The following is a 288358-nucleotide window of genomic DNA, read 5'->3' as shown; positions in this document are numbered from 1 at the left end:
CTTGTCCCCAAGCCCTGGCAGTTGACACTTCCTCCCAGAAGATTGAGTCTGGAGCACGGGCCTGTTTAAAATGTATTCTTTCGCCACCAGCAGGGGCGGCATCCAACATCTAGTTGTAAAGGCACCAGCGACGCCATCCAGCGTTTGCCAGAAGTCTGACCTTGGCCGTAGGTCCAGCCATTTGGTTTCACTTGGACGCTGCCTCTTTTCCCAACCTGATCCTGCAGTCTCTCCACTGATCCTGGGAGCCCCCGACAAACAGATCAGTGCAAATCAATGGAGAGCCAAGTGTGGTCACAACTCCTTGACTGACATTTCAGCCCCTGCCTGACCACTGCCCCCCAGACATCTTGCTGTCAGTGTGTTCAAAGGCAAAGGCTTTGCCTCTCTCGTCTCCTCTTTTCTCCACCAACTACTCCCTTGAGTGGCACCCCTGTGCTGCCTACTCCCGGCTGGGCCTCCGGGCCACCTCCGACTCCAACCTTGGCCGACAGCGAGTCACTCGACAGTCAGCATCCCACCTTTCCCGTCTCCTCAGACCCCCAGCTGCAGCCCTTGCTTTAGATCCTCCCTACTTCCCACCTGAAATACCGCCCCAGCTTCCCCACTAGTCAGCCCGGTTGTCTCCACTCTCTCTGCTGCCCTGCATGCTCTGTGCTTGTTCTGGGGTGGGCCGGGGAAGGCAGGAGAGGAAGCATAGATGGAAAAAGGCCTGATTCTGTCCCTACCTTTCCCACCTTCATGCTTTGCCCAGATGCAACACCTGCCCTCATTGCCCTCCGGGTCCTGCTCCCAGATGGAATCTATCCATCCTTCAAAGCCCATCCTTAATACTTGAAGACTTTTATGATTTTATCAGCCAGATGTTCTCCTTCCCTCCTTAGAATCCCTTTTATATTTGATTTGATTTGATTTTGATTTGTGTGTGTGTGCAACTCTCCGGTTATTCCACTCTGAGTCACAGTCATCTGTGCACCGTCCCATTTCTTGTATTCAACTACAACTCTTTATTCACTGGACTCATCTCTACCTCCACTGCCTCCACCATCATCTCCCACTGGATCATCACCATAGACTTCTAACTGGCCATTCAGTAGAAAAGCCCAAGTCAGATGACCCGATGTGGTCTGATGTCCACAACCTCTCTCCCCCGAGAGCCCCCTCCTGCGTCCTCCCTACTCCTTGATCCCCCCCTGCACACTCCTGCCTCAGGGCCTTTGCACATGTTGCTGTCTCTCTGCCAGGCTAATTCCTGAAACCTAAGTCTTTGCTCAAATGTTACCTCCTTAAGGAGGCCTACTCAGACCACCTTATTTCATATTGCAACCCACCCCACCTCCACCCAGCACTCTTAGTTCCCATACCTCTTTCTCTTCATATCATGGCTCACCTCCTAAAACACTCTACAACGTATGTATTTCTCACGCTTGTTGTTCATTGTCTGCCTCTCCACCCCTACTGCTACATTGTGAGCTCCTTAAGAACAGGGATCTCTGTTATGCTCACAGATATATCCCACGTGCCTGGTGTGTGGTAGATTCTGAATAAACATTTGTTTCATAATCGAATCTTTGTATTTTGCATACACAGAGCAATGACAGTCACTAGGTTCCCAAATCATGCTTTTTTTTTTTTTTTCCAAGCATAACTGCCTGGTTGCTTGGCTGCTCTCCCCTGTGCTGCCATGGAAACCAACAGCCCAGGGACAGGTTGCTTCTTGTCAAGCCAGGCAACGTGTATCACCCCCCACAGTACCCACAGATGTGGGCCCATGACCTCCACAACCTGGGGCGAGGATGCACTGGCCAGTCAGCTGGCAGTACCCAGGATGCCCATGGGACCAGCGCCCCTTCCAGCTCAGCAGACAGCCTCAGGATTTCCCTGGGAGCCCCATGCTGTGAGCAGTGGAGACCCACAGGAGGATTCAGCCCTGACTGCAGTGTGTCCATGCAGACCACAAATTCCAAATGTCTCCACGGCCTCGCCCAGGCATCGTTTTTCTCTATCCCCAATACTAGTAGGCATTTGTGGAGCAGCTACTATGGGAAGAGGCACTTTACATATATTAACTTCCAGCCTCACAGCATTGCAAAGTACCAGTTATTACGCCCCCTGTCACAGACGAGGGGACTGAGTCTCAGGGATTCTAATCAGCCTCGCCTCAGGTCACAGAGCAAGTCAATGGTAGGTGGTATTGAATCCAGGCACCGAAGCCTGCACCCTTTTCACACGCCCAGCTGTTCCCCCCCTTCTCTGTTCTCTGCTATCGGCTGCCGCCTTGTCTCAGACCCTGTGCCTGCAGAAGGGGGTGGAGGGCGAGTGGTGGGGACAGGCACGGTCGCAGAAACCCCGGAGTGTGCACATCGCTTGCACACTCAGCTCAGCGTGGCCCAGGGAACACTGTATCACCGGAGTGCTTTTCTGCGGGAGGCTGAGCTCTCTCTGGAAGTCTTTAAAAAATAACAAGTAAAAGATAATTCCTTCTCTCTGGAATGACGTAGGTGTGGTCACGCCTTTTAAAAGCAGAGATCAGTTGACGCCTAATCGTCCCGTTTAGCTTTATGACTATGATGAACCATTACTGGACAGGGGGACTCGCTGTTTTGAACATTACTAAATCTGTTTTTAATAATGTCGCCAACTCAAGACCAAACCCCGACACATCGCTGCAGTAAAGGTCCATCATCGCTGGAGAGAGAGCGCTGGGTCATGGAGGGCGGAGACGGGAGAGCTGGGACAGCCTGTTTGTTCTCAAGGATGGGACTTGGTGAGTCACAGACCAGCTCTGGGATGGGTGGAGGGCTTGAAGATTTATCTCAGATGAGATCTGAGGAATAAAGAAGAAAACAACAGCAAGGAGACCAGAGCCACAAGGATAACAGCCCAGCTTGGAAATCGCTTAGGAAAGGGACGCGGAGACCACGTTGTCATCGGCATCCACACGACATGTATAATGTGCAAACCACAAGCACACAAAGAGAACACCCAGTGTGTCGAAGATGATCCGACAAATTTGTCTCCGGCTATATCCAGAAGTGACCAAGCACCTATTACGTGACTCCAAGATTAAACATTAAATTGAAGGTCCGCCGGGGCCCAAAACACTGGTAGGCGCTGAAGAAACAAGAAGGACCTACAGAGGAGAACAGGATCCAGTAGCCACCTTCCAGGAGGTGCAAACCAGTCATGGGGACATGCAGTGTGACAAGAGGAAAGAGAATGGACAGGATCTCAGAGGGCAGTAACGCCAATGGCCAAGGGAGAGATCCCGGGGCATCTGGCCAGCTGGCCCTCGGACGCTGCGGGTGTTGACAGCACTCCATCACCTCCAACCCCACCAGAATCCAGGACTTTTTGTATTGAGAAGGAGGATGGAGTTCACATTGGGCAAAAGAAGGATAAGCGTGAGCGGGTCCTGGCTTCTGGCTATGATGCTCAGATAGGTGAGCACCAAGCCCCGGGGATGCTGCTGGGTCGGGAGACTAGGTTTCCCGGGTCCCACGGCAGCATGGCTTGTGCACAGAGTTGCCAAAGTTGTCACTGACAAAGGCAGGTGGCCTCTCTCCCTCGCCTGCATGGATCCTGTGTTGCTCCAGCTCCCAGGGTTACACGGACTCAGCGGCTGCTGCATAATGCTCCCTCGTGGGGCTGCAGCAACAGAGCGGTGGTGAGGCTCCTCCAAGCAGCCCTCAGGGAGTGCATGTCCGGGACAGGACCTGTGACCTGCGACCCTGGCTAAGGGCCTGGTGTATATATTCACCTGATGTCCCCTTGGGAGGGAGGAGTCGAAGGCCCTGCCCGAGTGGATGGGGACTGGAGCTTTAGAGCCACCAGGAACATGAGGGGAAGCAAACTCAGGCAGGGGGCCTCTGCAATAAAAAGCTCCGGTGCTCGAGACCCCAGCCCGCCCCCCTCCCCGGGCTGCTCAGGACCAGAAGTGTACACACCTATGACCAAGAGCTGCAGTGCGTGCCCTCCCCCTGCCCCCGTGGCCTGTCCCCACGACTCCCCTGCTTGTTCACGCTGCTCCAGCCATACAGGCCACTTGCTGTCTCTTGAAAAGTCCTGACACTTGCACCTCAGGGCCCCTGCACTGACTGCTCCTCTGCCTAGGACATTCCTCCCCTTGGAATCACCGGACTCAGCCCTCGCCTCCCACAGGCCTTTACCCGATGTCACCTGCTCAGTGACGCCTTCCTGGCTTGCCGGCTGAAACTGCAGCCACCTCCTGATTTGCTCTCCCCTTCTCTTCTTGCATTTCCCTCGAAGAACCTCTTGCTGGCAAATATTCAACAGAATCTATTTTACTTATTTGGGTAATTGTCCACTTCCCCAACCAGAATGTAAGCTCCCCCGAGGGCAGGGATTACTGTTTTGCTCCTGCCAGCTCACGAGTGCTTAGGACTTACAAGTCATTGTGGAAGGAATGAATGAACAGACGAACAAAAGAGAGAAAGGGAGAAATGTCACATGGTCCCTGCCCCAAGGCCCTGGCTGTCTGCTTGGGTAGGTTCTTTTGCTTAGGAGGAGCACAAACTCATTTCTCTTGTAAGATGTTTAAAAATGTGTCAACATTTGCAGCCCTGCCCTCCAGATTCCAGGCAGAAAATCCCGTTGATCTCAGTCCTTTATTCCAAAAGAGTCGTGGCCCATGATGGAGACTCTGAGGGACTCAGGAGGAAAGTCATCTGCTGCCTTGTGTTCCTCACCCAAACCAGCTGGCCTGGGGGCGGGGACAGAATGCTGACAGCAAGCAGAGCCGACTGTGCTAGCAGTGCTGAGCACTGGAGCAGCCACCAAGGAATGTTGGCAACACCCAGGCGTGGGGAGCACAGAGCAACACCGAGGCCATGAAGGGGAGGGCTAGCAGTGGGGCAACAATATGGAGCACATGTGGCAGCAAGGTGATTTTATTTTTTTATTTTTTATTTATTTATTATTATTTTTTTTGGTGGTACGCGGGCCACTCACTGTTGTGGCCTCTCCCGTTGCGGAGCACAGGCTCCGGACACGCAGGCTCAGCGGCCATGGCTCAGGGTCCCAGCCGCCCTGCGACATGTGGGATCTTCCCAGACCGGGGCACGAACCCGTGTCCCCTGCATCGGCAGGCGGACTCTCAACCACTGCGCCACCAGGGAAGCCCGCAAGGTGATTTTAAAATGCTCCCAGACCGCATGGCATCGGGCTTGCTCCAAGAGTGGGCAGCTCAGTTCTAGGAAGGGTCTTAATGTCTGAAATTCTACCCTTTGAGTCCTGTCTGTATTAGTTAGCTAATGTTGCATAACAAATCACTCTAAAACTTAGACACTTAAACACCAAGAGCCATCCATTCTCTCTCATCATTTCTGTGCGTAGGGAATTTAGGAGCCACTTGGCTGGACAATTCTGGCTCAGACTCTCTCATGAAGTTACAGTTGGGTTCCAGGCAAGGCTGCAACTATCTGAAGGCCTGGCTGGGATTGGAGGGTCCACTTCCAAAGTAGTTCACACACATGACTGGCAAATAGGTGCTGGGCTGTTGGCCTGGGGTCTCTGTTCCCGCCCATGTAGGCCTCTCCACAGGACTGCATGAGGCTCCTTCTGGCATGGAATCTGGCCTCCTCCAGAGCAGGTGATCCAAGGACCAAAGCAGAAGCTGCAATGCCTCTTTGACACAGCCTTGGAAGTCATCCATCGTCACTTCTACCATTGTCTATTCACCACACAGGCCAGCCCTGATTCAGTGTGGAGAGGGGCTACACAAGGTATGAATACCTGGGAATAAAGGTCACTGGAAGCTCTCTTGGAAGCCAATTAGCACATTACGTTTTGTGACATCAAGTCATCTCCCCGAGTTGGGGTACATGGGTCTCTGGTTCCAAGCCTGAGTTAGAATTGGAGCTTGTGTAGTTGTGTTGCCCAGATCTCATTACTTAAACTTCCTTTGCCTCTGTTTTTCATCTGGAATGTGGGTCTAATGATATTGACCTGGGGATTCAAGATTAAGTTAGGTAACTGTCTTTGTTGGCTTGGGCTGCCCTCACAAAATATCATTGACTGGGCTGCTTAAACAACAGATACTTATTTCTCATAGTTCTAGAGGCTCGGAAGTTCAAGATCAGGATGTCAGTGAGGTAGGTTTCATTCTGAGGCCTCTTCTCTTGGTGTGTAGGTGGCACCATCTTGCTGTGTGCTCCCATCTTTGTGTGAGCGTGGAGAGAGTGCCAGCAAGCACTCTGGTGTCTCTCCTTAGAAGGGCACTAATCCCATCATAAGGGCCCCACCCTCATGATCTCATCTAACCCTAATTAACTCCCAAAAGCCCCATCTTCAAATACCATCACATTGGGGGTTAGGGCTTCAACATACAAATGGGAGGGTGGCGGGCAGGGACAAAAACTTTCAGTCCATAACAGTAACATACACTGAGGAGTCTCTGTGTGCCAGGTACTAATTCCCTGGCCCTCGTGACCTCCTTCTACCCTCCTTACACCCCAGCAGGGTGGCATGAGGCAGGACAGCTTCATGGCTAACAGCCCAGCTCAGAAACTACCCGCCTGACATACAGAATGTGCCAACCAGTATTTGTCATTATTTGCTTTACTTTCTGGATAAGGAAACTGAGATGAAAGAAGACAAGAAACTTGCCAGAGGGGTGAGCTGGGCTGTCAGTCTGGGCTCCCCAACTCTAGGCTCCACATGGAAAGCACTTGGTGTGATTCCAGCACAAGGCAGAGAGATCTTGAACGGGAGAGCGAACAATAGTGCAGCCGTGGCTGACCACCGTGGTTTCCTTCTCCCTCAGGCAGCTGCCCGGCCACTGTTGCCTGGGTGCTGTGGGAGACCCCGCAGGGCCAAGCCCCCATCCCTGAGCCATGCCCACCACTGCAAACTGTTGTGTCGCCTTCCACCCTCTCCCACTCCCATCAGCCATGGCCCAACTGCAAGATGCAGCTTCCTCAGCTGGTGCTTACGCGGGGGCTTCTGGTGGCCAAGGGAAGTCAGGTGTTGCTGATGCAGGGTGGCCTTGGCCGTGGTTCCAGCCTCCTTCCCAACCTTTCTGTGCACTTCCCATCAGGGATCAGCTGCTCGGGCAATGCTGAGCGAGCTGCCGGGTGCCTTAGTCTGTGCTCCTCCCCGTCAGAGCTAAGTAGTACCACGTTCCAAGGGCTGGTGTGGAGACTCCCCACATCACTCCCCATGCACCCTCTACACACACGCACAGACACACACGCATACACCCTTCCACGGGGTCTCACCCCTCTTTGTCTTCCAGTTATTACAGCACATGCGTTCTCTCTCTCACCAAACTGCATGCTCCCTGCAGGCAGAAACCAAGAGAACATTGTGTTCTGAGTGTCCAGAGACGTGCCAGGCCCCCAGCACTCGCTCCAGGAATGTTTATCAAACTGGATTGAGTTGTTGGAGTGAAAACCAAAGCTCCCAGGGAATCTCATTATCGCCTGATCCGGGCCAGGAACGCCAGGGTGAAGGAATGTCTCTGTGTCCCAGACACTAATTTCAGGCCTCTCCTGAGAGAGGGAACAGGGGATCAATCAACACCGAGGGTTTAAAACCTTGGCTTTTCTTTTTTTTTTCCCTTTAAGGCAGGTTATTTTTATAATTGGCCCCAGTATCTTAATTCCCACAAAGATGCGTCACCTCCATTCTCTGTAACGTCAAAATGTAGTCAGGTAACCTCCCAGATGTCGCTTTTAACCTCTACGTCAGCCATCAACACCCACAAGGCGGGCGCAGCACAAAGCCGCGAGGAGGGGGAGGTATAGTCACCCCCTCTTCCTGCCTCTCCTGTTTCTATATATATGCAAAAGAATTATCAGAAATAAAACCTTTGTCTCTGGTGCTCAAGCTAAATCTTGCAGAGATGATGTTTTGCTGCTCCCTCTGTAAACCGCCCAGGAATGGCTTGTCTCCAGAACTCTGTTATCTTCAGAAACAGAGAGAACATCCTCATCTCTCTGTGTCATCCTTGCTTTCACCTGCTTGTCTGCTGCTCTGCAAATTTTCTCCCAAAACCTCATTTTTGTCTTCTGTCGTAAGCATAACACTTTGCTAAATAACAATGGGGAAAAATAGCTTCTTTAAGAAATGCAGCCCTTTTAATTTCCCAACATGCAGATTCTTTTACACAAGTCCTTTCTTTTGGGACACACAGTGTTCTGCAGACTCTCTGTGTCTATAGAGGTGGTTTCATATTTAGGACTTGTAACAGAGCACAGTTCATAGGTGGGTACACTTCTGGTCCAGGGCAGCCCCTGTGTCTGTGTAGTGGAAGCTGTTACTAAATGAATGTTTGTGTTCCCCCAAAATTCCTATGTTGAAGCCCAAACTCCCAGTGTGATGGTATTTGGTGGCGGGGCCTTTGGGAGGTGATTAGGCTTAGATGAGGTCATGAGAGTGGGGCCTGCATGATGGGTTAGTGTCCTTCTAAGAAGAGGAAGAGAGACCAGCACATCTCATTCTCTCCCTCTCTCTCTCTCTCTCTCTCCCTCTCCTATGTGAGGACACAAGCAAAAAGGTGGCCGTCTGCAAGTCAGGAAGAGAGTCCTCACCAGGAACCAAATCTCCTGGCACCTTGATCCTGGACTTCCATTCCTCCAGAACTGTGAGGAATAAATGTCTACGGTTAAAGCCACTCAGTCTGCGATGTTTTATTACAGCAGCCAGAGCAGCAGTCTTGGAAAGATGTATTCTAGATGAAATAGCTTTGAGGTAGAAGAAGGCCATGGCTGTGATGTGAAGTATAACTTCCGGCGTGTCACGCATTTAGATTTCAGGGTTGACCTGTTGCAGCAACTCGCATCACCTCACTTCTAAAATAACGCAGATAATACCAAGTGTACAGGGTGTTGTTAGGACTGAATTAGATAATCACTGTTAAAAGAAATCCTGTGTGTGGTCTCACTCAAGTAACTCAAATTCAACGAGTCCCTAAATAGCACATTCTACCTACCTGGAACTGTGCTGGATGCTAGAGATTCAAGCCCCAAAAGCCTGCCCTCAGGGACGTTTTAGTCTAGCAGGGCAGACCTGTAAACAGACAGATTACTATACGTGGCAAATGTCCAGTCATTGGAGGGTACACAATACACAGGAGGGAGTGGTTAATTCTGGAGGATTCAGGAAAAGTGACACCAAAAGGGTAGATGGGTAGCTATCTGAGGAAAAACTAGAGCTTGCCAGGTTAGAAGAGGCAGAGGCCTGCCCCAGGTGAGATGGGTTTGGTCATGAATGGTGGGATGTGCTTAGTAAGGAAGGCCCATTACTGGTCTTTAGAACATTCATCTAAGCCCTGGGATTCCCAGATTCCACTTCCTATGGGGATGGGTCACTCCCAGTGAGCAGGCAGGGCTGGCGGAGGTCTGGGAAAGCATGAAGTTCTCATTTGCTGGTGGTAAAGAAAATACAAGTTTTAATTTTTTTTTTAAGGCCATAAAAAACTGTCCTGTTTTTTTTTCTTTTGGTATTCACTTTGAAGGGACCAGCGGTATCCGTGTCTGCCTCCCCAGGTGGACTGTGAATTCCTAGGGGACAGGGACAGACCTGGTCATGTATGCCCCCGGGTTCCCAAAGCCCAGGTCCTAGTCTGTGGCCAGAGCTCCTCAAACCCTGTTGAATCCAAAGGAGCGCAAACCTCACCTGGTTCCCGGGCTGCAGAGCTGGACAACAAAGCTGAAGGCCCCTCCAGGGCCTGCTTTCCTGAATCTCCATCCGCGGACGTGTCAGAGGCTGAACTGAGGTTCCTCTCCCGGGGACCTGGGGGAGCGCCTGTGTCGGTCCACGGCGCCACCCCGCGGCCAGACCCGGGAACTTCATCGTCTCGGACTGTGGGACTCATTCCCACGGTTTTGAGGGAAACAGGAATCCTGAGCTGGTCAGCCTCAGCCCCACCTCCTTCCCCCTATGAAGTCTCTGAGAAAGGACAGGCAATGCTTTGACCTCCATTGTTTCGGTCCTTGATACCTTAAGCCCCTGTTTGCTAAGGGCCTATTAAAGGGAGGTCACTGCGACAACCCAGTTAAGGACTTGGACAGATGTGGGTTTGATCCTAATTAGCTGTGTGACCCTGGGCATTGCCTCACCTCACGGGGCCTCAGTTTGTCTCTCTATAGAATGCGGATCATATAACTCACAGAACTGCTGTGAGGATTACAGAACATAAGCCGTGTAAATGAAGCCAAGGATCTGTGAATGGCACGTGGCAAGTGCTCACAGATATAAACACAAGCATTTGTGCTTCTGTAACTCCACCTGAGTCTTGCTTCGAGACGGTGAGGTGGACGTTGATATTATTTCCATTTTAACGGAAATAAAATGGAAATGGTGGATCCAACTGCTTAAGGGACCTGCCCGGGGCCTTTCGGCAGAGGGAAGGCCAGGACTTGAACCCAAGTCTTGTTCTCGCCAGCTTTCCAGGCAGCTTCTGAAAGAAGAGATGCAGAGGGCAGAGCTGCCAAAGAAAAGTTGGGGGCAACACAGGAAAGGAAGAAAGAGTAGCTGCAGAACTTGAGTACAGCATAGACCTGCTCCACTCTCTTGTGGATGTTAGACTCTTTCCGGAAAAAGTTTTAGTTGAAGAGATGGTCCTGAGAAGCACCTGGCCCTGCAGAACACCTGGGCTCTGGTCCCAGCTGTGACTGGGTGAAAGTGCGACGTCCCCTCCTCGGCAAAATGAGCGAGGGGGTTGGCCGAGACGTCTCTCAGGGCCTTTCAGCTCCCAACCTGTCCCTGGACAGCCTGCCTTGCAGAGACCCTGTATGTGTCCAGGGTCGGGGGTCATCACCGTTGGCCCTCAGAGACCTCGGATGGAAGGAAAGGAGGACACAGAGCTCTGGCCTGGGGGGGTGACAGATGGAAAGAATAACTCAACTCACTCTCATGAACAGGAGGTTAACATTAATTCTCGTTGGGACTGCAGGGCTGGGCCCGAAGAGGCCCACACAAGCGGCCGGGGGAGGAGCAGGGCTCGGATGCAGGCGGGGGAGCCAGGCCCACTGACTGGGGGGCAAGATGAAAAGAATCAGAGGAGCTGAGGCTTCGAAGACCAGCACTGGGCAGAGCGGGAGGAGAGGCAAGTGCTGGGAGACCACCTCTCTGGGCTCAGAAAGACCATGCTGTGCTGTGTACCCAGTCCTCTCTGGGAGGAAGAGTGGCTGTTTTTTTTTTATTGCCTTGCTTTTTGGCTGATGTTTCAAACACGAGCAGGCCAACTGGGAGATGTAATCACGGGCCTTTCATACATGCCTATCAATGGCAAGATGAACGGTTTGGGTGGTGCTCGAATCATAAATAACAGCAGCATATCGGGGCAAAATGAAGAGAGAGAAAAGCGAGTGAAATAAATCTACTGGGACTCCAGGGCCATCTTTCCTGGGAAAACATCAGGATGGGAAAGGCTTGATTCCTATGCCAGACCGAGAGCCAGAATTCTGAACTCTCTTCACGTGGCACCGAAGGAGCAAGTTGTTGACCTTGAATGGCTCAGGACATGCCCACGTCTGATTCACGCTTGTGTCTGACCCTCCGGTGCCTGGCACAGAACACACTCTGATGGTCCAAATGGGTGAAGGACGGGGGGCAGCAAAGCCTGGCGACCAGACCCCAAATCTGTATCTTTCTAGCAGATCACTGAATTTCTCTAAACCTCAGTTTCCTCATCTGTAAAATGGAGACAGTAATGAGTGTGGTTGTAAATAGTAACTAGAATATCGCACACAAAGCCTAGTGTACACAGTGAGCACAGTGTCAGTGCCTCTTGGTTACTGCTAATGACTGAAGGAAGTAGCTGGAAACTGAAAATCCATCCCACATGCCACGCTGGTATAATTACGTTTTTTCGTACCACAGGGAGGTACAGGCTGAGGAAGCACTGGTGACGATGATGAGGGAGGCGTTATGCTGGGGTTTGGGGCTCCCTAGCCACCCCTGTTCCCCTCTTTCCTCTCTGCACTCCCCCTCAGACTCGGGGAGGTGTCCGCTGATTCAGGCTGCAAACGTGGCAGACACACAGCCCACGGCCCCCCTCAACTCTGGCCTCTGGGAGGGTGGGGCGGGCAGAGCTGTCTGTGATGATGCTGGCCCAGGAAAAACAAACCCCAGACCTCAAACCCGCATTGACCCCAGGCTGAAGGCCAGCTTCCCCTTGGCTACCACTTCCTTCCCCGTCCAGGGTACCCCATCCCCAGTGTGTTCAGCTAAACGAATGGCAAGCTCTGGGGGGAGCCAAGCTCTGCCCTTAGGAAAAAACAATTCCTACCTTCTCTCCTCTCTGTTCCAAAGGGATAGCTCTGCCTGCCGCAGAGAGGCAGAAAACCATAAATGACACATCAAGGAATTTAATGGGGTGAGATATTAGGCTTTGCACGAGAGCCCAAGTTCCAGGAGCACCTTCGAAGGAAACCTTTCTTTCGGTTTCGTGCCTCCTGCCACCCGGCTGGGGTGCACGGAGGTCTTCAGCCGCTTCAGTGCCCTGCGCTCCAGGGCCAGTTAGTGCCAAGCCAGCCAAGCTCCTCTCCACATGAGGTGCCACTACAGATGCCCCCGCCAAGGCGCCCATGGTGAAGGATTGTAGCTGCTTCTCAAAGGCTGCTCAGGCTTGCGTGGGCGTGAAGTCGGTGGACAGGACCAACTCGGGGCATCCGAGACGCCTGATGAGACCAAATGCAATCAGACACTCTGACCTCTCTCGGTAGACGCTTTGGGCTCCATCTCTCAATAGCATAACCAGGGAGTCCGGACCGGGCATCTCAGGCACGGCATCCAGCGCTTAACGCCTAAGGGGCTGAGGCAAAATGCCATCCCAGGCGCCACTGGAGGGTCTCCAGTGGGAGCTTGCAGGGCTTGGCAAAGTACCCATGAGTTACTTAAAGGGACATCAGGACACTGGGACTCCAGGGCCATTAGATCTTGGAAGAAAGACAAGTTCCTGACCAGAATATTCAGAAATTAGAAACCAGGCCTGTTTAAAACACACACACAAACACACATACACACAAAAACCTTAGGTCCTGCTAATTCATAACACCCAAAAAGAGCGACATTCAAATTTGTGAAAAGTCAGTGAGCGGCAAAAATGTCAGAATCTTAGAAGTGGAAAAAAACCAAAAGATGCCTGTTATGGTGATTCTCAGACATGATCCCACAAATGGCCTGTGCTGGAATCACAAAGGGAGCTTAATAAAAATTACAGATTTCAGGGCTTCCCTGGTGGCGCAGTGGTTGAGAGTCCGCCTGCCAATGCGGGGGACACGGGTTCGTGCCCCGGCCCGGGAGGATCCCACATGCTGTGGAGCGGCTGGGCCCGTGAGCCATGGACGCTGAGCCTGAGCGTCCGGAGCCTGTGCTCTGCAAGGGGTGAGGCCACAGCAGTGAGAGGCTCGCGTACCGCAAAAAAAAAAAAAAAAAAAATTACAGATTTCAGGGCCACCGATGCTCAGAAATCTGTGTTTTTATCAAACTCCCCAGGTGCTTCTGATGACAACCAGGTTTAGAAACCACTGAATCGATCTGCGGCCCCTGCAACCCTCCTGTGGACGTGAATCCCCTAGCGACTTTCTTCAAATGCAAACTCGCTTCAGGAGGTCTGGGGTACGGCCTGAGACCCTGCATTTCTCACGCTGATGCTGCTGGTCTCAGGACCACATCCTGAGTAGCAAGACTGGATAAAATGTGTGTATTTCTCAGACAGAAAAGACACGTCGAGGTAGAAATGTACCTTTCGACTATTCATGGGTAAGGAAAGAATTTATTAGTACAGGATGCCTGTGAGAGATACAAGCGGGCAGGCAAAGGAGTGGTGCCCTGAGAACTTAGTGGGCTACAGTTTTATAATCAAAGGAAAAGTTGGGGGGAGGGGAAGACCACCTTCTTCCTCATTCTTGAGTAGACGTCACCGTTTCATCATCGGTTCCTCCCGCATGTGTTTTCTTGGTCCCTACATGGTCAAGCTGGGACTGTCATGGCACAACGGAAATAAGCAAAAAGGCAAGTAACGTATACTAATATATGATAAACCACCTCAGGTTTCAGTCTAATTTCATCTTTTCCTTGTATTTTTGTTTTTAGTGTGCGTAGAAGAGCATGTCCTAGGATTCATTAACTTACTGACCTCACTGGGCAGGATGTGGGTCTCACGTTACCCTCGTGTTGTTGTTCGGGGGCGTGTCTCATGCTTCTGTTGCATGTTTTGTTGCTAAGCAAGCCTGCTTTCTGGAGTGATCATTCATTTACAGGGGACTCCCATACTTTTTTTGTCTACTCGCAATCCCCCAGTGGGATTAATTATTTAATCACCTACTTTGGCCCTTTTCTCTGTCCCTATCAATATTACCGAGGAAACGGATACACTGAGCTGCAGGCATGGGGGAGGCTGAGAGAGGAACCCCTGAGTTCGGAGGAAAACAATGAGGTGGGTGGGGACGAGCCAAAGGGAGCCGGAAGCTAGTTGGGCAAAAATGACGGGAGAGTCAGCCCTAGAGCCAGCAGGACATCTCCACTGGGGGATTTCCTTACCAGACAGGAGTCCTGGGACTTGTTTCCTAACGATGGCTGCAGGCGTACCATGGGGAATATTCAGAACCATGCCAGGAGGGGCTCACCGAAGGAGAAAGGCTGTCCACAGAGACACCCCACCCCCGGAAGGACAGGTGGCAGCGGCTGGATCATAGCTGTCCCCACTTTGGCAAGATCAGCTTCAGAGTCTACACGCCAACTGCTGGAACTTATTCCAGCAAACTCATCAAGCACCTCCCCATACAAGCGTGCACATGCGTGCGCGCACACACACACACACACACCCCCCTTGGCTTCTCAAAAGTGGCACCATGAGAGAGTCACCTATTCCGAGGGCTCTACCCCCGGGGCACAGCTTTTGTTCAGTGCTTGCCGCGGCCTTGCCTTAGCCGCACCTCTTCTGCCTCGGGGCTTTGCACAGGCCTCCCTGGGATGCCCACGAGCAGATTCTGCCCTTCTAGCCCCTGTGCAAACCTGGAGGTGCAAGGAAATGAAGACTCCCTGGGGTAGCCCTTGCCCAGGAGGAATGAGAGCTGATACAGAGATTCCCCTCTCCTGGGCCTCACGTGGACAGTGCGGGGTGCCCTTAACTGTCCAGCCGTAAGGGCATGTCTCCACGGGTGACCAGCTGAATAATGCACGCTTCATCGGCTCTCACTCCTTCTCCAGTTCCCTTTGCCCCGGCTCTGCATTCCCCTTCCCTTAGGTCACTTTCTAAAACAAACTACCTGCCCGTAAGCCATCCAGGCTCTGCTTTTGAGGAAAACCACGCTCACATACGCCTCAAGCAGTAGCGGCTAAATCCTGCAGGGCAAGGGAGGAGAAGGCTGGAGACTTCAGAGAGGACCCACAGTGAGCCAGAATGTTCGAGGTGCTCCCTAAAGCCAGCAGCCCCTGCCCGAGGCTCGTGCAGCAGTGCAGGGGTGTTCTGAGAACAAATTATGTCTTGTCCAAAAAATAATTTAAGGTCCCCTGTGAGATGCTGGAAACAAGAGAAGGGAAGCTAAAAGAAATGAGGCTTGTTTAGACTGGAGAAGAGAAAGCAAAAAGGTTAATAACTGACTTCCTAAAAGTAAACTGCTTGTTCTCAATGTTAGCCCACGGAAGCAGGGAGGAAGGGAGACAGGCTGAAGCTGGGGCTAAAGGGCTAGGTCGCCCATCAGCATGCTGCCAAGGGGGAGATGGCATCTTCAGGTGAAGTAATGAGCTCCCCGTCATGGGAGGCATCCAGCAAACTTATTGGGGATAATGTGTATGGGATTTATTTTTTAGATGAGAGCTTTTCAAGTTGTTTCTTCTCTAGGCCCCTCTTTAAAAATCACGGAGCCTTTTCAAAGTAGGATCTTGGGAGTAGGGGTCTGCCCCAGAAGAGAGAACATTGCTTGATCTGTAACCTCATAAACTCCCCCAGTCCAACACACACACACACACGCACACGCACACACACACACACACACACACACACACACGACTGAATTGTATTCCACTTCCGATGTTATTCCACAGCAGGTGGTTTTCTCATGAGGTCTTGGCACCACCTAGTGGCTCCTTAGTCCATTACAACATATACTGGGGATAGATGGTATTGTAGTTTGAACACAAACACCCTCTTTGATTAAAACATTGATTCAACAAAAATATATTAAATACAAGATATGGGTGAGGAATTCCCTGATGACGAAGTGGTTAAGAATCCGCCTGCCAATGCAGGGGACACAGGTTCGATCCCTGGTCCGGGAAGATCCCACGTGCCGTGGAGCAACTAAGCCCATGCGCCACAACTACTGAGCCTGCGCTCTAGAGCCCGCGAGCCACAACTACTGAGCCCGCGTGCTGAAGCCCACACACCTACAGCCCGTGCTCCACAACAAGAGAAGCCACAGCGCACCGCAACAATGACCCAACGCAGCCAAAAATAAATGAATGAATGAATTTTAAAAAAAAGATATGGGTGAGGGACTCTGCTAGAATCTGAGGTGCAAAGGTAACCAAAAAGACATGGTGTCCCCTTCATGAAGCTCACGGCCTAATGGAAAGACAACAAACAAGTAAACAACAAAATAATCATTACACATCGTGCTGTCATCAGGAAAGAAATCCATTGTGTGAAAGAAAATAACGTAGGCAGGAGAGGGTCTCCTTGAGAAACATTAGGCCAAGCTCAGCAGGATGGGATGAGAGGGACAGGGGTGCAGAAAGCATGGGGGAGGGGTGACAACATTCCATGAAGGCAAAGCACAGCACATGTCTGGTGGCATCAAGAGCCTGGCTGGTCAAGGAGCCTAAAGATCAGTGTGTTCAGTGCAAAGTGAAGAGGACGAAGCGGGGTGCAATGAGGCTGGGGCAAGGACCTAGGAGTGGTCCACGTTTGTAAACACTTCCTTAAGCGAAAGCACACGGGTGGTTAAGGTGGGTTCTTCCAGAACAGTACCTGGTTGAATTTTAATTTTAAAAAAAGAAGGAAAATGCCATTATGTGAACTTGGCCGTTTGCTCCAATGCAGCAGGACCCCATCCGGGGACGTCAGTGACAGCTGCACGCCCTGCTGAAGACAAGCCTACATCTATCTGCTCCTGCCCTGCATGATAAGCTGTTAAGTTTCTGTGTCCTTGGCTAATTGCATTGAACCTCATATTAAAGTCTAGACCACGGGTTCTCAATCCTGGCTGCAAGTCACCTGGAGCTCATAAGAATCCTAAAGTCAGGCCACACCCCTGACTCGTGAAGTCGGCATCCCTGGGGGTGGGCCTGAAGTAGGAGATAGGCCCCTGGACCAGACAGCTGGTGTTTGTCAAGTGGAGCAAAACTGAAGTTTTGTCCTCAGCCAGACGAGAATGACACCCGTTTCCCTTCTTTCATTGATATGGAGGGAATGAACTAGCAGTGGGGAATTTCTTGCAGCAGAAATAGAAATGAATTTTCCTTTTCCTAAGAGCAAGGGAAAAAAAGGGAACAGCGAACAGACCAGGGGAGAAACATAACCTGGCCTGAAAGAGTTAATCACTCCTAGTTTTGTTTTGTTTTGTTTTTTAATAAATTTATTTATTTGTGGCTGAGTTAGGTCTTTGTTGCTGTGCGCAGGCTTTCTCTAGTTGTGGCGAGCGGGGGCTACTCTTCGTTGCGGTGCGCGGGCTTCTCATCGCGGTGGCTTCTCTTGTTGCGGAGCACGTGCTCTAGAGCGCAGGCTCAGTAGTTGTGGTGCACAGGCTTAGTTGCTCCGCGGCATGTGGGATCTTCCCGGACCAGGGCTCGAACCTGTGTCCCCTGCATTGGCAGGCGGACTGTTACTAATCCGTCGTGTCTGTAACTAGATTTGTACTTCACAAAGCTAACCTCACTCCCTGACACTATGTAAATTACACTCTGCACCTATCACCCCTAACTCTGTGTGAGTTACACCCTGTGCCTATCACTCCCTAACCTTATTACACCCTGGTGCTTACATTCCCTATGCCCCCTTCTAATAAATGACCCCCTTCTAACAAATCACCCCCTGTAGGGTCACCACTTCAGAGAAAAGGTTGCCGGCTGATAAACCAGAGACAAACGGACCCAAGTACCAGAATACCAGACCCAAGTTACCGGGCTGCCTGATGCCAGCTATGACTGTTTTGAAATAATGCAAAGGAAAAAGAATACAAGACCTTCACTACTTTGATCCTTATCACATACCCCGGACTGCAAGCCCCGCGTATAAAATCTTCTCCGATTCCCCGAGGAGGGAGGCGCATTTCTTGAGGCTCTAGCCTGCTGTGTCTTCCCTTCTGCCTGGCAGAAAAATAAAGCCATCTCTCTCATCCTCCAAAACCTGTCTCCCTATTTCTGTTCGGCATCGGTGCACAGAGAAGCCGAGATTTCGGCAACATCACCTGCCACTGGCCGGGAAGAAAGAACTCACCCCGGGCAGGTGGCAGCCAAGACAGCAATGCAACATTGAGTACTAACTTCCGATAAAAGGAGAATGAACATCAGGGTCACGATAATCAAGCTCCATAAGGAACTGACAACATGCACTTAAGCGGCGCATGTCCTGCATGGGTTTTTGATACATTATATATTGCTGATGCTATTTTCCTTAAAAGAAAACTGCCGACATACATCTCAATGCCTAGAAGGATGTGCACCAGAAAGGTAACTGTGCCTACAACCTGGATGGTGAAAATCCAGGTGACTTAAGTTTTGTGATTGTGGCTGCTTATCTGCATTTTCTAGGTTTTTATGATGAATGTGGATCATTAACATAAAAACATTACTTATGTAATATTTTTAAAAAGCAGAGCATAATCACACAGACAGAATTCTGTTTCGTGCACAGTTCAGGCGTGTAGCTGGTCTCCAGGTGCTCACAACCTGGCTGCTCAGGACACTTCCTGACTGAATGAAGTCTCTACTGCTCAGCCGGAGGGCGGGAGCCACACTGTACTTATTCGGGTGCTCGGCAGACACCTAGTAGGGTCACCATAAACACGTCATTCATTTCATTGCTATAGAGAGTAAGACCATTCCTATCAGTCTTTTTCACAACAGAAATGGACACTTTCCTGTTTATCTATTTATGCAAATTCTGTCACACTGTTTTGCAAGGTATATTTCACGAAACTAGCGTTCTTCGGACAATAGTTATGCAAAAAAAAAAAAAAGTGGTGGTCTGTGAAGGACAGATTTCCTTCCTATCGGTATTTGCAGAGCCTCAACTATACAAATATTCATTGTGGATGTGCAATAGGAGGGTACAGTATATGGCCTTCCCCAAATTTATGTAGCCATGAAACAGTGCTCCCAGGAATGTATTTTCAGAAATGCTAGTCTATCCTCTTAGCACATAGTTCTTTGACCTGCCACCACAAAGCAGAGCAACTGTGCCCTGTCCCCCGTGATGAGGGCAGGGCAGCAGGGCCCACGCGGGGTGCTGTACGGAATGAGACAGTGACACAGCTCACTCAGACTTCTGTCATCAAGAGAGCTAAGCCACAGAAGTGGCTTAGAGCCTAGAAAACAAATGAGGAATAGCCCATCAAATATTAACAACCAAGCACCAGGTGACATTTTAATTTATTCTGCTTACAGAAACCAAAAAAAAATTATACTATTTTTTCAGTCTCATCTGCGTTGGACACAAATACTTTCAGAGGCAGAGTGAGAGGGAAAATGACTGACGTTTCACTGGCTACTGTAATACTGCTGTATCTCTCCCCAACCTGTCACTCCCAAAGACAGTCACTGCCAAACGCTACAGCAGAAACACAATGCATTTACGTCAACAACACCTAACTGTACATTTAAATAAAAAATTAATACTAATCCCACCTAAGCTCTGCTAGAAACGTACGGCAGAAAACGGAGTAAGAGTATGAGTGACATATATGAGTATGAGTGCACAGCCACTAAAAGCTGATGACCTAGCTTCCCTGCAAGTGAAAAAAAGCAGTGATGACGCCACTCTTCCATATGGGGCAGGAGGAGACCCCTCTTTTATACCCTGCTCAAAATGTCAGGTGGACAATGGGACTGCATGAACGTTTAAAAGCAGCTCGACATTTTAGCTGTCACCTTGCAGAGGTCATCGCTGCACTGCACGGCCGCACTTCCCAAAGTATGTCCCTAAGAACACTAGTCCTTGAAAAGAGAATTTGGGGCTCAAAAAGATTTATAAGATACTATAAAAAAAAAAGATACTATAGACTATTATCCACTTCTTGGAGAATCACAATGTACATTATCACATGGAAGGTTCTAGAAGTCCTTTAAAAAGAAGTGCTTAACTGTATTTATTTATTTATTTTTGGCTGCATTGTCAGCAGGGGCTACTCTTCATTGCGGTGCGCAGGCTTCTCATTACGGTGGCTTCTCTTGTTGCAGAGCACGGGCTCTAGGCACGCAGGCCTCAGCACTTGTGGCATGCGGGCTCAGTAGTTGCGGCTCGCAGGCTCTAGAGCGCAGGCTCAGTAGTTTGTGGCGCACAGACTTAGTTGTTCTGCGGCATGTGGGATCTTCCCGGACCAGGGCTCAAACCCATGTCCCCTGCATTGGCAGGTGGATTCTTAACCACTGTGCCACCAAGGAAGTCCTGCCTAACTGTATTTAACGCAGAATTTCCCACTCTGTCCTTGGACTCTTTTCCTTAGGTGACATACTTCATAGAACATATTTTGAGAAATGCTCCTCTATGGCTTTGAAAAATTCTTTGCAGAAACAAAGCACAGAAAAATTAAGTAACTCCTGGAATCATGCGCTGGTCAACAACACAGAGGACGAGTGGTCATAAAACCACAGACCACCACTCTAGTTCCATCTCAACACTTTTGCCATAAACTGAACCTGCCTGAAAAGAGGCAACAATACGTTTTCCATGATTTCCTTCTTTATGGTGTAAAGCGTTGGGCATGCTGATCACAGTACAGAATTTAACGTGGCCCACGGGGGCCCATACTTCATGCACAGAGACCAGATGTTTCTAGTCTTTCCCACTTCTGTAACAATCAAATCATTAAACAACCGTCGTCGCTTATCACATGACTACAAGATTTTTCAAATAGACTTGACAGCCCTTTGTTCTTGATAGGACACAAAAAAACAATAGGGCTTCTAATTATTTTCAGCAAGAATTACACAGACCAAGAAATCAAAATACAAAAGCTTTTGGCTATATATGCCAACAAATTTTAAAGTATTACAGCAAGGACAGGGAAAGATGGAAATCAAGGACATTACTGGAATGAGGTAAACATTTCATCCATTTGCATAAATACATAGTTTTTTAAATTCTTGTTTCCAAGGAATTTAACATGATATATTGAAACGGAAGACAGCAAAAACAACTCTCCAGTTGTGGGACTTGGCAAACACAGTTATTATCTGTGCCAGGATGTAAACCGACCTCACACCTCAATAACGATTCTCGCAAATCGATACTGCAGAGAGGCAGGCGGCCTCAGCAACACGAGACCCCTCTCCACTCCTGGCTGGCTGGACAGCGTATCCAGCAAGCCCGTCAAACTAACAAACCCCAGGGCTTCCCCACAGCCGACAGCCATGGAAAAATCTCCCTGTGTGACAAAGCCAAGGAGAACTCTGGAGCAGTGAGAAGTCACAACCGGGAGAGGGCCTGACCACAAGCCCAGGGTCGGAGGCTGCTGTCCAGCTGCAGGGTCCCCCTCTGCCAGGCCCTCAGATGCAGCACAGCCTCGCTTCTGCCTCTTCTCTAGTTTCTTCTTCTCCTTCTGTTTCCGGATCTGGCTCTTGAATGGGTCACTATGCTTGGGCTCCTGGGGCCCACGGTACAGCCGATCCTGGCTGAGCTGGAGGAGGTCCTCCTCAGCTGGAACACAGATCATGGTGTGCGGCTCGGGGCTGCCCTTCCTGAGCAGGGACAGCCTGACCCACACCAGGGCCTTGGGGAAGCGGTCCAGGATGGACAGGCAGGCCTCTCTGCTCAATTCTTGGTGCCCTGTGCCAGGAGCTCGTGGGGCTGCCCGACTGTTCCCAGAACTGGGTCCACACCAGGCTGACAGCTGCCTCAGTAATTTTCTACTCCTGCATGAAGTGGGAGACACACGTTTTGAGGATATTTTGTTCAAGGGGAAAATATGCAGTTACAAGACTGGACATTGCTGGAGTTCATTTGATTTTTTGATACTCTATGGGGGGAACGGATCAAAACTTCGATTTTTTAAAAATCAAAAATACACATTTGTGTAATGACACTTTTCTTTTTATGTGTCTACTACTCTGAGACTCAAGGATTAGATGTTTCAAGTTGAAGGCAGAGAAAAATAAGACAGTGGAGTAGAATCTATGGCTATAGATTCCAGTGAGAGGATTCGAGTAAAAAGGAACTGATGTTTTGATGAAAAAAGAACCTCTAAGGGACACTTATCTGAAAAGTAAGAAGGAAGGATATGAAATTACTGTACAGAAGAATAACTATAAAGCAAAGGGGTGGCACTCTTTTAAAATCAGAGCACAGAATAAAGGGCTAATGATAAGCAGAATCGGATAGCCTGCAGCAGCACTGAGAGAAGAACACATTTTACACAGTAACCTCTGTGATATGCCAATATCACAATGAATGGGGATCTAGTCGGCCACAAATGCAGGTCATTCAAAAGCAATGGGAAGAAATCTAATTCAACGATTTAAAGAACGCTTGCAGGGGTTCTTCATTACTTAAGATCACAATCGTGAGGGAACTGCTTTGTGAGCAAAGACTAAATAAAATAGGTCATAAACCGCCCTGGTTTAGGTCTATTGACGCGATATTTTAAATCATTTCGTCAGTTAGCATCATGCCCCAAAGCAAATGTATGTGATTTAGCCTTTTCCCTGGGCCCTCTAGGATTCACTGGCTTTCCCTTCCAGAAGGTCCATAAATTCACTTGGGCTTTGTGTAAAGGAGCAATGATAACTTTTACTTCCTGGTCAGTATCAAAAAAAACAGACAATCCAAAAACGTACCCGAAAGTCGTGTGCACTTACCTCAGAACACAGAGGAGACTGCCGGTGGCACCCTGGCCCACTACCCCCTCAGTCCCCGCCCGGGCTGGACCATCTGTGTCCATCACTCCCTTGGGCTCGCTGGAGTCATTTAGGGGTGTGCCCTCGTCATCAGACAGCTGACGAGTCCTTCCAGGCATGGGAGCACAAGGCACCACATCTCTCCTCAGGCTACTCTCCTCACCACCTGGAGACGAAGCTGCAGACGATTCGTCTTGGGCCTGGACTCTTGATTCCCAGTCTCGAGTTAACTGCTCCCAGGGACAGCAGAAAGGTGCCAGGGTGCCAAGCTTAACGTAGTTGGGCCGTTTTGCCGGAGGGCGTCTAATGGAAATCAAAGAGGAGAACCAATTTTGAACAATTTAGGATGGACAATCAAAATAACCATGGCCACCGTACTCCATCTCTATTTTAAAAACAAATGGACAGGGCTTGCCTGGTGGCGCAGTGGTTGAGAGTCCGCCTGCCGCTGCAGGGGACATGGGTTTGTGCTCTGGTCAGGGAGGATCCCGCATGCCGCGGAGTGGCTGGGCCCATGAGCCATGGCCGCTGAGCCTGCGCGTCCGGAGCCTGTGCTCCGCGACGGGAGAGGCCACAGCAGTGAGAGCCCGCGTCCCGCAAAAAAAAAAACAGAAGAAAACAAATGGACGATCAAAATAACCATGGCCACCGTACTCCATCTCTATTTTAAAAACAAACATACAAAAAAGTTTTCTAAGAAATACGATTTTAAAAAATAATAATAACCAACTCTAGTGGCTGAGCGTTTCTGTTTTCTTCGGTTTCTACTGTAATAGATAACGCACCCACAAAGTCACCCTACGTACATCACTCCGGGGAGTGCCACTCCTGAAGAACTGCAGGTAAAGGGTGCTCCTGGAGCTGTGCAGTGATGCCCCTGAAGCTGTGCAGTGATGCCCCTGAATACTCACAGGGGTTGAAGTTCAAAACGTGCAGAAGGGGGACTTCCCTGGTGGTCCAGTGGTTAAGAATCTGCCTTCCAATGCAGGGGACGCAGGTTCGATCCCTGGTCAGGAAACTAAGATCCCACATGCCATGGAGCAACTAAGCAACTCTGAGCCCACGCACTCCGGAGCCCTCGTGCCCCAACTAGAAAGCCTACACACCGCAACTAGAGAGCCTGCATGCCACAACTACTCAGCCTGTGCACCAAAACTAGAGAGAAGCCCACGCACTGCAACACAAGATCCCACGTGCTGCAACTAAGACCCGATGCAGCCAAAAATAAAAAAAAATTTTTTAAAACAAGGTACAAAAGGGGTGATGGTGAAGTTTCTCTCTCACCCTTGACTTCTAGTGACCCAGCTGTCCTCCACAGAGACAATATCATCATCTGTTTCTTATATATCCTTCTAGAGACATTTTATAAACTTACAAGCAGATATATACATATTTCTTTTTTTACCCATTTTACACAAATGGTGGCAAACCGACCCTGTACTCTTTTGCTTAACTTTATTCATTTAACAAAATATCTTGGAGGTCATTTTATATTAGCACATCAAGACATTCCTCACTCTTTAGCACAAGTCTTATCCCATTGGATGGTTTATACCTTAAGTTATTTAGACAGTCCTCTCCTCAAGGACATTTTGGTTATTTTCAAGCTTTTGCTTCTACAAACGATGCTGCCATGAATGACCTTGAACATGTTGTACAAGTACAAGTATATCCACAGGATAAAGTCCTGGGAGTGGAAGTGCTAAGGCAACGAGTATTATTAGCACTTGCAATTCTGACAGATATTTCCAAACTGCCCTTCACATGGGTGATACCAAATGACTTTTCAGCAACATGTGAGGGAGAACCTTCAAAACACCACTAACTAGTGGGAACCAGGGCCTGCTCTGGTATGTAATGACCCCAAGAGGTAAGGAGCAGCCTGGCCATGGGCGCTTCCGGGCTGGGGTACTCTGTGGGAGTCCCAGCCTGCACCCTCAGGCTGATGGTCTCCTCGGGGACAGGCCCAGACATTCCTTCCCCCCTCTGTTTCTTACTGTGTGCTATGCCCTAGGACCTCAAATGGAAATGAACCTATACGCTTAATCAGAGGTTCAGTTTGAGCCTATATTCTGGAGACTGAACCAAATGTGTTCTGGCCTCCTGAGAGGGACAGCCGGTGAAAAACCCTCTCAGGGTACTTGTCTCACCCAGAAACTTTTAAAAAGAGAGACGGGCAGTTTATAAAAAGAGAGACCAAAAATGGTGAAAACACTTAAGAGTACCCAACCTCACTTGTAAGCAAACAAACAAAAAATGAGAATGGTAAGATGCCATTTTTTCATCTATGTTTTGTCAGTATTAAGATTGGTAAGGACTTCCCCAGTGGCGCAGTGGTTAAGAATCCGCCTGCCAATGCAGGGGACACGGGTTTGAGCCCTGGTCCGGGAGGATCCCACATGCTGCGGAGCAACTAAGCCCGTGTGCCACAGCTACTGAGCCTGTGCGCCACAACTACTAAAGCCCGTGCGCCTAGAGCCTGTGCTCCACAACAAAGAGAAGCCACCACAACTAGAGAAAGCCCGCATGCAGCAACAAAGACCCATCGCAGCCAAAAATAAATAAATAAATAATTTTTTTAAATTAATTGAAAAAATAAAATAAAAGATTGGTAATAGCCCATGTTATCGAGACGTGAGGGAAAACAGGCACCCTCGGAACTAGAGGTAAAATTCTACACTAATACAAATAGCAATTTGCCAATGGTACGTCAAATCCTCAAAGCATGCAGCTTTTTTTTCTTTTTAACCAGAAATCTTATTTATGAGATTGAGCCTAAGGTCCTTCTTTGCCTTCTTTCCGCTACAGCTCCTCTCAAGTGATAGCTCTTTCTTTTTCACACCCCACAGGCCTAGGGGTGGCCACATTCCTCCTGATGCCCCCAGACCTCTTTTCTTCTCCTTCCCGCTCTCCTGAAGCACAAGCCATCAGATAAACCACTGGCTCTCCCTGCTCAGCCAGGGCCTCGGTCAACTCCCCAGGCACCCCATTCCCCGCCACTCTGCCTTCCCCTCCATCCCGACCCATTCTCAATGGCTTCAGCAGCTACATATATCATCCTTCTAGTACCCTGGCCCACCAGAAACTTCTCACACCTTTTACTTCCCCCCATCTCAACCACCCACTCTCCTGGTCACATCTTACCTTTTGGTCACTGCCAACACTTGCTCCACCTTAAAATCTCAATTTCAAGTATCCTTCACTCAGAATGACGCCTCCTATTTTGCCTGCCCATTTACCTCTCCACGGCAACAATTCCTCAACCACTGGAACTTACTACTGTAAGTCCCCTACGTACGAATGAGTACGAATTCCAAGAGCGAATTCATAAGTCCAATTTGTTCGTAAGTCCAACAAAGTTAGCCTAGGTACCCAACTAACACAATCGGCTATATAGTGCTATAATAGGTTTATAATATCAATACTTTTCACACAAATAATATATAGAAAACAAACACAAAAAATAAAGAGAACATTTTTAATCTTATAGTACAGTACCTTAAAAAGTCCAGTACAACAGCTGGCCTACGGGGCTGGCATCGAGTGAACAGGCAAGAAGAGTTACTGACTGGAGGAGGGAGAGGAGGTGGGAGATGGTAGAGCTGAAGGATCCTCAGCAATAGGACTCACGCCTGACGCTGATGGGACGCACGTTCACATCGTTGAAAGTTCGCAACTTGAAGGTTCGTATGTAGGAGACTTACTGTATTTGTTTACCACTTCATCACTGCTCACTACCGTCCTCACATCTCTCTCCTTGGAAGCCTAGATGCCACAGTTCCTAAGAGAGTCACTCCCTTTACACATACCCCCAAGTCCCTCCTCCGGCAAAGCCCCTGCTGGTTACGTTCAACCCTCCACTACCCCACGCCAGCACCTGATTGGCAGAACATGGCTGGGGAAGAACATGCAGTAGTCCCGAAGGGTCTCATTATCAACACAACTTAAGTGGACTCCTACATTTCTTACAAATCTGATACGTTTCTCCAGTCGATTCTATCTTCCACTCTCCCAGAACACTGTTTCTATCAATTCCTCTCTCCTCAAATCTCCAACAGCCTCTCTCCCCCTTATTCCTAGATGATAACCTTGCCTATTTTTCAGAGAAGACGGTCACAGACTACTACTACCCAACCTCTGCGCAGAGTCTAGCCTACCTAAATCTGTATTCACATTTTCAGAGTCAGCCTTCCAGCCTACTAAAAATAAGACAGCTAAGCCTGATCCTAAGGAATGCCACTCCTCCCCTTATGCCCTGGATGCTACCCCGTCTTCCTCACTCAAGGGCTTTGCTCTGGCCATTTTAGCCTCCCTCCCCTTGCCTGGATCCCTCCCACTAGTGTAGAAACACGTACTTCCATCAAGAATAAGCTCCACAAGGGCAGAGCAGACTTTGCCCGTCCTGTCCCCTGCTGCAGCCTCAGTGCCTAGAAAGGTTTTTGACACATGGCAAGTTCTAAGTAAACACGTGCTAAATGAATAGATCAGATACGTAGAGATACAAATGGAAAGCTGTTCACAGAAGCACTGAGCAAAAATTCAGACAGAACCTAAAGGGCCACTGATAAATCACAGAACAGCCATACTGCATTGGCAAACTACAACTCACTGGGCAAACCTGGCCCACTGCCTGTTTTTGTAGGACCCGCGAGCTAAGAATGGTTTTTACATTTTTCAATGGTTGAAAAAAACACAAGAGGGAATTCCCTGAAGGTCCAGTGGTTAGGACTCCGCGCTTCCACTGCAGGGGGCCCGGGTTTCATTCCTGGTTGGGGAACTAAGATCCCACAAGCCGCGTGGTACAGCCAAAAAAAAGAAAAAAGGAAAGAAAAAAACACAAGAGAATGATATCGTGTGGCACATGAAAACGCTATGAAATTCAAATAGGATTGTCCATAGCGTGAGCCTGGAACACAGCCGTGCTCACTCATTTATGCATCCTCTGAGGCTGCTTTCGTGCCACATGGCAGAGTTGAGCAGCTGCCATGGAGACCAAAGGGCCCACAAAGCCAGAAATAGTTATCATCTGGCCCTTGACAGAAAAAGTTTGCCAACTCTTGGTTTAGAGTCATATTTATTGATATGGGAAAACTTTCCATAATACACAGCTAAATGAAAAAAGCAGGTTTCAAAACAGTATATGGAATACAATGCCTTAAAAAAAATTTGTGTCTATGAAAAATTTACATACATAAAAAAATCGAAAGGGTGAGAAATAAGTATTACTGTCAATTATTATTTAACAAGCATGGAGAAGCCCCTGCACACTATGGGAGGCGTAGGATGTACAACACACAATGGCTGCCCTCAAAGGGCTTGTAAACCAGCAATCCAGGAACGTATCCCCGTTCACTCACTCACTCATTCATCCATCATTCAAACAATAGCTGGAAAGCCAAGCCAACTGTGGCCAAGCCTGTCTCTAGAGTTGCAGCAGTGCACAGGAGAGCACAACTGCGGAGCTCACAGTCAAGGAAATACAACATTCAATTAGTCACCCATTCATCAGTCAACAAAGAAACAGGTATTAAGGCCCACTGTGCACTAGGCACCGGCTAGATACTGCAGATGCCACAACAAACAAGAGAGTTTTTGTGCTTCCCGAAGTCTACAGTTCAGTAGGAAATACAGGTGCCCTATGTTTCCTTTCTAGAGTATAAAGGAAATAAAGCCCCTCACTGGCCACTCCTCCAATGGAAAAGAAAAAAGTCTAGATGGATAGATACCAAAATGTCAAAACAGTGCTATCTCTCTGGATAAAAGGAATACACCAGTTTATAAAGTATTTTTGTATGTTTCCATACTTTCATTAAAATTCATAAGTATGTACTCCATCTATAACCATTACGAAAGACACAATTTCCATTTTGAGGAGGCAGGGCTCAGTAGCGGGAATCAATTAACAAGCGCCCGGAACTCAGGTCCACAGCTTAGGTGTACACCATCATCAGTGAAGCAAATAACCAAGAGAAAGGTTTGTAACCTGCATGGGCTATAAAATCTAGATATAGGGCAATCTCCTGACCTAAGCAGCATCTTCTGAATTATGTCTTGGGAATGTTGACAAGTCTAAGAACTCCACATTATATAGTAAGAGTCCCTGAAGCCAGGACAAACATGATTGTTCAATGTGTCTTCCCCTTAAGACATCAAACTAGGGACTTCCCTGGTGATGCAGTGGTTAAGAACCCGCCTGCCGGGCTTCCCTGGTGGCACAGTGGTTAAGAATCTGCCTGCCAATGCAGGGGACACGGGTTCGAGCCGTGGTCCAGGAAGATCCCACATGCTGCGGAGCAACTAAGCCCGTGCGCCACAACTACTGAGCCTGCTCTCTAGAGCCCGTGAGCCACAACTACTGAAGCCTGCGTGCCTAGAGCCCACGCTCTGCAACAAGAGAAGCCACCACGATAAGAAGACCGCACACCTCAACGAAGAGTAGCCCCCGCTCGCCGCAACTAGACAAAGCCCACACTCAGCAATGAAGACCCTACGCAGCAAAAAATAAATAAATTTATTTTAAAAAAAAAAAAAGACATCAAACTAGAGAATCCAGCTTCTTACCTTTTGTACTTTTCAAGAAGATTCTTAGCTTGCTCTTCAGCAAAGAGAATCCCAGCAGGGCAGTCTGGGAAATCACCTGGGACATTAGGTGACCTTTTATACTGAGAATGCACTACAGTCTCTTTTAATCCTCCAACTCTTGCACCTCGATAGATCTAAAAGAAATGCCAGAAAGGTCCTGTCACTATATACCAACTTAAAGTGAAACTGCTAAATTCTTTGTATGGAGAAAAATGGGAAACCTAAATACCCATCAAAAATAGAATGGATAAATACACTGGGGAACTACCCCATGATGGGTTACCATACAATAGTAAAAATGAATGAAATAAAGCTTCACCAATCAACATGGAAAAATCTCAATGTTGAGTGAATATTCCAAGTTGCAAAAGCATTTATACAAGGAATAAAGTTTAAAAACATGTCAAATAGAGCTATTTTATTTTAGGATATACACACACACTTAATAAAGCTATAAAAACATGCATGATAGTGACAAACACCAAAAATAGGACTAGTGATTCCTTTAGAAGGAGAGAGGGAAATGGGATTGGAGAGGGATACACAGAGCGCTTCCAATGAACCTATAATGTCTTATTTCTTAAGCTGGATGGCGGGTGAAAGGTACACAGGTATACCTTCTGTATGCTTAAAACAGTTCATAATTTTAAAGTTAGATTTTAAAATATTCCCACTCCTAAATGATTAACTGAATGTCCTTTGCACTATGCATATTCACTAAAATTAATTATCTGCCTGAATCTAACGGTCTTACATGTCATGTCCTTTATGCTTTCTAGCTCAAAGTAATTATTTAACCAGGAAAAAAAAACACACACATTAGATTTTTAATAAAATTTTTAGCTGCAGTTAATAAAAGAGGAATAAATGGAACAGCACGTAAAAAAAAAAAAAACTGTATTCTATACATCTATAAAAACGAAGTCTTTTGGCTTTTAAACTGTAACAAATTTCAAGTAAAGAAACCTCAACATTTTGTTGCCACTATTATTCAAAAATCAGGCCACTTTTAAAACCTCAAAAATTCAAAAAATGTCAGCACAACTCTTAGTAATGAAAACCGGGCTCCAGGGACTCTATGAAGTATCTTATATCCAGGATTATAGCTCAAAGGGCAGAAAACTAGCACTCAATTTCTAGGTCGTGCGTAAAGTCAGGAACATTTTCAGTGCTTGGCATTCACTAGGAATGTATTTTAAATGTTGTAACTGTTGGTCAGAATCGAAGAGTAACTTACAAATGGAATCCAGAAAGCCATGCCCCAGCCCTTTGGAAGGAGGACATCCCAGCCACTTCCCCAGCCTCGCTGGTCATCACCAGTCACTTTTCCTGGCTGTTGAATCAAAAGTATAGGAACCTTGGATTCATGGGGACCTAAAAAAAGCTGTGACCCGGGCACCAGCAATTCACTCCTCTTCCGGTTTAAATCCTGAAGTGGAAGAAAATAATTCAAGACAAACAACCCTAGTCTTCCGGGAGATCCTACTGGGTCTCCCTATAAGCAGCTTTAGAAAGTTCAATGCTCTTTTAAAAAGCAAGAAAAAGGTGTTCTCAATAAATAAATGTGAGCCATTTTAAGTACAAGGTATTTCTCCCAGGATGATTTTCCTCTATACAAGTGCTTTGGTAGAAAATGCCAAATTGTCTTAAATTAGAATATACTAAGTGATTCAAAGTAATAAAATAATATACATTCATTCTGCTAATTCCTTATCTATCAGGATTAATCTTACATTGTGATACTCTGTCCCTACATTTATTTTGGTTAAGATTGGTGGTCATGAAGTAAAAGGGCTATAAACAAGAACTTCTCAAGGAGGGGCACGTGGGAAAATACTCCAGCTTTTAAGAAAATTTCTCAGCAGGTCTTAAAAGAGAAGATGCTATAAATGATCTATTAAGTGGACTGCAGGGAGTGGATAACATCCTTGCAGTCTTGCCAGGTGGAGACAGGCCTGACGCTCAATTGAGAAGACTACACAGGAGACTACCTCCATGCTACAAAGTCTAACTCATGAATGCCCTTCATGCATGACCAAGTCCCGAGTCTCCTTTTTTTACCTTTGGTCAAGTTTCCACTACCTTCTACATATTGGTAATTCCAAAATATCTATCTCTTTAGTCCCAACTTTTCCTCCTAGGATAGAAACCTGTCTCCTGGACATCTGCTCCTGGGACGTCCTGAGGCCCCTCAGTTTATCTGAGACTAAACTCATCTTCCCCGCTGCGTCACTCTCTTCCTGTGTGCCCCGGCTGGCTGGATGACATACAATTCTCACAGTTCATTAGCTCATTCATACATCCTTTCAAATGTTTAGTCTTCATTCATTTACTTGTTCATTCAAATATTTCCTAAGCACCTGTTATATGCCAGGTACTTAGCTAGAACTTGGGAAGACAGCAGTGACAAGTCAGACCTGGCTCTGCCTCTCTTTTAGCTGAGCTCCTAAAACCAAGCTAGACCATTAGGACCTAAACCACAGGCCTCCTCCTTTCTCACTTCCCATCTTCCAATCAACCACTGAGTCTAGGCAGTTTTACCTTCCAGGTATATGTATTAAACCCTAGCCCCTCCACTCCAGCCATACTGCCACACTTCAGGCCCCCATCATGCCATCTGGACTACTTCAAGGGTCTCTTCTAAGCCATCCAACCACAAGCCCTCTCTCCAGCTCTTCCGCCCCCTTATCCCCGTCCCTAGTCTCCATAGCACTGCCAGACTGAAATCTGATCATGTCACGGCCCAACTTAAAATCTTCAATGGCCCCTGCATCTTCAGTCCAAATCCAAAAATGCCTCAAGGTCTTTTATGCTATAGCCCCTTTTTATCTCTTCAGTTCCATCTCCTACCCTACCCTTAACTCCAAGATACTGATCTGCTTGGAGATTCCTGAACATGCCATCCTGTTTTTGGCCTGGGCCCTTGCCCTCGTTCTCAACTCCAACAATCCTTTCTCCACTGTAGCCTTGGCTCCTGGCCCCTGGCCACCAAGAAGCCTGGTTAATTCTCACCACACACCTAAGAGTTAGCTCAAATACCAGCTCCTCCACCCAGGAAGCTTTCCCCAGTTTCCCTAGTCCGGGCTCAGTACCCCTTCTTCGGGCTTCCTTTGTACTCTGTCCTTCTTCAACCTAATCCTAGTCATCTACCCCATTATCTAATACAATACCTGGTGTTGACAGGAGCTCAATCATTGTGAAATTAATGACAGAGAACATTTAAGGGGAAAAATAATATAAGAAAAAAAATTAAACCATAAGATTATCATTTCAAGAAAAAGTCTTTGTATTAACCTTTTCTAGAGGTTATTCTTCTCTGAGAATGGAAAATAGCATTGTATATATCATAAGGGATCCAAAAATTGAAAATAAAAGGAAGTCTATGGGATTCTATAAAATATGAAATAACGTTCATGGTCTCTAGAGTGATGTATTTCAGCCTGTTTTCACAACTTTACCATTAGTTACCTGATCCGAGATTTTATTCTCTGTGACACTCTTACAGATATCTTGGTTCCAAAGAAAGCTATGCGAACACTCCACAGGCACACCCTCCAGAAGCAGCTGTCTAACTTTCTCATTATCTAAGAGGGAAAAGAAATAGCCTTAAACCACATTCCTTAGATCAGTGAGGTCAAATTCTAAACAAAGCCAGGTGACCTTTTCTTACAAGAAACTATCCTATAGGCTCCTCTAGCAGCCTAACTTCTCTAGAGGAATTTATTTACTTGAGTAGAAACTGTTATTCTTACAGTTGGTTTCATAATCTGTGAAACAGCAAAGGCTCCTAAATTTATTTCTTTGACATTTATTTTTAGTCTGTAAGATGCAAACATTACATTAAATTGCCTCTAAATATCTGCCTGATTCCACATTTAAGATAATCACGTTTAGGCATCACTGCAGAGGCGAACCATTTCTTGCTCTTGACGGCACAAATCATGTTTTAACTATTGGCTTCAGCGCTCTTTATGTCATCCCTGACCCAATGGTCTTGAGCCAACAGATACCATCCTTTTCTTCTGTCCTATTACTTCAAGTCTCTGATAACCCTTTTTTATTGAATTGAATGTATTCCTTTCTGTAAAACGTATTTTTCTCAGTCCTTTAAAACGAATATATTTGTTGTGAAATATGTTGTTTCATCCCTTTAAACGAGCTACACCATGCCAAAAAGTACTCTAGTGGGAAAGGAGGAGGAATTTTTTCAGTTATAAACATATATATTGATAGAAGAGACTTCCTACATGCAATTTACTTAAACACTAGGGGAAAAAAAATCTTTCAAATCTTACTTTGTTGGACTGAAGAATTAAAAGTAAAAAGTCACACAATTCATGAGTTTCGGCTAAGGTCCTAAAATGCCAACATAGAAAGGTCACTCAACCTGCATGGGTCTGATGGCTGAAAAAAGTAAGCTGGAAGTGACTTGGCCATAATGTGACAGATATCAGGGATAAACAAGTTAGAAAAAACTAAACTGGTGAAAAGATCTGAGATGAAAGCAGCAACTGCTTCTAGTGCAGCTGGAGAGAATAACCAGCAGCATCTCAAGGGACAAGGTGTGTGCTGTAAAAATTCACACGGCCTGTCTAGGAGCAAAAAAGCCCCATCAAACAGCTGTCTGCCGAGAAGGCTTTCCTGTGGAGTGCTGCCATAGATCTGAGTGACAGAGCTGGGATTTTATTCAGATTTGGCTGCAGACAAAAGAGATGGCTAATACTTAGGGTGTAAAGGCATAGGAAAGCACAATTTCATCTTCAAATATTCTAAAAAATAATAAGTAAAAAGATGAAACAAAGTAGATGGTACATCCAGACAATGGAATATTATTCAGCACTAAAAAGAAATGAGCTATCAAACAACCTAATCCAAAAATGGGCAGAAGACCTAAACAGACATTTCTCCAAAGAAGATATACAGATTGCCAACAAACACATGAAAGAATGCTCAACATCATTAATCATTAGAGAAATACAAGTCAAAACTACAATGAGATATCATCTCACACCAGTCAGAATGGCCATCATCAAAAAATCGAGAAACAATAAATGCTGGAGAGGGTGTGGAGAAAACAGAACCTTCTTGCACTGTTGGTGGGAATGTGAATTGGTACAGCCACTATGGAGAACAGTATGGAGGTTCCTTAAAAAACTACAAATAGAACTAACATATGACCCAGCAATCCCACTACTGGGCATATACCCTGAGAAAACCATAATTCAAAAAGGGTCATGTACCAAAATGTTCATTGCAGCTCTATTTACAATAGCCAGGACATGGAAGCAACCTAAGTGTCCATCATCGGATGAATGGATAAAGAAGATGTGGCACATATATACAATGGAATATTACTCAGCCATAAAAAGAAACGAAATTGAGTTATTTGTAGTGAGGTGGATGGACCTAGAGTCTGTCATACAGAGTGAAGTAAGTCAGAAAGAGAAAGACAAATACCGTATACTAACACATATATAAGGAATCTAAGAAAAAAAAAAGTGTCATGAAGAACCTAGGGGTAAGACGGGAATAAAGACACAGACCTACTAGAGAATGGACTTGAGGATATGGGGAGGGGGAAGGGTAAGCTGGGACAAAGTGATAGAGTGGCATGGACATATATACACTACCAAACGCAAAATAGATAGCTAGTGGGAAGCAGCCGCATAGCACAGGAAGATCAGCTCGGTGCTTTGTGACCACCTAGAGGGGTGGGATAGGGAGGGTGGGAGGGAGACGCAAGAGGGAAGAGATATGGGAACATATGTATATGTATAACTGAGTCACTGTTATAAAGCAGAAACTAACACACCATTGTAAAGCAATTATACTCCAATAAAGATGTAAAAAAATAAATAAATAAAATGAGCTATCAAGCCATGAAAAGACAAGAAAGAACCTTAAAAGCATATTACTATGTGAAAGAAACCAATCTGAAAAGGCTACATACTGTATGATTCCAACTATGTGACATTCTGGAAAAGGCAAAACCAGAGAGACTGTTGAAGGATCAGGGGTTGGAAGCAGTGAGAAAGGGATGAAAAGAGAGAGCACAGCTGACTTAGGATAGTGAAACTATTATGTGTGATACTATAATGACAAAGCAGAGTATGTCTGAAGGCAAAGGAGGCCTTTTAAGTCAACAGTCTTCACTACTGAGAAAAAAATATTATCAGCTGAGTCAGCACGCCCCTCAGTGTGCCCAGAATGACTGTCAATTCCGTGCGTAATTCTAAGTCCTTCCCCCAAGACTCACATAAAGCACATTCTCTTTCATCTCAGACCAAAGCTAATTGACTACATAACTCCAGAATTGTGACTTAAAGGTTGAATAGCTTATCTTCTCCTTTCTTAAATGTATTTGAAGATTACCAGATTTTAAAATTTTCTTAAGTGTTTCTTAGAGAAGCAAGGGAAATGAATAAAAGGTTTAATCATTTGGGATTCAAATGAACCAAAGTTACAGCATTCAAATTCACTCTATTTTAAATTAAATTTGCAGAACAGTTAAAAAGGCCCAGCTTAAGCTATCAGATATTTTTTCTCCCAAGAGCAGAAACTGAGAAGTCATGGCAATAATGACCAATAACTGGGAACTTGAGAAAGTCAACTGTTTGGGGTACACGGTAATAGAGAGGGTATAAAGAGAAAGACTAAAAGGAGCCTATGAGCACAATGTAAGGTCAGTATTTTCTAAAGCAAATTCATCTCTGGAAGACAAAGACTAGTTAAAATAATCTAACAAAGCAAACCAGATGTTAAGGAGAGCAAATACTAAAAGTACAGATAGTAGAACAGAACTTGTATTTTTAAATTTCACCCAGAAAGCCAGTTCTTTACACAGTGAAATGCTGTGTTAATGAAGTTGAAAAGATTCGCAAAAACATATTGTTAATATTTATCAAACTCAAGAAATGAATGATAGGACTTCCCTGGTGGCGCAGTGGTTAAGAATCCACCTGCCAATGCAGGGGCCACGGGTTTGATACCTGGTCCAGAAGATCCCACATGCCGCGGAGCAACTAAGCCTGTGCGCCACAACTACAGAGCCTGTGCTCTAGAGCCCACGAGCCACAACTACTGAGCCCACATGCCACAACTACTGAAGCCCAGGCACCTAGAGCCCGTACTCGAGAAGCCACTGCAATGAGAAGCCCGTACACCGCAACAAAGAGTAGCCCCCCGCTCACCACAACTAGAGAAAGCCCGCGTGTAGCAACAAAGACCCAACGCAGCCATAAATAAATAAATAAATAAATGAAAATAAATTTATTTAAAAAAGAAAAAGAAAGAAATGATCAGGTAAACTTTTTCAAAGCACCTGAGGATACGCATCATCACCTCAGGGTCTTCACTGAAAGAGAAAACCATTTCCATCTCTGTACTCTATTCTACTCTCAATATTTCTGATGCTCAAGTGTGTGGGTGTTTTTCCCACAGCAAACAATTCTCTGACACCAGCTGAGTGTCCTACAATTTAACTCAATCCTGACGCTACCTACCTAGAGATAGCATCAGATCCCACAGGTTAAGGGCTCAGTCCCACAGACGGCTCCCACTTCAGACGCCAATTTTAAGTCCTGACCAACTGGCTATAAATTGGCCAAGTCCAATAGTTTGCTAGAATGGCTCCCAGAACTCAGGAAAACAGTTTACTTAATACATTACTGGGTGATTTTTTTAATAAAAGGATACAGCTCTGAAACAGCCAGACGTAAGAGATGCACAGGGCAAGGTAAAGGGGAAGGGGTGTGGAGCTTCCATGCCCTCTCTGGGTACCCCACCACCCAGCACCTCCAAGGGTTCAGCAAACAGGGAGCTCTCCAAACTCCACTCTAGGATTTTTATGGAGGTTTCATCAGGTAGGTATGATTGATTGGCCATTAGCAATTAAGCTTAATCTCCAGCCCCTCTCCCTTCTCAGGGAGAGAAGGAGTGGCGCCTGAAAGTTCCAACATTTTGGTTGGTTCCCCTGGCAGCCAGCCCCCAACCTTAGGGGCTTTACCAAAAGACACCTCATTAACATAAACTCAGGTGTGGTTGAAAGGGGCTTGTTAGGAATAAGAAAAGGCTCTCCTTTTAGCCGTTAAGGCTCTTGTCACTCAGGAAATTACAAGAGTTTTAGAAGCAAGGGGCCAGGAACCATGGACAAACACCAAAACATGTATTTCTTATTACTTCACAGTATCACATTGCTGTATCTCCTCTTTTCCAAGCCCTCTATAATTCCCAGCACACATAAGAAGATAAATTGTTTATGTTATGCAAGTCAGGCAAACCCTTCCTATGGTTTAAGTAGCACCAGAATTGATCTGTTTTGTCCAAGTCAAAACAAAGAATGACTTCAGATATGGAAAGACAGACTGGAAGTTATGTCAGAGAATTAAGACCATCGTGACCTTAAGATTCTTCTAAGGATTCACCTTTTATTAATTGATCCAGCTCATCAAGGTATATTTCTAAAATTAGTTTTGAATTGTCATCCCAGAGGTATGTTACATTTGTTAATAGTATTTGTGTAATACTAACTCCTTAAAAAGTTTACTTTTTTATATAGCTCACATGCCGATACTTCTTCAAAGAAATTACTTAAAATAGGTTTTAAAAAAATACAACAATAAGATTGGTGGCCACGGTGGTGAAGTAAGACCCTGAACACACCTCCTCACGTGGGCACACCAAAATTACAACTGTTTACAGAGCAACTATCTATGAGAACGTCTTGAAGACTAGCAGAACAGGCTCTCCACGACTAAAGATAATAAAGAAGGAACCAGATAGGAGAGGTGGAGACATGGTAGAGTCAAGATACACACCCCTGGGTAGGCGACCCACAAACAGGAGGAGAATCATAATTGCAGAGTCTCCCCGAGGGAGCAGGGGGACCAAGCTCCTCATCAGGTACCCCAGCCTGGGGGTGCTGCATAGAGAGGATGAGCCTGTAGAACGTCTGGCTTTGAAGGCCAGCTGGGCTTGAGAACAGGAGAGCTGGAGGGCTACAGGAAACACAGACTCCACTCTTAAAGGGTACACGTAAAATCTACATGTTCCAAGTCCCAGCACAGAGGCAGTAATTTGAAAAAAGCCACTTGCTGGTCTTCGAGAGTTTCCCAGAGAGGCAGAAGGCAATTGGGAGTCCTCCTGGGGACATAGATCTGGCGACGATGTGGAGAAAAAGGAACCCTCACACACTGCTGGTGGGAATGTAAATTGGTACAGCCACTATGGAAAACAGAATAGAGGTTCCTCAAAAAACTAAAAATAGAACTACCATACAATCCAGCAATTCCATTTCTGGGTATATTTCCAAAGAAAATGAAAACACTAATTCGAAAAGATACATGCACCCCTATGTTCACTGCAACATTATTTATAACAGCCGAGGTATGAAAGTGTCCATCAACAGATGAATGGATAAAGAATATGTGGTATATATACAATGGAATACTACATTAAAAGAATGACACTTTGTCATTTCCAACAACATGGATGGATTTGGAGGATATTACACTAAGTGAAATAACTCAGAGAAAGACAAATAGCACATGATATCACTAATATGAGGAATCTAATGAACAAACATAACAAAACAGAAACTGAGTCCTAGATACAGAGAACAAACTGGAGGTTGTAAGAGGGGAGACGTGTGCGGGGGGATGGGTGAAATAGATGAGGGAGATTAAGAGATACAAACTTCCAGTTATAAAATAAGTAAGTCATGGGGATGTAATATACAGCATGGGGAATATGGTCAGTGATATTGAAATAACTTTGTATGATGACAGATGGTAGCTAGACTTATCTTGGTGATCATTTGGTAATGTATAAAAATATTGAACCACTATGTTATACACTTGAAACTAATGCAATATTGTAAATCAATTATACTTTGATTATTAAAAAACACAATGGCATAAGATGGTAAGCTTTAATAGTAGAAATTAAATCATGTTTTTCAAGATAGACTTTAATTTTCCTTGAACTGATTTATATTAAGACAAAAGCCTTAGGAAGAATTTAATACTGCCTTATTCCAGAAAAGCGTTTGAGGCAGCAAGAGAAACTAAGTAGAGTTTAACTACAGTTTTGAGATGATTACAACAGTAAACATTTATTGGTGTAGTGGACGCTGTTAACTTTTATGGTTGTTCCAGACCATATTGCTATTAAAAAAGAAAGAGGCAACAATGAATTGATTAAAGTGTTAGGCTCCGTAATTCACTAACTTACCTATATATCTTAAACTCCTCCCTCATCCAATCCACCTTTCATGTAAAGTTCTGGCAGAGTACTTTATTGCCCCCTTAATAAGCTATCTAACTACATGTGAAGGTAAAAAAAAAAAATTCTGAAGTTGTTTCTACACACACCTGTATCCTTTCTCCAAAAATTCATAAGCTGATTTTAATTATTCTTCCAATTAACCGTGTTTAAATGACAGTAAATACGAGACATGATCACAATTGCTGCAAATCGCAATTTTAGACTAAAATTTTAGCCAGCCCCTACCCATCCCCCACCGTGTCACCCCAAAGAACTCCTGCAGGCCACTCTACTGAGTCTAAACCAAGACATCTTACCCTTCAGCACCTGGGATGGCCTTGCCAGGATTCGAACCTGGATCATCTGTATGGTCAGACAGAGGCTTCCAAAGAGCACAAGACCAGCTGCCGGTGCAGATCCCTTCCTCACAATTAAAATTCTGAAAAGCCAGGCATTTTCAGAGAACCAAGTTTGCAGAGACAGGTTTTACTTAGATACTAAAAATAGAGAACTCAGGGGAAAAAATGAACATAATGATCAGGCTACATGTTTACAGCTAAAAGATACTTCCTCATACACATCTCCTTTGATCATAATCACCTTGAAAGGTAGGCAGGTAAAGACTGCCCTAATTCTTCTACAGATAAAGTTACTGCAGAAGTGTCACAGACAGAACTCTTCTAATGGGACTGACTGCTCTAAATAGTAAGGAAAACCAGGTTGTCTCAAGAACTTTACCTTGGCATTTTTCTGGATTGGGCAAAACTTTGGACCTCTTTTGAGGCAAATTTATTCGTGGATCACCAACTGTCAGTCCCAGAATAGTACCTGCTGGAATTTCTGCTGGTGACGTTATTCCTTTAGCAAAAAACAAAACAAAACCAAAAGCAAACAGAAAGTTATTCACAAATACATATATATTTGCTTTTATTTTCAAATTTTTCTAATGAAACTTTCACCTTGGGCTAATTACATAAAGACACGTATTCCCCTTTTTTCCCCCAAAGATACTTTCAGAGAATAAATTAACGTTCATAACGAGTGAAGTTTCTTACAAAAAGCATTAAATTAACATAACAGGTTATTGTACGACATGAGCATGTATGTTCCTATCAATAACTACAGGAGCTTCACACACAAATGCAATCATGCGAAGGTAAGTAAGATTTTAGTTTAGTAGCTGGCACACGCATTTATCTATAGCAATGGAATGCCAATTATTTAGGATACTAACACCTCATTTGTGCTTTCTTGCTGTATTTTAACAAACAGTTACAAGTTAAAAAGCACACTACATTTAGGTAGCTCAACTGCAAGATGCTCTTTTAACCCATTTCCCACTCTTCCCTTCTTCCCCAGTACAACCCAGTATCCCCCGTTATACCTCCCAACAATTCAAAGATGGTTTCCTGTCTGTGATGAAGGGAAACGCTATCAGGATTCCTGCAGGCTTCAATCCACCAACAGTGAGGTGTCTTCTCTGTGTCCTCTCCCTCCTGGAAAACAACAACTCCTGTTCACCAGACAAATAATGGATCAGACTTAATAATTTTGGTTAAAATCATTGTGCTATTGGCCCCATCCTTTTTTCCCTGTTTGTGGGAATGAATCTTTTGTGAGGGGAACCAGGGAAACTGTCACATCAGACTAACGATTCTTCTAATTACAGACAAGGACACAGGACTATACTTCTCTCAAGATTTCACAAACTAAGAAAAACATTCCTGGTTTTCTGAGAGACTACCTACCTAACTGACTGCACACCTGTGGTCTCTGTAGCACAGTGCCAACAAGAGATGCCGTGTTCTTCTCCCACTCTACCAACTTCATCACCACAGAATGAAGCAATAAAATTTTCCTCACCAAAGAAAAACCAAACCAATACCTTTTGAAGAAATCTTCAGCAAAAGGATTTATTACTACTATAGTATTTCTAGAAATTTCAAGGAAGTTACACGAGTATTTTACTTGCCTTTTTTCTGAACAGAACTAGGAATTGGGAAAGGTTTCAAACAGCAGTTCAAGTACCATAAGCATGCCCAGGAAGAGAACCTATAGCCAGGATTCATACCAAAGTTCACTGAAGTAGGATGTGCCCCTACAGATTCTAACCTGTAATACATGCGCCCATTACCTCACACAAACTCAGGTGGCACAAACTAGTGGTTCAAAGTACAGGCCCTGGAACCAAACTTCCTAGGTTCAAATCCTCCCTCTGCAACTTATGAGCTAGCATGGAGTAACAACTCTGCACCAGGCACTGTGCTAAGCCCAGGGGACAGAGTAAAGAATGGGACTGCTCCGTCCTCGCCATCACGAAGCGCAGACTCTCATGAGACACGAACATCGAATATGCAAACAAATCTAGATGTAAATAGAGGAAATGTGCAAGATGGGATGAAAACAGCAGGAGGGATATAATTTAACTTAGGGGATCAGAAAAGGATTCTAGAGGAAAATGATATAGATGTTGAAACTTAAAGAATGAGGAAGGCTTAGCCAAGAAGAGCGATAGAGGTGGGACATTCAGACAGGCTCTAAGGGAGGTGAGATCTGACATATTCTAGAACTGGAAGAAGGCCAGGGTGGCTGAAGTGCCAAAGGCGAGGAGAGATGAGGCCAGACAGACATGAAGGTATAAGATTACCAGTCAAATTAAGGGCTTTGGAATTTATCTCAAATACAATGAGAAGCTATCCAAAAGCTTTTAATCAGGAAGTAGCACGATGTGAATAAATTGTCAAAATATCACTTTGCCTCCTGCGTGGAGAACAGAGTGAAAAGTGAGAGCAATGAAGGAAAGTTAAGAAGCTGCTTCAGGATCCAGGAAAGAGACAACAGTGGTTGAGACTACTGTGGAAACAGGGAAGAGGGAGAGAGAAGTCGTCTTTTTTTTTTTTTTAAGTATCTGTCTTCTAACAGCTCAAACTCTGTTCAGATCTATCACCATATTCAACGTGTCCAATCTGCAAGAGGCACAGGCACTGAGAGGTTAATTGCACAAATACAGAAAAACAAACCGAACCTGAACCCAAAGTGTCTGATTCCTAATCTAGTCTCCACTCTCCAGACCTGCAGTGTCAACATGGCAGCCACTAGCCACAGAGAACAGTTTGAATTTAACTGTTAGTTAATTAAAATTAAATAAAGGAACCAATTCACTTCCTCAGTCACGCTAGCAACTCGGTAGCTACATGTGGCTGGTGGCCCCGTAATGGACGGCACAAAGAAACATCACCCTCGCAGAACATTCTATTGGACAGAGTTGCACTCAACACACTGTTCTCAACCTGTTAGACATCACCCTTAAAACTAGCCCCAGAAAATATGCATCACACAAGTACAAACAAAAAAAACTAGCATATACTTTCCAGGATTTTAGGGGCTCCCTGTTAGCTGCCTATGGAGAAGTTAAGAACCTTCTACAAGACTCAGAAGCTCAGGAGCAGTCTGTATTTCAATAAGAACAAGTCAGTTTACTTATTACATTCACTTAGATTTGCTCTTCTAGGAAAAGTGAAAGATAAAAGTCTTTGATAATAAGCATAAGTAGGGAAACAAACATTTATAAGCCATGGCCCAAAATGTTACCAAATTATGTTAGATTTCACAAATTTGCTAAGAAGGAGGTGACCAGAATAAAACATTACAAGCACGTTTACTCTTACTGTGTGGACAGAAGCAGCTTTGAGTGCTTCAGTTAGGATGGAGTGGGAAAGTGGACCAATCAGCCGAAATCTGTTCATCTCCATCGTCAAATCACTGAAAGAAAGAAAAGGTCTTAAAATGGAAACTTCCATCGTATATGATGTCTGTTTCACCGGCAAAAACAGAGCACACCTTCACTGAAAACGGTCAGTAGGTTCAGAGCAAATTCAACCCATACCTGATTACAATGCCTGTGGTTGGAGAGATCCAAGAATACGGCTGAAGTGGATCTCTAGTTCCATCACCGATGACTTTTTTAATTGGTTTAGCATTTTCCTCATCATCTTTCCATTTTCTTTTCTTGCCAATTTTCTCTGTGGGCAGGTCAGTTCGGCTTTTTTCTTGGGATGGTGTCAGAAGGGGATCAGGGAGGCAGACCGTCGACTTGGTGGGTTCCATACACTGGCACACTGCTTTTATTTCCTCTAAGATATCCTAAGGATATGTTTAAACATTTTACTTTTAAACTCTGGAATTTAAATACGTTTCGAATTTAAGTTGGTTTAGTTTATGTTATTTTTTCTACCTTTAAAAATGTACATTTTTATTCTTCGCAAATTAAACTACATTTATCATCATCAAAAAGGTTTTTTGATTCCTCTGCACTTAGAACAAAAAAAGAACTCTGAAATGTCAAAGATTAATGAAAACAACATGAATACTCTGACCAGTTTTTTTAAAAACTAGTTTAAAGAGGAATTTGGAGAAAATTTACAGTCTACTGTATAAAAGCAGTGAGTATGATAAAAAAGGAAAGCTAAGCTAAATGCAGTATTAAAAACTCATCAGAATTACTCAAAACAGATTCTCATCATCAAACAGGCTCTCACAAGCACCTGAATATCAATGAACCAATTCAGGCTGATGGAAGCATTAGTCTCCGTGCACCATTTCAAGCCCTTTGCATAATAAGATTGGTTTTCATCTCTCCTTCTACTTAGGGCTTAGTAAAAGTCAGGTCAAGATTTGTTCCACTTAATATTCACATAACTATCCTCCCTATATTCAAATACCAAGCTATCAGTCAAACTTTTAGACTATTCAAATTTCTATAGCACTGATTTCCAACAGTCATCAAGAATACAGTGACAGAGTGATGAGGAAATACTGTCAAGGATTATACCTGTTTAAGACTTGGATGAAGCCAGATCCACAAGTGCCTGCTCTCAGAAGTGTCACCAGGGGTCCTCTCAGCCTTCCAGATAAATGTCACAGGACCCAGCATTTCTCTAGGATATTTATTTGCCCGGTAAAGCATGAGACTACCTTGGTGCTTTCCAGACAAACAGTGAACTGCTGCAAAAGTCAATCCTGACATAAACAGAAACAGAATTCTAAGATTTCAAGTGCTGAGACTGCATTATGAGTTCCTGATAACCACACTGTTATTTATTGTCTATCTCCATGATGGATGAGGTGTTGGTTTCGATCACTGCTTAGATCAAGAAGTGATCAAAACCACCCAAGAAGTTCTCAGTAAATATTTGAGTAAATGATTTAATGAGTTTTGAGTTTCCTCCTGCCTAAATTCACTCCACCAGAATAATGGTTCTCTCACTTTACACTCAACAATATTTGAAATGGCTTTAAAGCCACCCCAAGCTTTCCTTATATGAACATAGTCATTGGTAACATGAACTGTCTCAGTAAAGCGTGTTTAAATTCCAAAATGCTTACAGCAGACACTTGTTCATGAAATGAATACATATATAAAGACTAAAATAGGACTCTGGGCTTCCCTGGTGGCGCAGTGGTTAAGAATCCGCCTGCCAATGCAGGGGACACGGGTTCAAGCCCTGGTCCAGGAAGATCTCACATGCCACGGAGCAACTGAGCCCATACGCCACAACTACTGAGCCTGCGCTCTAGAGCCTGAGAGCCCCAACTAGTGAGCCCACGTGCCACAACTACTGAAGCCCGCGCACCTAGAGCCTGTGCTCCTCAACAAGAGAAGCCACCGCAATGGGAAGCCCGTGCACTGCAAGGCAGAGTAGCCCCCGCTAGCCGCCACTAGAGAAAGCCCGCACACAGTAACGAAGACCCAACGCAGCCAAAAATAAAATAAATAAAAATAAATAAATTTATAAAAAGTAGAATAAAATAAAATGGGACTCAGCTCTGAAACAAGTTTACCTGTGTCTATGCTACACATTGGAGAAAGTGCCTTCAGTATTTCTTCCTCTTTGCCCTTCAACTCCAAACAACAGTAGTAGGATAAATCCTGCAAAAAGAGGGAGATACAATCAAAAGCTTGAATTTCCATTGAAAGTGTAAGTGGCAGTGTCCTACTTCTTAGGAAGAAAATATGTGTTTTAGCCCATATTCACAGATAAGTTCGAAGTAGGGTGTAAAAACTATTGCCTCTAAGTAACGGATTATCCCTCTCCAAAACCTAACTAAAGTAAAAAAACTCAGAGTAGAATAAGCAAGACAGTAATAAATTCACCAATATTACGTTAAGGTTGCTCACTTTGGTTACCTAATTCAGGACCCCAGGATTACTAAACACTGAGCCTAAAGACACACGTGGCAGTTTATCCCACATTTCTCCACTGCTCAGTCTTGACCATGATATCCAAATTTGACTAAGCAATGGCACAAGGAAAACTGAGAGCAATCAGAGTAAGGCCATACCAACTTCAATAAGATGAAGAGAGCTCAGACTGAGCTAATAAAATCAATTACATTAAAGAACTATAATAACGGTTAATGGATACTGAAAGGTTGCTTAAGTGCTAGCAATGGGCTAACTCCTTATATGGGCTGCCATTTAATCTTCCCAAGACCCGATGAACCAGGTGCTATCGTAATCTTATATGACAGATGAGGACACTGAGACAGAGACTGTTACTTGAACAGAGCCATATCATCAGTAAGTGGAGAAGCTAGCGTTCAAGTCAGGCTCACTGACCCCCGAACCAACCCCTCCACCATGGCTCCTTTAAGCAATTTCAGTGCACGCAGCAACTGAAACTAAAGTCACAGGTAAGGCTCTGACAAACTCACATGAATCAGTGCTATCACGCACACACAGAAATCTTCCCAGCAACAGCGATCCACTCTCAGCTGTCAGTGGCAGAGGAACCCCACCAGAGTGTGTACAACTGAGTGACAGCAGAGAATAATGGTTAAGAGCGTGGAACTCTGGAACCAGACTACCTGGGCTCAAATCCCAACTTCACCACTCATTAGTTGTATGGCCGGGGATATGCCATACGTCTGCCCAACGTCTCAGTTTTCTCATTTGTAAAATGGAAATAATGGTAAAACCTACCCCATACTGTTGTTGTAAGGATTAAGTGAGTAAACACATGTAAAGTACTAAAACAGACATAAATTAAGTACTCAAAAATATTTGTTATTACTAGCTATTATTTTTATTACTTAGGACTAATCAAATGTAAAGAAAATACCTGATAACCTCAGCAAAAATTCTGTCCAAAATGAGAAGTAACTATATGTCTGCCTTAAAATTTGAGAGATGACAGAGTACAGCGGAAAAAGCAGAGGCCAGGGGAATCAGCTCCCAGCGTAGCACTGGGGAGGGCCTATCTTGCTACGTAGGCCACCAACAAGCTGTGCAGCCCGAGGCAAGTCACTTCACCTCTCTGGATCCCAGGCTCCTCAACAGTCAAAATGAAGAATTTGACTATAATCCATGATTTCTGCTGCTAGGTCTTCAAATCAAAGGCTCTTATAAGGTTCTTTACACCCATTAGGATGGCAATTATCAAAAAAACAGAAAACAACATGTGTTGGTAGGACATGGAGAAACTGAAGCCCTTGTGCACTGCTGATGGGAATGTAAAATAGTGTAGCCTTTATGGAAAAAAGTATGATGGTTCCTCAAAGAAATTAAACATAGATCTACCACATGATCCAGCAATTCCTCTCCTGGGTATATACCCAAAAGAACTGAAAGCAAGGAACTGAAGAGATATTTGTACACCCATGTTCATAGCAGCATTACTCACAATAGCCAAACGGTAAAAGCAGCTCAAGTGACCACTGACAGATGAATGAACAAACAAAATGTGGTATATACATACAATGAAATATTATTCAGCCTTAAAAATGAGGGAGGACTTCTCTGGTGGCGCACTGGTTAAGAATACAACTGCAGTGCAGGGGACACGGGTTTGAGCCCTGGTCCAGGAAGATTCTACATACTGCAGAGCAACTAAGCCCGTGTGCCACAACTACTGAGCCCGCGTGCCACAACTACTGAAGCCCAGGCGCCTAGAGCCCGTGCTCCACAACAAGAGAAGCCACCACAATGAGAAGCCTGCACACGGCAACAAAGAGTGGCCCCTGCTCACCGCAACTAGAGAAAGCCTGCGTGCAGCAATGAAGACCCAATGCAGCCATAAATAAATAAATAAATAAATATAATTAAAAAAAAAAAAAATGAGGGAAACTGACGAATGATACAACATGGATTAATCTTGAAGACATCAGGCTAAGTGAAATAAGCCAGTCTCAAAAGGAGCTGGCTTACTGTTATGAGTCCGCTTATACGAGGTACCTAGAGTAGTCAGATTCATAAAGATGAAAAGTAGAATGGTGGTTGGCAGAGACTGGTGGAGAGAAGAATGGGGAGTTAGTGTTTAATGGATGCAGGGCTTTGGTCTCAGAGATGAAAAAGCTCCAGAGATGGATGGTGATGAGTTACACAACAATGTGAACATACTTAATGCCTCAGAACTGTATACATAAAAATGGTTAAAATGACAAAGCTGTTGTTATGTCTAATTTACCACAATTTTTTTTAAGGTTCTTGTATTGCTTATTCTGCTACATTGCTCTCAAGAGGTAGCAGAGGATACTAATACTAATGGCTTTCAAAAGCTGGCCAAGGCCATCCTGCCATGGAAAGATAGGTCCTCTGCAAAGAACAAATTTCTAAACACGTACTGGAAGAGAGAGAAAGCTACTGAATTAGCAACTGACCGGGGGCGGGGTGGGGTCGGGGGAGGCACAGGAGAAGACAGGACAGCCAAATAAATACTATTATGTAGCTCTAAAACCAACTGTCCTCTTAAAGAGTTTGAAACAAACTTCCCAGCATAGATGGTTCTCAAATATCTGTGGTGGTGAATGACTGCTGAATGAATCCCGAGCATGACCGACAAGATCCTGCAGGATCTGGTTCCTACTTATTCTCCAGAACTAATCTCGCCCTATGTTAGCCCTGCTCTCACTCTCTTCATCTTTGTCACAATGAATTTATTTCAATCCTTCCTTCCTATCTGGCTGCCTCTGCCTTCACCCACTCTGCCATTTCCTTATCCCTTAGAGCTCCGCTCAAGCGAAGCACTCCTATTCCTGTTACAAATGGTCACGGTATTGTATAGTATTCCCTTACAACTGTATATTTGGCTAATTATTTGATTAATGTCAGTGTGCCCCAATAACTTTAGGCTCCTTCATCTCCAGCATCTGGCAAAATGCCTCTTGCCCAGTAATTACTTTTAAAATGAATAATCTTAGATAGGGCTTTGGCATACCATGAACTAGTCTAAAAGTCTAAATCAGAAAGGGTCTAAACGAAAATAAAGGGGAAAGCAATCGGAAAAGCATACCTGAAGGAGGCAGCGGCTCGTCATGGCTCGATAGCAGGCTCTGTGGCTCTTGACTGTCGGCCTCTCCCCCAGGCAGTAGCCCCATCTCTTGACCATGTGAAACCGCTTCGCGTGCCAGATGTGAGTTTCTAGCCATTTGTTCTTCTTTTGTCTCCGGTTAAATTCTAGCATCCGGTTTATGTGACATCGTCGAGCTTTATGGCACTTATTTTTTGAGTGTTCTTTTTTCTGATGAACTGCTTTCTCTGCCTAGAGTTTCAAGAAGACAGGCAGATCGTAGTTTGTAACCATCTCAAAACAAAGTTAAATGTTAGGAATTCAAACAGCTAATTTTAGGTGAAGTGGAGTACCTTACAGACTCCATTAGTTTGCTTAATTTTTTAACTTGGTGATTTCTCCAATGAAAGTAGAGGAGGCAACAGAAAGAGTGAAGATTTTAGAAAAAGGTAAACCTAGGAAGGAAACACAGTTCTATCACTTACTAACTGGGCAAGCTTCGGGGACTGGGAAGATTACAATATTTATAAAATGTTCAACACAGTAACTCAAACTTATTTGTGGCTATTAATATTAGAAAGCAAGAAAGAATAAATCAAATGCTAGCTTTGTGTTGATTTTTATTGTTTTTTAACATCTAAGAATATAACTAAACCCCAAACTTAGGACCAAAGATATAAAAGTGGGGAAAACCTGCACATTTCATATCACTTAGGTACTGACAGACAAATGCTAAATGCTATCACTAAGAAACGGACGTCACATTAAATCTAGAGAGAACAAAATTCCTGTTTAGTTTTCATTCTTCACTTCTTCCATAGCTAAGCTAAACTTTTGTGGGAAAAACTCTTTTCCATTAGTTTGTGGGCCCCTTAAGAATAAGGACTTTACCTTAATGGACCCTAACCTCACCACCAGCATAATACCAGTACACGGAAGGCACTTGATAAAGAAATTTTGGATCAATTAGTAAAGACATAGTGTGGTTAGACAATCATAGAATGTCCAAGCCAAGAATTTTGGTAAAGCCAAAAACAACTGGACTTGAACAAAAAATTAAATCCAAGTTCAAGTTTTCAACATTAAAAAAAGACAAAAGGCAAATACTAGGCATTGATGCTGCCTTTTTTAACCTTCCAACTCTCAACTGGTCACACCCCCAAAGTGCAGAGCTAAAATTACTTATCTGGTAAGAAGGTCAAATTTTCATTTTAAATCTGGCAGGGGAACATCAACTGTTTAACATCATAAAGAGAGAGAGTTTCCAAATGCTGTATTTAAAAGTAGCTGTAATATCCAACAGCCTGCTAATTTTGGAGGGGAGTGGAGGTGGAGGTGGGGAAGATAATGATTAAACCAAAAAATATGCAAAATGAGCATGTTGTTTTTTAGTCTTCATTTTAATAAATTCTGTTAGGTTAATACTTCTCAACTTCCTTTAAGAACCACTAACCTAAACATTTACATTAAGGGACACTTATACCTCTTTCTGGGCAATCTCCTGTAACCGTCGAGGAAGGCGTTTGACATTGTGACTCATGGCTCTTCGTCTCATGTGCCGTGGCAGCGTCTGGAAAACCAGTGAATTAGAAGATTTCTGGGCCACTGCTTTCAACATGGCACTGATTTCAGCAGCTCGAGCTTGAGCAAAAGTAGAAGCTGTCGAAGAGAACACCACCGCCATTAAAAACTCATCTTGAATTGACACTTTTCCTGGTAGGTTTCGAAGGAAAACAGATTTGAAGCACATGAGCTTACAATTCACCCACTACCCTAACTCCTAATAGATTAACACCAATAGTAGTTATTTCTGTTACATGACTGTGAAACTAAGGATTCGGTTTTACTTTTCTAATCAGAAAAAATTTAGTTAAAAAATAAGGTAAAGGGCTTCCCTGGTGGCGCAGTGGTTGGGAGTCTGCCTGCCAATGCGGGGGACGCAGGTTCGTGCCCTGGTCCGGGAGGATCCCACATGCCGCGGAGCCTGCACGTCTGGAGCCTGTGCTCCACGGCGGTGAGGGGCCCGCGTACCGCAAAAAAAAAAAAAAAGGTAAAAAAGAGTTTTTTTAAAAGAGAGAGCTGGGCTTCCCTGCTGGCACAGTGGTTAAGAATCCACCTGCCAATGCAGGGGACACAGGTTTGAGCCCTGGTCCAGGAAGATCCCACATGCTATGGAGCAACTAAGACCATGCACCACAACTACTGAGCCTGTGCGCCACAACTACTAAGCTCATGTGACACAACTACTGAAGCTCACATGCCTAGAGCCCGTGCTCCGCAACAAGAGAAGCCACCACAATGAGAAGCAACGAAGAGTAGCCCCCGCTCACTGCAACTACAGAAAGCCCGCGTGCAGCAACGAAGTCCCAATGCAGCCAAAAATAAATAAATAAAATAAATAAATTTATTTAAAAAATAAAAAAAACAGAAAGCTACATGCAATATAATCACAACCATTCTTTTCTTTTTCTTTTTCCTTTTTTTTTTTTTTTTTGCGGTATGCGGGCCTCTCACTGCTGTGGCCTCTCCCGTTGCGGAGCACAGGCTCCAGACGCGCAGGCCCAGCGGCCATGGCCCACGGGCCCAGCCACTCGGAGGCACCGGGACACGAACCCACGTCCCCTGCATCGGCAGGCGGACTCCCAACCACTGCACCACCAGGGAAGCCCACAACCATTCTTAAGTGTAATAATCCCACAAGAAAACAAAGAAAAAACAAAATTTTAAATGATTTTGACTCCAGGGGTTTTCTTCCTTAATATTTCCTGTATTTTTACAAATATGTGACCATAACTATTTTCAGTTTTCTTTATTGAAAAATAGACTATTTTTTCTGAATAATAAACAGAGCACTGGAGAAATTTAAGTGAACGCCTCCAGGAAGGCATAAAGAAACACCAGAAGGCACGCTTAAGGTGTGTACAAGGAATACAGGGTTACCAGGTAGTGAGGGGTGACGGTGAAGGGGGGTATCGGGAAATGAGACTGGACAGGGCCTGGAGATAGGTTGCTGTCAGAGTGCGTTAAATTGGGTTTTATCTTTGGAGATGCCATGCTGAGGAGTGTGGATGGCGTTTTATACTTTTTAGAAAGGGGGGAGGGGGTGACAAAGATGACTTTAAGACAAAAAGGAACAGTTCACAAATCAGAACCTCTAAGAAGACAGTAAGAGAGAGGAGGGAGCCCGAAGGAGGGAGAGCTAGCAGGCCCAGGGAAGCGCTGGTCTGAGTCCAGGCTGGAGGTGAGACACGCCCATGTGGACAGAAGGGAGGAGAGAGACGGGGAGGCAGGGCCAAGGCCCGGGGCGGAGAGAAGGCACTAGAAATCTGGCTGCAGGAGAAACAGAGAGCTCCCGGTACAATCAAACTTGGCTTCTGTACAAATACCTACCGGTTATATACTTGGGAATCTCCTGAGAAGTGCCCTCAGGACCTGCTTTCCATCCTCCCTTTTTTTTAAAGGTTACCCTGGAGGAAGACTGCTCCTTTGCATCAGACTCAGCCAGTGAATGGTGGCTCGTTTTGGTTTGCCGCTGTCGTGAAGTTCCAGAATGAGGCTCTAGTACATTTTCAAAAAAGAAAACAAAAAGAAAAAACGTCACTTTTATCAGAGATAAGGATTAGAGTGTTGGGTGAAAACTGATCAGGTTTTTAATCCTGCAACCACCCTGTAAGTGGCTATTACTGTCCTCCCCTTAAGGAGGAGGGATCTCAGGCAGGGAGGTGAGTTGACTTGCCCAAGGTCACATAGCTAGGAGGCAGCACACTAGCTAATCATGTCAGTGTGACACATGAAAGAACCTTGGGTATAACAGAGGGAACTGTTCTCCATATAAATAGTGCAATGTGGCTTTTACACCTAGGCTCCCTTAAATACTATAATCCACATGATTTTGCATATGCAGTCTTTCATCATAATTCTCTGGCACACTCAAGTTGAGAGCCACTATGCTAAGAAAGAAATAAAAGCAGTCTCTGTACAAATGTCTAGGCATTCAAACCATTCTGACATTAACACAATATCTCTATGAATACAGGGAAAGATCAGTAGAGAATTTTACAGCCTTCCTGTTTATTTCCACGGCAGTGATAATTAAGCCCCTATAATCATGAAACATGTTGCAAGGTCTGTCATTGTGAGGTTTAAATGAGATAATGTGTGCTATGGCTTCTCACTTGGCACAGTGGGCATGAATGTTGGATCTGAATCAATTTTCTGTTGCTGCCTGATGAACAGCTATCCCCTTCATATCACTTTACAAGGTTCTAAAATCAGCACACAAGTTAAACGCAGATATGATGAATGCACTGCATTTCTTTTAGGAAATATAGAAGTGTCATTTAATAATAACTGTTAAGGTACAGATTAAAAAATATATCAGCTGTAAAATACCTACAGCCAATTCTCATTATTCCCAGCAGTTATGTTCTAGAAAGTCACAGCCAACACTGAACTAGTGAACACTGAACCACTGCTCCTAGAGAAAACAAGCATGTATCTATGTATGTATGTATACATACATCTCACAGAGATTATGATCTTAAATCGTAAGAACAACTCATCCTAGTAGATTCTATTTCCTTTCTTTTACAAAGAGAAAATGAGGTTCAGAAGTGTTAAGTGACCTGCCTGAGGCTGCCCCACAATCGCAATTCAAACCCCGGTGAGAGCTGGAGCTTCTTGCACTACACTGCCCTGTCCCACCAGTCTCCTTCCTCTGGTCATCTCTGTATGAAGCTGAAGCAGGAAGGCACTGGGAACCTCCACTGGGAATACCCACATCAGGTGACTCAAAATTTTCCCCACTCTTTGCACATCCGTGAATGACCATCAAAGTGCCATGAGTATTAAGTTTGGGGTTACAAATTTAGCAACTAGGTGAATGTGCAAATACAAAACTTGCAAATAATGAGGGTCACCTGTATCTATTTTTAACTCAACTCTTTTACCATTTAGGAGCTGACAAAAGCAATCCAAATGGAAGTATGTGTAGAGAGCACCATGTTTATCTTACCTTTTTGAGACTGGAAAGGTTTTCTACCTCCATTATGGTACTTTACACCACTGTCAGCCACAAAGCCAGAGGATAAAGTCACATTGGTGGGCTGGTTTCTCATTTTCTTAGCATGTTTCCTTTCTTTTGCATTAGACATTTCTGGAAAGAAAGTAATAAATTTACTACAGGGAGAAGAAACTTCCTTTCAAAAATAAAAATAAATTTAATGGATAAATGTTCATGTGACTCAAAATTTGATTCTTCAATATAATAAATCTCCATTTATTATAGCTGGATTGATGATATCAAAACGTTATCATGATATTGATCTACAGCAAGGACCCAAAACCCGATTCAACAGAAAAAAATAATTTTGTTTTGCGCTGTCAAATAATTAAGTCACATACCAGTGTTGACACTGCATGAAGTCTACTGTAAGAATGAAAAACTAACTGTGAGATAAGATCCCTATGCCGCGGTAAAAAACTTAAATTAGCTAAACCAGTTTATCAAAATTCTTAGGTGAAACGAGTCACATGAATTAATGAAATATGGGACACACTATTCAGATACGGTAACTTCACCAAAAACTGAACATAAATTACTGATGTTTTCATTTCTACTGCTGAGATGAGGCCAGGTGTACCTTTAATTTAGAATAGCAAAATGATTTCAATTTGAAGTAAGAAGGACAAAGGACAAAAACCTAGAGGAGCCTGATTACACAGTAGTTCTCAACTCTCAGACTCAATGTCCCCTTTCTTTTACTGAATAGTTTGAACACCTGTTTTCTATTTTTAAATGAAATTCATTAATTACATAACCTACTAGACACATAACTTTTATCAAAACATGTCCTACAATACGTGTCCTCATTGTGATGCAGAGAACTAAAAGTAATTCTAATAAAATAATATCTATTTTCTGTATGTAAATATTTCACCATAACTAGATGGCATTATGAAATAGAGATATTTTTAACCCAGGGAGATAATCACTGACACAGGCACCAACACAGGCATGGGCACAATCTGTAGAGCTGGAGAAGGGTCCTGAAGCTCCCATGCAACAGTCATTAACTCTTTCCTTGCTGACTGTAGGGAGGTCGGACACAGGGAATGGTCCTGCAGGAAAAGGGGGACACCAGGAGGCTGGGAAGCTCAGAGTAGCAGAACTAAGCTATTCTCCAAGCATTTAAATGTTTTAATACTAGTCTTTACTCATACCTAAACGTAGAATTACGTGTCTGGGGCTTCCCTGGTGGCACAATGGTTAAGAATCCGCCTGCCAATGCAGGGGACACGGGTTCGAGCCCTGGTCTGAGAAGATGCCACATGCCGTGTAGCAACTAAGCCTGGGGGCCACAACTACTGAAGCCTGCACGCCTAGAGCCCGTGCTCTGCAACAAGAGAAGCCACCGCAATGAGAAGCCCGTGAGCAGCAATGAAGACCCAACGCAGCCAAAAATAAATTAATTAAAAAAAAAAAAAAGGATTACATGTCTGCAACAGCTACAAAGGCAAAGTAATACGGGTGTGTTGTAGTAGTACCTCTAAGAGAAGGTAGTAATACCACTGGCGACATAATTTCCCAAACTGGTAAACACTCTTTGATAAAGTACAAAATTTTTTTTAAAAAATACAATCTTGCCTCATTTATTGTATTCCTGGAAAATTCAGTGTATATTAAATCCATGAAGCCGATGCTTTTATGCAAAGCAGAGTCAGGTACTACACACTGCAGGATGGCTAACATCCCTGACCCCTGCCCAGTAAGTGGCAGCAGTGTTACCCCAATCATTATGCCGACCAAAACACCCGCACAGACTTTCAAATGCCACATCCGGATTTGCACCACGTCCAATAAGTAGCACTGAATTAACTACCTTCCATTCACTTACCACCCTTCCAATGCAAGACTTCATGCAAAATTAAGAGTAACCTATGTGGCATAGTGTTTAAGAGCCTTCACTATCTTCCTTAACACTTCTTAGTTGTATAATCTTAGGAAAGTTACTTTCCCTCTTTGAGCTTTGGTCTCTCCTTCTATAAATGGGAATAATCAGCAGGTTGCTATGAGTATTAAATAAGATAATGTATATAACACAAATCATGGGGCTTTGCATAAACTAAGGGCTCTGTTTATGGTAGCTCTTATTCTTAAATAATAAATGAAATAACAGAGACTTATGTCATTTCACTTTCCCATTCCATCCTGCTTTGACCTAAATGAAAGACAACCAGATCTACACCCCAAAACACTTTTCAAACTAAAAAATATGTAGGAGGTAAACTGAGTTCTACATAGCTTGTTGGCTAGTGAAGGACATGATTCAGATCAGTCTGTATTAAGAATCATTCCAAATTATCCTACAAAACAATTTATTCCACCTGCTTGCATCAGAACTTGCCCAGCAAAACAGAGCACTACCTGGGAACCCTGGGTGGGACACCAGGGTTAGGGTGACCTTCAGAAGTCACATCTCTGAGCTTAGGTTCCAGGGCAAAAAATTAGCATCCCATTGTATGTATATACCATACCTTGATTATCTACTTATCTATCAATGGATATGTGGGTTGCTTCCACCTCTTGACTATTGTGAATAGTGCTGCTATGAACATGAGTGTACAAATACCTCTTTGAGATCCCGCTTTCAATTCTTTTGAATATATATCTACACGTGGGATTTATGGATCATATGGTAGATCTGTTTTTAATTTTTTGAGGAATGGTGATATGTTTTCTATTTTGGTTGTGCCATTTTACAATCCCACTAACAGTGAATGGGTGCACGGCCTTACTTGCTCCACGGCATGTGGGATGTTCCCGGACAAAGGCTCGAACCCATGTCTCCTGCATTGGCAGGTGGATTCTTAACCCCTGTGCCACCAGGGAACAACGAGGATTTTCTTATATTCCGTTTCAGAAGCAGGACAGGGCAGGGATTTTGCCAGTCTTTTTCACTGCTGCATCTCCAAGACCTAGCCTTGCACAAAGCAGGGACTCAATATATATATTTGTTGAATGTACATGTGCACGCATAAATGGAGTGAAACGTGCCTATAATGCGTATATTAACAGTAAAAAATATTTAGCCAAGTGCCACCGCTTCTGATACAGCATGACCGAATATCTGCCAAGAGAACAGCTCTGGGGCCATCTGCTGGACCAAGACCTATAATCTACCTGAAATCAGATCCCAGTCACTAGGCTTCTGCTGAGATAGAAAGGGAATGCAGAGACACCTTGAAAATCTTGGGGAGCTCTCCCAGAGAAGGGAGCATGGAAGGGGGTAGGTGAACAATGCCCAGGTCTCAGCGTGGTCCCCTCAATGACCCATCTTATTCCTTCAGGATGTGCAAGCCAGCTCCCAGGACAGCCTCTGCCCGGAGGTGCAATGCAGAGAAATGACAGACACAGTGGGCTCGGTCACAGGGGCTGAAGTGTAAGTAGATGAAGTAGGGGGTCCCCGGAGAAAGAGAAGGAGGCATGAATTTCTTGACATAAAAGAAGCCATTTTTGGCCCAAGCCATTTTGTGATCTAAGCCTGGCTACAACGTTTGCCTTTAAACAGGTCTCAGTAATAGTGATCTTAAGGGAACTAAAGAACAAACGACAGTTATCAGGCAAGAGGAGTAACAACAGTAAAAATCAGTTGTAAACTCCCATTTCTATTTCCATGACAAGATTAGCCTGAAACACACTTTCTTGAGCTGTTTTGCAGAATCTGAACCCCCTCGAGCTCTCAATCACCAGATCAACAGAACCTAACCCACGATGATGCTGACCTTTCTTATGACCCTGGAGGTTTCAACTAAAGCTTGGACTCTGTTGACCTTTGCCACAATTCAATGCTGAATTCCCCTCTGCTGGAGCCCCTTCATGAATATGCATGCATCCTTAGCTTAAAACTTCCCCAATTTTTCTGTTGGGGAGATACTGCTTTGGGAAAGATCCCCGGTGCTCTGCTTACCTGCAGCAAGTAATAAATCCTTCCTTCTCCTGATCTTTGTCTTGGTTGGTTTTTTTGGTTTTGTTTAGTTTTGTTTGTCTTGACATCCACCAAGACGTGAACCCAGTTCTTGGGTAACAGAAAGAGGTGCCAGGCAGGAAGAGGGGCCCCTGCGCAGGGAGCAAGAGAAGAAGAGTAGGTCAGCTGCGTGTGAGGGAGAGAATCGGAGGGGCGCCCGGGGACCGCCACACACACTCCCCCATACTTGCGAACCCTGGCGGACGCCAGCCCCTCACGACCTACCTGCCAGACGCTCCGTGGTCCCAGGTCAGGATGACAATGTTCTACCACAGTCCCCGGCGCGACGTGCGCGGCGAGAGAGCTGGAGAGCGCATGCGCCACTGTGACTGCAGCCTCCACGTGGCCCGGAGTCGCACGGAAACTACAACTCCCAGAATGCCGAGCGAACCCCCCCCCCCCTCCCCGCCAACCAGCGACTCTTTAAAACAGGGATTCTAGCCTCAGCTGTTCAGACCCTTGAGACACGAGTAGAAGCAACCTACGTGGTAGTTGTCTCCGAGGGGCGGCGAGGAGAAAGGATTAGCCATGTCGGCTTTGATCAGAAAGGTGATCAGCACCGCGAAAGCCCCAGCGGCCATTGGTCCCTACAGGTACAGGAGGCCTGTGGGAGCTGAGAAGGACGCGGGGCCTGTGGGGTCGGAGGTTATGGGATCGGAATTTAGGGGCTTGGGCCAGTCCGGGTCCGAGCTGCGCCAGGCCTTCGGGGTTCACCGGGCAACCTCATGCAACATGCTGAACCCGGAAACGGAACCCGGGAAGGCGGGAAGCCCACCGAGAGACCCACTACGTGTTATAAAATTATCAATTTTGTATTTAAAATTATAAAGAAGAAAGATAACGGTCTGCAAATCAGGGGAAATGCCATGAAATGAAAGATAGGAAAGTTGGGAGCATGTTGGAAAACAAACTATAGGGAACTAGAAAATTAGAAATGAGAATATCTTGTTTTCTAAATAACCGTGAAATGGGGTAAAACAAATTTTACCTCTAAATTTAAATTGATATTGTTTTCTTTATCAAAAAAATTTTTTTAAACATTTAATGCCATTGAACTGTGTACCTTAAAACGGTTAAAACGGTAAAAAAATTTTTTTAATATAAATTTATTTATGGCTGTCTTGGGTCTTCGTTGCTGCGCGCGGGCTTTCTCTAGTTGTGGCGAGCAGGGGCTACTCTTCGTTGCGGTGCGCGGGCTTCTCATCGCGGTGGCTTCTCTTGTTGCGGAGCACGGGCTCACAGGCGCGCGGGCTTCACTCGTTGTGGCTCACGGGCTCTATAGCTCAGGCTCAGTAGTTGTGGTGCACGGGCTCAGTTGCTCCGCGGCATGTGGGATCTTCCTGGACCAGGGATCGAACCTGTGTCCCCTGCATTGGCAGGTGGATTCTTAACCACTGCGCCACCAGGGAAGTCCCAAAAATGGTAAATTTTATGTTTGATGTATATTTTTTTTATCACAGTTAAGAGAAACAATGGTGGGGCTTTCTTTATCCAAAAACAAATAAATTGCCTTTAAAGTTGATGTGTTTGGCTCTCTTTCAGGTCTCAGTGTAGCTTATGCTTTTTCTTGAGACCTTATCCTAATTCTGATATTTAGTATCCTCATTACAGAAATAATCAGTTCCGAAAATAAGCACTTTGCAGAAAAGTGTACCCTCACAGGTGGATCCTTAATTGACCCTTCAGCAGTGATCAACCTTGTCTAATTACTTATTTTCTTAAAAGTGCTCTTGGCATTGCTTTCTTTTGCTTGTTTTACAGCTTTATTGAGGTATAAGTTACATACAAAATTCACCATTTTTAAGTGCAGAGTTCCATGAGTTTGGGTAAATGTATCGAGTCATGCACCTACTGCCACAGTCAAGTTTTTGAACATTTACATCAACACCGCAAACCACCCCCCCTTGCAAAAACAATCCGTCATACCCGTTTGTGTTCAATTCCCACCCCTACCCCTGACCCCAGGCAGCCACTAATCTACTTTCTGCTGCTTTTTTTGTTTGTTTTTTCTAGAATTTTATATAAGTAGAATCAAATAATATGTAGTCTTTAGTTGGATCTATCCGTGGGTGTTTTTTATTTTTATTTTTTTCCTTTTTGCTATCATGAATAATGCTGTTCTGAATATCCATGTGAAGTTTTTGGACATATTTCTTTTGAGTAGTTGTCTAAGAAAGAAATCGCTGGGTTGTATGTTATGTGTATGTGGTTTTTTTTTTTTTTTTGGCCGCGCCTCGCACTTTACAGGATCTTAGTTCCCCCCCACCAGGGACTGAACCACGGCCCTCGGCAGTGAAAGCGCATCCTAACCAGTGGACCACCAGGGAATTCCCTGTTTACATTTTTAAGAAACTACCAAACTATTTTCCAGTGTGTACTATTTTGCATTTGCACCAATAAAGTATGAAGGTTCTAGTTTCTCCACATCCTCATCAATACTTGTTACTATCAGTGATGCTTTATTGTGTGTGATGGTATCATAAGTGTGCCTTTGGTTTGCATTACTCCTTCACTTTTTGTATGTCTTCTTTAGTGAAGTGTCTGTTCAGATCACTTGCCGATTTTTTACTGAGTTGTCTTTATATTACTGAGTTGTAAGAGTTCTTTATATATTCTGAATACAAGTCCTTTGTTAAATATGTGTTTTGCAGATATTTTCTCCCAATCCGTGAATTGGGCTTTCATTTTCTTAAAGATGTCTTTCAGTAAGCAAAAGGTTTTAATTTCAATGAAGTCCAATTATCAATTTTTTTATTTTACATTTTGTTCTTTTTGTGTCTTAGCAAAGAAATCTTTTAGCATTGAGTTTCACATTTTATGTTTATGTTTTACGTATATCCTGGATTTCTGTTCATTACAGTCAGGCCGTGTTAGTCGACAGGACCATTTACATTTCAGGACAGCTAGGCATGGATCCTGCAAGTGGACAGCTTGTGCCAGGAGGGGTGGCAGAAGAGGCTAAACAAGTGAGTCATTTTCCACATTTGAAGTTCCCTTCTCTACTCCTTTTTAATATTGAGGAGTATTAAGAATCCATTTGGCTGATTTGTTTATTATAGAGATAATCAGATAAGTACTTTTTAAGTTACTAGTTAACTAAAGACAGTTTTATGTCAGTAGAAAGTTGGAAATGTGATGACTCATTTAACAACCAAAAAAAAAAGATTTTACTTTCCAAGGTGACCTTGAACCTGAATTACTGGATATCAACTTATTGTGGTAATGATTTCACAGTATATACATGTATCAAATCATCATGTTATATACCTAAAACTAATAAATGTTATATGTCAATTATATTTCAGTAAAATGGGAGGGAAAAACCTTGAATTATTGAAAACATCTTGCCACTTCCACATGGGTTGGGAAATTGTTTTATCAGGGCCAATGACCTGCAAAAAAAAAAAAAATCCACCACCACAAAAGTAAAAGTCAACATTTTGTTAGAAAGAGAAATATCAAAGGTTACATGCAGTACGTTTTTTGAAATAAGAATGGGGGATATAATTCTAATCCAATAAATGGAATTAAATTATAATTTAATACATTCACTGAGTCATTTGTAATATCCAAAGATAGAAAACAATCTAAATGTCCATCCATGAGGAACTAGTTAAATAAATCATGCTACATCTGTACAACTAAATTCATATGGAAAGGTCTCCAAGATAAATTATTATATGATAAAATAAAACCAAGATGCAGAACAGCATGCACAATAAGCTACCCTCTGTGTGCGTGTCTAAGGATACATACATTTATGTTGGTACAAGCATTGACTGTCTCTGGAAGGATATACGAGAAACTAGAAACAGTGGTTACCTTTGATGAAGGAAACTGGGGAGGGGGAGTAAGGGTGGAAGACATCTTTTCACTGTATATGCTTTTTTATAGCTTTTGAATTTTTTGTCATATCTATGTATTACCTAATTAGAAGATTAATTTTTTTAAATCATCAACTATTATAATGTGACCAATCAAAGTGGAAGAATGAATTGAAAAATAATAAATTAAGGACAGGGTGAAAAACTAATGTTTTTCCAGAGCCCAGAATATCAAACATGTACACAATTTACTTTGAGAAAAAGGAAAAAAACCTTTTTAAAATCAAATATTGCTTTAAAGAAAACAGGTTTTAATGCTTACTAGCTCATACTTATCCTCAGAGTGATATGGAATTAGGAGCCCCAGTAATAATTTCTGTTTTAGCTTAGTGGACATGGGCTGAGAATTTCACCATTCTAGCACTGAGGAAGAGACTTCAGTCTTTTTCCTCACAAAAGGAAGCAACTTCTCATTGTATTTCAGAAAGATTCATTTCATTAAAGAAAGCCAAGAAGCAATTCACTTGTATAGAGGTGGCCTACAAAGAGTAGAATTTCCTAGAAAAGGGAGATTTTTCTGCAACATAGGCTATTTAAGGAGATATTAGTAAAGATGGTTAATTGAATTGAATTAAAGCTTCAGTGTAGCATCAGTGCCTTAGGCCTTTCTTACCTCGGTTCACAGGCTCTTACAAACATGGGTGAAATTCTGAAAGCAGCAGGCTGTGACTTCACAAATGGTAAGCAACTTGATATTATTTCACATTTCTGTTTGATATTTCTTTGGTCTTTTTGAAGAACACATGGCATCCAGTAATATATCATGCCATATCTTTGTTATTTGAAGTTGGTTTAATTTCAGTCCCATTTTAATCAAGACAGTCCAGAGCCATATACATAATATCAATGAAAAATTAATCATTAGTCAATCTAAGAAAAAAATGGAAAATTTTATTTGACCCAACCTGAGGATTATAACCTGGCAGACTTACAGAAAGATCAGAGGACTGTTCCAAAGACGTAAGGGGAAAGGCCAGAATATATATGATTTTGGCAAAGAGGTACATGCAATCAAAATGGCACACATCTTGGTAGAAGGTTACTGCTGTTCACGAGGAACAGATATCTTAGTTAATGGTTTTAGTGCTTCTCTTAGTATGGGAACATGTGAAAAACTAGGTGCATAAAATTTTCTCCCGAAAATATCTGAGGGCCGGTTCTGCCAGTTTTCCCAGAGCACAAAGTGCCTTATCCTGATCTCTTACCTGAATTCCTTTCTCAATATATTGTAGGTCAGCGACTGCAGTGGCTAATGACTTGATTCTTATAGAACTGGTTGGTGGGCAATGTTCTTACTTTACAATCCCCTCTCTTTCAATCTTAATTTCAGCCAAGGTTTGGGAGGCATTTCGTGACCAATTTGTCCCGCGGTGCTAGAAATGCTCGTTCCCAGGTCAGGCGGGGATTTCATTGCTATGCCACTCAATGTCCTATTAGTGGACTAAAGCTCTGTTAATAGTAGCCAAAAGCCAGGAAATGATTGTCTCTTGTTGCTTCTTCCCATATCGAGAGTTACACTATTATAATCATTGATCCTGTAGAACTATATTTTAGGTGAATAATTTCAAGTCATCTACTTATTATTTTTATTGGAGAACTATATTTTAGGTGAATAATTTCAAGTCATCTACTTATTATTTTTATTGGAGGCTCAGTCACATTTGATCATGCAAGAAACAAGAATCTTGTAAAATAGGCAGAACAGAAGTAATATAGCTAGTGCCATTAATAAGGTCATAAGTGAGAACTGTTATGTTCTAAGGGGTCGCATGGCTGGCACCAGCAGAAGAAGAACTGAACTTCATGGCTGGGCAGGTATTTCTGTTGTTGGAGGGGGTCCGGCTGATGCTCAGTGCAGATGTGCACTGCACACTAGAGGGGACAGAGGAGGACTAAATGGGCAGAGAAAACAAATTTTATGTTTAAATTTTTCTTGTCTTGCCTTAAAATATGAAATTTATTTCATCAGTACTGTTTTTCTAAGTAATGTTTTGGATCAGACCAAATAACTAAATAAACCTAATGACAATGTATATATCTCCTAGTGGTAAAAACAACGGTTTTGCTGGCTGACATAAACGACTTCAATACTGTCAATGACATCTACAAACAATGTAAGTAATTTGGCTTTATTACTATTTCCCATTTTAAAGAGAAATATATCTATTAACCTTATTTAGTAAGTGTCCATTATGAATTAGGAATGTTGGGAGATGCTAAAGAAATGGTCATACATCCTGTCCTAAAAGAATTAATAGCCTGATTAGAAACACACAGTGTCCCCCCCACGAAAACATCCAAGATATTTCTATTGCATTCCCTAGAATAACATACTACAACCGGACAAATCCATTTCCCTAAAGCTTCATTTTGTTATACCCTCCTCAGGCTTTCTAAGCCCTCCTAATCATTTTTCAACACATAGATTGTATTTATTATCGCTGTGATAAGGTCTAGCCACCACCTCTGTTCTACTCTCTCAGAATCATTAGCTGGTTAGTTAATATTTCTGTGCCTTGGTTTCCTCATATGCAAAATAGGGATAAAACCTTATAAGGTTGTTGGAATTTTAAATGAGTTAATACAACATGTAAACATGTTAGAACAGATGCTGGCACGTTGTAAGCACTCAGTACGTGTTATCTGTTATTACTAACATTGCTGTCCTAGTGGGGAAAATGAGTATCCCTACCACCTGGTGAGATAAGACAAAGGTATAACACGGAAAAGGCATCATTACTTATAATTATCACTTTAAAAACAACCTCCTTCATGTCAAACAAGATCAAAGTGTCAGAGTATATGAGTATTTTCATTTTTTTCCCCAGAAAACTAAGATATTGTTTTAAATATTAAACATCATGGCAAAATATTTTATCAAATATAAATATGAGCTTCTTTTTTTCCACGTTGCTTACATCTAAGAACTGACACATATCTGAAGCACTTACCAGATTCTTGATCCTGCAGTGTTGAGTTTCAGCATAGTATCTGAAAACTGAAATGAAATTCTTTTAAATTTAGATTTCCAGAGTAGTTTTCCTGCAAGAGCTGCCTACCAGGTTGCTGCTTTGCCCAAAGTGAGTACACATTTGTGTTAAAATTAAGAAAATTAAAAATCAAGGCCACACATGGACATGAACACAACAGAATCAGAGTACTAAAATTGTGAGAAAAAGTAAAATAGCGCTGTATTGTTTTACTGTTGCTTAGAGACTATAAACTGAGCCAGATCTGTGAGTTCTGCAGTAAAAATTTTACTTTTCTATCATATAATTAAAAATCTAGGGAATTCTCTAGCGGTCGGTCCAGGGGTTAGGACTCTGTGCTTTCACTGCCAAGGGCCCGGGTTTGATCCTTGGTCTGATCCTTGGTTGCAGAACTAAGCCCGCCAGCCACGCGGCGTGGCCAAAACAAAAACAAAAACAAAAAACAAAAAAACACTAGACCTTCTATTAGAAAAATTCATCTGAAAACCAGTGGCTCATAGATTTCTCACCATTCCTACTTTGGTATTCTAGTCGAACTAGAAGCTCTTCCTATGCCCCTTAGCAGCACAGTATTTCTACCTATAAAGAAGCAGCTCTCATGGACTTCTGGCAATTTTCCACTAAAGAAATTTATCTTCTATGAGTGGTATTTTTGTTGCTTTAATTTTTTGTTACTTGGATTGATCAGTATCTTCAAATTTATTAAGGTATAGAATGTGATGGAAGGAGCTCCGAACCTGGAGTTATAAGACATGGGTTTGAACCTCTGCTGTTTAGTTTGTTTTTTTTTTGTTGGGGGCGGGGGTGGAGTACGCGGGCCTCTCACTGTTGTGACCTCTCCCGTTGCGGAGCACAGGCTCCGGACGCGCAGGCTCAGCAGCCATGGCCCACGGGCCCAGCCGCTCCGCGGCATGTGGGATCTTCCCGGACCGGGGCACGAACCCGTGTCCCCTGCATTGGCAGGCAGACTCTCAACCACTGCGCCACCAGGGAAACCCTGCTGTTTGGTTTTGTGTCCTGGGATGGGTTAAACAACCTTTCTAAGCTACAGTGTATCAATCCTCTGCATTGAGAGAACCCCTGATAATAGAGCTGCTGTGGGAATCACATGAGCTAACATAGACGAACACATTGAGCATAATAACCTGGCCTGCTGTAGATTCTTGGTGCATGTGCCCCCTCCTTCTTTGATAAGTTTAATGTTAAAAATGCATATGTTAAAAATTGCATATGTTTTTAGTAGGTATTATGGCGCTCTCTTAATTTATTCATTATTTTCCTGACAGGGAGGCCGTGTTGAGATTGAAGCAGTAGCTGTCCAAGGACCTCTCATGACAGCATCGCTCTAAGTGGGCCCAGTGTTATTTAGTCTGGAATTTTAATAATGTTTTTAAATTAACATCTTAATTTTTACAGTATTTGTTGGAAAGTGTAAGGTTGACTGAAATATCTGAAGTTATGGAAATACCATATAATAAGGGGAATTGAACATGAGTTGAAGATTAATGATGAAATCTAGTTACTGATGTTATAAATTACACTTCTATAACACTCATTAGTGGATGTGGGAAAAGAGACACACATTACATAGTTACTCAGAAAAATAAAAGTAAAGGGAAATAGCATGTAGGAAAGATGAGTTACTATTCCTGAGAAATAATAAAGAGCACACCTAACTCAATTAAACTATTAATTTAATGGTGTGAACTATTTAGTTCTCATGTCAGATACATGATTCTGCTTTTACTTGAGTAAAATTAAAGCATTTAAATTTGAATGGTAGAGGTAAAGGAGAAGAAACTGGACCAAATTTTATATAGATAGTATTTTTCTAATGGAAATAAAATAGCATGCAGATTTTCCTTTGTGTGATTCTGTTCATTTATTTTTTTAAAGTTTAATATATACACTAAATCCTATTACCTAAATAAAGGTGGGGGAACTATGAAGTTTAAATTCCAACTTTTTTTCTCAAAGCTTACTTCTGGCTTTACATTTTTACACTGTGGTAATAAGGCACAAACCATTTTGTGTTTGTTCTTTGAAGTTTTTTAACATTTTTAGAAACTACTACATGAATACCTCCTTGTTGTAGAATAAATTCCAACACAGAATTATGTAGATTAAAAAGTAAAAGTCAAAAGAAAAAAAAAAGTAAAAGTCCCAGGACTTCCCTGGTGGCACAGTGGTTAAGGATCCACCTGCCAATGCAGGGGACACGGATTCAAGCCCTGGTCCGGGAAGATCCCACATGCAGCAGAGCAACTAAGCCCATGCGTCACAACTACTGAGCCTGCGCTCTAGAGCCCGAGCCAGAACTACTGAGCCCGCGAGCCACAACTACTGGAGCCCGTGCACCTAAAGCCCGCGCTCCACAGCAGGAGAAGCCACTGCAATAAGAAGCCCGCACACCGCAACAAAGAGCAGCCCCCGCTCGCAGCAACTAGAGAAAGCCTGCACACAGCAACGAAGACCCAACACAGCGAAAAATAAATATATAAATAAATTTAAAAAAAAAAAAGTAAAAGCCCCCTTCACTCACTGGCCATTCCACTTACCTCCCCAAAGATGACCACTGCTAAGAGTTTTGAATGTAACGAGCAGATAGTTTTCTATTCATTATATACTTAATCATCTCGTTTGGTTTTGGCTTGTTTACATAAATGGAGCTTTACTGTATATGTTATTCTACAGATTGCTATCTTCTTGTCTTGAAGGTCTTCCATGTAACTACATATTGATCTACCTCATTTTTAAAGCTGCTGTGGAGTCATCTTTTGTGTAAATATACCTTAGGTGATTTAACCATTGATCCAAACAATTCCATATTTGCAAAATTATCGTATCAATGCTGCTGTAACATTCTTACATACACACGTAACATTTTACATATACCTATTTGTTTGAGTTTAATTTAGAAATGTCATGCTAATTTGAAAAGTTTGGTAAACCAAAAGATAATATTAGAAGCACTTGGGAAGAGCAGTTACAACACATTGACTAGAGATGTATTAATGTCTTTTGTTACCCGAATGTTATTGACCAGAGAGACATATCAGTATCACTTAATAACAAATCACCGGCCATAGGAGTTAGTTTCTGCAAAACTCGCCCAGTCAATAACGAGTTTAAGAGCACAGACTTTGGAGTAATTCTAACAGGCTTCAAGGCCCAGATCTACCACTTATTAGCTGTATGATCTTGAGCTAGTTATTTAACCTCTTTAAGTCTCAGTCTCCTGAGAGATAATAATTGCACCTTCTCAAAGGGATGTTGTAAGGATTAAATAAGATAATGTATATGGAAAGTACTTAGCAGTGTCTAGCATACAGCAAAGGATCAAAAAAGCTGTCACTATTCATCAGTATTTAATAATTATCATATAGAATAATGTGCTAGATGGAAAAGTTTCTGCTATTTCCATACCTAAATTTATTGACATAAAAGATAAGAATGAGGATTCTTCAAGGAGGTAGAGTTGGGGAGTATAGCACTATGAGTTGATAAACAAGATTAGGCCCTGAAAATTATTTTAGACATTTTTACATGAAGCAGTACAGTACAGTAGTCAAGGGTGTAGGCTCTGGAGCCAAACTGCTTGATTTCAAATTCTATTCCACCACTTATTAGCTTTGTAGCTTTGGACTAGTTACTTAAGCTCTCTGTTCTGTTTCTTCTGTAAAATATCTCCTTTGTTTCATCTGTAAAATGGGGATATTACTAGTACCTACCTTATAATGTTGTAAGGTTTAAATAAGTTAATATGTATAGAGCACTTAGAATAATGCCTGGCACATAGCTATGATGATAATGATAGAAACCTTTCTGTTATTTGGCAATAAAAAGAAATGAGGGAATTCCCTGGTAGTCTAGTGGTTAGGATTTGGCACTTTAACTGCCATGGACTGGGTTCAGTCCCTGGTTGGGGAACTGAGATCCTATAAGCCGTGTGGCACAGCCAAAAAATAAAAATAAGCTATCAAGCCACAAAAAGACATGGGGAACCTTAGATGCACGTTACTAAATGAAAGAAGTCAATCTAAGAAGATTACATACTGTATGATTCCAACTATGTGACATTCTGGGAAAGGCAAAACTATGGAAACAGTAAAAAGATCAGTGGTTGCCAGGGTGGCAGAGGAAGTAGGGGAGGGATCAACAGGTGAAGCACAGGAGATGTTTAGGGCAGTGAAACTACTATGTATGATACTGTAATGGTAGATACATATCATGCATTTATCAACCATAGAATGTAAAACTCAAAGAGTGAACCCTCATGTAAACTAGGGGCTTTAGTTAATAATGTGTCGGTGTTCATCAATTGAAACAAAGGTACCACACTAATTAAAGACGTTAATAACTGGGGAAACTGTGCAGTGGGGAGGAGGAGTATTTGGGTACTCTTTGTACATACAAATGCCCTAGAAAATTTAAACCTTTTTTTTAAGGACTGTAGTAATGCAGTCTGTGGTAGACTGTTAAGTGAAAGGTCTTTTCCCTTTCAGTTAAAAAATGTTGCTCATAGTTAACTGGTATTGCCTAAAAATATAAAGACTTAGGAGAGGGCTTCCCTGGCGGCACAGTGGTTAAGAATCCGCCTGCCAATGCAGGGGACATGGGTTCGAGCCCTGGTCTGGGAAGATCCCACATGCCGCAGAGCAGCTAAGCCCATGCGCTACAACTGCTGAGCCTGCTCTCTAGAGCCCGCGAGCCACAACTACTGAGCCCGCGAGCCATAACTACTGAAGCCCACGTGCCACAACTGCTGAGGCCCGTGCACCTAGAGCCCATGCTCTGCAACAAGAGAAGCTACTGCAATGAGAAGTCCATGTACCGCAACGAAGAGCAGCCCCGGCTCACTGCAACTAGAAAAAGCCCGCGCGCAGCAACGAAGACCCAATGAAGCCAAAAATAAATAAATCATAAATAAATTATTTTTTAAAAAAAGACTTAGGAAAATCAGCAGGTGACAAACACCCCCCGCAAAGTGTGCTTGGAAAAATGTTGGCAGGTGATGAAATTTGTCTAGGACAATACCTGAGTTTATGTTACCCACCAAAACTGGTTTATTATCCACTACTTCACACTTATCAAAGAAGCTATGTAATTTATATGCATGGTTTAAACAATAGTAAAATGAACACCTATGTACCAAATCCAGCCCAAGAAAGGAACATCACCAATACTCTGGGAGCCCTGCATAAGCTATTACCCTCACTTCTGCCAAAGGTAACTACGGTCCTAAATTTTATATGAATTGTTCTTGTTTGTCTTTATAGTTTTGCCATTTAGAAGTTATGCATTCAAATAAGAAGTGAAGTTATGCATTCAAATAAGAAGTGAAGATCATTTAATTTTGCCTGATTTTAAATTTTATATTAACAAAATATAAATATTTTGTGAATATATTTGTCTGACTTGTTTTCACTCAATATTATGGTTTAAAAAAATTTTAAACATCTAATACCAAGCAGATACAAAAGAATGTTGACCACCCACATTCCTACCACACAGTTTGAGAAAAAGAACACTCTTACAGCTATATAAGACCAGATATGGTGCTCCAATCCAGATGTCCCCTTCCCTCCCATCTCAGAGGAAACCTGAATTTTGCATTTATCACTTCTTCTTTCTTCTGTTATCACATGTTTGAATCATTGAAATATTTTAAGTCTCTGAGCTGAAACAAAAATGAAATCATATTTACATTGTTATTTGTTTTTAAAGGAACGTCTTTGACATGTCACCATTGAGTTTGATGCTTCCTACTGGTTTTCTTTTAATAAATTTATTTATTTATTTTTGGCTGTGTTGGGTCTTCATTGCTGCGTGCGGCCTTTCTCTAGTTGCGGGGAGCGAGGCCTACTCTTCGTTGCGGTGCACAGGCTTCTCACTGCGGTGGCTTCTCTTGTTGCAGAGCACGGGCTCTAGGTGCACGGGCTTCAGTAGTTGTGGCTCGAGGGCTTAATTGCTCCTCAGCATGTGGGATCTTCCCAAACCAGGGCTCAAACCCGTGTTCCCTGCATTGGCAGGAGGATTCTTAACCACTGTGTCACCAGGGAAGTCCCACTATTGTTTTTTATATATCCCTTTTATTAGATCAAGAAAATTTCCTTCTAGACCTACTTTGCTAAAAGCCCTTCCTCCCTTCCTTCTTTCCTTCCTTCCTTCCTTCCACAAATACTTAATAAGCCAGATATTGTCATGAGTGCCGTGATTTCCGCAATAAACAGCCTAAAATCCTTGCCCTCAGGGAATTTACACAAACAAAGCAAGTAAATTATATACTAGGGAAATATATATCATAGGGACAGAAAATAGATTAGAGCTTACCAGGGGTTGGGAGTAGCAAGCTATGGGGAGCTATTGCTTAATGGGTTACGGTTTCTGTTGGAGGAGATGGAAGAGTTTTGGAAATAATTGGGATGGTTGGACAGCATTGTGAGTGTATTTAGTGCCACTGAATTGTACACTTAAAAACAGGTAAAATGGTAAATTTTGTTATCTATATTTTACCACAATTTTTTAAAGTAAGAAAGAAAAACCAGACACAAAAAATTATGTTAGATTGTTAAGAGCTATAGGGAAAAGCAAAGCAAGGGGATTTGGAGGGTATAGGGGAGTGCAGGTTTAACAGGGTCAGTGAGAAGGTGACATTGGAGTTTAAAATGGTTGCTGAAATTTGTTGAATTTTTCCTGTTTTCTATGAGGTCGTGATATGATTTTTTTCATTCAATTTGCTAATATGGTAAAACACAACTATAGTAATGAATTTTTTATAATGTAGAACCAACCTTTCATTCCTAGATAAGTTTAACTTGGTCAACATATATATTATAATGTATGTTTTATACACTCAAATTCAGAATGATGTATTTTTTTTTGTTTAAGATCTTTACATTTATGTTCAGCTGTGAGACTGGTTTTTTTCTTTTATAAAAGAGTTTATGGTTGTAAATATCTATCCTTGAATGTTTGATGGCGTTTACCTATAATACTGTTGGGGCTTGGTATTTTCTTTGGGAAAAAATTTTAAATTACTGATTCAGTTTGTTTCATGGTAACAGGAACATTCAGATTTTCTAGTCTTTCCTTCAGTTTGGGGTCATTTACATTGTCGTAGAATTTGCACACTTCATCTAAATTTCACCTTTTTAATCTCTTGTATCTGTATTCAAGTGCCTTCATTTCATCTAATATAGTTTATTTGTGCTTCTATTATTTTTTAGTCAGTCTTGCCCAGAAGTTTATCAATTTTATTAATCTATTTACGAACCATTTTTTGGCTCTTTTGATTCTTTCTATTACCTTTCTTTTCTTTAGCATTAATTTCTGCTCTTATATTTAATATTTTCTTCAGCTCATTTATGACACTTCTTTCTACTTTTAATATTAAGACTCTTATTTGGATGTGACAGAAACCCAACTCAACTAGTATAAGTGGAGAAAAAGAGGAGTTCATAGGCTCATGTAACAGAGAAATCCAGAGTACAGCTGGCTTTAAGCACGTGTGTTCCAGAAACCTCCCGGCTCCATCTGTCTCTTAGGGGAAGATGCTGCAGGGCCACCAAGGTAGAGAGAGACCACCAAGGTACTAACCCAAAAGAAAGACATCATTTCCTGATATCTCTGGCAGGAGAGTCTCAGAGAAGCCTCTGATTGGTCCAGCCCGGGATAGGGACGCATTCCTAAACCAGTCACTGTAGTCAGGAAATCAGATACTACTCTGGCCAGTCAGGGTCTAAGGGGCATAGTTACAGATAGGTCATGACTTCAAATTCTAACCCTACCATGAGAAAGCTGGAAATAAAGTGCTGATATCCAAGCTGGTTTGTTAGCGACTGGGTTGGGATTTTGAGTCTTCTTTCCACAAGGAGAATCATGATTTTGTTAAACGTGAAAAGTAACACATTGCACATTAACCTTTCAAACATAAAGAAATAACAATCTCTTTGAAGTGTGTTATCATTAAATAAGTGATCATAAAATGTCTAAAGAGTCACCCATATTTCCCTACTGTTGTCATACTCCTTACCTTTGAGGGAGTGGGTAATTTAAAAACTGCTTTTCTTTCTGAAGGACACAATGAGTCAAAAGTAATATGTTTCTATAACAAAATTCGCATACAGAGAAAAGCTTTCAAACACTTTATTTCTAATAACATGCAATCAAAATTATAAATATTGAGCCATCAGTACAAAATAATTTTATAAAAATTTTGGCCATATTTTCCCTATAGCCAATTATATTCAGTTCTGAGGAAATTATCATGATTATATAAGAATAAAGAGCATGTGTCATCAACAAGCATTTAGAGCGCAAAATTTGTACTAGGCCCTGTAAGGCACTTTTCCTGCTCTCTGAAGAGCTTACAATCTTTTCACTAACATTTGGTCAACAGTTAGAAAGCATTAACAATAACTTCAAATAAAATTTTTAGTTTCAGTGTTTTTTCCTAAGATATCAAAAAATTAGTTATCATAAATTGTGGTCAGCTAAATGCTAATATACTTGGGCATAGTTGCTCTCTCTGTAACACTAATCAATATTTACTAATATAGCAAGGATTATTGGAACATTCTCTGTAACCTGCTATCTCCAATAGATTCCAGTGAGGAAAATCCAGAAGTGCTATGCTCAGCGGTTCAACAGACATAAAGTTCTATTAATAGTTGTGCTTTGGCTAACTTGCTATTGCAACACTAAAAAAATAATAATCCCTCAGATGCATCAACATGATTTTTGACTGATTGTATTATGTGTAATGTTAGATTTCCTCTTTTTAAAGTTTATATTTTCTGAAGTTTCTACCATGAACATGTATTCATTTTTTACTAAGAAAAAATTATTTTAATAGTAAAGGAGTTCTTCCTTGCAATTATTACGTAAATAATCACTGTGTCATATACAAGTACTTAGAAGCAGTGTTTTTACCAAAACAACAACAACAACACTTTTTTTTTTTTGCAGTACGCGGGCCTCTCACTGTTGTGGCCTCTCCCGTTGCGGAGCACAGGCTCCAGACGCGCAGGCTCAGCGGCCATGGCTCACGGGCCCAGCCGCTCCGCGGCATGTGGGATCTTCCCGGACCGGGGCACGAACCCGTGTCCCCTGCATCGGCAGGCGGACTCTCAACCACTGCGCCACCAGGGAAGCCCACAACAACACTTTTTAACAGAGCTCTGATATCCAGAAAACTTGAAGCAAATCCATACTGATCCACTAAATAACCACTAGCTGAAATAAACTTTTCATTTGTTTTCACAGTGGAGTGCTATGAGTTCACCTTTGGGCCTTGTGTCTTCCTAGTGAGGTGCTGGGGCTGAAACTCCCTCCCAGCCCAAAGCCCCTCTACAACAGTACAGCTGCTGTGGAGAGCCTCTTCTCTTTATCACTGAATTTTTTTTTTTAAGTATTTGGAATCAGGGTCACATAAATTGATTCAGTATAATATGCATTAACTTTTTTCATAAATTTATATGATAACATGAATTACGTTTTGCTACAGTTACTTTTATTTTGTTAAGAAAAGTTTGAGAACTACCTATATTTTACAAGGAAAAAAAAAATGAGGCAGATTTCAAACCAAAATTATTGTCCCTAACTGGTTTCTCAGAACTCTTTTTCTGGAAACTGGTGAGGCTTGCAGATCTCTGTCCCAGTAGTGGATAGAGTTATATGTTTATTCATGTCAGTTGCACATTATTAAACAGAAAGGGTAATTTAGATTAACATAATACAGACTGGCCCCTCTTCGACCTTCAGAAGTTATTAAAGCCTGGCTGATGGCTGGAGACTTCTTTCATTAGGCTCAGACGTAATGATATGGTTGTTAGCTTGCCATATCTCAACTATTGCCCAACACATTTGCTGGGTGGTATTTCTGAAGTAAAGCTGAAGGTCTCCAGTTTGACTCCATATGGGTTAACACTGACACGGAATTCCTTAACTTTTGCTGAAAGTAACAAGAACTGAAAAGAGAAATTCCACACCTGTCAACAGTTCTCTGAGATTCTGCAATTAAAACCTTGAGATTACAACCAATCTCACTTGTTAACTTTATAAGCTCTGGGGACAAGAGGAGCTGACAAAGTTTTAGATTAAATGATACCTTGTGAACAAATGCTTTCAACTTTTTAGACACAGCCATGCCTTGCTATTAGAGGATCATTCTCCTTTCACCCAACAGACGCACTAGGCTACATGAATGGCTTTATGATGTTCACGTTGCTGACTTTTGTGAAACAATTCAGAATTGGGTCACCAGATTAGCTTTATAAAAATGAGATGCTTGTAATGTTCGATGCTATAAGAAGCTATTGTATTTACCAAAAGAGCACAGATTATTTGACTATGACCACCCAACACTCTTTGATTACTTCAATGTGGAAAAGAAAGATTTTCCTTTAAAAGCCATTTTTAACTCAAGGCCAAGTGTGGAATTAAAGCATTTGTTAAGAATGATGATGGGGAATTCTCTGGTGGTCCAGTGGTTAGGCCTCTGTGCTTTCACTGCTGAAGGCTGGGGTTCTATCCCTAGTCAGGGAACTGAGATCCCACAAGCCATGCCGCATGGCCAAAAAAAATTTTTTTTTAAATTATGACTTGGGTGTTTTGACTGCTTAAAGGCTATTAGCTATGCTAGGACTCTTACTGCAAAGTTGAAATGGAAAAAGCAATGAGGTCACATGTTGGCCACACACTCCTATCCTGTGGGTCCTCCAGGAGTGATGCAGAAAGCTCAGCTTCTCTGTACACCGGTGCCGAATCAAATCTTGGAGGCAGAGTTCTGGGTGAAGTAGAAAAGGATAGCTTTATTACTTTGCCAGGCAAAGGGGGATACAGCAGGCTCCTGCCTCAAAATACTGTGTGTCCTCACTTGGAGAAGATAGAAGTTTTATAGTAATTGTTCAAAGACGGTGTGATCAGCTCATGGACATTGTTCTGATGGGTTGGTGGTGAGGTAAGAGTCGGCATCATCAACCTTCAGGTCCAACTGGTCTGGGGTCTGCATGCTTGTGGGCAGCATACCGTCATTAATTGTTAACTTCTCCCACCTGGAGGGGGTTTCAGTATCTGCAAAATAGCTCAAAGATATTGTCGTGTGCATCTGTTGATAGGGAAACAGACCCTTGCCCCAAGGCTGCTCTTGACTGTTTCCCCCAGGTCTCGCATCCCCTTCCTTCCCTAATTAACAACTGCTTGAATCTGCCTATTGGAACTCAGGGAAGGTCATGGAGGCTGAATGAAGGCTGTTTCCTGTAATCAAAGAAATGGGGGACACAGAAAGGCTTTGTGCCCAGGAGCCCCACAGGGCCCTGCTTGGTATCAAGTGATGGTACAGAGCACATCTGGCCAAGAGTTTTAGAGTCTGGGTTGGGAATTTCCCAGATTTGCAACTGGCACCCTCTATCAGTAAACGCCAACGTTCACGCCCTAATGGGGATACCAGCTGGTGAATCGTTTGTTCACCATTTCCTTCCCAGCTAGATACAGAGAATTCTGCAATCATCTTAATAGATCACAAAACTGGGTTACAAAGTGGTTGTACGGCCACTGGAATTAGAAAATCCAGTGGAAAATCCAGCCCTGATGGTAGTTTTTTCTATTAATTCATTATAAATAGCTCAAGCCTTATCCAACTTGTGCATTTTGAATCTGGAAGCAAAATTGATAAACTCCTTTCAGAGTCTGGGGACTTAGAATGCACTTTGATATGCTAAGTCTATATACCAGTTTTAGACAAAAGAAAAAACTTCTAGCAGTGGAAAGGATGGATTCGTGGTTTTACATGCACTTTTTCACAATGTAAGGACAAAATAGTGATTCGTGGGTTTTTTTCTTAATTAATTAATTTATTTATGGCTACGTTGGGTCTTGTTGCTGAGTGGGAGTTTTCTCTAGTTGCGGCCAGCAGGGGTTACTCGTCGTTGCAGTGTGCAGGCTTCTCACTGTGGTGGCTTCTCTTGTTGTGGAGCATGGGCTCTAGGCGCGCAGGCTTCAGCAGTTGTGGCACGCGGGCTTCAGTAGTTGTGATGCATGGGCTTAGCTGCTCCGTGGCATGTGGGATCTTCCTAGACCAGGGCTCGAACCCGTGTCCCCTGCATGGGCAGGCAGATTCTTAACAACTATGCCACCAGGGAAGCCCATCATTTGTGTTTTAAAATGTGGATGTGTAAGCATACACTTCTGTTTTAGCATATCCACAAAGCCTGGCTTATACATCACCCTTTTAAAAAGTTTATTTATTTGGCTGTTCTGGGTCTTAGTTGCAGCACGCGGGCTCTTTTAGCTGAGGCATATGGGCTCTTAGTTGTGGCAGGCGGGCTCTTAGTTGCAGCATGCATGTGGGATGTACTTCCCTGACCAGGGATCGAACCCAGGCCCCCTGCATTGGGAGTGTGGAGTCTTAACCCCTGGACCACCAGGGAAGTCCCTACATTACCTTCTTATGAAAGTAAACACAAGAAGCTTTATCATCTTTTCATAGAGGGACAAAAGGATATGGGAGGAACAACTTTACTTCCCATTTTATACCTTTCTTTATTATTTGAGTTTTACTACAGTCACTTATTTAATTTTGTTTAAAAAAATAAATTAGCAGATTATTTAGATGAAACGTTTTAATTTTGGAATATTCAAATATTATGGAACATTTCAATTTTCTTTATAGGTTTTGAATTACAAAGTTATTAATATTATCTAAAAGAATAATTTCTAAAAATGTCTTAGTAACCACATTAAAGGCCAAAGACAGAAGTATAGAAAGTATCAGAAATGTATACAAATTTCCAAATTTTTCTGAGAATAAATGATTTTAGTTATTATGGAAAATAATGGTATTAATAAGTAATTTTAAAACTTTTACATTACAACTATATAATAATGCTTCTGAGAAGGACTTCTTTCAAGAATGAGCTCTGAATAGAGGTCTCTTTAACATATGTTAGAGATCTTTTTTTAAATCCACACAATGGAGAATGGACCTTTATGCCTGTTAAGTAAATGAATCCTACTATTTCAGTACTTGATACAAAGTACAATCACTTTTTAAGGTGATCATACTTTACACTAAGTTCTGACATTTTCTATTTACTAGATATCTATATAAAAATACCTGTGGGTCAGGAAAAACACCTTTGGATTACAAAATGTAGCTTGAAAGATGTTATAGCAGTTCTGAGTTATGTAACTTTCTGACCCCAAATTATTACTGTTTTTGGAACTACCCTAAATATATATAGTCTTACTAAGCTTGAGCAGCTTTGGAATGAAAACATTAGTGTCACACAAATTCATATTTCAAATTCAATATATAAAGAATTCTATATTGGTTTTTTTTTTTTTTTTTCTCGCAGTACGCGGGCCTCTCACTGCCGTGGCCTCCCCCGTTGCGGAGCACAGGCTCCGGACGCGCAGGCTCAGCGGCCATGGCTCATGGGCCCAGCCGCTTAGCGGCACGTGGGATCCTCCCGGACCAGGGCACGAACCCGTGTCCCCTGCATCGGCAGGCAGACTCTCAACCACTGCGCCACCAGGGAAGCCCTATATTCTTTGTTAATGAATTAAGTGTAAATGGGAACACTTGGTATTTATTATTCATTTATTGATTCGACAAATACTTATCAAGCACCTATCATGTCCCATTAAAAGAGCTAAATGCATGAATTCAAAGACACATAAAACAATCCTTGTTCTCAATAAAATCACAACCCAGCTTCTTTACTTTGCAGGAAGGATGAAGTCATCTACTCAAGTAACTCCTCTTGTTGGCTACCTCAACTCTTTAAAGTCAGAAACATAAACTAACATTAAAATCAGAGTAAGGATGATAATTCTTCCCTCTATCCTATATTCTTAAAATTAATTACATCATCTTAATAGTTTAATATAGAAGCTAAAGTAAAAATAGTCTAGTTAATTCATCTGAGCAGTTATCTTTAAACTATATATTTACAAATAAGATAAAGATATAAAATGTTTCCAGAATATAATTCTATCCTGATATTCATAAACACAAGGCACTCATTGGTGGGCAAGATTGCTATCATTATTATTATTCACATATCATCATTTACCAAAATCCCTTGGCAACTTTGGAGGAATACTTGAAAAGGGACTTTCTGTGGTGTATCATTTTAACACAAAGGAAATATTATAAATGGTTTTTAAATCCTGATTTTTCAGCTCTTTTCCACATCTAAAGCCTAATATTAAATCAGAGTAATCTTAAAAAAAAAAAAATAGGGCCCAAGGAATAGACTCCACATAGGCAACAAATCTAGGTTTTAATTCTTGCTGTTTGTTGCCTCTGAAATATATTTAAAAGTCAGTTAATTTAAAATACCTTTAATATCAGTCAAAAGGATAACACCAATTGAAACACCTCACATAAGTATAAAATCACTAGGCGATTCAAAATGGCACATAAAACATGTATAACCTTTCATTGTGAAAATGCCTAATCTTATAACAGCACCAGAGTCTGCATTCCTTTAAGAAGAATTCTGTTACCATGTTTAATACACCATGATCAATAAGGATGTATGGTAGTAGATAGACTTAAGGTGAGAAGATAATTAGATGACATACTTTCCCAGGTTCCCACCAGCTCTAAATTCTGTGATAGGAAAGAAATACTAGGTATAGTTTGCCCGGTTATTGTTGATCATTCTTACTCCATCCTAATTCCAACTGTATGACTTTATTATCATGAGCTCCCTAAAATCTGCTAACTCCTTTCTCCGGCCACCTATACTTAAAGGTTTATACTTCCTTTTAGGGTCTCACTTTCTACACTGAATGGACCCATTGCCACAGTGAAGAAAACACCCTCACACTCTTAAACGAACATATACCCTAGCTGGTATTGGCTCTAGCTATTGTAGTTTTCTTCTTTTTTTTTTTTGTAGTTTTGAATTGTAAGTAGCTAGAAAAACTGTTCACAGCTTAGCAGTTTTATGGAACAATGTAATCAAGAACATGATAACCACACTCCTTGTATAAAACATGTAGATGTTGAAAGATAAGATCTGTAACCACAAACTTCACTGCCGCTTTCTGTCTTCTCTGTTATAATACGTTGTGTCCATTCACCCGTCCATCACCATACCTATATACGGGGCTGCTGAAAGACCCACAGCTTCTCCTGTTTCTTCTTCTTTTGTTTCAGCCCCTTCACTTACTTTCTCATTCTCCACATCTGTTTCAACCTTTTCTCCTGTTTCACCTGGAAAAGTAACCAAAGGTGATATTAAGAGATACTTGTTTAGCATTAGTAACAAAGTGCCCCGCAGCTGGTTTCCAAGGGGGGCAGCCCTTGCTCTTTAGGTCTAGACAGTAAGTTTCTCTGGTGTTGTCAAGAAAGGCAATTGCCCTGGGTCTCTCAGATCCTCGGAGTGGCCCATGTCACTTACCATTTCCGAGTCTTCGCATTTTCTTATATAAAATCAGGATGCAGAATTACCCAAGAAAGACAGTAGAACGTATTACAAATAGAAAATTCCATTTATATTTAATTCAAAATGTGTTCTATGGGTGCCCAGAAAGCGTCTTGTTTGGTCATTCTGGTGTTTAAAGAAAACAATCGTTGAACTTTTAAAGAGTTTAGACATTTAAAAGCCTGGCCATTGCACATACAAATTTTTCCCTAAGAAGTCACTTTGGGCAACACTGGTCCCCGTGCTTTGAGTGGAGCCCAGAAGCAGCTGCCTCTTTTGATAGGATGGTGCTGCTGTTAACCAAGGTGCCCGGGGCTTCCCACAGCATTACATGTGCCCCTCACTTCACCCACTCATTATCCTAGGCCCTAAAGACTTGAGTTTGCCAACCCTGATCTAACAAATATATACCTTTACTTGCTTCTCCCTCGTTATTCCCAGAGCACTTTTATATACCTTCACTAAAGCACTTACCTCAGTAGACTGTAGTATTTTGTTTAAATTCTGCCTTCTCCCTGCTAGACTGTGAGCCCCTTGAGAACAGGGACTAACCCATTATTCCTGCAGCTAGCAGATGATTAGACACTCAAAAACTGCTGCATTAACTAATGAGAGAATTAAAAAACAGATGAATGTTTCACTTAATTATACTGTAGGGTGAAACCAAAATTTACTAAAATGTAAAACCTGCCCTAGAAGAATTTTTTTTATTATAACTCCAATAAAGAACAGTATAGATACCATTTGCTTTATACTGGTAAAGTACATTAAAAAAAAACACCATTTGCTAAGACGTAGTACATTTCTCTAGTCTTCTAATAAAGATAAAAAGACTATAGGAGGACAGGAGCAGGCTGACAGTAATTTTCTAAGGATAAGAGTGCAAAGATGAAAGTGACACTCTAAGAGGCATTATTTGTGTGTTCTTTCATTAAGAAGTCAGTTCCTCCACTGACCATCTTTAATTTGTATCCTCATGCCATACATACATGGGGCCTGATGAAGAGTGAACTCGGAAAAATTCAGAAATTTAACATTCCTTCAATATTCCATTTTATTCAACAATGAAGCTCTAGGTTACAAATCTGGACACAGACTATGCTTTAGAAAATTTGTGCCAGAAAGTCAAATGCCTGTTTTTCAAGCATGGAATCCTTTTTGGTTTGGGTCAAATGAACTTCAACCACTGAAACAGAGACTAGAGGCGCTGTGTCAGCCACCCCGGTCCCCCAGAGATGATCTTTTATGGAGCACACCTAAACAACCTGAATCTGTGACAGCTTGACTTTTACCTTCAACGTGTTGGTTCTCTTCGTTAGCATGAATATTCCTGACCGTTTCCACATTTGCCCCTGTCTCTAGAATTTCCGCTGGATGTTCCATGTTTCCAACTATTCTTTCAGGTTGGATCTGCTCCATGTTTCCTGGACCTTCAGGAGTTTTATGGAGCGAATCATCCTTGACAGCTGTTTCCATAAGCTGGCTTCTGTCTGATACTTCTGGTGTTCCATTCTCTCTGGGAATCATCTCTAGAAGTTGGGACTGGTCATCTTCTCCCAGTGTTTCTTGAAGTTGCTGCTTTTCAGCTGTTTCCACAAGCTGACTTCCTTCCAATATTTCTGGAGATTCCGTCTCCTTGGGAACTGTTTCTGGGAGTTGGGACTGTTCATCCGTCCCCATAGCTTCTTGAGATTGTAGCTCTCTAGCTGCTTCCAGAGGTGGAATTTTCTCAGCTGTTCCTAGGGGTGTCATCTCTCCGGCAGCTTGTGGATTCTCAGTACCTTCCACTGCTCCAGGAGAGTCCCTCTCTCCCGCTGTCCTCAAAGGTTGACTCTTGGCTTCTGCTCCTAAAGCTTCGGTCTCAGTGTTTCCTTTAAAAGGCTGAGCCTCTGTCATTGCTTCCACGTCCTTCTTCTTTTCTCCTGCTCCTGGAGTATCATCTTTGCCACCTGGCTGAGGTGACCCAGACTCCTTCAGTCCCTTAAGAGGCTGAATTTCCTCTGTGGATCCTGGTGGGTCTGCAGCGTCCTTTGCCAGGGGCTGTTCATGGAGGGATTTAACACCATTAGCTGTAGACACAGCTGAAATCTTGAGCTTTTCTAGTCGAGGAAGGCTTTCGTTTTGTACCTTGCCATATAAAGTAGATTCTCTTCCCAGTGTACGTGGTTTTGGTTGGACAGAGCAGGACTCACTTTCTTCTGTGGTTGAAAAATACATATTTGAAGTTACTTTTTATCATTCATTTGAAAAGAAAAAAATACAAATTATTGTTTAGTTTCTATCCTGAGAAAGTATATTGCTATCAAGAAGTAGATTTAACAGTTCAAGACAGTCCTGGGTACAGTACAGTTGAGTACAGAGAGGCCATACCATGACCCTAACATGCCCTAAGTCAAATCTCTTTAGTGTTTTCAGCTCAAATACCTAGTCTTTAGCGTGAAGATCCCCCCAAATCCCAGGGTTTTTTTTCCTGTTTGTTCCTTGTGCACCTTCTCATGACTCCAGTCCCATATTCTAATTTAGTACCCTTTGTTTCCTCATGCTGTTTCCTCTGCCCCACCCTTTCTCCTCCTTAGGCTTGGTAGAAGATTTTATAGCCCAAGAAGTGGTCCTTGGGCTGCTAGAGAGGTCTTACCTTCCCCCTAAAGCAGAATGGCCCTCAGTGAAAGGAAAGGGTCCCCTGACAGAGAAGCCCCACTAGGTCAAAACTAAGATGTCTGGGAGAGAAAGTGGCAGGCACAGTCCAGCCTGAGTTTCATTTCATTTGGGGGTCCTGGTTAAAAGAGAAATCAAGAGAGAGTTGGGAAACATGCATTTTAATTCTGTCTCTTCCCCCAACTGTGTGACCTTGGGAGCTTAGCTCCCAATAAGCATATCTATAAAATGGCAGTGAATCTGTCTCTCCTACCTACGTCAGAGTTGCAAGAGGCATCACATCACATTAAACAATGAATGCATAAGTGCCCTCTGGACAATTTAAGAAAGCAACGTGGCAACATGTTTATACTCTTTGACCCAGTGATCCTACTTCTGGAAATTTACCCTAAAAGCAGAAACTTCAGGGAAATGCTCTGGGGGAAAGTATATCATCCCAGTATTCTTTATAACAGCAAAATCTGGAAAACAACTTAAAAGTATAATAATTTGGGGGAAAGATCAATAATCCATTGGGTGGAATATTATTGTACCATGAAAAAGATGATTATGAAGACCATATGCTAAAATAATAAAATAATTATTATATAATAAGTTAAAAAATCAGCACTCCCAGTTGGGTTAATCAAATAAAATAATGGATATAAAGTGTATATTAGCACAAGGTCTGCTGTGCAACTATGTGCTCAATAAGTTAGCTATCAATTTTATATACAGTATGATTATAGCAATGTTGATCATTGGAAAGGAGAAAGACAGGAAAAGCAAACAGAGGGGGAGATACTGGAAGAAAATAAACCAGCATGTTAAAATGGGCCTCTAGATGATATATTTCCTCTTCTACCTTTTTTTCCCCAAAGATAATTTTTCATCTTTTCTTGTCCTTTTTTTCCCTAAGTTACCCCTGACCCCAGCTATATATGCATATCGTTTAAAGAGTTACCTGCTTATTTAATGTAAGTTAAGATATACAACTAAGATTCAGGTCTGCTCTCTCTTTTCCCCTTCTCTAGGGTCAAATTTAGCTGTCTGGGAGGGATACTTTTTTTTCCTGTATCTCTAAGTGAATTGCTACTTCATTATTTTTTAGTTTGGGCATTTCAACTAACTCCCACTATGGAAAATAAAGACTTAGCACTTTTTTTCTGCACCTCCATCATCCTTCACCCTCTCCCATTACACATTCACATTTCCTTTCAATTCAGTAATTGCATATTAGTAATGATTTAAGATAGTAATCATGAGACTTCCTAGGTGGTCCAGTGGTTAAAAATCCGCCTTCCAATGCAGGGGACGCGGGTTCCATCCCTGTTCGGGGGACTAAGATCCCACGTGCCATGGGGCAACTTAGCCTGTACACTCTGGAGCCTGCACACTGCAATGGAATATCCTGCATGCCGCAACAAAGATCCCACATGCCGCAACTAAGACCCGATGCAGCCAAATACATGAATAAATAAATATTTTTTAAAAAATAAAATACAATAGTAATCATGTTGTAATTTGGGTTATATCGATATTCAGTTATATGTACATGTAATGAATATGTCTGCTACGAAGAACTGAGCCATGTAGTAAACTATTACTTGTGTAAATAAGTTTTAGTTTGTTTTTCCCAAGTTAGTAACTGTCATGGATCTTCACGTCCTTAGTTTATGTATTCTCATTACTTCATTTCACTGCCAATTGTTTCTCTTTTTAATACATTTATTCACATCAAATAGTCTCCCACCCTACCTCTGCGACTGTATTTGAATCCCCCAGTGGAAAGGAATTAGAGCCTGAAGCTGAAGAAGCAGAGTTCAGAGAGGATTTTGTGAGACACAGGACACAGGCTGTGGGCCTGGGGTCCAGAGCTGGGAGGAGGGCTAGCCTTCGCCTCCCCCTCCAGCCTCGTTAGGCACGAAGCCTTCAAATTAATAGCACAAAAGGCAACTTAACAGAAGCAATTTCTCAGGTCTATAAAGAAATTCATTATGACAAGATAATTCATTTAGATACCACACAAAGGATGTTTAGGTGATGGCTGCGTTAGGGAATTGACAAGGAAATGTATTATTATGCTAATCACAGATGTCTGCCAAATTATATTTTCTGGTAAATAGTTATTGCAGTGATCAGTACTGTCAGTTAAATGAGACGAATGATTTTCATCCAGCTGTGCCAGCTGTGGGTGCATTCTATTGTCATTGTTCTTCTAGAGCAGAGAGCTGGAAGGAGAAAATGTGTTGACACACCCAAATCACAGCCACTCAATTTTATATTTTGAAAAATATATTATGCTATCAGGCTAAGCCAAGCTTTTTTCCCCTAAAACGAAAAGCTTTGTGAAAATTTATTTATACACAAATGGTGTCTTACGTTTCCAAAGGATCTACCAATTTTTGCCATAACTAGAACATTGATGCCCATGATCACAGTATCGATTTTCATTCTTATATACTTTTTCTAGTCTTACTGGCGTACGTGAAGTAGGGAAATGTCCTCAACATATAACATTCTTATACTGCAACCTGAGAATAGTCAACCAAGCTGGGAAATATTACAAAAGAAGTCACTGTCTCTAACATTTTTCTGAGGTAGCCCCAAAAGCTAAAACATCTTTAAAATGATCACCAAAAATTAGAGAAAATGCGAAAAGTGTAGTGACACACTCGTTTTGTAATTCATGTTGATTAACTGCACTCTGAATTTTGAAATAAATGTATTTTGGAGTTAATAACTCCTCGCTAATCGCTCAGTAGTTCTTTTTCCTATGTGATAGAAGAGAGTAATCTGCTCTAAAAGGGAGGACAGAGATCTTATGATCTTGAAAATGACACCTCCAATGTACTAGGTTGGAATCCTCATTCTTCCACTTACTAGCCTTGTTAAGCCTCTTTGTGCCTCAGTTTCATCACCTGTAGAGTGGGAAGAGGAGCGGTCGAGCTGTTGTGAGGATTACACGAGTTAATACCCGGAAAACACCAGCACAGCGACTGGCACCCCCTGAACGCCAAGCAAGCTAGCCATGGAAAGCGTTACACTTCACCTGCCAGCCCTAGCAAGGAAGAGACCATGGTGGACACACAGAAAGGGAAGGTAATTCCATTCATCCTAATACTGGTACCTTTCTCTGAGCCTATTCAGAAAAAAAGAAAGATCAGAGTCAATACATGAAAAGGGTTGGAAAACAAATGGTTGTTTCAAACCCTCTCTCAGAGGACACAATACTAAAGACTACAGTGACCACAAAACTTCCTTTCTTATGCTTCGGAATGTTTTTATCTCCAGCTGCTGAGGGAAGTACAGTTTGGGGATCCATCTGGGCTCCTTCCTCTTCAGCTGGAGCAGGGCATTCCAGACTGTTCTGATGTTCAGTGTGACCCCTCATCCCATCATTTACTTAACTGTGCAATCCAGACAAGTTACGAAACTCTCTGGACCTCTGTTTCCTTATCTATTAAATGAGGATATTATCTTGCCTTTCAGGCTTGTTAGGATCATTGATAATTCTGAGGTGATATGTGTGTGATTACTCAACATGGTATGTGACATGAGAAGGTACTAAGTAAACAGGGACGCAGCCAACGGCTCTGCAGGTTTCTCAATGCATGGGGTGTGTCCCGCTGAAGGCGCAAGGGAGAGATGAACTCCAGCCTGTGTGCACCAGCAAGGTTGCATGCATCAGGGGTGGGAAGGGCAGCTTTTTCTGATTTCATAAAGGTCCTCTGTGGGTTAGCAGTAGCCCAGTAGTAGTCAATAAATTATAGCTAATTTAGCAACAGAAAGAATGAACTGCAACATTAAAGAGCTTGGATAAACAGTCCCCTAAACACTGTAAAGTTGTCACTGTTGACCTATAAAATTCTGTTGTTACTAATGGTAAGTTTTAAATCATGACTGTTGATAGAGAGTGAAGTAGTATTCATGTCAGCCATGATTTGACCAGATTTGACTGGCATTAATAAAGGCCACTGTTAGCTTTTATATAAACAAATATGTTTCATTCTGTTTGTTGGCTTTAATTTCATTTATTCATGAAGTATTGATCAAGTGCCTACTATATGCCTGCTCTGAGCTAAACACAAGGGTTACAGCAGTTAACAAGGAAGATCTGGTCCTCGCCATCCTAGACTTTACTGTCTGCAAGGAAATTCAAATAATAGCTACTTCCCTTATTAAGCACAGCTTGGTACCTACACATGACCTCTTACCCAGGGGTCTCCACACTCTGTCCACCTGGTTTTGTGAATCCCCAGGATAACTCCTTGAGGTGGAAGAAGGTTCTACACCATTTCTTCTAGCACTCTAACTTGAAAAGCAGTGAGATCTTTTGTTCAAAAACAGGAGACATTTTATGCCTAATCTGTATTATTATGTAATAAATATTGTGGACAGATGCATTGTTTCCACACCCGAAGTTGTTTAAGGATGTGACTGTTTTCTGAACCCTACATTTTATCAAATCATACACTGCTCTGGGCCTAATCCTTCGGTGCTCATTATCTCTCTTGATTCTGTTGTAAATTGATCCCTGCACAAATTTGTTGTGACAGCTGAACTAACAGAACCCTTGTTGCAAGCACCATTGTGATAGGCACACAAAGAAATTAAATACTAGGCAACATTACAGAAGGGATTAGAACCAGAACTAACATACCTGAAATTCACATTATGGTTGAAGCTTTTCTACTCAGTTCATTACCCTAATCAAAAATGAAAAGTTTCTACCCAGCAAGGAGAAAAACTTGAGGTCAATATTTCCTAATCCATGGCTAGGGCATATCAGCCATCCCAAAGACCTCACTGGATTGTGTGCTGAGTTTTCTAGAGAATCAATGAGAAAGGGCATCCTGGTATTTTCCCTTGCTGCCACCATTTCTAGGTAATGGGTTACTCTTTGCTGCAGTGCACGGGCTTCTCATTGTGGTGGCTTCTCTTGTTGTGGAGCACGGGCTCTAGGCGCGCAGAGGATTCAGTAACTGTGGCACGCAAGCTCAGTAGTTGTGACTCGCAGGCTCTAGAGCTCAGGCTCAGTAGTTGTGCCACATGGGCTTAGCTGCTCTGCGGCATGTGGGTTCTTCCCGGACTAAGGATCGAACCCGTGTCCCCTGCATTGGCAGATGGATTCCCAACCGCTGCGCCACCAGGGAAGTCCCTAAAATTAGTTTTGATATCGCAAGGTAAATGCAATAAAGTTTGAAGGTAAATCTAATTTTGAAATTTAACTACAGAGTAACAAGAACATGTAGTTGGAAAGATACTTCTGGAATACTTGATAAGTACACATGGAGATGGGAGGCTTCTGCCTAGGGGAGAGGCTGACATTGAAGAGCTACAGAGCCAGTCATCAAACATAACAAATAGTCACCGCCTTCAGATATGATTTTCTAGTTTCATTTTCTTTGGTTTCTTCTAGACTCCCATAAGATAAACTCTTATTTCAAAAAAGGTATTTTACAGTGATTGCATAAAACATTTTAAAAAGTATCCACAGTATTTGTACTAAAAAAGGCAAGTTTCATTGATTGATGGTCATTATTGGCACATGGGAATCCAACATTTGAGCAGAAATCCAGTCTACAAAATCAAAGACTCGTCAGTGAACAAGGAAAAAGAGAGAGCAAGTGAAGATTATGTCTCTGATATGTATAAATTGTGACACTTCACCAACCTAAACAGGCCTCGCCCATGATGCTTCACTAGGAACAAGAGTGGCTAACATTTATTGAGGCACTGTGCCTAGAGCTTTACAGGGATTATCTCATTCAATCTTCCCAACAACTCCACAAGGTAAGTCCATTATTATCTCCTTTATATAGTTGAGGAAAGATTAAGAACATTTATCCGGGAAGGGTGCACAGTTCGGAGTAGCAGAGCTCAGATGTGAGCCAAAGGAAGTGTGATCCTACTTTGAAGATTTAGGTGCTTTAAAGCAAATTGTGGTTCCAGAACCTGCACCATCAGTGTTACCTGGGAGGTTTTTGGGTTTTGTTTTAGTGTTGACTCACAGGCCCAAGCCCAGATCCACTGAACCAAAATCAGTATTTTTAATAAGATCCCCAGATAGTTAGCTTATCTATGGCAGCACTCTGGGTTTATCAGGGAAAGGCATGATGGGATTAGTTAGGAGAGACTAAAGTGGATGACAAACACACAGAACTGATGGGTGTGGGTGTCCTGTGTTCTCCGCAGACAGTGCTGCCCATCTTTAAACATTGGGTATGGTCTCTGTCCTCATGCTAGCATGCCATGGCAGCACAAGAGATGAGGTGAGGATATTGCTGCAGCAATGAAGCAAGGGCCAGAGCTGATCTAAGTGAGCTCCATACCGGGGAGCAAGATTTTTCTCAAGCTTCCTCATGTCCCAGAACTGGCTGGGTTTGCTAAGCCTCCACCTTGGCTAAAAGACAAAGCGGTCTTCTAATTTCTCATCTGAAATGAAGGTTAATACTCGCTGCGCCTCGCTCTCTACGGGCTCTGAGCAAGCAGCTCCACCGATGCTCGTATTGGTGGCTGTTCTCCCGGCTCAGCCACTGTGTCTGTGCCTCGCTCCATCACGATGCAGAGTACAAAGGTGCCTGTGGCCAAGAGCAGGTGTCTGTGCTCAAGAAGGGAGTATTCCCATTAGCAGTTAGCAAGTCTGTGGCTGGGATGGGATACTTAAATTTTGCAACAGAGCAGTCAGAGTCACACCAGACATTTGGACCTCAAGTCTGGGTGGTTAGTGTACCCTGAGAGCCCCCCAGAAAAAGCAGCGGGCAGACCAAGTAGGATTGTGAGCCCAGGTCTTTCAGCTGACCGCTGCTACTTCTCTCTCAGGTTAGGGATCCACATGCAATTCAGATGAGTTTGCTGCCATGGTTAGTACAGATCACATTCAGGGAAGTGAGGGGGGACTTTCCTGGTGGCGCAGTGGTTAAGAATCCGCCTGCCAATGCAGGGACACGGGTTCGAGCCCTGGTCCGGGAAGATCCCACATGCTGCGGAGCAACTAAGCCCGTGCGCCACAACAAGAGAAGCCACTGCAATGAGAAGCCTGCTCACCGCAACTAGAGAAAGCCGACGCACAGCAAGGAAGACCCAACGCAGCCAAAAAATAGACAAATTAATAAATTAAGTAAATTTTAAAGTAAATAAAGTATGGACTTTGGTTCATAATAATATATCAAGCTTGGTTAATTTCTTGTGACAAATGTACCCTACTAATGTAAGATGTTAATAATAGGGGAAAGTGGACGTGGACTCTATGGGAACTTTTTGTACTATCTTCATAATTTTTCTGTAAATCTAAAACAATTCTAAAATCAAGTGTCTTTTTAAAAAATTATAGTAGCAAAAGTACAGGAGCAAGTAACCTAGCAAAATAAGCTCTAGAAGCCTTAGAAAAATGTTCATAAAACTTAGGCCATTCACATAACCTCTTTTGTGATTTTTGAATATTTTTGTACCACTTGTGCTATTACTGACAGTATTTTTGTCACTTTCCTTTAACACATTTACTAAAAAGAAAAAAAGCTCAGAAAATCAACAGATTCAGATCTAGACCTTGATCTTGAGGGAAAAAACAAAACTTGATCTTGGAAAAGCAATAAAAATTGAGATTTACTAAAATTGATATTAATTGATCTTTTTTATTGAGGACTTACTAGACAATATTCTAAGCCAGGGGTCAGCAAATTTTTTTCTGTCAAGGGACTGACAGATGGTAAATATTTTCAGCTTTGCCAGGCATAGGGTCATTATTGCAACTACTCAACTCTGTCATCTGTCTTTGTAGTGAGAAAGCAGCCTTAGACGATGTGTAAGTGAATGGGCATGTCTGTGTTACAATAAAACTTTATTTACAAAAACAGGTGGTGGGCTGGTTTGGCCAGCAGGCCAGTTTGCCAATCCCTGGTGTAGGCAATATTTAGGTTCCATTTAGTTCCATTAGTGTACTATAGGTACACTATAGTATTAACTCATTTATTCCTCAGAACAACTCTATGAAATAGGAACTACTGTTAATCCTATTTTACAGATGACATCACTGAGGCATAAAGAGGTTGAGTGGCTCAAAGTCACACAACTAATAAATGATCCTGAACCATGATTTAGACCCAGACAGTCAACTCCAGACCCACATTTTAAACTGGAACTCTACTGTCTCTTAGTATGTTGAAATTCTCGCTTTCACGTGTGCCCCCCACCTCTTTCTCTCTCTCTCTCTCACACACACACACGCACTAATTCAAGGTGTACAGGTGATTATAGCCTCTCACAACCATCTAGTCCGTAAAGGACTTCCCTGGTGGCGCAGTGGTTAAGAATCCGCCTGCCAATGCAGGGGACATGGGTTTGAGCCCTGCTCCGGGAAAATCCCACACGTCGCAGAGCAACTAAGCCCGTGCACCACAACTACTGAGCCAGCGCTCTAGAGCCCGCGAGCCACAACTACTGAGCCCATGTGCCACAACTACTGAAGCCGGCACGCCTAGAGCCCGTGCTCCGCAACAAGAGAATCCACCGCAATGAGAAACCCGCGCACCACAACGAAGAGTAGGCCCCCGCACACCGCAACTAGAGAAAGCTGAGCGCAGCAACGAAGACCCAATGCAACCAAAAATAAAAATAAAGAAAAACAAAAAACCATCTAGTCTGTAGAGGTTACTCCAGGGCAAACAAAGGAAAAGGAAATTAGCCAAAGGAAACTATGCGGTTCCTATCAGTCTTAGGAAAATGGAAAAGGATAAGAATAAGGAGGGGAAAAAAGTTCCTTATCATTACCAATGACAGTGAGAAAGAAGCAAGGAGGGCGGTCTGGGGAGGACATTTCAACAGAGGTCCTCACTGGGATGGCTGAAGGCAAAATGTTCTCTCTCAGTAAGAGAAACTACTAGTGAAAGCGATAGAGCAGTTGGAAGGCCTAGCCCAGGGCTTCCCATCTCTTTAATGTCACAGCACGCATAGAATATGGTATTTGTGCACACACGGGGCACATGGAGAAAGCTGTACCCAGAGGGCTCGGACCATCCCGACCCTGCCTCCCTAGAGGCTGGGAGGAAGGCTGGCACACTGGATCCCATGCTCACAGGCTGGGAAGCTCTGATACCTACAACACAGGGACAAATGTATTTCTGTCACCAAAAGTAGACTAGAGCAGCATTAGCTGGGCAAGGCTGAGAAGATAGATGAAGCAGGGCGGTCTGCAAAGGGTGGAATGTTCTCATCCTGCAGGGACCCTTTAGGACTAGGTTTTAAAGAAAAGCTGCTAGTTGGAGAAAGCAGAAAGGGCCTTTTCACTGAGTATAAAGACAAACACATTACAGGCTTGAAAAAGTATTGTCCCCGAATGAGTGTCCTGGTGAAAGAGGCAGACAATTAATTGATAAGAAAAGAAAAATACTTGATTTGATGGTACATCCTTATGACTGTAAGGGAAGAAAGCAGATCGCAAGGGCCTTTCTTTTAGTGAAGAGGAAGCAGGTCTATCACTGACCCCCAGGGGCCTGGCATGGGGGGACCTGGGGGAGAGGAATCTGGAACAGCCACAAAGGAGCAGGCCGAGGCTGGGGGCTCAGGTCGTAGAGAAGGCTTGTTGAGCAGCCTCTTGACCAAGAGTCATTTCAATCTTTAGCCTATGAAGTCAAGTTCATTTTATACTTGTCTGTCTTACACGATGTTAATTGGTGCTATTTTGATGTCCACTTTGAATTATACTGTCATGGCCATAGAGTAAGTTGTATATAAATGAAATGTGACTTTCAGTGACCTGGAAAATATATAGATAGGGCAGAGATGTCATGACGCTTCTTGTATCTTTATACATCTTGCCTCTCCTACTTAATGTCCATTTGGACCTGTCACTTATCTAAACGGGCCTAATATAAATCTGCTCATCTCAAAGCAAGTAAAGCCATACAGATTTGAAAGTCGAGAAGTGTTTGGTATGAATAAAGAGCATGTTATCAGGCCTTGGGGGCTTTTGTCTTATTAGAAAAGCCAGGCTGGAGGAGAGGCCCAAGGACTGTTGATTGTGTCATCTGAGAAAAGAGGGTCATCTCTCTTGGATGTGGGGCTACGGCCACACAGTCACCATGTCACCAGAGCCCAGTCCAGTAGTCCTGGGGACCCTACAGCCCCTTGGGCCCTTCCACGGAGAAGAAAATGGTGTCAGCTGAACTTGACCCCATGACACACGTTGCCCTTTCTTTTCTCCATCTCCAATGACCACCCTTGTTTCTGAGTATGCTAGCACCACCTGGCTTATTTCACTCACCTTCATAAAGCGTAATGCCTATGGCGTTTTAGCTGTTAAAAACAATGTGAGGCTTTGTGGTTTGGATTTTTGGGGTTCCCCCCCCCCCGCAATCTTCATCCTTAAAGGGATGAAGCTCTGACACCCTTGAATACACACAAAAGAATGAATTCTAGCACCTGATGGCAATTCCCAAGGAAGGGTTTAAGGAATGTGAACGACAGCAACAGCTCTGGGACTGTAAGGAAGCTTCTGAGGCCATCATGATACTTCCCTGACATTAACACTCACTTGGAGAGCTATATTCTGATATTTCGCTTTAAAAAAACAAAATCATTACCTGTACTACCTACACTTATATACACCGGGATTCGAAGCCTGGCCAAGTTTGATGTTTTTTTTAATCAGTTTTGGTGAGCCTTTCAGGAACCCTCATAACTATTCGTTTTTTATTTTAAACTTGATGTTGTAAAACATTAACACAAAAGGGAAAGAGTGAAAGTGTACATGTGAGCTGGAATGTGTGGCAATCTTACAGAAGAATGATTTCATAGAACACAATAAAGCTTTGTTTTGCTGTGTTGATCTTTTCCTGCATGACTAGGAGAGTCTCTTCACAACCCAACCCTGTCTTTTCAAGTCCATCTCGGCCAATGTTACCTTCCAGTCTTTGTTATTCCATGGGTCCTGATGCCTACTCTCCCTCTGCTTTTCTCAGTAGTACTCTCATCCCCCAGAATCCCCATCTCCATCAGTCCATCCATTTACCCAACCACCCCCTCAAGAAATATGGATTGCATTTCTCCTTCGTGGACAGCCACATGACGAGTTCTAGCAGAACCAGAACAGGACCCAGATGGAACTGGAGTTTGTGAAAAGAACAAGAGCTTCGGAGGCACACACATTGGGCTTAAGCCCCAGGTCCATCACTTACTAGCTCTGAGAACTTGGGCAAGTTACTTATCCTCCCTAAGCTGCAGTTTTCTAGCTGTACTTGGTGAAACTAAGGCTCTTATGGGGATTACATGAGATTATGAGCTAAAGTATCTGAAACCAACTGGGTGCTCCTACCTTGTCTCCTGATTTCTGCTCCATGTTCATGTTTTGATGAGGTTGCACTACTGTCAAAAGCCTTCAATTTTAGAAAAAGATGTATTATGTTGTTGATGAGAGTGTAATTTGGTACAACCCTTATGGAAAGCATTTAGGCAGTTAGCTCTCAAAATTATAAATGTGCATACCCTTTGACCTAGTAATGCCACTTCTGGGAATGGTCTTACAGTTATGCTTGCATACTTTCAAAATGATGTATGTGTAAGGGAATTCACTGCAGTCTTGTTTGCAATGGAAAAGACTGGAAACAAATCAAATGCCCCTTACTGGCGGTCTGGGTAAATAAATTACACAATGGATTCTTAAACGAGGGTAAAAAAGGAGAAAGAAGTACTCTATATTATAGAGAGATTATAGAAAGAGCTCCATATTTTTAGCTGAAAGAACAAGGTAAAGCATAATGGGTATAATACACTATATTTTATGAATAAAGATGGGAGAGGGAAATAATATTTGCAGTATATAAAGAAACTTTGGAACAATATACAACAAAAAAAAGAAAACCTAATAAAAGTATTTACCCATGGCTGTGATTGGAACTAAGCAGATGGTGGGGCTAGGGTGGGAGGTATACTTTTCACTGTACACATTTTTCAAATGTTTTCAATTTTTTGAACCACGCACACAGTTCTTATATTCCATTATAATTAGCTGTATGTAATAATCAGGCCCACCACAAAGACTTACTGAGCATTCTCTGTGCCAAGCTCTAGAGGTGACACAGAGACATACAAGACTCAGTCCAGAGACTTCTAGCACTTGAATGAAAGTGATCCCATTTATATAATATGTGTATGCCAGAAAAGCCTATAAAGCTCATTTTAATGTTAATGATGTTTGTTCTTCAATTACAAAGGAGAACTGTTTGTCTACTTAGGACTGAAATGTCACTGTGTGAAAATGTTGGTTGATGACTGAAGGTATTTCTACAGTACAAAGATCAATTCACGTAACTGTGAAATTCAACCCTCTTCCTATTACCTAGGCAGTGTGGACTCCAAGCAGCTAGTGAGAGTTGAGATAAGAACAAACACATGATTACAGCTGTCAGTGGAAATGTACACACTAACCTAGCAAAGAATTTGTCAATAATTACCATCTGTTTACTCTGTCCACATTGGTGCTTAAGCTATAAAATCTCAGAAGTCTGCCAGAAACGGATGGCATTTATATCAGGAAAGAGTGGGACAGTAATCACACCTAGAAACAGGGGGCTGGTAGCACAGGGAGGAAGGTTCAGATGCCAAAGACCTGGAAACCTTTGGGTCCATTAATGTCTATGAAGTCAACAGAATCTCTGTGATCAGATTCATCAGCTCCTCAAGGCACTGAAAGGAATAAAAATTGTCCTAATATGTAGAACATGCTTCCATGAACACAAGAAATTCCAAATTCAATCTGTCTAGTCGTCCTTTGGAAAAGAAAAGCCTCTTTCCTCACACATTTCAGGGCATTCAGTAAAAATCTATGTGTGACTACCACGTACCAGGCTCTGTTCTGCACTTTGAGTAGCACTGGATAATTATTTACACCAGAGGCCAGTCTCTACCTCTGTCCTCGTCCCCTTCCCCCCACATCTCTTTCCCTAGTGAGTCATCTTTTGGAGGTGATGGAAAGCAGCTCAGTGGGATTCGGTGTCTGATGGGTCAGAGCAAATGTCTGCATGAGATCAATCGTATGGACTATTCCTATTCAGCCTAACAGCTACCTGACCAGTAGTAACTATCTGATTCGTTGGAGCCCAGAAAATAAGTATTATACCTCCATATTTTAGTGTTACAGGATTTTGGAGCTGTAAGAGATCTTAGAGGTAATCTAGTCCAAGCCATTATTTTATGATGCTTTTGCTTCTAGGCTAATACTGCACTATGTATAACAGTTCTTAAGCCAGTTACAGAAAATTGTTAGGTGGAACTGTACAAACAGTAATCCAGTCTACAGGCTAGTTGATGTATTTTAGCTTTAACTCATAGAGTTCTAAGGTTGATATTGCGAATTTTAGAAGAATCTCTTATGATATGAAGATTATCTGTAGCTCTATGGGAGGGCACAGGAAACTTCTCTACATCTATGTAGCTGCTGAAAATATCTCTAAGGCTAAATGTCCTCCAAATATTCCTAGTTTAAACTTGGAAGCAAATATAAACTTCACATTTTACTGACTCTTACTTAGGGATAAATATTTTACTTGTGATCATATTTATTATATTTATATCATATTAATATATTATGTGCATGTATTATAATATTTCTATAATAAACTCTATTATACTATTAAATTTATTAAATTATAATAAATACTCTATTATACTTTACTATATTTCTTTTGTTGTTTGCATAGTGGATGACCACACACCTAATGGGGAACCAGAGTGATGTGAGACAAAAACAGGTTTAAATCTAGTTATCACAAACTGTTTAAGGAGGAAAAGAACAGATGAAAGGTCAAGTTCTAGAATCACAGTACCTGAGTTCAAAGCCCAGCTCTGACTCTCAAGGAGCCCCGCAACCTTGGACAAATTATTTACTCTTCTCTGTAAAATGGGGATGATCATAATACTTTGTCAAAGCATTGTTATAAGGATTAAATGAAGTAATTCATTCAAAAATCATGTGCCAAGCATTGTTAAGCACTGGGGGTACAGTGAGTAAATGCATGTAGGGGACATTTAATAACCTTGGACTATTTTTATCTAAAAGCACATAAACACAGGCTTAGGGTTGTATACGGAATTTAAGGAAGTTGTGAGCTACAGAAACAGGAATGAATTATTTATGGGGCCTCCAAGACCATGGAGTTGAAATGCTAATGAACATACAATAGTATCCGATTACAAGAGAGTACTGTCTGAGGATCAGAAGCAAAATACACCTGTTGATTGATTCGAGATGTGCATTGAGCAATTTATGCAGTGTATTAATTGATTTTCTATGCAACTGGTTGTTACTCGTTTTAACACTTCTTTCAGAACAACATCCGCGAAAACTTAGAACAGCAATGAGAGCATGAATAAAAAATGAAACGGTGTGACATGTGGATGGTTATTTATACTGGCGATAAAATGCTTTTTAAAACAAGGTTGCTAATAAAACAAAAAAAGACAAGGTTACTCATTCTTTTCTGAGAGGATTAAAAAACGCTTCCATCCGTTGGACAGTTCTGTCCCTCCCCAAGGGTAACAACATTCCCTACAATCATTTGTTTAACTTGTTTGTTGTCTGTCTCTTCCAACCTCAACCCCCAAGAGTAGGGTCACTTACATTGAATACCTTCAGCATCTAGCCAAGCACCTGGTTGTTATACAGTAGACACGTAGATAACATGTTGAATTTCTATATATCAGTGAAGACCACTTTTTTTTAATCACATGCATATTCGTCAAGAAATACTTAAGTCAAGGATAGAGGAAAATGTATCTGACCTCTTTAAAAGTGCAGGAACCTGGGCTTCCCTAATGGCGCAGTGGTTGGGAGTCTGCCTGCCGATGCAGGGGACGCGGGTTTATGCCCGGGTCCGGGAGGATGCCACGTGCCGCGGAGCGGCTGGGCCCGTGAGCCATGGCTGCTGAGCCTGCGCGTCCGGAGCCTGTGCTCCGCAACGGGAGAGGCCACAGCAGTGAGAGGCCCGCGTACCGCAAAAAAAAAGTGCAGGAACCTATTTGATGGAGTAATCTGAAATCTCGTACGTTTAAGAGATTAACAGCAGTTATCGTCAATTGAGGAAATTTCGCCTCTGTTGAAGAGAACGCTGTGGCTGAACGCGTTAGGGATTTAAGGCGAACTCCCCGCGGTCACACCCTCCCGCAGGACCTTCCCACGCCTGGGCTCTCGCGGGGGGCAACGTGCGCGGCGGAGCGCGAGGGAACCGCCGCATCCTGGGGCACAGCAGCGCCGCTCCGGGTTCCACTCGCATCCTCAGGGAGGAGCTGCCCCCTGCCGGGCCGCCTGGGCACGAGACGCACCTGACGGACACCTAGGGAGCAAACGACCCGAAGCCCGAGGCCCGGGCGGGGGTGGGGCCGGGTCCCCTGCTCACCGCTGCGGGGCCTGATGCCGTCGCCGGCCTTGTTGAGGGCGCTGCTGGAGCAGCCCATCGCGGGCAGGAGGGCGCTCGGCGGGCGAGCGCGGCCCCCTGTCCCAGCTCCGCGCGGGCTTGGGTCCCCGAGTCCGGATCCCGCGCGAACCGCTGCCTTAGCACCAGTTCCTCCGACTTCGCGCGGCCGCTCCCGCGGCTGCAGAGCCCAAGCCTGGAAAGGAAAACGAGCCGCTCGCTTGGGGAAGGAGCCAGGGTGGGGACAGCAAGGACGCAGAAGAGGACAGAGACAAGGAAGGAGCCAGGTAGGGAGAAGGTGGAGAGGGTGGGAAAGGCAGAGAGGAAAAGGGCTTCAGCAGCGACAGGGATGATGTCAGGGAGAGAGAGGGCGAAGGCCTGGGAGGGCTCATCTGAATCATCGCGAAATCTCTGGGGAGGGGAGGAGGCGATTGTAGCCAGTGGTATTGATTGGTGACTAGATTTGTGATGACAGTCTTCTTACATAACTTCAGTACTGTTACCACAAGGAAGTTTAACGTTGATAACATACTATTTAATCCATTCTCTCTTCAGGTGTGGTCAATTGTCCAACTCAGGACCACGCATTGCATTTAGGTATCGTGCCTCTCTCGTTTGCTTTAACGAACTAAAGTAGTTCATCAGTCTTTCTTCGTCTTTCGTTTCTCGTTTTGTTTTGTTTTTCTTTGTTTTGAGAACAGGCCATTTATTTTGTAGAAAGTTTCTGTTTGAGTTTGATGTTTCCTCATGATTGTTTTCAGGTGATGCAGTTTTGTCTGGAATGGGCAGACGTTAGTTGTCTGTGGATTCATATAAAGGGGCACATGATGTCAGTTTGCCCTATTATTGGTGATATAGCCTTTTGCTGCGTGCGGGCTTTCTCTAGGTGCGGCAAGCAGGGGCTACTCTTTTTTTTTTTCTTTCTTTTTTTTGCGGTACGCGGGCCTCTCCCTGCTGTGGCCTCTCCCGTTGCGGAGCACAGGCTCCAGACGCGTAGGCTCGGCGGCCATGGCTTACGGGCCCAGCCGCCCCAAGGCATGCGGGATCCTCCCGGACCGGGCACGAACCCGTGTCCCCTGCATCGGCAGGCGGACTCTCAACCACTGCGCCACCAGGGAAGCCCCCTAATCTCCTTTTCTTATAAGGACACCAGTCATATTGGATTGACATCATTTACCTTAATTACCTCTATAAAGGCCCTAGCTTCAAACACAGCCACATTATAAGGTATAGGGAGTTAGAGCTCCAACATACAAATTTGGTGGGGACACGATCAGCTCATAACACCATCATTATTTATTTTGATGCTCAAATTGCCTAAAATTTGTCATATTTCCCTCTATGGGTCATGGGGTACACAGCTATGGACATTACCATATGTTTAGAGGTCTCTCCCTCCCTCCCTCCCTTCATTCCCATCTTTCCTTCTCCTCCCCCTCCCGATGCCGTCTCTATTCTCTCTCTCCATCTTCCTCTCCCTCTCCCTTCTGCAGCGCAAGCCTGATGAAGCCTTGGCCATCCAGCAGTCGGTTCACAAATCCCTTGGTAGGAAGAGGAGACTGGGTATCTTTGAGGAAGTACGCTTCATAACATTACAAATATGTACTGTGATTCTTGTCCTTACCTTCTATCTGGGGTTACTGTGCCCCAAGGAAAGAGAAGTACTTTGAAAGTGGCTAATGATTTGGCTGGATTCCAAGTCAAGAACTGAGAATACAGGATTTGTGCCAGGAAGTTTAAAGGAGGAATGTGGATGGACCTTTCAGAATAAGCCTAGATTTGGGAAATATTTCTCATATAAATGTTATCAAAAGGCCCTGTAGAAGTCAGTGTGGGCTGCCATAACAAAATACCATAAACTTGGTGGCTTAAACAATAGATGCTTATTTCTCATACTTCTGGGGCCTAGGAAGACCAAGATCAAGGTGCTGGCCAATGTGGTTTCTGGTGAGAGCTTACTTTCTAGCTTATGGATGACAAACTTCTCACTGTGTCTTCACATGGGGGGTTGCGGAGACGGGGAGATCTTCCTCTTCTTGTAAAGCCAGAGTCCTATCAGATTAGGATTCTACCCTTATGACCTCATTTAACCTGAGTTACCTCCTAAAGACCCCTGTCTCCAGATTGAGCCACTGTGCGGGTTAGGGCTTCAACAACTTGTGGGGTGGGCCACAAGTCAGCTCACAGCAGGCTCCCATTTCAGATGATTCTCTTTCTTTTTTTAAGTGAAAGCCACATTTTATTTAGCTAGTGAAAATTTTCAAAACTCCATTGTTACAAAAAGGAATGCAATCACTCACAGATTAAACATAAATACGTGACTTGGAATTCTCTGCCTCTTAATGCTTTCGTGCTAAACCAGGGCTTATTGAGCCCAGGTAAGTTCCCCCTTTTCCCCATCAATTATGTTTTAGGAGTTGACTTGGGTATCTTCCTTTGCCTCAGAGATAACTTGTTAGTCAAGTCATGGTCTCTTCCATTTCTTTCAGAGGAAGCATTTTATAATCAGGTGAACAGTAATAATCAGGTGCCCCATGGATGTTAGGAGACCTTTCTCACGAGACACCCCAATGCTTGCTCAATGGGCTCAAGTATAAAATGACAAGGATAGAAGGTACGTACGGGCTCACACCACTTAACGTGGTTTTCCTGGCTGAGTGCCTGATTTGCCAGCAGCAGCAACTGTAAGCCTCTGAAATGATATCCTTACTTTGAGGATCTTGCTTGCGGAAGACTTATTGGACCTCTTTGGGGACAGTAGAGAATCTTTACTGTAATACACACTGGATTAAATTTGCTTTTCCTGCCCATCATGCCTCTGCCAACACCATCAATTAGGGGATGGTATTATCAAGCCATTACACATCCATCAAGACATTACATTCAGTATCATATCTTATCAAAGAACTCACTTTACTATGAGACAAGCAAGGTAATAGGTTAATTTCTATGTGATTTACTGGTCTTTCCATATACCTCATCATCCAGAAGAAGCCAAACCTATAGGATGATAGGGTGGCACTCAGTTATGGCACAGACAAGGTGAAGCACCTTTGAAAGTTGGGATGCTGTCCTGAGGTTTGCAGAGTGTGCTCTGAACCAGTGACTAATAAATGGCGGTGCCTCCCCCATATGACCAGTATACACAGATCCAGTTCTTACTCTCCAGTCTTCCTGTTCATTTGGTGAACTACAAAATAAATTCCTTTTCTGCTTAACTGGCTAACTTGTTTCTACTGCTTACAAAATAAGTATCTAAGCTAAGATATAATGCTTACTCTCCCTCCCCTCTCCCAGACCACACTCATTCTTAGCAATTACCAGTCCTGTCTTATTCCTTTAGTCCTATCTTGATAATACGGAATCATAACTGATACTGTGATTTTACAGGCTGATGTGTTACATCTTGAAGGCATAGTTCGTAAATCTTTTTTACCTTCAAGGACTCCTTTTATCACTTTTCTCTGACATACCCATGTTATGATGTTGTCACACAATTGCATTTATTATCTATTTCTCCATTAAGTAATCAGGGACATTTTCTGTTCAGCATGACATGCAGTGTGACGGAATTAAATTTTACTTAAAAGAGAAAAAAAAGAAGCCTGTGCATTATAGCTTTATTAAGAATAAAAAGTATATGTTAGACTTTTCAAATTATTAAAAATAAAACGTAAAACGTCATACTTTTGTGGACCCTTAGAAACACAGGAATCTCATTTAACACTAAAATTTCAAAAACTGACTCTAAGAAATGTAAAACTACTCTACTTTCCAAAAGTGTCACTCCTCCACAGTAAAATAGTGAATAAAGTGCTCTGGGTTCTTTGTATCCAAGAGTATAAAAATATACCCATTTTGAAGAATGGAAAAATTATTTTTAAGAAAATAGGAGAAGGTGTTTCTCTGGCCTATTTTTAATGCAGTGCAGTCTGGAGCATTCCCAGTCTGAACAGAAAGGGGTATAGGAGAAATACATTGGATTCTTCATTATTGTGGAGGCAGAAAGGGTGGAGAGGAATAGGTGGCATTCATTCCCTCTTGTCCTCTATGGGTTCAGAATTCATGTCTCAGTGTATGTATGTTTAGCTAGCTGAAAGGCCACCAACATTCACTGAGTTTACAGGGTCTTTTCACTTGGATTCACAATCCCTCCCTCTCCCTGCTTTATTTCTGAGCATGTTTAATGTCCAGGGTGCCTTAAGAATATGAAGGCTGAGTTATGACAATGAATATGACAGATTTAACTGTTTAACAATAAGGGGATGGGCCAGTGTACTGAACCAATGAATAGCAGATGATCTTGTTGGTATTTGCTCTAACAGGGAATGCAGCCTGTCACTTTTCATTCTCATAGCAAGTAAAAACCAGAAGCACAATAAATGCAGGTGTCTTCAGAATTCTCAGAAATTTAGAGCAGTGATTTTGGGGAAGGAAAACCAGAGAGCCTTGTGTGAATTCTGTCCTGTCACATGTACCTGTTGGTATTCTTTCTAAATCACTCTGAAATGCTACAGACTAGCAACCAGAAAAAATAAAATAATGTCTGAATGGCAAAGTCCTTTCTTGAGACATATAAATTCCTCGACATTTTGGTATGAAGATTTTCAAATTCACAAAAAGTTGAATAGTACGATGAATACCTGTATGCCCCCCATGTGGTTTTTCATTTTTATTTTTTAAAATATTCTTTTTTTTTTTTTCTGTAGTTTTACTTATTTATTTATTGGCCATGCTGTAGGGCATGCAGGATCTTAGTTCCCTGACCAGGAATCAAACCCAGACCCCCGCCGTGGAAGCGCAGAATCTTAACCACTGGACCACCAGGGGAGTATCACCTCACCGCCCCCCCGCCCCCCGTCCCCCCGCACTGTAAAGTCAACAGTTGTTAACATGTTGCTGCATTTGCTCTACCTACTTGTTTATCTACATTTATTTTAGGATTTTATTTACATTTATTTTAGCAATTTGGAAGTAAGTTGCAGATATTATGACACTTCATCTGTAAATACTTCAATACACATCTCTTTAGAATAATGACGTGACTTAAAGTAGCTATTTTTAATGAAAGTAATAGTAATCTTCTAACTCAGGGGTCAACAAACTATGGCCTGCAGGCCAAATCCTGACTTGTAAATAAGGTTTGACTGGAACACAGCCATGCTCATTCATTCAATGAATGAAATTCATTCATTTACGTATTGTGGCTGCTCTTGGGCTACATCAGCAGAGTTAAGTAGTTGCCAAAGAGACCATATGGCCCAAAAGCCTAAAATCTTTACTATTTGGCTCTCTACAGAAAAAGCTTGCCAACTCCTGCTCTAATAAATACAAGTGTGGAAATATTTACAAAATCTTCATGAGCCAAAGGATTTGACTGTTGCTCTTGCATGGCAAGTGTTTCTTCCCCTAGCGTTTGGGTCTTGCAATGTTGTGAACCACAACTTAAGTTGTGGATGGGTGGCTGCAGTGGGGAGTTAGGGAGATAGGAGTGGGACTGAGGAAGAGAACTAACATCCACTGCACACTTATTATGTACACGGCCCTGTTCTAGGTGCTTCATACACCATTATGTTTACTGTGATCCTCATAACAATACCATGAGGTAGACATTATTATTCCAGTTTTTTGATGAGGAAGCTGATGCTTAGAGAGGTTAGACAATTTGACCAAAGTCCTGCAGGTATTAAATAGAAAAAACAAGAACTAAATATATCTCCAAAAAGATATGGCAAAAAATCAGTTAAGATACCCTAGGAAGAATTCTCAAACATTTTGTGGTCATGGTTCATATATATGAATGTATGGATGAATGAGTACTTTGGGCTTCCCCGGCTTCCAGTACAAAACCATGGTAAGATCCCTGTGAGAAAGCACCTAAGGCCTTTCTTTAAAATATAGTGAGGACGGGGCTTCCCTGGTGGCGCAGTGGTTGAGAGTCCGCCTGCCGACGCAGGGGACACGGGTTCGTGCCCCGGTCTGGGAAGATCCCACATGCCGCGGAGGGGCTGGGCCCGTGAGCCATGGCCGCTGAGCCTGCGCGTCTGGAGCCTGTGCTCTGCAACGGGAGAGGCCACAACAGTGAGAAGCCCGCGTACCAAAAAAAAAAAAAAAAAATATATATATATATATATATATATATATATATATAAAATGAGGACATTAAGAAAACAAAACAAAATATATATATAGTGAGGACATATATTAAGGACCAGAAATTTGGTATTATAAAATGAAAAGCACCGAGGAAAGTCACCTCAAGTGCTTTAATCATATACTTTCTAAAATGCGGGTAATATCTGGCCTGATTACTTTGAGGGAAAGTAGATATTAAAAAGCATTCAAAGTATAGAGCTCATTATAAAAGTGTAAGGCATCATTAGTTTGTGTCTCTGTCTAAGCATGCATGCCTCAGAACCAACTAGGCTATTTCATTCCTCTCTACTTCTCAAATTTATGTATGAGAATCGTGGAGGCTGCTCATTAACCTCAGATTCCCGGGCCCTACATCCAAAGATTTCTTCCACAGACCTGGATGGGGCCCAGGACTCAGAATTCCAGGTGATTCTGAATCAGGTGATCTGGGAGCCATACTTTGAAAAACACTGCTTTAAGATATAATTGATGTTTCACAAGCTCTATTGAAAACAACCACTTTTTTTTATTAAAAAGGAGCTCTTTACGTAACAATACGTGCTGTAAAATAATACAATGTAAAATAATTCAAGCAGTACTGAAACATACAAAGTAAAAGTAAATGTTCTCTCCTCACCACCTACTCTTATCTCTCATCCAACATACGTTCCGATGATTAGTTTTCCAGACTTGAATTGTCTATGCATATACCAACATATATACTGGTGAAGAATGATGAACATTTGATGTTTCTATTTTTGTTTTGCTATTAAAAATTAATGCTGAAATAAATATACTTATTCTCATGTCTTTGGGCATGAAAATGTAGGATAGATTCCTAAAAGTTGACACACGATGACAGCTTACCTATTGGTCAGATTTTACCTTTATTTGCGTGTGTGTCTGTGTGTGTGTGTGTGTGTGTGTGTGTGTGTGTGTGTTGGTGACTTTTTGTGCCTAATATTTTGAATGATTCGTTACTGATATCTGTATCAAGGTCCAACGTTCACAACAAAAAGATTTTTAATTAGACCTGTTATCACCCCCAGTGAAAATTCGGCTTACAAGTTCCCACTAACACGGCCACAAAAGAGGTGAGTTTAGGGGAGCCAGAGGGGGGCGCCACCGTTCTCTGACAACTTGTACAGGCAACTTGGGTGAGTGCAGGGGAGTGCACGGAGCTTCTTCAGCCCCGGCGGAACCGACGGCAGAGGGTAGACCCGGGAGCTGCGGCACACCCCGGTCCTCCCCGAGTCTCCTCAAGAGCCCCGACTTGGGGCAGAGATGCGCTCAGCGGCGCTAAGACCGAGGTCCAGCCGCCGCCGCCGCCTCTTCTCACCGCTGCTCCCGCCTCACTCTCAGTCGGTTTCTCCAACTCGCGTCCGGTTCCACGTTCCTCAGTCCTCAGCTATGAGCAGCGGCACAACACAGACGGCGAGGTTTACGGCCCGCAGCCGGCAGGTGAACAGCACCAGACAGCTGCCAAAACAATTCGAAGCCCCTAGAGATACCCACATCAGCCCTTCTCTTCTTGCCCCGCCCCTTCCGCTTGTGATTTGCTTCAGCTTCCGGTCACGGGGTCTCAGCCCTGACGTGAAGAGCTTGGCGTTGTGGGATTTCCTTCCTTTCTCGCTCTCCGGCCATCTTGGCGGCTGCAGTGCGTGAGTAGGCTGTTCCGTACCGAGGTTTAGGCCACGCGGGGAGTCCAGGGAGTTGCCGTTTGGAGCTTCGGATCCTAAACTTCCTGTTTTGTCCTCTGTGTTCTAGGCTGGGGGCGTCCCGCGCCTAAGGCAGGAAGATGGTGGCCGCAAAGAAGACGGTGAGTGTAGCAGGCCAGGGCCGGAAGCCTGTTCACATGGAGAGATGAGTCTCGGCCGGGGCGGGCGGGTCCGAGCACAGTGGGCGCGCAGCGTGCCCGCTGGCCTTGTAGGGGTCCAAAATAAACCCGAAGGACTCTCCCAGGGATTTGGGACCCTCTGCGGAGGTTTTATTAAGGGGTTCAGCTTCCAGGAAGGTGGATCCCGTTTTAAGTAGTTACAAACAAGGCCTTCAAGTCCGTGTTACATGTTTGCTTTGTAGAAAAAGTCACTGGAGTCGATCAACTCTAGGCTCCAACTGGTTATGAAAAGTGGAAAGTACGTGCTGGGGTACAAGCAGACTCTGAAAATGATCCGACACGGCAAAGCGAAACTGGTCATCCTCGCCAACAACTGCCCAGCCTTGAGGTAATTGAAAGAACCTGAGTATGTTTGTCGCCCACTGCAAATTGGTCGTGAGCGAATATCCAGGAATGTGAACTTGCAATCTGGGTAGCATAAACTGGGTATCATGTAAAATTTTGTATTACACAGGGACACCTGGAGAATAATTTAATGGTTGTTGATTTTGGGCTCTTGATTTTTCTCCCCCTCATCATATTCTCTCCTCGTATGAGGTTCTCTTTGGGAGAAATGCGTGGCAGAAGGGGTAAAAACCAGAGAACGTCAAAGTTTGAGGGCAGTGCAGAAACATAACTTGTTTGTTTGTCCATGTGTCCTGCCTTTTGGGTCGTTTTTTTTTTTTTTAACTTTAAGATGCTTTAAAAGAGTTTCATTTTATGAACTTGTTGTAGTGTAGGAAAGCTAAGATCAGAGAAGTTCAGGCTGGCCTGTGGAGCTGCAGGTTCCCAGTTCACCCAGTTTTTGCTTGCCTCACTGTTTTGAAACTGAATTTAGTGGGTATTTTATATAAGTTAAAGAAACTTGGACCATGCAGAATATAAGCCGTGTTTTCAGTCCCTTTCCCTTGTTGATTTTCTGTGGTAATATATAACCTCACAGCATTTTATATAGTGTGTGTAGGTAATTGGCAAAGCCTGGAGAGATCTCTTCCATCTCATCCCCTCCCAAACCTTTGGTCTTATTCCAAACCTTTCATGCTTACCTTCTATAGCAGTGCTTTTCAAGCATGAATATGCACACAGTCACGAATGATCTGGTTTAAATGCAATTTCTGATTTAATGTATCTGGATTGGGGCCTGAGATTACGCATTTTTAACAAGCACCTTTTGGCACTACTTGTCTGCGGATGCACACTTGGAGTGAGTAGTGGCAACAGTATATTAGGACTCCCTTCAAATTCGTAAAACCATTCATGTCTACCTACTTAGTGGACACAAAACTGCTAACTCTGGGTAAGTACAAGCATATGGCATCCCTGGTTTTATTGCACTTCCCTTTATTGTGCATCGTAGATACTGTGGGGTGGGTTTTTTTTGTTTGTTTGTTGTTTTTTTTACGAATTGAAGGTTTGTGGCAACCCTGCATTGAATAAGTCTGTAAGTTCCAGTTTTTCAACAGCATTTGCTCACTTCATGTCTATGTCACATTTTGGTAATTCTCGAGATATTTCAGACTTTTTCTCTGTTGTTATGGTGATCACTGATCTTTGATGTTACTACTGCGACTCCCAGAAGGTTCGGATGATAGGCAGCTTTTTAATTAATTTATTTATTTTTGCAATAAAGTATTTTTTAACTAATGTATGTATGTTGGTTTTTTTAGACACAATGTTGTTGCACACTTAATAGGCTATAGTATAAACACAACTTCTGTATGCACTGGGAAACCAAAAAATTCCTGGGACTAGCTTTATTGCAATATTTGATTTATTGCAGTGGTTTGGAATGAATATGCAGTATCTGAGGTATACCCGTAATATTATTCTCCATCTAGGTTTCAGAGCACCAGAGGGTGATAGAAACGGCTTAGAAGTTGTCACGGGAATTTTATAATGTAAAGTGTCTGGCGATAGTAAATGCTAAGTAAATGATAATTTTATTTTGTACTCTACTCTTTTCCACAAGCACAGGTATTTACTGGTTGTCCCATCCCTTGTAAGGGATCCAAGGAAGGATGATTTGTATTGAATAATGGATATGGTAATGTTTCTAAAAGTAATAACTGGCTTACTGTTTGAAGGCCTTACCAACATTAGAACTAATGAGAGAAGTAACATTTAATCTGTGTTACTTGGTATGATATTTATCTACCTTGTTTTGGTTCCCAAAGGAAATCTGAAATAGAGTATTATGCCATGTTGGCCAAAACTGGTGTCCATCACTACAGTGGCAATAATATTGAATTGGGCACAGCGTGTGGAAAATACTACAGAGTATGCACACTTGCTATCATTGATCCAGGTATGCTTTTTAAATCATAAAGTAATTCTTTTCCTTTATGATGTAATACAAGTATTTCTTGCTCTACAAATGTCTTTAGTTTCTAAGTTCAGATGTTGAGGATTTGGATACAGCAAGGGATATCCTGTAATTTTATTTTACAGAGAATTGATAATGAATGTCAGTACAGAATTACCTTTTTATAAATGAAATTCTCTTTACTTTGAGATCATGAGTTTCATTTCATGCAGCACCTAAGAAATGATGACTTCAGGGCCTTGGTAAAAGGTGAAATTATAAAGGGACAGAAAAATCAGGTGAAACGGTAGAAAAAAGGAACGTTTACTGGCTGCCTGAGAACAGATGGATAAAATCATGTCATGTTTTGAACTTACGAATTTTTAATTAATTCATAAAATACTGCGAATATTCTCGCTGTTCTGATGTTGTAATAATCAGGGCAGGCTAAACATTCGCTATATTAAGACCATGCATGTGTCCCCGGACCTAGTTCTTTTCCTAGGTCTGGTTTTATAAATGCTGGTGATAAACTAAGTCTGATTTACATGATGAATCTTATGTGGGAAATGTCTGTGACTCTGGGTATCCTATCAACCTTGAGAAATGGTAGCACAGCTAGTGTAATAACTTTTGAAGATAACAATTGCTAATTTGATGATTACCTGTTGACATTAAATGAATTGTAAAATTATTGTGTTTTATTTTCTAGGTGATTCTGATATCATTAGAAGCATGCCAGAACAGACTGGTGAAAAGTAAATCATGCACAATTTTTCTTTAATAAAACTGGCCAGAGCTTGTTTTAAAAATACTGTATTCATTTCAGTCATTTTTTAAAATTTCTTTTTGTTTCAGTGTACCTTCCTGAAGCTAGGATTAGAGGGCATGGGGCAGCTAGATATATTGGCAAGACTTCCCAGACATTGCTGTTTCTTTCCCTGTTATTGTAAAGGGAGCGCACTGAGTTCTTTTCCTGTACTAAATTTTTAAGAGACTTATTAATTTTCATCATTTTCAGTCTCGGGTTATTGTTCTTTTATATTTGAGTATGTCAGAGGCAGCAAGGTTCCATACCCAGAATCTAACCAGAATTGCAATTTACAGTCCAGCTTAAATCCACCAAATCTGAGTAGCAAAGAGTATTAAGTGAAGTATGTTCCTTCCACCCCAAAATTTTCACAGGCTGAGAGAAGTTCTGTTTAATGAAGCAAGGTCTTACCGAAGGATGTGCAGTGGTTAGGGTAGAAGAAATGTACTTGGACAACTTAAGAATATTCCTAGATCTTCAATAGTGTTAATTCCACAGTTTTGCAAAGTGTGTTTTATATAATTATAGTCCTAAAAGATATACTGTGAGGTAGGTTTGGTGTTCAGATTTTGGGGAAACTGCATACTACATCTCCCAAGTATGTCCTATGTAAACCTTTTCCCACATTTAATAATATCCTTTGGAACATTCAAAGGAGTTAACTTGGGGGAAGAATGTTGACTTAGATTTACAGAGCTGAATATTGTTGTTAGGGTATACCCTGCACAATTTGTGTTGGGTTCTAAGGTTGCAGAAGTGTCAGAAATGTCTTTTGGTCTTCAGAATCAATCAACTTGGGTAGGCAGTTTTTGGTGGTAGAGGAATGATCCATAGGAGATGTGGATGCCTTCAGTACACTATCCAGGAAATATTTACTGAACTTGGAGTCAGAAGGCTACCTCTTAATAGTTATGTAACAGCCATGGGTGGGTCAAATTCCTACTTCCACAGGTGAGGGAATTGGTTTCTTTCAAGCTAGATGTTGCATGATTTTAGTTTGTATCTGAAGTTAATCTAAGGTTGTGGGTATAATTTGGAGAGTGGCCATTATTAACTAGAGTTTTCTTACCAGTTCATTTACTCAAATTTTCTCGATTAGGGAGTACTACTGACATTTTTTGATAGAACGGTTCTTTGTTGTGGAGGATTGTGGATACTGCTTGATATTTCTCATTCCTGGTTTTCCTTCCATGTTATTGTAACAACACCCCCAAGCGTCACCACGTTTTCACAGCATCTCTTGGTTAAGAGCCACAGTTATAAAATCTTTATCTCTGATAAGAATTCCTTGGTCAGACTACTGCTGATTTCCAATGCTGTTAGTCTATTTCCATGGTCATTGAAATGTTTGTCTTTTGGTTAAGGAAGTTTGTGTGATTATTACTTACTTGGTCAGTTTCTTCTTTCAAATTGACCTTTCATGCTATTTTGTTTTGTTTTTTGGGGGTTTTTTTTTTGGCTGCGTTGGGTTTTCATTGCTGTGCACGGGCTTTCTCTGGTGCGGTGAGTGGGGGCTACTCTTCATCGCGGTGTGTGGGCTTCTCGTTGTGGTGGCTTCTCGTTGCAGAACATGGGCTCTAGGCGCGGGCTTTAGTAGTTGTGGCTCACAGGCTCTAGAATGCAGGCTCAGTAATTGTGGTGCATGGGCTTAGTTACTCTGGCATGTGGGATCTTCCCAGACCAGGGCTCAAACCTGTGACCCCTGTATTGGCAGGCGGATTCTTAACCACTGCGCCACCAAGGTTGACTAGTTCCAATTAATTTCTTAAGGTTTGGGTGGTACCCGAAGAATACAATATTGTGACTACCAGTGTACCATTTCTTTGTAAAGGTTCTGTTGCATGACTTTGGCTGTAGGCATTTTGGAATTATGGTTTTTGGAAAAATAATTTCTAGGACCTTCTAGGTAGTGTTAATATGCTGTAAGACCATTTGGATTTTACCTTGATATGTGGCTTTTATGCAATCATTGTTTCAGCAGAAAGTTTAAAGTTCAGAGGAAAGGAGTTTAGAACTAGTAGATGGGAAACATACCTCATTCATTCTGGCCTAGGGCAACTGTGGTGAAGTGCCATTAAAGTGCTGCCAGAATTGGAGACAATAAGGTCTAAGGTGGCATTTTAAAATACATTTTTCAGATTATGATGAAAGTACAGTAAGTCCCCTGCATATGAACGAGTTCTGAGAATGTGTTCCTAAGTCCTATTTATTTGTAAGTCCAACAAAGTTAGCCTAGGTACCCAACTAACACAATCGGCTATATAGTACTGTACTGTAATAGGTTTATAATACTTTTCACACAAATAAAAAAAAAACATTTTTAATCTTACAGTACAGTACCTTGGAAAGTACAATAGTACAGTACAACAGCTGGCACACAGGGCAGGTTCGCATCTTTGAAAGTTCACAACTTGAAGGTTCGTATGTAGGGGACTTACAGTAATGTGTTTGGCCGGGAAGCTCTAATATGCAAGGATTGCAGGAAATTCCAGTCAATTGGACTTAATCCATACTTAATGCTGAACTGTTTTTAGGCCTAGAAATAGGAAGGTCCCAAAGAAGAGTTTGGATATCGTGGAGTATGTTAATTGCAATCGATATGATATGGAAGCAGCAGCAAAAGGTATATAGAGAAGAAAGAAAACTTCAGGCTGGTAGCAAATGCTGTTAGTTGGGCCTTCTAGATGATGATCATCTAGTTCGTAGAAAACAGTTCTCTTTGATTTCTTGCAGCTCTTCCAGCTACCCCTTAGACTTGGCACTCCCTCTGCTTTCAGTGGCATCATGTTTCTTTCCCTCTTCCCTCGTTGATAGGTCTTGAACATCTTGTACATTTACCATTTATTATATTTACTATCTCCTACCTATTTGCTTCAAAAGATAATGTAGGGGCTTCCCTGGTGGCGCAGTGGTTGAGAGTCCTCCTGCCGATGCAGGGCATACAGGTTCGTGCCCTGGTCCAGGAAGATCCTACATGCTGCGGAGCGGCTGGGCCTGTGAGCCGTGGCCGCTGAGCCTGCGTGTCCGGAGCCTGTGCTCCGCAACGGTAGTGGCCACGACAGTGAGAGGCCCACGTTCCACCAAAAAAAAAAAAAAAAAAAAAGATAATGTAGGAGTGGGAGTCTGCCAAAGTACTCTCCTCAGGTAAGATAAGCAAAGCAAATCCATTTAACATACAGTTAAAAGTATCATCCTTGTGTGCAGTACTCTTGGCTACTGAAGAGTAAAAACATAGTATCTAACGTAACATGTAAGTACTGTACGTGTTAACCCATTCAATCCTATGACAATCCAATGAGGTAGTACTTTTTTATTGAACTATAGTTGATTTACAATATTGTGTTAATTTCTACTGTATAGCAGAGTGATTCATTTAAACATACACATCTTTTTTATATTCTTTTCTATTACAGTTTATCAGGATATTGAATATAGTTCCCTGTGCTATACAGTAGGTCCTTGTTTATCCACCCTATATATAATAGTTTGCATCTGCTAACCTCAACCTCTCACTCCATCCCTCCCTGACCCCACCCTCCCTTGGCAACCACAAGTCTGTTCTCTGAGTCTGTTTCTGTTTCATAGGTAAGTTCATTTGTGTCACAGATAAGATTCCACATTTAAATGATAACATACGGTATTTGTCTTTCTGACTTCACTTAGTATGATAATTTCTAGGTCCATCCATGTTGCTGCAAATGGCATTTCATTCTTTTTTACGGCTGAGTAGTATTCTATTGTATATATGTACCACATCTTTATCCATTCATCTGTTGATGGACACTTAAGTGTTTCCGTGTGTTGGCTATTGTAAATAGTGCTGCTGTGAACATAGGAGTACATGTATCTCTTTGAATTATTATTTTGGCTGCAATGGGTCGTTGCACGCAGGCTTTCTCTAGTTGCGGCGAGTGGGGCCTACTCTGCATTGTGGTGTGCGGTCTTCTCATTGCAGTGGCTTCTCTTGTGGAGCACAGGCTCTAGGTGCACAGGTTTCAGTAGTTGTGGTTCACAGGCTCTGGAGCACAGGCTCAGTAGTTGTGGCGCACAGGCATAGTTGCTCTGTGGCATGTGGGATCTTCCCAGGCCAGGGCTCAAACCTGTGTCCCCTGCATTGGCAGGCAGACTCTTAACCGCTGTGGCACCAGGGAAGTCCTGAATTATAGTTTTGTTTGAATATATGCCCAGGAGTGGGATTGTTGGGTCATATGGCAACTCTTTTTTAGTTTTTTCAGGAACATCCATACTGATCTCCATAGTGGCTACACCAATTTACATTCCCACCAACAGTGTAGGAGGGTTCCCTTTTCTCCACACCCTCTCCAGCATTTATTATTGTTATTTGTAGACTTTTAATTGTGGCCATTCTGACCGTTGTGAGGTGGTAGATACTTCACTAGTTTTCATTTGCATGTCTATAACAATCAGCAGTATTGAGCATCTCTTCATGTGCCTGTTGGCCGTCTGTATGTCTTCCTTGGAGAAATGGCTATTTTGGTTTTCTGCCCATTTTTTGATTGTGTTTTTTTGATACTGAGTTGTATGAGCTGTTTGTATATTTTGGAAATTAAGCCCTTGTCAGTCATATCATTTGCAAATATTTTCCCCCAGTTCATGGATTGTCTTTTTTTTTTTTTTTTTTTTGCGCTACGCGGGCCTCTCACTGTTGTGGCCTCTCCCGTTGCGGAGCACAGGCTCCAGATGCGCAGGCTCAGCGGCCATGGCTCACGGGCCCAGCCGCTCTGTGGCATGTGGGATCCTCCCGGACCGGGGCACGAACCTGTGTTCCCTGCAACGGCAGGTGGACTCTCAGCCACTGTGCCACCAGTGGCTTTTTGTTTTGTTTATGGTTTCCTTTGTGCAAAAGCTTATAAGTTTGATTAGTTCTCATTTATTTTTGCTTTTATTTCTGTTGCCTTGGGAAACTGACTATGTCAGAGAGTATTTTGCCTAAGTTCTCTTCTAGAAGTTTTGTGGTGTCATGTCTTATATTTAAGTCTTTAAGCCATTTTGAGTTTATTGTAGTGTATGGTGTGAGGGTGTGTTCTAACTTCATTGATTTACATGTGGCTGTCCAACATTCCCAGCACCACTTGCTGAAGAAATTCTTTTCCCCATTGTATATTCTTGCCTCTTTTGTTGAAGATTAATTGACCATAGGTTTGTGGGTTTATTTCTGGGCTCTCTGTGCTGTTCCATTGATCCATATGTCTGTTTTTGTGCCAATACCATGCTGTTTTGATTACCATAGCTTTGTAGTATTGTCTGAAATCTGGGCGGGTTATGCCTCCTGCTTCGTTCTTTTTCCTTAGGATTGCTTTGGCAATTCTGGGTCTTTGTGGTGCCATATAAATTTTAGGATTACTTGTTGTAGTTCTGTGAAAAATGTCATGGCTAATTTGATAGGGATTACATTAAATCTGTAAATTGCTTTGGGTAGTATGGCCATTTTAACAACATTAATTCTTGCAATCCAAGAACATGGTATATCTTTCCATTTCTTTGAATCATCTTCAGTTTCTTTTATTAATGTTTTATAGTTCTCAGCATGTAAGTCTTTTCACCTCAGTTAGGTTTATTCCTGAGTATTTTATTTTTTTGGATGTGATTTTAGGAGGAACTGGTTTTTTTACTTTCCCTTTCTGATTTTTCATTGTTAGTGTAAAGAAATGCAACCAATTTCTGTATGTTTGCTCTATCCGGCTACTTTGCTGAATTCGTTTATCAGTTCTAGTAGTTTTGTGTAGAGTTTTTAGGGTTTTCTATATATGGTATCATGTCATCTGCCTATAGTGGCAATTTTACCTGTTCCCTTCCAACTTGAATACCTTTATTTATTTTGTTTGATTGCTGTGGCTAGGACTTCCTATACTGTGTTGGATAGAAGTGGTGAGAGTGGGCATCCTTGTCATGTTCTACATTTTAGCAGGAAGGCTTTACCTTGTCATCATTGAGTATTATATTGGGTATGAGTTTGTCATAAATAGCTTATTTATGTTGTGACATATTCCCTCTATATCTCTTGGTAAGAGTTTTTATCATGAATGGATGTTGAATTTTATCAAATGGTTTTTCTGTATCTGTTGAGATGATCATGTGTTTTTTGTCTTCTTTCATTGATGTGGTATATCACATTGATTGATTTGTGTATGTTGAACCATCCATGTGACCCTGAGATGAATCCAACTTGGTCCTTGTTTATGTGGTGTCGGATTCAGTTTGCTAATGTTTTGTTGAGAATATTTACATCTGTATTCATCAAAGATACTGGCCTGTAATTTTCTTTTTTGGTAGTGTCTTTGTCTGATTTTGGTGTCAGGGTTATGGTGGGTTCATAGAATGTCTTTGGGAGTGTTCCCTCCTGTTCAGTCTTTTGGAAGAAGAGTTCAAGAAGGATTGGTAAGTTCCTTGTGTGTTCGGTGGAATTCACCTGTGAAGCTATCTGGTCCTGGACTTTTGTCTGTAGGCAATTTTTTTTTTAACAGGTTCTATTTCATGTCTAGTGATCAGTCTGTTCAATTTCTTTTTTTAATTTTTATTTATTTATTTATTTATTTATTTTTGCGGTACACGGACCTCTCACTGTTGTGGCCTCTCCCGTCGCGGAGCACAGGCTCCGGACGTACGGGCCCAGCCGCTCCGCGGCATGTGGGGTCCTCCTGGACCAGGGCACGAACCCGTGTCCCCTGCATTGGCAGGCGGACTCTCAACCACTGTGCCACCAGGGAAGCCCCAAATTTCTTTTTTTTTAAATTTCATTGCTTTGTGCAGGCTTTCTGTAGTTGCAGTGAGCGATGGCTATTCTTCGTTGCGGTGCGTGGGCTTCTCATTGCAGTGTCTTCTCTTGTTGTAGAGCACAGGCTCTAGGTGCGTGAGCTTCAGTAGCTGTGGCTCATGGGCTCCAGAGTGCAGGCTCATTAGTTGTGGCACGGGCTTAGTTGCTCTGCGGCATGTGGGATCTTCCTGGACCAGGGCTTCGAACCTGTGTCCTCCACATTAGCAGGCAGATTCTTAACCACTGCGCCACCAGGGAAATCCCAGTTTATTTATTCTCGATTCAGTTATGGTGGGCTGTATGTTTCCAGAAACTTGTTTGTTTCTTCCAGGTTGTCATATTTGTTGGCATATAATTCTTCATAGTATTCTCTCAGAGTTTTTTGTATTTCGGCCGTATCGGTTGCTATTTCTTTTTTCGTTGCTTATTTTGTTTGTTTGGGTCCTTTTTCTTCTTGGTGAGCTTGGCCAGAGGTTTGTCAGTTTTTGTTTACCCTTTAAAAAAAACTAGCTCTTGTTTTTATTTTTTTTTTCTATTTTTAAAACATCCTTTATTTAGCACCTCTATGATCTTTATTATTTCCTTCCTTCTGTCATCTTTAGGTTTTGTTTGGTCTTTTTCTAATTCTTTTAGGTGGTAGGTTAGGTTGTTTGAGATTTTTCTTGTTTTTTAAGGAAGGCCTATATCACTGTGAACTTCCCTCTAAGAGCTGTTTTTGCTGCATTCCATACATTTTGTATGGTTGTGCTTTCATTGTCATTTGTCTCAAATTTTATTTATTTATTTATTTATGTCTGTGTTGGGTCTTTGTTGCTGTGCGGGCTTTCTCTCTAGTTGCGGTGGGCAGGGGCTACTCTTAATTGTGTTGTGCGGGCTCCTCACAGCGGCAGCCCCTCCCGTTGCAGAGCACGGGCTCTAGGTGCGCGGGCTCAGCAGTTGTGCCTCGCAGGTTCTAGAGTGCAGGCTCTGTAGTTGTGGCACACAGGCTTAGTTGGTCTGCGGCATGTGGGATCTTCCCGGATCAGGGCTCGAACCTGTGTCCCCTGCATTGGCAGGCGGACTCTTAACCACTGCGCCACCAGGGAAGTCCTGTCTCAAATTTTTAATTTCCTCTTTGATTTCATCGTTGACCCATAGGTTTTTTAGTAGCGTGTTTTAGTCTCCATGTAATAATTTTTTTTCTCATTTCTGTTTCTGTGGTTGATTTCCAGTTTCATGCCCTTGTGGTCAGAAAAGATACTCAAATAATTTCTATAGTCTTAAATTTGTTGAGGCTCATTTTGTGCCCTAATATGTGGTCAATCCTAGAGAATGTTCCAAGTGTCTTGAAAATAATGTGTATTCTGGTTTTCTTGGATATAATGTCCTGGAAGTATCAATTAAGTCTAAATGTTCTATTGTATCATTTAGGATCTCTGTTGACTTATTGATTTTCTGTTTAGAAGATCTGTCCATTGATGTGATTGGGTGTTAAAAGTCTCCTACTATTATTGTATTCCTTTCAGTTTCTCCCTTTATGTCTGTTAGTATTTGTTTTATGTATTTGGGTGCTCCTATGTTGGGTGCATATATGTTGACAAGTGTAATATCCTCTTCTTGTGTTGATCCTTTTATCATTATATGGTGTCTTTCTCTATGGTCTTTGTTTCAAAGTCTATTTTGTCTGATATGAGCATTGTGACCCCCTCTTTCTAGTCATTTCCATTTGAGTGAAATATATTTTTGCATCCCCTCACTTTTCAGTCTGTGTCCTAAAGTGGGTCTCTTGTAGGCAGCATGTTGTAGCCTCTTTTTTTTTTTTAACCAGTCTGCCACTCTGTCTTTTGATTGGAGCATTTAGTCCATTGACATTTAAGGTAATTATTGATAGGTATGTATTTATGGCCATTTTAAACCCTGTTTCCCAGTTGATTCTCTATTTCTTCTTTGTTTCTTTTTTTGTTTTTCCTTTTGTGGTTTGATGAGTTCATTTTATATTGTGCTTTTGTTCTCTTTTAAAAAAAAATTATTTTCAGCTGCGTTGGGTCTTCGTTGCTGCGCACTAGCTTTCTCTAGTGGCAGCAAGTGGGGACTATTCTTTGTTGCGGGGCATGGGCTTCTCATTGTGGTGGCTTCTGTTGCGGAGCATGGGCTCTAGGAGCGTGGGCTTCAGTAGTTGTGGCACGTGGGCTCAATAGTTGTGACTTGCGGGCTCTAGAGCACAGGCTCAGTAGTTGTGGCGCACGGGCTTAGTTGCTCCGCGGCATGTGGGATCTTCCCAGACCAGGGCTTGAACCTGTGTCCTCTGTGTTGGCAGGCAGATTCTTAACCACTGCACCACCAGGGAAGCCCTGTTCTCTTTTTGGTTTTTGTGAATCTGTTATATGGTTTTGATTTGTGGTTACGCTGTTTTTCAAGTATGTTAACCCCTTCCTTTATGTGCTTTAGACAATATTCATATATGCTCAGACAACTTTCTAAGAAAACCCTACATTTTCTTACTCTTCTCCACATCTCATGATTTTGAGGTCTTCTTTTACATCTTCATGTTTATCCTTTTGCTGTTTATTGTGGTTATCACTGCTTTGACAAAATTTTTTTTTTCTTTTAATCTGTATACTGGCTTATTTTCTCTTTCCTGTAGCTTCTTGCTTCTTTTCTATTTAGAGAAGACCTTACAGTATTTCTTTCAGGATAGTTTTTTTTTTTTTTTGAGCATTTAAAAAAATATTCAGCTGCACCAGGTCTTGGTTGCAGCATGCAAACTCTTCATTGCAGCATGTGGGATCTAGTTCCCTGACCAAAGGATCCAACGCGGCCCCCTGCATTGGGAGCGAGTAGTCTTAGCCACTGCACCACCAGGGAAGTCCCTAGGATAGGTTTAGTATTGCTGTATTCTTTTAGTTTTTGCCTGTCAGGGAAATTCTTTCTCTCTCCTATTCTAGATGATAATCTTGCTGAGTAGAGTATCCTAGGTTGCATATTTTTCCCTTTCAGGACTTAACTGAATATATCTTGCCACTCCCTTCAGGTCTGTAAGGTTTCTCTAGAGAAATCAGCAAGAGGGTTCCCTTGTAATTAACTCTTTGTTTTTCTCTTGCTGCCTTTAGAATCCTCTTTTTATCTTTAACTTTTGCCAGTTGAATTATATGTCTTGGTGTAGGTCTGTTTGGGTTTTCATCTTGTTTGGGACCCTCCGTACCTGGATATCTGTTTCCTTTCTAGGTTTGGGAGGTTTTTAGCCATAAGTTCTTCAAATACATTTTCGATCCCCTTTTCTCTTTCTTCTCCTTCTGGAATTCCTATTATGCATAGATTGGCACGCTTTATATTATCCCATAGGTCTCTTATATTGCTTCCTTTTTTTTTTTTTTCCATTTGGCCTTCTGACTGCTGTTCTGATTGGGTGATTTCTATTATTCTGTCTTGGTTCTTCTGCACTATTCAATCTGCTGTTCACTGCCTTTAGCTCTCATCTCTGCAGATGAGTTTTCTAATTTTTCTTGGCTCCTCTTTAGTTTCTAGTTCCTTTTTACAGTAATCTGTATCTCTATTGATAGCCTTTCTTAATTCCTTCAGTATTTTCATTATCTATTTTTTGAACTTGGTGTCTATCAGACTGAAGAGATCTGTTTGTTCTTTCAAAGGGGAGTTCTCTTGATATTTTAACTGGGGGTCATTCCTCTGCTTTATTTTATTTGTATTTCTCTTACTCTGAGTTTAGGAGAAACATTCATCTACTGTGATCTTGGAGGGCTATGTAGGAGCGTCCCTGTGTAGACTGCATGCATTTAATATTTTTGGTGCAAGGGCTATGTTTAGTATGGATGCCTGCCACCTCTTTCCTCAGTGTGTCCTGGCCCTTATCTCCTTGATAAGGGGGTGTGACTGGTGGTGTGACCAGCGCCCGCACCGCACCGGATGTTAAGTGGGGCCTTCTTTTTGCTCTTTGGTTGTTATAACCCTGTCAGGGACAGTATCTGCTCCCTAGTTGTTGGAGTAGAAGCCCCCAGATCTGTTTCTGAGTTGTACTTCTGAGCTGCGGTGCGAGGTAGGTGGGATTGAAGTGCTCCCACTGGGAGAAGAGCCACTGAGTATTCCTCCACCAGAGCTGTCTGCCTGGGAGTGCGCTCTATTGTTAACCTGTCATCCTTTTGTGCGGGCTCACAGAGTACACTGTTGGCACTGCCATCTGTCCTGCCTCAACCGTAGGAGTGCTGGCAACTGGCTCTGGTACCCCTGAGGTGGTGTTTTCACAAGGCCACCAGCACAGATCCACCGAAGTCAGGTCCCAGGACTGCAGTAGTCTCGCACCTGGACCCTCTGTGGAAGCTATGGAGGCAGCCCAGACCTGTCCCAGCCATGGGGGCACCCGTTTATGGCTCCACGTCCCGTAGTGCTGAGTTTACAAAGCTGGAGGTGGAGGTGTAAACCCGCGTCTCACGCAGCCCTGAGGAGAGGTTTAGCCCTGCTTCCTAAGTTGCACAGCCTCCGGCACCTGATCCCGGAGGCCGCTTGGGCAGTGGCTGGTGCACAGAGGAAAGAAGCTGCCACACTGGGCCCTGCCCCTTCCTTCGTGCACTGCTTAACAGTGGCGCTTTGCCTCTATGGTGGGCCTGGGCTTCTGTGTACACCTCTGCTTACCGCGCTCCAGCCCCTTTGGGCTGTCTCCACACGGCCAACCCCAATCCTCTCCCCAGGTCTGTCCTCTAAACGCAAGTTTCAGCACCCAGCCCCCACGTGTACCCACGGGCGTGGGCGTCTCAGGCTGGGGAGCACGGAGAGGTGGCACGTGGTTGTGCTCCCATCTGAGCCGCTGATTCCTCTTCACAGCTCCTTCCCAGGGTCGCAGGTCCCATCCCGCTTCCCCCACCCCCGCCTCGTCCTACACAGGTTCACGGGGAGATCTTTCTTGTCCTTTCAGGTGTTTAAGGTGGTCTGCTAGTGCTCAGTAGGTATTCTGTGAGAATACATACGTAGATGTATTTTTGGTGTATTTGTGGAGGTGAGTTCCATGTCCTTATACTCCGCCGTCTTGATTAGAGCCCTGAGATAGTACTGTTTGACGGATGAGGAAATCAAGGCTTGGAAAGGTCACACAAATAATGAAACTGGAAAGCAAAACTTTTATACCTGATATGTACACAGAGCAAAACAAGGAAAATGGAGAACCATTTCAAATTTTAGACAATATTCAAGTTAAATATTTTAGATTAATATGTAAATTTGATGGACTGGTTGGAGGTTTTGTCTCCCACGAAGGCATTTTCCTTCCCAAGTTGGAGAAAGTTGAAACATGTATTTAATAGCTAAAGTGTGTGGCAGTGGTGGCTGTGTGTTTGTGTGCACACAGTCTAGAGCCACTAGAGGGAGCCAGGACTCAACAGAAGACAGATTTGCACCAGCTGGAAGCAATGCCTAAACTCTGATTACATCTCAAAAGGTAATGCCAACCCAAATCAGCACTTCTAATGAAAACCTGTTTTCAGGATCACTCGGAGGACTCAAATATGAATATAAATTGAAGGCTTAATACTTCGAATCACAACTCTTATGCTTGGAAAGAATTAGATGATTTCCAGATAGGATTGTAGCCCAGGAGATGTTCTTCCTAGTTTAGCACACTGCCCTTTGGGAGGAATTTTGATGGGAACACTTGTCTTGAAGTATTTAAACATAAGCCTATTTAAGGTGTTTTGTTTGTAAAAGCATCATTTGGCCTCAAAAATACAGTAGCTTCCATAGGATGGATGTCATTGGGGGTGGGGGGGTCTTCATTTCTTAAAGAAGCTGCCACTTGTATTTTCTTGATCCTGTAAGTGCCTTGAACTGATAGATTTGAAGTCTCCTTCGACTCTATCCCAATCCCCACTTCCTTGTTTTCCCAGGGACAACACCACTCTTCTGTGTACCCTTCTGGAACATATTTTGTACTTAAATGTACATATTTATGTATCTTTGAACAACTAGCAGTGTAGTTTGTTTTTTTTTCATTTACTGAAATGGTATGCTAAACACAGTTTGCCATTGACTTTAAATTCATCATTGTTTTTGAGTTTTACCGTGTATACATGTAGACAATACGTTTCTTTTAATTTTTTATTTTTTCATTTGTTTTTGGCTGCGCTGGGTCTTTGTTGCTGCGTGCGGGCTTTCTCTAGTCGCGGCGAGCGGGGGCTACTCTTCGTTGCTGTGCGCAGCCTTCTCATCGTGGCTTCTATTGCAGAGCACGGGCTCTAGGCATGCGGGCTTCAGTGGTGTGGCTCACGGGCTCTATAGAGTGCAGGTTCAGTAGTTGTGGCGCACGGGCTTAGTTGCTCCACAGCATGTGGGATCTTCCCGGACCAGGGCTCGAACCTGTGTCCCTTGCATTGGCAGGCAGATTCTTAACCACTGTGCCACCAGGGAAGCCCAATACATTCTTTTAAATATTGCATAGTAGTATTTCTGAGGTATGCCACAATTTATCAGTTCCCTCTCTGAAGATGATTAGGTTATTTGTAATTTGTTAACTTTTATCAACTCGAGTAACATTCTTTTTCTTTTTGGACAAGAAAGTAGGATTTATTGGTGGGCACGAGTAAGGAGGGGACAGCGCCAAGGCTCTCATGCGTGCAGGGCCTGCCATTTGTCCAGAGAGCCACGATTAGGGATGTATTTGACCCCACAGGCCCCGGGATGAGCCAATTTTCTGCCACCATGTTTTCAAATTCATCTGCATTAAACTTAGTGAATCCCCACTTCTTGGAGATACAGATCTTCTGGCGGCCAGGGAACTTGAACTTGGCCTTGCGCAGTGTCTCAATCACATGTTCCTTATTCTGCAGCTTGGTGCTGATGGACATTATGATTTGGCCAATGTGGACCCTGGCCACTGTGCCCTGGCGCTTTCCAAAGGTACCGTGCATACCTGTCTGGAGCCTAGACTGGGGACAGCATGCCAGTCATTAATGTACACTGGAAAGGGCTGTCTCCAAGGTCCCTTAGGGCAACCCGTATAGGCAACAGGCTGCATACACTACCGAGGAGGCTAAAATCATCTAGTTAGATACCTGTAACTGCAGTAGCTAGAGTACAGGGTAGGGCTGCATTTTCAGTTTTACTAGGTGTTGATAGATTATACTCCAGAGGCTGCCCATTTGTGTTCTCAACAGCAGTGTACAAGAGCCCCGTATTTTCACATCTTTACCAATGCTATAGTCAGACATGCTAACTTGCCAAGCTGATTGTTTTAACCTGCGTTTTCCTGATTATCGGTGAGATTCAACATTTTTTTCATGTGTTTTAGCCATTTCTCATGTATTACATACCTTGCATTTAAGTTAAACTTAGAATTTTACACAGTACCATTCTCTGAAGTGAATTTTAATATTGTATTAAAAAATCTAACTTGTTACACGATACATATGTTCTATGACTTTATGTATACATCCATATACATATATCAAGGTAAAGTCCAATACAAAAAAAAAATAGTTTTCCCATGGCCAGTGTTCTACGGAAGTAAGACTGTGCAAACTTTATTTTGGAGTCAAATAAGATTGCAACACTAAGGCAGAACAAGGCAAAAGCAAATGTGTCCACAGTATATTACAGAATATCTTGCATAGCTTATTTGTTCTCACTTGATAAACTCATTTTAGGATTCTGAAAGATTTTCTTTTCTCAATGAATTTATACAAGTTAGTGTGTACTTTTTGCCTTTGCTCTATAGCAAACCAGCTTTCTCAGTACTAGTTATGTTTTAGTTTACAACCTTATAGAATTAATGATAGCTTGAGCTTTTGGGGCTCTGAACTGTTTCACTGTAATCCTTGATACAATGATGTACAAATACATGTAGCATTTTGAATCTTCATCTGTATCTCAGGCGATTTTCCAGGGCTTCCATTCTCTGTGTCATTTCTTCTAGTAAATCTCAAATTAAGGAAGAGGAATCTGAATGGCCTATATTTATTTACATTCAAATCAACTTGATTTATCTACATAAGAATTTGTGTCCTGAAAAATCTAAGGCTTTGGGGTTTTTATTTTCCCATTTCTGTTAAGTATTTTAAAATTCTGACTTATAAGTTTATAGTAACTCATTAGCATGTGCTATGAAGACTGTAAATCTGTATGGGGTTAAATACTCTTTTTTTTTTTTTTAACTTTAAAGCCAGATAGTTCAAATTTTTCTTATTAAAAATTTTAATTCTACTCACACCCCTGTTGCTTATAAATTAATTTGCCATAGCACACCTCTTGAAGCCAAACTGATAATGTTGGGAATGAGGTGAAGAGAAGAAAACAAAAGGATTAGGCCTTGGAAAGTAAGATATGACATCAGAAGAGATGAAGAAAGATGGGGAGTTTTCACCAATAATGATAGGACCAAAGTGTAGCAGCCTTGAAGACTTCTGACCTATGCTCTTTTATTATTTTTTTTATGATTTTTAAGATTTTTTTTCTTTTTTTGGATGTGGACCATTTTTAAAGTTTTTATTGAATTTGTTACAATATTGCTTCTGTTTTATGTTTTGGGTTTTTGGCAGCGAGGCACGTGGGATCCTAGCTCCCTGATCAGGGATTGAACCCGCACCCCTGCATTGGAAGGCAAAGTCTTAACCACTGGACTGCCAGGGAAGTCCCAACCTATTCTCTTTTCTATATAACTGCCTTATTCTCTTGTGAGGTAAAATTCTCAGAGGTGGGCTGGGAAAAGGCAGAGCAGAGGAGCATTACAATAAACATTTGTCTTCCTTCCTGAAGCTTCTTAATACCCTCCACCTGCTCCCTCAATGGCAGAATGAGAGCCTGGATTCATCACCTATATTAAACACTGTCAGATTATTTTACTTTACTTTATGGAGCATATTTCCAGTTTTCAGAGAGGGAATGGCTGTATGCTGTTCTTTTTTTTTTTTTTCCCCCCCCCGTTCTTTATTTTATAAACCCATTTGCACAGAAATAATTCAGAATTAAACCATTTCCCTTTAGACTAGTTGATGCATGTTGAGCTAGATATCAGGCAGCTTTAATAAGCTTACTATAATTTTAAGTTCAGAGCAGTTGGCAGGGTGTGTTCAGTGTATAAAAGCACTGAATCCTCATTTCTCCATTATCCCAAAGCATCCCTTTTATTTGTAATGTTTTAATGAATCATTGGATCCTGCTGTTGCCTTGGTAGAATGTTTCATCTTAGAGTGCTGATAAAAAAGATCTCTGCTGCCAAACAAAAAAAAACCCACCCCAGTCCTCTAAACCTACACACTGACCAAATGTGGCCGCAGCGTGCTTGGGGCCAAAGGAAGGGTTTGGAGTTTAGGTAAAAGACTTTGAAACCTCTTCATTCTACATAATTCTTTGCCTATACGCACTGTATCTTTAATGCACTTCAGATCTGGAATATAGCTTTCATTTCCTCCCAGCAGAGAAGGAGTTAAATAAGTCTTTTTTCTTTACCTTGCATACTGACTGGCCTTACTGCTAAACCTCCTAGAACCAACCGCAGATAGCAGCTAAGTGCTTGACCTGTGCCGGAAGCTTGGCTTGCCCTTGGCTCCCAAGCACCTATCAGTCTGCTTAAGAAAAAGCCTTTCTTGGAGTTCACTGTTCTTGACTTTGTGGAAATGACTTCATTTGATATATACCCATATATAGAATTTTTTGAAGTTGTGGTAATATTCTTTGCATTCCATTCAGAAGCATAACATTAGAAAAGGATATAGCGCTGGGTTAATTTTCTTACTTCTTCATTTGCAAGGTTCTGGAACATTATAAGGTTTTCACATTTGCATTGATTGTGTTTTTCTGCCAAAGGACTTCCTAAGAAAGCAAATGGAAAGTGTTCAACTGCATAACCCACCAAACTTCCCAGACGCATAACAGTAGGACTGAATCAGCATATGAAGGAAACCATAATAAAAGAAATGTTCAGCTTTTTCCATGCAGCCAGATCCAGTAAATACCAGGAAAGGGCTGTATGTGCTTCCAGTGCTGGAAGGGGCCTTTACTGTGGACTGCGGGAGGACTATTCCACTTTCTTTTAGTCTATTCTTTTAGTTCTCATTTTCCTTAAGTTCTTCTCTTTCCCCCTCTCCTACTTCCTCCTTTCCTGTCCTCCCTTAAGCTGAGTTTGTTGGCAAGTTGAGAGGCTGATAGCAAATTACCCTATAGTAATATTTTACTTGGAATTACCTGAGGATTTTGTCGGATGGAAAAGTTTTTGTGTAGACCGTGCAAGATTGTTTTCTTCAAACAGATATCTGTGTTGCACTGCAAAATTAGAACAGGAAAGTATGTCTCGTATATTTATGGTGACTGGCTCAGATTCTGTAAAGAGAAAGAAAACTGAAGTCAAACCTGTTTAACATGGTTGTGGTTATAATATAGCCATCAGCTGTCAGAGTAAGGTACTTGGTATTCCTAGAATGGGGTACATAGCTTTATTTTGGGACATACTATGGCAGAAAGACTGTCAGCAGAGAGGCTATTACCAACTATGGCTAAAAAAGTGTAAATGTTTCCTGTGTGATGGAACAGCTTTTGTCTGTGGGGAAACCATGGTGTAAGTATCAACCAAAGATTCTAAAAATACTGCTTTTAAAAAATGTACCTGTTGGCTGGCGGGCCCTCTTTGGCAGTTCCCCCGCTGGGGAATCCCGTCTTCCACCAGAGTCTTCCAGAGCTGAGAGGTAAAAGATGACCAAAAGAGTGACAGTTGTCCACATGGGCGCGTGTGTTCTTTAGGAAACTGGTCCCAGACCAACTCCTTACCTACCTGCCACCACCCAGGATGTTCTGGTTTGATTTGGTAACACCACCGATTCACAAAAGCACTTGGTTCCCCCGATAATCTTAAGGCCTTTCTAGGGCAGTTCTCTCTAGTAAGAGAAGCCTGGATCCCTTAAATGCATCTTAAGAATATCCCCAAAAATGTTATGTCTAAGAAGGTAGGGTGGGAAAAAAAAATTAAGTTTGTCCAAGGGTTAAGTTGCAGTGGCAGCAGCTCCATTTGAGGTGTTTCAGCTTAAGTGAAAGAGCTTAGAGGCAAAACATTATCAAGTTGCCTTAGAAATCTGAAAGGCCTCCCCTTTCTGGCCTCTTTCATCCCAGTGCTCTTTGCTGTGGAGGAATAAGACACATCACTTTGACTGGGATTTTACTGGCGACTGAAGCTGGGACAGAAGTAAAAGGAAAAATGGGCAGAACTGCTATATGCAAGGACACCTGGCACAATAGTGAACTGGAGAAAAGCACGAGGGGCTCCTATACATAAATTCTAAATTCTAAAGGGCAGTTTAATGTTCTGTAAACAGAAGTAGTCCATGCAAGAGGGCATTCTTTACATTTTCATCAGTGAGCTTGGAAGGACTACCATCCCTTTCCACTCTAGTTACAGGTGTATCCCAAAATTGTGCATCAGCTTTCCTGATTCATATAATGGTTTTTTCTAGTTACGTGATCATCTCCATAGGGTTTCTGTGAGGATTAGGCATTTTGCCGTGTGTCAGAACACTCATCACACTGCTCAGTACAGAGCAAGTGCTCAAGCAACGTTAGCTATTATTTTGTCTTCTCTCTCCCCCATTCCACTTTTTGTGCTTAGTGTTTCTGGGCGTCACTGGCCCTGCCTATAAGGGAGGCACTTTTTTGAGCACTTTGAAGGAATGGGTTGAGAATTTCTCATTCACATGCTGCTCTGTTTGCTAAGGTCTCTCCTAGACGTAAGCTATACTACCTTCACATATGCCTTTCCGTAGTTTATCACTTATCTCGCCCATCGTGCTGAAGTCTTCGGCATAGAAGAGATGCTCTTCTGTGGGCTCAGAGGCAATCTCTTGTAGTTCTTCCTCAATGGCTTTCCCTACCCCAACAGCATACATGGTTACACCTAAGGAACAGAGCAAGTTAAGAACAGGGTAGTTACACAGACATGGAAAACAAACTTATGGTTACCAAAGAGGAAAGGGGCCGGGAGGGATAAAATAGGAGCTTGGGATTAACAGATACACACTACTATATATAAAATAGACAACAGGGTCCTACTGTACAGCACAGGGAACTATATTCAATACCTTATGATAACCTATAATGGAAAAGAATCTGAAAAAGAATAATATATCTGTGTGATTATATATAATATATATGTGATATATATATAATCTGAATCACTTTGGTGTACACCTGAAACTAACACAACATTGTAAACCAACTTTACTTAAATTGAAAAAAAAGAACACAGTAGTTAGAGTTGTATTCCCAGGATCTGGAAGTTGTGTGTACTGCACCCAAAGCCAGCTAGACATTAATAAGTGGTGTGATTTGAGGGGTCCATGTCAACCTCCCTTTACTTTTGCATCATTTTTGTTTTGGCCTTGTGAGCAAAAGAGGGATCCAAGCGAGAGGAAGGTGAGGCATGAAGGAGAGGTTGGGGAGCTAGACCACCAACCTGTTGCTCAGCTCTGGACAAGGTCATTAACAAATCTTCAACTTTTCCCTGAATTAGCCTTGTGGTAAAGTAGAAAAGAGCACTACCTTATGGCTTACTAAATGAGAATCTCTTCTGGGAGAATTCTAAGAAACAGGTCAGTTTATGACCTTGTAACCTAGTTTCTACTTCTCAGAGGTACAGATAGGAACTTTAAGTGACCTGTGGCCAAGTGAAGCTGTATTCTGCCCACCCATCTTGGGAGGACAAAGCCTTGTGAGGAGGTGCTGAGCTGAAAAGGAGAATCTGCAGACCAATGGAAATCCTCTAAGTCAGAAAAAAGAACAAACCCAAGTATCAACCTTAGATTTCAAGAGGCATATGAGATTGTTCCAAAAGCTTTTCTAAACAAAATGAATCATTAGACTCCCTTCCCCAATATCCTCTTCAACTGAAAGTAAAACATAATAAGAACCTAAGTTCTGCTTGATTTTCAACATTTTTCAGCAGGTATATCTTATTCTGGCTAATTCATTAGACTAGATTATTTTTTAAAAAATAGACATAAAAATGGCTCTTTAAGCCAAAGGGCAAGAGTTGGCCTCGTTCTAAAGTCTATATCAGGTCAACAGCCAAGTTCAGCATATTTGTCTGAGAGCCCAGTGACTTTATGCACAGCTTCCTAAAAAGGATAACTACTATTTTAAGATTGTGTTAGCTATACGTAGGAGTAATTAAATTCGTTAGAGGATGTCACTTCAGATAAATCTTGTTGATTCAAGAACCAAGTAAACATGTTTCTTCCACCACCTGTCTTTGGAGGATTCGTGGAAATTTGGGTAAGAGTAAGGTAGATTGGCTTCAATGAGACAAATAAAAGGGTTGACAACTGATTTTGGAGACGGGGTGCTTTCCCCTATACATTTTAAGAATGCAGATTAGAGGGGCCTGTGGGTTTGACATAGGCTCAGGTAAGCTAGTCTAGAAGCAGGGGAACTGCGTGTGAGCAGCCAGTTTTAAAATCCACCCAGATGATTCAGGCAGGACACTTTTTGTGGCTCCTACTCTATTGGGTTCAGAAAAAAAGAGTGACGTAAGCAATATCAATAAAACGGCCTCTGTGAAGAGAGTGACTGAATGTTGACGTGAACCAGCCTTTCTGTGAGCAGGAACGGAGTTCACCAGTGCTATTGCCAGCACTTTCACCCTTTGTTCATTCAGTCAGCAAGGACTGGTCACACATGTACTGTGTTCCATGCCTGACGGAGGCACTGAGTCCATAAAGTCTTGGATGGAGCCCTGGTTGGTACGTATCCTTTCCCGCTTATAGGACCTGCTGCAGCAATGTGCCCACGACAAGTTCTTAAAGAAAGCAGCTTTCAAGCAAACTGCTTCACAACCTCAAGGCTTCTCATCTCCCCAAGGAATCCAGACACTTTCCCTCAAGCTCTCTCCACCAACCATCATAGCTTTTGGGTTTCCTTTCGTCAAGAGCCATATTCCCCCACCACACTTGACATCTAGACACAAATGAAGTAACCAAAAGTCCCCCCTGCATTATACATGGAGTCAGACAAACCTCAGAGAAGAGGCTGAGCTCTACTGAGCAACAAGAGTTTAGAGTCATGATTTTGTCTGACATTTTGATTTTCTCGAAAGTTAACTTTTGCCTCCTGCAAACACAAGAGTATTCGCTGTCCTAAGTCCACTGCACTCCCAGAGTCTTCACTGGAAGCATTGCTTACAAAAGGAAAAAAAACTATTGGTAAGCGTTCCTCCTACCAGGAGTCTATTTTTATCAAGCTCTTCAGGTGATTCTAAAGCAACCAGACCAGTGTCTGGGAACTGTTGTGTATTTCTCTGGTTAAATAGCACGTGCAGGATTGATTCTCTGCTCTGGCGGTCACACCCTGGCTAGTAAATCACAGTAGATGATTACTCAGGTATAGTCTGTGAGTAGACCAACCTTCCAGTCCGCAGGATTTTCGTATCCTTCCTGAGTCCTTTAACTCCTGTGGGGTGCCTTTAAGGCCACTAGGTGGCAGTTTAGTAAAGGTGTGTAACAGTGGGGAGAGGAAGCCTTTCTGTCCCCTCAAAGAATCTCACTCCTGTGGCCCCATGTGAACACCAAGTGAGTTTAAGAAACCCGAACCTTGAGTGGTGTAAACCACACCTCCATCCCATATTACCTTTGGCCTGGGCTTTACTGGCCCACTCGGAGACATCATCCTGAGCCCGTCCATCTGTTAACACGATGACCACTCTGGGTACCCGTGCGGAGAGCGGCCTGGCCCCTTCTACTTGGGTAAAACTTCTCTCAAACATGTGTTTCAGAGCCAGTCCGGTCATAGAGCCCTTGCCCATGTATTTCATGTGGGCCACAGCTTTTTTCATGTCTTTGGCCGAGCTGAAGTTTCTCAGTGTGAACTCTGTGCGGACCTGCGTGGAATACTGGAGCAGCCCCACTCGAGCGGCTTTTGGGGAAATTGCCAAGGAATCTATAATTCCAGTGACAAACTGCTTCACAATCTCAAAATTCTCTTCTCCGAGGCTCTTGGATCCATCGATCACAAAGACCAGGTCAACTGGGCCTTCAGTGCATCCTACAGGAATGAAAGGAAAGTTGAGCTAGTTAAATGATAAAAATCACTTATGCACAAGAGAAGAAAACTGGGCTTCCACTGGGCTTCCCTGGTGGCGCAGTGGTTGAGAGTCCGCCTGCCGATGCAGGGGACACGGGTTCGTGCCCCGGTCCAGAAAGATCCCACATGCCGCGGAGCCGCTAGGCCCATGAGCCATGGCCGCTGAGCCTGTGCGTCCGGATCCTGTGCTCCGCAACGGGAGAGGTCACATCAGTGAGAGGCCCACGTACCGCAAAAAAAAACCACAAAAAACTGTGCTTCCACCGGAGGTATAACCACTTGGGAGAGCCACCTTTATTCTTTACCTAATACACAGGACAGACAGAAAGTGTAGGGAGAGTAACGAGCAACAATAATGCTCAGAATTGCCTTTATATGCGGCTTGTTAAATTGTTAAAAAGTTGTATTTTCCACCAGCAAAAACACAGCAGATGCACAAATTGGAAACCAGGTCCACACTGTACCCTGGGTCACCGGCAGCCAGGTCTGGGAGGGGCTGTGTCTACAGTACTCTGAAGGGTCTGACAGCACCCAAAAGATTCCAATAACTTTACTCCAGGCGGGTGATATCACCCCGGTGCTGGCATCTGACAGACAACGGACTTGGAAAGTCTTCCAGTTCAGCTCGGCCATCACCTCTTCCAGGGAGATTTCCTAGTAACCCAGCTTGTCTTAGTTACTCTCTGTGTAGCCCTAACACTACTAATTTAGTGGACAAAAAATTGTTTATTGAGCACCTGCTTTGTGTAAGGCAGTCAGTGCAGTAGGATTGCAACAGTGACCAAAGCAAAATCCCTGACACCACGTTGCTTATAGTCCAGTGTACTCTGTGCAGTGCTCCACGCTGTACAACAGCTAGTCAATTATGTGTCAGTTTCCTCCTCTAGTCTGCCAGTTCCTCCTCAGCAGTAGCCATTTCTCATTAATTTCTGTACCTCCAATACCTGGCACACAAGAGTTGTTAAATAAATGCTTGTTGACAGGATAAACGAAGGAGGTGGTGTCCATTGGGTAGCACACCCGTAAGTATCCTATTGACTTTTTCTTTTTTTTTTTTGGCCGAGCCACACAGCCTGTGGGATCCTAGCTCCCCAACCAGGGACCGAATCTGGGCCCTCGGCGAACCTGGGCCCTCGGCAGTGAAAGCACGGAGTCCCAACCACTGGACCGCCAGGGAATTCCCCCCTATTGACCTTTTAAAGTTTTAAACTGAATTATCACTGTGAATTCTTTATCTATATGGAAGTTTTCCAGGCATCTCAGATGGGTGACAGTAAAAGCTTTATGCAAATACGTAAGCAAACTGGGTGTAGAGAGATTTTTTTGTTATTTAAGGCTGCATAAGAAAACTTTACAGATCCCAAATGAATGATCTCATTTCAAACAGTCTACAGTACGCAATATACATTCTCTTTTACATATCAGGCAGCTGTCTAATATTTGAAAATGAAGCACAGCAATATTAGGAAGTAAAGACACATGTGCAAAAATATTTCTATTCCTGGGCTTAACTAACATGCTAATAATGTAATTGTGTGTGTGTGTGTTGGAAGAGTTGGGTTCCTCTCTTTCTTCATTAAGTGCTTATCCTCTTTACCCAACCTATTGATCTGTTATTAATGAAAGAGGAAAAGGCCAATTCAGAGCTTCATTTACATTCATAGCCTGAATCTCAAGGACTGTGCACGTGACTCTCCAGCAGATTTCAGAAACAGTGAAATAATTTTCCAGCAGTGAATCTGTTTTCTCTTCCTCCCCATATACTCTTTTCTTACAGAATGAAACCAACACCTGCAGCCTCCATGCATAGAGGGGTGTAGAAGGCTTCGCCAGGAAACAAGAATCCTAGGTCGAGTGGAAGAGCATCAGGGAGAGAGGTGCCAGACTCTCACTTTTAGATCCAGGGAGAATGACAGTCCCTCTTGCTGGCTACTTGTTTGCAGGAAGGTCACTCAGCTTTCCTTGGATGTTTTCTTTGGGTAGTTAAGTCAATGAGACTGGAACGGAGCAGTGTTTTGCTTTCTGAACTTAATTTTCACAGAGTTCCAGAATTTCAGGGTTGGACAAGACCTTTAAAAGCCACTGGTCCAGCCACTCCTGTTGCTCATATCTTTACTGCATCCCTACCCAGTAGCCATTCATTCAGCCTGGACCTCAACACCTCTCCTGATGAGGAACTCATCACTTCACCACTGAAGCCCCATCTGTAGACAGCTCTGCTGTTGATGATTACATTTGTAGCTATCATTTGTCGAGCAATTGGAATGTGCCAGCACTGGGCTAAACACCTTTAAATACATGATATCATGTATTCCTCATGACGATTCTGTGAGGTATTGTCTTCATATTATACGAAGAAACTGAGACTCAAGTTAAATAATTTCTCCAAGGTCACACAAATGTATGAATAGGGTGTTCAAATCCAGGTCTGTCGAAGCTCATGATCGTAACTAATTAATCACACAGCTTCTCTGAGACAAAGTGTCTTTGTCCTCATACTCAGCTGTAGCTTCTCCCCAATGTCCTTTCTTTCCCTGGGGTTTGGGGGGGAGTGTCATATAAATAATAGGTGAGGAGATTGTCAGTTTGGTGTTTGAAAGGTACCTCAAGTCTTTTTTTCTACATAGATCTTCCTTTATTTTTCACTTGACATCGTATTGAACTTCCCCACCATGATGCTTTCTAAATCTTGTCTCTATCCTTTTTCTTTATTTTTTTTCTAAAAAAAAATATTACATGCACATGGGACAAAGTTCAAACACTACAAAGGGTATCTATATCTATATATCTCCATCTCTATCTACCTATATAGCTATATCTATATTGAGACAGAGAATATAGGTTAGAGAGAGCCTTTTGCAAAACACATCAATGGTAACATACTATAAAAACCATTCAGCACCATGCTTTTTTCACCTAAAATATCTTGGGGATACATCTAGAGCTGCTTCATTCCTTTTAACAGCTGTATAGTATTCTATTGTATAGATGTACCATAATTTATTTAATCAGTATCTTACGGATAGACATTTACCTTATTGCCCATTTTTGCTACTGCAAATAACGCTGCACAAAATATCCCTTTAAATATGGCTATGTGTTCTTATGTGATAAGAACACATGCACTTATCTGTGGGATAAACTCCTAGAACTGGAACTGCCTTTAAAATATCACCAAATTGCCCTCCTAAAAGTTGTACCAATTCAGACGCCTAGTGATAAATTTACAATTGCCTATCACAACATACCATTGCTGGAGACTTCCCTGGTGGTCCAGTGGCTAAAGTCTCCACGCTCCCAACGCAGGGGCCTGAGTTTGATACCTGGTCAGGGAACTAGATCCCACATGACGCAACTAAGAGTTCACGTGCCGCAACTAAGTGTTTGTGTGCCGCAACTAAAAGATCCCACACGTGGCAATGAAGATCCTGCGTGCTGCAACTAAGACCCAGTGCAGCCAAAAAAAAAAAAATATATATATATACACACACACACACACACACACACACACACACACACCATTGCCAATATAAGGAATCATCAAACTTTTTGAACTCTGATAACTAACAGGTAAAAAAAATGTATGGTAGCTTTAATCTCTCACTGTACATTTTCCCTTTTTTTTCTTTTATGGCTTTTATGTTTCATGTCATGTTTAGAAAATTCTTCTCTACTCTGAGATGATAAAATAACTCAAAATTTTTTCTGCTACTTTAGAGGTATTATTTTTTAAGTTTAAAAGCACAAGTCTTACCTCCCTCATTCCAGATATTCTTATTCAGCTAGGATCATTCTAGCCTCTTAGCTGATAGTGAACTTACTGTCAACTAAAACCGTAAGTTTTGTCATAGGCGCAGTTAAGCTCTCTCTTCCCCATTCTGTATCTATGCATACACATTTATATCTATGGTAGAAGCAGAGGTGAGGGATTTATTTCCTGCAAATACTCCAACAAGCAATTGCTCCCAAACCAAATTAAGGCAAAAATACCAAGTTGAGATCACTTACTTTTGCACCGTCTTCCATCCTCAGCTAGAATAAATCCCTTTGAGCATTTGCAGATGTAAGAACTGCCACGATTAACACAAATGTGTTCACAGCCGTGGTGGGTTGATTTGCAGACATCCTTCCCTGAGGGTAATGAAGGAAGTTAAGCAACCTCATCAATGTAGAAATGAGCTGGATTGAACAGGACAGATCATAGAAATAATCCATTAAAAAAATCTCTATTCAAACTTCCTCCATAACATCCCCCTTTTCAGTCTAATTAACTCAGGATAGGGCATGGTAAAGGAAACCTCTCAGAAAGCTCTAGCTCCCATGAAACTGTGTGGTAAGATGGGTGATCAGGTGTCCCGGATTTATTGTTAATTTTTAGAATTGTTCGATGTGCTTTGAGTTTTGGTTTTCCCAAGCTACTGAGTTTTTCCCCATAGACATCCCAAACGCTTCAGTTTTAATTGTCTGATGAACATTTCTCATGTGTGAGATACTTTAAACTCTCCAGAGTAGTTACAGCCTTTTAATCTTCACAACATCCTGTGGAAAGAGGAGGGCAGGGATAATTATACCCAAGGTATAAATGAAGAAACGAAGTTTCACAGAGTTGCCCAAGGTCGTACAACCAGTTGATGACACAGCTGAAGCAGGATGTGTCCTGAGTAGTCCTCCTCCACGGCATGAAAGCCTTTGGCTCTCTGGTTCTTTTCGGTCATTAGCTCCCTAAAAGGAGAAGCTTCCTACAAAATTGGAATCAGTGACTACAGATTCCTCTGGAAGTGGGAATGGTGGGATTTGATTTAGCAATCAAATTTCACAGGAAGAAGTTGTGCCTTGTGTACAATTGTGTACAAATAGCTCAACTTATTGAGCAAAAAATATGTTGAATGAAGAAATGATGCACATGTGTGCCCATGCTTACAGAAAGAGAAGCATGAACAAATGGCTCAGGCAGACATAATGGGCAGAACTGCAGCCATGGGCTCCGTAGAAGGACGCCCCCTTGTGAAGGCAAAACATAGGCTAGTGTAGGGAGCCCTGCAGAGTCAGGCCACGGAGGCCACGGACCCACGGGCATCCCAGGAATCGGTTTTTCAGACAGAACTTCTCACTAACAGTAGAAGCCCCTCTTCCTGGCAGAAGAATGAGGAATGAGCTGTCCCCACCCCACTAAGGTTGACCTGTGGAGGCCCCCAGTTATTTCGGGTATCCATGAGGATATTCCCCCAAATCAACCTCAACAGCGAGTGAATTTTTTTTTTTTAACTAAAAAAAAAGAACATTCTGCCCACCGGAGCAGAGTATCACAAAAGCAAGTAGACAGTATCAAGATCACCCAAAGTAGGGATTAACAGCTCAGAATCTCACAGTGGAGGAAAATTCCCCACCCTGTTCTTGTCTACTGCCCACCTCACTGAGCTCGGCCAACCCTGTCTCTTCTGTTGGGGGCTGTGATGGTTAACTTGATGTGTCACCTTGTCTAGGCATCAAACACCAGTCTAGATGTTGCTGTGAAGGTATTTTTTTTAGATGAGATTAACATTTAAATCAGGAGACTTTGAGTAAAGCAGGTTATCCTCCATATTGTGGGTGGGCCTTGTCTTGAAGACCTTTAGAGAAAAAAAGACTGAATTCCCCAAAAGGAAGAGGGAATTCTGCTTCCAGACTGCCTCTGGACTACAGCTGCAACATCGGTTCTTCCCTGGGTCTCCAGCCTGCCAGCCTGCCCTACAGATTCCCTGTCTATTTATCGATCTATACACACACACACACACACACACACACACACACACACACACATTTTACTGGTTCTCTGGAGAACCCTGACCAATATACCTTCTAAGTAAACTCTCAGAATCTGTTTTGAGTGACCTACAGAAGCAAATGATAGAATGGATAAACAAGACTCACAGAAAATCCTTTCGGCCCTTCTCGCACCTTCTGCCCTTACTTATAAGGTTTTCCAAGAAGAAACAGCACTATAACTGTTCTTCGACCCTTACAGAGATTGCTGGCAGAGATTCTAATCCCATCCAGTGGCTAGCCAGGCACCATGCTAGGCTCTGAGCACCGCACAACTCTTGTGGAAAGGGCCTATAGCTGGGAGAAAGTGAAAAGCAGCGAAAAGCCTGACAACTCAGGATCTTGACTGAGAAATTCTTGAAGAACTAAGGGTCTATTGTACTGATCACTAGCACAACAGTTTCAGAGCACCCAAGGCAGGAACTTACAGTAGTGACACTGATTATAAAGGAAGACTTTCAATGCTTAATGAAGTTCTCCAAGTGAACAAGACCCACAGATGGAAAAGTCCACCTCTCCCTTGAAGCCACTTACTTCTGCAGTGTTTCCCATCCTCAGCGAGTCGGAATCCCTCCAAGCACTTGCAGATGTACGACTCATCACTGTTCACACAAATGTGTTCACAGCCGTGGTCTACTGCTTGGCAGGTATCTTTCCCTGTGGATAGCAGAGCAAGTTAAATGTTACCAACATCAGGTTTCCCTGGGCTTCACCTGGGAATTTCCATCCATCTCAGCCACTGGACTCCAGGGCCACCTGAGCTCAGTGATCCGTGGGGAGGAAGGTAAAACTGAGGATGAACTTCAGCGGCTCCAATTCGGGCTCACTCCCCCAACTTCCTCACTATCACCGCCACCGTCACTCACCAGCACCTACTTCAGTGTCTCATAAATACGCAATCCATCATCAGCTTTCTGTAGATGAGTTTGTGACATCAGAAAGGAAACACTGTTGGTATGATTACTTAGGAGATTAAACCTCAATTTAGATTAGTGGCACTGAAATCTAATTTTGGCTTTTTCCCTGACATATGACTTTGGAGAATGACTTAACCTTACCTTTCCTTTCTGAAAAATGAGAAAAATACTTTCAGTTACCCATCTTTTCTTCAAATGTGAAATATGAGTTGTTCTTTGTAAAGTACTTTTGAGAAGCTTAAGAAAAAGACAACTGATAGGGGTGGGAATCATTTGCTCAGGGTTACACACGCCCCTTTGACTATATAGAGACGTGTCTTGGCCCCATCTAAGAGGCCTTGCTTTCTGAGACGTAGAATGGCCTCACCATAAGGTGGTCTCTAAGAGGGATTTGTGCCACCAGAAACAACAACAACAGTACTATTAAAGATAAAGAAACAGAGGCTCAGAGAAGTTAAGCAACTTGCCCAGCTAATAAATGGCAGAGCTAGAAGCTGATAGAATACTGGATTTCAGACTCCAGTAGAGCACACTGCCAACCTGTCGTTTCTTTCCACAGGGCATAAATGAACATCTTCAGTTGTAGCTCTGGCACTGACTTTTTTCATTTGTCCATTTGTTTGTTTTCTTTTTAATAGACTTTATTATTTAGGACAGTTTTAGATCTATAAACTCCGTTTACCCAGTTTCCACTATTATTAACATACTAGTGTGACACGTTTGTTAACAATTAATGGACCATTACTGATACAGTAATATCAACTAAAGTCCATAGCTTATTTATATTTCCTTAGTTTTTAAGCCAAAGTCATGTTTTTCTGATCCAGGATCCCACATTACATTTAGTAGTCTTGTGGCATTGGTTTTTGAGAGGAACTGATACACAGAGATCAGGACGGTGGATTTCATGCAGAGGTCAGATACAGTAATGTGAGCCCACTCCAATAAAAACTTACTTCTGCAGGTTTTCCTATCTTCACGGAGTATATACCCTTCAAAGCACTGGCACACAAACGAGCCTCCACTGCTTACACACGAATGTTCACAACCATGGTTCCCCAAAGCACAAGAGTCCAATTCTGACAATCCAATTGGAATTAGAGAAAGAGAAAAAGGAAATGATTCATACATTAGCTACTTATTCAATCTTATAAGACATTTCAGACACCTTAAATGAAAGCAGTACTTTATCCCACAGGGCACATTTCAAAATAGAAAGCATGTCTATGAGCAAAAATTCTTAATATATAAAGAGCACATAAAATAAAACAATGTGATCATCTCCATAGGAAAAATGAACAAAAGACATGGAAAGAAAAGTTACAAGAGAGATAAAAATGGCCTATAAATATTGGAAAATAAGTTCCACATCATTGATTATCATATAACTGTAATGTCAGCTTATCTACATATCTGCTTATGTATGCATGTATGTGTCCTACTTTGGTCATCCATCCATCCAGTCATTCATTCATTTGTTCACCAAGTTGTGGAATATTTCATGAGTCCCTTCTCTCTGAGTCAGGTACTCTTCTAGGGTCTGGGGACGTAACAATGAATAAAACCAAGTTTCTGCTTTTGTGAAGTTTACATTTGGTGGCAAGGGTGGGAGGAAAGAGGGGGCAAGACAAACAAATATATATGTTAGATGGGGAAGGTGCTATGGAGAAAAGTAGGATAAGGGGGATGGAGAGTGCCCGCTGGTTTGGGGCATAGGGAGGGCTTGTTATTTTACATGCTGCAGTCAGAGAAGGTGACGCTGAGCAGAGCCCTGAAGAAAGAGATGAGTGAATACGTAGTGTTTGGAAAGAACAGCACCCAAGGAGAACAGCATCTGCAAATGGCAGTGGTAGGAGTGGGTGTGGCACGTTTCAGGAAAGGTAAGGAGACCAGGGGGCCAGGCAAGTGATAAGCCGGGATAGACCACGTGGGAGTCACAGGCAGTGGTTGCATCTAAGTAAGAAGGGGTCACTGGATGGTTCTGAGCAGTGGAGAGACATGAACTGACTTTATTTTTAAAGGACTACTGTGCACAGAATGGGGCACAGGTAAGGCTGGAGCACGGAGAGCTGGAAGAAACCCAGTGCACTGATCCTGGTGGCCCAGACAGGCTGGTGAGAGGGGTCAGACTGTGCCTGTACTTTGAAGGTAGAGCCTACAAGCTTTGCTGATGGGTTGATATAGTTTATCTTTATATGGATATGACAGAAGAGTCACAGGTGACTCTGAGGGTACAGGACTGAGCAACTGCAGAATGGCAGTGCCGTCCACACGGCTGGGGCAGCTTCTGCGGGAGCAGGTTTGTGAACCTGTGAAAACCAGGCTGATAGTTAAAAAACCCATTACTGAGGATAGATGGGAAGTGATTTTTTATAAGAACCAGACATAATTCTGAGAGTCAACGCTATCATTTCAGATCGAGGAGAATTTCTACAACGGATATGACTTGAGGTTACTAAATAAATGCTCCAAAGTGCATAATCACTTTTACAGTCAGGCGCAAACCATACGCTTTTTTCTGAGACATTTCTGCAGTATTTTTTTTGGAAGGGAGTCCTGAGAACCACCCTATGCATTAATTAAAGCAGCTGTTGTTCTCCTTTACCAGCTAGGGAAACTACAGTTTGGGAAGATTAGTGGCTTGCCAACATCAAATGCTAATAAGTGATAGCACCGGATTAAACATATAATCTTCTGATAATAAATCCCTAGCTAAATAAATGTTTTCCCTAGCTACACTGCGTTGCTATATTCTAAAGTAAGCTTCCAAACATTAAGGGAATTGTGCTTGTCTTCGTTTGGGCAGAAGTGCTGCCAAAATCGTTGTACAATGGGAAGGCATTACATCAACTAACATAACTGCAGAGGAGAGTCAAAGCAGAGCTGTCCCTTCCTCTTTGCTCTGAATATGACTTACTTCTCTGGGCACAATCTAGACTCATTATTAATGCAGAACATCACCCGATGGCTTGGGGTAATCCCTCACACAGTGTTGAGTGGAAATGCAGTTGAGTGATCCATAATACAGACAGCTGGCTGGCTGTGGAGGCGAGCACTTTTTTCCTCACCATGAATTTATATTAAGAAGACTCCATTTTCCAATGCAATAAAATAGCTATACATAACTCTTTCAGTCCAGTCTTGCCAAGCCATAATCCAGACAGACCCCCATGAGCACACCCCTTCTTTTTTTTTTTTTAATAAAATTATTTATTTATTTATATTTTTGGCTGTGTTGGGTCTTCGTTGCTGCACGCGGGCTTCTCTTGCTGTGGAGCACAGGCTCTAGGTGCGCGGCTTCAGCAGTTGTGGCTCGTGGGCTCTAGAGTGCAGGCTCAGTAGTTGTGGCGCACGGGCTTAGCTGCTCCGTGGGATCTTCCCGGTCCAGGGCGCGAACCCGTGTCCCCTGCACTGGCAGGCGGATTCTTAACCGCTGCGCCACCACGGAAACCCACACCCCTTGTTTCTGGAGCTTCCCCCATGCCCTGTCCTGTCCCCATAGCTCCATCTCAGGCTGCAATTTTGAAGAGTAATTGTCTCGGTGCAGGGACCCTGAAAGGTCATCGTCCCCCAGCTTCTCCCACGCCGAGCCATGGTGGTCTGAGCCTGTATGAGGCAGAGTGGCACTGCTATCCTTTATCAGGAGCCTGCTGAGCCTGAAGCCCCTGTTCTCAGGGGGCGTATCCACTCTTGCTGCAGACTATCCCAGGAGCTCCCAGTCCAGCTTCTGAGCTCTCCTGGGCTTTTGTACTAATAGCTGTTTGGAAATTTTGTTGTGTGCATGCTTTAAAAGCATGTAGAGAGTTTGGGTTTTTAACCTTTCCCCTCCTCACCCGCTTAGAGCATGTGATCAAGAGAGAGGAGAGCTGCGGTTCTCAACCTCTGGTGAGCATCAGTCACTTGCAGAGATTATTTTAAAGGCAAAACAGGCCCATCGTTCAAAATTCAAACATATTAAGGGCGGACTTCCCCTATGGAGGGATAGCTGGCAATATCTACCAAAAGTACAAAATGTACCTTTGACCCGGCAACTTCAGTTCTGGAATTCTCTCCTGCAGATACCCTGGCACATATGAAGTGTATCAATAATTTGATATACTTTATTTAAAAAATTATTTATTTTATTTATTTATTTTTGGCTGCATTGGTTCTTCGTTGCTGCATGCGGGCTAGTTGCGGTGAGCGGGGGCTACTCTTCGTTGAGGTGCGCGAGCTTCTCATTGCGGTGGCTCCTCTTGTTGCGGAGCACGGGCTCTAGGCGCGCAGGCTTCACTAGTTGTGGCTCACGGGCTCAGTAGTTGTGGCTCACGGGCTCTAGAGTGCAGGCTCAGTAGTTGTGGCACACGGGCTTAGTTGCCCTGCGGCATGTGGGATCTTCCCAGACCAGGGCTCGAACCTGTGTCCCCTGCATTGGCAGGCAGATTCCTAACCACTGCACCACCAGGGAAGCCCCTGGTATACTTTCAAGTTATTCACGGCAGCATTGTTTGTAATAACGAAAAGTGGGAAACAACCCAAGTGTCCATGACTACTCAGGAAGACAAGCTGAATAAATATTCTGTACAATGAGACACTTGCTCCCGACATGGCTTCCCCAAGAGTGAGTGATTCAAGAAGTGAGAGAGAGCTCCCAAGAGAGCAGCCACAGTGTCTCTGATAACGTAACTGGAGAAGTGACCTCCTTGTTATTTCCATGTGCTATTGGTCACTCAGAGCAACAATGAAGGAGGGACTACACGTGTGTGAATTCAGGAGACGGGGATTGCTGGGGGCCGCCCTGGAGGCTGCCCACCACCGTTCCTGATGGGAAGTGGAGGTAGGGGATGGGTGGAAGGGTAAGAGTAGCAGCCAAACTTCTTAATGTACGTCTTTTCGTATTGTTCTGATTTTTAAACCATGTGAAAACCTTTTACCTATTCTAAAAATAGAATAAACTTTAAACAAAAAAACTTACAAAAGTATTCCTCTTGCTCACCTTTGACACACTACAGCATTATTTTTAAAGGCTGCACCATGATTCATTTAACCAGTTTCTTTTTTTTTTTTTTTATAAATTTATTTATTTGGCTGTGTTGGGTCTTCGTTGGTGCGCGCGGGCTTTCTCTAGTTGCAGCGAGCGGGGGCTACTCTTCGTTGCGGTGCGCGGGCTTCTCATTGCGGTGGCTTCTCTTGTTGCGAAGCACTGACTCTAGGTGCACGGGCTCAGTAGTTGTGCGCACGGGCTTAGCTGCTCCGCGGCACGTGGGATCTTCCTGGACCAGGCATCAAACCTGTGTCCCCTGCATTGGCAGGGGGATTCTTAACCCCTGTGCCACCAGGAAGTCCCCTAACCAGTTTCTTATTGGAAGGGCGTTTAGGTGGTTCCTAGGCTTTGCTATTACAAACATTATTGCAATGGATATTCGTGTGCCTGTAGTTTTGCAGACAACGTGAAAGCATGTCTGAAAGATAAACATCTAGAAGTGGAACTGCCTGCTTAAAGAGAATGAACATTTACAACTGGATACATATTTTCAAATTGTCCTCCAAGGAGGTTGCATCAATCACCGTAAGATAATCTCTATTTCTGGGGGTCCAGGGTGCCGCCTGGGCTTCTGGATGTTTTAAAAGCCCCACAGATGATTCCAGTAAACCACCAGGGGTGAGATGCTGGCACTGGACCCAGAACTTATGTTCAGAGACCTTCCCAAGTGTCCAGACGATTCTGCACCTCCACCATCATGAACCACACGCTATCGTCTTTCTCTTGGGCTATTATTACATCGTCTACTAAAGGGGTCTCCACAAACCTACTTCCGGCCCCTCCAGCCCATCCTCCCCGACTCAGCCCAAGTCCTCTTTCCAAAATGTGAATCTGCTCACATCACTCCTTCCCTCTGCCTGAGATCCTTTAATGCGTCCAAGAGTCTGGATAAGACACAGAATCGTCGGTGAGGTTCGCGGGACCTGCCCTGCTGCGTCATCTCATCCACACCCCCCCAACTCTGAGTACTTTCTTTCAGAACCTCAGTACCAAACCAGAAGCTCTCCCCGCACAGGGTTCTGCACAGCCGTTCCTCTGCCCCTCCTTCCTCCGCCACCTCCTCCAGATGTCTTCCCAGACCCCCCCCCCCCCCGGCATAGGGCCCAAAGCACCAGGCATCTGCCCGCTCTGGTAACATCACAGCTGTCACTGAACAGTTAGTTATGTGGTTGCTCTGGATCTGTGCCCACCTCCTCACTGAACTACGCTCCCATGGGCTCTGACCTCCAGGGGACCACGGGCTGCATCTGCCCTCCTCTCTGTGGACCTAATTTAATGCTTGGCCCACAACAGGTCCTCAGCAAACGCCTGCTGAGTACAAGGAAACATTTCCTCAGTTTTCTACTCTGAAAACCGAGGGTAACTAGATCCACCGCCCAGGGGTTTTGTGCAGGTGTTTTAAATCAGAACCCATGCGGTGGGGATGCTGGCGGTCAGCTGGGCTCCCCTTTCTCTCCCATGTACCAGCCTTGCAGAACTCTATTCATATTTGTTCAGCAAAATGTCCAGTTTCTGCACATCAGGGACATTCCGGTCACTCATAATTAGAGAACTACACGTGGTAACTCCCCGACCACAGGCTCTAGCTGCCCTCCAGTCACCAAGTCTGGAAACCAGCTTGGAGTCAACTTCTCCCCAGAGCCAAAGGTACTCCCACTACGAAAGCACTTCAGTGGTTCCCTAACAGGCAAAGAGAGCCACCACCCCTGACTCACGATCATGGGGTGCCTTCAGCCTGGGGAGAATGGTGGGCACCCCGACAAGAGTTCATCCATTCAGCAAGTGTTAGCAGAGCACTTACTCTGCCAGGCTCTACCCTCGTTCTCAGGCTGCAAGGGACCTTGGGGATGAACTGGTCCAACTCCTTCCTTTAGAGTCCGGGAAACTGATGGCCACAGAGAGGAAGTGACTTTCACAAGGCCCCTTACCCTGCAGAGATGATTAGTGTCAGCTGTGCTGGGGGCAGAGGCGTGATTAGATCACAAGTCTATCACCTCCATGTTCCCTGGTCCAGCTGCACAGCCAGTGGTCATCCTAGCCCAGCAGGGTCAGCAGAGTCTGCTCAGATAGGCTGCTAGATTCTCAGAAGACAAACTAAAATGGTTTTCTCAAGGGAGGCTGGGTCTCTAAATGGTTTAATGTAACTCTAAATGTTGCAGGTGATTTGTCCCAGCCGCTTCTCCAGGCTCCAGTCTCCCTCTCACACTCAGTACTTAGTACTCAGTACTCAATGTTTAGTACTCAGTACTCAGTACACTCAGCTTCCTTCAGTTCACTCTCTGGACCCTGGGCTTGCATGTGCTATTTCCTATGCCTGGGAAGACTGCTCACTTCCGTTTTAGTCCTTTCAGGCTGCTATGACAAAATACCACAGACCGAGTGGCTTATAAACAATAGAAATGTATTGCTCACAGTTCTGGAAGCTGGAAGTCTGAGATCAGGGTACCTGCATGGTTGGGTGAGAGCCCTCCTCCGGGTCACAGACTTCCTGTATTCTCACATGGTGGAAGGGGCTGGAGAGCTCTGTGGGCACGAATCCCATTCATAAGGGCTCCACCCTCATGACCTAATCACATCCCAAAGGCCCCACCTCCTAACACCATCACCTTGGGGGTTAGACTCTCAACATATGAATTTGGGGAGGACACAAGCATTCAGTCCATAACACTCTCCACCTCTGGCTAGCTCCCTCCATCAATCTCTAGGTGTTGGATCAAACATCTCTTTCTCAGGAGACTTTCTCTAGACTAGGTGAGGGTCCCTGCCACACGCCCCTGTGACACCTCTTCTTCCCATATCATGACTCTCATCACACAGAATGGATGATCCATCTTTAATATCCTTCCTCCCTGAGAAACTTTAAACACTGTCAGGGCAGAAACTGAACCTGCATCAACCCCAGGGATGCCCAGTGCCCAGCACAATATGACCAGCACAAAAATGCAGGTACATGGTAAATACTTGTGGAGACTGAGAATCAATGAACCAAGAGCTTAAGGAAGTACCTAGACTCAAATCCAGAGATGAGAGAGAGGACACACTTGATTGGGAACCATCACTTAAGTGAAATGGATGAGAGGACTTAGGAGAAATCTCAGGGTGCAGGAAGAAAACATTTTCCCTCTAAAAGAAGGATCCTCTTTTTTTCACATGTAAGGAGGCAGGTCTACACATTAATTAATCCCTCATCGTGAATGGGGTCTGCGATTTGTGATCAAGGTGAGCAGAAGTTTCAGGACATAGCACAGGTTTTTAGGGCCCGTGTCTAACAGCCCCACACACTGATACAGCCTGCACTCCTCACATCTGGATTCCACATGCACGTGACTCATGGTGACTCATGCACATCTGCGGTGCAGCAGTCATGGGGTGATGTGTTCTGAGGACTCACACCTCTGTGGCGATGACAAACAGCAATCCTGTGTCTGGGGCTCCACGTAGGAGGTTATTAAAACCAACTCCAACCCCAGAGGGAGAAAGCCACAGTGGCCACCTGCCAAGAGGGTAACCAAGGCCGAGAGATAGAATTACACCATTTGCTGGCTTTTTAAAATAATAAAACTAGGAGCAGCCATTCGTTTGCTAACTCTGTGTAGGCTCTTTCTCAGAGAGAACAGAAGCAGCTGAACTGAGATGTACTTTTTTTTTTTTTGCTGTACACGGGCCTCTCACTGTGTGGCCTCTCCCATTACGGAGCACAGGCTCCGGACGCGCAGGCTCAGAGGCCATGGCTCACGGGCCCAGCCGCTCCGCGGCATGTGGGATCTTCCCGGACCAGGGCATGAACCCGCGTCCCTTGCATCGGCAGGCGGACTCTCAACCACTGCGCCACCAGGGAAGCCCGAGATGTACTTTTAAAGGGTATCTCACATTGGGTAAGAGATCCTGAAGTCAGGAGACCCCAGTTCTAGTCCTGACTCTGTCACTGACCCCCAGGGCCAGCTTGAGGGCACCAGTTTTCTCCCTGTACCTGTTTCCCACAAAAGAAAGGAAAGATCTTTAAGTTTCCTTCTGTTCCGTTAAACCTCTAATGTGAATACACGAGGGTAAAGGTGGTCTTTTGCCTTCACTCTCTGTGATGGACTGAATTGTGTTTCCCCCCAAATTAATATGTTGAAGCCCTAACTCCCAACGTGCTGGTGTTTGGAGGTGGGGCCTTTGGGAGGTGATTAGGGTTAGTTGAGGTCATATGGGTGGGGCCCCCATGATGGAATTAGTGCCCTTCTAAGAAGAGACACAAGACAGCTTATTCTCTCTCTCTCTGTCATGGGAGGACACAGCAAGAAGGCATCCAACTGCAAGCCAAGAGGAGGGCTCTCACCAGAACCTAACCATACTGGCACCTTGATCTTGGACTTCCAGTCTACAGAACTGTGAGACAATACATTTCTGCTGTTTAAGCCACCCAGCCTACAGTATTTCATGATGGCAGCCTAAGCAGACTAATACACTCCTCTTGCCCTGCTCAGGGTTGCTTCTGTCCTTCAAAGTCAAGCTGGGAGGCATCAGGTTGGAAAAGGCCTTTGCATTTGCACACCCACCTCTGGTGGCCGGAGTAGGAGTATACCCAACGGAAATTCCCAGTGCCCTATGCTTGTGGCTCAGATCCCCATCAGCACCCTCCACTTGCTAGAAGAAGGTAGTCCCTGGGTTCCTGAGTCTGACTCCTCCCAGGGTGGTCCATGTCTGGAGCTCCACAAGGGGGGCAGGCCTGACCCTGGGAGTGGGTCTCCAGGCAGCAAGGCAAGGATGCTACCTCAGCCCTCTCCTCAGTGTGGGGCAGTCCAGCAGTGGGAAGCAAGACCATAACAAGAGTACCTTAGGGTTTATGGCAATTGACAAGCTTCCCAATGAATATCTCTCCCTGTGCCACACAGAGGTCCTGAGAGAGAGGCAGAAATGATCATTCCCAGTTTACATACGAACAATCAGATCCAGAGAGGTCAATTCCCTTGCCCAGCATGGGAGCTATAGGATTTAAACCCAGTCTTTGGGCTCTCAAGTTCAGTGTTCTTTCTACTCTGCCACACTGGTTCTAGATCTGAGCACAGACAGCCACAGGGTGAGGTGGGGCCACGAGAGGTCCTAGTGGAGCCTGCCTTCAGTGGGTGGAGCAGAGCTGCTCCCAGCAGGCGAGAGGGGCATGAAGTTCCCCATGGGGGTGATGCTGGCCCTGGGCTGGGTTTCCGCCAGCAGGGTGGGATAGGGACGTTGTCCTAAGTGGAGACAGGATGGGCTGGAGGTACAGGGCTTACTCAGAGGATAGGGGAGCTGCCCCCATAAGAACTGGAAGGAGCAGGGAAGACCTGGGCGGGGCTCAGGAGGGGAGGAAGGGGTTCTCCATCACTGCCAAATCAAGGCACTCGACTGGAAACTAGGGGAGACAGTGGAGAGCCACTGAAGGCTACTGGGCAGGGGTGGACCCTGTGCCAGGTGCCACAGGATGAAAAGACTGGTGGTCTCTGTCCATTCACTCTCTCATTCATTGAACTTTATAGAGCATCTCCTGTGGGCCAGGCCTGGAACTCAGGCTCCAAATAAGATCCAGTCTCTAACCTCCAGGAGCTCACAGGGCAGTGGGCTGTGTGTTCCATGCACATCTAGCCTATAGAGTCTTTCCTGGTGCTGGGATGCCCTTGTACTAGGTCTATCTCAGGGAAATTTCCAGGAGGTAGAGATGGGAGGAGTCCTCTCAGCTGCAGCTTGTAGATGAGACTCCCCCATTCCTCTCCCCACCTTACCCCCCAGTCTGTGTAACAACACTCCAAGGCAAGGAAGGCTCCTACAGGCAATCACAGCTTGGGGGCCAGGGGACCTAGAGGAAGGGAGGATGGGCGTCACTCTAGAGGCCAGAGAGCCCAAGGTGCCTGCAGGGGTGTGGGCATAACTGTGTCTACTTCCTTCCCGGGCCCTGGGAAACTCGGCCTGCTCTCCATGCTTCAGAGAACCTTCCAAAAAGCGAGTGAAGTGTTCTTCAGGACACCTGCTATCAAGGCTCTAAGTGGAGGCTACCTTTATGGAGGGCGAAGGACACCCTTAGCTCCTGAGCCAGGCCTGGCTGAACCCCAGCTGCCTCCCCATCCAGAGCCCAGCATGATTTACAAAAAAGATGCAGTCACGGCATCAAGCTCTTTGTGATCTGGCGTAGAGCTGGGAAACATACATCCCAACCTCAGTTAACTATGGCCACACCGAAAACACAGCCCATTATTTCAGGACAGGGCAGCTAGACGGAATCATCCTTGGGCAGACAGAGAGTCTTCAATTAGGGGACGAGCTCAACAGATATGTATGGGTAAAATGCATCTCTTACATACCACCATTGCCTGAGGATAGGATAATTCTAACCCATCTGATCATCTCACATCTCATATGGACACACCATATATAAATAAACACTTATCAAAATTCACTTTTAATGGCATTGTTGAACATTTACTCATGTGGATGATATCACTGTATCATTAGTTACAAACACTATAAATGAGAAAATGGGCAACATTTAAAAGCGTCAGTGGGGCTTCTCTGGTGGCGCAGTGGTTGGGAGTCCGCCTGCCGATGCAGGGGACACGGGTTCGGGACACGGGTTCGTGCCCCGGTCCGGGAGGATCCCACATGCCGCGGAGCGGCTGGGCCCGTGAGCCATGGCCACTGAGCCTGCGCATCCGGAGCCTGTGCTCCGCAACGGGAGAGGCCACAACAGTGAGAGGCCCACGTACCGCAAAAAAAAAAAAAAAAAAAAAAAAAGCGTCAGTGGCCATAACAGATGTGGATGTAGGGAGGGAGGGAGAGGGGCACGCGATTGTAAAGATGATGAGAATTAAAACAAACCAGTTAAAAAGTGTGCTTCTGGCTTTGGCATGCACTCAAAGGTAGATACAATTCAACACACCCACCCTCTCTCTGCACCCCCATACCCAGCCCGTCCCTGTGCTGGCTGTGCTGGCCATGCTGGCCAGAGCAGCGGGCTGGGAGGCAGCTGGGCAGGCAGCCACAAGCAAGCCATAAGACTCAAGACTCTATCCCAAATGGGGGAAACATTTTCTCACAGGCTGCATAGTTAAGAGAGGCACACCCAGCTGTGCAATCAGCTCACCTGCCCAAGAAAACAAACGATATAAAAAGGTGGACAAGTAGTGGCCACAATTGTATCAGGGGTCAGGGAAGTCGGCCCTATAACCAGAAATACCAGCAGGACAGACAAGGTACATTACAATCCTTTCCCTCCACTTGTGATCCCTTCTCTCAAAATGACTATTTTTTAATCTTTATCTAGGCCAACTTGGAAACAGGATTGCAGGGCAGAAAACACAGCATTCTTGAGTGAAGAAGAGAAGAATACCTGGGAGTCGTTTTTTTTTTTTTAAGTAATGGAGACAGGAATTGGGACCCGCTGCAGGGAAGTACGTACCCAGGAAACATCACCATCTGCCGGATTATCCGGATTGCGGGTGAGGTTCTCAGCAGCTTCCCCTTCTCCCAGAACTGACTTTGGAGTCACATAGCCCAGAGTTTGAACCCATCACTTAATAGCTGGTAACCTGAGGCTCTTTACTTAATCTGAGCTGCAGTTACCTCATCGCAAGATGGGGATTCCACGGGGCTGCGGCCAGACCAAGCATGTGCTCAGCACGGAGCCCCGCCTGAAGTCCCCAGTCAGTAATGCGTCCGCATTATTATAACTCGTGCCAGCTCCAAAATGACCGCGAGGCAGACAGGAATAGGGAACAGCCGTCTCAGGGAGTGGGGAAGGGTGCTCGGGGCCGGGGAAGCAGCAGCCACCAGCGCTGAAATCTCTGGGAGAGGCCTTCACACACTTTCACCCACGAAAACCGGGGTGCAGACACACCGGTGGTCCCTGTCCTCAGTGCCCCCCACTCACGATCGCTTGTGCCAAGTCCCGCTCGTCCGACCTCAGAATACTCACTGGCACAGGTCTTGCCATCACTGCGGAGCACGTGTTCCTCGGGACACTGGCAGGCGAAGGATCTGTCGGTGTTGACGCAGGAGTATTCACAACCGTGGTCACTCAGCAAACAGTAATCCACTCCTGCAAAACCCAACAGCCCGGTGAGGGGTCCTCGAGGCTCCTGGGCTACTGAGGATGGGAATCAAGTGACCGGCGTGCTTATACCACGCCCCCACCTCCGCCCCAGGTTCTGCACCGGGAAGGCACGCAGTCCCCAGGAGACACCCCTACGATCTCCAGGGTGCCAAGAGCAGGGGACAGAGGGAGCCTGCCGTCCTGTGCAGTCGTCACATTCTTCACAGCTGTTGCGAAGACCTTTGCCCTGTAAGAGAAGCGCGACGGGGACTCACGGGAGCAGGTCTTGAGGTCCTCGTTGATGAGGAAGCCTTCCGAGCACTGGCACACGAAGGAGTCCCCGGTGTTGAGGCACAGCTGCGCACAGCCGTGGTCCTGCTCGGCGCAGTGATCCACGCCTGAGGGAATCACACACGAAAACAGCGTAACCCGAGTAAAGACGCAGACCTACTAGAGATCGGACTTGAGGACACGGGGAGGGGGAAGGGGAAGCTGGGACGAAGTGAGAGCGTGGCATGGACATATATACACTACCAAACGTAAAACAGATAGCTAGTGGGAAGCAGCCGCATAGCACAGGGAGATCAGCTCGGTGCTTTGTGACCACCTAGAGGGGTGGGATAGGCAGGGTGGGAGGGAGAGGAGACTCAGAGGGAGGAGATATGGGGACATATGTATATGTATAACTGACTGACTTTGTTGTAAAGCAGAAACTAACACACCACTGTAAAGCAATTATACTCCGATAAAGATGTTAAAAAAAAACCAAACAAACGTAACCAAGGGCGCTGCTGCGCCCACCAGTGAGGGGGCATTAAAAAACAAAACCACCTCCCAGGGAGCCCCTGCTGGGCTATTTCACTTCAAAAACAGTGATGTGGAAGGTTTCATTCTACCCTGTCCCACGGGCCTTGTTTGTTTTTCTTCGCATTTCTTTAAGGAGTAACATGCATACGACTCCTGTCATGGGTGGTCAGACAGCAGCCCTCTGGGCCAGGCCTGGGCACGCATCACCTGCAATCCCGGGGCAACGCTTAGAGGAGGTGCCTTCCCCACTGTCACAGAGAGGAGAGCCAGGCTCAGGAAAGTCGAGCTGCTGAGCCCACAGCCTGCAGCTGACAGAACAGTGCGTCAGAATGAGGGCTCCGCACCCAACTACTTGGGCTCAAAGCCCACGTTCGCCGCTTCCCAGCCGCGGGATGCTGGGCCGTCATTTGGCCTCTCTGTCATCATCTCATGACTTGAGAAATGGGGTTGACGATTACTTTCTTAGAGGAACGTGGTGAGAGGAGTTGATTGACCTACAGCCCTCAGAACAGTAGCTGGCTTACAGTAATTACTTCCTGAACGCTTATTATTACTAGTACATGGCTGGGGAGGAATTAACTGTATAGTTTCTTTACATCTGAAAATGAAAAAGTGTTGTCACCCCCCCATAACCAGGACACCCAGATTCAGAAAACAAACCAAAGCCAAGGCCTGCATGCGTGGCCGATCCTGGCACCGGGACCCTGAACAGCCGGCCCCGCTAGGATAACAGACACACAGCTGCGGTGAACGGCTCCCACAAGACAGCCCTGCAGGCCGCCTCACAGATTTCCTTGACGGAGGAAACGCACACCCGGAGACTGGAGGGACACTGGAGGCCTTGTGCAGGGCCATCGGGTGGGCCTCTTTGACTCCCACAGGGCCTGGGACTGGTGCTTTCTGGAACATTCCACCAGTGGATCTGCCTCCTGCAAACACTTGCAGGATCTCAGGAGCCAGAGGCCTGTATTCACATCTCAGTTATGCCATTTACCAGTCATGTTGACCCCCGGGAAACTTAACTTTTTTGTGCCACAGTTTCCCCATCTTTAAATAGGGATAAGAATGTCGATGCCTCCTAAGGCTCCAGTGCAGGTAAAGTGAGCGAGTGCCTGGGAAGTGCTCACGGCCGTGGCTGCACAGAGCAGGTGCCTTGTAAGGGCTTCCTGTCATGACGGCCTGGGGGGCTCCCTGAGCCCCCATGGGGAAGAGGATACCATGCCTTTCTCTGGGGACCCCTGGGAAGAAATGGCTTGGTTTACAGTTTCTTGAAGCTGACTAGATGGTCCTTCTTACTAGATCCCAGAGAGGAAGGAGGCAGGTCATGGTCCCTGGGGCTCTAGGTGGGCTCATCCAGGCCATGCCAAGCCTGCCCTGGGATACCTGCCAGAGCCGTCAGAGAGCAGACCCCGCACTCCTGGAAGAAGGCAGGCTGTACCCAGATCCATCTTCACCAGGGCATCTTCTTGAAGAGTGGAAGGACTCTTCCTCACCACTGGCTTCTCGTAAGGACTCAGAGACTTCCAGAGGCAAATGCAGCGCAGTGCCAACTTTCTGGTTCAAAAATTCTTTGACTTCCGAGATCGATCCTTAGAAAGCCTAATCGAGGCACTTTGTTCCCTCTGGAGACGGGACGGGGCACTAGCTTTCCTGAGGACTGCTGTCTATCTAACACTTCATCTGTGAAACTTCCCCTCCGGGCAGTTTAAGGTCCAAGTGCTGACCAGCTGCATTGTTTTCATTCACAACCTATCTCTGTCCCCAAAGCTGGAGCAGATGTGCGGCTTGCTGGGTGGAAAGCGACACAAAGGGCCCCTTCTATGCCGGTCACATCACTGCACCCCTCTCCAGCGCACCAGGGTCACAGGCCTCCACCCCCACCCCCGCTGGCCTGGACCAGTGCAGACTGTGCCTCATAAAAAACGACAGAGCCATCCAGCTGGCAACGCCTGCACGTTTCCACGCATTTACATCACCAAATGGAGCTTTGTTGTGCCTCTTACAAAAGAAAATTAAGAAAAGTCTTCATAAAAAGTCCCATGTTTCTCAGCTCTGCCCTCAGGTCAGCTCCGCGGTAGCCCAAGTGCTCTCTGAGGTCTGTCTCCTCCATCCCATTGTCTCACCCTGGGGCCAGCACTGGTTACTCTGCCAGGCTCCATGACAATAATGAACTATTATCTTTAACTGTATGTTTTCCTTGGGCCAGGCACAGTGCTAAGAGATTGAAATGGTCCTGATTATTCCCTTTAACAACTCTAGGAGACCAATACTATTATTATCTTCACTTTTTTAAACAGATGGGGAAGTCAAAGCTTGGAGAACTTGCCTGGGGTCACATGTCTAGTATGTGGTACTAAACAATCCAACCTCTGAGGGAGGTAGCATGAGTAGTCCCATTTTACACGTGATGAAACTGAGGCCAGGAACGTTAAGGCTGTCGGACCGTCAGGCTCACTGGAAACCCAGGGGCCTCCAAAGTGACTGGCTGCTAGTGAGCCTGGGGGCCTGTGTGTGAACCTGGCCTTCCCGTCAGAGCCCCTGCCCCGGGCACACTCACGGCTGCAGGTCTTGCCGTTGGGGTCCAGGGTGTAGCCCCGGTGGCAGCGGCAGTAGTAGCCCTCCTCCGTGTTGACGCATTCATGCTCACAGCCCGGCTTGTTCAGCGCACAGTAGTTGATCCCTGAGGGGAGAAAGGGCAGATCCTACTTCAGGCTTGGGGCTTCTCCAAGGGCTGAGGTCAGCCCCTCACAGTAAATATTCAGTAAGTAAGATGCTCTATAGCAGGGGTCCCTAACCCCCGGGCCACAGACCAGTACCGGTCCATGGCCTGTTAGGAACCAGGCCGCACAGCAGGAGGTGAGCGCCGGACGAGGGAGCGAAGCTTCATCTGTATTTACAGCCACTCCCCATCGCTCACGTTACGGCCTGAGCTCCGCCTCCTGTCAGCATTATGGCGAGTTGTATAATTATTTCATTATATACTACAATGTGATAATAATAGAAATAAAGTGCACAGCAAATGTAACGTGCTTGAATCATCCCGAAACCGTTTCCCCTCTACCCCACCACCCCCAAGTCCATGGAAAAACTGCCTTCCACAAAACTGGTGCCAAAAAAGGTTAGGGACCGCTGCTCTACAGGATGGAGACAACAGCTCCTGCTCTCCATGAGCTTGTTTGAAAGAGAACCTGGCACCTGCAGCGAGCCTCCGCATTCTCCAGCATAGGTCTCTTCCCCACTTGATGGCCAAAAAGTTGGTGAAACGGGTTGAGCGCCATAGTTCCCAGCCCATCTCCCCCCAAGAAAGATGGAAAAGCTGGGAAAATTCAGTCTCTTCTTACAGTTAACCTGATAACTAGGGCTCAAAACATGTAGGGAGCTGCTGTTGGCAGTGACATCTGACAGTGACATGGGACAGCACAAGGCAGAATACACAACAGCTGATGTTACAAGATACCCAGCTATTTAGGAGAGGCAGGAACAGGCAGTTGCATTAAGAAGGATCCAATGCTCAACCCGGCTCTGGGTGAGAGCATAACAGCAAAGGTATCAAGGAACTGGAGAAGATGCATCTCTGATGCTGGCCCAGGTAGTTGCAGCTCTGTCCTATGGTAACATCCACCCCCATCCTAGCTGTGTTTCTGCCAGCAGAGGGAAGCAGCATCGCAACCAGCAGCCAATTAGCAGTTTCATTTTCTGGTAGAAAATGCTAAACCCACAAGATAGGCCACTCCCCACCCCCCGTGCCCCCCCACCCCGTCCCCCACAACTTACACCAGAGAAGGTAATGGGAGAGACGGAGAACTATAACGGGAAATAAAATAAGCTTGTGGAGGGCCTCTAGGGGACTGGTGTTGTGAGAAATGGTCACCAGCAACCTCAGGGGCTGAGCTGGATCCATTTAACTGCATTGCTCTTTTTCCTGGGGATGTGGCAGACATTGTTGGTTGCCTTGCCAACAACTATTACCCTGTCTTCTTGAAACCAGAACCCTGACCCCCAAGGCATGAGTCATGAGTTGTCTAAGGCAACCTGGCAACCATGTTTTCCTTTGTCAGTGATTGGTCTAGAGCTGGGAATATGCCTAGTTCTCGCCAATGAGACATAGGAGGAATTTATTGGGGCCCCTAGGAAAGATTTCCCTTCCTGAAAAGACAAAGAGGTATGAAAAAAAATGAAATGAAACCCACACCCGAGGAACCTCAGACTATCCCTTAAAGGGTCCATGATGTGCGCTCCCATGTGACAAGTGGGTGGAACTTTCCACGTGCATAGAGCACGAGTCGAAGTAGCTGCAGACCGAGCACAGGGAGAGAACTCCCACGACATGCAGGGGCTGGCCTAAGAGAAGAGATCCCACCACAAGGGTCACGGACCCCTTGGCACTCTCTCTGTACCTCATCCCTTCTGCATGACAGAGGCAGAAATTGTTAGCTGTGCGCGATTTCTCAGTTCGTCAACAGCCTTACTTGTGCAGAACAGACTGAATGCCAGGAAACAAGTCAAGAGCTTCAGTGAAGAAAAACAGACCCGGCGATGAAACCCCGGCCACAGACACACGGACAAACAAAAAGCCAAGCAAACAGACACAGAACACAAAGGGTCCCACAGTTTGGGGCCACACAGTGTAGGGCCTGCAAATCCTACACTTCATTACACCATCAGAGAAAATGAAATTATCCTCAGTAAACACTGTTTTTAAAAGCCAGCACTCAGCCACTATGGAAAACAGTATAGAGGTTCCTCACAAAAATTAAACATAGAATTACATGTGATCCAGCAATTCCACTTCTGGGTTTATACCCAAAAGAACTGAAAGCAGGGACTTGAACAGTACTTGTATATCCATGTTCGTAGCAGCATTATTCACAATGGCCAAAAGATGGAAGCAACCCAGGTGCCTACTGACAGATGAATGGATAAACAAAATGTGGTATATACATAATATGGAATTTTTTTTTTGCAGAATTTTATTTTAAAAAAAATTTTAATAGATCTTTATTGGAGTATAATTGCTTCAGAGTACCGTGTTAGTTTCTGTTGTACAACAAAGCGAATCAGCCACATGCATACACATGTCCCCATATCCCCTCCCTCTTGAGCCTCCCTCCCATCCTCCCTATCCCACCGCTCTAGGTCATCGCAAAGCACCGAGCTGATCTCCCTGTGCTATGCTGCTGCTTCCCACTAGCTATCTATTTTACATTTGGTAGTGTATATATGTCGATGCTACTCTCACTTCGTCCCATCTTCACCCTCCCACCCGATGTCCTCAAGTCCATTCTCTATGTCTACCTCTTTATTCCTGTCCTGCAACTAGGTTCATCAGTACCAATTTTCTTTTTTTTTTTTTTTTAGATTCCATATATATGTGTTAGCATACAGTATTTGTTTTTCTCTTTCTGACTTCCTTCACTCTGTATGACAGTCTCTAGGTCCATCCACCTCACTACAAATAACTCAATTTCGTTTCTTTTTATGGCTGAGTAATATTCCATTGTATATATGTGCCACATCTTCTTTATCCATTCATCCGATGATGGACACATAGGCTGCTCCCATGTCCTGGCTGTTGTAAATAGAGCTGCAATGAACATTGTGGTGCATGTCTCTTTTTGAATTATGGTTTTCTCAGGATATATGCCCAGTAGTGGATCATATGGTAGTTTTATTTTTAGTTTTTTAACCACCATACTCTTTTCCACAGTGGTTGTATCAATTTACATTCCCACCAACAGTGCAGGAGGGTTCCCTTTTCACCACACCATTTCCAGCATTTATTGTTCCTAGCTTTTCTGATAATGGCCATTCCGACTGGAGTGAGTGATACCTCATTGTAGTTTTGATTTGCATTTCTCTAATAATTAGTGATGTTGAGCATTTTTCTTGTGCCTCTTGACCATCTGTATGTCTTCCTTGGTGAAATGTCTATTTAGGTCTTCCGCCCATTTCTTGATTGTTTTTTTTTGACATTGAGTTCCATGAGCTGTTTGTATATTTTGGAGATTAATCCTTTGTTGTTTCATTTGCAAATATTTTTCTCCCATTCTGAGGGTTGTCTTTTTGTCTTGTTTATGGTTTCCTTTGCTGTGCAAAAGCTTTTAAGTTTAATTAAGTCCCATTTGTTTATTTTTGTCTTTATTTCTGTTATATAATGCGGAATATTATTTAGCCTTAAAAAGGAAGGAAATTCTGACATATGCCACACATGGATCAACCTTGAAGACATTACGGTACGTGAAACAAGCCAGTCACAGAAGGTCAAATATTTTAAGATTCCACTTATATGAGGCTCCTAGAGTAGGCAAAGTCATAGAGATGGAAGATAGGATGGGGGGTTGTCAGGGGCTGGGGGGAGAGAGAATCGGTACAGGGTTTCAGTTCGGAGAGATGATAAAGTTCTGCAGCTGGATGGTGGTGATGGTTGTACAACAACATGAATGTACTTAATGCCACTGAACTGTACCTGTAAAAATGGTTACAATGGTAAATTTTGTTATGTATATTTTAACACCATTTTTTAAAGGGCCAACATCGTCTTTAAGAAAGATTTACACACAATAATTAAATTAAAACACATGAAGATTCTCAAAGAGGTTATCACTCAGCTATCTGGCAAAAAGCAATTTAAAAATGCCTCTTCTCCAAATGGTACTTTACAGCAGAGGTTTAACTGTAGATCTTTGCTTTCCTTACATGCTTCAGTCACAATTCTTCACCTGTTACTTAGTCATTCACACATTTATGCATTCAATCTGTATTTATTGACTACCTACTATGCCCCCCCCCCACATCTGGTCCAGTCTCCTCCCTAACTGTGATGAGCTATACATGGGCCAGGCTTGGGTGTAGGTTTATCTGGCAAAGGCTGGAGTGTCCAATAACCCTGCGAGGTCAGATGGCAGGACTGTCAGATGACCAATGAAACAGCTCTTATGAGTGCCAACTCACGAAGGAGCTGGAGACCTCACTGAGAAGATGAGAAATAAAAACATGAAAGATTAGTGACCCAGACAGTAAATTATAATGCCAACTGAGTGGCACAGAGAGTAAGTTTTAGAAAAATTGGACAGGCTACAAAATGTTAAAGCAGAAAGTCGTGTTCCTTCAGTTTAGGGAATCGGGGTCCAGAGAAGCAAAGCAACCTGTCCAAGGTCACACGGCCAGCATGAGTGACACTGCCAAGACCGGCCTTGGCGTCCCCTGGCTCAACCCGTGGCCCCCACCCCAGCTGTTTAGAATGTGATGTCTCCAGGACTTCCCTAATGGTCCAGTGGCTAAGACTCCACACTCCCAATGCAGGGGGCACGGGTTCGATCCCTGGTTGGGGAACTAAGGTCTCGCGTGCCGCACGGTGCGGCCAAAAAAAAAAAATGAATGTGATGTCTCAGCCATGGTGCCAGCGTGAGCAATCCTGGAGTCCAGCACGTGGGTCCCACCCACCTCTGATTCCACCCTGGGGCCCCCGCCTAGACCGCCAGTCCCGGTCTCTGTGTCTCTGCCTTAATAATTTATGCTTTAAGTCGATGACAGCACTTTGCAGAAAAAGAAATTATGCCTGGATGAGGAGGAAGAACAAAACCTGGCCACGAGTGTTTTCTTCAGTAGGATTCTGCCTTGAACTTTCTTTTTTTCCAGTTTAATTGGATGACATCAAATTCCTTTGAAAAATAGATTTCTTATTAGAATTGAAAGTAGCCCACATCCATCAACTGCCGATTAAACGTGAATGGCTGTTCCCTGCGCTTGAGGTCTTTAACGCTCTCGAGATCCTCAGATTCCTAATAACAGACTCCAGATTTTAATCCCCATTTCTCTGCTTCCCGATTCCATGTAACGCTCCAGAGAGAGGGTAAGCGCTCACTTTCCGTTGCGTGTGTGCATTAGGGCGAAGTGGCTTCCAGAGGGACCTCGGGAGTCGAGGGCTGGGTTTGTAGCAAAGACAATGGAAAAAGTAATGATGAGGCAGGATGCTGGGAGAAGGGCTGATGAGGACATGGGGTTTTAAAAACAAATTCCATTTTTCTTGGATGAAAAGTAGGGCACCTGGCTAAAGAGGAAATGGAGCTATCACTGAATACATACGAATGAGCGTTAGGGACTGGGGCTGGGCCGCAGCCTGAGACTGGCCGTCTGTGGGCGGTGGTTACAACACTCCCAAATGGTCCCTTGCTCTGCACTCGTCCTTCTCTTCTTGGCCTGCCTCCTCCCTTGATAACTGTGCAGTCCATGCCTTGGACTCTCCTCTTACTCCAAGTGTCTCTCCAGGCAGGATGTGGAGGGAGTGGCAGAGGGCGAGGGACTCCTAGATGATTGTAAGAGATGCAGAGCTTCAAGCCAAGTCCCCTCCACTGATGGCCACACGCCCAGCTCGCGTCCTTCTCCCTCCAAAAGCGACAACACAGTGAAGCCTGCAACTCCAATGAGTGCCTGAGTTGAACCAGATCTAATTATCCCCCATGTAAGAGATTTGGGTTCACAAAGGAGTCCAATGGTGAGTGCTTTTCTCTGGGTGAAGTCAGCCACTGACACTCTCACCCCTAGAGAGAGGTGTAAATAGCACAGAAAGGAGTGGCCGGGCTGACCTTTCCCACGTACTGCATGCATGTGTGGTCTAACAGAAAACTGTCCGTCTGATTGTTTTCACATTCCGAACGCTCTCAGTTAAAATTGCCGTCCGATGCTTGAATGTTTCTGGGGTTTGCATCCAGGCAAGGTGTTGGGAATGATATTTTACGAGAGAGGCTCAGTTTCAAAATATGGGCTCTGCCACCCTCTGCCACCGTACAAGGTTTAACGCGTATTAGAGTGAGTGTGTGAGTTAACATGGGCTGCAAGCAGACTGTAGCTTGTGGACTCGATTCTATAAACCACAAAGCTTTTCAAAAAAGACACATGGTAAAACTTTTGAAAATCCGGTCCTGTGATGCAGAACGCTGCTGTACTTACCACCAGGAAGAAGCGGATAAAGGGACACATAAGAGAATATGTCCCTTAATGGGAGTTCCAGAGAGTTCTGTGAATGACACTGTTGGGAGAATGTGTACAGTTCAGTGTGCATATGTGTGGACTAACTTCGGGAATGCTTTTTGAGAAAACACTTGCATGCCTTAAGAGGGCCATCTTTCTAACAAGATAGAATAATTCAGACGACAGTTGCCATTTCTCCAGGATGATAAATCTCAGAGATCCATTTGCTCACTCATTCACTAAATATTGTGTCACACCAGCATGCCAAACACTGAGGTGATGAGGAGTCACGAGTGAGAAGAAGAGAAGAATCTCTGTCCTTGTAGATCTTGCATTCTAGCAGCCTCTCAGGCACAGATCTCTTAAAGAGATCCCACTGGGGGTCCGTGCTCTAGGTCCCCGGTCAAGCCGTCTGAGGTGCTAGACGACAGTATCCGAGTCACTCAGCACGTCCTTAATATCATCCTGCTGACACCATGTACCTCTTGAATGCTGCAGGGATGCCCCAGAGTCTTCGATTTTTCCTTCCTTCAAAACAAAGAGGAAAGAGCTGCCACTTCCCCTTTCTTAGCCGCCATCAAGCGTCTCATCTTGTAGGACTGGAAGAAACCAGCTCCTTTTGCCTCCGACTCTGGACCCAGCCTTTTCTTTCTCAAAGTCCCAAATACTTGTTGCAGGTTGGGGGCGGGGGGGTGGTAGAAAGAAGGGAGGATGTGCCCTCATTTCAAATAGGTGGGAGCTTCAGCTTGGGCCTCGATTTCACTAAATGAATCTGATGGACAGACCCAGTCTACGCGGTCTCTAAAAATTCTCCCCATCACAGGATCAGGTGAGACAAAAGGTAAAATAAAAGACAGAATACTGTTAGCAAACACAAATACCGAGTACAAGTGCACCTGGTTGAGATTTGCAAGGGGAAGGAAAACCAACAGGGCCATCTGAGGAACAAGCCCTTCTTCAAGGCCCAGCACAACTTACTTCTGCAGGTTTTCTGATCTGGATTCAGGGTAAAGCCTTTTAAGCAGCGGCAGGAATAGGAATCATCTGTGTTAACACACTCGTGCTGGCATCCGTGGTCAGGTGAGGTACAGTAGTCTATCTCTGAAAAGAAAGAAAACTCAGAATGATGAACAAAACTAGAAATCTAGCATAGAAAAGTCAAAGGATTTGCGGTCTTAACTTTTCCTAAACAGATACATTCCCGTGACCTCAAACACTCATGCCACAGAGGGATCTATAAGTGAAGGTATTTCCATGTTTAGGGATACGGCCCCCACAGGAAGAGAACTTTCTTGACATGTTACAAAATGTTTATGCTTTGTGAAGATGCTTTCCTTGTCTGGGTTTACGTCAGAGCCACTAAAATGAAAGTGTGTGACTGGGTGTTGTTCATTGTGTCGCAGGCCGGGAAGAGAGAGCTTGGCTGAATATGTTACTGAACTTACGCAATTAAAATAATGAAATCTTCCCAAAGTCAAACTTTAAACCACTTAACTGAGTGAAACACTGAGCCAAATAGGATAAAAATGATATCCTGGGAAAAAGAAGGCCTGGGAGTGAAAGGCGTATTTTGAGGGCAAAACACCTCCCCTGTTGACGTCATTGGCCTCATCTACACTTAAATCATCTCAAGGCTTCACAGTCAGGGAATGTGATCTCTAGGTACACATTAATTTAAACCAAAATATTCAGAAACAAAGGTCACATGGAATTTTTAATAGTGAAATTTTACTTGTATAAAAGTATTTTTTAGATATGGATTAGGACTGTTCTACTGACAGGTCTGTACCAAGTATTTTGCTGTAGTGGAACTTGGTGCATTGTCTAAAATGGCTTGAAATAAGTGGCCACTGATGGGATCTTAAAAGGTGTCTTTTTGTTTTAATGAGGATTTTTATCGTTTTAAGGAATATATGAACTACATATATCATTTTCCTAATGAAGCATTTGGTATAAAAGAGTTTTCCCAGCCTGTACCAAAGGAAACGAAACGAGTAAGAGAAAGGCGTACAACATTCTCAAACGAAAAAATATTGAGAAAATGCCAATTCTTCCGAATTTAAAGTTATGGAAAACTTTAAACATATATAAACAAATGAACTGACTAGTATAATAAATCCACGTGCATATCACTCGGCTTCAAGAGAACCCATCTACAGCTGACCTTGTTTCCTGTATACTCCCATCCCCCATGCTAAGATGCCATATTACTTGAAAGCAAACCCCAGATGTTATATCATTTTGTCTATAAATATTTCATAATGTATCCTTAAAGGACTGGAACTCTTTAAAAAATATAACTGCAATACCACAATCACATATAAAGGTATTTAAAAAGACTTTTTATTTGGAAATGATTTTAAACTTACAAAAGTTGCAAACATAAAAATACAAGTACAACAGCCTGGAAGGGTGGGATGGGGAGAGTGGGAGGGAGGGAGACGCAAGAGGGAAGACATATGGGAACATATGTATATGTATAGCTGATTCACTTTGTTATAAAGCAGAAACTAACACACCATTGTAAAGCAATTATACCCCAATAAAGATGTTTAAAAAAAAAAATACAAGTAGATAGGTACAAGAAGCACATATATACACTCTACCCAGATTTATCTATTGTTAACATTTTATCCCATTTGCTTATCTCTCTGAATTATTTGAGGGTAAGTTACATATATCACTATCCTTTTTCCTTAAACACAGTGTGTGCTTCCTAAGAGGAGGGATATTCTCTTATATAACCACAGTGTAGCCATACTTCATAAATTTACATTTATACAAGACTTTTACTTAACCTACCATCCTTATTCTAGTCTTCTAAGTTGATCTAATAATGTTCTTTGTAGCATTTTTCATCCTCCAGTATAGAACTCAATAGAGGGTCAGAGATTATATTTAATATTCACGTATGCTTAGCTTCCTTTAATCTGGAACCATGCTGTCTAATGTGGCCATTTAAATTAAAGTGGAATGGAAACAACCTAAATGTCCATCAACAGATGAATGGATAAAGAAGGTGTGATGTGTGTGTGTGTGTGTGTGTATATATGTACACACACAGTATGAAATGTTATTCAGCCATAAAAAAGAATGAAATAATGGAATTTGCAGCAACATGCATGAACCTAGAGATTATCATACTAAGCGAAGTAAGTCAGAAAGAGAAAGACAAATGCCATATGATGTCACTTATATGTGGAATCCAAAACATGACACAAATGAACATATCTATGAAACAGAAACAGACTCACACACATAGAGAACAGACTTGTGGTTGCCAAGGGGGAGGGGAGGTGGGGAAGGAAGGAATGGGAGTTTGCGATTAGCAGATGCAAACTAGTATATAGAGGATGGAAAGCAACAACATCCTATTTCATAGCACAGGGAACTATATTCAGTATCCTGTGATAAACCACAATGGAAAAGAATATGAAAAAGAACATGTTATATATATGTATAACTGAATCACTACAGCAGAAATTAAACACAACATTGTAAATCGACTATACGTCAATAAAATTTTTTTTTAAATTAAAATAGATCAAAATTAAATAAAATTTAAAATGCAGTTCCTCAGTTGCACTGGCCACACCTTAAGGCTCAGTAGCCACAGTAGCTCCTGACTACTATATTGTATGGTGCAGATACAGAGCATTTTCACTATCACAGTGTTCTATCCAGTAGCAACAGTCTAGAAACACTTCCACAGCCTTTGTGTTTTATGACATTAACATTTTAAAATAAAACACTCTCCCCGCTCATTTTTAGTTTTATTGATGTACAAATGACAAAAAACAAACTGCACATATTTAAGTTGGACATTTGATGTTCTTACATATGTGTCCACAAAACTATCACCACAACCGAGGTAATGAACTTACGCATTTCCCTCAGATGTTTCCTCAAGACACTTTCTAATTCATTCTTTCCTACTACTCCCTCTGCCCCCAAATAATCGTTAATCTCCTGTCAAGATAAATTAGTTTGCATTTTCTAGAATTTCACATAGATGGAATCATACAGTTGTGTTTTTTTTGGTCTGGCTTCTTTCATTCCTCATAATTATTTTGAGATTCATCCCTGTTCATGTGCATGTCAACAGTTTGTTCTTTTTTTACTGTAGAGTAAGTATTTCATTATATGGATATACCACAATTTATTTGTCTATTCACCTGCTGGAGGGATTAGAGTTGTTTCCAGTTTGAGGCTATCACAAATAAAGCAGCTATGAACATTCATGAACAAGTCTTGGTGTAGACATATGCTTTCTTTCTTTTTTTAAAAAAAAATTATTTATTTATTTGGCTGCATCTGGTCTTAGATGCGGCATGCAGGATCTTCGTTGCTGCGTGTGGGATCTTCGTTAGGGCATGTAGGATCTTTAGTTGCAGCATGCGAACTCTTACTTGCGGCATGTGGGATCTAGTTCCCTGACCAGGGATCGAACCCAGGACCCCCGCATTGGGAGCGTGGAGTCTTAGCCACTGGACCATCAGAGAAGTCCAACAGACATATGCTTTCATTTTGAGTAAACATTTAGGAGTAGAATGGCTGGGTTGTATGGTAGATGTATTAATTTCTTAAACGTTCCTACCAGCAGTTTATGAGAGTTCCAGTTGCTCCACAACCTTACCAACACTTGGTAATTTTAGCCCTTCTGGTAAGTACATAGTGGTTATTTCATTGTGGTTTTATTTTACATTTCCCTCATGACTAATGCTGTTGGATATACTTTCATATGCTTATTTTCCATTTCTATATTTTCTTTAATGGAGTGTCTGGTCAAATCTTTTGCCCATTTTTATTAGGTTGTTTGTCTCCTCACTAAGTTTGAAGAGTTCTTTATATGTTCTAAATACAAACCCTTTGTTGGATATACATTTTGCAAATATTTTTTCCCAGTCTGTGGCTTGCTTCTTCATTTTAGTAATAGTACCTTTTTTTTTTTTTTTTTTTTTTTTTTGCGGTACGCGGGCCTCTCACTGCTGTGGCCTCTCCCGTTGCGGAGCACAGGCTCCAGACGCGCAGGCTCAGCGGCCATGGCTCACGGGCCCAGCTGCTCCGCGGCATGTGGGATCTTCCCGGACCGGGGCACGCACCCGCGTCCCCTGCATCGGCAGGCGGACTCTCAACCACTGCGCCACCAGGGAAGCCCCTAATAGTGCCTTTTGAAGAACAAAAGTTTTAATTTTGATGAAGTTCAATTTATTCATTTTTAATTTTTATAGTTTGTGCTTTCTGTGTCCTCTTTTAAGGCATCTTTGCCAAACGCAGGGTCACTAAGATCTTTTCCTGTGTTTCCTTCTATAATTTTTATAGTTTTCAATCTCACATTTAAGTTTAAAACTGATTGCAAGTTAATTTTTGTATGTAGTGTGAGGTAAGGATCAAGTTCCTTTTTTTTTCTTTTGCACATGGCAATCCAACTGTTCAGCACCATTAGTTGAAGACATTATCCTTTCCCCCATGAATTGCCTTAGTACCTTTGTTGAAAATACTTTCACCATATATGTGTGGGTCTCTCTCTGGACTCTGTTCTGTTCCATTGATCTATACTCCATCTTTACACCAATACCACACTGTCTTGACTGCTGTTGCTTTATAATTGGTATTAAAAATCAGGTGGTTTAAGTCCTTCGACACTGTGCATCTTTTTCAAATAGGGCTATTTTAGTCCTTTTCATTTCTACATATGTTTTAGAATTAGCTTGTCAATTTCTACAAGAAAAAGCATGCTAAGATTATGATAGATAATACTGTGATCTATATAGATTAATTTGGAAAGGACAGACATCTTAACAGTATTGAGTCTTCTGATCCATGAACATATCTATTTAGTTAAGTCTTCTTTAATTTCCCTTAGCAATGTTTTGTAGCTTTCATTGTAAAGGTTTTCACATCTTTTGTTAAATTTACCCCTAGGTGGTACATATTCTTGATGCTATTATAAATAGCATTTTAAAATGTAAATTTGTGATTTTCCATTGAAAGTATATAAAAAGGGACTTCCTTCATGGTGCAGTGGTTAAGAACCCGCCTGGCAATGTTATACAGCAGAAACTAACACAACAATGTAAAGCAATTATACTCCAATAAAGGTGTTTAAAAAAAAAAAAAAGAATCCGCCTGCTAATGCAAGGGACATGGGTTCAATCCCTGGTCCGGGAAGATCCCACATGCTGTGGAACAACTAAGCCCGTGTGCCACAACTACTGAGCCTGCTCTCTAGAGCCCGCGAGCCACAACTACTGAGCCCGCGTGCCACACTACTGAAGCCCGTGTGCCTAGAGCCCATGCACTGCAACTACTGAGCCAGCGTGCTGCAACTACTGAAGCCCGCACACCTAGAACCCACGCTCCACAACAGGATAAGCCACTGCAATGAGAAGTCCACGCACTGCAACAGATTAGCCCCCGCTCGCTGCCACTAGAGAAAGCCCGTGCATAGCAATGAAGACTCAAAGCAGCCAAAACAAAACATAAAACAAATGAATGGCAAAGAAAAAAAGAGGGAAGGAGGACATACAGAGTAAAAGAGACTCGGTTTAAAAAAAAAAAAAGAAAGTAAATAAAAAATAATTGATTTTTGTATATTGACCTCGTACCCTGCATCCTTGGTAAACTCACTAATAGTTCTAGAGCTTTTCTGTAAATTCCGTTGGAGATGTTGTCTGTTAATAAAGACAGGTTTTGTTTGTTTGTTTTACTTAATCATTTTTTTGTATAGAGTTTTCCATTTTTAATATTTAACAAATTTTTAATTTTCCATTTTTAATATTTAATAAATTTTTCCATTTTTAATATTTAACAAAACATTTTTAATATTTAAACAAAAAAATATTTTATAAACAAACCCAGCACAGGGCCAACAAAAAGGAATAAAAGCAAGAAAAACAAAAAGCCTAGGGTTGCCCCTTACTGGGTATCAGGGTCAGGCCTGCTCCCTTTCTTTCTTTTTTTTTTTTTTGGTACGCGGGCCTCTCACTTCTGTGGCTTCTCCCGTTGCGGAGCACAGGCTCCGGACACGCAGGCTCAGCGGCCATGGCTCACAGGCCCAGCCGCTCCGCGTCATGTGGGATCTTCCCGGACCGGGGCACGAACCCGCGTCCCCTGCATCGGCAGGTGGACTCTCAACCACTGCGCCACCAGGGAAGCCCCTGCTCCCTTTCTTAAAGGAAGTGGGGCTTTTTGCCCTTGGACATCAGCATAGGTCCCTGTTCCTAAGCACCAGAATTGGATATGAACAGAGAAACCAGCCCTGAAATGTTCTACTTAATCATTTTGATTTTACATTTGTATTTGTTTTCTCTTATGCTGAAAGTATAGGTACAAAGTGACATTAACATTATATATATTTATTGTATCATATATTTATATATGTATATGTATAATTTCAAAATAAGAAAACAATTCTATTATTAATGCTAATACTACTGGAAACAGTTAAAGCTCTTTTGTTTTTCGGATATATGCCACTTGGAATGTAAAGTCAACATATTCCCCGCCTGTCACTTAAAATAATTCTCTGGGTGATTATGCTAACAACCTCATATACAGTTAGGCTCATTTGCTTCAATTTGTTCTGCAGACAATTCTCCAACACCAATTGGGAGCCCTGTAATTTAATTCAATTCTGACACTAACTACCCAGAGTTAACATCCAGTCTCACAAGGTAAAGTGTAAGGTCCCCAGTAAGACTGCCCTTACTTCAGATACCAGCCTCCAGTGGGGTCCCCAGGCCACCTTCACTTCTGCACAGCCACCTACAATTTTGGGGTCTCCCACAACTCACTCCTTTCAATAATTTATTAGAATCACTCACAGACCACAGGAGAGTTCTATATTTACAATGACCTAATAAAGATGCTTTTAACTCTTCCTTTCCAATCTAGGTTTCATTTCTTACCTTCTTTTTTTCTTCCTTATTACAATGGCCAGAACCTTACAGTCCATGCTAAATAGAAGTGGTGAGAGTGGGTATCCTGTTTTGTTCCTCATCTTATAAGGAAAGCATTCAATCTTTCATCATTAAGTATGATGTTAGCTGATAGTTTTTTCATTGATGCACTTTATCAGGTTGAGGCAGTTCTCTTCATTCCTAGGCTGCTGAGAGACTTTTCTTTTTTTAATAGTAAATGAATGTCAGGTCTTGTCCAGTGCTCTTTTTGTATCTGTTGACTTGGATCATATAGTTTCTGCTTTTTAGTATGTTAATGTTTTAAATTTCATTTGAATGTTAAATCATCCTTGAATTCCTGGGATAAATCCCACTTGTTCATGAGGTATTATCATTTTTATATATTGTGGAATTTTATTGCTAAAAATAATTAAAGATCTTTTGCATGTATTTCATGAGGGATATTTGTGTGGTTTTCTCTTTTTCTTTGGCTGCACCATGCTGCATGCTGGATCTTAGTTCCCTGACCAGGGATCGAACCGGTGCCCCCTGCAACGGAAGCACGGAGTCTTAACCACTGGACCACCAGGGAAGTCCCTGGTTTTCTTTTCTGGTAATGTCTTTTTCTGGATTTGGTATTTGGGTAATGCTGGCCTTATAGAATAAGTTGAAAAATGCTCCTCCCTCTACTGTTTTCTGGAAGAATTTGTATAAACTTGGTATTTGTTCTTCCTCAAATGGTAGAATTTGGCAGAATTTACCAGTTAAGCCAACTAGCCCTGGAGATGTCTTTGTGGGAAGGTTTACAAGTACAAGTTCAATTTCTTTTAATAGATAGAGGCCTATTCAGATTATCTATTTCTTCTTGAGTTAATTTTAGGAGTTTGTGAATCCAACAACACATAGAAAACATCATACACCATGACTAAGTTGGCTTCATCTCAGGATCACAAGGATGTTTCAACATATGCAAATCAATCAGTGTGATACACCACGTCCACAAAAGAAGACAAAAACCACATGATATCTCAACAGATGCAGAAAAAGCATTTGATAAAATTCAATATCCATTCATGATAAAAACTCTTACCAAAGTGGGTATAGAGGGAATGTATCTCAACAGAATAAAAGCTATTTATGACTAACCCACAGTCAACATAATACTCAACAGTGACAAGCTGAAAGCCTTCCTGCTAAAATCTGGAACATGATAAGGATGCCCATTCTCATCACTTCTATTTAACATAGTACTGGAAGTCCTAGCCACAGCAATCATATAAGAAAAAGAAATAAAAGGTATCCAAATTGGAAGGGAAGAGGTAAAATTCTCATTATATGCAGATGACATGATACTATATACAAAAAACCCTAAAAATTCCACACAAAAGCTACTAAAACTTATAAACAAATTCAGCAAGGTAGTAGGATACAAGATTAACATACAGAAGTCGGTTGCATTTCTTTACACTAACAATGACATATCAGAAAGTGAAAGTAGAGAACAATCCCTTGGGGACTTCCCTGGTGGTACAGTGGATAAGACTCCATGCTCCCAATGCAGGGGGCCCGGGTTCGATCTCTGGTCAGGGAACTAGATCCAACATGCATGCCACAACTAAGGAGTCAGCGAGCCACAACTATAAAGCCCATATGCTGCAACTAAGGAGCTGGCAAGCCGCAACTAAGGAGCCCGCCTGGTGCAACCAAATAAATAAATAAATATTTAAAAAAAGAAAGAAACAATCCCTTTTAAAATTACATCAAAAAAGATAAAATACTTAGAATAAACCTGACCAAGGAGGTGAAAGATTTATAGGCTGAGAACTATAAAACATTGATAAAGGAAACTGAAGATGATTTTAAAAAATGGGGACTTCCCTGGCGGTCCAGTGGTTAAGACTTCGTGCTCCCAATGCAGGGGGCACGGGTTTGATACCTGGTCGGGGATCTAAGATCCCATATGCCACACAGTGTGGCCAATAAATAAATAAATAAATAAATAAAGGGAAAGTATCCCATGCTCTTGGATTAGAAAAATTAGTATTGTTAAAATGGCCATACTTGCCAAAGCAATCTACATGTTTAATGTGATCCCTATCAAACTACCCATGAGATTTTTCACAGAACTAGAACAAATAATCCTAAAGTTTATATACAACCGTAAAAGACCCAGAATTGCCACAGCAATCCCGAGGGAAAAGAACAACGCAAGAGGCATAACCCTCCCAGACTTCAGGCAGTACTATAAAGCTAGAGTAATCAAAAGAGCATGCTATAAAAAGAAATGAAATTGAGTTATTTGTAGTGAGGTGGATGGACCTAGAGTCTGTCATACAGAGTGAAGTAAGTCAGAAAGAGAAAAACAAATATCGTATGCTAACACATATATATGGAATCTAAAAAAAAAAACAAAAGTCATGAAGAACCTAGGGGCAGGACGGGAATAAAGATGCAGACCTACTAGAGAATGGACTTGAGGACATGGGAGGAGGGAAGGGTAAGCTGGGACAAAGTGAGAGAGTGGCATGGACATATATACACTACCAAATGTAAAACCGATAGCTAGTGGGAAGCAGCCGCATAGCACAGGGTACTTGGTGCTTTGTGACCCCCTAGAGGGGTGGGATAGGGAGGGTGGGAGGGAGATGCAAGAGGGAAGAGATATGGGAACATATGTATATGTATAGCTGATTCACTTTGTTATAAAGCAGAAACTAACACACCATTGTAAAGCAATCATACTCCAATAAAGGTATTTTAAAAAAAAAAGAGCATGCTATTGGCACAAAAACAGACATTTGGATCAATGAAATAGAATAGAGAGCCCAGAAATAAACCCCCACACGTATGGTCAATTAATCTTCAACAAAGGAGGCAAGAATATAGAATTGGGAAAAAGTCTCTTCAGCAAGTGGTGTTGGGAAAGCTGGACAGCTGCATGTAAATCAATGAAGTTAGAACACACCCTCACACCATACACAAAAATAAACTCAAAATGGCTTAAAGACTTAAATATAAGACAAGACACCATAAAACTCCTAGAAGAGTACATAGACAAAACATTCTCTGACATAATCGTACCAATGGTCAGTCTCCCAAGGCAATAGAAATAAAAGCAAAAAGACCCAAATGGGACCTAATCAAACATAAGCTTTTGCACAGCAAAGGAAATCATAAAGAAAACAAAAAAACAACCTATGGACTGGGAGCAAATATTTGCAAATGATGTGACCAACAAGGGCTTCTAAAATATACAAACAGCTCATACAACTCAATAATAAGAAAACAAACAACCCAATCAGAAAGTGGCCAGAAGAGAGAAATAGACATTTCTCCAAAGATGACATACAGATGGCCAACAGGCACATGAAAATATGGTCAACATCACTAATTATTAGAGGAATGCAAACCAAACCACAGTGAGGTATCACCTCACACTAGTCAGAATGGCCACCATTAAAAAGTCTACGAATAAAATGCTGGAAAGGTTGAAAAGGAAACCCTCCTATACTGTTGGTAGGAACATAAATTGGTGTAGCCACTATGGAGAACAGTATGGAGGCTCCTCAGAAAACTAAAACTAGAGTTGCCATATGATCCAGCAATCCCACTCCTGAGCATATATACAAACAAAACTGTAATTCAAAGAGATACATGTACCCTTGTATTCATAGCAGCACTATTTACAATAGCCAAGACATGGGAAAAAGTGTCCATCGACAGATGAATGGATAAAGAAGACATGGTACTTATTTCCAATGGAATGTTACTTAGCCATAAAAAAGAATGAAATAATGCCATTCGAAATTACATGGATGGACCTAGAGATTACCATACTAAGTGAAGTAAGTCAGAAAGAGAAAGACAAATACCATATGGTATCACTTATATGTGGAATCTAAAATATGACACAAATGAACTTATCTATGAAATGGAAACAGACTCACAGACACAGAGAACAGACTTGTGGTTGCCAAGGGGGAGGGAGGGTTGGAGAAGGGTGGATTGGGAGTTTGGGATTAGCAGATGCAAACTATTATATATAGAATGGATAAACAACAAGGTCCTATTGTATAGCACAGGGAACTATATTCAGTATCCTGTAATAAACCATAATGGAAAAGAAAAAACAATTAGCAGTTTGGGTCTTTCAAGGAATTTGTCTATTTAATCTAAGTTGCTGAAGTTATTGGCATAAATTTGTTTATCATTTTCCCTTATTATCCTTCCAATGTTTATAGGATCTGCAGTGATGTCCACTCTCTCATTCCTGATATTGGTCATTTGTGTCTTCTCTGTTTTTTCCCCCCTGACCAGTGCGGCTAGAGATTCATAAATTTTACTAATTTCAAAAAACCACTTTTTGATTTTACCAGTTTTCTCTGTTGGTTTCCTATTATCTATTTCTTTAATTTCAGCTCAGATATATACTTCCTTTCTTTGAATGTCTATTAACTTTGTGAAAAAGTGTTAACCTCACTATTCACTAAGTCATTCAATAAATATTCTCTGAACATCTACCATGGGCCAGGCAATGAAATCAGCAGCGGGCAAAAGTACAGCCCTTTCCTTCATGGAGCTTATAGGAGTCACTTATACATAATCTCTTATAATGGAACAGATTGTTCATTAATCAAATAACACCAACAAACATACATTTGTAAGTTGGACATACATAATTTTATGAAGAAACGGTAACTAAAGACATGATAATAAATAAAGCAATGAGAAAAAGTTTTCTCCTAGTAAATTAACAAAAAGTTTTTAAATCAGGCAATTTGGGCTTTCCGGGTGGCGCAGTGGTTAAGAATCCGCCTGCCGATGCAGGAGACACACGTTCTAGCCTTGGTCCGGGAAGATCCCACATGCCACGGAGCAACTAAGCCCGTGCGTCACAACTACTGAGCGTGTGCTCTAGAGCCTTCGAGCCACAGCTACTGAAGCCCGCGTGCCTACAGCCCCGTGCTCTGCAACAAGAGAAGCCACTGCAATGAGAAGCCCGCACACCGCAACGAAGAGTAGACCCCGCTCGCCGCAACTAGAGAAAGCCTGCACACAGCAACGAAGACCCGACGCCACCAAAAATAAATAAATTTATTTTAAAAAATCAGGCAATTTTATGGTATAGTATAAAAAAATGGTACAAAGTTTTTGGAAAATAATTTTGTAATATACATCAAAAGCCTTAAAAATGTTAATAGCCTTTGACTCAATAAATTTCCTTTCATGTTTTGTTCCTAAGAAAATGATCAGAAATGCAAAGATTTATAGGCAAGAACATTTATCACAATACAATTTGAACAGCCAAAATAGTGCTGAACAAACTGTGATACATACATCTGATAGGATATTACGCGGACATTAAAATGCTTTTGATAAAGTTTAAATGACATGTGAAAATGCTCATGATTTAATGTTATACTCTATGATCTCAACTCTATAAAAATATATACATAAGCATTAAAAAGAAAGACCAAGAGAAATGTAGCAAATCAGTATTAACAATGGTTATTGCTGGGTGATAAGATTACAGATCATTTTATACAATTTCATTTCTATACTATCCAGTTTTCTACAATGAGTCTATATTACTTTTGCAATTAGAAAAGGTGTTAAAAATAAATATACACATACATAATTGTGAGACTAGTTGCCATGGAAAATGGCAGAAATAAAATAGAAAAAAGAACGGTGTGGGAGGTGCCCAGTAATTTGGAGAAGAAAATAATCAGGGAACATTGCTAGGAACAATATTTATAGCTTCTGATGTCTATACCTGACACACAAGATATAGGCAAACAAACAAAGCCTGTTTGGGAGCTCAGCATAGGGGAGTGACCATGAACTCCTAGGGATCGCTGGAATTTGGGGAGATAGGAAGCGAATGTATGACTGTGGAGAGGGCAAGCTGTATGCACTATGGACCATAACACCTGCCTCACCATCTCTCACTCTAATCTAGTCATATGGACTTTCTTGCTGTCCCTCAACACTGCCAGGCATCACAGTTTCTGCCTCAGGGCCTTTGCACCAGTGCTGTTTCCTCTGCTTCAAAAGTTTCCTCCTTCCCTCACCTGCTTCAAGTTTTTGACCTAAATGTCACTTTCTTGTTGAGACTTGTAATCCTCTGTTAGCCTGCTCCAATAGAATGTACGCTCCATAAGTACAAGAGGTTCTTGGTCTGTTTTATTTACCACTGCATTCCCAGTATCTACAAATGTGTCTGGCACATAGTAGGCGATCAACAGGTATTTGTTGAATAAATAAATGGTTACTGGTACTACTCTTAATGGAGTGTTTTGTGAAAGTTTAGATGTGTAAACACTGCCCACTAAGAACCAACAAGGAGTCACTAAGAACAGAAGACAGCTCGTGAACCCTCCTTGATGCTCCTGGCCAGGCTGTTTAAACACTTCCCTCCAGGAGGATCTCAGCTCAGACATTCGGCCAGTTATGAACTCAACCAATGACTCTTTCATCCAGCACACATTTCTCCATCCGGTCTATGGGGCATGGGGATCTCTTTAGCAAATTGATGGAATGTCTGTTAGAGTCTAGATAGTTGCTTCCACATTTTCCATGCCTGGCTAGTCTACTAAATGAAATAAAATTATTCGGATATGACTCATTCTTAGTGAACAGGAAAATGTGAGAAGCTTAATTTGTCCTGTTGGTCTCAAAGTGCAAGGAAGTAGTGATCAGGTCAGTGTAAGGAATCACTTTCTAAGAGTCAGAGCTGTACAAAGTGAAATGCGCTGCAGGGGGTGTAGTAAGTGTCCTGTCAGTAGGGGTATTCAAGTGGAGGCTGGATGATGACACAGTGAGGATACTGTAGGATGGGTGGTTGGGCTAGAAGTAGGTTGAACTTGAGGTCTCTTTCAACTGAGAGTCTTCTTTTTAAAGAAAACACATTTATTTTCTTTTCCATTATCATTTATCACAGGATATTGAATATAGTTCCCTGTGCTATACAGTAGGTCCTTGTTGTTTATCCATTCTATATATAATAGTTTGCATCTGCTAATCCCAAACTCTCAATCCACCCTTCCCCAACCCTCCCTCCCCCTTGGCAACCATAAGTCTGTTCTCTGTGTCTGTGAGTCTGTTTCCATTTCGTAGGTAAATTCATTTGTGTCATATTTTAGATTCCACATATAAGTGATACCATATGGCATTTGTCTTTCTCTTTCTGACTTAGTTCACTTAGTATGATAATCTCTAGGTCCTTCCATGTAACTGCAAATGACATTATTTCATTATTTTTTATGGATAAGTAATACTCCATTGTATAAAGGTACCACATCTTCTTTATCCATTCATCTGTCAGTGGACATTTAGGTTGTTTCCGTGTCTTGCCTATTGTGAATAGTGCTGCTATGAACATAGGGGTAACTTTGTGTGTGTGTGTGTGTGTGTGTGTGTGTGTGTGGTATGCAGGTCTCTCACTGTTGTGGCCTCTCCCGTTGCGGAGCACAGGCTCTGGACGCGCAGGCTCAGCGGCCATGGCTCACGGGCCCAGCCGCTCCGCGGCATGTGGGATCTTCCCGGACCGGGGCACGAACCCGTGTCCCCTGCATCGGCAGGCAGACTCTCAACCACTGCGCCACCAGGGAAGCCCAGGGGTAACTTTTTAAATTATAGTTTTGTTTGGATATATGCCCAGGAGTGGGATTGCTGGATCATATGGCGACTCTATTTTTACCAACCGAGAGTCTTTGATTCATGCACACAGGTCTTACGAAAGCAAGTGGCATATTGCAGGCTGTAAGAAGATACTGGGGCTCAGCAGGTTAACAACAAGCTGGCCAGGAACCCCAGAGACTGATACATTCTAGTTCGTCTATTGCCGATGCAGTAAAAAATTATTTCCTATGTCTGTGTTTCATTTTTTTGTTTTACATCTTTATTGGGGTATAATTGCTTTACAATGGTGTGTTACTTTCTGCTTTATAACAAAGTGAATCAGTTGTACATATGTTCCCATATCTCTTCCCTCTTGCGTCTCCCTCCCTCCCACCCTCCCTACCCCACCCCTCCAGGCGGACCCTGTGTTTCATTTTTAATGCAAGTATTAATATTCATTTGGTACCTTGTGAAAGCACTCCTATTTGAAAAATAAGGAGAGAAATGTCAACCAAGTTATCAATGGAGCCTGAAAAATAATGATCTCAAAGCCAGTAAGTAATAAACAGGAAGATGCAAAATACGATGTCAACAACTGCCCTTATTCAACATTACAGGTGTTAGATGATTGAGCATTAGACATGAAACCCACAGTCTCCTTGATACCAAAGACACAAATCCCTGTCTCCTGAAAAGACCCTGAGCATCTGAGAATGTTCTCGTGCCAGTTCGGGAGTAACGGTTTCTATGGACCTCTGAAAATCTTGTCCCCATAATATTCAGCAATTCCACTTCTAAGTATATGCCCAAGAGCTGAAAGCAGGGACTTGAACAGATACGTGTACACCCATGCTCATAGCAGCATTATTCATAATAACCAAGAGGTGGAAGCAACACAGGAGGATGAATGAACGAAATGTGGTGTATACATACATGGAATATTATTCAGCCTTAAAGAGGAAGGAAATTGTGACACATGCTACATCATGGATGAAACTTGAGGACATTATGCTAAGTGAAATAAGCCAATCACAGAGGGACAAATATTGTACGATTCCACTTGCAATAGGTACCTAGAGTAGCCAAATACATAGAGACAGAAAGTAGAATGGTGGTTGCCAGGGGTGGTGGGGAAGAAAGGGGAGGGGGGCATTATTATTTAATGGGTACAGAGTTTCAGTTTAGGGAGATGAAAAAGTTCTGCAGCTGGATGGTGGTGATGGTTGTACAACAGCATGAATGTACTTAATGCCACTGAACCGCACACTTAAAAATGGTTACAACGGGGCTGCCCTGGTGGCGCAGTGGTTGGGAGTCCGCCTGCCGATGCAGGGGACACGGGTTCGTGCCCCGGTCCGGGAAGATCCCACATGCCGCAGAGCGGCTGGGCCCGTGAGCCATGGCCGCTGAGCCTGCGCGTCCAGAGCCTGTGCTCCGCAACGGGAGAGGCCACAACAGTGAGAGGCCCGCGTAACGCAAAAAAAAAAAAAAAAAAAAAATTGGTTACAATGGAAAATTTTATATTATGTATAGTTTACCACAGTAAAAAAAAAAAGTCTTGCTAATATTTTGCAAATTGATGGCACCTGCATATTCCTACCCTTCTCCCCTCTAGAAAATATTCAGATGGATTTGTATGGGATGCTTTAGGGTAAAGAACTGAACACTACTTACATATTTTAATTATATGATTTGTTCAGGAACATAAAGCTCTATTATGTACATTTTGGCTTAATCATAAATTAATCATGCTTGGTATATTACATTGACAAGTCTATATTTTTTAGACAATAATTGCACACTTACTAGTTGGATTCGCTTTCAAATATACTTTTGGTTAAAAATAGAGACTCAGGGGCTTCCCTGGTGGTGCAGTGGTTAAGAATCCACCTGCCAATGGAGGGGACACGGGTTCAAGCCCTGGTCTGGGAAGATCCCACATGCCACGGAGCAACTAAGCCCGTGCGCCACAACTACTGAGCCTGTGCTCTAGAGCCCGTGAGCCACAACTACTGAGCCCGCGTGCCTAGAACCCGTGCTCTGCAACAAGCAAAGCCACCGCAATGAGAAGCCCGTGCACCGCAACGAAGAGTAGCCCCCGCTCACGGCAACTAAAGAAAGCCTGCGCACAGCAGCGAAGACGCAAGGAAGCCATAAATAAATAAATAAATTTATTAAAAAAAATAGAGACTCAAATTTAAGGAACTGAGTTTCTTTTACTTCATCTTCTGCAAGTTGATGAGGAACGGGAAAAACCTGTTTTAAATCTCTCAACATCACAGCAGCAGCCAGGCTGTGACTTGGCGGGAAGCTGATGTGATACTTCATTAATTAAAAAGAGGATCCCTGCCTTGATTCTGAGCTTTCACCTCCATCCTGTGTTTGTGTCCTCTTAACTGGTCCCTATTTCTCAGTTTGTGTTCCTGTTTTTGTCAGAGATCTGGAGCATTCCCAAGTGTCTTGGTTCTTACAGCTGAACTGCCTTATTCCCTACTCTCACAGCCTTCCAAGTCCTCGGTGGGGGGGCGGGGGGTTCTATTCTCTTGCCAGTCCCTTCCCCAGGTCTGGCTCCCTGCCCCGCCCCCAAGCATAGCAGGAAGGGGACCCTTCTAGGGGACTCATCTCCCGGAGGCTGATTGCCCAGCACTCTTCTCTGCCCACACATTGGTGGGGGGGCCCACTTCTGGGTCTTGACTCCAACAGGGCCCAGAGACAGCTGAACTGCCAGGCTCCGTGCCTAGCTGGTGAGACCTCACAGCTGGACCAGTCCCTCCCCTGACTCTCAGCTGGAACTCCTCTCCCAGGTCCCCTGCACAGCACCATCTACTTCTAGGGTCTCCCTGCTTGTACCGTCCTGGGGCTTGTCATTCTCCACATCCCGTGAGATTCAGGATAGGTGACATGTTGATGGTGAGGCCCTGGGAACAGGGGCTGGCGGTGAGGTCAGGTGACCTTCCCAGCCAGGGAAGGAGTGCTACAGAGGCAGGAAGGAGACTGGAGAGGATACATGTGTCCCTCCAGGCCTTGTCCCAGGGCGGCAGCCGCATCCCCACCTCTTCTCGTCCAACTGGCCTCCTCCTTCCCTTAACTCCTACCATGAGTCTTGTCTGTGTCACCCTGGGAGCCTTTGGTCATATAACACCTTGCAGGTGACTGAGCTGCTCTGTGTGGCTTGTGTTCCCAAGCAGCCTCCAGCAGAAGTCTTGAATTTTGAATTTTTTAGGCATTATTAAACTTACCCCAGGCACATGGTATATGCTCAATAGATCCCAATTTAAAGTCTTTTTGAAGCCAGTGTCATCCCTTCAAGAATTTGCTTGTCACCAGGCCACGTGCTAAATGGTTTAGATGAATTCTCTCATTTACCTTCAAGACAACACCATGGAGTAGGCGGTATTATCTCCCCTATTACAGCTGAGGCAACTGAGGCATAACTTGCCCAAGATCATCCAGCAAGGGCTTCCCTGGTGGTGCAGTGGTTGAGAGTCCGCCTGCCGATGCAGGGGACGCGGGTTCGTGCCCCAGTCCGGGAAGATCCCACGTGCCGCGGAGCGGCTGGGCCCACGAGCCATGGCCTCTGAGCCTGCGCGTCTGGAGCCTGTGCTCCACAACGGGAAAGGCCAGAACAGTGAGAGGCCCGCGAACCACAAAAAAAAGGATCATCCAGCAAAAATGCAGATGCACTGGGATTTGAACTGCCCTCAGCGGCATGTGGCCTCCCCTTTGATGGACAGAACTGACTCTTCAGCCCAGCAGCCACAACTCCCTGAACGCTACCCCGGCCCAGGCCGCTGGCTCATAGCTCAGAATATTCAGAAAGGAAGGGAGGCTAGAAACAGAACAGTCCATTCACTCTTTCTCTTATTCGGTCAATAAGCAACCGTAGGCCAGCTGTGGACATGGGTCTGCCTGGCTGATATGTTTGCACATCTTTCCTCCTCCTGGCCACCTACATCTCACTCTTCTTTACCTGGTGAAGGATGGCTCTGCCTTCGACTCAGCCGAGATATCTCCTCCAGGAAGGACCTGGCCTTGTTCACTGCTATTGGCATGTGGTTTGGGGTCCAGAAATGTATGTTTTGACTTCCTGTGCCCCTTACAGTTTTATCCTAGACCCCTGCCTCTAACTCTGGTGCTTATAAACTGTTGATATGCAGGGAGGGACTGAAAAGCAAGTTGATGTTTCAGGAGTTTTGGGGGGACGCTTTTTAAAAACTATGCAGGCATATCCTGCCTTACATAATAGATGTAGTTAGAAAGGTTGTGGGTACATGAACTTTTTATGAATTGAAATCCTGTTTTCTCACTGACGGACGTTTCAGAGGTGACTTTATTCTAAATTGCTATTAAATGTCACTTTTTAAACGTGCTGGGCCCCAATACTTTGAAAACAAACTTTCTCAAGTGAACCTTTCTATAGGGTGATAATTATCCATACACAATCCCTTCAGTGCTCTGACATATCTTTACATTTAAAAGAATGTTTTTGGGATCCTTTTACAAAACGAACGACCACCGTCAGTTTATAAATTGTTATGGTCAAGATTTGGGGAGCTCAAATTAATTCTGATGTGGGTGCGTATAGTTAAAATAGAACTAAACAGCTCAAACAAAAACTGAGCAGTTCTCTGCAAAATGCCCTCCACCAACTCCTCCCCCACCCAGGGGCAACCACAGGCAACTCCTTTTGGCTCAGAGATTTCCCTTTACTTGTGTGGAGTCAGAGCTGCAGCCCACAAGCCACAAAGCTTCAGTGAAAGTATTTCTTAAGCCCTGTTAACACTGGTGGGCACAGGCAGGCTGAGCCAGCATGAAGTAAGATGGTCTGATTGTCAGCACGCTCTGTAGATGCTGGAGGAACACTCCGACATGTGGTCTCTGATCAAAGATACATACTGTTGTCAGACGCTGTGAAGGGTGACACTGAGATAGAGTGGGCTACGGTCTCAGGACAAGTTAAGAAAGGCCTGACAAAGGAGGAATAGGGCAGAAGGTAAAAGGCCCCCTAACCCCAGCACATAATCCTGTGCTTGGAAGACTTCCTCAGCCACAGTGCTTGTAGCAGTAGCATCAAAAACTGTGTGTGTATGTGTGTAACTTACTTGTGCATGTTTTCTTATCCGGGTTAAGAGCAAATCCTTTAGGGCACCGGCAAAAGTAGGAGCTGTCGGTGTTTACACACTCATGTTCACATCCGTGGTTTTCTGAGGTACAGTAGTCCACAGCTGTAAAGATTAAAACACAGAGTTTAAGTAGAAACACAAACAGAGGTAAAGGGCATTGTAGAATGGAAACATACTTATAACAAATATAAGTAAGGATTAATATTTTTGCCCCCAGAAAAGGATGGATAAATAAATATGAATCTAAAACCTCCCTTCTGAAAAAAAAAATCAGGAGTCTGGATCAGACAATTCATATCAGAAGATACTAAAGAACTTACAGGACTTCCCTGGTGGCTCAGTGGTTAAGAATCCGCCTGCCAGAACTATTTACAATAGCCAGGACATGGAAGCAACCTAGGTGTCCATCGACAGATGAATGGATAAAGAAGGTGTGGCTCATATATACAATGGAATATTACTCAGCCATAGAAAGAAACGAAATTGAGTTATTTGTAGTGAGGTGGATGGACCTGGAGTCTGTCATACAGAGTGAAGTAAATCAGAAGGAGAAAAACAAATACCGTACGCTAACACATATATATGGAATCTAAAAAAAAAAGTGGTTCTGAAGAACCTAGGGGCAGGACAGGAATAAAGACGCAGGTGTAGAGAATGGACTTGAGGACACGGGGAGGGAGAAGGGGAAGCTGGGATGAAGTGAGAGAGTGGCATTGACATATATACACTACCAAATGTAAAACAGACAGCTAGTGGGAAGCAGCCGCATAGCACAGGGAGATCAGCTCGGTGCTTTGTGACCACCTAGAGGGGTGGCATAGGGAGGGTGGGCGGGAGACACAAGAGGGAGGGAATATGGGGATATATGTATACGTATAGTTGATTCACTTTGTTATACAGCAGAAACTAACACAACAATGTAAAGCAATTATACTCCAACAAAGATGTTAAAAAAAGAAAGAATCTGCCTGCCAATGCAGGGCACACGGGTCCAAACCCGGGTCCGGGAAGATCACACATGTTGCGAAGCAACTAAGCCCGTGTGCCACAAATATTGAGCCTGCACTTTAGAGCCCGCAAGCCACAACTACTGAAGCCCGCGCACCTAGAGCCTGTGCTCCACAACAAGAGAAGCAACCACAATGAGAATCCCACGCACCGAAACGAAGAGTAGCCCCTGCTCGCTGCAACTAGAGAAATCCCTCGTGCAGCAATGAAGACCCAACACAGCCAAAAATTAATTAATTAATTAATTAATTTAAAAAAAAATCCAATGGTGGCAAGGGAGCATGGAAACAGAGTCCGATCATTAATAGTGGGTGGCATTATGAACTGATAAAAATTCTTCTGGAAGGACATTTGACAATATTTACTCTGGAAATGTGGCCCCAAGAAATAATTGAAAAAAAGGAGGAAATTAACTATACAGAATAAGCTATTTATAGCAGCATTATTTACAGTGACCAAAAAATTAGGAAAATAAGATGAACATTTAATAAGGATAAATGGTTTAGTAAGTTACGAGAAAATGTGCTGGCCTACTTCTCATTAATCCTACAAATATTCACCGAGCACCTACTCTGGGCCTGGCCCTAATTTAGGTGCTAAGGATGGAACAGATAACAAAACAGACAAAAACTCCAGTCCTAGAGAAGCTTCCATTTGGATGGTGGTGGTAGATAAAAAAGAAAACAAACAAGTAAAGAACACAGTCTCTTAGAAGGTGGAGAGTGTTCTGCAGAAAAATAAGATGGCACAAAGGAATAGAGACTGTGGCAGGGTGGGTGAGAGTGAGGGTATGATGTAATAGCAGTGGTCAGGAAGGTGGCAGTTGGGCAGAGTCTTGAATGAGGTATGGGCCCTGTGGATATCTGCGAGGGAGCGTCCCGGGCAAAGGGAACAACAACAGGTGCAAAGGCCCAGAGGTGGGAATATGCCTGGTGAGCTGGAGAATCAGCAAAGAGGCCAGAGTGGCTGGAGCAGAGAGGGGTGAGAGGTGAGAACAAGTGCAGATCAGGAGGGACTGTAGAGCCACTGCCAGGACTTTGGCTTTTACTCTGAGTGATTAGGGAGTCTCTGGAGGGTTCTGAACAAAGGAATCAAGAATAGACCATAGCAGGCAAATGTGACAGTAGAAAACCAGCTAGGAAGCTAGTACAATAATCCCAGTGAGGAACTGGAGGGGGGGGTGGGAGGTAAACCAGAACAGTGCAGGAAGAGGTGGGGCGGAGAGAGAGGGGTGGTCCTCTGGGTTGAGGTGTGTCCCCCTATAAATATACCTGTGAATGTGAACTTATTTGGAAGTAGGGTCTTTGCAAATACAATCAAGGTAAGATGAGGTCATTCGTCTGGGGCCTAATCGATTATGACTGGTGTCCTTATAGGAAGAGAAGAATGCCACGTGAAGACAGATGGGAGTGATGCAGCTGTCAGCTGAGGAGTGCCGGGGACCAACACCCACCGTCAGAAGCAAGGAAGGGTTCTCCCCTACAAGGTTCAGAGGGGGCATGGTCCTGCCAGCACCTTGATGTCAGACTTCCAGCCCCCAGAGCTAGGAGGCAATACATTTCTGTTGTTTTCAGTCACCTGGTTTGTGATTCTTTGTTGTGGCAGCCCTAGAGAACTGTCAATAACACACCAGGTTGAAAGTGGGGTCAGTAAGATTCCTGTCAGATTAGAGGTGAGGTGAGGGAAAAAGGGAGGGATTAAGGCGGACTCAGGGATGGGGAAGGTGCAGGTTTTGCAGGGAACGCTCAGGAGTTCCATTTGGGGCAGTAGGTAGTTATTAACATTATAATTCTAACATAACTATAAATAGGAAGACAATTACGATTTGGTGAAAGAAGTAGATCTGAAAGTTGCATATTTACAGTGATTATATCCAGGTAAAATATGGCTCTAAGGCAGAACCTGAAAATTAGAAATAAAAATGCTTGCTGTGTAGGCAAGATCGTAGGATTAAGGATGATATTTTTTTTTCCTAAAAAAATGTTTCCCTCTATATAATGATGTAGGATATCTGAATATCAAAACTTTGTAAATAATAAGGAAATGGAACCTGCAAATCAATACACACGCACAATTTAAAAAAGCAAAGCCACGCATTGAGAAGACATTACATACTTAACACAGTAATCAAAAGATGCGAGGGGAAAAGCTAAAGAGTTTTAAAGGGTAATGACATGTGTTGTTTATTCTTTAGCTCCCAGGCTTCATTAAGTTTCTGTTAAGTTATTGATTTTTTGTAACTTCACTCCCTAAAGAGTTCTAATAGCACCTCATATTTGTGATTTTAATACGCAAGCAATTTTGGTGGGAACAGTGCATTCATACAGTCTTAGGATCTGAATATCATGGACGTTAGCCAGTTCCTGGAGTTGAGTCAAAATATAAATTTTGAGCTAGCACCAGATCCTTCTAAAAGTTAATGTCTCATCTTTCAAGAACCAATGTATCAGGACTTCCTTAGTGGTCCAGTGGTTAAGAGTCCACGCTCTCAGTGCAGGTGGCCTGGGTTCGATCCCTGGCCGGGGAGCGAGATCCCACATGCTGCAACTAAGAACCCGCATGCCGCAACTAAAAGATCCCACGTGGGGCAACGAAGATCCCGCACATGGCACCGAAGATCCCACATGCTGCAACTCAGACACAGCGCAGCCAAATAAATAAATATTAAAAAAAAAAAAAAGAATTACTGTATCATTAAACAAATAACTGGAGACACTGAGGGCACAGATAAAGGATACCAAGCCCTGGCACGTGCCCCAGGCCACATGTCACAGGAGTGGGCCTTGCTGTAGCCCACGCTAACCTGTATTAGCAGGAGACACTCCCCATCTGCAACCTCCTTGTGCTGGGCCTGAGCTGCCATCTTGCAAATCTCCCAACCCCTGATATGGGTGTCTGCTGTCAGTCAGCTGCGCCCACCTCAGGCCACCCACTCGTTAGTATCCCTTCCAAACAGAAGAGCTGCTAATCTACCTGACACAAACGTTCCACGCCCCTGACAGCACCACGATGATGAGTGGGCAGGTCACTGTACCTAAAAGGCTGAAACTCAGACTCTGACTCTCTCTCTCTCGAACTTCCTCTTCCACACCATGGAGTATAATCTCTGTGCCCAGCTCTCAGAGAGACACTGGCCCCATATCAGACTGGGGAGAGACTAGAAACTTTGCTTAGACCTAAAGTCTAAGCCACATACTCCAATCTCGTCTTTTTTCCCAGAATGCTCTAGAGCACAGTATCCGATATTGGATGAGGTGTTAATAAAGTTGCACAGAAGCAGCTCTTTTAATTGACCTCCACTCAACCAACTTCCGATCAATCACTGCTTTTCATGCCCTCTGAAAATATGGGACCTGATGCCCAGAACACGCTAAATGCTCAAGGTTATTGGAACCCCTGTGCTTTCGAATACCTGTGTACTTCCCTTGTTGGCTGGGCTGCATGCTTATTCTTTCTTTCTTTCTTTATTTTTGGCTGCATTGGGTCTTCATTGCTGCACGCAGGCTTTCTCTAGTTGCGGCGAGCAGGGGCTACTCTTTGTTGCGGTGCGTGGGCTTCTCATTGCGGTGGCTTCTCTTGTTGTGGATCACAGGCTCTAGGCACGCAGGTTTCAGTAGTTGTGGCACGCGGGCTCAGTAGGTGTGGCTCGCGGGCTCTAGAGTGCAGGCTCAGTAGTTGTGGTGCACGGGCTTAGTTGCTCCGTGGCATGTGGGATCTTCCCGGACCAGGGATCGAACCCACGTCCCCTGCATTGGCAGGTGGATTCCCAACCACTACGACACCAGGGAAGTCCGTGGGTTTCATGCTTATAAAGCAGCCCTGGAGGAACACTTGTGCTCCAGAGCACCTATATACTTTTCCTATTGACTGATGGTACGCTTATAAAACATCAGTTGTCTAAGTGTGGTGGTGACCCAACTGCAACAATCATTCCTTGAGAACTTCTTAGGAATGCAAACTCTCAGGCCCCACCCCAGACCTACTGAATCAGAAACTCTGTGTATGGGGTCCAAGAATATGTGTTTTAACAAGCTCTCCATGTGATTCTGATGCATGTGAAAATTTAAAAACGACTGTTAAAATGAATCAAAGTTGTTTTTGTTTCCAAACTTTTATATGCCATTTGTACACATTATTGTAATTAATTGAAATACTATAAAACCCAATTAAATATAAGTAAGCACTAAAACAAATTGAATTTTAAAAAAAGAAAAAAACAAGTTGAAAGCTTTGGAAAGAATTAAGGCAATCTGCTAACCAAAATTTCTCTAGAACCAGGCATAGATGAAACACGTAAAGGACTAGGGAAAATTTCATAAAAATTTACAGATTCTGCCCTTAGACTGTTTTACAGAAATCTTCAAATTCTTTTTTTAAAATTAATTAATTTATTTATTTATGGCTGTGTTGGGTCTTCATTGCTGCGTGCGGGCTTTCTCTAGTTGAGGTGAGCGGGGCTACTCTTTGTAGCGGTGCACGGGTTTCTCATTGTGGTGGCTTCTCTTGTTGCAGAGCACAGGCTCTAGGGCGTGCGGGCTTCAGTAGTTGTGGCACATGGGCTCAGTAGTTGTGGTGCACGGGCTTAGTTGCTCGCGGCATGTGGGATCTTCCCAGACCAGGGCTCGAACCCGTGCCCCCTGCACTGGCAGGCGGATTCTTAACCACTGTGTCACCAGGGAAGCCCAAAGTCTTCAAATTCTTGCTCCAATTTTTAAAAAATCAAAATTGAAAACCATAGACAACACATTATGGGTATGATTTATGCAAGAAAGATCTTTTTAAATCATATTTTTAAAATGAACTTAAAATTAGTAATTTTTGGAAGAGTAATCAAAAGCAATTTTTTGTTGTTGTTGCTGTTGCGGTATGCGGGCCCCTCACCGCTGCGGCCTCTCCCGCTGTGGAGCACAGGCTCCGGACGCGCAGGCCCAGCGGCCATGGCCCACGGGCCCAGCCGCTCTGCGGCACGTGGGATCCTCCCGGACCAGGGCACGAACTCGCGTCCCCTGCACCAGCAGGTGGACTCTCAACCACTGAGCCACCAGGGAAGCCCCAAAGCAATTTTTATTATAAGTACATTTATGTGTTTTAAAGAAAGTGTTAATGCTTAAGGTAGGTTCGGAGATGCATTTTCCGTGATTCTGCTCTTTAAATGAAAATTTTCATCTATTAGCCAATCTCACAGGATAAGAAGTTTTCTCCTGGACTTTGATTCTCGTGTTGGTTTTGTTTCTAGTGTGCATGGCTCTCTGGGGAACTGAAGGGAAAAGGGGAGATTGGCAAGGCAGGATTCAAGCATTCCTGGGTCCCAAGACCCTGGCCTGTAAAACCTGAAGGTGTCAAACCCCACTTTGACTTGAGGGCCACCCACTGGCTCACTGCCAGACCTCTGGGGACAGCAGAGAAGGGCATCGTGAGACACGGAAGAACCCACTTCTGGGCACGTGAACCTAAAAGCTTTCTAAGGGTGAGAGAGTTCCAGTCCGTTCAACTCTGACATCCTTCGCCGCATGTTTTGGGTTCTTTGCATAACTTCCTTGGTTGCCAAATTGTACTTATAAAAAGAGAGGCCTAGCTAGTGGGAAGCAGCCGCATAGCACAGGGAGATCAGCTTGGTGCTTTGTGACTGCCTGGAGGGGTGGGATACGGAGGGTGGGAGGGAGGGAGACGCAAGAGGGAAGAGATATGGGAACATATGTATATGTTTAACTGATTCACTTTGTTATAAAGCAGAAACTAACACACCATTGTAAAGCAATTATACCCCAATAAAAATGTTAAAAAAAAAAAATAAGGGAGGCCAAGTTTAGGGGGCGGATGTATGGAGGTGACTTATGTGTGTAACTCAGAGGACTGTTGTTCCAAGTCCTCTCCTACTTCAACGAAATCCTTTCTTGGTCATTTTGCCTGAAAATTCTACTCTCTACAACCAGAAAGATGAATTCCTTGGTTGTAGTCCTTCGGCCCTCTAGATCACAAAGTGCTAAAATCTCAGGGTCGGAAGCCAGTCTCAGCCTAACATGTGACAAATCGCTCATCTGTCTCCTATTTGGCGCAAGGTAATAAAGCCTAAGATTGACGGTCTCTGATTTACAATCTGGTCAGATTCCAAGGTCTCCCAGCAGGGATCAGTGTGCAAAGAGGATGGCCTTAGAAGAAACAGGATATTTTACGGAGCAATGTTTGGGTTTTTAAGTGTGTTGATGACAGACTAAGAAAAACCAAATTTGTCATTTAGAGAAATGGTAGAACCATTTTACTTGCTGAGTATATATAAGACACACTCACAGAGTCAGATTCACAAAACCTCTCTTACCCAGGGCATGACTGAATTCTTACGTGTGGGAGTTCAAAACTCAGAGAAAGCTTCCTATTGATTTTGATAGCAATAAGGAAGTGTTCTGGGCTAAATTCTGTCTTCCCACCTTAAATTCATTTGTTGAAGTCCCAATCCCCAGTTGGTCAGATGGTGATTGCGTTTGGAGATAAGGACCTTTAAAGGGTGATTAGGTTAAAATGAGGCCATTAGGGTGCGTCCTAATCCAATCTGACTGGTATCCTTATGAGAAGTGGAAATTTGGACACACACAGAGGCAGCAGGCATGCATGGGCACAGAACAAAGACCACATGCAGAAGCAGCAAGCCAAGGAGAGAAACCTCAGAAGAAATCAACCCTGCTGACACCCTGACTTTGGACTTCTAGCCTCCAGAACGGGGAGAAAATAGATTTCTATTGACACTCGCTCTGCGGTATTTTGTTATGGCAGCCCTAGCAAACTAAGACAGGGAGAAATCCTTGTACTGGGGGGAGATCATGCTTCAAGCATGAGGAGTAAGCTGAAAATCTGACCTTTCAATACAAAGATTGATCCTCCCATCCCTTGTCGCCAACTTAAATATCAACCATTCCCTTCTCACTGAAGGTGACTGATATAGGAGAATATAGGAGGAAAGCTTTGAGGGCAGCAATAACAGCATGCTAAATCCCCATGTTATGTACCACCATCATTCTGGGTATGGACCTCAATATGATTTTTCAAATGTACCGTATGTTTGATGCATTATTAAGTGCAAGCATTCATAAGAAGACAAAAATTCATAAAGGATATAGAAATTCAGATTCAACTGTTTCTCAGTTGACCATGTATAGCACTGTTCCAAGTGCTTCCAATATATTTTTTAAAAATGTTTTATTGGACTGCAGTTGATTTGCAATGTTGTGTTAGTTTCAGGTGTACGGCAAAGTGAATCAGTTATACATAGACATATATCCACTCTTTTTCAGATTCTTTTCCCATATAGGTCATTACAGAGTATTGAGGCTTCCCATACATTAACACATTTCACCCTCACAACAACCCTTGGAGGTAGGTATTGTTTTCCTCAATTTACAGATGAAGCCACTGAAACAGAGAGGTCAAGAGACCTATAAAATGTGGATGACGATAGTACCTACCTCAAAGGATTGTTGCAATTATAAGTTAAAGGTTTCAAGCAGGTCCTAGGATTTAGTTACATTAAAGAACTGTACATTATATTTTTATCACACTGCCTCCCTAATCAGATAAGGTTGAATTTGGGAGTAAAGAGATACCTTAATGCTACTCAGTTGTTCCACAACCGTTTACTGAGCAATTATTACGTGTCAGGCATTGCGCTAAATCCTGGATGGTAATGACAAGCAAAGAGCATCTTAAGATGGTAAGACGTCTTTTTCTTTCTTGAATTTTATTTTATTTATATTTTTATACAGAAGGTTCTTATTAGTCATCCATTTTATACACATCAGTGTATACATGTCAATCCCAATCGCCCAGTTCATCAACACCACCACCACCACCACCACCACCCCATCGCTTTCCTCTCTTGGTGTCCATACGTTTGTTCTCTACATCTGTGTCTCAATTTCTGTCCTGCAAACCGATTAAGATGGTAAGACATCTTTGAAGAAAGGCAGGAAGGAGAAGCCAGGCTTTTAGCTGTGATTACCTCCAGGAAGTGAAATTGAGGAGTAATGTCTTTCAGGTTTTGATTTTATACACATCTCTACTCTGACTTTTTTCTTAATAAGCAAAAGTTGATTTTGTAATTTAAAAACCAATGAAGTGGAAAAGTTTTTTTAAAAAAAGAAACATGAATACTTGAGATTGTGATCACTCAATCTCAGTAAATGATTCAAGAAAAACATTTTGCAAGTCTACTCTGTGAAAGATGAAAAGTATAGGAATTGGTTTCTTCCCCCCATGGGTTTACAATCTGCTTGGGCAGATAAGATGCAAACAGGACCAAAGCTACCCCAAAAGACAAGGCAGTCAGTAAACATCAGAAGAGCAAGTTCAGCAAAAAATTTACCCTCAAAGATAGAGCTAAATGGTCTTTGAAAAAATGTACAGTTTTGGATGGAAATTAACACAGCTTTAGTGGAAGCCGATGGATTACAAACACCATGACTCAACCAAAGCAAAACGAGGACTTCTGTTAGACAGTAATCCACTCGATCACCTGAATGTTGAAACAAATCCAGTCCTAACCAGAGTCAAAAGAGCAGTTAGGGAACTGGGACTCTAGCACTTGAAGTTAAAGTTCCAATAACTCAAAAGTGTGGAAATGTTGGCTAAAAGGTCCTCAGTCTGGCTAAGAATTGAATTTTCACGTGGTCACAGTCATAATTCTGGGATGAGTCAAAGTACTCCCGTGGAGTCCATTCACCGGTAGCTGGTCATGGTGAATTTCTACCAAACTTCTTTTAAATGAATAGATTAGACTTGCTGTCCCTACTTTCTCACCCCCTCCTCCATCCCCCTAGAAATCTGTCCTTTTACCCACCCCTCTTGATCATTATCGATGGCCTCCTGGTCATTTCTGTGTCCCTAAGGTCTAGCAGAGTGCCTGGTAGAGTCTGGAAATGTCTGCTGAGATGAATCAATGACTCAACTCAATGGCTTTTTCTCTAAGTTCTGTTCCATTTGGCCTCGCTGGGGCATGACATTAATATCGACCTGGCCTAGAAGTTCTCTTTCCCATCGTATTCCATGACGTCTGGTTCTCTCGCCCACCTCTCCCCAACTCCTCCATCCCCACCTTAGGCGGTTCCTTCATGGATATTCTTCCCGCCCCACGTCTCCCGCCTGCTTCCCGCATGTGGCTGTAGCCCAAGGCTCAGGCTTCACTGTCTCCTAAGGCCACGCTTCATGGCATCCAGGAGATGATGACGATAATAATATGTGTTATAATAATAACAGTAGTAACAACAATCGTCTAATGTGTATTGGGAACTTTACTCGTTATGTTATTGAATCCCACAAACTCTATGATGTAGGTATTTTTACTCTATGTTATAGATGAGAAAACCAAGGCTCAGAAATAAAATGACACATGACTAGCGAGTAGCAGAACTGGGATTTGAGCCCAGGTCTCGCTGTATTGAAGGTCCAAAACAAACACATAAGTGAACACTGGAAATGGAAATTAAAATTCAGAAGGAAATGGACCGTGCCGCTTCCTGCCTGCACCACTGGTTCTACCCTCTCCTTGCGGTGTTAGCGCTGCCTCTGCTCCCTCTCGACGTGTCCTTGTAGGTGTCCCATCTCAGCTTCAAACCCAGTGTCTAAAACTCCTCATTATCTTTTCTAAAAATCCCATCACTCTTTCATCGCTGTTGCCGTCACTCTCAGAGTCATGGAAGCTCAAACCCAGGATTCGACTGTGACTTTTCCTCTCCCTCGTTATTCATCGCACCTTCTCTCATTCCTCACCCCTTCCTTCTCTCTTCATTTCTCCGCTCGCTACTCAAGTCTGGCTCTTGTCACCCCTCACCAGAGGGCTACCATAGTCTCCTAACTGGTCTTTGCAGCCCTCCCTATCTTCCCCCTGGAACCCATCCTGCCCTCTACCCCGAGATTAAGTTTCCTAAAATGAGGCTTTGCCTTTATCAGTCCCACTTAAAAACCCTTTAGTGTCTCTTTTTCAGAGATAAAGTCCAGACCCTTTAGCCTGGTTTTCAAAGCCCTGTATACTCTGGTTCCACCTGATGTCTTCAACTTCATCTCCTACTTCTCACCTGCAGGAATTCTCTGCTTCAACAGAGTTAGTCTCCTCTCCTGCTGAAGTCAGGTTGGCCTTAACTGGGGTGATCCTATACTTTCGCGTTCAGACTGGAGCCCCCTTGAAAGCGAAAGGGAGTGTCCTTGAGAAGTGAGCCAACAGCCGTAACCTGGTGTATCTGTGGGGAGGAAGGTGATCTCCGCGTCTTACTCTTCTGCCATCTTCCTCCCAATCTCCAACAGCCATAAACTGGGACCCTCCTGGATTAACTGGGATTATGGTTCCCCACATTCATACCGTTCTCTGCCCATCTACATACAGGCCACTCAGACCAGGGGCTAATGGAATGCTTCCAGGGTCCCTAACAGCCTCTGTTTCTCCTCTAAATTTCCTGCTCTAAGTCTGATACCTGGAGTCTCCATCTTGACAAGTCCCTTCAGATTGATGTCTTCAGGTTAGGCTGCCAGTTTAGCTTTCAATTTGGTGGCTTCTCACTGTGACCCTCTCTCCTGATCTACCAGCTCTCTACCTGGCCCTCCCAGCCCGGTCTCAGTCCGTACCTCTACACCGTCACTGCCCTCATGTCTCCCCTTGCCTTAGACATCTGTCCCATTGCTACCCTTCCTTCCTCACCCAGATGTTCCCCACACTAGCCATGATGAGTCTGTCCCTCTTCTCTGACCTCCTGTGGCCTCTATTACCTCCATCATTTGCTTTGCACTCAGTACAGCCCCGTCGAGCAGCAGCTGACATTTTGGAAGTTTGTTCAGTCTCCCTAACCAAAGCAACTGGCCACAAAGGTCCAGGGCCACTTAATCATCTGACTCCCAGCCTCTAACAGGTCAGGCGTTTGGTGGAAGAGGATGAGAGTAAGAACATGCATCAGGCCGGGGTCACACGCAGGCTCTCGCCGTTTCCCATTCTTCAGCTTGAACCCCTGCTCTAAGGAAGGCAGACATTCTTACACACTGACAGCGGTGAAAGAGCAACACGCATCTCTAATAAACACAGCCCACGCCAGCTCCCCGGCAACCACAGCATTTCTTCTCATGCTTGTTGCTCTTCAGTAAATGTCAAACTCCAGAAGTTTCAGCAAAACCCTTAGAGACTCAAAGGCTGTCTACTACGGAGGACCTTTAGGCAATTATTTGGCAACACCCAGAGACCTGGGCTCCCCACTGCCTTCCAGTTTCCCGAGGGCCAAGGTTGGTCTCCTGCCCCAGCCACGGCCCCTAATGCCCCTGTCCCGCCAACTCCCCCTCACTCACACAAGCTCTGGGCCCTCCCTGTTCCTTCTCTCACCCTAATTAACCAGACACCCTCAACCTGTATCCTGTAGCTCAGCCACTGGCCTTACTTCCAACTGATTTCCTTCTGACACAACAGCACCCAAAGTTTCTCCCCATTTAACAACTGGTAAGGGAAAAATATGTATGTAAAACAAAATAGAGAGTATGACCTCATTTTGGTAAACATTAACAAAATGTTTAGAAGTAGATACTTATGTGGGGAAAGGTCTGGCAGAAAATACAACAAGCTACACACTACCACACGTAAGGTAGATAGCTAGTGGGAAGCAGCCGCATGGCACAGGGAGATCAGCTCGGTACTTTGTGACTGCCTGGAGGGGTGGGATAGGGAGGGTGGGAGGGAGGGAGACACAAGAGGGAAGAGATATGGGAACATATGTATATGTATAACTGATTCACTTTGTTATAAAGCAGAAACTAACACACCATTGTAAAGCAATTATACCCCAATAAAGATGTTAAAAAAAAAAGAAAATACAACAATCTATTAATAGTGCTTTTCTCGTCTGTTTTAAGTTCCTCAATGAAAATAGATTACTTGCATAATAAATAGTAATGAAGAAAAAAAATAAAAGCTGGTGTTTCCACATTGGCTTCTTTTTTGCCAGTGTTAATGCATGTGGTACCCTGCTACCTATCACGGTCACGACCCACAGAATAAGGGGGAAAAACAACGCAGGCTTAGGAGACCAATTCCATTTGTGGACGTCTGATGAGGGCCGTTTTAATCTCCATCAGTGTGTAAAAACAAACAAACAAACCCATTTTATTCTCAGCATCACCTGCAAAGAACAGGCCCCACCTGCACTTTTGTTGCTTTTTCCTTTCCCATCCTCAGCTAAGAATCACAGTGCGCTGGAAAGCGTAAGTTCTATGTGCAAAAAAATCATCGCTGACTGTTTGTGGGAAGCAGAACAGAACAGGTCCTCTGAAAGCAACAGAATATGGAACAGGACATGTAGGATCCAGAGTTAGAAAATGAAGGTTCCAGTTCTGATGTCAGTCAAGTCCTTTTCCTTCCTTTCCTTATGGATTTTCTGCCTCATAAGTATCCAGCTCAGTTTACTGAACACCTACTATTTGCCGGGCACTGTTTGTTGGTGGAAAGATAAATGAGGCTGTGCAAGTTTAAAGGGCTTTGCAGACAAACTGGGAGGTGCCACATGCATATTAGAGATTCAATGGTCTGCCCTGCAGGTGCCGATGAAAACCGTTATCCATCACCGAAGAAATTAGATGCCATCCCCACACCTCTCACCGGCCCTCGCAATGTGGAGTTGCCGCTCAATGGGAAACCGCTCAGCTGACTGTGAGCCAGTGCCTGTAGTTCCGAGCACCGCCCTTGAGACTGCTTACCCAGGACCAGCGTTTGAGGCCGCTATTTGTCTTCTCTGACCGTGGGGTCTCACTACACACAGCTGGCCTCTTACACCTGGCGGTCACTGGGGCCTGTCACTGAACTGCAGATATAGGCTGCCTGCCTCTTCGAGGTGCCACTCAGCCACCTTACCCACCACCAACTGGACCTCGTGTATAACACGTGAGCTATACTGAAGTCAGGCCAGCCCAGACATACCTTCCAAACTGAATGAAAATCCGCCCAGTCCTTTCCGAGGGAATCAGTAACGGACAATTTTGTTTACATAGATTATCATAAATATGCCTTTTGCTGAGGACCCAGAATGAGAAAATGCTAACCTCAGCCACAAACGAAGTCTTTAAAGTTCAAATTCTGACTAACAACTAGACCAGAGAACTTGGACCACTTTGTTGAAACTCAAAGGAGAGCAACTGGATATGTGGGCACCCCTCTCCCTTCTTACTAGCTTCTCTTGTGTTTCCCCATCAAGCAAGGCTGGGTGGGATACTCACCCACACACCGTTTCCCATCCTCGGCCAGGGTGTAGCCACTGTAGCACTGGCAGACAAAGGAGCCCGGCAGGTTCACGCAGAGCTGCTCACAGCCGTGGTCCTCCACTGCACACAGGTCCTGGACTGGGGCAAAGCCATACCATTAGAACGTGGCTCTCAAGGAGGTGACCCTCGGTGACCCTCGGCCATCAACAAGCAACTCTACAGCACTTGTCAAAATCACCTTTAGGGCTTCCCTGGTGGCGCAGTGGTTAAGAATCCACCTGCCAGTGCAGGGGCCACAGGTTCGAGCCCTGCCCCGGGAAGATCCCACACGCTGCAGAGCAACTAAGCCCGTGCGCCACAACTACTGAGCCTGCTCTCTAGAGCCCCTGAGCCACAACTACTGAAGCCCGCGTGCCTAGAGCCCGTCCTCCGCAACAAGAGAAGCCACTGCAATGAGAAGCCCGCGCACGGCAATGAAGAGGAGGCCCCGCTCACCACAACCAGAGAAAGCCTACGCAGCAACGAAGACCCAACGCAGCCAAAAATCAATAAGTAAAGTAAATTAATTAATTTTAAAAAATAACCTTTATGGGCTTCCCTGGCGGCGCAGTGGTTGGGAGTCCGCCTGCCGATGCAGGGGACACGGGATCGTGCCCCGGTCCGGGAAGATCCCACATGCCGCGGAGCGGCTGGCCCCCTGAGCCATGGCCGCTGAGCCTGCGCGTCCGGAGCCTGTGCTCCGCAACAGGAGAGGCCACAGCAGTGAGAGGCCCGCGTACCGCAAAAAAAAAAAAAAACCAAAAAAAACCCACTGAAAACGTTATAAGATCATAGTGGAAAATTTGGGAAACATAGAAAAAAATAGAAAAGAAAATTCACCTGTAATCCCCCACCTGCAGTCCTACCATCCAGAGGCCACCGCTGTTAACACTCGGGTGTGTTTCTATGTATATAGAAAAACTCATTTTTCAAAGTTGGAATTATTCATCTCTATTAAATGCATTAAATAATTTAAAATTAACATCAATTTGTGGGACTTCCCTGGTGGTCCAGTGGTTAAGACTCGGTGCTCCCAACGCAGGGGACATGGGTTCGATCCCTGTTCAGGGACCTAGATTCCACATGCCGGAACTAAAAGAGCCCCATGCCACAACTAAAGATCCTGCACGAGGCAATGAAGATCCTGCATGCCGCACCCAAGGCCCAGTGCAGCCAAATAAATTAATTAATTAAAAAACCCCACGAATTTGTATTTTTCCCATCTCAATGAAAGCGTTCTGAAAACATCTGGATGGTTCTTGAGGACTGAAGTTATCACAAGCAGGTATTTGCGCTTGTCTGCATCAAGTACCATTCCTATTCTTTGAGAACTAAAAGGCTTTGTCATCAGAGTCTCACCAAGGTACACACCGATATACACAGTCTCACCAAGGTAACCCGGTGCTGTCTTTGACATTTTGCAGAAGCTGAGAGAGAGCACAGTGAAAAGACCTGCTACTCCACCAAAAGCATGGCAGGTCTAGAAGAGCCCCTTATTCCCAAGTCTGCATTAGTCTCTTTGGACATACTTTTCCTCATTCCATTTCTCTATCAGAAGGACCTTTCAAAATCCTCTTTGTGCTCTACTTATTCATCCCATAAATGAGGAAAATGGGAAGCCAAAGGAGGTTAGGTAGAGGTAACAAAGATTACTAGGGAGAAATGAATGTATGGCTATTAACAATTCTATTTTGGTCAAATATTTATTAGTGCTGGGCCCTGGCTATTTACTCAAATGCAATGTAAGAACACATTCACAGCAGTGCCTTTACTGCCGTGGAACTAAGAATCTATCAGAGGATGAAATGGTTAAAGGCATTTTCACTCCATCACCGACTCAGTCTCTCCTTTGAAGAAACAGGCTGACATGATGGCATTATTTCTCAGCAAGGAGAACAGCTTGGTTTCATAAGTAGCTCTTTGAGTGACTTTACCATTAAAGCTGGAGAAAATCAAAGAGCATTAAAGGGATTGAATATATTAAAAATTGTTTTCCAGAAGTTACCACTATGACAGCTATGGTAAAAACTTAATACATAGAAAGCTGGATTAATCCCTGAATCCAATGGCTACGCTTTAATGTAATCTCCTAGGTCTTTGAGTTTTATAGTTTATTATGCTTTTAGATAATTATAACATATCAAATTGATAAAAAAGATAAAGGCTGATATATTCATCACCTCTATCAAATGTGTTAAATTTTTTTTTCAAAATAAAAGCTACATCATAAGATGAAAAAAACATTTAGGTCTAAGATTCCACAAATAAGGATTCTGGTTTTAAAATACTAAAAGAATTATTTTCATTCCCAAATCAATAAAGTAGATGAAAAAATTATAGATGCAAATTCCTCCCTTACCAGTCTATTTCTATCTTACATTTCCAATTGGGAACTCCAACTGAGATTTCCCATGGATCCAGATATAAGGAAAATAGCAAGAATCAAAAAAAACTTCAGCTCATGCAAAAATCACGGTGAATAATTAAAGAGTGACAAAATTTACAGTTAGTTACAAGCTTAAGCCAGAGACCTAAGAAAAATCTGAATCATCAGATACTTTTCATTTATTCAGTCAATGAAGCACCTAGTTTATTCCAGGCACTGGGGATATAGTGGTGAACCAAACAGATAAAGGGGTTCCTGCCGACACACAGCTGGTACTCTAAGGGTTAGTAATGTAAAGTTCTAGGAAGAGCATTTCTGATAAAAACTCGGAAGTGGAATTTATCCAAAGAAAAACAAAAACACTAATTCAAAAAGATATATGCACCCCTATGTTCACTGAAGCATTATTTACAATAGCCAAGATATGGCAGCAACCTAAGTGTCCATCAACAGATGAATGGATAAAGAAGATGTGCTACATATAATCAATGAAATGTTACTCATCCATAAAAAGAGAATGAAATTTTGCCATTTGTGACAACATGGATGAACCTTGAGGGTATTATGTTAAGTGAAATAAGTCAGACAGAGGGAGACAGATACATATGATCTCACTTATATGTGGAATCTAAAAAAACAAAACAAGTGAACAAGCATAACAAAACAGAAACAGACTCATGGATACAGAGAACAAACTGGTGGTTGCCAGAGGGGACGGGTTAAGGATATGAATGAAATAGGTAAAGGGGATTAAGAGGTACAAACTTCCAGCTATAAAATAAATAAGTCACAGGGACGTAATGTACACATAGGGAATATAATCAATGATACTGTAACAACTTTGTATGGTGACAGATGGTAACTGGACTTATTGTGGTGATTATTTCAAAAAGTATATAATGAAAATGTAAAATATTGAATCACTACATTGTACACCTGAAACTAACACTGGATGTAAAGAGTGTTTCTGACTGAAAGAACAGTGAATGCAAAGGTCTTTAGGTAGGGCTTGTCTGGTGGCGCAGTGGTTGAGAGTCCACCTGCCGATGCCGGGGACACGGGTTCGTGCCCCGGTCTGGGAGGATCCCACATGCCGCGAAGCGGCTGGGCCCGTGAGCCATGGCCGCTGAGCCTGTGCGTCCGGAGCCTGTGCTCCACAATGGGAGAGGCCACAACAGTGAGAGGCCCGCGTACCACAAAAAAAAAAAAAACGGTCCTTAGGTAGAACAACCTAGCCCCATCTGAGGACTGGGAAGGCCAGAGTAGCTATCAGATGCATCCTAAATACAAAATAGAACATGCTAGAAATCCAGAAGAGAGATGCTGCCAATACGATGGGAGTTCAGAATGGGGATGGATTACTGCCAGCCAAGGCTGGATCCCTCAGAAAAGGCTGGCAGGCAAGCGGGAGAGAATGGAGAAAGGGAAATGGACCCAGGGCTGAGGGAACAGTAAATGTGCAGAAACCGAGGAAAGCAGGACAGGCATGGTAGCTGACTTCCACTCTGGGAATTCCAAGGGAAGTAGCAGGAGGGAGCATCGGAAGGACAATTGACACCAGAAGGCAGAGGGCCTGGAATCAGGCTGCGTGGTCTGAACTGTGCTCAGCAGGCAGTGGGGACCACTCAAGGTAAAAGCCTTCAAAAGGGACATGGGTCATTTTACCTGAGTTGTGCTTCGGAAGGATAATTCTGGTTGCATCACAGTTTCTTTTAGCTCTGGGAAATATAAAGGACTTCTAGAACAGATAAATGAAAATCACTGCTTTGGGAACAGCAGTAGTTTTCTGAATTCGAAGCCAAAGTAGCTTGGGTTTGCTTGCACGTTGATGGGAAAATCAGCCACTTGACAGGAGGACCTTCAATTGTTCTTCAGAGCTCTGGGCCCCACCCATCGGCTGTCAGTGCATGTCAGTGCACTTCTCCCTGCACTTCTCCCTCCTGGCATGTATCACAATGTTAATCACATAGGCATTTATGTAGTGATGTATTTACTGTGTCTCCCTTGCTAGGCTCCCTAACTGGGAGGAGAGCGTCCCTGCACAAAGTCCTGATGGCTGGAAAATGACACCCCAGTACACTGGAACAACGTACCCCCAAATCCCAAGCCCATCTCTGAAGGTGGGGGGGTAGGAGCTTCTCCACCTGGGTCCCCCTTCTCAGCTCCCACAGCTGCTCTGCCTCCTCTCTGTGTCCAGCAGGAATCCTGCCTAGCAGTGGTTACGAAGGAGTGGTGGCAGTTTAAGTAATTTTTTTCTCTTATTTATAATGATCTGATTTTGAATTTTCTAACAAGAGCTTATACAAAGAGCTTTTATAATAATGAAAAAAATCAATGTTACAAAAGAACCCCTTTGAAAGTAGCATCTTAAAAGCAGTGAGGACTTCCCTGATGGCGCAGTGGTTAAGAATCCACCTGCCAGTGCTTGGGACACGGGTCCGATCTCTGGTCTGGGAAGATCCCACATGCCGCGGAGCAACAAAGCCCATGCGCCACAACTACTGAGCCTGCGCTCTAGAGCCCGCGAGCCACAGCTGAGCCCGTGAGCCACAACTACTGAAGCCTGCGTGCTACAACTACTGAAGCCCGGGCGCCAAGAGCCTGTGCTCTACAACAAGAGAAGCCACTGCAGTGAGAAGCCCGTGCACCGCAACTAGAGAAAGCCTGCGCGTAGCAAGGAAGACCCAACACAGCCAAAAATAAAAATTAAAAAAATAAAGCGTGTCTTTATAAAATAAAATAAAAGCAGTGAACCAGGATCTTGAAGCAATAAGCATTTTCCCCCCAAGACTTCCCCCCAAAAGGTAGGTAGAGAGGCAATGAGATGATTATGCCTTCCGGAACAGGACAGCCATGAATCACTACAGGGTCCCATCTACCAGAGCATGACCTCGCTGCTCATTAGAACCATCTGGGGACCTTTGGAAAATCCTCATGCCCAGCCCAACGCCTTAAATCAGACAGCTGGGGCTGGGATGCAGGCAACACTGTTTGCTAAAGCTCCCAGATAACTCCAGTGTGCAGCCAGGTTGAGAGCCATTGAACCTACAGGATAAAAGTCCTCACAATCATTCAAGGGGAAGGGGCCCAGATGCAAGAGTCAGCCTCCCCCTTTATCAACTGAGTCTTCAGGCTCAGATTCTTCTTTTAAGCAAATCTCAGATTTTTTTGCTGTCCTTGGACCCCTCTCCAAGTGGCTAAAAGACCCCGGACACTAAGTGAGGGTGCAAAGTGTGGTAGGAACAGGAGTTCCAGAAGAACGATCCCACGAACAGCAGGCCTACCAGCTGGCCTCAGGCCTTTCATATCGTCTTTAGAACACTGGGGATTTATGGCCACTAGTGATCTGTACTGTCCCAAAGGAAACCATGGAGGATTAATTTAATTAAACAAAGAGTAAGGAATAAATACAGGCTAGGTTCTCACAAAACAACTTCGTTGTTTTTCTGGCAGTGGTCGCTTCCATTTGAAACAAATACAGATGTTTTTGGATGATTCCTTATTCTTTAGGAAAACAGCACTTCTTTTTCTCACAGCCTGGGAGGATTTCACTGAAGGGTGATAAAACTGTGGGCGTCGGAGAAGCAGTGGATTCAGAGCTCCCATTACCCTTCCAAGCCTTCTCTACCCTGTTACCCCCACTCATGGCTACTGACTTCAGCCCGATGTCACCTCCTCCAGGAAGCCTTCTTCAGCTTGGCTGCGCTTAGAGTCTCCTTCCTCTGGGCTCCTCTAGCCCTATACACACAGCTCCACTAGAGCACTTATGCATTTAGCCCACAGTATCAGAAGGACCAGATCACAGGTCTGTCTGCCCCATGAGAATGATCTGGTCTGACTCAGTTTTGATTCCCCAGTGTTCTAGCGCATGTAGTTGGTGCCCCATAAGTGTTCGTCTACTGAATGAACAGTGACAAAGTCCCATACCCCTTGCCTCCCAACAGGGATGTTCCTAGAGTCCTAAAACATCTGCTCCATCAGAAATGGGGTCCTGGGAAGATGAGTGAGATGGGAATAAAATGTTTCCCGAGTCTCTGTACCTCTCCTCGTCCCCAGCAAGAGATATTCCTCTCCCAGAAGAGTACAATGACATCGGGGAGCCAGCCCCCAGCTGCAGACACCAGAATTCTCATGACAGCTAAGGAACCAGCTGCCTTACTGTCTGCTGCATCCCTGGTACCTAGCACAGTGCCCGGCACATTGTAGGTGCTCATTAAGTGCTTGTGATGAATGGATGAATGGACCCAACACCTGAAATACAGGGTTGTCCGTCATTCCTCACTCATCAGTCCTACCCAGGCTGTAAGCTCTGAAAGGCACAGGATAAGTCTTCGGTGGTCTTCAGGGTGCCTGTGACACCACACACTTCACATAGCAGGTGCTTAGCGGACACGTGTTGATCTGACTTGACAGTCACCAGCCTGGAGTACTCAGGGATGGGGGGCTCTTATCTGACCAGGCCCTTTTAGAGGTCAAGTTCCCCTTCACTGGCTTCCCTTACCACAGTTATAACAACACTTAATTTGCAATTGTTAATTTCATGTCTACTTCCCCTGCCATCTGAAGGCAGTGCTTGCTCTGTTCAGCCCTCCAGCTCAAATAACTAGCACGGTGTTTGGCATGTGGTCAATTTTTAAAAATATATTTGAATGACTGAATTCATTCATTCGTCAAATTGCTCAAACGGCTGAGAGGAAAACAGTGAATAAAATAGATTTAAAAAATCAATCAATCTCTGTCCCTATGTAGCGGATATTCAAGTGGGAAGCCAGCTCCTAGTGACTCACAGTGACAGACCGTGCCCACTCCTTCCCAACTCTGCGTTCAGCAAGGCCAAGTGGGTGGCTTGAAATCAGCCATGGTGGTAGTATTGACAACACAGGAATTGGTGAACATTGCAAATTGGAGCTTTTCCCCCGTGGAGACCTGGTTGTTAAACATTTACTAGCATACCATGGACAGGGGCCAGACATAAACAACATAAACAGGTAAAAATATATATTACAGGGGCTTCCCTGGTGGCGCAGTGGTTGAGAGTCCGCCTGCCGATGCAGGGGACACGAGTTCGTGCCCCGGTCCGGGAAGATCCCACATGCCGCGGAGCGGCTGGGCCTGTGAGCCATGGCGCTGAGCCTGCGCGTCCGGAGCCTGTGCTCCGCAAAGGGAGAGGCCACAACAGTGAGAGACACACGTACCGCAAAAAAAAAAAAATATATATATATATAAAATGTTAGATCTTAGAAGTGCTATAGAACAAAATTAAGCAGGAAAGGGGGGTTGGGAGTATGGAGGAAAGGGAGCTTCTGCTTTAAATAGTGTGGTCAGAAGGTGGTCTCACAGAAAAGATTATTTTATACAAGGACCTGAGGGAGGTAATATGAAAAAGTAGGGATCAAGGGGGTTGAATCTTGGAGGAGGAGATAAGGGGCAGTTACGTTTCTTTCCATAGGGCTTAAGGGAAGCAATCAGATAGAATGAAAAGAATATTGCCTTTGGAGCCAGACCTGGCTTCAGCGAGGTGACCTGCGTGACTTCATATAAGTGATCTCTGTGAGACTGAATTTTCCTAGAGGTTAAATAATTAAGTGGAGAAAACATCTTATGGCAGGGTTAAATGAGATAATATAGATGATAAAGCGTCTGAGAGATGGGAGGTACTCAACAAATGTTAGTCTCCTTTTTTCCTAGTTTAGGGTAAAGAAAGGTCTTGGTGGTGCAGGCCTAGTTAAGCATGGAGGAAAGGAGAACCCCAACCAAGTTTTGCCTACATCACAATTCTAATACAATATCACTTTATTGGGTGCCTATGAACCCCCCACTAGATTCAGATTTCTTTAGATGACATCAGTGTATCCATGACTAAGTTTTGGTTTGTGAGTTCTATGCTGAATTGATCTGACACAGCAAAGTAGGCAATGTTGAATTTTGTAACAAAAGATCTCAACAAACTCTACGCTTGCTTCTCTTGTTTCCTGGAGAATTTTAGGAGCAATGTTAACTGCATCTGCTCAGTCTTCCTAAGTGAAATAAATCAGGGAGGATTTGATAACTAAGAGCCCCAGGGCTACGCTCAAAGCCTTCCCGAGCGTTCCCCTGAGGCTCACAGCCATTCTAGATTTAAGGGCCTTCCTCAGTGTGCGATCTTGGAACCCTAGCACAGCGCCTCGGCCCAAGAACTTGGAAAACTTCCATCTGGTTACACTGGATGAGAGGCACGGGACAAGGACTGCAGTGGCTGTGCCTGACATCACCCTGGGCGAGATCAAAGGCTTTTTACTGACTTTTCAGAATTTTAGACAAGCCGCATGGCGTGCTATCGACACCGATGACAGTTTAATTTCTCCTCTGGACTTAGAGCAAAATGAACACCTTTAAAGACATGCTCCACTTTTTTTTTACGGCTCCTGCTGCTATTTAGCTTTGAGATGTAAAATCAGAAATTATGTATCACAGAGAGAGAGAAGAGAAATTTATTATCAGAGCTGTTATTTCACTCAGCTGGGAAACAACACCATTTCTGCCTGCTCCAACCCCAAAAACTCACTTGGAGTTAGGGCTCTGCAAACATCTGCCAAGCCTAAGCCTGCATTTTGGGGACCATCCCCCTTCTTCCATCATGTCTGAAAGCCCTAATCTTATTTTGACAGCTGCGGTTTGGAGTTAAAGACTTTCAGCGGTAAATGTGAGCCATCAGCCTTATCTCCGCTGGAAGAAACACCACCAACCCAATGTCACCCAGAAGAACAAACCAGTCCTTCCAGGCAAACTCCAGCTGTGCCTCGCATCCCTCCTCCCCCAACGGCTTCATTCGTTTTCAATCAGTTCTCCTATTCATGAACGAGATTTTCGTTTTCTTTTCGGAAGGGGAAAAGAGGAGGATCCCCAAAACAAAGCCTGAAAACATAAGTAAATCTGACTGAACGAGGTTGATCAAAATGATAAATAAGAGTGAACGCATAACGCCCTAGTCATGCAGAGCGCTTTGCAATTTCCAAACGGCTGTCAGTCACATCGTCACGTTCTCAATATGAACTCCCTGAGGAGTGGAATCTCCCAGGGAGAGATCTAGTTTAAAACAGCCGGGGCAGTGGTTTTCAAACTTGACCAGAATCCCCTGGAGGGCTTTAAAAGGATGTTAAAAAGACACCCTCCTAGGCTGCATCCCTGGAGTCCCTGATTCAGTAGGTCTGGGGTGAGTAGGGCCTAGGAATTTGCATTCCTAACAAGTTGACCTGCAAAGCCGCCCGTTCGTGTGCACGCACGCAGTCTGCTCGCTCTTGCACTTGTTCCGTGCTGTCTCAGCTTTGGGGGCTGCCCCAAAGCTGAGACCTTGACCTCCCCTTTCCACACTCCCTTCCTCCCTCCAAGATTCCATCCATCTTCAGGGCCAATTACCACCACCAAGCGTATCCAGCCAGGCATTTTCTTTTTCATCTCCAGCTGCATCCAACCACTTGTGTGGGCTCTCGCCCGGACTCACTGCTTTCCCCGCAAAACCAGTTTTCCTCTCTTAAGTTATTTATCAGTTTAAATTCTAACAACCCTCACCCACCATTCCCCATCTTCGGTCATAAACTCCTCCCTGGGGCGGGGATTATTGCTGTGATCTCCTAATTAACTCCATGGGCATAAGAAACACATGCACTGAATTGACCGAACTGATTTGAACTGTAAACTGATTGCATCGTCCATGTTCTGCTCTGCACGTGCAGAGCACAAGGGAAGCCAAGATCTGAGTGTTCTTGGAGGGTCCTGGGTCTCAAACATATAAGAGGAAACACTTTTCTCCCACACACCACAAGAGCGTCTGGCTCATAGAGGGGAATCAGTAAGTACTGAATGAATAAATGAATGAATGAGTGGATGGATGGATGGTATTTCTGCACCTAATTCTAATCCTCTGTATATATTACTGTCACGGTCAACTTACTAAAATGTGGTTTTCCCCTTGACACCCTGTGTTCAGCCCCTCTATCCACCAAAGACAGCAGCTGGAACTCAGCTTGAGAATCAAATCACTCCATAATTTGTTCCAGCTTAAATTCCCTTCCTCATCCCCCACTAATGTCCCAAACAAACTATTCCAAATAGGCAGTCTGTACAGTTAGCATCCCCTAAAGACAACAAGATCTACATTTCTCTTCTCTTCTTTGATTTGCTAGAAAAACCCCTATTCCCCAAAGCCTTCCCTGATTGTTCCATGACTCTTTCTCCAATCTCTTCTCTTGCAGCCTTCTGTCTCAGCACCAGTTACCTTCCCAAACCACCCTGTTCTGAAAATACATATATATATACATACATATATATTATTGAATTTAAATGACGTACAATAAACTACACATATTCAACATAGACAAGCTGGTAAACTTGACATATCAACATATCATCACCATAATCAAGATAACGTATCCATCACCTCCAAATCCCCAAAGTTTCCTAGTGCCCCTCTGTAATCCCTCCACCTGTCCCTTCTCTCCCCTTGGCCCCAGGCAACCACTAATCTGCTGATCATAGATTAGTTACCATTTTCTAAAATTTCATATAAATGGAATCCTACAATATGTACTCTTTTTTGGTCTCATTTCTTTCATTCAACACGGTTATTTTGACATTTATCCAGCTTGCTGCATGGGTCAATAGTTCATTCTTTTCATTGCCTAGTAGTATTACATTGTATGCATATATCACAATTTGTTAAGAATTCACCTGTTGATGATTTGGGCTGTTTCCAGTTTTAGGTTATTACAAGTAAAGCTGCTATAAACATCTGTTTGGATATAAACTTTAATTTCTTTTAAGTAAATACCTAAAAGTGGAATTATGGTAGGTACACACTTAACTTTGTAAGAAACTGCTAAACTGTTTTCCAAAGTGGTTGAACCATTTTACATTCCTACCAAGAACAATGATAATTCTGTTCCCAACTTTGCTAATACTTGGCATGGTCAATATTTTAAAATGTATCCAATCTAGTAGAAGTATAGTGGTATCTCATTGTGGCTTTAATTTGTATTTCCTTAGTATCTAATAAGTTTGAGCATCTCTTCTTTATATATCTTCTTTGGTTTAGTGTCTATTCAAATCTTTTGCCCTTTTTTTTTTTTTTTTTTTTCTGTACGCGGGCTTCTCACTGTTGTGGCCTCTCCCATTGCGGAACACAGGCTCCGGACGCACAGGCTCAGCGGCCATGGCTCACGGGCCCAGCCGCTCCGCGGCATGTGGGATCTTCCCAGACTGGGGCACGAACCCGTGTCCCCTGTATCGGCAGGCGGACTCTCAACCACTGCGCCACCAGGGAAAACCTCTTTTGCCCATTTTGACTGGGCTGTTTATTTTTCTATTATTGAGTTGTAAGAATTCTTTATAAATTCTAAGGTCCTTTGTTGGATATATATTTGCAAATATTTAATTCCAGTCTGTGACTTGACCTTTTCCCTTTAATAGCCGTGTATTTGGAAGAGCAAATGTTTTAATCTTGATGATGTTCAATTTACTGAGTTTTTCTTTTATGTTTTGTGTCCTATTTAAAAAATCCTTGCCAAACCCAGGGTCATCAAAATTTTTTCTTTCATTTTCATCTAGACATTTAAATGTTTCTACTCTATATTAACATTTTAAATCAATTTTGAATAAATTTTTGTACATGGTGTGATGTAAGGGTCAATGTGCATTTTTTGGCACATGGCAATCCAATTGTTGTAACACCATCTGTCGATGACATTATTTTTTCCCCATGAATTGCCTTGGCACCTTTGTCAAAAAACACTTCACCATATACGTGTGGGTCTATTTCTGGACTATATTCTGCTCAGGTGTTGTCCATCGTTACACCAATACCACACTGTTTTGATTACTGCTGCTTTACAGTCAGTCCTCAAGTAAGATAATTTGATCCCCACAACTTTATTTCAAAGTTTTAGTTGATCCTCATTATTTGCAGATTCTGTATTTGCGAATTCACCTACTTGATAAAATTTTTCTTGGAACCCAAAATCAATACTTGTAGCATTTTCAGGGCCATTCATGGATCTGTACAGAGTGGTGAAAAAATTGAGCCACCTAATGCACTTTCCCAGTGAAGGTCAAACAAGCAATGCTCTGACTTCTTGTTTTAGCTCTCATACTGTAAATAAGCATTTTTTGGGTGTTCTATTTAGGGCCATATTTTTTTTTAAATTTTTATTTATTTATTTTTATTTTTGGCTGTGTTGGGTCTTCGTTTCTGTGCGAGGGCTTTCTCTAGTTGCAGCAAGCGGGGGCCACTCTTCATCGCCGTGCGCGGGCCTTTCACTGTCGCCGTTTCTCTTGTTGCGGGGCACAGGCTCCAGACACGTAGGCTCAGTAGTTGTGGCTCACGGGCCTAGTTGCTCCGCGGCATGTGGGATCTTCCCAGACCAGGGTTCGAACCCGTCTCCCCTGCATTGGCAGGCAGATTCTCAACCACTGCGCCACCAGGGAAGCCCTAGGGCCATATTTTTAAAAATTTTTGTGCTTTCTATTGGTGACCTCACTGTGTAAAATGGCCCCTAACAGTAGTGTTGAAGTGCTGTCTAGCGTTGCTAAGGCAAGAAGGCCGTGATGTGCCTTTTGGAGGAAAGATGTGTGTTAGATGAGCTTCATTCAGGCATGAGTAATAGTGCTGTTGGCTGTGAGTTCAATGTTAGTGAATCAACAATATACACTCAATAAGGTGTGTTTAAACAGAAACACCCATAAAACAAGGTTCTGTATCGATTGGCGAAATGTTGTGGCCAGAAGCTCTCAGGAAACGAACCCTGTACTTCCCCTAGGAACGATGATCCAGTAATCACTATTTCAATGTTAACAGAGACTTATAAACCATAACTATCGTGAATAATAAGAATCAATCATATTTGACTATTCAGTTGTTTTCATTTTCCTTTATATATTAGAATCAGATTATCAGTTTCTACCCAAAAAATTCTGCTAGGATTTTGATAGAGATTGCTTTGAATCTATAGGTCATTTTGGAAAGAACTGACATCTTAGCAATAGTAAGTCTTCTATTCGATGATTTGACATATCTCTCCATTTATTTAGGTCTTCTTCAATTTACTGCAGACATCTTTTGTCTTTGTCAATGTACATCTTTTGTCAAATTTATCCCTAATTTCTATATTTCTGATACTAGTGTAAAATGGTACTTTTTAAATGTCTATTTCAGATTTTTGTTGCCAGTATATAAAAATACAATCAAATAATTTTGTATATTGAGTTTTCATCTTGCAACCTTGCTGAATTCATTAATTAATTTTAGTAGCTTTTTTGAAGATTCTATTAGCTTTTCTACATATGCAATCACATAGTCTGTAAATAAAGACAGTTTTACCTTTTCCTTTCCAATCTGTATGACTTTCTAATTTCTTTTTATTTCATTATTATATCAGTTAAAGCAACCAGTCCAATGTTGAATGGAAGTGTGGCAGTGGACGTACTTTCTTGTTCCTTATCTTAAAAGGAAAACACTTAGTCTTTTACTCTTGAGTATGATGTTAACTGTAGGTTTTTTCATAGGTGCTCTTCATCGGGTTGAGGAATTTCCCTTTTATTTCTAGCTTATTGAGAGTTTTTATCATGAACAAATGTTGGGTATTGTCCAATGCTTTTTTGGCATCTATTGAAATGATCCTATATTTTTTCATTTTTTAATCTGTTAATATGGAGAATTGAATTATACTGATTTTTATTGAAGTATAGTTGATGTTGTATAAGTTACAGGTGTACAATACACTGATTCACAATTTTTAAAGGTTTCACTCTATAATTATTATAAGATGTTGGCTATATTCCCTGTGCTGTGCAATATATCCTTGTAGTTTTGTGTGTGTGTGTGTGTATGTGTAGTCTTTTTTTTGTGGCTGCACTGGGTCTTCATTGTTGCGCAGGGGCTTTCTCCAGTTGCAGCAAGCTGGGGCTACTCTCTTTTTTTTTTTTTTTTTTGCTGTACGCGGGCCTCTCACTGTTGTGGCCTCTCCTGTTGTGGAGCACAGGCTCCAGACGCGCAGGTTCAGCGGCCATGGCTCACGGGCCTAGCCGCTCCGCGGCATGTGGGATCTTCCCGGACCGGGGCACGAACCTGTGTCCCCTGCATCGGCAGGCGGACTCTCAACCACTGCGCTACCAGGGAAGCCCTGGGGCTACTCTTTGTTGCAGTGTGCAGGCTTCTCATTGGGGTGGCTTCTCTTGTTGCAGAGCATGGGCTCTAGATGCGCAGGCTTCAGTAGTTGTGGCTTGCAGGCTCAGTAGTTGTGGCGCACGGGCTTAGTTGCTCCGCAGCATGTGGGATCTTCCCAGACCAGGGATTGAACCCTTGTCCCCTGCATTGACAGGCGGATTCTTAACCACTGCACCACCAGGCAAGTCCATTGTAGCTTATTTTATACATAATAGTTTGTACCTCTTAATCTTCTACCCTTACTTACTCCTTCCCCTTCCCTCTCCCCACTGGTAACCACTAATTTGTTCTTTATACCTGTGAGTCTGTTTCCTTTTATTATATTCACTAATTTGTTGTATTTTTTTAGATTCCACATATCAGTGATAACTTCCAGTATTTACCTTTCTCTGTCTGACTTATTTCACTTAGCAAAATAATACCCTCCAAATCCATTCATGTTGTTGCAAATGGCAAAATTTAATTCTCTTTTATGGCTGAGTAGTATTCCACTGTATACATATATCACATCTTCTTTATGCATTCATCTGTTGATGGACACTTAGGTTACTTCCGTATCTTGGCAATTGTAAATAATGCTGCTACGAACATTGGGGTGCATGTATCGCATTTTTGTTTCTTTCGAATATATACCCAGGAGTGGAATTGCTGGATCGTACGGTAGTTCTTTTTTTAGTTTTTTGAGAAACCTCTATACTGTTTTCCACAGTGGCTTCACCAACAGTGTATGAGGGTTCCCTTTTCACCACATCCTCGCCAACATTTGTTACTTGTGTTCTTTTTGATGACAGCCAATCTGACGGGGGTGAGGTGATACCTCATTGTGAATTTGATTTGCACTTCCCTGATGGTTAGCGATGTTGAGCTTCTTTTCATGTACCTGTTGGGCATCTGCATGTTCTCTTTGGAAAAATGTCTGTTCAGGTCTTCTGCCCGTTTTTCAATTGGGTTGTTTGTCTGTTTTGATGTTGAGTTGTATGAGCTGTTTATATCTGTTGGATATTAACCCCTTATCGATCATATCATTTGCAAATACTCTCATTCAGTAGGTTGGTTTTTCGTTTTGTCAACGGTTTCCTTTGCTGTGCAAAAGCTTTTAAGTTTAATTAGGTCCCATATGCTTAGTTTTGCTTTTATTTCCTTTGTTTTAAGAGACAGATCCAAAAACATATTACTATGATATATGTCAAAGAGTGTTCTGCCTGTGTTTTCCTCTAGGAGTTTTGTGGTTTCTGATCTAACATTTAGGTCTTTAATACATTTTGAGTTTATTTTTGTATACGGTGTTAGAAAATGTTCTAATTTCATTCTTTTACATGTAGGTGTCCAGTTTTCCTAGCACCACTTATTGAAGAGACTGTCTTTTCTCCATTGTATATTCTTACCTCCTCTGTAATATATTAATTGACCATAAGTGTGTGGGTTTATTTCTGGGCTCTCTATTCTGTTCCATTGATCTATGTGTCTGTTTCTGTGTCAGTACACACTGTTTGGATTACTGTAGCTTGGTAGCACAGTCTAAAGTCAGGGAGTGTGATTCCTCTACCTCTGTTCTTTCTCAAGATTGTGTTGGCTACTTAGGGTCTTTTGTGTTTCATACAAATTTCAAAATTATTTGCTCTAGTTCTGTGAAAAATGCCACTGGTATTTTGATAGGGATTGCACTGAATCTATAGATTGCCTTGGGTAGTATGGTCATTTTAACAATATTAATTCTTCCAATCCAAGAACACAGTATATCTTTCCATCTATTTGTATCATCTGCAATTTCTTTCATCAGTGCTTTATAGTTTTCCAAGTACAGGTCTTTTACCTTCTTAAGTAGGTTTATTCCTAGGTATTTTATTCTTTTTGATGCAATGGTAAATGGGATTGTTTCCTTAATTTCTCTTTCTGATAGCTCAGTGTTAGTGTATAGAAATGCAACAGATTTCTGTGTATTAATTTTGAATCCTGCAGGGCTTCCCTGGTGGCACAGTGGTTAAGAATCCGCCTGCCAATGCAGGGGACACTGGTTCAAGCCCTGGTCCGGGAAGATCCCACATGCCATGGAGCAACTAAGCCTGTGCGCCACAACTACTGAGCCTGTGCTCTAGAGCGCGTGAGCCACAACTACTGAGCCCGTGTGCCACAACTGCGGAAGCCCACGTGCCGAGAGCCCATGCTCCGCAACAAGAGAGGCCACCGCGATGAGAAGCCTGTGCACTGCAACAGAAGAGTAGCATCCACTCGCCACAACTAGAGAAAGCCTGCGCACAGCAACGAAAACCCAGCACAGCCAAAAATAAATTTAAAAATTTTGTATCCTGCAACTTTACCGAATTCATTAATGAGCTCTAGTAGTTCTCTGGTAGCATCTTTAGGATTTTCTGTGTATAGTATCATGCCATATATTGACTGATTTTTGAATGTTAAACCAACCTTGCATTCTTTTGATAAATCCCATTTGGTCTTGATTATATTATATATATGGATTCTATTTGATACGTTTTTAAGAATTTTTGCATTCACATTCATGAGGAATGTTGGGTATAGCTTTCTTTTCCCTTTTTAATAATGTGACTGTTTTTCTGTCACATCAAAGGGGTCATGCCCTTTGATTAAACTCGAATATAAAAGCTATTGGACTTCCCTGGCGGTCCAGTTATTAAGACTCCATGTTTCCACGGCAGGAGGTGCAGGTTCGATCACTGGTCAGGGAAGATCCCATATGCCACACAGTGTGGCCACCCAAAAATAATAAATAAAATCAAAGCTATTAAATCTCTTATGTAGCTTGGGAAAATAACATCAGGAACATATCTGAACCATGAAAGCTGTAAAATGCATTTGGTGTGTTTCTTGAGAAAGAAAAAATGAGAAAGCTGCACAAGAAAGTTTACATTTTCTTGCCAAGTGAAGTTTTCTAAATGTTGCATTTTCATTATTCTTCCAGATAGATTAAATATTCCAGAAGGGGTGCAAAGAAAGGGAGAATTCCTTATTTTTAAAAAAAGAAAGAAAACAAGATAAAGTTCCTTCTTGTTAGTGGGAAAAGAATTCAAGGGGAGGGAAATGGTAGAGGGAAACAGACATGTGAAGATAGGCACACTTCAAGAGGATTGCCTCCCCCCACGTTTTTAAATGGAGAAAGGGAAGTACATAAACTCTATTGAGCCCTATGGGCTATGCACTATGGTAGTGCTTTTGCATATATCTTATGTAATGGTTTTGGATGGAGAAGCCTTTTTGGAGGACAGAAGAATCCATAATGTTGTCCCCAGTACATTCCAAATTGCTCATGTGGGCAAAACTTTGAACATAAGATTATTTAATGTGCTTGATCTGGTCTTTAAATGAAAGGGCACATTTTGAGACACTGACTAACTGGTGTCCAGAAGAGGGTTTCTGGACAGTGAAAAGACCCAAATCCGAGTCACCTTAAGATGTATTCATGCCTCCCCTGAAAAAGAGAAAATTAGTGGGGAGTAGGGGATTACACTCTTCAATAATCAAAGGGCTTTCTCTTTTTAGTTGGAAAAGGAAATAAACTTTTTGGTATATAGCTTCAGATGGCAGAAATAGGATCAAAGGTGGGAATTACAGAGAGTAGGACTTCAGCTCGACCACGGATCCACGCTATCTAGAGGTGGGATACAGGTGCTTTGTAATGACCTGGTGTTCCAGATGGGTGATGATGGTTGGACATGCACCATCACTGTGGGACACCGGGAAGAAACAGAATTCCTGGGTTAAGTGGGAAAGACAGCTAACAGTCTGATAGACAAGGTCTGTTTCCACTCGAAGAACCTATGAATCAGCTGTGTCTGCCTACTCTCTCCACACAGGCAGGGTTGGAATAGAAAATGGTGGGTATAGTGTGTGTGTGTGTGTGTGTGTGTGTGTGTGTGTGTGTGTGTGTGTGTGAAGGCCATCGCCTAAGAGTCCCTCTCACAATCATCCTGTACAATGACAATATCTCAGGATTTGGTAGTTAACTTGGGGGAACAACAATCATTTGAATGTTAGTCCTGGTGAATGAGTTCTGAGTCTCCCCTGGGAACAGTGAGCCTTTGAACCTACCTGCCCTCGTGGGCTTGGAGGCAGGGTTGCCTTCCACCTCAAGGATCATGGGACAGTATCAAATGGTGGGTAAAAGCTAGGCCCATGCAGTCACACATAATAGGATTTGGGTTCTGGTTTGGTCTCATTATTAGCCACGGAACCTCGAGTAAATCGTCTAACCTCTTTTGGTGCCTTATTTTCCTTGCCTGGAAAATGAGAATGCCAAACCTACCTGAAGAGCTCAGTGTCGGAGTTAATGAGATGATGCCTATGAAGCACTCAGGAGAGCTCCTGGCGCGTGGTAAACACTTAATGAGTGGCTATAGTTGGGCCAGACGTCCTGTGCGGCACACTGATCTGGGCAGGGGCTGCAATCACTTTGGACCGTAACTACCTTGGCTGTTTATTCAATTTACTTCCATGCAAGAATGTAGCTCCAAGAGAGCAGAAAATTGGCTGTTTTATTCACTCTTTGATTTCTAGTAATTTGTACGGGGCCTGGAACACCTTAAAGGTTCAAAACTGGAACTAGCTGTGTCTCATTCCCCTCCGGGCCCAGTGAGTCTCTCTCCACGTCGGCAGGGACAGGCCCCCACGAGCGGCTCAGAACAGCCTCCCCTTGGCACAATTTTGCACTGTTCACCAGACCAAGATCACGGCTCAGTAGCTGCGGCGCACGGGCTTAGTCGCTCCGTGGCATGTGGGATCTTCCCAGACCGGGGATCGAACCCATGTCCCCTGCATTGGCAGGCGGATTCTTAACCACTGCGCCACCAGGGAAGTCCTCTGGGTGACTCTTAATTACTGAAGCTTGAGAACCACTGCCTGGGTTCAGGTCCCTCTGACCCGGGCCTCCTTGCTCTTCCACCCAAATCAGTCTGTTTTAACCCAGGCAGTTTCTGCATCACGCTCTTTGCACCCACAGCCCTAGAACAGGAGGGAGCCAAGGCCAGACCAACCCTTGGGAGAGCCTGGGGCCCTCAGGACTTGAGGTGGGACCAAGCGGGGACTGGCAAACCTGCTGTGTGGGGAAGGCCCAGCTCATGACATCAAACTTTTTATTTTTTAGTTGCTGGTCTCGAAATTCCTCTGGATTGACTAAGCCAGACCATGGAAAGTGGACATCGGCAGATGCCCGGATCCCAGCGGATCACCGGGGCAGGCCGCAAGGAGAACTTTTTGCGCTCCGGAGAAGGGAAGGGCAGGATGGGAGTTAGCAAGGTGGAGGCAGGCTGAGTGCTCTGCAGAGAAACGCTGAGTGGGAGGCTCCTGGAGAGGATGGGGCACGTCTAAGAAGATGTTTAGGTTGTTTGCTGAGCGGTATGTGAGGCAACCTTGCCTGGGCTCCCCCAGTCTTCCAGTAAATTCTATTAAACCCATGAGCATATGGTACGAGTGATTTTCCTTGTGGAAACTGAAGAAGGGTCAGAGGTTCAAGCGGAAGGCTGGGAGGATTCAGGCTCCAACAAACAAACAATCTGGCATCCTGGAGGAGCCCAGAGAACACAAGGTCCCCCGGGACTTACATAGCCTGAGGGCTTTGGGCTTCTACAGGCCACAGAACCGGAGAAGTCGAGCAGATGTTCCCTAATCTTGGGGGTCAGGGGGCCCCTAGCCAACCACTCTCAACCCAAAGTGAGAAGACAAAAGGAAAATGTGGTTTGGCTCTACAAACGGGATACTAATTACAGACATTTGTGCAAACTGTTTTCCATTAGTGCTTTAACTGCTTACCATGCGGTATAATAACAATTACGCATTGCACGACCTCCATGTCAGACTAGCTGGTTTTATTTGTCTCCATGTGGGCCGGTCTTCCTCATGTCTTGAGGAAGTCTGGTTGTCTGTGGGCTAACACAGTGGCTTTATTTATAACTTGAAAACAAATTATAGGCACAACACTCAGTGCGTGGGTAATTCTCTCCTCTAAGAGGCGGATTACCTCATGTGCTTCAAATGTCAGTATGTTGTCGTTTGGGGGCTTGGCCAAAAAAAGAGAATGTGCGTTCTATTACACTTTATATCTGTTTGTCCTTTTCTATTTAGGAGACCTATAAAGCATCCCTCACCAAAGCAATGAGGTCCCCACACACCTCTAAAACAGAACTCGAATAGTCATTCCCAGCCAATGTTAGGAGCTCATCCTAAATCCACGCTTCAGGGAAGAGAATAACATACAGAAACAATTCCTCAGGGCACAGTCAATAGAGGCAGCGCAGATGAAAAGGCTCTTCAGCGGTTCCCCCCTAAAGAACAGCTTGGAAGTAAAGGACAGCAGCTCACGAATTCAAGGAGGCTATTTCTGAGAAGGAGCCTCCAACGATCTTCCAAACTCTTCCTGATGGCCTACTGTGTGCCTGGCTCTGGCCTCAGCGCCGTGAAGGCAGAGTGGGGGCCGGGGGTCAACACAAAATACACGAGTTACAAAACCTCGTTTCTGTCCTTAGGGAAATGATGACTTGGTTGAGGGAGGGGCCACAGATGAATTAAATGGGCCCAGATAAAAGAGGAGAAAGTGGGAGAGCAGAGGAGGACAGAACAAATATAACAGCAAAGCAGCCTTACTTCTGCAAGTCGTCTGATCCGAGTTGAGGATGTAGCCTTGTCTGCACCGGCAGACATACGAGCCAGGAGTATTGATGCAGAAGTGGGCACAGTTATGCTCCAGGATGCTGCACATGTGGACCGCTGAAAGGGAAGACATGGCAAGTTAAGGCGACGATGATGCCTTCTCTAACACCATCCCCCTCGCAAACATTCATCCAGAATCTACACTGTGAAGGAACAAGCAGGACTCAAAGAGAAACAAGCTGCAGTCCCTACCCTCAAGGGGTAGCCTCTGGTAGGACCAGACAGTTCTACATAAATGCCAGCAGCAATATATACATAGAGGGCCACAGAGGGTCAAAGGGAAATGACGTTAGGCTGAGCCATATGAAATTGCTGATATCCAACTAAAAATAGGTCAAAAACGACCTACAAAAACAGAAATTTCACAGTGTAATTAATAATATCCAGTTGGTGGGCAGAAGGATCAGAAAGTTTGCTGATACCAGGGGTGGCTCTGACTAGCGTGTGGACTTGGTAGGCAGCAGCAGGTTTGGAGGAAAAGCTATTAGTTAAATGAGGATGTGGTAAAGAATCAACAGTTTCTCAGGATCATAAATCCCAAGAGTGATGTAATTTTTTAATAGGCAAAAGTATTATAAAAATTTTTGGAGTTAAAAAATGCACTCATATGTTTCCATAATCTTTATGTCTCTATTTAAAATATTTCTAGGGCTTCCCCGGTGGCGCAGCGATTGACAGTCCGCCTGCCGATGCAGGGGACACGGGTTCGTGCCCTGGTCCGGGAAGATCCCACATGCCGCGGAGCGGCTGGGCCCGTGAGCCATGGCCGCTGAGCCGGCGCGTCCGGAGCCTGTGCTCCGCAACGGGAGAGGCCACAACAGTGAGAGGCCCGCGTACCGCAAAAAAAATAAATAAATAAATAAAATAAAATATTTCTAGACGGACCTAGAGTCTGTCATACAGGATGAAGTAAGTCAGAAAGAGAAAAACAAATACTGTATGCTAACACATATATATGGAATCTAAAAAAAAAAAAAAAAATGGTTCTGAAGAACCTAGGGGCAGGACAGGAATAAAGACACAGATATAGAGAATGGACTTGAGGATATGGGGAGGGGGAAGGATAAGCTGGGACAAAGTGAGAGAGTGGCATGGACATATATACACTACCAAATGTAAAACAGATAGCTAGTGGGAAGCAGCCACATAGCACAGGGAGATCAGCTCGGTGCTTTGTGACCACCTAGAGGGGTGGGATAGGGAGGGTGGGGGGAAGATGCAAGAGGGAGGGGATATGGGGATATATGTATATGTATAGCTGATTCACTTTGTCATACAGCAGAAACTAACACAACATGGTAAAGCAATTATACTCCAATAAAGATGTTAAAAAAAAAAACTTCTGGGACTTCCCTGGTAGTCCGGTGTTAAAGAATCCACCTTACAATGCAGAGGACACGGGTTCGATGCCTGGTCGGGGAACTAAGATCCCACATGCCGCGGGACAACTAGAGCCCACGTGCCACAAACTACAAAGCCCACGCGCCCTGGAACCTGCGCACCACAACTAGAGAAGAGAAAACCTGCACACCACAACTAGAGAGAAATCTGCTCACCACAACGAAAGGTCCTGCATGCCTCAACGAAAATCCCGAGTGCTGCAACTAAGACCCGACGCAGCCAAAAATAAGTTAAATTTTAAAAATAATAATAACGGGGACTTCCCTGGTGGCACAGTGGTTAAGAATCCACCTGCCAATGCAGGGGACATGGGTTCGAGCCCTGGTCCGGGAAGATCCCACATGCCGCGGAGCAACTAAGCCTGTGCACCACCACTACTGAGCCCGCCTGCCACAACTACTGAAGCCCGTGCGCCTAGAGCCCGTGCTCTGCAACAAGAGAAGCCACCGCAATGAGAAGCCCATGTACTGCAAAGAAGACTAGCCCCCACTCGCCACAACTAGAGAAAGCCCGTGCGCAGCAACGAAGACCCAATACAGCCAAAAAGTAATAATTAAAAATAATAAATAAAATATTTCTGTGTTTAGTTTCTGAAGTACCTCGGCTTCCAGATACATTGATTCTTGCATAAGTCTGTTGGAGCTCATGGAAATTCTTACTGTTTTTTACATCTTAATTTATGACTTTACTCCATATAATTCAACCCGAACATATGTAAAATTAACAGGCATCAGCAGAAGCAGAGTACAATTTATGCAAGTGTTGTCATAGACAAAAAGGATGTCCATATGTAGAAATATATTTTTATAAAGCTAAAACAGAAGAGACTTTCAATAGCTAAGGACAATCCCCTCACTCCAGTGCTTAGGAAAACTCAGCTACTGATGAAATCGATGGCATATCTTAAGTATATGTCCCTTTACTTCAAAGTAAGAAACATGGTGGGCAGTAAGTGAAAGTAAGACCTCTTTACTTCATAATACAATTTAGAATGAGTGTTCTGAGTTTACGATTGACTGTGTTTTAATTCCTGTTAGGATACAAATAATGTTAGGAAAGTTCATAGATTAAATCCAATCAGTCATTTTTACTTCAGAGTGAAAGAAGTATCTGTTTTTGTGACCATGGGCTTAACTTCTTTATATTAAATGGGAGTAAAAATAGTACCAACCCCATAAGGGCCTTGTAAGGGTTAAAATAATTAAGATGGTAAAGTGCTTAAAACATAGCGCAGGGGAATGCTTGATGTGTGTTAACTGTATGGTACAAAGGAGAAGCATGGCGGACTTTTGTTTTATTTTACATACCTGGGTTCATCCTATATGTATTCATCTTCACCTTGGTTTTTCACTCAGCATTAAGAACAGATTCTATCTCTATCGATATATACTATCTTTCATGGAATCTAAGATGCACCCAATTTCAGAGATGTTAAAGTGTGAGGACACGTACATTGATCCTCATTATTCACAGATTCCATATTTGAGAATTTGCCTACTTGCAAACATTTATTTGTAACCCTAAAATCAATACTCAGAGTGCTTTCATCATCATTTGTGGACACACTCAGAGCGATGAAAAAGTTAGGTCGCCAGCTGAGGTTGAACAAGACGATGCTCTGCATTCTTGTTTCTGCTCTCAGACTGTGAATGAGTATCCTTTTCAAGTGCCACACTGTTTGCATTTTTGTGCTTTTTGTTGATGACTTTGCTGTTTAAAATGGCCCCAAGTGTGGTGCTGAAGTGTTGGTGTTTGCTGAAGTGAAGTGTGTCTGGTGTTCCTAAGTGCAAGGAGGCTATGATGTGCCTTATGGAGAAAATGTGTGTTGGATAAATTTCATTTGGGCAAGAGTGATAGTGCTGTTGGCTGTGAATTCAATGTTAATGAATCAACAATATATAAAGAAGGTGTCTTTACACAGAAACACACATAAAACAAGATTATGTATTGATCAGTTGACAACAGTGTTGGACCAGAGGCTCTGAGGAACCTAACTCTGTATTTCCCCTAGGAGCTGTGGTCCAGTACTTGCTACTTCAGTCAGTGTTCACCATGACGTTATAGGACATAATTACCAAGAACAAGGAGAATCAACTGTACACCTTAGCTTTGATCAAATACATTTGATCTAGTTCATTCCTTTTAATTGCTTTATCCATTGGTCATATGACTAGTCCTCATAATATTTAGCCATTTCCCCACCAGTCCACAGTTTCGCTTTCCCAATGCTGTGATGAACCTTCTTAAATACATCTCCTTGAGCACATGTGCAGTTGTTTCTCTAGGACCGGGTCCTACTTTTTTCCTTTTTGGCTGCGTTGGGTCTTCGTTGCTGCGCGCGGGCTTTCTCTAGTTGTGGCGAGCTGGGTCTACTCTGCGTTGCAGTGCACGGGCTTCTCATTGCGGTGGCTTCTCTTGTTGCGGAGCACAGGCTCTAGGCACGCAGGCTTCAGTAGTTGCAGCATGCGGGCTCAGTGGCTGTGGTGCACGGGCTTAGTTGCCCTGCGGCATGTGGGATGTTCCCAGACCAGGGCTTGAACCCACGTCCCCTGCACTGGCAGGCAGATTCTTAACCACGGCGCCACAGGGAAGTTCCTGAGTCCTACTTCAAATAGATATCACCTCACTGTCTTGCAAGGTAGTTTATACCAGCAATGCAGGAGAGTAATGATTCCCACCTCCTCAAAACTTCAGCACTCAGGATTATCAAACGTTAAGTTTTTGACCGTGTTAAGAGGGAAAAATCATTATCCTGTTTCTAATTTGCATTTGCTTTGCACCCTGGAAGGCTCTCTTCTTTTCCTAGGCTGCCGGAGTCAAATTACCCACGGGCATAGAGGCGTTCTTATGCAACTCTCAGCATGTCACTATTTTCCTCCATAATGAAGAAAATCTGAAGTCTAGACAACCAGCAGCACAGCGGTTATACACTGGTATGAGGCCCAAGTGATGAGTCTGCTGCCCGACTTCTCACCGAGACCCTGACAGATAATTATTTTGACAGGAGATGTGAGGCAGAGAAAATACCTGCTGGGCAGCAGACAGCACAGTGGTGATGAGAAAGGCTTCTGGAAATAAGACTACAGCTGAGCTTCACCATGACCTTGTATGAGTTACTTAATTTCTCTGAACTCCACTTTCCTCACCTGTCAAATAGGGAAATTAAAAGAACTATTGCATAGGGTTTTGGAGCGACAGCTTGTTACTAAGGCTTGTCTTGGCCCTTCCGCCTCGAACAAGTGAGGGAAGTTCATGTACGTTGCGTAGCTCTTTTCGGCTTATTTCTTTACCTGTAGAATAAAGGCATGTATGACGTCCAGGGACCTTCAGTACAGACACTTAATTATTTTCTAGAAGCTGCCTTCCTTCTCATTGCAAATGCGTGCTGACTGGGGGAGCGGCTGTGTTGGTGTGAGGTAGCCCCTCTCCTGGCCACTGCTGGGTGTTCAGGGTCTGACAGTCAGAGGCTTTTCTTGGCATTTAGCCACTAGAATTGAGGAAAAGGGGGTTTATACTGAGCGCAAGCATATCTGGGGGCTGACAGGGTGCATGCTCTCTGCCCCTGGACCAAGGAAGTCCAAGGAGAAGCAGAGTGGGGATGGAGAGAAAGCAAAGCTGTCAATCACTATGTGTTTCCTTAGTTCCATGAGTAATATCACACAATCCGCCCTTCTAAAGCTAGTTCAAGTTGAATTTCTATTACTTTCAACCAAAAGAATCCCAAACATTTTTACTAAGGTAGTATAAAAATTTTCCACCTGTAAAATTCTATAGATGAGGAATCGGTGATACTAAGAGCATCTGGCCCTAATGCCTTGCCCTCCCGGGCAGGCCTTTGTGATGTGACTGAAGGGGGCACAAGAGTCCTGCCTCCTACGGTGGCCTGCAGGTGGTCTCACACCTCAGAAGGCCTTGTAGGTGGGAGCTGGGTCGAGGCTTTGCATCGGGCGGAAGAAGTCACTAATCAGCAGACGAAGTCTTTGGCAGGATTGGATTTTTAACCAGGCGATCTGAATGTTAATAAATGTTTATTAATGAATGTGTGATTGACTAAATGAATGATCAAGAGTGGTGGGCTGACTGGGGGTCTTGAAAGGAACAATTACTGGGTATGGAAAGTCAAGGCCTGTGGAAGTCCATCTGGCCTCCCACTTAGCAACAGGGCCTTGAAGGGCTGCAGTAAGTGTGGACTTTACCCCGGGCTGGTTGATGGGAGGTGTGTCTTAGGAACACTGTTAGGGCCTTCTATTGTGCCTGGCCTGGGCGGGGTGAGGCTCTTAGGGTAGGAACAACCAGCCTCCAGGCTTTAAATACCAGGCTAAGTTGATAAAGCAGATACCAAGAGGTTAAGTAAAAGCAGCCCTGGGAATTCCCTGGCAGTCCAGTGGTTAGGACTCTGTGCTTTCATTGCCGAGGGCGAGGGTTCAATCCCTGGTGGGGGAATTAGGATCTCGCAAGTTGCTTGGTGCGGCCAAAAAGAAAAAAAAAAGGCAGCCCTGCTCAGGTTGCAAGTCGTCAGAAGGCTCAGGACAGACATGCATTTTTCAGCCCCTAGATTCAAGAGTCCTCTCTCACTGTGTGGCAAAAATGGTGGGCCCCAGGATGGGTAGGTTTTGGTCATCTTGTAGACAGGGCCTCATTCACAGGAGGCCTCTAAGATTCTCTTGGAGGTCTCGGAGTGGCCTGAGAATGCAACCTCAGGAGCCCTCCTGCCCCCAGCTGTGGCTGGTGTGGGAATTCACTGCCTGTGGGTACAAAGCCACTGCTGTGCCTGAGTTCACGTCCACACAGCCAGTGAGCACAAGAGCCTAATCTCTTCCTAATTGTACGATAAAGGTTCCTGTCTTGATCACGCCTGGAGATACCCTGTCCCCACCGATCCACAGATCCAGCAGCGTTTTCCGGTTCTGCCCAAAAGCACATGAGCCTCAGTTCAGCTCCCCTCTGAAATCCCTTCTCTAGGTGCACTCTGACCTCCACGTCCCTGCCTAGCCTCTCATCAGCATTTCTCAAGCTGTGGGTTATGTCTCCTTAGCAGGTCACGAAATTAACAGAGACTCTGGACTCATTTTTTTGTTTTTGTTTTTAAATGAAATAGAAAAAACTATTAAAAATATCATTCTTTTCCTGGCTTACCGCAATCGTCCTCCCTACACATCTCTAGCCGGTAAACTCCTACTCTCTTTTTTTTTTTTTTAAGATTTATTTTTTATATATTTATTTAATTTGTTTTTGGCTGCGCCGGGTCTTAGTTGAAGCACGCGGGATCTTCGTTGAGGCACGCGGGATCTTTTTGTTGCGGCGTGCGGGCTTCTCTCTAGTTGTGGCGTGTGGGTTTTCTCTTGCCTAGTTGTGGCGCGCAGGCTCCAGGGCACGTGGGCTCTGTACTTTGCGGCACGCGGTTTCTCTAGTTGAGGCGCGTGAGCTCAGCAGTTGCGGCACACAGGCTTAGCTGCTCGGCGGCACGTGGGATCTTAGTTCCCTGACCAGGGATCGAACCCGCATCCCCTGCACTGTAAGGAGGATTCTTTACCACTGGGCCACCAGAGAAGTCCCCCCTACTCCTCTTTCAAGTCTGTGTAGCACATAGTAGTTAAGATGTAGGTTCTGAGCCAGAATGCCTGGGTTCACACCTCAACTCTGCCACTTAGTGCTATGTGACCTTGGACAAGTTACTGAACTTCTCTGGGTCTCTATTTCCTCTTCTGTAAAATGGGAATTATAGGAGCACCTACTTCACAGGTTTGCTGTGAGAATAAAAAGAGTTAACATACGCTAATAGTGCAAAACAGCATACGCACATACTAATATCAATAAGTGTTAGTTATAATCATTATTATCTCTTTAAAGCTCTCCCGGACTCCCTAGGCAGACCCTGGCATTCTTTGATCAGAGGGCCCCCAGTGCCAGGTGACTTCCCAAGGCCTCTGAAGTGCATACTTCATATAGCCAACATCCCATTTCTCTGTGATGAGAGCGTCTTCCCACCAGCCTGAAACCCTCAGACCCGGCAGGTGGAGGGTAAGAGTTCTGAAGCCAGAGAGACTCCAACTCTGCCGCCTGAAGCCGCTTATCCTTTCTAAGCCCCAGTTTCTACTTCTGTAAAATGGGATACTAACAGGACCTGCTTCACAGGGCTGTTGTAAGTATTCAATGAAATAACATATTGGGAAGTACCTAGCCCAGGACAAAATTGGCTGTTATCCTCAGAGGGTAGCTCAATAAATGTTTAAGGAACAAATGAGACTTTGTTGTCTGAGGATTGGAGGGCAGGTCAAAGCTGAGGCCATCTGCCTACCCTGCTGGTCCTCTGTGTGTCTGACCGTAATCGTATACAACATGGTGCACACTGAATGGGGCTCTACAGTTTATAACGCCTGTTCACACATCTACTCTCCGCAGGTAAAATCCCCAGTTTACAGGTGTGCTCAGCATCCATACAGCTGGCAGGTGGGGTCGTTGGAACCTCAGTCTGCCCCTCCCCATCGCAAAGGCTTCCCATCAAACTCCGAGGTGAATATCAACCTCAGAGCTGGTGTGCCTAGCATGGCTGGACTGCGGAGGCTGCCTGCAGAAAACCGTTTACCTTAAAAGAGGAATTTCTATCTCCCAATGCGAAGAGGAATGAAATAAGCAAGAGGTTTGGAAGTAGAACCCACCATCTCCTGGCTGCTTGGGAATTCACTTAACAAGTTTACAGTCCTGTAAAAGGGAGGGATGGCACCGTGCTGCCTCCCCAGATTTTCGTGAGGATAAAGTGCGAAAACACAAGAGAAAGTGCTTTGTAAATGTTAGTTATTGTGATCCTTACTGCACGGTTGATGAAGAGGCCCCGGGGCCTCCTTCACCTTTCAAGACAGTTGACAAGTCTGCTCAGCAGAGCCCTGTGATGAGAAGAGACAGGAGCTGGTCTTCTGTAGGGTAGGAAGGGGGGACTCAGTTCCCGGGCCCTAACGAATGAATGAATGAATGGCACAATACTGATGTTTTCTTAGAGCTTCAAGATTACAAAAACGGGAGTAGCCAAACTTTTAATTTTGCTGCCAGGCCACAAAGCACAGAGAAGGTTCTTCTATGAACAAGTCCATATCCTCAGCCTCATTATATTACCTTTCCCTTTGCTGAACAATTCAGACAGCTTATAAAAGAACTCATCCATTAACATTTTTCCAAGACAACTGAATAAACACGTCAAAACCGTTACAGAACCAATTTCTTTTTTTCATATTTCCAGGAAAGAGGGAATACAAATTCTGCAGAAGTCATGTGAAGTCATAAACCTTAAAAATGTTTGCAGTGCATTCTACTGGCTGAAGTGTTCCAGGTGACTCAGGCCACGGCACGCCACAGAGACCCAGCCCCTCTGCGGCGCCAGGGAAATGGCACTTCTGAATGTTTTCCAAGTGACACTGCAGAGCAAAAGTTTCTTTTTCCTTCATGGCGTTGATTTTTTAAGTAAAACTTTTGATTTTGGAGTCAAGAATTAATGGCGTCTCTGCTTTTTGAAGTTAGCTTTCAGCAGAGAAGTTTTTTAAAAAGACATCAAAAGCACACCGTACTTCCTTCCTGAGGCTTTGACAGGGTCGGGGGAGGTTGGTGGTGGTGTGGGGGGGTGTTTCTAGGATTGGTCACATTCTGAGAACTGGTCTAAAGGTTCCTGCTCCCGGTGAGTTGGAGATGAGTCTGGTCCTTAAGGTCATTCTCCATGCAGACTCCAGGGAAATACTGGTCATTCCAGAATAGATACTTGCTTTTGTTTTCCCATCAAAGAAGCATGGCAGCTGGAGGGGACAGGGACCAATGGGGGTGAGCAAAGCTGGACTGGACACTGTTTACCAGGTCTGGAGGCTTGCTTGCTTCCCATTTCCAGGGACCATTGTGGAGCCTGGGTTGGCAGGCTGGCGCCCTGCCCTTCTGGAGGAGAAAAGGACGAGAAGACGGTGGCAGGAGCAGGAAACTGGGGAGAGGGCGAGTTGACCTGCTGGGAAAGCTGAGGCAGGAGCTCGGCTTGGAGGTAAGTGGGAGGAGTGTGGCAAGAAAGTGTGAAAGAAGCCTTGTGGAGTGCAGGGTTAGAAAGCAAGATGGGGAAGAAGACCCTTAAAGCAGAAGAATGCAGCTCAAGGACTTGGGGAAGCATGTCCTTGCAGAAGGAGTCGGGAGGCACCTGCCAACCTATCAGGTGGGAAGGTACCAGGAGCACGTGTTGGTCTTCCCCGTACACTGGGCCTCTTTCTGGGTTGAGAAAACATCCACTGCTAGTACCACCATGGGGCAAAAATGCTCAGTATTCCACACCAACCAAGGAGAAGTTATGTTATTATTTTTGCCCTCCCATTCCCATGCTTACTACAACTCATGAATTCCAACCTAGGCAATGCCAGGGCAAGCCAATACGCTGGAGAAAAGCTTCCCCTACCTACTGTTACTCGTTCTGCAGTTTGAGTGTAAATGTCCCTTCCTCAGGGAAATCTCCCTGAGCCCCCTGGCCTAGGTCAGGTCCTGTCCTGAATTCTTCCTCCGTTACACTGTTACAACTGCAGTTACTTATGTATTTGTATAACTGCATCCTTAATATGTCTCCTTGGCCAGAGTGTGAGCCCCAAGAGAGCACTGTGTCTACCTCGGCCTTTGCTAAACACCCCTTGCCAGCCTGGTACCTGGGACCAGGTTAGCACAGAACGAACACTGGAAGATGAATGAACTCATCCTAACGATCCCCTGAGAAGAGCCACAGAGAAACAGGACTTACTGCACAGCTTGTTCTGGAACACTGAGGTCAGCGACTCAATCTGGCTGAAGTTGGCCACCAGGAAGACGTGGTCCTCGTGGGGCTCGCTGCCGATGGTCTTCAGCGTGTTGAAGTCCACTTGGCCCACGCCGATGGCAAAGATCAGGATGCCTGTGTCCCGGGCCTTTGCGGCTACCTCAGCCACCGAGTCCTGGGGCCTCCCGTCGGTCACAATCATTATGACCCGCGGTACGTTCTCCCTCAGTGGCCGGGCACCCTCTGCTTCTGAGAATGCGATGTTCAGGGCGTACTGGATGGCCAGCCCCGTCATGGTGCCCGTGGACAGATGCCGCATCCTCTTGACGGCGTGCTCCACCTCGGACTTCCTCTTGAAGGTCTTGAGGGAGAACTCGTTCTTCACGGTGCTGCCATATTGGAGCAAGCCCACACGGGTGACGTCAGGGCCAATGTCCAAGAACTGCAAGATGTCCACGATGAACTCCTTGACCTTTGCGTAGTCGTGGGTGTTGACGCTGCGGGAACTGTCAATGATGAAGACCACGTCTGCCCGCTTGTTCTCACAGGAGCTCTCTGGGGAAAGAGGGGAGGGCAAACGCATCAGAAGAGTGTTAAGTGTAAACACACCACTATATATAAAGTAGGTAACCAACAAGAGCCCACTGTACGGCACAGGGAACTCTACTCAGTATTTTGTAATAACGTATAAGGGAAGAGAATCTGAAGAAGTTATATATACATATATATGTATAACTGAATCACTGTGCTGTATACCTGAAACTAACACGATATTGTAAATCAAATATATTTCAATTAAAAATAAAGAAAAGAAAAGAAGAGTGTTAAGGACCCAGTGCAGGTTGGAAATCCTAGGGCCAGGGATCACCTTTCAAACCTCCCGTCTTCATCGTTTTTCTTCCCCCCTTGGGAAGGTTGTAAGGGTGTATATGTGCGTGACTGGGTGATCATGGGTATTGGCAACAAAGATACGATTTCTTTTTACAAGATAAATGAACTTCAGTTTCTAGATAGTCATCAATGCAGTTTTCAGGTTGGCAAACACCTGAGCAGGGTCAAAATTACTTTATCATTTACTGCACAGCACATAGGCTTGGCTGGATACTGCAGGGAGTATAGAAGACACTTAGCGGGGGCTTCCCTGGTGGTGCAGTGGTTAAGAATCCGCCTGCCAATGCAGGGGACACGGGTTCGAGCCCTGGGCCGGGAAGATCCCACGTGCCGCAGAGCAACTAAACCCGTGCACCACAACTACTGAGCCTGTGCTCTAGAGCCCACGAGCCACAACTACTGAGCCTGCGAGCCACAACTACTGAAGCCTGCGAGCCTAGAGCCCGTGCTCCACAACAAGAGAAGCCACCGCAGTGAGAAGCCCGTGCGCCCCAACAAAGAGTAGCCCCCGCTCACTGCAACTAGAGAAAGCCCGCGCGCAGCAACGAAGACCCAACACAGCCAAAAATAAAATAAATAATTTTTTTTTTTTTAAAAAAGAAGACACTTAGGGGGGGCGACCCAAATCAAGGAGCTTACAGTCTACCTGGGGAGACTTCATTACTGGAACAAGGAAAGAATAACTAGTATGAAACTATGTGGTGCTGACACTAGATGTTCAAAGAACAGGGATATCAGTGGGTTGGAGTCAAGGAGATGGGACACAAGCTGGCTTTACAGATGCATAGTGTTTGCACTGAGAGAAGGAACACATGGAGACGGACACATGGACAAAAGCCCAGATGGCATGAATAGAGTGGATAAAAGAACGAGTGGTAAAGGCCCTGCTAGGAGTTATGGATAGGAGTTAAGTTGGAGGGGTAGCATGAAGCCAGTTACAAAATGACTTTAAATTCAGACTGAAATTTGTACATGATGCCACAGGTGATGGGCATAATATGATTAGCGTTGTATTATGTAACTTATCTCTTCTGTAGGGAAGTTACGTAATAACAAGTCAATTGAGTGGGGCAGAAGTTTGTGGAGAGGATATGGACAGAAGGGAGCCCTCCTGCACTGTTGGTAGGAATGTAAATTGGTGCAGCCACTGTGGAAACAGTATGGAGGTTCCTCAAAAAACTAAAAAGAGAACTACCATATGACCAAGCAATTCTACTCCTGGGTATATATCTGATAAAAAGAGAAATACTAATTCAAAAAGATATATGCACCCCAATGTTCATTGCAGCTCTATTTACAATTGCCAAGATACGGAAGCAACCTAAGTGTGAAATTCTGCCATTTTCAACAACGTGCATGGACTTGGAGGGCATTACGCTAAGTGAAATAAGTCAGACAGAGAAAGGCAAATACTGTATGATATCATTTATATGTGAAATCTAAAAAAAATAAGACTAGTGAATAAAGCAAAAAAAGAAACAGACTCACATATGTAGAGAACAAACTAGTGGCTACCAGTGGGGAGAGGGAAGGGGGAGGGGCAATATAGGGGTAGGGGATAAAGAGGTACAAACTACTATGTATACAATGAATAAGTTACAAGGATATATTGTACAGCACAGGGAATATAGCCAATATTTTATGACTATAAATGGAGTATAACCTTTGAGAACTGTGATATCACTACGTTGTACACTTGTAACTTATAAAATATTGTACATCAACTATACCTCAGTGTTTTTAAAAAAAAACACAAAAAGAACACAAAAAACAGTTGAGTCAGGCAGGGTTTTGCAGGGTGGATGATCCAGACCATTTTTGCACAAATCTGGTTGAGAGAGAAACTTAATCTCAACCAGGGGTGGGTGGTCAGGGGAGGGAGGTGGGGGCAGTAGTGGAAATGGAGAAGGTACCTGGCCAAGAAACATTTCAACAAAGGGCACAGTTAAATTGGAAAAAGGCAAATGTCGAAGTCTCTCCCTTACCACCACAATCGCCGTACTCATTCCTCAAGCGCCCAAGCAAGAAGGCATTCTGGGAAGCGGGTGAGATTGGATGAGATGAGAGGCCTCTGGCCTCACAGGGTGGAGGCTGGGCGTTCCTGCTGGGATTTCTCAGATGTTCTGAGCTATGGCCTCCAGCCCCTCCCTCCCCCTCTCTTTCCCAGACCTCCCACTGCTAAATCCGGATTTGATAGGGATTAGAAAAGGGATCTCAAATGCTTGCCCTAAATCCCAATCACTGCAGCTGCAGGAAAGAGGGAGAAAGCCAGAAATGAAGCAGTGAACCCAGTCATTGAAATGAGAAGTGGGAAAGGGGGGTGAGGTCATCCCATCCACGCGGGACTGCCAGGTCGTGACTCGCCCCTGAGCACCTGCACACACACCTCATCCATCACAGTCTCACAAGTCTAACAATTTTAGGGGAGGAAGCACGCCCGCATGCCAGCATCATGGCAGAAAGCCAACCTTCCGTGGCACCCACATATAGCACTGGAGGCTGGGTGAATTTAAGGTGAGTTTCTCAAACCACAGCTCCCAGAAACTGAGGGCGCAGGGATAAGATCAATATCAACCCTGACATTTGCAGAGTGTTTTAACGTCTTTACCCTAGAGAGCTTTCATCATCACTATGGTCTCATTTGATTTCCAGAATAAGCTCTTAAGAAAAGAGCTAGGAGTACTGTACCCATTGGACAGATGAGAACATGAAGGCACTGAGAGTTTGAAAATCTCTTATAATTTAGAAAAAGAGAACCCATATGGAGACAACACCAACACCCACCTCACTGGGTGGTTGTGAGGATCTGAGGAAATGCTGTGGGTGAAGAGCTTAGCCTTGGGCCCAGCATGTGGAAACCCCCAATATGTGGGAGCTGCATATGCAGGCTCTGCTCGGCCCACGCCGCCCCCCCAGCCCACACCTTCCTAGGCCCAGGCTGGGGCGCGAACCCACATCCCCTGCATCGGCAGGGCTGCTGCCGCTGTGTAGTTCATGCTGCACACAGGCACCTGCCCGGGGAAGCGAGGGGCCTGAAATCCAGGCTAGCCCTGAGCCCCAGGGGCTGCGTCCACCCTGAGAGGCACCTGGAGGGAGTGCTTTTGTCTGATTTTCACAGAGGTGTCTATAGTCTAGCACATGGTCCTGGGCCAGAGCACAGCATGACAGACCTGCGGGTCCCAGGGAAGAGGACAAGGGCCAGGACTGAGGCCACTCCAGGAGCCACACCTGCCCCCCATTTCAGTCGGAACTTCATGCAGGGAGAGTGTGACCCAGTCATCTCCACCTGCTCAGGAGGACCGGAACCAGCCCAGACCCTGCCACGGAGGAGGATATTAGTGAAAGACTCCTTGGAAGGGAGAGAGGGATAGAGTCTGCAGACCGGCTCCCTAAGAACTGTCCTCCTCTGGAAATCTTTGGAAGCAGGGGGTCCTCTGGGACTGGGATTCTTACTGTGGGTCTTAGTCATGGTGTCAGCATCCCAGGAAGCATCACGATCAATTTAAAGGGAAGCCTGGAAGTTCCATGGGGAATTATGTGCTCAACTGGATTAGTTCCCATCAAAACAAATGGGGAGTTTCCACAATGCCTGGCATTTACAAAAACACCACAAAGGTTCGAAATAGAGTTGGAGGAAACCTCCAGAGAGCAGTGATTGTGAGTTGAAAACGACGAGTCCTGGCAGCCCAAGTGACCGAGTTTCTTCAGGATGTCTCCTCAGGTCCCTCGAGAGCTCAGAACCACAGCACTGCAGCTTGTCCCTGAAAGGGCCAGTTCAGTGGTTCTCAAGCTCGAGGTGCCTCCCAGTTCCCAGGAAGACTTGTTAAAAACTAAGGTCAGGGCTTCCCTGGTGGCGCAGTGGTTGAGAGTCCGCCTGCCGATGCAGGGGATGTGGGTTCGCGCCCCGGTCCGGGAAGATCCCACATGCCGCGGAGCGGCTGGGTCCGTGAGCCATGGCCGCTGAGCCTGTGCTCCGCAACGGGAGAGGCCACAACAGCGAGAGGCCCACGTACGGCAAAAAAAAAAAAAAAAAAAACACAACAAACTAAGGTCACTGAGCCTCACTTCCAGAATTTCTGATTCTGTAGGTCTAGGCTGGCACTTGAAAATGTGCATTTCTAGCAAGTTCTGGGGTGAGGCTGATGCCACTGGTCCAGGGACCACACTCTGAGAAACCACTAGTTTAGGAACTAGAGAGGTTTCTGGAGAAACGAAGTTCTGGCAAGTCTTGACCTCATATCTCACTGTGAACTCCCCAACGTGGGAAACTAATCATCTCTATAGCCATGCGGTGGAAATACAGTAAGTCTTCAGTCAACATTTGTGGAGTTAAATGGAATTCTGGGTGGTGGAGCAAGGCTTCAGGTGGAAGGGACTGAGTCAGAGCAGGCAATTCAAGGAGGTGGGTTAAAACCACAAAGTCAAAAAGTGCTAGAGCAGGTCTCTGGGTCCTGCTAACAGAGTCACAGATTCTAGGACCCAAATCTTTGCCATTTTATGAGGGAGCATAGCCACTTTTGAATTTCTGGTCCATGGACTCACAGACTAATAAAATCTTAGAGCTGGAAGGTCTAAATAGAGTCCAAGTTACTCACTTTACAGAAGGGGAAACTGAGGCCCAGGGAGGTGACTCTATCTCCACGAGGCCTCATGGCTCATTAGGGTCAGACCTGGGACCATCCTGGTGCCTTTCCCCCATGTCATGGTGGGCATCCCGGAAAACTCTCAATACCACTGGCATTACAATACAAGCTCTGTAAATACTTGGGGACATTCTGAAATATTTGCCTCACAGTTTCTCCACACGGGGACTGCTGAGAGATGTTTCCAGAAAATGGACTCTCCTCTGTGCGTGTTCCTTTCACATACTGGTTCTGATAAACAGCCTCTTCTGTGAGAAGAACACACACGATCTTCTTCCTCGCCCCTCACAACAGACTTTCCCCAGCAGTTGGAAGAGGGTTTCTGGGCACATCATAAAAACGTCATCTCTTGAACCAAAAGAGTAACGGTCTGAGCTTTGTGAACAGGACTTCCATTTCTGTCAGCTTGACTCTACAGCCTACTCAATGGGCAAACAAGTGTCTCTTCCCCCTGCAGGGAAGGTGGACCTGAGCCAGAACAATTTTAAGCAACATTCCCACCCCAGCAGGATTCAACGTGCAGCCTTGGAACTATTTCCTTCGTCTCAGGAGTGTAGATTTGTGGCTAATCGGTCTCCCTTGCTGCAGCTCAATTTAATTACGGCCGTGTAATTGTACAGTAAATATTTGGTACCATCTGCCTGGAGAGGTCAGGGCATGTTTGGAGAAGGAAGATATGTGAATCTCGATGACAAGGGTAAAATAATTTCATCCAGAGATGAAAGGGGCTCTGAAATGCTCAGTGAACAGCAGCAGTCCTATGACCTCAGGGCAAGCCCAGCCAATACCACTTTCTGTCCATGTGGTCTTAAACCTCTCCTTCACCTCTTTGACCCTCAGTCTCTTCTTCTGCGAAATGAGAATAACAATACCTCACAGGACTATTGGGATACTCAAAAGAGAATATAATAATAATTTATAGCTACTGTTTATTGAGCACTTAATAAGTACCTGGCCTTGTTCAGAGTACTTTTACACGGGATGGCTTATTTATTCTTCACACCCAACTTAGCAAGTAGGTACTATTCCCATTTTACAGATGAGAGCAATGAATCTAGAAAGGTTAGATATCTAGCTCAGGGCCTCATACTTAGGAGGAGCCCGGATCTGAACTCATCTTGTCTGGCTCCGTAGCCCATACTCTTAACCACCAGGCGATGCTCAGAAAGGATTCTGTCCTTTTAGACCTGCCTTTCCCAGCACACTCAAGATGCACCAGAACTGCACTGGCTCTCTGGGGTCAATTCTTTCCTTCCCTGGAATCAGGGCCTGAAAGCTATGGCTCAAAATTGCCTGTCTCCTGCCAACTGCTTCTCCCCTGCTAAATGCCTATTTGTATTTTTTTAAGATTTAATAAAATGATGAAAACAGATGCTTGCCTCTCTGAATAGCAGCGGCTCAGCACATGGGGCTGCTAGTGGTTCACATTCTCATGCACTTAACTTGCCTACTGTGAGATCTGTAGGAGCAGGGCCCTGGGGGAGACAGAAGAATGGGACAGGTATGACAGAAAGTCGATCACCGATCGTTGATGGAACAGGAGAAACATGATCTGGACAACAGGCAAATGCCCAGGGTGGGGTGGAGAAGGGAAATGGATTTCAGAAAATGTGATGCTTCCTAACAATTCCCGGCAAAGTTCCCACAAGTAGATGGTTTGTGGGCACTTTAAAAAAAGAACTGTGGGGGCTTCCCTGGTGGCTCAGTGGTTGAGAGTCTGCCTGCTAGTGCCGGGGACACGGGTTTGAGCCCTGGTCTGGGAGGATCCCACATGCCGCAGAGCGGCGGGGCCCATGTGCCACAACTGCTGAGCCTGCGCGTCTGGAGCCTGTGCTCTGCAACAAGAGAGGCCGCGATAGTGAGAGACCCACACACCGCGATGAAGAGTGGCCCCCGCTTGCCACAACTGGAGAGGGCCCTCGCACAGAGGCGATGACCCGGCACAGCAGAAATAAATTAATTAATTAATAAACTCCTACCCCAACATCTTCTAAAAAAAAAAAAAAAAAAGTAATAGTCTCCTCACCTGTAAACCAGGGACAATAGCGCCTACCTCATAAAGTCACTGCACTCAATAAAAAATATCAGCCTTCTACTGGCGTTTGAAAAAGCACACCCTCATTTAAAAAAAAAAAAAAAAGGAACCGTAAAAAATATAATGATACAAGGGGGGAAAATGGAATATTTTCTAGGACAGTGCAAGAGTGGATGGACGAGGGGACTGAAGTATGATCTCCAGGTGACATTAAAGGCCAACTTGAGGGTGGTGAGCATGAAACTGAAGGGACACCGATAGCATGTGGTGCGTCTTGCTCCGGCTACACTCAGCTACACAGGAACAGGGGAAAAGCAGGCAGAAGTTGGTATAACCAGGGTTGTCATTTAGCCAAGCGAGAGTGATGAATCAGGAGAGTGACAAAGGTAGGCAACAGAACGACTATAAAGATTTCCTCTGAAATTAAACTGGGGGAACAGGAAGTAGAAGACAGGAAGGGGTGAAGGGCAGACAAAAAGCAGCAGGGCCAATGGACTGAAAGTCCAGATGAGGTCACAGCATTGTTGAATCCTAGAAGGGGTGAGCTGGGGAAATAGGAGGTTTAAATTGAGATGATGAAGGGACTGCAGTTATTATAATCACAGGGTCAGGAGTATGGTAAGAGAGGTGAATGGCTGAGATACAGTGGAGGACACGAATACTCCAATAATGATCCCTCAAAGGAGGGATGACAAGAGTAACGTTGGAGAAAGTGGCAAGGAGCCGAGAGCTAAAACTGGTTTTGCAACTAGGACTAACCAGAGGGGTTTCTTTAATTCCCTAAGAGTGACCAGAAACACTTTGGAACATGATTCAAAGGTCATAAAGGGCCAGTGAAAAAACTAGCTCACCAAGAGTTTCAAAGGGAGAAAAGCAGTTTTATGATTACAGAAAGCGGGGGTGGCGGTAGGGAGAACTTGATGATTTTGAGCAGCAGGAGACTGAGAAGGGAAAAAAAGCATGCACAATTTATGTTTTTACTCCTAGTTAGGATAGATCAGGAGAATCAGAGGAAATCTATAGTTTGGATCTCAGCAAGACAAATAATTGACTCCAGTGAGGAAGAAATGCAGATTCCACATATTTAGACCAGGTAGGCAGAACAGTTAAATAAAGCCAATCTTTGAACAAACATTTAGTGAGAACCTATTGTGTGTCAGGCTCTGGGAATATAACGAAGGAAGACTCCCAGCTGTTAACAGCAGGCATACAGACACATAATAACAGGATACAATAAAATAGGCAGACTAAAAAGATAAGTAGAATGCTCAGAGAGAAAGGGAGAGCATAGCTGACTACCTCTGGGTGTGGGTACCCAGGCTTCAGGGCAGGATTAGCAATGTCCCCTTTTTTTTTTTAACCTTGTCCCTGGCAGACATTACGAATCAATTCCCACCCTCTCCCACTCAGCCTGGACTCAGCCTCAGGATCCTTTCAACACTGCCCTGCAAGTACCTACAGACAATGAAATGGAATCATTTTGCCAATCTGGTTTCAGAGTCTGGGGCTCTACAACAAAGGTTGAAGTACTCAATTTTATCTACTTCTAAGAAACTGAATAAAGGTAAGTTAGCTAATCATACTTTTGAGACATTATCTGATAATTAGTGCTAACTTACTACAATTCAATGAGAAATAATAAGGGTGGCCATGTCGACGGCCTGCCCATGAACTTTTAGATAAAGTCACACTTATGACGGAAGGCTGCTGGTGGGCATGGGGTCAGAGCAAAGGAAACAGAAATTCCCTAAGAAATAGTCTCCTCGGGCTTCCCTGGTGGTGCAGTGGGTTAAGAATCCGTCTGCCAATTCAGGGGACACGGGTTCGAGCCCGGGTCCGGGAAGATCCCACATGCCGCGGAGCAACTAAGCCCGTGCGCCACAACTACTGAGTCTGCGCTCTAGAGCCTTCGAGCCACAGCTACTGAAGCCCGTGAGCCACAACTACTGAAGCCCACGCCCCTAGAGCCCGTGCTCTGCAACAAGAGAAGCCACCGCAATGAGAAGCCCACGCACCGCAACAAAGAGTAGCCCCTGCTCGCCGCAACTAGAGAAATCCCTCGTGCAGCAACAAAGACCCAACACAGCCAAAAATAAAATAAAATAAATAAATAAATTTATAAAAAAAGGAAAGAAATAGTCTCCTCAATTTGTACAAGTGGTATGTATCCTCCACTATAAGAATATAAAATAGCACATCAGAATTCAAGGAAATTGCATCCCTTAAGCAATTGGTTTATGTGTATTGAACTATATGGGCTTAACAAAGACAGACAGACAGACTGAGAGAAAAGACGTGATGGCGTAACACCCACCATCACGCTCAATGAGCTTGTGCCCACAGACACCTGAGATGTGGCCCCTGTGGCCACCTCATGTGTTCCATCCCCATGTGCCTCTAGACTATGACTAGCCCTGTGATTTACAGGTGATCTCATGGATATTTCAGAGGCAATTTGGAGCACCTTTGATTTTTGCCTCCAGTGCGACTTAACCTGCAATTCCCCTGTATTTAGGGCTCTTGACTAGGGTGCCATGGTCCTCGGGCAGGGCTGAAAGGACCACATTTCAATTCTTCCCCCTCTAATTCCCTTCTTAGTCAGCTACTGCATTACCTCACGCCAGCCGTTTTACAATGCAGATGATGAGCTATGGCTTCCTCTGACTCAATCATGCTCCACTCACATCTTCCTAAAGAACCCCTGGGGAGTGGCCTGAAAAGCTGATTATATTATATTATGGATACACCCTGGACTTCTTAATGGGATCGTAGACACATTAGAAAATCAGTTCCCACTCGGTAACATTTTCCAAACAGTTTTCCAAATTCTGGGGGCATTTGCAGTTCTCACTACACCACTACACACTATGCTGGAAGGAATCGCTTAAAAAGCTGAATAACAGAGTCAGGACCAGAAAGGATTTCTGAGGGCTGGAAAAATGAGTCAAAATTAACAAGAGGAGGGAAGGGTGAGCTGGGACGAAGTGAGAGCGTGGCATGGACATATATACACTACCAAACGTCAAATAGATAGCTAGTGGGAAGCAGCCACATAGCACAGGGAGATCAGCTCGGTGCTTTGTGACCACCTAGAGGGGTGGGATTGGGAGGGTGGGAGGGAGACGCAAGAGGGAGGAGATATGGGGATATATGTATACGTATAGCTGATTCACTTTGTTATACAGCAGAAACTAACACACCATTGTAGACCAATTACACTCCAATAAAGATGTTAAAAAAAAAAAAAAACTAACGAGGAAATCTAAGTGGTATAAATGTCAAGCCCTGAACATAAGGTTCAAAAAATCAACTGTATAAACCACAGAAAGGAGACATCTGGATTGACAGCTAGTCACATGATAAAATCTCCAGCCAGGACAGCAAATTCCAAGCCTTGCACGCCGGCCCTGAGACCCCCAACTCCAGCACCTGTGAGACACCAACACCCCCCCCGCCCCACCCCCCCGCTAATCAATCCCAGCCTCAGAATCAAAGCTCAGCCACAGGGGTCCTCTGGGCACAGCATCCCCCATCCCCTTCCCACCCCCTAGTGCCTGGAGGGGGCTTGAGAAACAAAACCAATTTGCCAGCCAGACATTCTCTCCACTCACTCCCATTAGAGCCCTCCAGGCCTTAATGCCCCATCATCTCACCTTTGGTTTTCCTGGCCTGGGAGAGTAGAGAGACTCTCTCCACAAATGGACCTTACTCTTCCCCTCTTTATAGCAGAACTTTCCGATGATGAAATATTTTGGTGAGTTTCATCAGAGTCACAGTAGCTCAACTTGGCAGCTGTGAGCTCTCAGGATAAATGAGCCCAGGATGCTGTCTCAACAAAGCAATTTCTTCAAAAGCCACCATCCTAAGGGTCACTGACAGCAAGGTCATGGGAGAAGGAACTAATGAACTCTTTAGCCTCTTGGACCCACCCACCACTCCCTGCCCTATATCTTACACCTCAGTGATATCTAGGTTTATAGGTCCCTACATGCCATCCTCTCTCAGCTGCCTCCTCAGCATAAGCCTTGGCCCTGTGGTCACCTATGTCTGAGCATTCTCCTACCAGCATCTCAGGTATGGAGCTACCGGCCACATGTAGTGTCTTCTATGAATCCCTAGTACCCAGCAGAGTGCAACACACATAGATGCTCAGTAGGGTCTTGGCTTCTTTCCTTCAGGGTGCATATGTGATGGGAGGGGTAGGAGGGCAAAGAAGGGAAAGTTGCACATACCCCTCCACGAGCCAGAGTGGGCTGGGGGAGCTAGTCAGTGGAGGTACAATAAAAACAGCCCACAGTGGGGATCCTCAATGCCCTGATGACGTCAGAAACGCCTGGGGGTACTTATTTAAAATGATGAATCCTGGGCAGCACCCTAGACCCAGTGAATTAGAATCTTTGAGGCTGAAGCCCACGAATATGCACTTAGACAGTTGTTCCAGATGATTCATAGGTGTGACAAATCTGAAGACTCTATCCCAAGGGGCATGGGAGCCTGAGAGACCATCAAAGAGGCCACACAGCAAGAGTCCAGAAGAGACCCCTTCCTGTGTCTCAGCACCCTCCTCCACAAGACCAGGAGAGACCTTGTAAATATGGAAACCTTACATCCTGGATTCTCTCACGGGTTCTGATCCACGTCTGGTCCATTGTCAGATCATGTGTAGGTCAGCTGTGTCCTGGCTTTTGATTAGGTTCAGAAAATGAACAAGGTAGGCCCCATTATTACTTCCAACTTACAGACGAGGGCCCTGAGGCTTAGAGAGGCTAAATGACAAGTCCACTGGCATGGGGAGAATGAGTGGTACGAGACAGGGATTTCACATCCAAGCCAGTCTGATTGTAGTACCTGCATTTTTAGCCTCCGTTTCCCAGCAGGTGACCTAGCATGAAGTGTCTCCTCTGAACAGAGAAACGTCCCAGAGGAGAGGCATATGAACTTACTCTCCCAGTCACCAGTTAACACATTAAACCCCAGTTAATATCTGGGAGGGCCAACGGCAGAGACTTGAATGAGACTCAGGATTTAGAGCTCAACTGAAGACACACTCCCCCAAGTGCGAAGTCCTCTTCACCCTCTGTCCTGGGCCAGTGCCTTTGGCCCCAGAGCTTCACCTTCATTTTATTAAGTTCTTTCTGATACCTACGAGCACACCCGCTGCACCTACTCGAGTCCACAAGTGCCTCCTGCACCCCCAGGCAGTGATGACAGTAGCACAACTAGTAACAATGTGCAGTGACGTCATCCCACAAATTCCGTATTTGCTGGCCTGCAAGCCCCACCAAACCATAAGGCAAACCTCTGAAGTCACGAGTGGGCCTTGTTCATCCTCATTTCATGGATGCCTGGCTCAGGGCTGCACATAGAGAACTGAAGGCACTATGGGCAAAATACAGGCACATCTCAGAGGAACTGCAGGTTCGGTCCCAGACTACCGCAATAGAGCAAATACCGCCATACCGCGTGTCACACGAGCTTTCTGGTTTCCCAGCGCATATAAAAGTTATGTTTACACTATACCGTAGCCTATTAAGCGTGCGATAGCATTATGTCTAAAAAAGTGTACCTTAATTTGCCTTAATTTAAAAATATTTTATTGCTAAAAAATGCCAGCCATAATCTGAGCCTTCAGCAAGTTGTAATCTTTTCACAATAGAATATCAAAGATCAACGATCACAGATCACCGTAACAGATAGAATAACAATGAAAAAGCCTGAAATATTGCAAGAATTACCAAAACGTGACACAGAGACACAAAGTGAGCAAATGCGTTGGAAAAATGGCACCAATGGTCTTGTTTGACGCAGGGCTGCCACAGATCCTCAATTTGTGAAAAACACAGTATCTGCGAAGCACAACAAAAGCAAAACCCAATAAAACAAGGTCTGTCTGTACAGTACTGGTGCTGTGGGGCTGTTGCCACCCAGAGGATGCCGGGCCTGACCTTAGGCGGCTTACAGCCCAGGCAGGCAGTGACACGAGCGTGCAGATGGCGGCAGAACGAGGCAGGGAAAATGAATTACTATTCAAGAAGCATAACATATGCTTATAGCCAGAACAGCTGAACCCTCAGTCACAAAGGTCAGTAGAGACTGTGCTGATGAACAAGGAGGCATGAATCCAGCAGAGGTACAGAGCAAACACATCTCTATCTCTTGGCCGATTACTGAGGACAAAAGCAACGATGTACATCCAGACGGAGGTGATTTCTGTGATCTCCTCCCCGCCCCCCCCCCGCCCACCTGCTCTGAATGCCAGTTGATACCATTTACATGCTCCCCTCATGAACGCCCGAGATATGGTCTGAATGTCAACTTTCATTCTATTAACTCCTTTCCAACACCTACAAGCAGAACCAAAGTTCACAGGCAAGCACTGAAACTTACTGTCAGATTTGACCTGTGTACACGTTAACCAAAACCAAGGGGAACCCCTGCAGGGCAGAAAGAGATGGCTGTGGTGGGAGAGAGACTTGCAGGATGGATTCTGTCTGCTCATGGAAATCCGCACTGGGAAGTTTTTACGCAAAATATACTTGCCAATGTCACGATGAGTTTGTTTGGGGTTTTGTTTTTATTTAAAAGAAGGTTCTGGTGAATGAGCCTGCATCTTTGGTTAGCAATGGTGCTCCATAAACCAGAGACAAGGGCCAGTGGCGCCCTGAGGGATCCTGGGTTGACACCAGCTCAAATTTCCTTTGTCCCTGCTGACCCTCATAAATTCCTTTAGGAACGCAGCTCTCTAAGGCCCTCGGGGAGTATGCACCAACTAGCCAGCAAACTGGAAAAGAAAAAGAGAAGAAAGAAAAACCATGCCACATCACACCAGTCTCCTCTCATAACTCTTACACGAGCTAAAAGAAAAGAGACGTCGTATGAAGTTCGACAGCTGTGGTTTCCAGAACCCTGGACAATTTTCTTTGCGAGGGAGCCAAAGAGAAAGTTTAGCCCTGGAGAAAAAAGTTTCCAATGAACTGAATTTCCTTGCAAGGTAAAGCAGTTTGCTAAAGCTTCGCTTAAAAAGAAATGCCCCTCACATCTACTCTCAGCGTGTCTACAAACAGGCTTTCTCTTAATTGAGAAAAGAAGGATAAAGAAGCCCTGAAATGGTCGATGGTTTTAAAATTCACTGAGCTGACTGAATAGATACAGAATCAGTTTGGTATTCTCTATCAAAACCCTTCTCATCAGCTTTCTTCCTTCCTCCAAATGAGAAATGACTCATATCTTAAAAACTGTAATCTACACACACACACACACACAACCCATCCCCCAATACAAGACAGTACAGAAAGTACTGGGAAACAGGTGATCTCTCCTTTCTGCAAAGTGAAAAAGAGTGTAGGTGTAGGTGGTTTTTAAAAAGCAAACTGGCATTTCACCCACACGAGCATTTTAACTTAATACATTGAACAATTGCCTCATCTGCTTTCTGAGTGTCCAGATGGAAGTCAGGCGCAGAGCAGAGACCTGTGAATAGCAATAGGGTCGGGCTGGGGAGGGGTGAGGGCCACGAGGAAGAGGCCTTGCTAGATGCAGTCTTGTAGCTCTTCCCTGGAAGGGGAGGGGTGCAGGCACACACAGAGGCAGGGGCGGAAGCTTCCACAGACCTGTACCAGCCAAGGAAAAGTGTCTCTCATCATTTCGGTTTGGTTGAGTTACGCAAACACTGTGGTACCCTCCTCTCTATGCCAGGTGCTAGGGATACAGCACAAGAACCAATCTTAGCCTGGGAGAGGCTTACAACCTTGTAGAGAAGACAGCTTCATAAGATTCATAAAAATCATGTGCAACTAGAGCCTGGAGGAGAGCACGATCCCGGGATGATGGGTGGGAAGATTCCTAAAGAAGCTGAAGGGTACCACATTATATTGTCTTAAAATATTATTCCATTATTAAAGGACGAGCAGGCATTGGCCAGGCAGAGTTGGGTTGGGCATTTTAGGCAAAGGGTCGGCATGAGCAAAGGCCTAGAGGCCAGAACAGAGTAGGGCGCCATGTGCATGGGTAATACAGATAGGGTGCTATGGCTGGATCTTAAAGGACAGGATGGGAATGACAGAGAGGGCCGCATGTACCTCCTACTGAGAAGTTTGGACTCCATGAAGGAGCCCATGGGGAGCCACTGAAGTGTTCTAAATGTGCCCATCCTCTTTTAGGGCACATTCTAAGGGCTCCTGATTCAGCCCAGTCTTCACTCTTCTCCATCCCTGGCCCAACCCAAAGCCCCTCCCACTGGAGTTCCCAGCGTGGTCTCAGGTATAAATGAATGTCCCCTATGTATACACTATAGAGAATGTACCAGGGAGAATTTATTATTTCCTTTTTTTTAACATCTTTATTGGGGTATAATTGCTTTACAATGGTGTGTTCGTTTCTGCTTTATAACAAAGTGAATCAGCTATACATATACATATGTTCCCATATCTCTTCCCTCTTGCGTCTCCCTCCCTCCCACCCTCCCAATCCCACCCCTCTAGGTGGTCACAAAGCACCGACCAGGGAGAATTTAAAGACAACTCCTTTGTCTTTAGGAGTTGAGTTTCTGCCCCTTTGTTATCTAACCCTGGAGTGAGTCTACCTGAAGGACTTTCAGCTGGTAGAGCAGAAAGCTTAGGTCAGCAGTTGGCCCCTTCCGACTCATCCCTCTTGGGTGTCTAACTCCTCTACTGCTATTTCTCTCCCTAGTTAATTGAACATTCAAAGGAAATAACTATTGATTGAGTGTCAGTTGGCACTCAGCATGAACCCCCACCTCTCTTTATGAGCCTTCCAGTACTGCAGACGTTAAAAAGACAAGAAGCACATTTCAATAACTCCCCTGCAGCTAGGGTCCTGCGTGAGAATTAGGTAACACCAAGTACATACACTCACAAAGGAGGAAGTGAGGTGAAGCCTGTTTCTGCTGGCAAGTAAGGTGGTAGAAACACAGACTCGGTGTTCTAGTGTCTGCTCACCAGCTTCACAGATGTAGTTATGGCAGCGACAGCATCCTGACCCCGGCAATGGGTTCTTAGGTGATGGCCCTGAACTTCCACTCCTTCACCCTTTCCATTAATTATGGAAGCACCTAATTCCCTGTATGAAATCCCTCTCTGCCTAAAATACCTAGAGAGGTGGACTTCCCTGGTGGTGCAGTGGTTAAGAATCCACCTGCCAGGGATATTAGCTCGGGGCTTTGGGACAGCCTGGAGGGGTGGGATGGGGAGAGTGGGAGGGAGGGAGACGCAAGAGGGAAGACACATGGGAGCATATGTATATGTATAGCTGATTCACTTTGTTATAAAGCAGAAACTAACACACCATTGTAAAGCAATTATACCCCAATAAAGATGTTAAAAAAATAAATAAATAAAGAGGCAGTTAACAAGGTAAAATGATAAAAATGAAAAAAAAAAAAAGAATCCACCTGCCAATGCAGGGGACACGGGTTTGAACCCTGGTCCGGGAAGATCCCACATGCCGCAGGGCAACTAAGCCCGTGTGCCACAACTACTGAGCCTGCACCCTAGAGCCCTTGAGCCACAACTACTGAAGTCCGTGAACCTAGAGCCCATGCTCTGCAACAAGAGAAGCCACCACAATGAGAAGCCCGCGTGACACAACAAAGAGTAACCCCCGTTCGCTGCAACTAGGGAAAGCCCACACGCAGCAAAGACCCAACGCAGCCAAAAAATAAATTAATTAATTTTCAAGAAAAAGTAATGTGCACGTTTAAAAAAAAAAAAAAACCTAGAGAGGGACTTCCCTGGTGATGCAGTGGTTAAGAATCCACCTGCTAATGCGGGGGACATGGGTTTGATCCCTAGTCTGGGAAGATCCCACATTCCACAGAGCAACTAAGCCCGTGCGCCGCAACTACTAAGCCTGCGCTCTAGAGCCTGTGAGCCACAACTACTGAGCCCTCGTGCTGCAACTACTGAAGCCCATGCGCCGAGAGCCCGTGCTCTGTAACAAGAGAAGCCACCTCAATGAGAAGCCCGCGCACCGCAACGAAGAGTAGCCCGCGCTCAACACAACTAGAAAAAGCCCACGCGCAGCAATGAAGACCCAACGCAGACAAAAATAAATAAATAAATAAATTTATAAAAAGATAAAATCAAATACCCAGAGAGCTTTGTTTTCTGCACTGGCCCTGGTGGTCCCCTCAACTCCTCAATACATCTGCCTTCTTGATGCCTCCCTCATCTACAGTAAGGTCTCGATGAAAACTCCAAATACATTGGAACAAAAAAATACAAGGCATACTCAGTCCTCTTCACAAAGCTCACCTGAAGACCTAGTCCCTCCAAGCTTTGTGAAAGCGGGGCCAACTTTCCTCCCCTCCCCTGAAGCCTCTGTTTGCCTATCCCCTCGTTTTCTCTACAGTGACTGCTTCAGGAAACTAGATTGTTCTCATCACCATGTCCTTTGGAAACTTGTCCTCTCTCTCTCCACTCTGATACGATGCTTCATTTCCTCCAACCTCACTTAACTGGGCTTAGGTTTCCACTCCCTAAGTACACCGAGACAGTCTATTACACAAAAGGAAATCTGCCGAGCCAGTGATTTGTTTCCTCATCACTCTCGGTGGGTGCTCGAGCGAACACTGGGCTCCAGCTGCTACAGCTGACTCAATTAAGCTTCATGCCCAATGCCAGGGTTGCTACGGAAACCAGAAATAACATTTCAGGAATCCCTCACAGCCCGGGTGACTTTGGTTTCTAGGCTGTTCTACAAATAGTCTTTCTTGTAGCTGATCATTAAGATGAAGAGCAGTTAATAAGACAGCAAGTTTCATGATGATGAAATGATCAGACCTGATCATCACAAAGCACTTTAGGATATGCAAATTTTAACACTGAAAAGGAACTTTAAAGGCTGGATTCAATTTCTGTATTCTGCAAATGGAGAAGGTCATGCAGGGTAAAGGTGGGGCAGCCTCCTGACTCTCGGGCCGCCCCTGTTCCCTGACACCACACACATTCTCCATCCTGGGCAAGTTACTTACTCCCTCTAACCTTCAGTTTCCCCTTTTACAAGATGGAGACAGCGACTGTACCTGCCTCAGAGGGGTGCCGTGAAGATTAAGTAAGTGAATATGAGTAAAGTACTTAGAATGGTGCCTGGCACAGAGTAAGAGTCAAATAATTATTTTTGTTATTATTATTATTTCCACCTGGTATTGTGTTGAGGGCTGTATGGAAGCAACATGGCCATAGCAAAGAAAGCACTGCTATGGACTGGGAGTCCGGAGACCCATGTTCTGGTCCCCATTCTTCCACCCACAAGGTGACAGTGGCCACATAACCTTCCTTTTTTGGAGGGGGGAGGGTGGCTATGTTACTTTGATCTCTAGGGTTGGACTAAATGATTTCTCAGTTCCTTTCCAGCTCTCGTATGCTATGGTTTTAAGTAAAATGAATTAAATAGGGATGTTCCTTGACCTTTACAAGTGGTTATATCCGTATCTATAATGATAGCTAATATTGATTGAGCAACGATTATATATCAATATAACGCTACATGCACTAACTCCTTACCGTTCACAACAACCTATTATCCCCATTTAACAGGTGGGAAAACTGAGTCTCAGAGAGTTTACAGTAATTTGCCCAAGGTCACACAGTTAGTAAGTAGTAGAATCAAGATTCAAATCCAGGAATCTAGAATTCATACTCTTGATGATTAATCTACAGGAAACAACAAATGTACACACACAGCTATAGAAGGGTACAACCTGCATGACTTTATATCACATTAATGTTCCCTCACTGTAACTGTAGGTACTCTGCAGGCTTTACATAAATTCCCAGCAACTGGTACTATTCAAGAAGGTTTTGGGAAACTTGCCACAAATAAAATAATTCTTAGTTCTTCATTACACTCCAGGGATGATCACCTCCACCAACGTCCCTCACTGGGATGATGTCGTTAGCCTCCTAAACGGCCTTTGCCTCGTTCCTCTACAGACTGTTCTCAATCCAGCAGCCACAGCAGTCCTTTAAACACAAGAGAAAGCATGTCACTCCTTTGCTTAAAACCCTCCGACGGTTCCCATCTCTCTCAGAGAAAAGCCAAAGTCCTAACAACGACCCACCAAGGTCCCCACGTTACTTCCCTGAGCCACGCTGCACTGGCATTGCTGCTCTAAACACTTCAGGCGAGCCTGGAACATTCTTCCCCTGGATTCAGCGACTGTCCCCTCACCACCTTCAAGAAAATGGCTTAACACAGTAGACTGGATGACACTAGTGTTGCCTACTTAAACTTCATTTCTCTACGAATCCCCTTCCTACTTCCTTGCTAAGATCCCAAGCAGCAAGAAAGTGACCATGATCTCTGCGAGGATAGGTCCCATCCCCGCCAGGAACAACTCCTTACTGGAAGAAGACAGTCTTGGTTATCCCAGTCTCCAGACGAGGTAGCTGGAGTAGGCACGCAATCCAGTTTTGGCCTATGGGGAGTAAGGGAAAGTCTACTGAAGATTTTGGTCTCTGATAAAAGGAGTGAGTGAAGGGACAAAAAAGTCCTCCTTCCTCCACTCTTATTCTCTTCCTGCCTTGACCATAACCATGGAAGGATGTGATGTTTGGAGCTGCAGCAGCCATCCTGTGATTATTAAGGCAGAAGCCTAAGAAAGGAAAGCCAATCTCCTGGGCTGAGGTCGCTTCAGCTGGAAATAACCCTGGCCTCAAAGATAAAGCTGAGCCACTGCCACGAACTGGGAATCACATCTCCAGACTTCTTTTAAGATATTCAAATATCTTTTAAGAAAAACACTGTTGGCTTATTCCAATTGCACCCTACCTAATACCCAGAGATTTCACTACTGATGCCAAGCCTGCCATAGAGTAGCTGCTCAACAAAAATGTGTTTGTTCTACGTATGAAGGAATGGATCTGGTGGTACAACCTTTGACACTTTAAAAATAAAATGTATTAAACTGTTTTGCTAATTACACGTATTTTCTGAAATGCTCATGTAATCAAGTTTTTAGACGTCCTTCTCTAAGATCAATATCTGATTTAAGAGTGAAAGAGAAAAAAACTGCTACTTTATGTTTAAATCAGTAGGTGCTCAAAGAGATAAATAAAAATTAACAATACTAATAATATTAATAAATGTCATCTCTCATTCATTTATTCAGTACACATTTATTGTGAGGCTGCTACACCAGATGCTTTATACCCAGAGACGAAAAGACCTAGTTCCTAGTTTTAAAGATCTCACAGTAGAGTGGGAGCACAGGCGAGTTAACACCACTTTGCAATGTACAAATTGTGTTTTAAAAATAAACTTTAAAATCGACAATAACAGCAACAAGCATTTATTGAAAGCTAAGTCCATGCCAGGCTCTGGGCCAAGCCCTTTATCTGCATGATCTCATCCCATCTTCATTCCCACTCTGAGGGAGGTGCCATTATCATGCCCATTTCACAAATGAGACAACTGGGGTTAGGGTCATTCTGCTACTTACTCATGGTCACACAGTGGAAAGCCAGAGCTCACACATGTTCAAAGTTAGCTATGGTTATTGGTAAAAGCAAGCTGACAAGTGTGGTGGCAGGTGTGGAAAGGTTCAGGAGCCACGGTTGATTGGAAGGTCAGTAAGAAAATGGGGCCATGAGACTGTCAGGGCAAAGGAAGCCATCTTAGGCTGCCTCTGCAGAACCAGAGGCTCCTGATCGAGAAACGACAGCTCAGGACACCATTCTGTATTTAAAGGAAACACAGGCAGGGTTATTTCTCCCTCCTGACCTTTAACATGTAAACCAAACTATCAGTTTAGCTTCTCCAAGGGATGCCCCTTTGGGTGCCCCCCAGATACTCCAACCGAACGTGGTGTTTGAACTCACACAAGGCACTCAATGTTTGTTGAACAAATGAAAATACAGTTACTGTGGTTGTGTGTGGCAGTTTTACACTGCAGCGGTTTGCAGACACGGATTATGTCCGTCTCGTCTGTGTCTGGGGCTGGCCTTAGCTTCAGTGGCTGGTTGGATGGCTTTGTTCCAGCCCTGACTCAGTCTGACCACTGGCTGAGGCAAACGTCTGCATGAGAGCAGCCCATGTGGTAGGAGGGGAAAGGGCTCCCCTGAGCCCTAGAAGACTTGGTATTAAGCCCTGCTGCTGGTCAATTACTTCACCTTGAGCAAACAGGAATATTTCTGGACTCTGGTTCCCTCACCCTTAACCCTTATTTGTACCAGGGACTTCCACGGCGGTCTGGTGAAGCCCATAACCCCTTCTCAGAATACAGTTGTTAGATGTCCAGAATAAAATGCAACACACACTAGGATGGGAATTAGAAAAATAATGGCGAATAACAAGTGTTGGTGAGGATGTAAAGAAACTGGAACTCTTGAGCATTATTGGTGGGAATGCAAAATGGTGCAGCTGCTATGGAATACAGTTTGGCAGTTCTTCAGAAAAGGTAAACATAGAATTACCATGTTTCCCAGCAATTCCATCCACGGTACATATCCAAAAAACTTGAAAGCAGACCCTCAAACAGATACTTGTACGCCAGTGTTCATAGCAACATTATTCAAGCAGCCAGAAGGTGGAAACAACCCGGGTGTCCATCAACAGATGAATGGATAAACAAAATGTGGTATGTACATATGATGGAATATTAGCCATAAAAAGAATGAAGTTCTGGGCTTCCCTGGTGGCGCAGTGGTCGAGAGTCCGCCTGCCGATGCAGGGAACGCGGGTTCGTGCCCCGGTCCGGGAAGATCCCACATGCCGCGGAGGGGCTGGGCCCGTGAGCCATGGCCACTGAGCCTGTGCATCCGGAGCCTGTACTCCGCAACGGGAGAGGCCACAGCAGTGAGAGGCCCGCGTACCGCAAAAATAAATAAATAAATAAAAGAATGAAGTTCTGATACATGCTACAACATGCCTGAACCTTAAAAATGTTACGCTAAGTGAAAAAAGTCAGACACAAAAGAACAAATATGGTATCATTCCACTTACATGAGGTATCTGGAATAGGCAACACAGAGACAGATAGTAGAAAGGAAATTCCTGGGGGACGGAGGGGGAGGGATGGGGAGTTATTTCTTAATGCGTAGAAAGTTTCTACGTGGGATGATGAAAATGTTCAAAACGTCCTGGAAATAGACAGTGATGATGGTTGCACAACAGTGTACATGTACTTAATGCCACTGAATTGTACACCTTTTTTGGGGGCGGGAGGTGAAGTAGAAAAGAATAGCTTTATTACTTTGTCAGGCAAAGGGGGACACAGTGGGCTCCTGTCCTCTAAAAACTACGTGTCCCCTGTATACTTTAACATGGTTCAAATGGTTAATTTTATTTTATGTATATATTAAGACAATAAATAAACAAATAAATAAATCCAAAGGATGAGAAAGGAGGCCAATTATTTGAACTATAGTGCATCAAGATATTAAAAAGAAAAAAAATTGTGGATATAGTAACATACTGACTTTAAAAAATTACACTAAATAACAAGATCAAAAGATGGGTTACTAACTAGTGTAATTCTGAAGTAGTGGTGAGTGAAAGCACTATTTTGAGTTATCTCTCACGACTGTAATGTGCTATGAACAGATCTGTGATCTCTATTGCTGAGACGATACTGCTACTACTTTGTGGTTTGTGGTTTACGACTATAATAGAAGGAAATGCTAAGTTGCAGTTAGAGGTTAGTGAAAAAGGATGTTATTTCTTTCTCATCCAAATTACGGACCCACTGAAGTCTATCCAAGGGATCTTTGGAGGCCCATGGACCCCAGGTTAAAAACCTCTCAACGAGATGATCTCTAAACTCTCTTCTAATTAAAACGGTGTGATCTAGCGGTGATTTCTGGCTCATCTGAATATTATGGATAAATTAACATCTCTGATAAGTTTTTTTTTCTTATCTGTAGCTGGGGATTATTATCAAATCTGCCTCTCAAGGGCTTTGTGAGGGAAAGGGAGGTAAGGAAAGCATGAGAAGCTTTGTAAAACTGTAAAGCGCTGTTGTAAATGCTAGGTAGTATCAGGGAAACCTAAGAGTCCATGAAGATGTCTGCCCCATCCCCTGCACGCCCATCCCCCAGGGCTCAGGGTTCCTTCAGAATTTTTGCTCAGATCTTTGTGAACTATGGGAACAAAACACTGGGCCCCCTTTGTTAAAGAATACCATGCCCCGTGTAAAAACATAGTTTTATGAACTATAATGTATGCCAGCAGATTCGAAAATACAGACAAATCAGATCATTTTAAGGAAAATACCAATTATTAAATAGACGCAAGAAGAAACAGAAAACCTAAACCCACTAATGACTCTTAAAGAAATTGAATGAGTTGCCAAATATATCCTCTCTACAGAAGGCATCAAGCCTAGATGGTTTTAGGTGTAAGTTTCACTAGCTCTTGAGGACGTCTTCTCTCACTGATCCTATACAAATTTCCCCCCAAAAGACCCATGCTGCCTGAAACTGTGGAATGTGTACCAAACCCTAAAGACGTGTGTTCCTTTAATGAATGAATAAATGATAAAACTGAGGCAAATTATGAAACGAAACATAATGTATTAGAACCAAACTATTTTGGTAGAGAAAAACAGCTAGGTAAAATGCGTGGTCTACCTATTCCTTTTCATTTTGGAGACAAATTCAAGTTTGATTGGAAGAGGGGCGTCAAGGAGCCTGCTACCTTCAGCGGTTGGGACAATCACACACAGGACAGCCACAAGACGTTGGCACCAGTGCATACGGGTGAATGGTACCGTGGGAGGAGGGGATGCTTCCCAAAGATATAAGGATCCTTCATCTTTTAGCACAGCGCCTGGAACATGGGGACTCTCTTAACATATTTATTCAATGAATTGATGGAGTAGACTGGAAGAAGGCCCAGTGTCAGGCCTGGGGAATTAAGAGCTGGAGATGGAAAGCAGCCTCTCACAGGCTTGGCCAGACCTGAGCCCCTTGGACAGGATTCCTCTGCAGTTTACTTCATGGTCCAACTTGACTTTAAAAGCCTCAGGGGCTCATCCTCCCAGGGTTTCTCATGGCCAAATGCCCCTCACTGCACCTACTCCATCGTGCCTTTCCAAAGGCCCCTCTGGCTCTGAGCCCAAGCGGTCAGATGTTTACGTTCCTCCTGTTTCTCCCCCAGCCCCTTCCCCTGCACCAGCTCTTTGTACCTCTGGCCGTCCAGCTTCCTCTTTGATGTTCTCACTCACTGACTGCCTGCGGGCTTACGATAACTTCTCCCTCCTCCTCCTTTCTCAGCCCCACCATCCTGTGAGCCGCCAAAATACACACACTGCCCTCCTTTCTCCTTTCATCTTTCCCTATAAATCAGCCTCCTCTGGATATACTGAAAGGAAGCTTGTCTGAGCTAGTGGTTTTAATTCCTGGCTTTTGAAAGATCTTACCCGGACTTGGTTTCACATCCTGGCTAGACTGCACTGGTTTCCCATCTGCAGCCCGAGGATATTGGCTGCCCAACCCCCTGGGCTTGTCCAATCTGCTTTAGAGACTCAGAAATGTGGTAAATTAATAAGTAGCACACCACTGAAGTCTTTGAACGTGCTTCCCTGGAGTACGTCAGTAACAGTTATACCACCCTGAAAGGGAAGATAAAGGGAACAGAAAGGAAAAAGAGGCTACTTAGGAACATGTCAGAGAAGACATACTGTCCTCCACAAACTGGGAAAGCAGGAAGCAAAGCAGCTTGTTACGGGCTGAACTGTGTCCCCAAAATTCCTAAGTTGAAGTCTACTACCTCAGAACGTGACTGTATTTGGAGATAAGGTCTTTAAAGAGGTGATAAAGATTAAAAGAGATCATTAGGGTGGGCTCTAATCCAATATGACTGGCGTCCTTATGAGAAGAGGAAATGTGGACGCAGACAGATACAGAGGGAAGCCCATGTGAGGACACAGGATGCGGGTGGCCATCTGCAAGCCCAGATGAGAGGCCTCACTGTAACTGAGCAGGACCCTATGGGGCCTTCCTGGGACACACCCCTCCCCATATCCTCTGCTCTAGCTCCTCTCTGAAGTACCCAGATAATAGTATCTCATGCATATTTCCTGAGCTTTTCAGATACTAAAAATCACCACCCAAACAGAAAAACTTAACTACTTGATAATCATCAGCAAGTAGCCCCCAGACCTTCTGGCACCTAAGGATTGATAATGTTAACCACCCTGCTACCTCACCATCAACAAATAAGGGAAGTGTGGATGAGCTGATCGCATGCTCTGGGATGCCTCTCCTCACCTGGCCCTTAAAAATGCTTTGCTGAAACCCTTCAGGGAGTTCAGGGATTTTTCTGGGCATGAGCTACCCGTTCTCCTTGCTCGGCTCTGCAATAAACCTTCCTCTGCTCCAGACTACGACGTTTTGGTGTTTGGCCTCACTGTGTCTCTAGGACACACACTTGCGTTCGGCAACATCATCAAGAATCCAGTCAGCTGGCACCTTGACCTGGGACTTCTGGCCTCCAGAATCATGGGAAAATAAATTTCTGTTGTTTAAGCCACCCAGTCTGTGCCACTTTGTTATGGCAGCCCTAATAAACTAATATATAACTCAAGTCTCCATAATATTTCCTCTCAAGAATACATGAAATGTTTATGGATTGATTATTCAGGCAACATTTGAACTAGCTCTCCTTGTATCAATATTTTCAGTATCTAATAGTCATTAAATATTTAGACATGAATTTTTAAAGATGATTATTCTTTATAATCATTTCAAAAGAATATAAAATATCTTTTAATATTTTCAGTGGGGACTTGGAGAAAGATACAGAAAACATTTCATCAAATTTGCAAATGATTCAAACTTGCTAAGTTAAGGAGGAAAAATAAATGAGTTGAGAATGATGAACCTAAATGAAGAAGATAAAATTTAATACAAAGAATTTTAAGTATTCCACCTAAGTTTAAAAAAAATAGTTTGGCATTATCAGGGGTCCCCAACCCCTGGTACCAGTCCACGGCCTGTTAGGAACTGGGCCACACAGCAGGAGGTGAGCAGCCAGTGGGCGAGTGAGCGAAGCTTCATCTGCCACTCCCCATTGCTCCCCATCGCTCCCCATCACTCACATTACCGCCTGAACCATCACCCACCCGCGTCAGTGGAAAAATTGTCTTCCACGAAACTGGTCCCCGGTGCCAATAAGGTTGGGGACCGCTGTGCTATATGATACTAAGCCACCTGTAATAAAAGTTTAGTGACTTTTGTTGACTGCAAGCTCTACGTAAATTAACCAAAAAAGCCAAGGCAATATACCTGTAATCATTCTTTCACTCATTCGGTTAACATTGCCAGAAGTGAAACCCAGGTATTCAACAAATTATATGTTGCCATCACTAAAAATTTCGCAGTTTCTCCCTTGTTTAAAAAATGTTATTTCAAAGGCTCCTAAGGCAGATTTTTCTTGGAAAGCAAATATTTAACTTTTTTTTTTTTTAATAGAGGAGAAAGTCCTTATCTTTGAGTTCATTTCCTAATTCTGCAAGCACCTCCCCAGAATCCTGGAATGTGATAGTTTGCAGATGAGAGGTTTATTTAACCCCCTGCACACAAGGCCTTCAATATCCCTGAAGCCTGAGGAGCCAGCTCATTTCTGGGGCTGATCCAGGGGCTACAAAGTTTCATATGGAAGAAAAATCTGTCTCCTTAAAAGCACAGGTATTGGGACTTCCCTCGTGGCTCAGTGGTTAAGAATCTGCCTGCCAATGCAGGGGACACGGGTTCGAGCCCTGGTCCGGGAAGATCCCACATGCCACAGAGCAACCAAGCCTGTATGTCACAACTACTGAGCCTGCGCTCTAGAGCCCATGAGTCACAACTACTGAAGCTCACGTGCCTAGAGCCTGTGCTCCACAACAGGAGAAGCCACAGCAATGAGAAGCCTGCACACCACAACGAAGAGGAGCCCCCACTCGCTGCAACTAGAAAAAGCCTGCGCGCAGCAACGAAGACCCAAAACAGCCAAAAATAAATAAATAAATTTATTTATTTAAAAAAAAGCACAGGTATTTGGGTCCGCAGCTCCTCTTTAAGGTCTTAACAAGTCTAAACTCTGCCATAACACAGCCTTCAGAGAGCCCTTCATCTTCACTTTTTTTTTCAAACTAAACATCCTCAGGTCTTTCAACTCTTTTCCGCATGCCCTGGCTTTAGAGACTTTTCCTCTTTGCCCATTTGTTGGTTCATTTTCTCCTTCTCTAGGAATTTACTGAGTGTCTGTCGTGTACCTGGCATGTTACTAGCATCGCCAATGCAACACAGACATCAACGCCAGCGATCAATCACTACAAAGGCTGACAAGCGCTGGGCTGGGACAGATGGGCATGCTGCGGGGATGTGATGTGGGGTACCCCAACCTAGAAGATTAGGGCTGCTTCCACACATAGACCCGAAAGATGAGTCCAATTCGGTTGGATGAAACAGAGGAGGTAGGATTGCCAAAAAGGGTTTGAGCAGAGGAAATGTCACGTTGGCTTCTCCAACCCCGCCTCTGCTGCTCAGTGGTTGCACGACCTCGTGCAAAACATTTAACCTCTCTAAGCCTCAGTTTCTTCATCTGTAAAATGGGGATAATAATACCATGAAGGGAAGGGTGAACTGCCTAGCACAGTGCCTGGCACATAGTAGATGTTTCCCCAAAACGGGCAGCCATCGTTACCATTGTTATCATTATTTTCATCAGGTGGGGAGACCTGGGACACAATTGGCTCCAGAGGGGTAAGGCTGTATGCCTCGCCCCCCAAGAACAGCAGCCATCAAAGAGGAGAAAAGAACGGTGGCTATGTCACCCACCAAGGGGACGTCCTCCACCCCATCCCCCCACATATACACACTGCAGGTGCCAAACACATGAGCAAGCTGAGGATCAAACATCCTGGAACTGAAGGAGGGAGTGAATGGAGAGGAAGCGATAATGGAAAGTTATGGAAAAGGAAGGGGATAAAGAGTTTACTAGAGAAGAGAAGGTGAGAGAGAGAATCTGTAAAAGAAGAATCAAGTTATACATTCATTGGGTAGGAAAACTTTTAACTCTGTGGCTTGTTAGAAGTCAGATACTAATGGTTTTTGGAGTTTTCCCAGTATTAATCACAAGACTGGAATGAAGAATTCACTTCATACAGTTTCTAAAAATTGAATGATAACAGAGACGTTAGTTTATACCTAAAACACAGAGCACACGCAGGGAGGGATGAGATGAGATGTACTTTCTGCATCTGGGCTGAGCAGCAGCCATGACAGTCCCTCCATCAGGTCCATAATTCCGTCCCAACCGTATTACACAGGATGCATAGAGGGGGACTGATAAATGGGGGGGGCGGGTGATTTTACTTCAAAGGGTTTATTTTATTTATTTATTTTTTTGCGGTACGCGGGCCTCTCACTGCTGCGGCCCCTCCCGTTGCGGAGCACAGGCTCCGGACGCGCCGGCTCAGCGGCCACGGCTCACGGGCCCAGCCGCTCCGCGGCATGTGGGATCCTCCCGGACCGGGGCACGAATCCGTGTCCCCTGAATTGGCAGGCGGACCCTCAACCACTGTGCTACCAGGGAAGCCCCAAAGGGTTTATTTTTTTAAAAGCCTTTGCTACAGGACTTCCCTAGTGGCACAGTGGTTAAGAATCTGCCTGTCACTGCAGGGAACACGGGTTCGATCCCTGGCCTGGGAAGATCCCACATGACGCAGAGCAACTACACCCGTGCGCTACAACTACTGAAGTCCGAGCGCCGTGCTCCGCAAGAAGAGAAGCCACCGCAATGAGAAGCCCCCGCACCACAACGAAGAGTAGCCCCAGCTCGTCACAACTAGAAAAAGCCCGTGTGCAGCAACGAAGACACAACGCAGCCAAAAATAAATAAATATAAAAAGCCTTTGCTATAGTTAAAACAATTCGATAAGCTCTACGCATCAACCTTCATTTTTACAATCAGTTCTAATGATAAAGACACACGCCAGCCACTGGATTCTTTAGATATGTGTTAATCACTGTGCTGTAAGAGGCTTGAGTCCCCCCGCTTTGCTAACTCCCCTTAGGTAGAAAAATGTTAGCAGCTTATTTTTAAAGCCCCAGAAAGGGTTGATTGACCTGGCTTACAGTTTGCTTATACTCTCCAGCTGCAATTTTCTAAGCAAATCTTTTTCATCCTGCATCTGGCTCGTGCCCCACAGCACCTCTTCCTAAGACCTTTTCCTCCTGCCCATCCCCACCCCACCTCCCAGATTTCTCTTCTGCGAAGGTTCTCAAACTGAGGTCCCCAGAAATGCAATTTCTCAGGCCCCAACCCAGACTTACTGAATCAAACACTCCAGGCATGGGAACCAGTGGTCTGAGTGCAGCGAGCCCTTCAGGAGCTTCTGACACACAGTGAAGTTTGGGAACCACTGTTTAGTTTCCTGATCCTTACCCCCCCACCCCACCCCCCGCCGCCGCCTCCTGCCTGATTGTGTTGCCCCACTCTCTCTGTCTCAAAGCTTCTCCCTCTCACCTGCAGAGAGGGAAAGAAAGCCAAAGATTGCATGGGGGGCGGGGGGGGGGGGAGGGTTCACTACAGGAACCAGAGAAGGGACAACTGGAAGGCGGGAATCGGTGATGTCACCACGCCCCAGACGAGACCTGAAGGATCCCTGACTTCAGCCACCTCAGAGGAAAAGCGGCTTGCCCGGGTCACTTGCTAAGAGGCTGAAACCATGCACAAGAGGATGAAATCAGCCACCTGTACGCCTCCTCCTCTCAGGGGTCCAACACACGCGCGGAGCTTTCGCCGTGGGCGGGGCCAAAGCAGGGGCTCGAGGTCGGCGACCCCGATGTTTCCCTTAGGAGCAGCTGCAGCTCCAAATACTGATGGGTATTTCCTGTTCTTCTTAAAACTCCCGGTCGGGGAGCCAGCTCGAGTGTGAGGTGCCTTTTTCTTTGCTCAAACACACATCTCCTGAGTCACGCATCCTCTCCTGGGGCGAGGGGCGGGGGCAGGGGCGGGAGGTCACCTTTTCATTCTAGGTTTTCAGAAGCCTTAACAAGTTTGCCAGATCGCTTTACTTCTCTTTGCCTTGGCTTCCTCGTCTGAAAATGAGATAAACCAATAACCACCATGCAGTGGGTTTTTTTTACAGATCAAGTGAGCTAGCTTGTCCCTGCTCACAACAGGGGCTCAGTACCTCCAGAGGTGTCATGAGACATGAAAAACAGTCCCTTTCTTCAAGGGTGTACAATCCGGTACTAAAAACAAGGCAAGTACAAAAATAACCAGAATAGGAATCCTCGGGTATGTGCCGTTATTACCCTTCAGAATAAGGCAAAGAGGGTTGACACCTTGGTAGAGGACCTGCAGTGCATGTGGCCCATCCCGGAATGGGAGGGTCCTGCCTGGCTGGCAGCGGGAGAAGGTGGCATTTGGCCTGGCCCTGGCTGATAACAAGCCTTGGCCAAGGAAAGATACTCCAGGTAGAAGGAAGAGGGTGAACAAAGCCCTGGAAAGCTCAAGGAAGGAGACAAAAGTTGTATCCGTGACAAAGTGGCTTCAGGGCATGTAAGACCGGTGGCCTCAATGGGTCTGTCCTTCCAGAAACCAGAAGCTCAGATGGCTTCTGGCATCTGCTTTTCCTCCTTCACTGAGGGTGCCAACAAATGTCAATTAGGAGGATTGTTTCAGGATGTGGAAATTCATTTACTGTCAGCCAATGCTTGAAAATGTTAATAATTATCAACCTAGGCGAAAACCTCCATTGGCAATACAGAGCAGGACATTCTTACGCTTATGCCAGCCAACTCCTTCAGCCACATTGCTAATTTAGGCGGTTTCAGCTCCTCATACAAAACACATTTTTGCATTTTTACCCATGTTTTGATGTCAGGTTTAACTAGAGATGTATGCAGAACTGAAAATAAATGCCTCCTAATGTACTGTGGTTTCCAAGGAACAGAATTTGGGGCTGTATAAAGTGAGTTCTTAGATTAGCTTTATTAGCTTTATTTTTAAGTAGTAAATTAACTGCTATGAAGAAATTTCACTAAATCCTGTGACCTCCGCCCTCGCACACCTCTGGAATTTTTCCTAGCAGAGTGTGTGCGGGGAGGGAGTGTCAGCTCCCACCATCCCCTGAACACACTATGGGGTCATCCTCCTTTCAAATTTAATTTTTTTAATATTAAAATAAAAAACATGAATTCTTCGTGAGTGCTATTGATCCAAAAGGGGAATCTATTATAGGGAGAGGAAGTAGAAATAAAATGAGATAGGCTGGTAAATTTAGAAAAGAAAGCACATGTCAACAAGACTTGGTAAAAGACAGATGAAACAGGGGAGCCAGTGGGCTGAAGTGTGTGCTCTCATTCCAGGAGTGAGGGGAGTCACCAATACCGTGGGAGTTTGGGCAAGGAGGGTGAAGGTTTCCAAAAAGGCTGATATGCCCCCACTGGTTGCCCTGGCGACAGGTCCACCCCCATATGACTGTGATATAGTAAAGAGAAAAATGTGCAGAAGCAAAGCAGGCAGCAGTTAAGGATGGCAAGCAACAGGGCTTCCAGTTAGCACCACCTTGAGGGGAACTTAGGGAAGAGTCTGGGAGGGGACGGGTGCCAATGATGCAGGATGGGTGCAGAGGGAAGAACCTGAAGGCTTCCATGAGCTTAGGCTCTGCGTACAGCACACCCTGCGGCTCCGACTCCACCAGCCGGCATAGTTGCCTTGAAGGGACTTTGAGTTGGAGAATGTGCTCACTGGTTTTCCTGGTGGCCTGGGACTGCAGGCTCTCCCTGCCCTTTGCCCCAGCCCTGGAAGGCTTAGGCAGTCCAGATGGCACAGTAGGGGGTAGAAAAGGAGTCAGCAGTGATCGCCACTGTTGTCAGCTGAGAGTCCTCCAGGGGCTCCCACCCCTCCAGCATGAAGCCCAGACTTTTCGTCAGAGCCCCTGAGGTCGTAAGTGAGCTGGTTCCCAACTCCTCTGGGCTTGTCCCCAGCTCAGACCACCTGCCTGACAGACAGGGTGGCCCCGATGGCTTCACCAGGTCCCGCCTCTCTGCTCCATCCTCACCCCTCTCCTGCCAGCTCCTCCCCCAGCTCCACGTGGCCTCAACTTTCCCTAGGAATGCTTCCCGAAACCAGCCATTTACGAAGTGTGGTTTGGGGACCCCCTTCACAGGGTCCATGAGATCAAAACTATTTTTGTAACAGTACTAATGTTTGCGTTTTATACTCTCTCTCATGTGTGATCATCGTTCGAAATGTTTATTGATGTGGTTTTAGATCCCACATTGCAGTTAACCTTTAAGGAACTACCATTTGTCAAGTTTTGGTGTCCTATCGGAGAATATCCATAATCACATGAAAAGGCTATTAAAAAAGTCTTCTTTTTCTGACTACATGTCTGTGTGAGGCCATAGTTTCTTCATGTAACCCAACCAAAACAATATTTCATGACAGACTGAATGGATGAGAAATGAGAATCCAGCTGTCTTTAATTAAGCCAGACACTGAACAGATTTGCAAAAATGTAAAATCCTGCCATTCTTCTCACAATTTTTTTATTTAGAAAATATTATTATACAAATATTTTTACTTACATTATGGTTAGGTTATGGGTTTATTATTGTTATTTTTAAATTAATTAATTAATAGGGTTTTTTTTGTTTTTTTGTGTTTTTTTTTTTTTTGCGGTACACGAGCCTCTCACTGTCGTGGCCTCTCCCGTTGCAGAGCACATGCTCTGGACCCGCAGGCTCAGCGGCCATGGCTCAACGGGGCCCAGCCGCTCCGCAGCATGTGGGATCTTCCCAGACCGGGGCACGAACCCGTGACCCCTGCATCGGCAGGCGGACTCTCAACCACTGCACCACCAGGGAAGCCCCTAATTAATAGTTTTTAAAGTTCTCCATTTCAATCTCTGATCCAGTAAACCTCAGTAGACTTAACCCACAAAAATAAAAGCTCTTTGGTATCCTCAATAATTTTTGAGTGTACAAGGGTCCTGAGACCATCTTCTTTAGTATATGTGCTGCCGAAGCGAGCACAGACCATCTTCTTATACTGAGCCTACAGCAGGCAGAGTGGAGCTGTCACTTAGCTATGCCTCTACCATTGCACACCAACTCCACCAAATTAATGACCTTTTTACATGTCTGTCTCCCCCACTGCACAAGTGCTTCCTGATGGCGGTTGTTCTTTAACCCCCTCATGTCTGGCACAAAGCAGAAAGTCCAGATGAATGAATGAAGTAGAAGGGAAGCCCATGTGGACACACATCACAGGCTACCGCCCGAGCAACGTGCAAACATTCATAGGAGGGCAGGCAAATATCTGCATTATTTTTTTTTAACTGGATCAAGTTGTTACTGGGCCTCTGACTTGAATTTAGACATAAATATAAATATTTTTTTAAAAATCAGAAAATTCAAACGAAAAATTAACCTAAGAAAGAATTCTGCTTCTACTCTGTTAAACTTTCAGAGACACCCCATGCAAGCAAGTAACTGGGGAAATACACCATGCAGTGGATATCACAAATACAGCCAAAATGATTTGCCACAAAAAAAGTGACCACAGCAAGGACCACAACAAGCATAGCTTCTCCATCTCTGTTCGCTGTCAAAGGTAGACCAAAAGCAGATGGCACTAGAGGATCCAGGCCAGAGTTGCGGTGTTTGCCTTTGGTTTCACGATTCTCACTCACTCACCATGTTCCCAAGTCCAGCAGCCCTCCAGCATGTCAGGGAGCGGCTACGCCATCCCCTGGTGGGCAGCGATGTGCCATATCCCATCCTCCTCTTTGTCCCTGACACATTCTCCTACAAAATGAGAAAATGGGAGGGGGAGGATACTGGACGTGGGATGGATGCCCTTAGCAAAACAGGATCTTTTACCTCCGAAGACAAGGGATTTCTACTTCAGAGCATGAGCTCAGGGTGAAGGAGAGGGCAGTGAATGCTGACAACTAGAGGACGCCCGGTGGCGGGGGGAGGGGGTATGAGAGTGTGTGTGTTTGTGTGCATGTGTGTGTACAAGTATGTGTCAGAGGTAGGGAGAGAAGAGAGAGAGAGAGAGGCAGCGGGTGGGGACGGCATGGGGGCAGAGATATTTGACACCAAGAGGAGTATGCTTTTCTGGCTAAGAGTGTAGAGGCTCATTCCGAAAGCATCCCCATCAGAAACCCAACTGTGTAATCGCTGCTGCTGATCTAGGAATCAGGCGTTTCCAGCTCTCTCTCTCTCTCCCACACACACGCCTACACATCTCTACCACCTCTGTCTTTCTAGATAGAGAGATAGATGATAGATAGATAGATATGTTTACCATATGATGGTATATGTTTATCATCTTGAAATTTGTTTTTAAAAAAACCCTTTAGGGCTTCCCTGGTGGCACAGTGGTTGAGAGTCCGCCTGCCGATGCAGGGGACACGGGTTTGTGCCCCGGTCCAGGAGGATCCCACATGCCGCGGAGCGGCTGGGCCCGTGAGCCATGACCGCTGAGCCTGCGCGTCCAGAGCCTGTGCTCCGCAACGGGAGAGGCCACAACAGTGAGAGGCCCGCGTACCACAAAAAAAAAAAAAAAAAAAAAAAACCCTTTAATCAGCATACTAAATATCCCCCAGTCCTTTCCACATTTGCAGAAGTCCTATGTTTATGTCACTATGGAAACAGATTCTCAAGAGACTAAAGACATGGAGGGCCCAGCATCATGGAGTCATTGTTTAGGTTAACACCGTAAAGATTCTGACCTCTCAAAACAGAGCTTTTGGTTCCTCTGGTCTCTAACTGTCATTTCGGATGCTGAAGCGACCAGGCACTGGGCAGTTTTCTCAGTGGCCTTCACAGGGGGTGAGATTTTAGGGGGTACAAATATAAAACACAGTTTTGGAGAACAACTTCATGGAATGATGGTTGTGGTAAAGCTTTCATTCACTGCATAACTATAATTTACATATATTAATTACCTTGCTTTCTCCTCACAAAAGTATTCCAAGATCAGCATTAACATTCCCATTTTATGGATGAGGAGACTGAACCTCGGAGAGGTCATGTTGCCCAAGTGTACACACTTGGTCAGTACCAGAGCCAGGTCTATGAACTCAGGTCTATGCCAAAACCCACCATACTTCCACTGGCCAGCCTTCCTGCTAACCCCCCACATCCTAGGCTTTCCAGAGCCCATGTTTAGAACCAGGCCCATACATCTATATTCTGTGTGTTTTCAGGACCTTTCCTTCCTCTTGGAGAAAGAAAAGAATTCACCTGAAGAAAACACGTTCACTGGGTGAGCCTAACAGATTCTCTAACATTTTCCATTTCTAATATCTTGATTCCACCTCTCTTTTGTGCCGGCTCGCACCTTCCCCAAACCCGCCTGCTCTACTTCTCATTCTGCCAGACAGGGAAGCATTATTAACACAGATTAGCCAGACAAATCCAATAAAAAATTCTCATAACACCCTTGTCCAGGTAAGTCCAACCAGGACTTTTTCAGATAAAAACTCAGTGCCGTTGCTTATTGGAGACAAGTCATGAGCTTCGGATTCACTGAAAAGCTTTGCAATAGAAGAGGTTTAATTTCATTTGAAAACCCGTGTACGAACACATTCTCAACTCAGGACGCACTCATTGCCAATGAGATGCCCTCTCCCCCAGCACGCCCGACACGGGACCCAGGGCTGGGAGAGCTGCCCCGACGGACACCCATCCCCTGGTCTGGAGGTCCACCCTCGACCACCTCTTCCTACTTCTGTAGGTGGAGCCCTGTCACTCACCCAGGAGGGCCGTCTGAGGGTGGGTCCGAGCATGTCTCCCTCTGGAGATGGACCTGGAAGGAGGCCACTCCCTGGCCTCAGCGGGTAGGAGGAGGATCTGTCCGAGGATCAGCAGAAAGCAGCCCACCAGCATCTTTTCCATCTTCAAGAAGAGAAAGAGGGAAAAGGCTGTGACAAACACAATGGGAGAAGAGGGCGGGGCGAGGTTTCTGGGTCTCCCTGAATGCTAGGTGCTGCAGACTCACCGCCCGCCTTTCCCCAGATCAGACAGGCCACTTGTACTGAAAATTCCATTTGTGTGTATGACCCTCAGACCCACTGGTAGGTTCTTGGATACTCTGAGCAGGGCATACATAGTTGAATTTTTTGTCACTATAAGACTGAATGGAAAACTTGGGGGGAAAAATCTCTACCCTGAAGTTTCTTTTCAATCAAGTTCATTATCAATTATTCATAGTCACATTCTATATCTTGGATTTGAAAAAGGAAAAACTACATCTGAGGATTCCAAGTAACAATATTTTCTTAGTCTAATAATAGTGGATGGTACAAATTAATATATATGTTTCCCAAGGAATACATATACAGTTGCATAAGATAGCATGACTTAGCCTCCTAGCCTCCCTGCCTTCCACACACATCTATTAAGAGGGAACGCGGTGCAGTGTTTTTAAGGGCTTGGACCCTGGCACCAGACCGCCTGGCTTTGAAGTGTCCTGGCTCTGACACTTGCTAACTGTGTGCGACCTTGGGCAATCTGCTTAACCTCCTCATGCCATGTGGGAATATGGTTAATTGGGTGACTTAATCCACGTAACGAAAGCATTCAGGGTAGTGTCTGGCACACATGGGGAGGCGAGGACAAGCAAACAAGCAGCCACGTTAGGGGACCAGAGAAGAATAGGATCAAACGCACTGTTGAGCACAAAGCTCTCGGATGCAGAAAGAATTTTGACTCTTGAGTTGAGTTTCAGATATCCACAGGGGTGAGGGAGTTTCAACCAGAGTAGCACACTCTTGACCAGTCTTTACCCGTTTTCTATACTGGTCCTGGAGAGTAGCTGGTGTGAAGGCTCTGGAGGAAAGATTCTGAGCAGGGAAGCGACATGGTCAGATCCAGGGTTTCCCAGGATGGCCAATCTCAGTGCTTCACATGGGATGAGAAAGGTACTTTCCACATGGTGAATGATATTGCCTATTCTGCCTAGCAAACCCTCATGGAGAAGGCAATATCCTGGGACTAGGTTTAAACGTATTTTTCTTCTCGTTTCTATCATTATAGTGGGTGTCATAGCAATTTATTACTTTATACAAATTAGTGAGGAGGAGGGAATATTTAAGGAGGAACAACATTTAAGGAAGATCATCTGCCTGTAAAGTCTTTACTAAATCCTCATCCTGTGCTTGGCAATTTCACCCAGTTGATTTCATTCAATCTTCAGACCTATCTTACATAAATCAGAATTATTATTTCTGCTTTTTATTTTATTTATTTTTTTGCAGTACGCGGGCCTCTCACTGTTGTGGCCTCTCCCGTTGCGGAGCACAGGCTCCGGACGCGCAGGCTCAGCGGCCATGGCTCACGGGCCCAGCCGCTCCGCAGCATGTGGGATCCTCCCGGACCGGGGCACGAACCCGTGTCCCCTGCATCGGCAGGCGGACTCTCAACCACTGCGCCACCAGGGAAGCCCTATTTCTGCTTTTTAGAGATGGGGAAACTGAGGCTCAGAGAAGTTTAGTAAGTTGACCTAGGTCACCCAGCTAAAGTAAGTAGCAAAGTAAGGATTCAAACCCAGGGTAAGAGGCTAATTTGCCAATTCACCAATGAGAGAAAACTTGATTAGCTGCAAGTCAAGTCCCCGTAAGGCAATTCATGAAAGGCCATAGCTGTTTCACCACCAGAGGTGGAAACAGGGCAGGGCAGGGGCAGGGACCACTTCCTAAAACATGAAAAAGTAATAATTCAGTGAACTGTTTGCTCAGCAAACTGCTTTCAGGAATTGACCTGTAGATGAACCCAGGTCTGTCGACCTTCAAAGTCCACAGTTTTTCACACTTGCTGTGTTGAGCTAGCTCACTTTTCACTATGCATTAAAATTCTATTAAGAATAGCAGATGTTTATTCAGCACTTACTATGTGCCAGGCACTGGGCCAAGTGCTTTAAATTTATTAAGTCATTTAATTCTTACAGTAAGTAGAGAAGTTCAATAATTTGCCCAAGGGTATGCAGCTGATAAAGGGGTGAAGCTCCAGAGCATTGCTAGTTCATTACAGATAACTACTGCCCACCCCTTATAAACAAATTAAACTCTTTACTAATTGGACTGTTCCCTATTCATAGCTTAATCTGTGAGATTCCCTTCTAGAAAAGGAAGAAAAAAGATTTTGCCTCTTTCTCTGATCTTAAACCTACTGTTTACTGTCAAGTTTCCTTGGTATTTATCACATTTTATGTGACAGTCTAAGTGTGTTATGTCACTTATATGTGATTTATTATCTTAATGATGTTCTCCTTCCTCCCATCTGAGCAAATCCAAAGTCCACGTTTATTTGTTTTAAAATGTATACAACATGCTCTGAAGGCGCACGTCCATCCTGACACATCTGCAATTAAATCCAAACATTTAGAGCATGATATGGTGGATAATTATCATTTTCAAAAAACAAATACCACTTGATGTGGCTTGGGTTTACTGTGGGTTTCAAGAAGTGTTTGCATTTTCAAGTTACCATGGCCAACCAAAAGGCCCTGAAGATAGGTGAGGGATAGGGAGTTAAAAATAGAAATAAACACTTCTAGCTGTCTAACCCTGAGAAGGTTACTTTCCCTCTCTCCGCCTCAGTTTCCTCATCTTTAAACTGGGGATAATGAAGAAACCTGGTCGTTGCATGAATTATATTAGCTCATATATATGTAAAGCACATAGAACACTGCCTGACACATAGTAAGTGCTCAAGAAGCGATAGCTACTTATTATTATTATCATCATTCTGCAATCAAACCAATTAATATAAAGTACACACTGCTAATTTTTGTCATACTGAGCCATTTAATGTACCTTATATTAACTTTGATGCTTACTTATGACTACTCTGATAAAACAATGACACACAAATCCATAATTTAAAAATACATGTTAGTATCGAAAAGTATTTAAAACTCTCTTTTTCAGAATGAAATAATGCCACTTGCAGCAACATGGATGGACCTAGAGATTATCATACTAAGTGAAGTAAGTCAGAAAGAGAAAGACAAATACCATATGATACCACTTATATGTGGAATTTAAGATATGACACAAATGAACTTATCTACAAAACAGAAACAGACTCACAGACATGGAGAATAGACTTGTGGTTACCGAGGGAGAGGAGGGATGGATTGGGAGTTTGGAATTAGCAGATGTAAACTATTATATATAGAATGGATAAACAACAAGGTCCTACTATAGCACGGGAACTATATACAATACCCTGTGATAAACCATAATGGAAAAGAATATGAAAAAGAATGTATGTATATGTATAACTGAATCACTTTGTGTACAGTATAAATTGACACAACATTGTAAATCAACTGTACTTCAATAAAATATTTTTCTTAAATGTTCTTTTTTTTTCTTTTTTTTTTCTTTTTTTAATTTTTTTTATGTTTGCGGTATGCGGGCATCTCACTGTTGTGGCCTCTCCCATTGCGGAGCACAGGCTCCGGACGCGCAGGCTCAGCGGCCCTGGCTCACGGGCCCTGCCGCTCTGCGGCATGTGGGATCTTCCCAGACCGGGGCATGAACCCGTGTCCCCTGCATCAGCAGGCGGACTCTCAACCACTGCGCCACCAGGGAAGCCCAAATGTTCTTTTTTCAAAATGCAATGGCACAGCAAGTCACAGTCTGGTAGAAAAGATTTACAAAACATTATCTGATATATCATTTATCTCCAGACATAAGCTCTTATAACTCAACACAAAGACAAACAACCTACTTGAAAATGTGCAAAATATTTGAACACTCATATTGCCAAAGAAGACATTCAGATAACAAATAAACGTATGAGAAGATGTTCAACATTCTTAGTCATTAGAAAAATGCAAATTAAAAATCACAATGGGGCTTCCCTGGTGGCGCAGTGGTTGAGAGTCTGCCTGCTGATGCAGGGGACACGGGTTCGTGCCCCAGTCCGGGAAGATCCCACATGCCGTGGAGCGGCTGGGCCCATGAGCCATGGCCGCTGAGCCTGCGCGTCCGGAGCCTGTGCTCCGCAACGGGAGAGGCCACAACAGTGAGAGGCCACTGTACCACAAAAAAAAAAAAAAAAATCACAATGACATTCCATGACAAATCCACTAGAATAACAAAAATTAAAAAGACTGATATAACCAAGTGTTGGCGAAGATGTGGAAAACTGGAATCCTAATACATTGCTGGTAAGAATGCAAAATGGTGTAGCCACTTAGGGAAACAATTTAGCAGTTTCTCATTCAGTTAAACATACACTTCCCAAATGAGACAGCACAGGGTGACCAACTGGTCTGGTTTGCCTAGAATTGCCTGTGTTTTTGCACTGAAAGTTCTTCATCCCAGAAAACTCAGTCCTGGGCAAACTGGGCAAACCAGCAACCTAGATATTTACCCAGAAGATATAAAAACACACCCACACAAAGACTTATACTCAGATGCTCACAGAAGCTTTCTTTGTAAAAGCTGAAAACTGGGAACAATGCAAATGTCCATATATTAACAGACAGATAAATAAATTGTGGTACATCCATACAATGGACTACTACTCGGCAGTTAAAGGAATGATGTAATGGGTGAATCTCAAAATAATTAGGTTGAGTGAAAGCTGCCAGACACAAAAAGAATACATACTGAGCAATTCTATTTATATGACATTCAACAAAGGGCAAAACTCTGTGACAGAAAGATCAATGGTTCCAGGGGGTGGGATGGGAAAAGAGGGTCAGCTACAAAGGGGCAGGAGGGAAATTTCAGGGGTGGCAGAAATGTTCACATCGTGATTATGGTGGAGGTTACATGGCTCTATACATTTGTCAGAACCCATCAAATTATACACTTAAAAATGATGAATTTTATTGTTTTAAGTTGGACTTCAAAAAAGCTGTTTAATAGAAACTAAAAGAATGGGGAAAAGGATACTGTATACAAGTCAACATAAAACCAGCATGGCAATATTCATATCAGACAAGACAGGCTTTTTTAGAAAAAATGCAATGGCAGTGAAACAAGAAAAAATAAGTCAGTACACGTAGCCCACATTAATCACTGTTTCTCAGGGAGGCATTTACAGCTGCTAGCATTTGAAGAACAGGAGCCAGATCCAGTTCCAACTGGAAAACAAAATGATGTTTGAGAAACAGTTCCTTTCACATATGAGAAGCATTGTTGTGCTGAGAAATAGAGGTTAATTCAATCAGAACAGATTCCATGAAGCATTTGGGGGCATGGAAAGAATATTTTTAAAACAATTAAACAGCTTTGACTTTTGTTCTAGCAATTTTTCTCCTCTCCATGAGACAATGAGTCTTTTCATTTAGCTTTACCAAGAGGGTGGGGCAGAGAGAGAGAAGGAGATTGTTCTAAGCATTGCTGTTTCAAGTAAATCGACAGATGTGTAGCATCCCATCAGAGCCAACAGTATGTAACGTGGGCCTTGAGAGGAGAGGCCTGGCTCTGTCACAACACGCTGAGACCTCGGTTAGGTGATTTAACTCTCTGAGCTTTAACTAGTCAGCCATGAAAGGAGAGGCGTGGTCTGGAAGCAGCATTCCTCAGCCTAAACCAGACCACAGGCTCAGGACAGAGGCCCAGGACAGGACAACGCTGCTCCCCTGAGGAAGATGGGCATGACACCCTCTTCCTGCCCCTGCACAAGAAGACAAAGGAGCTAAAGCATTAATATTTTCTAAGTGCCTACTATGGGCCAGGCAGTGAGCTGGGCGCTTGTATATTGTTATCTCATTTGGTCCTACAGTCATTCTGTGAGGTGGACGAGGTCCCAATTTCATGGGAGGAACACCGGCGGCCACAGATAGAAAGACACTCTCCAAGGTCTCAAAGCTAGTTAAGTGACAAAGCCAAGATTCTACCCCCGCCACTTCTCAGGCGGCCAGCCTACTTGCTAAAAAAGAGATTTTGAGTCCCCTCTCCAATTCTGAAAGTTCTTAGACATCATATTCAAGAGTTTTGTCCCTCAAAGGCCACTCCATTGGCACACCAAGTTTGCATACGAACTACTCTGTGTTCAATGAGAACCAGTCACACAGGGCTGGGGCCGCAGCAGCCCCAGAGGCCTTCCTTCCTGTCTCCCACCTCAGACCAGAATCCCCAGCTCCCACAGGGCCGGCAAATGGAGCCCAACCTCCATTTAGATATTGACATTTAGATGTTGACCTGACATTGGCTTTCTGTGACTTTCACCCAGTGGTCAAGGCCTGCTGGCCAGCCCAGCCTTTCCAGGTACAGACTCAAGTCCTTTCATGGTCAAGGTAACTCCATCTGCTCCGGTACCCGGACTGGAAACTCGGCCTCAGCTTCCATGTGTCCCTTGCGTCACCATCACATTCATGGGTGGACAAGCCCTGGCTTTCCCGCCCCTGCTCCAGCCCTCCTGACGGCTCCCGCCACTGCAGCAATGCTCCAGTCTCTCTATTTCTCACCCAGACTTCTCCAGAAGCTTTGGAACTGCTCTTCCTGCCTTGGGTCCTGCCCCTTCTGTGCTCAGAACCCACCTATGGCCTTACTACGTAACATTCATGTTCAAGGCCCTCCATGACAGACCACTGCTCGCCCTACAACCATGGCAGTCCCACGTGCACCCCAGCCCCTCTACCAGTGCCAAAAGAATTCAGATTCTTGTCCTAGCTGGGTGCCTTCATCCATGCTGGTCCCTTGGCCTGGTCTACCTTCTGTATTATTCAAAAACGCATTCATTCCTAAAGGCTCCAGTCATATGTCACCCGCCCTCTAAAATGTTCTCCGATTTTCCCAGCAAGGATTGACTTTTCTACGCACCCCTGACAACGGGTTTCTTGTCTGCTCTAGCACTGGGTTTCTGTTTGTTTGTTTTTGTTTTTTGGCCGTGCTGCGCAGCTTGTGGGATCTTAGTTCCCTGACCAGGGATCGAACCCACGCCACCGCAGTGAAAGCACGGAGTCCTAGCCACTGGACTACCAGGGAATTCCCTAGCACTGTGTTTCTTTTTCTTGTTTCCATATCTGTCTCCCTGCCTAGACTCTGAACTGTTCCTTGAAATCACACCCATGTGCTAGATGCTGAATTTCATAACTAAAGTTTTATAAAATAGGTAAATGTTGAATAAACAGATTTATTGATCAACAAAAGATCAATAAATGTTGAATCAAATTGGCCCTAGTTCTGCACCTGACAACTGCCAAGGCCGAGCCCAGGTCTTCGTCTACATACTCTGTTTGCCTTAATGCAGGCAACCCCAATGGCTCTCTCCTATGATGGAAGGAGCCTCTGCCCCAGATTTCTTGGCCTTGAATATATAATTTTTAAATGATATAGATGAAATATCAAATATTTAGTTATAATAATTAAAGCATCCATTTAGTCATACATGCATATTCAAAACATTTGAAATTACAAAATATATATTCACTTAGAAATAATGCTTTATTCATTAAAAATGTTTCAGAAAACAGTGTTTTCTCTCTTTCATGTCATAAAACAGTTTTCAAATGCTTGCCTCTCTAACTAACATCAGTATTTCATCAACGCTAAAGATTTTTTTTGTTTTCTGACATCTTTACTTCTAGGTTGTCTGAGATACAGCACTTTCTGAATCTATATATGATGCTGTCACTGGAAATTTTATCTCAGACCACCAGTTCCCACTTATGTAACATGAGGACAGTTGTTGGGTTTTTTAATATGTCCTGGAGGCATAAATTCACCATCTCTGCAACTTACTCATCCACTGTGCTGCTCTTAAGGTATCATATCCAGTGTCATCCAGCCCTTGCAATTGCGAAACTGTGCCCAGAGGAATAATGACTAAATTTGAGTTGATTTTTCTTTTACTGTTTTGGTCATTGACTTCTACATGTATTCAAAATTAGCACACTGACTGAGGACATTTCAAGCTAACGTGTCTTCCCCCAATAGTACTTTGTTCAACACATTTCAAAGAGTTCCACATACTTTGAGAGACTTTGCAAGGACTCACATATACAGCAATTTCCTCTTTTCCAAGGAATCATTTTCTGGGGAAAAAAAACCCCTCACTTCATATTTTGGAATATATGGTCATTCCTACCTTATCTTTCCTCCCTTCCATTCAATCAAGCACCATGTTCTACCACGTGAGGTCTCGCATGCCTTCTCCCTCTTCCATCCATACCAAGGTCACAGCCCTAGGCTTGCCCCTTATTCATACTGGAGAGACTACAAAGGTCCTGGCAGACACTGCTGGTTGCCCCCCAATATCCTCCCCTCCTTCTTTAGTAATAGAACCCTCACTTTTTAACTGGACACATAATGGGGCTGGAATAAAGACCAAGATGCCCAGTCTTCCCTTCTTCCCTATCAGGTGACTACATGGGGGTCAGGGGGGACGGAAGTGGATGCGGCGAGTACAACTTCAGAGAAGTGGTCCTTAAAGGAGGGGTGGGGGAATGACCGCCTTGCTTTTTCCTTCCTGCTGGCTGGAATGAGCACATCCTGGCTGGAAACCCACCAGTCATTTTGAACCACGAGGCACCATGAAAATGGAAGTCATGCTGCATGGTAAAAGTGACAGGGCACAAAACTGTGGGCCCCCGATCCCATGCTCACTTTGGACATGCTGCCTCCAGGCTTCTAGACAGAAATAAACTTCCTTCTTCAGGTCACTGTCATTTCTGTTTTTTGTATAACTTAGAGTTGATCATAATCCTAATTAATTGACTGTTTCTAAGTCTCTCCTATTGACTCCATCTGGCACCAGCTGAATTCAATCTTCCCAACATAATATCATGCGCCTGCTCAAAAACTATCAGCGACTTCTACATACCAAGCCGGTAAAATCCAGATTCCTGGGCTTCCCTGGTGGCGCAGTGGTTGAGAGTCCGCCTGTCGATGCAGGGGACGCGGGTTCGTGCCCCGGTCCGGGAAGATCCCACATGTCGCGGAGCGGCTGGGCCCTGGAGCCATGGTCGCTGAGCCTGCGCATCCGGAGCCTGTGCTCCGCAGCGGGAGAGGCCACAACAGGGAGAGGCCCGTGTACCGCAAAAAAAAAAAAAAAAAAAAAAAAAAAAAAATCCAGATTCCTTAGTTTAGCACTCAAAGTCCCATAATCTGGCCCTGTCTTACAATGCTAACCTCAGAAACACCCCCATCCATTCCACCAACACACACACACACACACACACACACACACACACACACATTAACCCTCCATTCCAGCCCGGTAGCTCCATACAACGTCTCTTACTCGCCGCTGGTTGGATTGAGTTTAGGACAACGAAGATACAGGGAGGGAATCACTCTCTTTCAAATTGAACTGTGAATGGAAACAACCTTAACAAGAGAACAGATACACTGTGGTGGAGTCATATAATGGGCTATTATACAACCATAGAAATGAGTGAATTACCGCTTGGTGCAAAATCATCATAAACTTACAAACATAATATTGAACAAAATTAAATTCAAAATGGACAAAAGGAATCTACAATCTTAGGAATCGGGATAGTGGTTACACTTGAGGTGTCAGTGCACAGAAGGAGGCGTGAGGGGGGGGATTGTGGGGTACTGGGAATGTTCTGCTGATTACTCAGTATGCTGACTGCAGGTTCACGAAAAAGAATCCAGCTACACGCCAGATTTGTGCACCTTTCTATACGTATGCTTCAGTAAAAAGTTTACTTAAAAAACAGGCAAACTAAGTTAGAAGAGCAGTTACCTTCAGGGGGAGCTGATAATTAATTGGGTAATTGTGGGCACAAAGTGGGGCTTCTGGGGTGCCAATCTGGGAGATGGTCACATGAGAGTGTTCATTTTGCAAAAGATCCATTGTACTGTTCCCTTATGGTTTGTGCATCTTTTTATATGTTCTTTTGATTAAAAATTTACTTAACAAGTGAAGTGTGCAGTACTACTCCTGCCACCCTTGCTCTCTGATCATGCCATGGACAAGGGGATTCAGGGAGAGATGTGAGCTGCAGCAGAGATTTTAGAGAGAGGCTAATGGGTGTTCTCTCTTGAGAGGGCTTTTGTGCACATTCTGGAAGAGGTGTTAATAAGAATGAGGGTGCACAGCTGGTCCTGACCTGGAACTCCTTCTCAAGCCCTGGGGTGGGCAAAATAACGTCCCTCCAAAGATGTCCATGTCCTAATCCCCAGAATCTGTGGATATGTTACGTTACACAGCAAAGGGGAATTACAGTTGCTAATCAGCTGACTTTAAAAATAGGGAGATACCCTACATCAACTATACTTCAATTAAAAAATAGAAAAAAATAGTGAGAGCACCCTGAATTATCCAGGTGAGCCCAACGCAATCACCAGGGTCCTTAAAAACAGAAGAGTGAGGCAGCATGAGAAGGACTCAGCCTGACATTGCTGGCTTTGAAGATGGAAGGAGGCGACAAGCCAAGCAATGAGGGAAGATTCTAGAAGCTGAAAAAGGCAAGGAAATGGATTCTCCCCTAAAGCCTCCAGAAGGAACAATTCACCCAGTAAGAACCATTTCAGACTTTTGACTTCCAGAAACATAATAAACTTTTTAAAAACTGAAGTATAGTTTACAATGTTGTGTTACTTTCCAGTGCATAGCAAAGTGATTCAGTTATACATATATATATTATATATAATATATATACTCTCTTTCAGATTCTTTTCCATTATAGATTATTACAAAATATCGAGTATAGCTCCCTGTGCGACACAGTAGGTCCTTGTTGTCTACCTATTTTATATTTAGTAGTGTGTATATGTTAACCCCAAACTCCTAATTTATCTCTCCCCCCTCACCCACTATCCCCTTTGGCAACCATAAGTTTATCTTCTGTCTGTGAGTATATTTCTGTTTTGTAAATCAGTTCATTTGTATCATTTTTTGAGATTCCACATGTAAGTGATATCATACGATATTTGTCTTTCTCTGTCTGACTTAATATGATAATATCTAGGTCTATCCATGATGCTGAAAATGGCATTATGTCATTCTTTTTTATAGCTAGGTAATATTCCATTGTACATATATACCACATCTTCTTTATCCATTCATCTGTGGATGGATGTATAGGTTGCTTCCAATAAACTTGTTTTATGTCACTAAGTTTGTGGTAACTTATTACAGCAGCAGTGGGAAACTAATACAGACACTGTCTGGAAATTTCAGAGAGGTGGTAATTTTATTAGAGGAGATCTTGGGGATGGGGGCATTCTTTGTATTTCAATGGAAATGGAGAAGGAGAAGGAGCTAGAAAAAATCAGCAAACACTGTTGATGGGGAAAAGGAGACCATTCTGAGGGGCTAGTGTTAAAAGTTGAGGGTTTGTCAAAGAAAGGGAGAAACTGTGAAAGTAGCAACTTCAGAACTGAGTTTGAAGCAACCCAGGGCTCACAAAAGATTTGACCCATAGTCTTGACCCCTGTGGTGTTAAGCTTCTCATCTTTAAGACAAGTGAAAACAAATTCACCTAACTGGGAAGGTGCAAGGATAAGCCCTCAACAGACGTGAGATAACATCCTTTGATTGGGATTTCCCTGGTGGTCCAGTGGTAAATAATCCGCCTTCCAATGCAGAGGACGCAGGTTCGATCCCTGGTCAGGGAACTAAGATCCCACATGCTGCGGGGCAAATAAGCCCACGTGCCACAACTACTGAGCTCGCGTGCCACAACTACAGAGCCCACTTGCCTCAACTACAGAGCCCACGCACCCTGCAGCCTGCGTGCCACCACTAGAGAGAGAAAACCCACATGCCACAACTAGAGAGAAGCCTGCACCCACAAGGAAAGATCCCGCACGCCTCAATGAAGATCTCGCGTGCCGCAACTAAGACCCGACGCAGCCAAAAATAAAGAAATAATAAATAAACCTTTAAAAAAAATCCTTTGCTTTACATCATTTTCTCTAATAATAACTGTTTATTAGGCAGCATAATGCCCCCAAAGATGTCTATGACCTAATCATCCCAGAATCTGTGAATATGTTACCTTTGTGGAAAAAGGGACTTTGCAGATGTGGTTAAGCTAAGGATATTGAGAAGGAGAGATTAGCCTGGATCATTCAAGTGGGTATCACAAGGGTCTTTATAAAAGAGAGAGGAAGCGGGGAGAAGGGGGAAGGGAGAGAAGAACTGGAAGCTGCTATGCTTCGCAGATGGAAAAGACCAAGAGACAAGAAACATGGGCACCTGTCAGAAGCCAGAAAAGGCAAGGGAACAGCTTTCCCCCTAGAGACTCCAGAAGGAACACAGCTTGTCGACACCTTGATGTTAGCCCAGTGAGACCTATTTCAGACTTTTGACCTCCAGAACTGAAGGACAATAAGTCTGTGTTGTTTTAAGCACTAAGTTTGCAGTCATTTGTTACAGCAGCAATAAGAAACTAGTACAATAACCCAAAATAGCAGTGGGCTATTCCAATGGGGATGGAGCCAGGGTCTCCAACAGTAAAGTTTTCCCTGACGATACTCTAAAAAGAACTTTCGAAAAATGTTAGCTAGCCCACGTGCTCAGCCACTGACTTTACATGCAGACAGTTCGGTAAAAATCTTATTTTCAATCAGCTCACTCCGAGCACTGGCAGATTAATTCACAGTAATTATCTCATGTAACCCTTATAACAACACTATGACATAGATCGTATCATCCCCATTTGACGGATGGTATAACTGAGGCTCAGATAATAATAACAGTAAGTATAGTTAATAAATATTGAGCACGTACTCCGAGCTAGGCATTATACTAAGCGCTTCATGTGTGTTAACTAATTTAATTCTCCCAACAATTCTATTCCCATTTACAGATGAGAAAACTGAGGCAGGGAGTCAAAGTAACGTTCCAAGATCCTTGCAGGTAATGAGTGGCAGGGCTGAGACTGGAACCCAGGTCCCTCAGGTGCCAAGATCAGGGTCATACTCCCACAACCTCTCATCACTGTCAGCATCATTACCACCAATTACTGATAACAGCTGAGGCCTCTGGGATGGAGCCCAGCCCTGCCTTTCTCTCTGAGTCCCTTTCAGGGTCCTACCAGGTAAGGCAGTGGTGGCTGTCTAATGAGCCACCTGGCAGGGTTCAAAGATGACCTCACGGCTAGAGCTCCAAGCGGCAACTGGTCCCTTGGAAGGGCCTCCCTGGCACTGTTTATTAGCAACAGCAATGATAGCCTCCACTCTCTCCTTGGCACTTCAGCCTCCCTCTTCCTCTGACCCTCCTGACTTATTCCCACATGTACATTAAACAGGGGTGCCCTCCTGAGCCTCCCTAAAGACAGGGAGTCCCAGGAAAGGGCTCTCTTAAACACACATGCTAAAAACCAGAGGGGAGCCAGTCCCGTCCCAGGGATAGCATTCGAGGCTCTGGCTCACTTGGCTGGTCTCAAACGCAGCTGCTCACCCGAGTCCCAGCATGTCCCTTCTCACCTCCCACCCAGCCAGCCTCACACCCAACACCCTGCAGGCCAGCGTTTACACTGGCACTCCCTCTTCGCCCCAGGCAGAGCTGATTCTAGGAAAACTGTGGGATTTCTCTATAGAACCTTCAGTGATCCTCTTATTCCTCATCTACCTTTCAAGGAGCAATCTTCTATTTCCTTTGCTTTAAATCTTGGGCCTCATTTCAACTACCTCTTGCTAAACAGAGATATGTGGTGATGCTGGTAAGAGCTTAGAGCATGACAGCCATCTGAGGGTGTCTGAGAAGTGGACTCTGGTACGGCACCTCCAGCCAGTGAGCTCAGGCCTCAGTGCCTCCAGCTTGCCAGGGCCTGGACTCCTGAGCCCGGGACCCCGGATTTGTAGGAAAGAGAAGCCTGGCAACACAGAGGTCTGACTGAATTCTACTGGCAGGACTAAAAGTTTGGGCAGATAGGAAGACACAAGGTGAAGACCCAACAGATATCTACCTGCATTCTCAACAGGGTGTTCTAAGGCACCAAGCTTCAGGGGCTGAGAGGAAACTTTCCAGACCATAAACCCATCCTGGAACAGCAATATGGTTTTCTGAGGCTGGGAGAAACAGGCAGGGAGAACCGTGTAGAACGCACTCCTGAACGGAAAACTCCAGTTAAATACATGTAGATCATCTGCCACCCTCACGTGCCCACAGAGGGCCCACCTTCCTGATTTGGAGAGGAAGTGACTGCTTGTAGGAATGCCTTGCTTTTCTGGAGAGACAGGTGATGGAACTAATCACCAATCTTAAAATGCCTGGAACTGTTCTAAGGACTTGAATTCAATCCTCACAGCCCTTTAGGTATTATCAACCCCATTGGACAGATGAAGAAAGTGAGGCATAGAGCAGTTGGGTAACTCCAAAGTTGCCAACCTGTAAGCTTCACTCACAGCCGGGGTCTGAACCTAAGCAAGCCAACCCCAGAGTCTCTGGTCTTGACCATGCCCCTCCCCCACCCCTCCCCCACCCCTCCCCCACCCCCGCAGCGGGAAACCAATTAAATGCACTTGGCGCAGATGCAGCCCAGCTCCCTGATTTATGACGATTTGGGACTTGGTCAACTGGGTTTGTTCCGGGCGGGAGTATGTGTTCCTGAGGAGCTACCTTCCTGTGCACCTTCCTGTGCGTCCAGTCCAGGAGACGTTAACGAGAGAGGGTCCCCATTTTTCTGTCCTCTCTCCAAACTGCCCTCGGGGTTTCTAGCAACTACCACAAAACGCCCTCCCCTTTCTTTCCTTTCCCCGCAATGTAGGGAAGCTGGAGCTTTAGCTGTCCTAGAGAACCAAGAACAAAATGCAGATGACACGGGCATTAAAATACCAGCCGACCGAGGCGGGGAGTCGGAATCGATCCGCTGGCCAGCTGGACAGCAATCATACCGCATCCCCACTCAACAAGTCTCCCTTTCCCGGGGTCGGTGGAGGCCAGGTCTGGGCGGCCCCGCGGCGGGGCACAGCGCCCCCACGGGGCGCTGCGGGGTGGCTGCCACGCGCTGCGCCGGGCTCAGGGAGCTCGCGGAGCTCGCCCGGCCAGGGCGGCCCAACTGGCCCCGGCCGGGGGGTCCCGCAGCGCCGCCCTCCCTCTCGCCCTCTGCCCCAAGGGGTCGGGAGCCAGGGGCCCAGGGTGGGAGGGGGCGTCCGACGGGAGGGGCCGTGCGGGGCCGCACGGGCCGGGGCGCGGGCCTTTGGGCGCGCCCGCGTGCGTGGGTGCCCAAGCTCTGCCTGTCTGTCCGTCTGTCTGTTTGCGCCTCGGGGCTGCGGGGCCAGGCAGGGCCCTGGGTAGAGCGCGCCCCGCTCACCTGCAGCCACCGCCGGCGCCTGGGAAGCGAGACAGGGGCGCAGACTCCCGGGTCTTCGTCGCTGGCCTCCTCGCCGCTCCGAGAGCCACGGCTCTCCTCGGGAATCGCTCGTGGGAGCCGAGGAAGAAGCCCGAGGTGCTGCCGCTGTCTCCTCTTTCGCCGCTTCCTCCGAGTCCCATCCCAGAGCGCTCCGCTCGCTCGCTGGCTGCCTGGGCGGCTCTGGGCCAGCGCCGGCAGGCGGCGGGGGAGGCGGCGCCGCGGAGGGTGGGGAGCGGGCCGGCGGGAGGAGGGGTGTACTGTTTGGGGATGGGGCAGGAGCGGAGAGGGATAGGCCGCGAGGACCGCCCCACCCTGCAGGCAGCCCCGGGAGCTGGGCACCCTGGCCGCACGCCCTGCCTGCTGCCACCTCGCTCTGCGTGGTCCGTCCTCAAGCCCAGGCGGGGATCGGACTCCGGGGGTCTGGAGCCGCATGCAGGCTCAGAAAAACAAGGAGCTTTGGGCTCTTGGCGGAGGGGAGTGGGGTGGGGAGCGGAGGAGAGCATCTCCTGGAGGGAGAAAGGCATGACGGGGGTCCTGTTTCCTGAACTGGGGGTCATGATCTACAGGAGGAGACCATCGATGACGGTGATGAAGAAGAAAGTGTTGAGAATTGGGCTAACTGGTGACAAGTGCCAGGAGCTGTCTTGGCAGTACCCAGAACACCGGTGCCAGTTCATATTAACAGAGCGTCCACTGGCCAGAAACCAGGCCCCTGGGTGGGGACGGGACTAAGGATGCCAGGACGGAAAGGAAACAAGGTTCCTACCCTGAAGGAGCAGAGAAAGTCTAGTCCAGGCAAGACTTTTGAAATTATGGGCAAAGATGTTTGCAATTTTGTGAAGCGGGGAAACGTGCCCTGAGAGGTCCCCAAGGGAACTTTGGAGGGATGCTAAAGCCAGGATTGGTCAGTGGCAGGGAAAGGGCTGGGGAATGCCACTCTACCAGCTCTCCCTGCTCCTGGGCAGCTGGGGGTGAGTGGGGTCGTTACAACAGGCTAGGACATCTCCTAATAATTGCTCCAGAATTCTAACCCCAAACTATTAACCACTCAGTTCAGGTTTTAACAAGCTATGGGGTAGAGGCCGCAGAACTAGCAAGTTTCAAAACGTCTGGTGCCAGAATCTGATCATTTAAGTCCTCTTGGATGCCTTTACTCTGAACCGTCGTCACTCCTATTTGATGATAGAGTTGGTTTCTGGAATATGAGTAAAAACCTTGTACAAAATCAATTTTTCAGGAAAGCTCCAGGTGGGTAATTAAAATCCTAGCCATAAGGCAAGGGGTCAACATACTCAAGCCATCGGGCAACTCCGTGGTATCCTAATGCCAAGAAAGAATCTTGGATTCATGTTCCCTTACACTGCACCTTAGGCCCACTGGGCACTCTTGACCGCCTGCACTGATCAGAGATAGTTTCTTTGTATGTCTTTGGGAGGAGGTAGGTGGAAATCAGAAAGTAGAGGAAAGTCTTCAGGAAATGTTTGGTCTCTGAAGTCTTGGATCCCACAAATGAAAATTCTTCCTGAGTCTGGGCCAGTGAAAATCCCCTAGGAGCTGGGGAAGTGAAGTTACAGTTTATGGAAACTTAGAGTTTAAATGTGTTGCCTTATTTCAAGACACCAGTATGATCCAGTAATTTAACCAGGAAAACAATAGTAATTCCGAAATCCTAATTGTAATTTAGTAGTAACAGATGAATTGTAATTTAGTAGTAACAGATTTCAGTGATTCTGGTGTATGCCAAGTAAGATGGATATTTCTCCCCAGAGTTCTATCAGAATTCTTCAGAAGAGGAAATTTCTGTACAAAGCATGCCTGCAGCCAAGTCAAATAGGTGAGTGAGTTGTTCACCTTGTGGAATGATCTTCAGGTCTGCTGGAAAAAAAAAAAAAAAAAAAAGCAGCAAAAGCGAGTTCAGTATCCAGAAATATCAAGTAAGAAAAAACAATGGTTTAGTTTCCCAGTTACCTTTAGGGTGAATGCAAGTTGATAATAATAATAAAGGCTGCTGGGGAAAGCCCAAATTTGCCTTTTCTGCCAGAGGCCGTGCTACTGGCTTAATGTAGAGAACCTTATTCAGAAAAAGTATGATTTCTTGTTCTCAGGTGGGCACTCATACAAGCAGACAAGAACAAGGGTGTGTAGTATCTCAGAACTCATGAGTTAGAATCCATAACTGTTTAAATTACTTATACCTTGGTAGCTATACTGGGTTCAGCTCACTTCTCTGTCTCTGCAGGGGGCCTACCGTGGAACAGAAGGAGGCTGTGGCGGGGCTGGGGGGTGGGGTGGGGGGGCAGTCATTTGACCCAGGCCTCACATTCATGAATAGCCTCAAATATAGACTTTGGCCCTAAGCATTCATTTGTTCCTTGTAAATATCAGGACTTTTTGTTTTGCTTTGTGTTGCACATTGGAATCCTTCCTAGAGGGCAGATGAAAATGAGACTCTATCAAAGAGAAGAGGACCACAATATAAGGAAAACAAAGAGCAGACAGGTTGGCTCACAGAACTCATAGCCTAAAATAACTTTTTTTGTTTTCGTTTTTTTACGGTGCGCGGGCCTCTCACTGTTGTGGCCTCTCCCGATGCGAAGCGCAGGCTCAGCGGCCATGGCTCACGGGCCCAGCCGCTCCGCGGCACATGGGATCTTCGCGGACCGGGGCACGAACCCGTGTCCCCTGCATTGGCAGGCGGACTCTCAACCACTGCACCACCAGGGAAGCCCTAGAAACACCAATTTTATTGACAAGATAGGGCCACAACGGGCAGCTCCACGGAACACAAATGAGGAAGAATCTAAAATTGCAATGTCACCTCACTCGCACTGTGTTTCTCTAGGTGACTGATGATGTTTGAGTCACATGTAAACTGTTGGAGCCCGTCCCTGTCCCACTCAAGCAGAAGGGCAGGATGTCTCACCTGGGAGAGGAGCTGTCATTCCTTTGGGGCACCTGCCAGTTGGTCAGAACAGGAGATAAGGTAGAGAGGGGGGCCTCCAGCCTTGCGTAAGGAACCCTCTGACATGGGGCAGTGCTTCCTTCCAGATGCCCCATCAATGTGGACAGCTAGTTCCATGTCAGAGGTCCCCCTGAGGACAGGCTAGCTGATGGCACCATCATCCCAAGTGAAATGATTTCTAAATAAACATATAACCCCACCTTGGAAAGAGGATTCAAATGTTTTTATGTTATCTTGAATCATGAGCTCCCGAGGGCAGGGACCAGACCTTAACTTGTTTACACATCTTCCTTATGCCGTGCTGTGGAAGAGACTGAGCTGCTGTGGCCTAAAACCTGGAGTTTAGAGTGGTTTTTGTGGGATCAGGGTGATGAGGCTACTTATCAAGTATGAGATAATAGGATGGCATGGGGAGCCTTAAAACCTGGGCAAGACTGAATGGAATCTGACTCGTTTTCTTGGATATTGACAAGGCTGAAACACTGCCCATCTCCCTGGAGACTAGTTTCCAGTTTGGAAGTGGAGGATGGACCTGCTATGTGTGGAAGCATCACTCAGCAATGCAGACTGCTGCTTCTTGCCTCCTGAAGCCCAGGAATTGGCAAAGAGCCATCTGCTATTAGAAGCCAGTAGCCTCATTCCTGTGACACTCAGCTAACTGCCTTCTCGCCACGCCATTACCGAGTCTCTGTCTGCATCGGTTGCCTGGTGTTAAATCAGACTGCAAGATACTTGGGCAATGAGTATGTGTATCCGTCCTATAAAATCTTCCAGCATTCTGGCAAAGCTCAATAAACTCAAGAATAACAAAAATATCAGAAGAACGAACGTGGCTTTTCCACGTTCTCTCTTGCTGAAGAAAATAACTGGAACATGGTTATTACCGGGATCCAACAGAAGGGGAAATGCTACAGATGGTCCAGTGGAAAGAATAAGGAATAAGGCAGTGAACGGCTGAGAGCCACAATAAATCATGAGATGGAGAAAAATAAGATGTAATGCAATGAAGTGAACAATGTTTTGTTGGTAGAGCACTCTCTGAAAAGAAGCAATGGAAATGTCTTGACTCATTTAAAACAAGAATTGACAAAGCAATTCCCAAGTACAGAAAGTGCCAGAACATCACTGGCTAAATGTACACTAGCTCTGAACAAAAACATGTAGAAAAGAAGACGCAATAACCAAAGTGTGAAAGAGCTGAGAGTTTCTTTTAGCTAGAGCAAGTTTTAAGACAGCTCAGCATCCCTGGCCAGGCCTAATGAGAGGGTACAGACCCTCAGTGCTTCACCATTAGCTCCAGGCTATCCATGGAGCTGAGAAGTTTGGGGGGAGAAGGGAGAGTGACTATTTATGGGTGTGGAGTTTCTTTGGGGGTTAATGGAAATGTTCTAAAACTGATAGTGGTGATGGTTGCATGACAGTGAATAATATTAAGAACCGTTAAATCATACAATTCTATGGCATGTGGATTACATCTTCATACATTTTGGTTTATGAGAAGAGGGCAGGTTTTAGTTCCGAGTCCTCATGCAAACACGTTTAGTCTCTTTTTGAACCAGACTGCTTCTCTTCCATGTTAGCACACCTTGCTCAAACACTCTCCTTCCTGGAACCAGGTCTCTCACACATGGGCAAGGGGGGCTTCTTGCCCCACTCCTCAGCTTCCCTTCCTGTGCTTTCACACACCTTTTCTGGAGTTCACACTCCTCCTCTGATAATTACTTTCCACTGCAGGACTTACCTGCTGGTGGGGACTTCTGGACTAGTGTCTGTGGTCCCCACCACAGAGAAATGCGCAAGGCTTTACTGTTGCTTGAGATACTCTTGTAAAGGCTGCAAGACAAACATGCTTTATCACATACAGCCTTTCAGGGGTTCTATTTAAATCTGAAGTGCCCAGGAAGTTGAAGAACACATCAGCTGTACTGGCTCATGGGCTTAGTTGCTCCGTGGCGTGTGGGATCTTCCCGGACCAGGGATCGAACCCACGTCCCCTGCCTTGGCAGGCAGATTCTTAACCACTGCGCCACCAGGGAAGTCCTGGTCACTGATTGTTTTAATACATTGATCTACTAGGAAAGGGAAAAGAGGAAGTTCAAGGGAGAGGCACATCTAGAGATTTAACTTTTCATTCAGAGCCCTACTGAATTAGCCTCACATAAAAGGCACTTGATCACAAGAATAGAGCCAAGAATGTCATTTCCTTTTGATTGCAAATTGTGGCAGAGCATCAGCTAGCCCCTCGTCTCAGCTGTCCTTTAATTTTCCTTCAGAGATCAATCCTTCTATTACCGTGTTGCTGAGTTTTGCCTATCACCTTTACAACTTCTAGAAGTCAAGGCGTCCCCGCCCCACAGTAGACACGCTCGTAGGGTCTATGGAGGAGAGACCTCCCTTTGTTCCCCTGCACAGTCTATAGGAATGAGATTTTTGTTTTTCTCCAGTGGTCTCTTCTGGGAGAAGTGGTCTCTGTGGAGCTTGAGCCCCACTGAGTTGTTGTTTAAGAATGAGTCACAATCACCGTGGGTGGGGTCACAGGTGGTTTTAATTCCTCTCATGCTTATTTTATTCCTATTCTAGTAACTATTTTTGAGTTGTTCTATTTGCCAAACAAGTGCCAGGTGCTGGGGAAGGAACAGACACAGCTTCTGAGTTTCTTATCTATTGGGAGATTACAGAAGAGAGAAGCCACAGGAACCAGAGTGTAAAATGAGCCTTGATTGGTATGCTATGGTATGCTCTGCTATGGGACAACATAAAATGAATCTCTTCCAAACTAGTGGGTCATAGAAGGCTTCCAGAAGGAAGTGACTTTCAAGATGAGACCCAAAGGATGTTACTGGCTTTATTTTCTATTTTTTCTTGCAATACATTACTTATGTCCTTTTTTATTTTTATCTTTTAAATTTATTTATTTATTTTTTGCGGTACGCGGGCCTCTCACTGCTGTGGCCTCTCCCGTTGCGGAGCACAGGCTCCGGACGCGCAGGCTCAGCGGCCATGGCTCACGGGCCCAGCCGCTCCGCGGCATGTGGGATCTTCCCAGACCGGGGCACGAACCCGTGTCCCCTGCATCGGCAGGCGGACTCCCAACCACTGTGCCACCAGGGAAGCCCTAAATTTATTATTATTTTTTGGCTGCGCCACGCAGCTTGCAGAATCTTAGTTCCCCAACCAGGGATTGAACCTGGGCCACTGCAGTGAAAGTGCTGAGTACTAACCACTGGACTGCCAGGGAATTCCCTTATGTAATTTTTTAAAAACCCACAAATTTATAATGTTTCTTGATGCCCGAGTCAGACGTGGATTCACCACTAAGACGTTTAAGGAAGTTGGCTCTCAGGGACACAGATGATTTAGTGCATTAACCTCACAGGGTGGGAGAAAGCCTACAGCCGCATGGGAGAGGGCTGCTCTAGTCTGCCTCTACTTGAGAGGCGTGAAAACACACCGTGAGATAGGCCTTCTGGGGCGGGGACAATGAAGGGAGTTGGGTCTCATGGCCCCAACTATTCCTCCAAGGTAATGCAGACACATTACATCACTGTTCTACTCCCTTATGATGCTTGAAAACTTACTGTACATATTCTTCTTAAAGATAAATCAGTGAAGTTTAAAATGGTGCCTAATTTCCTCAGAAGAAAACTGCTCACTTAAAACAATTAACCACTCTAAGAGGCCCACCTCAGTTGATCTTTCTTCCTACCTGAATAAATTCTTTTTTAAAAAAATTTTTATTGGAGTATATTGTGTTAGTTTCTACTGTACAGCAAAGTGAATCAGCAATACGTATACATATATCCCCTCTTTTTTGGATTTCCTTCCCATTTAGGTCACCACAGCTGAATAAACTCTTTATGATAAGAATTAAAAGCTGATATTCACAGAACACGATTCAGCCTAATTAAACAGAAAATTGACAGCTTTACTTGTGATACAAACCTCAAGTAAAAAAATCCACCCTAGGGGCTTCCCTGGTGGCGCAGTGGTTGAGAGTCCGCCTGCCGATGCAGGGGACACGGGTTCGTGCCCCGGTCCGGGAAGATCCCACGTGCCGTGGAGCGGCTGGGCCCGTGAGCCATGGCCGCTGAGCCTGCGCGTCCGGAGCCTGTGCTCCGCAGTGGGAGAGGCCACAACGGTGAGAGGCCCGCGTACCGCAAAAAAAAAAAAAAAAGACCTAACGTTGAAAGAACTGAAGGAAGATCTTGCAAAACTACAATAGTGAAATAAAGATACATTTGTTTAGCTAAAATGAATACTGGGGGAAAAGTGACATCACACAAAGGCCACCACACAAGACAGTGTCCTTTGTGCTGTGTGCACCGCACAGAGAGCAGACCCAATGTTCCTTCGTTTCCCCAGAGCTGGGGTTTCCTTAGGTGGAGAGGCCACAGATGGGAGCCTCACCAGCTCTTCAAAAGGTCTAGGTTGGATGCCCCAAATTTAGGGTCCCAGGAATCCAGGAGCTGTTGTTGCATATGGCTTTTCATAGGGGGAGCTGATATGCCATAGCACTGAGCTGCGACTAGCAGAAAATCTGATGGCACATTCCCTCCTAGGCTTTCCTGAGAAACTGGCTCAGTCCCTTGATGCTGGCTAATTACGTCCAATCTACCCGGGTCACACAGTTCCTCTCTAAACTCTCTTTATTGCAACAATATACCCTGGACATCTTGACACACACCCGAGTTGAAGAGGTTCCCATCTTAATAAGTTTACTTAAAACTTGTTTCGTTTGTACTGCTAATGGCTTTTCAAAAAGTATGTGTAGGGGCTTCCCTGGTGGCGCAGTGGTTGGGAGTCCGCCTGCCGATGCAGGGGACACGGGTTCGTGCCCCGGTCTGGGAGGATCCCGCATGCCGCGGAGCAGCTGGGCCCGTGAACCATGGCTGCTGAGCCTGCGTGTCCGGAGCCTGTGCTCTGCAATGGGAGAGGCCACAACAGTGAGAGGCCCCGCGTATCGCAAAAAAAAAAAAAAAAAAAAAAGTATGTGTAAAGTTTTAGATGGGATAAAATAAATAAAACCTTAGTCCATTGTGCCGTTTTGGGCCAAACTCTTCATTCTGAAGCAGCAGCTGTTTTGCCAACTAGGGTCATATTGATGGGTGTAGAGAGCTGAGAGTTTTGCTTTGATGTAACTTCTTCTGGGTTGGCCAGGTGACAGTTTCTCTCTTCTGCTGTCTCCACACACCAGTCAGCGGTAGGAATGCGTGGGCTTCTGGGCAGAAGGTCGCAGATGTGGCTGGCTTCCATACACCAGAGTCATCTGGCAGAAAACCTGGCCAGCGTGCAAAAACACTTCAAGTGAATTCCATGGGTGTGGAGACATCCTTGCAATGCCTCCTCTTCCCTTCCCTTTTAGGACATACATGCGAGCTGGCCAAAACTCATTCTATACAGCAGCAGGCACTACTTCTGGTATTGAAATGGCTCAATTTAGCAGGCGGTCCTTTGGCATGAGTTACATCTGCCCTCTCCCCTCCAGAACATAGGAGTCTGCCTACGTGACCAGAAGCAATGTTACTTAGTAACATTTAGGTCCGTTTCCAGACCGGCTGCCAAAGCTGACATACCTTTTCTTTTTAAATGGAAATAGTGTTTTTATAGTCTCATCGGTTTTCCTCTATCACAAAAGCTCCATTTGCACAGCAGGATTTTTTCTCCAATGGTGACCATTTCACATACAATGTATCCCCTCTATGGAGAAAACTTTAATGGTTACAGTCTCTAAAGGTGGCCTATTGAGAACAGTACTGAGAAGTACTGTTGCTTAACGAACTGAGGGTGGAAAGACAAATGCAGTGAGGTGTGGTTCAGTTGAGCAGTCAAACTAAACAAACGTTTGTTTGGGGCCAGAAGAGAGTTAAAAAAAAAAGGAGGGGGGAGAAAGGGAGGGGAAGTGTCAGGCAATCTGTGGGACAATAGGATAGGGTGGGGCAGGGACAAGGACAGACGCAGGGGAGGTGCGGCACATGTGTTTATGTAGGAAGAAGGTGCAGGAAGGGGAGTGACTAGTCTGTCGGCCTGAAAACGTCCATGTGTTGTGCCATTCTGGAAACCTGACTGGCCTGTGCAACGGAAGCTTGGTTTCTAGGGTGGCCAGACCCCATTAAGCCAAAAGATGTGTTTTCCTCTTCTCTCTGTCCAGCAAACAGACTTCAAACCCTCCCACGGGGCTGCTTATCAGTGGGCCCACTTGCACACCTGGTGGTGCTGGACTGAATGTCCATGACCTTAAAATAGGGTTTTGGGGGATCA

General features: G+C 44.2%; 5 protein-coding genes, 1 non-coding gene and 1 pseudogene across 8 annotated transcripts; 3 read left to right on the top strand and 4 right to left on the bottom strand.

The window, feature by feature from the left end:
* Positions 1 to 21246: 21246 nt before the first annotated feature.
* On the bottom strand, positions 21247 to 54310 carry POP1 (POP1 homolog, ribonuclease P/MRP subunit). Its single transcript, XM_065895462.1, has 15 exons — positions 54172 to 54310; positions 52548 to 52715; positions 50641 to 50816; positions 49161 to 49409; positions 45712 to 45799; positions 44702 to 44889; positions 43757 to 44013; positions 43539 to 43632; positions 41255 to 41366; positions 40609 to 40728; positions 33076 to 33191; positions 30845 to 31036; positions 29587 to 29741; positions 22987 to 23328; positions 21247 to 22044 (listed from the first exon to the last, which is right to left on the bottom strand). The coding sequence occupies exons 1-15, from the start codon at positions 54308 to 54310 to the stop codon at positions 21390 to 21392; spliced, it is 3051 nt and encodes a 1016-aa protein (XP_065751534.1). The 3' UTR covers positions 21247 to 21389.
* Positions 54311 to 58711: 4401 nt separating this feature from the next.
* On the top strand, positions 58712 to 66919 carry RIDA (reactive intermediate imine deaminase A homolog). The gene is made up of 6 exons (XM_065895631.1): positions 58712 to 58776; positions 61044 to 61149; positions 62693 to 62747; positions 64113 to 64181; positions 65092 to 65147; positions 66344 to 66919. The coding sequence occupies exons 1-6, from the start codon at positions 58712 to 58714 to the stop codon at positions 66404 to 66406; spliced, it is 414 nt and encodes a 137-aa protein (XP_065751703.1). The 3' UTR covers positions 66407 to 66919.
* Positions 66920 to 80129: 13210 nt separating this feature from the next.
* ERICH5 (glutamate rich 5) lies at positions 80130 to 98581 on the bottom strand. Its single transcript, XM_065895143.1, is given in 4 exon segments — positions 80130 to 80162; positions 80165 to 80286; positions 81790 to 82725; positions 98524 to 98581. Coding segments are annotated over 4 exon segments (1149 nt in total).
* Positions 98582 to 106471: 7890 nt separating this feature from the next.
* On the top strand, positions 106472 to 109663 carry RPL30 (ribosomal protein L30). Its single transcript, XM_065895607.1, has 4 exons — positions 106472 to 106492; positions 106753 to 106898; positions 108724 to 108854; positions 109564 to 109663. The coding sequence occupies exons 1-4, from the start codon at positions 106472 to 106474 to the stop codon at positions 109611 to 109613; spliced, it is 348 nt and encodes a 115-aa protein (XP_065751679.1). The 3' UTR covers positions 109614 to 109663.
* LOC136137397 (small nucleolar RNA SNORA72) lies at positions 109254 to 109385 on the top strand. The gene has a single exon (XR_010656732.1). It is a non-coding gene; the product is annotated as a small nucleolar RNA SNORA72 (small nucleolar RNA).
* A 13718-nt stretch (positions 109664 to 123381) lies between the features above and the next one.
* On the bottom strand, positions 123382 to 123489 carry LOC136137399 (small nucleolar RNA SNORA70; annotated as a pseudogene).
* Positions 123490 to 124271: 782 nt separating this feature from the next.
* MATN2 (matrilin 2) lies at positions 124272 to 263795 on the bottom strand. 3 transcript variants are annotated; one of them, XM_065895091.1, is made up of 18 exons: positions 263654 to 263795; positions 227347 to 227916; positions 217131 to 217253; positions 195916 to 196038; positions 181660 to 181782; positions 162012 to 162134; positions 154621 to 154743; positions 151532 to 151654; positions 151140 to 151262; positions 139146 to 139268; positions 137807 to 137929; positions 135479 to 135601; positions 131018 to 131431; positions 128139 to 128291; positions 127014 to 127085; positions 126596 to 126730; positions 126125 to 126223; positions 124272 to 124327 (listed from the first exon to the last, which is right to left on the bottom strand). In XM_065895091.1, the coding sequence occupies exons 1-18, from the start codon at positions 263793 to 263795 to the stop codon at positions 124272 to 124274; spliced, it is 2871 nt and encodes a 956-aa protein (XP_065751163.1). The 3 variants fall into 3 exon arrangements, with proteins under 3 accessions (XP_065751163.1, XP_065751164.1, XP_065751165.1); XM_065895092.1 differs by having other exon boundaries at positions 126596 to 126673; XM_065895093.1 differs by lacking the exon at positions 162012 to 162134.
* Positions 263796 to 288358: the final 24563 nt, after the last annotated feature.

This window comes from Phocoena phocoena, chromosome 17 (assembly GCF_963924675.1).
Source record: "Phocoena phocoena chromosome 17, mPhoPho1.1, whole genome shotgun sequence".
NCBI classification, from domain to species: domain Eukaryota; kingdom Metazoa; phylum Chordata; class Mammalia; order Artiodactyla; family Phocoenidae; genus Phocoena; species Phocoena phocoena.
Note: the sequence above shows the minus strand (reverse complement) of the source record. Positions and strands in the feature narration are given on the sequence as shown.

Bases quoted from the DNA above. Each gene is read 5' to 3' on its own strand.
- POP1 (XM_065895462.1), bottom strand. From the start codon at position 54,310: ATGTCTAATGCAAAAGAAAGGAAACATGCTAAGAAAATGAGAAACCAG. The intron at 45,800-49,160 runs GTATGCTTTTCC...CTCTTTTTGCAG, and splicing joins CGAGCCGCTGCCTCCTTCAG to GATTTATCCTACTACTGTTG. The intron at 23,329-29,586 runs GTAAGAAGCTGG...GATTTCCATTAG, and splicing joins CTTCTTGAAAAGTACAAAAG to ACGCCCTCCGGCAAAACGGC.
- RPL30 (XM_065895607.1), top strand. From the start codon at position 106,472: ATGGTGGCCGCAAAGAAGACG. The intron at 106,493-106,752 runs GTGAGTGTAGCA...TTTGCTTTGTAG, and splicing joins TGGTGGCCGCAAAGAAGACG to AAAAAGTCACTGGAGTCGAT. The intron at 106,899-108,723 runs GTAATTGAAAGA...TGGTTCCCAAAG, and splicing joins AACAACTGCCCAGCCTTGAG to GAAATCTGAAATAGAGTATT.
- MATN2 (XM_065895091.1), bottom strand. From the start codon at position 263,795: ATGGAAAAGATGCTGGTGGGCTGCTTTCTGCTGATCCTCGGACAGATC. The intron at 154,744-162,011 runs GTAAGTTGTGCT...TTCTCCCCTCAG, and splicing joins AGATCAGAAAACCTGCAGAA to GGATCAACTACTGTGCGCTG. The intron at 135,602-137,806 runs GTAAGTGGCTTC...CATTACCCTCAG, and splicing joins GGATGGGAAACACTGCAGAA to GGAAGGATGTCTGCAAATCA.
- RIDA (XM_065895631.1), top strand. From the start codon at position 58,712: ATGTCGGCTTTGATCAGAAAGGTGATCAGCACCGCGAAAGCCCCAGCG. The intron at 62,748-64,112 runs GTAAGCAACTTG...TATATCTCCTAG, and splicing joins AGGCTGTGACTTCACAAATG to TGGTAAAAACAACGGTTTTG. The intron at 64,182-65,091 runs GTAAGTAATTTG...TTTTAAATTTAG, and splicing joins CAATGACATCTACAAACAAT to ATTTCCAGAGTAGTTTTCCT.